The sequence below is a fragment of the Phasianus colchicus genome, chromosome Z (assembly GCF_987193195.1).
Source record: "Phasianus colchicus chromosome Z, bPhaCol1.hap1.1, whole genome shotgun sequence".
NCBI classification, from domain to species: Eukaryota; Metazoa; Chordata; class Aves; order Galliformes; family Phasianidae; genus Phasianus; species Phasianus colchicus.
In genome coordinates this window covers 91,382,441-91,670,798 of record NC_143476.1, presented here as the reverse complement: position 1 = coordinate 91,670,798, position 288,358 = coordinate 91,382,441, and the positions used below count along the sequence as shown (strand labels likewise).

At 42.3% G+C, this 288,358-nt stretch overlaps 3 protein-coding genes and 1 long non-coding RNA gene across 12 annotated transcripts in view; 3 read left to right on the top strand and 1 right to left on the bottom strand.

The window, feature by feature from the left end:
- The window catches only part of WDR7 (WD repeat domain 7), a 114,796-nt gene extending 721 nt beyond the window's left edge, over positions 1-114,075 (bottom strand). Inside the window, exons 1-27 of one of the 2 annotated variants that reach the window (XM_090132346.1) lie at positions 113,890-114,075; positions 104,442-104,613; positions 103,174-103,280; positions 101,156-101,234; positions 100,683-100,857; positions 99,301-99,377; positions 97,355-97,474; positions 97,017-97,162; positions 96,389-96,491; positions 95,449-95,587; positions 94,693-94,941; positions 92,477-92,697; positions 90,777-90,972; positions 89,138-89,352; positions 83,802-84,571; positions 83,161-83,249; positions 78,283-78,401; positions 76,256-76,379; positions 67,898-68,011; positions 50,097-50,318; positions 38,181-38,367; positions 28,750-28,867; positions 27,888-28,037; positions 27,366-27,448; positions 22,459-22,558; positions 4,738-4,842; positions 1-2,060 (exon numbers count right to left, since the gene is read on the bottom strand). The exon at positions 1-2,060 is cut by the window's left edge and continues 719 nt beyond it. In XM_090132346.1, the coding sequence (XP_089988472.1) occupies positions 1,857-2,060; positions 4,738-4,842; positions 22,459-22,558; positions 27,366-27,448; positions 27,888-28,037; positions 28,750-28,867; positions 38,181-38,367; positions 50,097-50,318; positions 67,898-68,011; positions 76,256-76,379; positions 78,283-78,401; positions 83,161-83,249; positions 83,802-84,571; positions 89,138-89,352; positions 90,777-90,972; positions 92,477-92,697; positions 94,693-94,941; positions 95,449-95,587; positions 96,389-96,491; positions 97,017-97,162; positions 97,355-97,474; positions 99,301-99,377; positions 100,683-100,857; positions 101,156-101,234; positions 103,174-103,280; positions 104,442-104,600 (4,371 nt within the window). In that variant the 5' untranslated portion in view covers positions 104,601-104,613; positions 113,890-114,075 and the 3' untranslated portion in view covers positions 1-1,856. Of the gene's footprint in view, positions 2,061-4,737; positions 4,843-22,458; positions 22,559-27,365; positions 27,449-27,887; positions 28,038-28,749; positions 28,868-38,180; positions 38,368-50,096; positions 50,319-67,897; positions 68,012-76,255; positions 76,380-78,282; positions 78,402-83,160; positions 83,250-83,801; positions 84,572-89,137; positions 89,353-90,776; positions 90,973-92,476; positions 92,698-94,692; positions 94,942-95,448; positions 95,588-96,388; positions 96,492-97,016; positions 97,163-97,354; positions 97,475-99,300; positions 99,378-100,682; positions 100,858-101,155; positions 101,235-103,173; positions 103,281-104,441; positions 104,614-107,876; positions 108,156-113,889 lie in introns of those variants that run through there. The other variant, XM_090132347.1, reaches the window with a different exon arrangement.
- Positions 114,076-114,146: 71 nt separating this feature from the next.
- Positions 114,147-128,686, top strand: TXNL1 (thioredoxin like 1). Its single transcript, XM_031609268.2, has 8 exons — positions 114,147-114,401; positions 115,802-115,898; positions 116,874-117,047; positions 118,850-118,972; positions 119,316-119,385; positions 120,237-120,409; positions 121,706-121,810; positions 128,443-128,686. The coding sequence occupies exons 1-8, from the start codon at positions 114,304-114,306 to the stop codon at positions 128,470-128,472; spliced, it is 870 nt and encodes a 289-aa protein (XP_031465128.1). The 5' UTR covers positions 114,147-114,303; the 3' UTR covers positions 128,473-128,686.
- Positions 128,687-134,454: 5,768 nt separating this feature from the next.
- NEDD4L (NEDD4 like E3 ubiquitin protein ligase) lies at positions 134,455-267,706 on the top strand. 7 transcript variants are annotated; one of them, XM_090130542.1, is made up of 31 exons: positions 134,455-134,733; positions 163,798-163,871; positions 194,702-194,783; positions 199,913-199,951; positions 201,682-201,735; positions 226,135-226,185; positions 229,114-229,175; positions 229,278-229,380; positions 231,587-231,753; positions 234,053-234,185; positions 234,945-235,121; positions 237,085-237,159; positions 238,455-238,514; positions 242,999-243,130; positions 243,603-243,722; positions 244,755-244,952; positions 246,206-246,283; positions 248,506-248,560; positions 253,133-253,191; positions 254,865-254,930; positions 256,252-256,481; positions 257,711-257,832; positions 258,615-258,685; positions 259,445-259,540; positions 261,232-261,305; positions 262,836-262,896; positions 263,217-263,276; positions 263,813-263,920; positions 264,472-264,568; positions 265,658-265,730; positions 266,273-267,703. In XM_090130542.1, exons 1-31 carry the CDS (start codon positions 134,686-134,688, stop codon positions 266,373-266,375), a joined length of 2,928 nt encoding a protein of 975 aa, XP_089986668.1. In that variant the 5' UTR covers positions 134,455-134,685; the 3' UTR covers positions 266,376-267,703. The 7 variants fall into 7 exon arrangements, with proteins under 7 accessions (XP_089986668.1, XP_089986670.1, XP_089986669.1 ...); XM_090130543.1 differs by lacking the exon at positions 134,455-134,733 and adding an exon at positions 144,146-144,241; XM_090130544.1 differs by lacking the exon at positions 238,455-238,514 and having other exon boundaries at positions 134,456-134,733; positions 266,273-267,702.
- A 13,145-nt stretch (positions 267,707-280,851) lies between these two features.
- LOC149913186 (uncharacterized) lies at positions 280,852-285,740 on the top strand. 2 transcript variants are annotated; one of them, XR_016461509.1, is made up of 3 exons: positions 280,852-280,927; positions 281,593-281,785; positions 285,460-285,740. It is a non-coding gene; the product is annotated as an uncharacterized LOC149913186 (long non-coding RNA). The 2 variants fall into 2 exon arrangements; XR_016461510.1 differs by lacking the exon at positions 285,460-285,740 and adding an exon at positions 285,243-285,299.
- The last annotated feature ends 2,618 nt before the right edge of the window (positions 285,741-288,358 follow it).

Genomic DNA, 288,358 nt, shown 5'->3' with positions numbered 1-288,358 from the left:
TGATGGGATCCCAGGACGCCTACGGGGGAATGCTTACAGTGCATCCTGACTCTCCTTGTGCATCCAAACCTAATGCTGCAGTGTTTCAGATTACAGATGGAAGGTCTCTGTTCGTTCTTCTTCCTATCTTTAACCTTCAGAGTTACATACACTTCTTTACGAACACAATGTACATGCATGTTGTGTTAGTTCACTTTGAAAAAAGACCCTGATATTCTATAACAGTGTTCTCTACTATACACTACATTCCTGCCAGATAAAAGGATTAAATTTTACGGCAGTTTGTGTTAAACATTCCTAATGGTCTTAATTTCTTGCTCTTTTTTATTGGTATTTCTTAATTTTCAAACAGCAAACAGATATGAATCTTCCTGGGCTGTAAATCTCACCTTCATCTACAATGTACTACACAGACCAACTTCAACAAAAAAAATTAAAAAGAAATCAATGCTGTTTAAATTTAGAAGCCGTTTTATAAATTAATTTATTCCTTTTTGGGGAAGGGAGGATTTTATAAGTACCTTTTTTACTTTACCACGTAAAGACAGCCTCCTTATTTCTGCGAGCTTTTCAGACAAAAATGGCAAAGAGAAAGCTATACAAACATATACATCAATATTTTTAAATAAAATAGTATTTCATAGATTTGTTTTTGCTTTATTGTGAGCATAAACCAGCATACTTTCACATGATTAAATATTTCACAGAATTAGATATGTAAGAAGGAAACACAGTCACAGCTAACATTACACAGGAATATTCCTACTGAAGAAATGGTCTCAGTATATCTGTTCAAATAACTTATTATCTTTCATAGTTTTTCTTGCCAGAATTGTTAATCACTGACACCATTTGTGCTGCCTCCCAGGGCTTGCTGTGACCCCACGTTCCTCTGGTGAAGGACAGTGGCCCTGCAGCCACCAGACCACAGCCCAGCTTCCACGTGGGATCCAGCACAAATGGGAGCAGCTTTGGGAAGAAAAAGCTTTTTATTTTCTTCAAAATAAATACCTTCATTGGTAGCAAAAAAACACCTTTATATATAAATACTCCTCTGTTCAAGTCTGCTAATCAATCTTAGAGATATTTTCTTTATTTACATGTGAATTGTTATCCTTTATTCCAGACTACAGCAAGCAATGGCTGAGCAGAGCAGCACTTCAATTCCTCAAGAACTGTCTTTTTCTGAGGAAATGTGCCCCTTACATTCAGAACAGAGGCCATTCAACTCCTGCACACTCAGCTACTAATTATCCCCAATTAATTAGGCCCTTATTAAGAACCCTCTAAGACACACCGCCTAGTGATCATTCAGTGGTCACTAGAAGGAATACATGTAAACAGGGCCTTTGGTAAACCACAGAGGCTCTGTGAGCACGTGGAACCAGGCCACCAGCATGGGGCCAGCAGCCAGCGGCCAGGCCACGGCACACAGTCAGGGTGGGACTGGGCCTCCCAAAAACCACAGCATCCCCCACCCTGCTGCAAAGAGAACCCAGCTGGTGCCATGGTCTGGCAAAGCGGGCAGAGCCGCAGCCCGGCAAAATGGGCAGAGCTGTGACCTGGCAAGCCAGATAGAGCCATGATCTGGCAAACCAGGCAGAGCTGTGACCTGGCAAGGCAGGCAGAGCCACGGCCTGGCCAACCAGGCACAACCACGGCCTGGCCAACCAGGCAGAGCCATGATCTGGCAAATCAGGCAAAACTACAGCCTGGAAAACCGGGCAGGGTTGTGACCTGGCAAAGCAAGCAGAGCTATGACCTGGCTGGTCCTGCCTTGTGACCAGAGGACAGCAACAAAGAAGGGAGAGTTACACGGAGTTCTGACAAACGCATTTCAGCTCAGGCAGCTTCCCCTAGACCACGAAGCGGTGCTCCTTGCCATCATGGGCCATGAGGATGACGTTGCGGTTGGAGGTCCAGATGAGGCGGGCCAGGCGCAGGGCGTTGTGCGAGCCAGGGGACGCGGGCTGGACGGGGGGCACCTGGTAGGTCTTGATGCAACGCAGCTGGGGTGCTGAGTTGAGCATGCCGATGCTGCCCAGCAGTGACGTGTTCATCTGCAGAGACAGCTGCTGGTGAGGGGCCTCCCAGCCCACCCAGATCAGGCCCAAGTGACATTTTGCCAGACCCACCCGGATGGGGCGATGCAGTGCTGTCAGTGCCCAGGTTCTGAGCATCGTGGTGTTAACGCACAGCACGCAGCTTTGCAAAAGGAAAGGCTGAATAAAGCCAGCAGGTGCATGGCGCTGCTCTCTGTGGGGAGCTCACGGTGCTACCAGCAGGCACTGTGAGCAACACTGCCAAAGCTGTGCACCTGCTTATCCTTCCAACACGAGAGAAAGGAAACTGGTTTGCATGACTAAATGGAATGTAAATGACAGTCAAAAACTTGAAGTTTCCCTCCTACGCACAGAACTCAGTTACATTCAGCAATCAAGAACCACTTCAAAGAATCACAGAATGGCCTGGGTTGAAAAGGACCACAACGATCACCTGGTTTCAACCCCCCCTGCTATGTGCAGGATTGCCAACCACCAGAGCAGCCTGCTCAGAGCTCACTGCTTGCCCCATATCTTTTTTTTAATTATTGTTCTCCTTGCCTGTGCCTTTCTCAAGTTGAACTGTGAGATTTAAATCAATAAATTAGCTGGGAAAATTGTACAGTTTATTTACTACTTCGAAAAATCTCACACTTCATTTGTAGGTCTTTATAATCAAAGGTTTCTATTCAAATTTTAAAGAGAAACATGAAAAGTTATTAAGATTATATCTATGCTAGAATATTTTTGTCAAAATAATTAGAACACCAAATGTGAAGTCATGCAAGATTAGGAAGAATCATCGTAATAGTTGCAATAGTTCTGCAATAGTTGCAGAAAAAAAGCAAATTTTTATTATTTTCTGCTAGATAAATAAAGCACTCAGGAGAAATCTGCTGAATTCCACTCTCCAGAAAGCAGACCTGTTACTGCTGATATGTGCTGCCTAGCTCCATGGTTTAAAAACGAGCTGCTTAACCCTATGCCTTACGAGCACTCCTTTACTTGGAAAACCCTCAGGCACGGCGCTCCTTTGGAGCCCATGAGCAGGCAGACGGCCACTGTGCCGTATTCCTGAGCGTGCCATGTGGAGCCCTGGCAAATCCTGGGACACGGCAGTCGTGCTGCTGCTGATCCCACGCTCTGAATTCTGATCAGGACAAAGTACAAGCCATTACTTTTTCCTGGCTCTTCTCAGCAGCAGAATGGTGTCAGAGAGTGTAAATCATGGCATCTCTAGCAGGGAGCATGCACGCACCACTGACATTTTCACAATTTAAATCATCTTGAGTAATAACCCTTTTAAGATGACTAATGTTACTGATTTTCCTGCATTAATAATAGTGCCAAATGGAATACAGAAGGGAAAAAAAATCACTAGTGCACGAGGTCACATTTTAAAACTAAATGTGTAGGTATATTTAACTCTTTATGTAAAAGCCACTTCAACGTGAACATTTATACACCTGGAAGGATGTGGCAGCTCACAATTTAAAACACGTGCCTGAATTTTTTTTCCTGCCAGTTTTACATGACCTGCTCTGATTGCTTTCTAGACTTTCCCTGAGTACTTAAATCGAGTAAGTGTAACTGATGGATGAAGATTCTTGCTGTTCCCATTTACTGTTACAGAAAATACACAATACAGTGATGGATAATAATTTAATAATTATTATGGCACCTGTAAAAATAATGAAAGGCATCAGACAACTAGGGGAATATGTTAAAAACTAACTAATAATTACAGGTGTACTGAGTTCTATTATATAGTCTGATTACTGCAAAGCTAAATTATTTGGATAGTCTGCACAAATTGCTTGATCGGGTCAGTTTTTAAGTCTAAAGTCCTTTAAAGGAAGAAAAAATTCCTGGTGAGGGAATGTAAGCACCAGTGAAGCCTCTTGTGTGCTCATCTGTCCCACCAAGCTACTATACACCTATCCACTGTTGACAAAATAGTATTTCTACAGATAAGATCACAAAGACTGCTCCTACACTAAAAAAATAAACCCCCAGGTACTGCATAGAATGTTGACCTGATCCTCAGTTTCTCTCATTTCAGACCTTTGTATTGTTTTTCTCTCAGCCTTTCTGTTCCCTGCATCGTTATGGAAATTCCAGGCTCCACAGTGTGAGGGGCAGCCAAGGGAGATGTGCTCAAGGTAGAGCAGCTGTGTCCACTGAGCAGGACTTGGCACAGCAGTAACGGGACCAGTGTTCATCTTGAGTAGTTCTGCATTGTGCTGAATCCAAGAAATGGAAAAATGTCACTCCAAATGAAGACCTCCTTCATTTCCAGAAGTCAGAGAAGAAAAATTCCTACTAGGAGATGGGACAGTGTGAGAGCAGGAGCAGCAGTTCTGGCAGAACTGGCTGGAGGTCTCCTGCAAGGCCCTAAACCTAAACCTAAATCAGGTAGATGTTTTAGGTGTGTAAAACTTAAGTGTTACAACAGGATCAGATTCAAACAGCAAACAGGGCAGTGTGTTGTCTGACTGCTCTGAACTTACAAACTGATTTGTATGCACATAAGCCCTCATCCCTCACAGGGAGATAACTGCAAGGCATGTCTAAGTATAAATAGTAAAAGACCCGTACTTTATAAGAATAGAAAAAATATGATGCAGAACAAAACCAAAGGTGGGCAGATTGCATTGACCCTCCAGGGGACACAGGCTTGCAGCAAGGCACTTACCTGCCAGAAGGAGAGGTGGCTGTCTGAGTTGGAGTAGGTGGCGAGGTACCGGCCGTCAGGAGCAAAGGCCACTGCTGTGATCGGCCCCTTGTGCCCATGGATTGTCTGCCAAGAGAGAACATTTAGGGACACAGTTTAGGGGGCATGGTGGTGATGGGTGGGCAGCTGGACCTGATGACTAGGCTGGACGAGGCCCTGAGCAACCTGATCTAGCCATAGATGCCCCTGTTTGTTGCAGGGGAGTTGAACCAGATGGCATTTAAGGGTGACTTCCAATTCTAATGAGTCTATGATCTTTACGGCCTTTTCCAACCTTAATGATTCTGAGTTCTAAGAGCAGTAACAGAGCATTCCTTACTCGGCCCCACAGCAGCGCTGAAACAGATTTGTAAGCAAACACCAATGTGACAGAATTGCCAGGGTTGGAAGGAACCTCAAGGATCATGAATCTCCAACCCCCCTGCCACACGCAGGGCCACCAACCATCCCACCTAATGCTAGACCAGACTGCCCAGGGCCCCATCCAATCTGGCCTTGAACACCTCCAGGGATGGGGGCAACATCTGGACTTCTGGAAAAAGTTTCTGGAAGAGTTCATCAAACTCCTACAGTCAGAAAACAGCAAGTGCTATGTGCAGAAGTCTCTTCCTCCTATTTCAGCATTGTATCTTAAGTCTCAAATCAAAAGTATGACACAAATTGGGAAAGCACACAAAATCTATCTAAGGTTTATTGGCAAACACCTCTGCAGAGCTAGAGGAACTTCAGAGTTTGGTTCCTGCAGGAGATAGGAGGGCAATTTCCTTAAAATACCATCTTTTATTGGATTACCATAACGAAGACATTAGTAACAAGCTCACAGAGTATTTCTTTGAAGAATACACAGTAGCTGCTCTCTCTGCATTAAGAGGCTCCGTGCCAATTTTAAATTGGCAGGACTTGCAGTGTGTGAAAAAAGACTTTGTAACATTCATCGACCAAAACTAGGCTGTGAAAATAAAAGCACATGAAAACAAAAGTGCTCCTGCAGCCAGCTCCAGGACACTAAAAGATGCGAAGCCACTGAGACGGCACACTGCACCCAAAGTAAGGCTTATATTAACAATCCATTAATATATTTATCGTGCATCATGTAAGTTGAGTAAAGTCTAACAGAACCCCAAACCTACCTCTTCAAGGTAATCACTACAGCTTAGGATGAAGATCTGAAAGGGGAATTAATTAGATGATCCAATGTTTAGACCCATCAAACTGCAGCACTTAACAAGCAAGTAATACTTGTCAATAAAAAATGTTTTGGTAATACAAAGGTGGAAAATCAATAGTACTTGCACACTTGTTGCTCTTCTTAACTACTGAAAATGTGTTCCAATAAGTACAATCCTTAAGGGAATTAATGTGCTTTGTTATTTAAAGCAAGTGCTCCTCTAATTGATGCTAATCCTTTCAAGCCAAGATTTATTTTTTAGTGCACTACCTAAATGTGTACTTTGCAATGCACATCTTGTGCTTCCTAGGCAAAGTGAATAACAAAACGAAATTATTGCTACTCATTCAAAATATTTTGCTTGCACCCATGCATTTGGAGCTCAGACTGCCCCTGGCTGGCACCGTGCTGAATGCTGCATTAATGGCTGTGATGGCTGCGCTTCAGCAGGAACACATGGCAACACATTGCCTCTTTGCATTATTTTTTTTTAGTGCTCTGAAGTGTAATAGTGCATAATAAAAATTATTTTCTATTTAAATAAAATCTGTGCAGTATTGGTTTGGCAATAGTCTGAATCTTGCACGGCAGACAGGGTGGGACAAAGTGCAGCTGCTTGGAGCTTCCCTCTGCCCAAGCAATTGTTTTTTAATGGGAGCACGCTCCTGGGAGACTATTTGACTTCTGCACCTGTCACCGCTGCTGTCCTGTACACATGATATACTGAGGCTATGACAACCTAATTCTGAGTCCAATATTTGGCAAACCCTCCACTGAACTGCATTATTCTGTTAGAGGTGACATAAAAAATAAGCACTGTATCACTGCGGCAATTTTATTTTAATAAATACTGGAATGCATACTTTAAATTGATAAAGTAACATATATACTGCTATAGAGACATAGCAATATTTTACTACATTTATTATTAGATATTTATCTCCCCAGTCCCTAGGGGTACCTTAACTAAAATGAAACAAAAACAATCACTCACTGAGGATGCAGCATGCCTGATGCACCCCCAGAAGTACCACACTTCTAGCAGGTACCATGTGAAAAGCAGAAAGCACTGGGTTTGTCCCAGCTTAGAGCTGTCATTAAAAGCTCTGACTGCTTTCACCTGGAACAGCATGAAAGTATCAGCTCCAATTTTTGCACGGGATACAGTCCCTGCACAAGGAATGGTGGTTATTTGGAAATTAAGGAGATGACTCTGAGGTGCTCTGCCACAGTCAGCTCCTGAAGGTGCTCCAGAAAGATGGCCTAAATACAACACAATAAAAAGAGCACAAATAAATTGCAACTACAAAATTCACTGTGCTAAACGCAAAGACTGAGGGAAGACAGTCAACAACCAAAAGAAGGTAGAAAAAGAAAGGTGTTGAAGGTGCTATTAAAAAAACAAATGAAATGAAAAGGGTTAACTCTCCCTCTACTTTCTTCCCACCCTTACCACCCCTGGAGGGGTTCAAGAACTGTGCAGGTTTGGCGTTTTGGGACACAAGTGGGGATGGATTGGGGCTGGTCTTAGGGATCCTAGAATTCTTTTCCTTAATGATTCCATAATTCTGTGATGCGTTCTGAATAACCACAGAGCCTCTAAGTTCCATATTAATCTCGAACAGTGTCTCAGAACTCAATTAACCTCTGCATTTGAACAAGAGAACCTCCCAGTGCAGCCCACACCAGCCCACAGCCTTTCCCCATCAGAGCCACAGTCTGCCTTGCCCCACTTAACGACCTTTTTTTGCCACATTACAATGATCCCCCCTCTCTCTTCTTTATTTTACAACATGTAATCACAATACAGATACAGAAGGGACATGTTGCACACAGTCCACACTAAACACATGATTTCCTGAACACTCAGCTTTGGTCTAATCTCAGTTTGAGCAATGTGTCTGATAAAAGCTTTCTATCCATTTGTTGCATTGTCCTTTGAAGGCCAGCCACATGAGACCTCCCAGGACTATGGGCTGTGTGAGCACATTCAGGACATTTTATAAAACCTCAGTATGCAAAACTACACAGCTTCACCCAGTAAGATGTTACAGCATTTACTTAAAATAGCTTCAATACTTTTAATCATTAAATTTCAATGCTCCTTCAAAAAGTACTAACAATTGCAGTAAAACTTTCAAGACTACACCAAGAAAAAGTATATTTACATCTTTAAATTAATTTTCTTTCTGTCCTTCAAATGGATTCTCAATAATATCAAGATAAAGTCAAAGCACATATATTAAAATTTTTAACTTAATAAAATATATAACTTAATTTTTAATCTCACAGTAATATAATTTTGCATCAACCATTACTATTACTCAGTATTAAAATGTGACTTGCATGATGTGACAGGCAGTGCACAATGAGAGCAGAAAGTGACCTTGAGCAGCAGTGTATAAAAATACATTTATCACTGGAATGGCATGCTGGCTTTCAGTCAATATGTGCTCTCATTTGTTAGGAGGTTCTCCTGCTGTGATTCCCTCATTACAATTTGCTTTTACTTCCTGGGCAAATGACAACCAGAAAATGAGGCAGCTTCTTTCTTGACCGAACTTAATCCAGAAGAAATTAGATGACAGCTGCACCCATCCAAGTGTTAAGGGGTGTTTTAAAAATCTTTCCAAAATGCACAGCCACGGACCTCAGCAGTTCCGTGGGGTCCTGCAGACAGCCCAGAACTGCCCCATGCCCCTGGGGTGATGGCTGCAAGGAAACCATGCGCGTGGCTCTCCTTCCCCAGCGATGTCTGCAAACATTGGATGGGTGCTCTGGTTTTAGGAATGTTCTCATCAGTTTCAGGGCTTCATGTGGCACCATCAAAACCTAGATGGCCACTCATTTCCCCACACCCATAAACCAGATAGTCCATAACAGAAGCAGCTTGTTTTTCATCGGTGAGACAAATGCCAGCATAGTTCAAAAAGAGGTTCATGATGACGCAGTATCATCTCAGAACATACCCATGTGTCAGACTATTCCGTTTTGCTACTGAAATTCCTATCTCCATGATAATTACTCTTTTAAAAGACATTCCAACAGTTCGTAGGTTGGGCTATATGCTGCAACTGCTAGGAAAACAATCTGAAATAAGAATTCTGAGTACCGTCAGGATACTAATGAAAATGGGAGAAGGAACTATTTTCTCCAGGTTATTTCTATTATGTGAGATGAAAAAATAAATGTAATTATTTTAAATCCCTACTTTAGGGGTTTATCTTCACAATTACAAACTGCTTGTGTAAAAAATTACAAAATACAGATAGGCATCAGGAAAAGAGCTTGTGCTGGACAAATGCCAGGCTCATGGTTTGCAGATGTGTTGCTGCAAAGTGCGGTGAAGTTTCAGATCTTGAACCACAAATCCCTCAAGAGTGATGCTGAATGGATGCGAGGAAGTTTGGGCTGATATTCCAGCGCCAGAGAGCACTTTACAGGGAGAAAAGACACTGAATGCTTTCCAAAAGATCACAGCATGGATTTACCATTTATTACATGGACTTCATCTAACCAACTCTCAAAATGCAAATCATATCCTTAATGGGAATAGCTGTCTAAACTGTTAGAAAGATGCAATTAAAACACAATAAATAATAGCAGTGCGTGCAATGTGGTCTAAGAGTGATAAGCAGATCGCATTTCAGGAGGGCACAGACAGGATGGAGGTGAGGGTTTCAGTGTGCCCACCAGATGGATCACCAGCAAACCCAGATCATTTGGGGATTACCTGGGGCCCTTAGGAAGCCCTCCCAGGCTGCTAGTGCAGGAGAAACTTGTCCACTAGGCAGAAAGACGAGCTCTGAGCAGGCAGTTATAACACAGTTTTTAGTTTTCTAAAAAGCAAGAATTGAAACATCTAACGTAAAAGAGTTATTAAAACAGATTTCAGGAGAAGACGCTATTTTTCTAGCAAACACATGAGGTTGATATAACCTTATCAGTGCACTGCAATAAAACTATCGTGTTCCCAGATGAGACTCTTTTGTAAACATAAGAAACCCTGGTAAAGACATCAAAAGTGTATGTGGCTCACAGCACTGCAGACAGCAGTGAGAGACTGCATTCTCAGATCTTCAAAACCCATCATTTTCAATAAAAAGTTGGTCCCCATTGAAAGTAAGAGCTATTAAAAATTTGAATTTGACCATGAATGGAACAATGCCCTTGAAATGAGTTTACAAGAGACTGGAACGCTGTATGTAAGCGCATAGAGTGACCTTTCTCCCTGTGCCAGCTTACTGCTGACCTCTGCAATGTTTTATCATTGGAGCACGCAGTGCAGGGACGCAGAGCATTTCTAGTAGCTTGGATATGATGGAATTAGTAATTCAGTGTCACTACATCTGGAAAAACACACAAGATTTTTTTATAGATATATATTTTTTCCATGCCATTTTGCCTGCTCGGGCCAGAAAGTTAGAGCAGAGTTACAGCCCTCATTAACAGTGCATTCTATGGGAAGACTGGCAGTTTGCATTGGTTATTTGTAGCTTAATGAATATAATTACATGTAAAAAGTAGATTTATCTACAGTGAGCAGTGGCAGACTTGAAGCAGATCAACAATATCCAAATGGGGTTAATGCAGAGGAGTTGGTGTGCTGTAAATTCACACCTTGGTAAACCTCCCCATGCAGAAGAGTATCGGCACGGTCCATTCCCATTAAATACACTGCTAAATTGCCACCAGTTTGACTGCCTGGGTATAATTAAACACTGCTTTGGAAAGACATCTGAGAAACTTGAAAACGATGGTTATTTTGTTACCACATCCCTCCCACAGCTGGGATTTGCTGCTGATAGGCTAAGACCTCTTCCTGTTACAATGAAAATGCACAGAATCCCTCAAATGCATTACTGGGCAGCTTTAGAAAGATCAGCTCAGGGTAAAGCAATGGCAGCCCATGGGGAACACGTGTCAGCAGCACATCGCCTTCCTTCTGCAAGGAAAATGGAAGAACTACAGCAAGGCTTGCATTTGAAACACAGGCTGCACCAAGGACAATTTGAGTGTGTTTAGTCCTTGCATAGCTGAACCACATCCCCTAAAATTTTTGCCCCGCTTGCCAGCAACGCTCTTATTACTACCTCGTATTACATTACTATGGATTTTGCCTTGTGAACTTTGCTACTGTTTATGTAAGTCAGATGATAAACCAAGCCAAAGAAAAAGCACTCCCTGCCTCCTTGCACATTTATACGGCTGTCTGTACCGAAGGCAGGGCATACCATAGATTTCTGGAGCAGCAGCATGCTGCCCTCACTGTGTTTGCACACGTGCTATGTTGTCTGGTGGACAGCACAGTGCAACCTTCCCCTTCCTGCCACAACGAGAAAAGGGCTCCTGCCCCTCCTAAATTAAAAGGCTATATTGAGTAATTATCTTTCATCTGCAATTTGAGAAGACGTGCCCCTGCTAACAAGTTTTCCTGGCTCCTCTGAACTTGTCAGCATAGCAGTGTCAATAAATGCACAGACACATTCAGATTACAGGATGGCTATCTTTCCTTTAATACCTATAAAATTCTGTACTGGAGTGCATTGTCTTTTATTTCCCAGTCTAACTTAACTAGAGCAAGCCATTACATATCAGCAACTACTCACAGAATCACAGAATTGCCAGGGTTGGAAGGGACCTCAAGGATCACGAATCTCCAACCCCCCTGCCACACGCAGGGCCACCAACCATCCCACCTAATGCTAGACCAGGCTGCCCAGGGCCCCATCCAATCTGGCCTTGAACACCTCCAGGGATGGGGCAATCCTTCCAAATATAATATTAAACAATTTTCTACTCTGGGTAAGAAATTTGAAAATGCTTCTAGGTGCAGAAATATAATATTAGACACAATCCAATTTCTGCTTTGACTGTCAAAGCCCTGATTTTAATATTGGAGAGAGCCAAACAGAGCACTCAGACCAATAACACTGATTCTACTCAGTGCTTAGAAAAGTCTCAGCTATCAGCAAGCAATGGCACTGCCTTCAGCAGGCTTCCTTACAGGAGGCCAAGTTTTGAGAAACCACATGTTGAAATATACAGCCCCCATTACAGCAACAAGCAGGCTGGAGCTGAGGTCCCTCTCTGCTTCCACGCTTCCCAACAGCACGAAGAAGGGCTCACAGTGAAAAGCCTCTTCCACTTTGGAGACAACATGGATGAGGAATCAGAAGTACAAACGTAAGCAAAAAAAACTACCATCATCTCAATCCTTCTGACAGCACTAGCAGCCATACACCCAAAACAGCCTGCATTTCCCACAGACCTAAACAATTCTCCAGGCAAACTTAGTAAATAAATAATGTCGTAATGACCTCATGAAAAGCATGAATGATTATTATTGGCTTGAGGTTGGATCCTAAATTCTGTAAGTATTCTGCCTGGTCCAGTGTAAGAGAAAGCTGTGCAGGGTGCAGAATCAGGCCACTCAACAGGCAATCGGATGGATGGATAGCAAAAATTTGCCCAATAGCTTTGCATGCAGCACTACATGTAAGATACAATCCCTTCATAACAAAGAGTGAATATCTGCAACATGGGCACTAGATTTTGGTGGTCATGTCTTCAGAATCCCTGTATTATCTATTACCTAGTGCAGGTGAAGAATTTCTGTCCTCAGAGGAAATTCCTCGTGCTTCCAACACAGAAGTCAGCCAGCCAACAGTAACACATGCAGAGTCACTCAAAATACCCAGGCAGAACTGAACAGCCAAACATGAGCTGAACCCCCAAAGCATGAAACAGCATTGGAGGTATGCTGATATTTTCCCATACAATTCATCAGACTAGGACAGACAAAACAGTACTTAAATGCTTAACTGTTCATGTGTCACCAACACACAAATTCTCAAGACTGAATGATAGGGGGGATGTTCAAATGCACAGCATGAATCCAATTTTAAGCTAGAGGAACAAAGGTATTGATATTGTGAAAGCATTTTCTACATTCCTCACTACTATCATTCACTTTCTTATGTTATTGAGCTTTTTTGCCATATTTCCTATCATTTGTGTCACAGCCCTACTCCTTCTTCCCTTTGCCTTCCATTCACCTAATGCCTAGTTCTGCCAGTAGAAAGACTTGCCTAAGAAATCCAAGAACATGCTACTCATTGCTCATGAGGACTCATCTGGCTTGAATCCCATGGGATGAGAAAAAAGTGTATTTTCTGAAAGAGAACTTTTACACTATTAAGGTGCCTAGAAGATGTAACAACAGGTAGCAGACTTAATTCTCACCTTTTTCAGTAAAGTTTTGATTAGTAATTGGGTTAGGACCAGACCCTTGCTTCATACCTAAACATTCAGGTTTTCAAAAGAAGAATAACAAAATAGCTTGTATGAATGAAATAACTGGGGATTTGGGGCCAGTATCTGCTGCCCAGTAAGAATTCATCAACAACTTCAAATAGGGCTAACTGTATCGGCCCCAAGATTCTGGGTTCCACATACAGGCAACTGGAGAAACTTACTGAGAAATCTCATGAATGATATCGGGAGCCATTTAGGGGCAAACAGCTCACAAAATGAGATGCAGTGCTTGCTGCTTACCTGTATGATGCAAAAAAAAGATCCTCTAAGTCAGAAACTCAGGTGAGTTCTTATGAATTATTGCAAGTATAATCAGTGAATAACTCCTCTCAGTCTGCTTTGGCTATAGAATAATGCTGGAGAATCTGACAAGCAAAATATTATCAAACATCTTTCAGACATTAATATTTTGCCATCACACCAAAGTCAATAATAATCATGTATCCTAAAATCTAGTTATTTGAAATATATCTCTACAGTCTGGTAACACTGATTCAGTATTCAATTAAAAAAAAAAAAAAAAAAAAAGTTGCACAGTATCATTATTTTTCTGTATTAATGCACCTCGAAAGAAAGGAGAGGGCAAATTTCAAGTGCTTGGTGATGAAAACTTTGCTTTTAATTGCATCCAAACAGTACTGTGTTCTTAGTCCAGCAAAAATTACTATGCGTTTTTTTTTCATATTCTTAACAAACGTTTATCCAAAAAAAGAAAAAGAAAATGGTATGACTCCAGGGTCATGACTTTGCACAATATGTAAGTCACTTAAGGAAGCCTCAAAATTGTAAGTTTGTAAAATCAATGGGAAAAAAATGATGTTTGGAAGGGGAAGTGTAACTCAGTCAGGACGACAGTGGCATGAGCACACTGCGGCAGCATCAATGAGCTGCAATGTGCTACGTTTATCATTAGATAATCACTCCCCCAGAGGATTATGAACACACAGATGAACCTCGTGCCACACAACACACTTGGGGTGTCATTATCTCATGATAACCCCACTCCCTGCCATCTTCTATTGCTTAATTAGAGGTTATAAAGGTTGTAACAGGGCTAAGAGAACATGGTGACCGGAACTTGCAAGGAGTGATACCCTAATCAATTCAAATCCAGAGGCTGAGAATGTGCAGTCAACAAAGGCGTCCATGGGAGACCCAAACTGTGCACTGTTTTAAGCTAGTGAGCTAAAACTTCAGGAAATTGTGAAATCTATACATATATTATGCCTTATTTTCATTTGACAATTACAGCTTCCTCACACTGCATATTGCTTAATTCAAGAGTGACAAATAACTAATAAAAAAAGAAAGGCTATAGAATATTAGCTCACCTGAAACAAATTATCAACTACATCCAGGCAGCAGAAATGAGATTTTCAAGGTGTCTCACCAGCTCTATGCTACATATACATTGCAGAAACTCCATCATTACCGCATAATAACAAACAGTGCTTCTTCGTTAAAATGTCTTATTTTTGGTTAGAAATTGCCAACCATCCTAAAATGGTGTGCTTTGTGCACCAGCAGTGTCGGCGAGTGGTTTAACTGCTGTCTTCTACTGTGTTTTGTAAACAATGGCCACATTTGCAGATGGAGGAGCCACAGAACTGGTGTACTAAGAACTGTTTTCCAATTCACTGTGAAACATCAATTATCTTTATCAAATAACAGTATCTCATCTCAGTCCATTATCAAGATGGAGTCTTATTTTAGCTGGACTGAAGCCCTATCTGTATATCAAGGCTGGCCGCAGTGCCAGAGTGAGTGAAAGGCTGTGAAATAATCAATAATCATCATCAAATTGTGGTCGACAGGTTGTGCGGATGGAAGTTTTTGATGAAACCTCAACCTTTTTTTGTGCAGCTGATAAAGCTTAACCTTTGCAATACCTGATAACTATGACTCAGTTAAGGGGAGCTCTGCATACACTCAAAAGCTTTGACTGTTCAAAAAACCCTGCTGAAATAGCTTGCTTTAACTGGAGAGCGACTTCACACCATCAAGCATCTTTTTGTTACTAAGCAAGTCAGCAGACAAAGAACTACAGCGAATGTGTTTCATGGATTGTTATAAACACACCCTTGTGCTCCAGCAACCAAGAACCACACTGGGTCTTAAAGCTGTACAAATAAAAGGTCTGCCTACAAAGGACCATCTCTGCATAACAATGAATAAAACAGAAGCAGACAGAAACAACAGAGTCACTTTCAGCAAATATCTGCCTATTTCAGTGTAGGCAGCTTCCTATTATCCAGAATAAAAGTTGGATGAGAACACACAGAAAAAAAGGGGAAAAAACTTTTTTAAAAACCCACACATGCATTACCCTAATCACTTAGCAACTTTTTTTTTTGGTTGTTATTCAGGCCTTTTCTTAAGATAATTTCTGTTCAAAATAGAATTAAAGGCATGGAATAAGGTTATATGCAGTATGTTTTTGGGGTTTTCAGTTTTGAGCACAGCACGATTGATCTGCAACCTAAGTAGGTAAAATGTAGAGTTGATTTCAGCCAAACATTTTTCTTTTTAGCTATCAATCAGTTTCTTTAGAAACAGAAATTAGAGGAAATTTGTCAGAATTTATACAAACAAGCACAATATGAGTTTTAAGAAGAATGTAGATTTCACATTTTCTGGGGCAGAACTTATTTGGATAGAGCACTTCAACAAATTCTGTGAGATTGGGTGCTACCATTCAGTGCTGTTTTTGAAAGATGGGTCCCAGGTCCCCAGCCACCATGACATGTCCCATGGCATAAGCCCATCCCCATGACCTTCTGCTCAGGGAGATCCTTGAGTTGTTCATCAGTGGAAAGGCCTTGGTCACACATCAGGAATTTGTCCCTTTTGCATCACAGCTCATCCTTGGAAACAGCCACCTGGCATCAGTAGAACAACCACTCTTTTATCTCTGAGGCATTAATTTCTCACACTTATCAGGCCATGAAAACTAATACAACACCAAATACCTGCACTGCAATTCAGCATACCTGTGGGCCACTTCCTACACCCATTTCCTCCTGCCTCATTTTGTTCATTTGAAGATCTCTGTCTCATCTCTGAACAGACAAATGAAGACACTGAAAGACTAAAATGGTAATTAATGTACTCTTTCTGGAAAAAATAGAATACATAGGCAAGGTTATATCCACCACGTTACTTACGCACACTTCCAGAACCTCACTTAAAACTGAGTTTTCTCTTCAGACAAAAGAAGAGACTGCAACAGAAACAACCCCCTTTTCCAAACAAAAAACCTCATGAATAAAATGTGCACTGGGACTTTCAGCAGAAGTGAAGAGCCCTCAGTGATGTAGCCAAGGAGCTCACATCCGGTTACCCTTAGTGGTTAGCTATTGAAACAAATCATGATGACTTCGGTAGGTTTTCCACCACTGAAGATTTAAGACCGAGACTGATGATCTTCTGAAAGCAGTTGCTGCCTTGCAGTGCTGGATTTGAGTGTTCTGCCCCACACAGGAGGCTGCAGGGACTCTCCCAGGCCTCCACTCCCACCACCCCCATCCACCCGTCAGTCAGCTCCCACCATCTCCAGCTCGGCTTTCCTGAGAGAGATGTCTCCAGTGATGAATACATGGCAAACCACTAAATGCAGCTCTAGAGACTGCTGATGCCATACTGATGGATGTGGTACTAGGCACTATTAAAAAGAGATAAAATATCTGCTCTTACAAAGGAGCCGGGTCCTCCCCCAGCGCTGCAGGTGCATTCCCCAGAAGGCTGCTCATTGACTGAGAACAATTCCAGTCCTCCTCCAGATCCCTTACATCCCACCATTTGCCTCAGGAAAATGTGGCTGTGAAGGGCTTGAAATATTCTCGTCACAAAATCACCACTTCTCCAATGATGGAGAATGCTGAACAGATTCATTGGTAAAAACTGCTTAATGTAAGTCAAAGCTTAGCTAGTATTTTAAATAACTCTACAGAACAGAATTCCTAGTGCAGTTAAATACTGTAAATTTCCTCTACTGGTAAATATTTTTATGTAAAAACAAAGAAAGCCTTCCCACTGCCCCAGTGGTAGTAATAATCTAAATTAAAATAGTGTTATTGTAACAGATGTCACTATTACAGAGTGTTTACCTCCATAATGTCAAACAAGTTATTTTACTATAAAGAACAATTCAATGAATTTGAAAAAAGCTGCTGACTTACTAGCTATAGCAAAAAAGCTCTATCATTTGATATTTGCCACAATCAGTGTGGAATTTAATATCTGAGAATTTTAGAAGTGATCCTGACATTTTAATACTGTCTTACTTTTTCTAGCAGTATTTTATTTTTTTAAGCCTACATGGAATGTTTTGATTGTTGCAATGCAGTTTTGATGCAGACCCACACAAAGTGTCTCTCCAATCTGCAAGAAAAGGATGCAAGATCAAACGAGACGCTTTTTCTGCAAACAAGAAAATATTGTGCAGGATGGAGCTCAGCTACCAAATGCAAGTCCCCACCAAAACAGCACAGAACCTGAAAATTGCAGCAAATCTTTGCCTCGCATAAAATAAAATGATCTCCAGAAAGGCAGCTGTTGTTCTACGGGTAGAGCAGTTGGCTTCCAGAGCAGGGTAGCAATAAGATAGTATGCTTTATTATGAGTGTCATGGAGACGGTGTGAAAAATCAAGAGCCATAGGCAGTAAGCGGCAATGGGTCAATAATGTTCACCGAGACATTGTGTAGATAATCAACAACAAGGCCCTGGGTTCTCTATGCACTGCAAACAGCTGAAGGGCAAATCAATACAGCCATGGGAAGGACACTGCCCGGCGCCGCTCCCTGCAGCACGCGGCGGAGGGCACCCTAAAAACAAGTGGATGCAAACTTGTACTGCTGTAAAGCCATGCGCTCAGAACACAGCAAGGCTTGGAAAATATCGAGTAAGTAGAAGAGGAGGGGACAGAGCCCAACCTCGATATTAAATTACAGAAGAAATTAGATACCAAAAAATACGAATTTGGAAAGCTCCAAATGACAGAATACAACCTGACAGTAATTTTCACTCCAATTACATCCTTAAAAATAAACTCAAATCCAAACCCCCTGAAATGAATAAGACATATACCTGAAAGAGTTTAACACAGAGCAGCTTAAAATTTGGAGTACGATAATTAATGATCTGTCTTTTAAATTAGAAATTGCGCATTAATAGATGCATCTGTGAAATAGCAGTGATGCAAACCAAACACAAAATACTGAATACGACTGGCTCTGAGGCAGCGTTTTCCTGGCAGTATTAATAATTGACACCTTGTTAAATAAGTGATATTAATATTGTAAATTTCTCCAGAAAAAAACTATCATTTGTGAATGTTGATTTATTATTTGCTAAAAAAGGTGATTCTTGACATCCATCATTCTATTAATCATTAGATGTAATTTCTCAGTCATTGTGTACAACCACCTTTCTTGAAAACAAAGTGAAAATATGCTGGAAGGAAAAAAGCTCATGAAATGCTTCTGTTTTCAATTATTCCATCCGAAAAAGCCTCCCTTCCTCCTTCCAGGGCATGATAAAATTCCTGTCCTATTTCAGCTATCGTGTAAAAATAACATAACCACATTTAACTGGGTGCTCACTTAGGGTAGGTTTGTTCTGCTGTTGGCAACTGCCACAAAATTTTCTATAAAGTATAAATGGTGAAGTGACAATCTCAGCAATACCAAACAGCCACACTACACCGATCTTGCTATCGAGATTGAAATATTTGGATTTTTTTTTTTTTTTAGCATGATGGATACAAAACCAAAACCTTTTAAGCTTTATTTTCCTCACGTTAACTATTTCTGTATGCACAGCCGTAAGTTATTGGATTATATTTTCATGAATTATTCAGGGCAGCCCCCAGCAGCGGGGGAGCAGCGCATGCTGCAGCCCTGCTCTCATGCAGAGGGCTCCAGCACCGTGGGGCGAGCAGACCTGCGCCAGCCCTGCAGCACTGCTCCGGGCAGGGAGGAAGGGTTCTGCTCTTGTGCTGAGCGAGCAGAGTTTGTGTGGTTTGATATGCACAAGCTGGATGGGATTGATTGCTGCCAAGTGCTCCCTTGCTCCCTCCTCGTAGCACTCGTTTCCCTTGGACCCGCAGGAGTGGTGGTGGTGTTTTCGGCTGGCTTTCATGGTGAAGAGCAAATGTAGTTTTGTTTTGGAAAATATTCCAGTAAAAAGCCATTCAAAGTTCTGCACTTCTGTGCAGGTAAGAAAGGAAATAGGGGAGTATGATTGGAATAAATAAAAAAAATATGTCTGAAGATGTTGAAATAAAACAGAGAGCACCTTCTGGTAAGGGAGTTTCAAAGTCCTCTGTTGTTTTCACCATACAAAACAAAGGCTGTAAAAGCACAGGGCAACAACCACAGAAAGGAAATGGTTATTTAAGCTAAAGGTCAGTGTTGGAATAAACACTTAAATAACCATAATTACATAGGTGTGGGAATACGTGAAAGACTTCCAGCCCTTGATTTTTAACCCATCGGTATTCTGGAATCCCTTTTCAAGCACAGCAGAGGGTGTCCAGAAGTCCCACATTCCTCAGGCATTGCACCTTGCTGTCCCACAGAGGTGCCCCTGCAATGCCCACAGCTCACTGCACTTCCCTTGTGCCCATCTCAGCTCCCACTCCAGTTAATGATGAACACAATTATGATGGGGATAAACAAAAAAAATTCTCATATCTACTTCAAACTTTTGCTAACCAGCTAAGTGCTCTAATTGATGCTTGAGCAAACCAGTTAAAATATTTTGAGCTTCAAGAAAAAAAAAAAAAAAACGCTGAGCTTTCTGAAACATCTTTTTCTTCATAATCCTGTATTTATTTCATGAGTCCTAAGCAGCTTGAAATCTTTAACTATGAGAAATAACTCGAAAGATTGGATTTGGAATAAGAAATTTGTATCCAATAGATGGCGTTGCCTCCTAATAGTCATCTATCTGTCTCTCAGCAGATTTCTCTGATCTTCTGAATAATAATAAAATCTGCAAAGGACCCCTTTATTACCAATCTTTGCTCTCCATAGAAGCTTACTAAGAAAGCAAGAAAACAAGTATTGTGCACGTTCACCAACACATCAAATTACGGCAGTGCATTATTCAGGCAATTTACTGGCAGAAATCTGGGGCTAGTTCCAGGAACCCAACACAGCAGGACGTCAGCTAACATGGAAGAGACAGCACTTTGGATAAAAGGGTTGCAAATGTCAGCTATGCACAATCACCTTCAGAATAGATAGATGGTGGTGACCACACCACTGTAAAAGAATTGAAGAAAAAAGTGAAGAGAAAGGAAGGTGTTTTAACATGCCCACCAAACCAGCACAAATCAAGTCAGAGGGATGGTTTCATGGAAGGTCTCGCCGTGGACATGCATGCAGCTATGAGCACACTTCTGTCCTGCCTGTCAGCACCTCTGGTCTTTTGCAAAACTGCTGTAGCAATCAGACTGTGCATATTGTTTTACAGAATCACCTGGAATTCACACTGTGACAAAAAAAAAATTCAGAATTACTCCATATACTGATAAACCACCTGGAACCAGTTCTGTAAATGAAGTATGAATTAGACAAAGGTTTAAATGCAAGGATGGTAACACTGGTTACATACTTCCACTAAAAGGAATGATGGGCTTTGTCACCTATCTCCTTGCGCTCTGAAGACAGAGAGAATGGAAGAAGTGTATAGTTGTGCCCCCCCCCCCTTTTTTTTTTCTTTCTTTTTTCTCTCTGCAGAATGACAAAGAATTAGCCATTAGCTTGAGATGACAAGACTTCACAGGCTTATCTGGACTTCATGCTCTGAATTTTCAGTGTAATGACACACAAAGCAAGGAAACATAGTCACTGCCTCTTAATGGAGGGATGTCCAGCAACCAGATGCTTTGTCATGCTGGCTGCTGAATAGCTGGGAAAAAAGTAATGAAGCTTGTGTATTTGAAAAAGGGAATTCACAGACCTCTGTGTAGCAAGGCATAACGATGGCTAGGTGCTGATACCGGACTGCAAGGCAGCAAAAATGCTCAGTACATCTCATAGATCAATAAATAGCAGTTCTTGTGGACTAATTTTATAGTTAAATTAATAAATCATGATTCAAATGACAATGTAAAACAAAATAGAACAGCCTACCGATACTCTTTGCCTCCATTACATAGCTTTTTATAAAATAAATTTGGCCAGCTCGGCTTCCACAAGACAGCTGTCTTAAGAGAAAATACCAAAACATAGTATTCTGTCAGCTACTAGATTTGCAAAATAAAAGACAGAATCTCCAAAGACAAAATGAATCAGACGTGTACCTAAGAACACAGTTCTGCCAGCGAAGTATTAAGTGACACTGTAGATTTACCAGGAAGAAATCCATTCTACCTTGTTTATAATACTTTCAAAGGACTAAGGATTTGTGCTTTTAGTCCAAGTTAAGAAACAAAAACCATTTTTACACAAAAGCATTATATTTAGATCACAGAAATCCTCAAGCCAAAACAAACAAACAAAAAAATCCACTAACAAACAAAACCAACTAATAAGGCAGATTCAAAAAGCAGGTGCTTTATGCCAGCTTTACTGTTGACGTTCGGTGTGGAATAACAGCTACTCACATAGCATGAGGAATAGTAAAGAACACTCATCATTTCAAAAATGGTAAATGCTTTGTTATTTAAACATTTTTAGTTCCAAGCAAATTCAAATCAAGCCCTCATTTCAATGTTATCCTCAAGCATATCCTCTTCTGGGTCACGGGTAAGAAATTATGTATCTTATTTAATATCAGAAAAGAGTAAATACTCAAACAGAAGCATTATGCCATTTAATAGAGAGGAGTTCTAGGGGGAAACAATCAGTAGATTTCCTTTGTGATTTCTATAGAAGATAAGTATACAACTATGAAGTATAACTTTTTAAAATATAACTTTTTAAAATCAGATTTTTCAATTATTTCAGAGCACGGCCATCACCTAACTTTAGGCTTTCATTATTAACCCATCTGTGGCACCCATTCAGTTCCAGTGAATGAAGACAGTAGGGCCCTATACACCTTGAGTCCTTCATTAAACTATTGATCCCCTCAGCATTATCCATAATGTTCCAGCAGCCCAGCATGTCAACAGATGTAGAGCTCACTGCTCTTTCCTTTCAATAACTTCCACACTTTATGGGGAGGAAGTCACAATGATTTATTTACCTGACATTTCCCAGTCCGGATATCGTAGAGGGCCACTGAACCATGGCGAGCTCCAACTGCTATTCTGTGACTTCTCTCGTAATAGCTGACCATGTAGAACCTGAATTGAACATTATAACAAGTAACAGGTGAGAACTGACCTGCCTGCATGACGTTAAAATTAATTTGCAATGCCACTGGGTAACTAATGTTAACATGGGAACAGAGATTTTACTGAGAAATTCATCAGCTGCCAGTTTTCGTTGTTGGCATTTAGCAAACAGAGCTAACTGATGCTTGATACATCACTGCAGAGATATAACACATTTATTCATTTTTGGTTTTGTTACAATGTGGTTAAACAACTCTGTTGAGTTTGGGAAAAATCTATGTAATAATCACCAGTTCCCTGAACATCCATGTGCTTGTGTTGTTCACAGTTCAGCACCACCATAACCTGGATGCCAGTGGTCGAAGAAGACAATTCTAACATACTGAGTGACTTAAAAGCAAAAAAAGGACAATTTATCAAACTAGCTGTAACCCTGTAACACTGTTCAGGTGAGAAGGAGTTGAGGAGCATGTGGTAGTTCTTAAATTCAGAAGGAGTGTATGCCATTGATTTGAACACAAACAACTGCAAAATTCAAAGAACTCCCCGAACTACTTGGGAATATACTTGCACTTTTCTTCTAAATGGAAAAGCAGACCTGTGAAAACTGTCAACTGCATGTCCTTTTAAACTTCTATTTTACAGTTAAATTTTATTATAGCAAACTCTACCAGAGCCCGCTAGAATTGTTCTATCATAATATACTGCTGACCACATTTATGGCTTGAACAGGAAATCTTGCAATGAACCATCTCCTTGTTCTTAAGGATTCCCAAAGTGCCACAGCAACAACTTTCTTACACAGCTGATACACTCTTTTCTATGGCACATTTTAGCAGTTGGGAAGAAAAACAGCATGAAACATGGTGTTAAACCAACAAAAGTAAGGAAATGAAAAGCATTTGTTTTCATGCAGAACAAAAAGCAAGACTAACTAAGCCCAGGTGCTCCAGGATGTGCCCAGTGCCCAATGCTGTGGATATGCAGCTATCCACAGCGTCGACAGCAGTGGATACCTACCTACCTACCCACAGCATTAGGTACTGGGCATGTTATCCACCACATGTGGATAATACGTGGGGCTGCAATAACAACTTTCACAATTTTCCCTATTTTATATCAAGCTGCAATCACCAACACAAAATGGTGCCTCAGTTGACCAGGGAAAGGCTGGTTATCTGTAAGGCTCTTTTATATAACCAGCAAACTCGGGATTTATATTTAAACTTGCAATGTATCATTACAGGTGAAACAAAACACAACAAAAGGTTTCTACATAAGAAGTTTTAAATCCCTATTACTACTATTAGAACACTGGGCACAGTCCACTTGCCTTCTCCAACAGATTCAGAAAGAGAATATTGCATACTGTTATATGTAAGCATACAGCATTTCTCCTCTTACTGCATTTAAATGCCCATTTAGACAGAGAGCTGAGTCAGTATTTCTCTTTGAGAAGAATCCATCAGTCTACATAACAACAGACTGTTTGCAGGAAAACGCTTCGAGGAAACAGACATTTTTGAGCTTAATTTTATAAAAAACATTACTCCTTCAGCTGACATTTAGTTGTCAGCCCTTTCGCTTTACCCTTTATCTTTTGGCTTAGTATTGTTGCAGCATCCACAGATTTAAATATTTTAATCCTCTGCCTCCCCTTTTTAAACCTCTAAATGGCAGGGCTGAATAGAGAATGATATGCCAGCATATATTTCGGCTATGCTACAGATTCATTTTTGCAAGCCTAGCTGATGCATCTATATCCACCATTGGCATCTTAATGGAAACCTCGCTCTGAGTGCTGCTCCATTACTGCTCAGCAAGGAAACTTCAGTCAGCCAAGAGACAGCTTAATTTAACTGCTGGAAGACCCAAAGAAACAGTGCTGCTACTGTTGGTACCAGCTCAGCCCCCAAACTAAAGGGTGAGCTGCAACTCACATGCGTCTTTCTCCCTGCGCTTCCCAAATGAAAACTTTCTTTGGGAATAGGACAGATGGTCAAGGAGAGAAAAGCCAAGCTTTTCTACTGTCAGACCTCAAACGCTCAAAATCTTTGTCCAAAGTACTTACTCATTAGTTAGCAAACAAAAAGTGATGAAAGATCAATTGAGAAACCACCAAGCAGAAGGGAAGGTACCTCTCACCAATGGCCTTGAATTCCTTCAGTTCTGCTCTCTTAAGTTTCCACAAACAATCAACGCATAGAATGTTGTTGTACAACCTCACTTTGTCTAATCCTTGATGTTCTCTCTGCAAGTCTGCTCCTTAGTAAAAAGCAATCTAAAATAGTTGCTGTAAATTTAATCTATACTCCCATGTGAGATGATGCCGTTACACAGAAGGTTTGAAGTCAGCAAACTGTACTAAATGCATGACCTGACCCAACACAGTCCATCAGGGACCACTCAGCTTTGTGCAGTTGCTGAATCAGGATAATGCTGAATTTGAACAGAATTTTGCTGCCTTCAATATTAGCCCTTGAAATTTTAAAGAAATTCAGAAATATCTCATGCATATTGCACTGCACTTCAAAACTTCCTTTTTTATACGAAATGGGTTGGTACTGAGGATGCCAAAAGGTAATACAATCCTCCATTAAAAAAATACCACTAATGGAAAAAGAAAACACACATAATAGTCATGTGCAAGGAAATACTCTGCACGGTGATGGATTTACCTCATCACCACGTATCAGGACTGAGTCATGCTCACGGCAACTAGCAGTAGACTGCTACTTTTGTACAACAGTAAGAAAAAAAAAGAAAAAAGGAAAGAATCTGGTACTTCAACACAGCACACTGCCGTTCACAGCTGTGGTTTTTTACTGTCCTATTAAAATATGACCACCCCTTCAAAGGGACAAACAAGCAAAATATTTGTCATTATAGAACACTGCGGAAATGCCTTATGAGAGGCTATGAATAAGAATGCACACCTAATTAAAGTATTTGGGCACCTACACAATTTAGTCACAACAGGTGTGCATATAATGCAGGTCAGCAGAAAGGGCAGCAGATATTAACAGAATTAATAATAGGATTACGTCAAAGTGCTTCCACTTGGACTCTCTCCAGATGCTCAACAACTTGCTAAAATCTTATGAAAATTTCCACTGGGCTGAATGACCACGTCAGTGGGGTGCTGTATCATTTTTACAATGGCTATAACTATGTATAATAGGAAATATTACTTGTAATTTAACAATCTGTTAAGATAATGTATAACTATAAAAGTACAACAGGAAAGGGAAGATTTTTTGCACTAATTCCCACTTGCCCTTGCATTTATGTGTTACGTTAAGCCTTTTAAAGTATCAAGAAGAACGAAAACTACCTCTATCAGTGTCTTATCTGTCAACAGAATAATAGTTCCTTTCTTGAAACTACTCAATATTTTAATAGCTTATTAAATTAAAATGTAATGGTGGAGAGACAAAAGTTACAATTTATTGGTTGTACTGGTTTAATGGTATAACTGGGACATTCATCATAGTCTTAAGAAGCTGTGAGTGTCCACATGTTGTAAATTGCCATTTTACTGTTAAAGAGGCTCAGAGCCAAGCAGAAACATCCCAGGACCAAAGCACATAATGGTGCTCAGCTCCCTCCCCAGATCAGTGGGGCTGGGAATCTGCACACTCTAAAGAAACCAACAGTGCTCTTCTGATTTTGCAAGGTTTAATTTCAATTGCATCTCCTGCATCAGTGTGAGAGCTTCAAAATTTTTTTTAAAAACCACTTCAACAGCAGCCTTTGTGTCCTGCTTTCTGCCACAGGGCTCACCTGTCCCCCAGCAGGGGTACCTGAATTCAGCTTTTGTTCCCTGCTTCCCAAATCTGCTCAGAGCTCAAGGATGTGTTGGGAGAGGAGCAAATTCCAGCAGGTCTGAGAGGCTCACCCAAAACTGCAGGGCTGTGCCAACAACAGACTGACAGATCACACAGATTACAACAGCAGTCAGCTACTTCCATTAAGGGACGCAACTTTTATTTTCAGAATTCTCCACTGGAGGACATTTCAGAGAGCAGAGCAGAGACAGGCTTAAACTTCCTGTGAGTTAGATAATTTTTTGCTATTTGGCCAGGCTTTCCTGAAGGACTAAGCTGCTGACAACAGATCTAGAAATGAAAGCAAGAGAGCTTGTAGGCCCACCTACACCAGGAGAGCTGACATGTAGCTTAAGCTGGCTGCTCACAGCTTCATCACAGCTTAGGAAGAGACAGCAATTCAGCTCCAAGGTGTTTGAGGAAGTCAGCACAGGCTACCTGTACCTGGAAACAATCCACCACTAAGCTCCCCTAACCCTCCAAACCAAATCCTTATTTTCTGCTGTCACCATCTTAGTCCATTTTTCTTCTGCAGCCTGTACATGATTATGTCAATTAATTCACTCAAGCAGGTCATACATATTGGAATCTAGCTTGTTACTCAAGAATGTTATTATCATTTCTGCAACAACAGCAACAAAGATATTCATAAACCCTTTGAAAGAAAGCTGCCCAATTAATTTGGTCTGCTTATGCAGCTGTTGCAGTTAGCATGCATGACAGGGCAGCAGGACAGTTTTTCCAAGAGGCTGCACAGTGTTTTCCTCGTTCTGGACTTCTACAATACTTGGTTAATGCTTCTCTTTTCTGGTTTCTATCTGTCAGATGTGGTATAAAACTAAAAATCTCTAAAGAATTAGAAAAAAGCTAAAAACCATTCTTCTGATTTGCTGTTGTAAGAAGCAAGTATGTTTCACTCCAAATATGAAATGCATCTTGGCAGAGACCCCCATTATTTTGTTCACATTATTCACGAAGGAAGAACTTACCTGCAGATGGCTGGAAAGCATTCTTGAAGACCTTTTTTCTTAACTAAAGATCCTTCGAGGCAATACATGATGATGTCCATAACCTTGGAAACAAAAGTTAAAAATATCTGACATTGTATTGTATACTTCATACTAAAGGTTCTGACAGGCAAAAATAAAACATTTCTGTGCCTTACTGCATTTTCAAAACCTAAATTTAAAATATGTACCAAAACTGCAGAACAATTGCATTGCCTGTACCATTCTTTATCAGTACTAGTTAGCACCAATGAAGACGAAGGCTAAACATATCCAAATGACCCCCAGCATGTCCAGATACTAGTCCCACAAGCACACATGTAACCACCAGCATACTATCTTGCTTGCTTGATCCCCCCACAATAACGCCACAAAACTGCTTAACATTTTAAGTTAAAAAGGTTTATGGTGCACAAGAGAATCAAATGCCACAATGCCGTTCCGGCCAAGTAATTATTTATTACTGCATCAAAACCACAAAGCCATATGGCACGACAGCATTACCTCCACAAGAAGGTCCACAACGTCGGTAGGCATCTTCTCAATAAGTATTTCAATGACTCTCAAGATCTCTCCTTTAGCCCGAGCAAGAGTTGTGGTGTGAATATTCTGCTGAGACTGTGTATTTGCTGCAAGGGCGGTGTGTCTGTGCACCTACAAGGAGCAAGGTTACACATGCAAACTTGGATTTACTAAATATTCTTACTGAATACGTTACATGGGGTGAGAATGCTTTGCTTTACTTCACTTTGATTATGAGTCACCAGTTGTCATCCCTGATGTAGTTTTTAAACAAAGGTCTACCTTTATTTTGAGTATTACTTAATCTCACGAAGCTACAGGTCAAAATGAGCAAATGCTTAGGGTTCTGATTACATAATTGTGGCATTTTTCTTCGTATTTCCTCAGGAAGCAGGTGCCTGCTTTATACCAGGCTTTTTGTGGCCTGCTGCTGAACATCTAGCTAAGCAAAAGCTCCAGGCATCTGGGTTCACTCAGATGAGTCTCAGAAAGACAGCACCGAACCACACCAACCTCTGAGCACCGCCCCCTCCTTGCCCCCAGCCTGCATGGCTAAGTCCCCATCCTGCTTCAATTCATACTTAATTGGATGGGTCTGCATTGCCGAAGGAAAGTAGGATTTTTACACGTTTATATTTGAAGTCTGGACAACCTGTAGATCAGGACAAGACAAAGATGTAACTCAACCGACAAAGTATAAACCCAGTCGTAACTCGCGTGTCATTTGGAAAGAACCGATTTGCAACAATACAAACACGACCCTTGCTTTTTCCCCTTCTGGGGAGGAAGGGCAGGACGTGTGAGGGCTCACTGCTGTCCCACGGGGGCTCACCACCCTGCTCACCTCCTTGGCGATGGTGGTAATGAAGGCGGGCGGCCGGGCTGTGGCGATGAGCGAGAGCGCGTGGCGTGCGGAGCGTGCAGAGTCAGCCGCCGGGCTCAGGGGCAGCCCCATTGTGATGCTAAACGGCGCCAGACAAAGCAGGGAGAAAGAAAAGGAGCATTAGAAATATAGAGTGAAGAGATTAGAAACAGCTTATAATGTCAGTTCAAGGTCAACGGGAGCACTCAAACAGTTAGAATATAATGGAGTCACAACAATGAGCAGTGATTAGGAGTCAGGGTGTTCTATCATCAAATACAAAATCGAATAATTAACCATGAAGATTGAAAACAGTATGTGCATCTGTCCCAAGTGTTAAAAAGGCCTTGTTAACAAATTACCTGTATGTGTTGAATACATATCACGGCACCCAGGACAAGGCAAATGAGGAATGTCTTGTAAAGAAATTACGTTTTACACTTTTACAAAATCTTAAAATTCAGGCTGAAAAACATCCTTTTCATAGTAAATCTACTTAATTCAGCTACGCACTAGTTACAGGAGATTAAGCAAGAGGCTTCTTGAATTGAACTCGCTGAATCTGTTCAGTTTGATTTGCTTTAGTGCAGCACTTACAGAAGCATGCAGAGATGACGGACCCAAGCCTTATGTCACTTACTAAAATTATTCAAATGCTCTTTAAAAATTTCTAACCACGAGGTTTGTACTGCAGTGTTTCAAATAACTCTCAGAGATTAACTAGCATCTGAGTTTTCCATATGTAGCATTTTAATTTGCTGTGACAGCATAAATTTAAGAAAAAATAAAGTAGGTAACCAGTAACTACATTAATCAAAAATAATATCTCTTTTGTCATAACTGAGAGAATAGGTTAGCTGACAAAGAAGATGCATATCTAATTTTTGACTGAAAGCTTCCGTTCTTAAAAGGCTACTACTTCAACTATCACTGCTTTAACTACCAGTATCTATGTCATAGCAGACTGCATTCTTGCTGGGCAAACTGTACACTATCCAGAAATTCTACAAATCCTTCCTGTACCCTCACCCACAATCCACAGCCCAAAATGAAAGTACTTCTCCAGGCTAAGAGCTCTGTGCCTTCAGAAAAGCAAGCTAATGCATGAAGTTATATTTGATCTGCCTAAGAATCAGAATACAAAAATCAGCAACACTTGGAGGCACTCAGTTAATACTATGGGGGGAGGGCATTATGGCAAAGCAGTGTTTACCTCCTGGCTACCATTTCCAGAAGGGAACATTTTCCCAATAGAAAACAGCAGCAGTGTGGGAGGTAGAAATGGGAGGAAAAGGGATGTGTGGCAACCAAGAAAGATCATCCTCTGAGAAGGAATTGGGCTTATACAAACCAGGAAGAAGCAGCTGGGACACAGCGTTCGGTGGGATTAGCCTGGCACAAACAGCCTCTGCAGCCCATCCAGCAGAGACAGCTTTCTCCAACGTGCATACTGCAGCAAGAAAAGTGACACCACAAACAGCTCTTTGCCAGCCCTGAAACAATCCTGCTGCTATAGCCATGTTACCCAAAGTAGCCTCCTCACTTACCACTCCCCCCCCCAGCCCTTTGCAGCTTAGCAACAACAAAATATTAACCTGTAAACAACATGGACAGGTTAATCGTTTTCCTGTAAAAATGAGGTCCTTTCCTGCATGCTGCCACCTCCACCAGCAGTGATCTCTGTCTGAAGACCAGAGATGAAGCCTGGATTCTCCCTCTGCACGGGGGATAAGTTTTGAGAATGTGCAGGAGAACAACGCTGTCTAATAAACTGCCATCAAATTTTAATGGAGTTTATATATCTCAGCTGTTTGTATTACAAATAGATGTGAATGCTAATAAAAATGAAGATTTGCTTCAGCGTAAGTATGTCATTTAAGTGCATGTTAACAATAAAACGTTTTATTACATGAAAGAAGATAAAATCTCTACTATTCCTGTGATTTCAGATGTTTAAAGAATGTAAATGAGATAAAAATACATTCAATAAAATGACTCCGGTGCAGTGAAATCATCTTCTCTAGAATCTGAAGTTTCAGAAAAAAATATTATGCATTTCTAAACGCAGAGGACAGCCCAATTAGGTAAGCTGTAACTCATTAAAACACGTAACACAATGCCTGCAAAGCAGCACAAAGCTGTCAGCAGAGCTGCACAGCCATCATAACCAGACGTCTCCTTCTGCAGCCCTTACACACCCAAGTAGTCATGCTGCTTTCTGAGAGATTACTCATTGAAGTAAGGGCTGCCGTTTCCAGTTCTATGATCGCATTCATTTTACACATTTAATGCTATTAAAATGGATGAATGGGAATGCTCTGCTCCAAATCCTCATCCAGCATGCTGCCTCAGATGCTGCTGGTCAGAGTGGTGGTGATGCTGCTCAGCACAGCTGTGAGGCCAGCACCCATTTTTGCCCATCCCTTCCACCTCAGGGTTGGCTGGCTCAGCCCTCCTTTACACCTTGCAAGCTCCTCAAAATCAAAAAGCTGCAAGCAACCTCTCTGGCAGGAAAGCCATGGAAATTAAAAGCATCGTCATGGAAAGAAAAGTAAACACTCTGCACTTGCATCCCTCTCTGTGTGGTTCCATATGGGTAAAAACTGGTTTATCAGAGTCAGCGAGGTTCTGCTATAAAAGCAAGACTCAGCTTGCCCTGAAAATAAATGAGAGAGAGGAGAAATTGAAACAATGCCATGCACCAATCACAATGTATGTTTCCTGTACTCCTGACACTCCACACCTTTACAAACAATGGGCTTTTCCCATTTGATATTCCACCAGCACAAGCAGTTCAAATATACTAAACTCAAAATGGCAAGAAAAAGCATCAGCTCATTTTTCTGAAGTCCAGAAACATTTGGGTTAGTCTGTTTACTCACCCTGAAACATAAACATTTGAGATCTCCTGATTTTCAGCAGCTAAAATTGACAAACCACACATTCCAACATTTCTTATCCTAGACCTCACGTTCACGTTGAAGAGTAACAAGAGTTTATGAAGTCAAATTGGTGACAGCCAAGTCCACTCCTGCTTTTGGACAGGACTGAGGTGGCATTCTGTAACCAAACTCAGTTATTTATGCATGCCTCAAATTGTGCCGGTATAGTTCTGTTGGCTTTTGTTCATTTATGTCTGAAAAAACAGAAACAAGTGTCTGCAGAACGCTGCACGCTCTCTTGGTTGTTTTGTGTTTGTTTGTTCTTTAAAGGGTGTCCCTAAAAATAACTTTAAGAATATTTTTTTACTGTAAGCTTACAAATTAGGTACTTTGCAGCAAAAAACTTCAGTGCGGTTAAAGCGTTTTCTACCAAATGAACTACTTTTCTGAAGCAACAAGATTTTACAGATCTGAACTCATAAAAATAGCACACAACGTTTGTTATTTCCTTTCCCATTCCCCACCATTATCATTTGCATTAATGTTTTGAAAACCAACAAAGTCTCTGCAACAGTATTATGAAGATGTCTTTTTTTGTCTGGAAAAGCAAATTTGAATATAACTTAAAAAAACCATGTAGGGACTTTACAGACAGAAGTGATGAAACAGGAAGATGGCATCAGAGTGAGGTGTTCAGACCAACCTCATTATCTTTCAAAAGCAATGGAAACCTCAAAGCCTCATACTTTTCCTACGAGAAGGCCTCGTATTTCTGCCAGCAGCACTCTTCCTTACAGGGTGCCTGGTAAAGCGTGCATTTTCCTGAAAAGCAACAGGCTTTTTGTTAATTCATTAGCATCGCTCAGCAGTGGCAGTATGCAGGCAGGGATTAACCCCCTGGCCAGGCCAGCTGGCCTACACATCCTCCTTCAGAAGGCAGGCACACTGCCCAAACCTCCAACAAAACAAAGGCAGATGCAGAACTAACGCACAGAGGGAAACGCTAGTTTTGTACCCAAACTTCTGCTCTTGTATTGATGGGCTTTAGGACTTCAGTACCTCCCACACAAGGAGGCAACATGTGTTGTGCCTCTTGTCCTCCTCCTGCCCCTGTCTTCCCACTGCACCGTTAGCAGACATTTCAAGAACGATTTTTGAGAGTGCAGCAGACAAAATGGTCACAGCCTGTCCTCTAGCACACATTGCTAATATCAGAGATGATATTCTAACTGTACCAAAGAGTAGGAAAGCTGGCTTTCCTGCACCTATTTGTGCTTTTGACTCGTGCCATCCAGCTGATTTCCAGGAGCTGATTTTCACTGGCCAGACTCCTGCACTCTCGGGGAAATATGGCCACACAGCTAGCAGCCTCGGTCTCTCAAAACTGGAAAACAACGGTATCTAATAGACAGGATTATTTTCTTTTGTAGTGAGTCCCTGTGTGGGTCCTACAGACCAGGTGCCCTATGGGCAGCTCTGCCCAAGCCTCAGGCAGCCACGGCCCTGCACATCAGTGGTACAGAGTGTCTGACATCCCTTCACAGCACAGTACACCAAAAACATTATCTCCTCCTTGCTGCCTTTTCAATTAAGAAAGAACATTGTTTTTGCTTTGATTTTCACTAAGATGTCATTCGAGGGAACACACGTCCCCTTTAGGCAGTGTCCCATTATTTGCCTGTGCAATCAGGGCTGTGCTTCAGGCAGGCTCTTCAGAGGAGCACATTTCTGCCTGACCCCATCCTCAAGTCATCACAGTAATTAGGTAGCACCGATGAGAGTGCAACAACAGTTCCATGGGCTCAGGATCTTAACCTGTGGGTTGTAACCTTCAGCAATGCTACTGGTGGCGCTGTCTGTGCAATGGCAAGCACTGTGCACTGATTTAAATCACAAGTTAATCACAGAAGAAAACGGGGTTCATATACTCCACATAACTGGGTTTTTCATTTCTCCTTTTTATCTGCTTTCTTAAGGAAAAGCTGATTCTCATCAGGAGGTATGTTTTGAAATGCTGTTACCCAAATTGTTTACATAATTGAATTATTCTACTCGTAACTGCTCAATTGAAAAAGTTAATAAATCAGAATTTGCATGTAGATAGAGACTGACACTTTTAAAATGTACAAAAAATTTTAGATTCTTAAGTAGTTGAGAGGAATAATTTGGAACATACCTGTAAGATATATTTTAAATCTAAAACATATTTTATAGTCTGAGTTATTAAAAATGAATATGATGCCTGCTTGAATTTGGTCATCATACTCTTCGAGAGTCAGACTTCACCTCTTATTAAAAAAAAAAAAAACAAAAAAAACAACAGATATCCAAATGCATCAAACCCTAATGACATCCCAGAAAAGATCACCAGTTCTGACACCACAACTGAAAATTTACCAAACAGATGTTTTCTACCAGTCACACACAAGGAGAAGCTACAGAAAGAAGCCGGAAAAGAGATCGCAAAGTGCATGATTTCACAGAGGGTCTTTGGCAGAGGTGGGGCCTATTTTGCCTTTGAGAGAAAGCAGCTATTTGCAAAACAGACACTCCTATGCTTTTTCTCCTCTAAAGCAAGAGGGAGGGAAAGCAGTGAGGACTGGCATATCCCATCTCATTCAACAGGAACCAAAAGCAATATGCCTCAGAAACCCCCTTCTGTTTACATGTGCAGCACTGAAGCAATGGCTGAACAAAGGGGAAGGAACCAACCATCCTCCCTGTCGTGAAGCTGGGAAGCTTGGAATTCATCTGCCTCCTCCTCGTCCTCTCAGTAAGGACTCATCTGTCTCTCATTTGTCCTTTAAAAATTTCAGCAACTGTTTAGGCAATAGTCCAAAGCTGTTCCACTGCACTTGAAAACTAGGGATGTTCGTATTACATAACATACATTCACAGGCAGAATGTATACAGACATAAAACAAAAAGGTTTCCACTAATCGCAGTCAAAACTGAAGAAATTTAGTCTAATTATTTGCTACACACACGTGTGTTAACATATGTGTAGACAGAAACGTAAGTTGTTCATTTTGGTATATGGTATCACAATCTGTATCAAACTGTAGCTTGTAATTCAAAGAGCAAAAATTACAGACAGCAATAATCCCTACAGTCACCTGTGCCAAGAAATCAAAGCCTAATAAGTGCTAGAAAAATACACTGAATCCTCATGCCTGAGCAGCTTCACTGGCTAGCCTGCTGCAGCCTTTGGGGACTGGGATGAACAGGGAGAGCAGAGGAGATATAAACACCCAAGTTTTGGATTTCCACTCAGATATTTAATTCAGAAGGGAAAAAAGAAAACACCTCTTTTTTTTTTTTTTCCAATAAATGTGAAGTGATTTTTTTTAAAGCACAAGCTTGACATAAAAGCTCTTTCATAAAACGTTCTTAACATCAGGGATAGAAGCCAGGCAGCTGTGCACTGTTATTGTGTACACGGTAAATCAGGCACAAAAAGGGGCAGCTCAGCAGGGCACCGGGAGGGTAAGATGCACACTTAACCCCCTGCACACATTGTTGCTCCATTTCTTTCCATCTTAGTCTGTCTGCAGTCAGTACTGTATCTGTCATGAATGTAACAGGCCATTTTCAATCTAAATCTTGTTATGGATTAATAAGCAAACACTTTCTCGCTTATTATGCAATTTATCATCATGAAAATTGCATTGGGCTCCTCAAGGCTACATGCTGATACATTCATTTATTCAGTGCTCTGTGTATAGAGAGCCATACTAATCTTTATGACAGCTAAGAATGTAATAGCAAGATGAAAATTACTTTCTGAAGAACTGTATTCACTGATTTGTGCAAGCCCACATTTAAATACAATAGAACACACAAGATTCTTTGGGAAGGCAAAATGTCTTGGCTTCTGTCAAGCTAAAAGAAATAATCGAGGTTCAGGCAGATAATAATATTCACCCAGTTTGTACAGATTTATCCACTAACTGCCCTCAACACACCGCAATCACTCATCCTTCACAGTCTGAGGAAATCAAAACTGCTATATAAACTCAGTAATCTCCCTCAACGCAATGTAAAAGGTACAAATCTTAGTGCTTCCACAGGTGGATGCATTAAGATAAACACAGTCAGCTCCTTTCTCCATCCATCCCTTAAAATGTTCGTGTGTGTTTATCAGTAAACAGTTTTAAGCATATTTATAAAACAAAACTTGCAACATAGCAGTTTTCAGAACTAGGTTTTGATACTGAATGCTGAGGTTAATGATGTGGACTTCTACTGCAAGTGCTTGTGGTTTTCAAACTTACTGCTGCAAACAAGAGAACTTCTCGACAAAACCAGAAAATTATTGAAAACTGTAAAAACAGTTTAAATACCCGTCAATAATGCTTATCATTAGAGGTGCTCCTGATTATATAGTTTCATCCAGCACAGTGTACAAAAAAAACTCCAAAACACAACAATTACTGATGTATCAAACAATAGGCTCAGAATAAAATGGAAAAACAATTAGGAATATTATTTTTAATATCTAAACTAATGTTACTACAGTGGTGTTGTAAACAAAAATATCTGGAAGCTAACCAGAGACCCTCCTTATGCTAACCACAAAGTTCTAATGTATATCAATATTCCCTGCAGAAATGCCTAACTGCAGTTTAATACAAACATTTTCTTCTCCTTTAACATACAGTTCTTTTTCCCTACATGCTTCAGAATACATCCAAAAGCCTGGAAGGCACAAAGCCACAAGCAAAATATCATGTACTGTAAAGTGAGCCCCCACATTTTCAGAAATGCAATAATATTAATACCTAAATAAGCAGTTATGTTGAGCTCTGCAATTTCAGAATCAAGAGCTTATTTTTTCATGAGCAAAAACCTTTCACAGATGAGTCACGAAGTCTCCTTCTAGAATGAAATTGCTCCTACATTAATGTATGGTTTATGAAGTAATTTAATAATTAACACTTAAAGAGTGTCACTAATGAAAATACTACGGAGAAAACACTACATAGAAAAAATTAAACATTAAATACATTTTTAAAAAACCCCCTAGTGAATATTCATACAAAACTTTGTGTGCCAGACACAGAAAGCACTAGAATTTCAATCAGTGCAAATTCAGAAAGCTGAAACGAAAAGCGTTACCACGATTCACACACGTGGAGAGTTTGTATTCTGCTGGGAAACACATCCCATCTGCACATACCCCAAATTCAGAACTCGAACTGGTCAGCATGCTGAAGTTGTTTGCTTTTTTGGTAGAAACCAAATAAATTAAAATACATTTAGTTTGCAATTTAGAATAAATTTCAGACCAGATGGCCAGTTTCACAACAAACAATAATAAAAATGAAGACTATACTGCAAATCCTTCACTGTACAAATAGTCCTGTTGTCATTAATCGGATCTACAGAGTAAGGACTGTGAGAATCAGCTCCCCAGTAGAAATATACTACCTCTGGGACTCAGCTCATACGTTTAGGCATACTCAATAACAACGCTACTCATCTGCTGCAAAGCCACACTAATAAACCCCAAACAATAAAATCAAAAAATTCTGTGATCTTAAAACAAAATTTGCAGGACACTACCTTTATTATTCAAGTCCTCCTAATGAGTTCACTTTGTGTTTAGCTATAACTACTTGATGGTGTGATTAATGGCACTTTGAAGAAGAGAATCTGGTCTGTACAAATGAGGCAAGCCCAAGACCTGAACTGAAATCAACACACTTCTTCCTCTTTAGACCCAGCTGCAAATACTTAACTGAAAGATTTTATTTCTACACTGTGCATGACAGAGCCATTCTGTTATTCTATGATTTTCTTTCCAGGAGATCAGAACATGTACAAGACAGCTAAATCTAACCTAAACCATCTGTATCTTTATTCAGGACACCTTAATAAGCTGTCTACAAACTTGAAAGATAGACTGTGGTCCACTGAATGTATGATTTCTTAGCAATCCTTAAATATACAAGTTTCCTTAATGCTACCAATAGTAATGTTACCAACAAAAAAAAAAACCCTGCTGTATCCAAAATGGAGGATTCCTTTCCTTTTTCCATCTCCTTGCCAACTACTACAGCTACTTCACTATCTAAAGCAGGGCCAACATAATGAAGAGGACAGACTCTTTAGCAGAGTCTGTTGTGATAGGACAAAGGGAAATGGTTTCAAATTGAAAGAGGGAAGATTTACACTAGATATAAGAAACAAGTTCTTTATGCTAAGGGTAGAGAAGCACTGACACAGGTTGCCCATAAGGGTGGTGGGTGCCCTGTCCTTTTTGATATTCAAGGTCAGGCTGGATGGGGCTCTGAGCACTTCACTGGGCTGTACGTATCCCTGTTTTCTGTAGGGGAGCGAGACCAGATGGCCTTTAGGGGTCCCCTCCATCTCAAATAATTCCATTTTATTTGTATCTGAGATGACTGACTACTCTAAACCCAGGATCTGGACTAGATGATCTTAGAAGTCTTTCCCTTAACAATTCTACGATTTTGCATACAGGTCGCAGAGGACGCAGGGTTCATAAGTTTATAAGGAGACACCTACTTGGCAAGCTGCTTCTCAGCATCAGCGCAGAGCTCCAGCAGGCCCATCAGCACTGCAGAGACGTCCATGTAGGGCTCCCAGACAGTGAAGCCACGGCCGATGAGGTCAATGGCAGTTCTGCGGATGGTGCTGTGCGCGGGCAGCTTGGGGCTGGGAGGCTGCAGCAGCAGAAATGTCAATGCCTTGCCTGTCAAGGAGAATGGGAGAGAACCAGAGCAATGAAAGGTGTTACACATTACAAACATTGTTCTATATTTTACTCTAAGGGCAGTTTAAATTCATTAAAAATACCACTTTCAGATTCTTTCCAGGAACTCCTATAGTCAATGGAAAATTCGATGGAAAGATAGAAGAAGCCTGAGATATTTTTAGTTAAATTTCAAAAACGTTGTGTCTTAGAAGTTGTATTATCCCCAGATTATACAAGCTTTGTGGAAAGCACCTACAGCTCCTACAGATGACTCTGCAAGGAATCAGGTTTTGAGAGCTATAGTAACAAATGATAATTTTCAGTTACACATAAGCCCAGGATGTGTTAAAGTTTTGCGTCCCATCAGCAATGCTGAACCCCAGCCAGCCTCTGCCTGCCAGATCCTGAACAAGTTCTCTATGGTAGCATCAGCCCCTATGTTAAAGCACCCAAGACAGCACAGTACAGTCATCTGCTTTAAACAGCCCCATGCCAATACTTAATCACAATGTTTTTACTATGCTAGAAATAATCTTGATGCAAAAAAATAGTCAATCTACACACCAGATAATGGTGAAGAAAAAAAAAATCAGGGTGAATCACGATGAAAGAAATTATAAGAAGAAATTCCCCTTCAATAGAGAGTTGCAAAAAAATTTTAAAAATCACTCAAACAGAATCTGTGATAATATTAACGGGGTAATAAAAACCTCTCAGAAAAGAAGGTAAATAATTTTGCAGCAATGTCTCAGGAGAACAAATGGGGAAGAAAGCAGTTAAATTAGGCCCTGTTTAGATTATACATTGTTGAATCCTGCTGGAGCTAAAATAAGTTTGCGCCAGATATGCTTAACTGAGTGAAAAACAGTGAGAAAATAAAGTCACAAAACCCACCACAAAGCTCCTCAGTGTTAAACATGTGGGGATTGGCACTGCTTTATTCAGGGAGTGGAATGAAATGATTGCAAAGCCTTCATGTTATTCTGACTCTGGTCACTACTGCCAGCAAAGCTATGGGCATCGCAGCTTGAGGGGTGAAAGCAGAATAGAAGTGCCACTAGAAGGAGACATTAACTAATAACACAGTTTCACTGACAGCTCTTGAGATGACAGAGCCATGCTATGCAACCTGCACACAGAAAGTCCCGTTGTCCCCCCCCCTGCCGTGGGCTGGCTGCCCCCCACCAGCTCAGGCTGCCCAGGGCATGCCATCCACTGCATGTGGATGCATGTGCACCCAGGCAGCTCTGGGCAGCAGTACTGAGCCTGACTGCTATTTGGGTAAAGAATTTCCCCCTCACATCTGACCTAAATCTGCCCTCTTTCCGTTTAAAGCTATTTCCCCTTGTCCTGTCCTTATTTGCCCACGTACAAAGTTCTCTCCCTCCCGCTATTTCATTCAATAGATTAGTTTTTCATTAAAGTAGTTGCATACATATATATAAATGTGAGGGAACACTAAAACAATGCTCCCAGATAAAGGTAATTTATCATTATCACTACATAATTATTTGTTACCTCTTAATAACATTCATTTAGTTTGCCTCTGCGGTAATGATAACCTATTGATTTGAACACAGTTTTCCCTGGTTTTCAGAACTGTCTCCTACGAGTTGTGTGATTCATTAAATAAAGCTCCTGACATTTCAGCATCCAGAAAAGCTACTGATAGTCTTGCTATGCACGTGAACTCGCACCAAACTTGGATGCCTGTAACACAAGCTGAAAGTTTCTTCTTAAAAAGTACAGCTGGATATTAGGAAAAAATTATTCTCCAGAAGAGCAGTGATGCAGTGGTACAGGCTGCCCAGGGAGGTGGTGAAGTCCCCATCCCTGGAGGTATTCATGAACCATGGGGATGTGACACTTGGGAACATGGTTTAGTGGGCACGGTGGAGATGGTTTGGGGTTGGACTTGATAATTTTAAAAGCCTTTTCCAACAGCAATGATTCTAGGAAGCTTAAATGCACATGAATTTTGTCTCAAATGAAAGAACCTTAAGAAGCATCACAAACACTTTTTTGCAGAGAAGCACTCCAGCATTTCTCATATGGATACTCCCAGTACTGCTCTTGTTGACACCTGCCCTGTGAACATTGAGCTGAAGAAAAGATGAACTGAACAAAAGTCATCCTGCTGCCCGTTTCTCAGCCTGGACATCTTTGTTTAAGCTTTGACTTGGCTTAAATGAACGAATTAATATTGACAAAAACATCAACTAAGCTAATGAGTTGTTAGTTAAGGCAATAAACATGTCACATTAGAGTCAGCGCAGTAAAGAGGTAATTAGTCGCGGAGAAGCCCTGCTAGTGGGGCTGCTCTCAGAGCCCCTCTCCCACCGACCCTGCTCAGAGGGCAGGAGGCTGCACTGTGACACCCACCCCAAGCCCAGGAAGGGCAGGTAAACTGAAGAACAAGCTGAAATGGCTGTAAGCAGCAGATTCGGCTTTTCTCCTGTAAATCTGAATAAAATTCAGCCATAGGAAAGTTGTGATGGTTTGCATCCATCTTCTGCTGTTAAATGTTATTAAGGATGAAACAATGAAAGTGTCTCTTGTTAAAGATTAGGTGTGACTAACCAGACAGACTGAGTTCAGGCAGTAAATGAGGAAAAAGAGAGGTCGAGAAATGTATTCCTATATATAAATCTGCATCAGAATTTGTCCCCATCTTTTGAGGTGATCTCATTGCAGCATCTCAATACCTAAAGGGAGCCTACAAACAGGACAGGAATAATCTCTCTGAAAGGGTTGATAACTGCAGGATGAGGGGAAATGGTTTTAAGTTGAGGGAGGGGAGATTTAGGTTGGACGTCAGGGGAAAATTGTTTACAGAGAGAGTGGTGAGGTGCTGAACAGCTGCCCAGAGAGGTTGTGGATGCCCCGTCTCTGGAAGTGTTCAAGGCCAGACTGGATGGGGCCCTGGGCAGCCTGGTCTAGCATTAAATGAGAAGGTTGGTGTCCCTGCATGTGGCAGGGGGTTGGAGATTCATGATCCTTGAGGTCCCTTCCAACCCTGGTGATTCTGTGATTCTTTCACTCTGCGTTGTGACACATGTGCCACATGTACATGGCAACAAAGTTAGGCACAGAGGCTGCAAGCAAAGCAAATCAAGGGTAGGGATTGGAAACACATCCTTGCATGCCCTCACTGAAGGCAGCTGTATGGCAGCAAAACCTCCACCCACAAAGCACAGCAGGGTCAGTACTGAGTTGCCCACTTTTCCCAGCATTTTCCAGAAGACAAAAACATGGAGTCTTTGATGCCAACACCATTTCTGCTGATGGGAATGTGATCTGAATACTGAAGATTTCAGTTATTTTGAATGCATCTACCCCTTTGAATTTCTTGGATGTCTTTCCTTGCTGAATCCCAAGAGCTTTAAACATATTACACCCATCAGCATTGTTATCCTCATTTTGGGGATGGGTTTAAAAAAATTAAATAATTTGTTCAGGAAAATCAATAGTATAGGCACGAACAAGATACTGGTAACTCTGGTTCCCATTCTCATAATCTGCCACAACATACAGTTTGGGCTAAATAAAAATGATGGACTCCAAGAATGTGATTCAGCTTGCTTTCAATCTTTTTCTGATTTTATATACAAAAGAACAGAAGTGAGGGACAAGAGCTTTAGGGATTTTTTCAGTCTTCTCTCTTTCTCTAAGTCATGGACACAGTGTTTTTTTAATAAGAAATTTTAAAAAATCAGCACCTTTTTTGTATAATTTTTTTTTTTTCGGTCCTGATTTGACATACACCTGGATGAAATACCAGCAGAAAGAGAGAAACTTAACTTTGGATATCCTGGTTATAAATGCATATCCCTTGAACTCCTCATTTTGGAGCAGCAAATTTCTAGCAGAGTTTGTGCTCTCTTTCAGACAGAGGATATTTTCTGCCCTAAATTAAAATTTGAATAACTTTTATGCAAATTTTTGCATTATTTGAATAACTTTTCTAACGTTATAATTATGAACACTTAAAAAATTGAACAATGTACATTGAGCACATTGTTTCAAGTCTCCTGCTTTTTACACAGCATACTTCCAGCATTTTTTTGCCTCCTATCTAACTGTGACACATTTCATTTCTTCGACTGAACTTATGCTAGGAGAGGATTCAATTTTCCTGATGCTCTCTCAAGTCACTTATGTTCCATCTGCACAACAGGTGAAGCTCCTACAGCAATTTCAGCACTGGCATGGGCTCAGAGAGTTTTAATCTCTTTCCAAAAACCTGGTCTTACAATGTATTAAGAAGTAGTTACTTTGCATGATTGCATTTTATTTAGTCAGAATAAGAAATGACCTGCAAAGACATTTGTGTCATTCCTACACGAACAGCCCTCTCATCACTTCTACTCAGGGACTGCTGCAGTGTTGAGAAATAACCACAGAGGAGTCACAGAATCTAGAAAAGACCTCTGAGACCATTGAGCCCAACACCTACCCATCCCACCATGCCTACTAACCGTGACCCCAGGAGCCACATCGCTGTGTGTCTTCAACACCTCCAGGGACAGTGATCCACCACCTCCCTGGGCAGCCTGTGCCAACCTGAAAGCAACATTTGCCTGGAAATGTACAACGAACTCTCAGAACTTTGAAAATTAAAGGTCTCCTTACTGAGTGCTGCTTCTGCAGTATGTATGTAACTGGATGCTTTTCGGAACAGTAAAGATTTCTTCTTTTTTTCCCTACAATAAAATATATATTTTTTGCCTTATTTATCTGATCAGAAAGGAAGTGTCCTCATTCACTCTGAAGACTTACAAACTTCAGAAATATTTAATCATAAAGAGAATATTTCCTCCATAATAGGTACCAACATAAATTTTGAAAGTGTAACAGGTTTAGAAGGTCAAAACAGTTGACTCTAGATGTAGTAAATTCATAGCATTAGTACAGAACAGCTTAATTGTGCTTTTCAACATTAAGTGAGCAAACAGCAGGGAGTGCTGGCAAGTGGGCAAAACCAAGACTGGCCCTATTTTGTACCAAAATTCCATACAATTTTACATAAATCCTTGCAAAGGGAGACAAAGGAAAATGAAGAAAGCTGTTGGCAATAGCAGATTCCCAGTCCTCGCTGCCTACCCATGGCCTAGTTAAAGTGACCTAACAATGCCATTTTTCTTCCTCTCAAAAACTGCAGTGGGGGAATCAAATGTGAAAGCAAGATCAATTCTGTTCCAAGACAGTAAATGAGTTTTAGATCAGACTTGTTTCAATTTATGGAGAGAACCCAACTCTGCTAGCTTAAATGCTTTCTTCCTCTAACTATGAAATTATATTACAGTGATATAGAAACAGTAAACTACCATTATTTTAATCCAAAATTTGTTTATAATCCAGCAGGAAGGAGAAAGCGAATATAACCCGATTGATAACTGTACAGTACACCTGTTATTTTCATTCCTGTTAATTGCATAATATCATTAAGCCATACTATTTATTTTCATCTAAACTGCATGCTTTCTCAATGATGCCATTTCCACAAGGCCCACCATCAGCTGTTTCTTTCCAGCACACTGCAGCCTGCCCAAACCTTGAGCCAATCTCAGACATTTTCCCATCACACACAACGGTAGCTGATTTTTTTAAGCAGATGTGATCACTTGGAACACTCATCTGTGAACATCATCACCCTACGTTGTGCTCAGGTCCGAATTGACCACATGGTCCTTTGCTATGATCTTTTATAAAGCTAAGATGAATGTAAACACTTTTAAAATATAACACATATAGATTTTTAACAGGACTCACTTGGTTGGTAAGGACCAGGTACAACCACTTGTGACACAATACAACTCCGCTGCCTGTGGAAACAGCCAGGATATGCTCTGAAGCTGGGAAGTGACACTGATCTTCGTACATAAAACAAAACACCTCCCAGTGTATGGTCATAGCCATGCACTCACATCGTGGAGGTAACATGCTCTGTGGATGCAATGGAATCTGCTCACCCATCTCTACACAGTGAACTGAAAACTGTGATGGCTGTTTCCAAACCAAAATTATATCACTTCTTTTTGTGTATCTTTCTCCCGTGCTGCTGCTCTATAAAAACAGAAGAGCCAAAACATCTCGCACCTCCCAGGCACTTTCCTGGCTTTGGGATCATTCTTGCACACACAGCTCTAACTTACACATATGGCTATAAAATGAGGAAACTCTGAATTCCATCCTGTTCTTTTAAGGGAAGAATGATTAACTTGGAAGCTACAAACCTAATGAAGGAATAATATTAATTTGTATGATGAATAAAATTAGTTTCTGAGCTTCCCTTCATCTCACTCATTACAAACACAAGCACAGGCAGATTTATTGACCTGTCACAGCTTATTAAGCAGCACTTCATAAAGAAGTTATTTTGAAGTGCTCTTTTTAAGCATGCAAAGTATTGATCGACAATGTTTGGGCACTATTTCTTAATACAGACACCAAAGAGCAAAAAGCGTATGCAATTTTGGTTTTCCCATTAGACATACAAAAAAATATAGATTTTACATCGGTAGCATTGCATGTAGATTAGGGAACCGAATCTTCAAGTCCACTGTTGTTGCCAGGTGGGAATAGTAGTTCCAACAGAGAGGGCTGTTCACCACCCACCCTGTGAGGAAGGAAGGAATCGCAGATAACATATTTGATGCGAATTCAAGTTTTAAGATTGGATTTTGTTGCTCAAAAAGAAAGCAAGAAAATTCCAACAGATTTAAATTTGGGCTTAATATCTGCCACAACGATTGACTGTTTTCCGCCATACAGACTGACTACTTTTTCTATGTATTATCTCTAAGGCTAACATAAAGATTTCTATAAACTACTCTTTTCCTTTCTTCTATTATTTTTCCCCTTCAGGGCCAAATTCTGTTTAAGAACAATCTAATCGCTACTCAGAAAAAACTACCAAGAGCACATCTTGGTCTTGCACTGAATTTCCAAGCGTGCAGACTGATAAGTGCAGAACCAGCCCCATCTCACCAAACACAGGGCAGCATCCTCCTGCATGACTGATACAGAGGAACAGCCAGTGAAATGGCCTTCACTAAAAACAGTCTCTCACTAGGAGTAGTACCATCAGTTATTTGCATTAATCCCAATGTGCTGTGCATCGAGTTTTGGTTGGCTGGTTTTTGAGCCAGTTTGCCTAATTTGCTCTGCTGCTCAGGTGATTTCTTGCTCCTTTAGGTGAGGATCCTTAGCTCCTCTTTGCTAATTGCTGCTGCCAGCACCTGCTGGGTTCCCTCATCAGTGCTGTGTCTTCCTTACCAGTCTGATGTAGGAACCCAAGTGCCAGTGGTTCCCACACTAAGCAGGTCAGCCAAACTGGAGTGACTGCCCTAAGTTACCAAATGAAAACTAAAAATTCACTTAGGAAGAAAGGAAGTGTGAACACAGCCTGCAAAACCCATCTGCATAACTCAGTGCCACTGCATGCTGCCACATATGACTCTGTTTGAGTTAAAGGGCAGAAATGCTTACCATTAACAACTCCATTGATGGCAGATGCTTTGCAAAACATCCTGCATTAACAACAGAATCAAGTATGTTCATCTTGAGGACCAACTAGCCACTCAGGTTTATTAGTCCATTCTCCTAATAAACACAGCATTAGCTGCAGTTTGAGTGTAATGTGGTGCATTTATAATAAGAAAACATTGGGGTGGCATTTTGTAATTAAATATCTCATGAACTCTGTGTAATGTCAACAGAGATTAATGCGGGATGGCACGCAAGGTCACTGGGTGGATTTCAGAATTCTGTTCGCTTAAGAAGACGTTATCAGTTATTTTCTTAAATACAGGACGTCACAATGTGTACAACTTAGATAAATGTGCACACATTAACAGTGCAAATGAAGAATTAATTCATTTGGATAACTTGTTTTTAAATAGAAAATACCATGGCGTTAGGCTACATGCAATTTCTCTCATAACTTTGACGACCTCAGCTTCCCCAAATCCTTCAGACATTCAAACAGACACAAATCTGAAGAAATGAACATTGCAGCTTTGACTAAGTTTTCCAATTCAACTTACTCTCCTTGTGCAATAAGAGTGCAAGTTTTATGTAAAATATGATGAAGAACAAGTTGTGCCAAGGGAGGTTCAGGTTGGATATTAGCAAAAAAAATTTTCTGACAGAGTGGTGATGCATTGGCACAGGCTGCCCAGGAAACTGGTGAAGTCTCCACTGCTGGAGGTGTTCAAGAACCATGGAGATGTGGCACTTGGGGATGTGGTCAGTGGGCATGGTGGGCATGGGCTGGGCTTGGGGACTTTAAAGGCTTTTTCCAACCCTAACAATTCTATGATTCTATGATGATTCAAGCTTACTGCTAATACCAGAAGCAAACGTCTCTTCTTTTTTTGTAAACCCCAACTACTCTTCACTTTCTCAGAGTTGTAACAATGCTCTCATTTGACGAATTCTCATGTGAAGACGTTGATACCTCCAGCTTAGATTACCTGGTTTGGATGTGATGGGGATCTAACTAACACTTGATAAGGCATTTGCCTTTCACAATCTATACTACTATAGGCAAAAGCGTCCTGATCTTCCTTTGGCTTTTCAAGCACTTTACAAATTACTTTATGGCCCAGATGTAAAATTTCAGTGTAAATTTACTGTGTCGAGTTTAATCTACACTAAAGCCTGAATTTCACCCTATCAGTCAGCCCGACAACTGTGTGGTGTTCCTGAGATTATGATTAATAGTTCAGAGATGGAGTTCACAGTTCTGCTAAGCCTAATGTAACAAAAGCAGCAAGCAGATAGCTGAATAAAAACATAGAAGGAGAGAGGCTGTGAAGATCACAGATGGTCCAGCTGTCAGCCAAGCTTCTGGCCAGGTGACACCGCTGAGAATCAGCTAACTCCAGGACTGAAAGCAGCTGGGAGTGGTACAGTTCCTTATATGAGCAAGAAACTGTAAAAGGGGAAGAGAAAATAAAGAACTAAAAGGAAGAGAAACCATCCAGAAGGACTGGGACAGGCTAGAGAAGTGGGCTCTTGTGAACCTAATGAGGTTTAACACAGCTAAGCGCTGGGTGCTGCACTTGGGCTGGGGCAATCCCAAGTATTTATACAAACTGGGGGAAGATCTCCTTGAGAGCAGCCCTGTGGAGAAGGACTTGGGGGTACTGGTGGATGAGAAGCTGGACATGAGCCAGCAGGGTGTGTCTGCAGCCCAGAAGGTCAACTGTGTTCTGGGCTGCATTAAAAAAGGGGTGGCCAGCAGGGAGAGGGAGGTGGTTGTCCCCCTCTACTCGGCTCTTGTGAGGCCCCGTCTGCAGTCTTGTGAGGCCCCATCCAGGCCTGGGACCCCCGGCACAGAAAGGACGTGGAGCTCTTGGAGCGGGTCCAGAGGAGGGCACTGAGATGGTCAGAGGGCTGGAGCAGCTCTCCTGTGAGGAAAGGTTGAGGGAACTGGGATTGTTTAGCTTGGAGAAGAGAAGGCTGAGGGGAGACCTCATTGTGGCCTTCCAGTACTTGAAGGGAGCGTATAAACAGGAGGGGGAATGGCTGTTTGTGAGGGTGGATGGTGATAAGATAAGGGGGAATGGTCTGAAACTGAGACGGGAGGTTTAGGTTAGATACTAGGAGAAAGTTCTTCACACAGGGGGTGGTGAGGCACTGGAACAGCTTGCCCAAGGAGGCTGTGGATGCCCCAGCCCTGGAGGCATTCAAGGCCAGGCTGGATGTGGCTCTGGGCAGCCTGGTCTGGTGGCTGGTGACCCTGAACACAGCAGGGGGTTGGAACCAGATGAACACTGTGGTCCTTTTCAACCTATTCTATGAGCCTATGAATTACAAGACTTTAGTTTCAATTCTACTTGCACATCACATGCATGTGCTCTAAGAACTAACCATCCCTTTGCTTTCCAAACCCTGGTGCAGTTTGCCCACCAGGTGAATGGTGGAGGCTACATTGGTGACTCAAGCAATGCTGCAGGATGTTCCTGAGCTCCCGAGTACAATGTGGTACGATTTAGTTCAGTGTCTGGTAGCTCAGCACTCCTGTGCTCTGCAGGCAAGGGAACTGGACACCAACCCCACCATGGCAGCAGCTCTCAGGGTACTTAATCTAACAGCAGAGCAATGAAGCTTTATTTATGATTGTTATGGTACTGTACTACTGTGTAAGTAAAAATGTACTTTTTTTCCTAAATTTCATTTAAAATTGTTTAAGTTACTATTCTGAAACTATTTTTCTGCATATTTTATTGAAAAATAAGTTAGAGTAAAACATTACTAGAAAAAAACAAAATGAATTTTGTATCTTTTTTGAAGAGGAGTCCCTGTAGCTTGTACAGACACCAGGAAGAACACTATCCTCTAACAGAAACAAGCAGATACACAGGGAATGAAAAATGTCCTCAGTCATGCCATAGTACTTGAGGCCTTCAAGACTTTGCTGAATAGCACTGCTCTGTGATAATCTAGCCCTCACACACATCAGTTTTAAGCTTGGAGCACTGACTATTTAGCACATAGGGCTCACAGGGTCCTAGACCCAGCAGAAGTGCAGGTCCTTGCTTTGTCTTCTTTGCCACTTCAGGCTTAGCAAAAGCATTCCCCCCCTTATAAGAACCAGTCTCCTGGTAATAGCTCTGAGCTCACACAGCACACTGCTTTTCAGTTATTTGCAATTCTGTCCTTTTTTCTTCCAACATCTTGGGCATCACGTGAAGACTAAACCAGTGCAGGAGGAGAAATCTTTTCCTGTGAAGTTATTTTATAACTAACCAGGTAGTTGGTGGTTTTTCCAGCAATACCAGCAATGAGTCCACAGCACTTCAGAGAGATAGTAGGGAGATGACACGGGGACTTTTTTCAGATTCCCTTAAAACACACACCAGCATGCTTAGGAACCTGGCCACAGGCTTAGAGCACTACAGCTGCATCTGCTTCCATTGAATTTTGCAATATTAACAGTAAATTGACAATGCACAGGTATCTTACATTCTTATATAAGATCACTGTTACTGTTTGTAGGAAGGGTAATTACAGCAGCACTACAGGACTACATTTCATACGTGCCCCAGAATGTAACATTTTATGTAGCATTTTCCATTGAACTCATCTGTGTCTGGTTTTTTTGCATAAGACACTTTTTTCTTTTAAGTCATTGCCAAGTATGTCTTCCCATAGGTTATTGATCCTATAGAGTCTATTTCTCAGAATTATGTGCAGTGAAGTAAGCAAACTGTGACAGTGTTCAGGTAGAAACAGAACTGCTCTGCTGTGAGTAAGAGTTACAAAGTGCTGCAATGAAGATCTATCAATTTAAGAGGCAGGACAGGTGTTCACTATATCCTCCCTCTTGTTCTCTATAGCCCAAGATATATTTTCAAGGGAAAAAAAAGTATGACTTACATAAATGCAGTCTTAGAGTTTAGTGTAAGCATGAAGAGAACAAGGAGTGCCAACAGCAGTGGTGGATAGTGTCAGTGGGCTGCTGCTGGCTATTGGTGCATCACTGCCTGCAGCTGTGCTGCCATCCTGGATGCTTCTCTGCCCTCTGTGTGAGCACCAACTTCTTACCCACCTCTTATTATGACACAGCTTATTTGCACATTCCACATTTCAACTTTATTGCATCCCCTGAAAGGAAATTTTTTACTGACTTGGTGTGTACTGAAACATTAGTATATGGTGATATTGTGAAACCCCACCCTACCCTAAATTCCAGAACAAGGGACAGGGATACTCACAGGTATGCCTCGCCAGAGAATAGTTGGACCCACCGCTTGTCAGCCCAAAGCCCTCGGGGATCTGGCTGGAGCTGCGTGGCCGAGTCAGCAGCTTGGGGGGCTCAATCTCAGCCCCAAATTCTGCCCCAATCACACCCAGCAGAACAATGGCTGTCGCCTGCTTCCTGCGTTCCTCATAGGACGTGGAGATCTTCTTCAGCTGCGGGAGACCAGACAGGCAGCCTGGAACAAGAAGTAAGAGCTATAAGGAAAACAAAAGCCGGGCTGCTCATAACACTCCAAATATTCTGTTTTCCAGAGAAAATAAAGAGATTCCATTTAACTTAGAGCATGTCTTCAGGACAGTTACTTCCCTTAGCAGAATTTTCAGCTGCTGTAGATGATGACTTTTACTTCCTAAATGCACAACAGAAGTCTAAATAGCTACTTTTGCAACTGCTATCTCACTCCTTCAAAAACTGTCAAGACCTTGCTGAAGGAAAAAAAAAAAAAAAAAGGAAGGGGGAGGCAGAAAATCATCAATTTTATAGGTCTTTTCTGGAGGAAAAAAACATAACCAACAATTAGGTTTATCTGCTTTTGTGAAAGATAATATTTAGCCTGATTTTTGTTCACCCTAAATTTCTGTAACAAATACAAATCCTCCCTGGTTTCTTTACCTTACAAGGTGTATTTTGTATTTTGGAATACTGGACTTCCATTACAAAAAGACCTCAACCTTCTGTGTTATGATCCATCATAATATTCTAGTTCTTACTAAATTTTAGCATAAGGATATATGCCATTACACTGACCTAGCATTTCAGTATACCAAATGTTTCTTTAACAAACATCCTCCGGAATCATGGAAAAACCTCACTGAAGAGTGAATTTTAAAATTTAAAATAAAACTCTAAGTTTTGTATTATTGGTGAAACTAAGAACTCTTGGGCTATATTAGATTTGGCTGATGAAGGGTGGATCGATTTTGGTTTTTCAGGTGTTTTTTCCTTGTAGTTATTTTCTTTTTCTTTCTTTCTTTCTTTTTTTTTTTTCCTAGGAGTAAAGAAGCCAGATCTTAGAAGTTTATGAGACTGAAATACAGTATTCATTCAGCCAGATAAGTACAGCTCACATTCAGCTAATTCCCAGTGCAATGGGAAAAAAAAAAAAAAAAAAAAAGACATACAAATCCAATGTATAACAACAAAGCCTTAACACCCCTCTTAGGTTCCTCTACCAAACCTTTTCAGGGAAGCCAGACAGCACTGGATGAAAATCATCAGAGCATAGGTTAAGAAAGGGCTAATTAGCATGCCCAATGCAGGTCTACCTGTGCTCCACAGGAAATGAGATGCTACCTCCAGAAAAGCTGACTACATCTAAGCAAATGCAGCCATCCTGGTTCAGAAACAGCACTGCGGTAGCAACAGAAACGTGCCAGCTGAAGGGGAGGAAAAATCCAATGGAAAGCTGAACAATGGCAGGAGAGGGGGAAAAAAATCAATAGGGGCTGCCTGGAAAGGGAGAAAGCTGGAAAGGGGCTGCACAGACAAAGCAGGGAGTACAGCAGCTCCTATCGCCCTGCACTCTGCTCTTTCACGGCCACACAGCTGGCCTGGCTCGGGGACCCTGAAAGACAGACATCGGAGCATCCTGAAATGCTGGTCCTGATTCCTCAGGACTCTCAGTTCTCATCAGGCAGCAGACAACAACCCAGCCGGCACCCAGAGCCGAGCACCAGGCCCTGCCCCGACCGGCCCAGCACCCTGGACAGCAGCACCCAGGTGCCCGCGATGGCTCTTGGTCACACGGCAAGTTGCAGTAACGCTCCTTTGCTAAAACTTCCAAGTGAAATTTAGAAAAATACATAAAAGATTTTTGCCTTCACTTTTTTTTTTTTTTTTTTTTTTTTAGTTACTCACAAAAGCATAAAATGAATGGCAATGATTTCCTACGAATAAACTGACAGCTGTTTGGGAGAATCTAAAATGAAATAATGTCTCTGGAAGTAGTCCTTCCTCCACTTCCATTTGTCTCGAGAAAATTTGGTATTTTCTCACCGCGCCGTGGCTCCATTTAATCATGCGATGGGTGACACGGAGATCCATTTTCCTGACAGGACAGTTGATCACCCTATCACGGAGGGGAAATTAATAACCCCAGAGAGCTCTGCGTGGAAGCAGGAGCCCTGCTGGAGGAAGGACACTAATGTTGCACATTTTCCTCAGAAAATAGTGCACGTGTGTCTTGGAAAACAGTGCACATGTTCCCTGGAAAACAGTGCCTGTGTATCTTGGAAAACAGCACGCCTCCATCACTGCACACTGGGACATAATGCATTCAAGTATTTCTTTATACCTGGGTTTACTTCAGACCAAATGACTGTGTTAAATATTCCAAAGCGCATCACCTTCTGAAAACTAAACCTAAACAACGTTTAGAGGAGGCAGCTTTATGGGTAACACAAAGCAAAGAGGGTATTTACAAAGCATTCTACATACAGGTAGAGCATTTCAGAAGTTTTAATTGTTAAGGCTGCAGGTTATTGATTGCTTCATTTAAAAAGCAGTCAGAGAGTGCAGCCACGAGGTCAGGGTGAATTTAACAGTTTGGAGCACTTTACTAAATAACTCTAAAGATCATGTTAATTGGCTTTGCACAGTTCTTGGGTAAAATTAATTTTATCCTGGCTTACAATAAAAGGATTAAAAGACAAATTAAGTTCTTCAGGTTTAACTGGAATAGAAATCAATGGATCTGAATTAAGGCTGAAGGGGGTTTTGTAAGGGACAGACTGCTACCAGGTACCTCGTATCTGCTCCGTGTATGTGTATACATATGCAAGTGTATATATACATGCACACATACACACAGAAGAGTGGACTGAAAAAGCCCACAACTTTCACCTAAGTGAATAACGTAATTTGCTCAAGACCACAACAGAGCTTGCATCAGTTTGGCTGGGAATTCTGATGCCATTCAAAGGATGCAAAGAAAACCAACAACTAAAGCCCTCATGATTTTGTCACAGTCCATATTTCACAGCACAAAGTGAACATCGTCAGCAGTCACTGTCTATAAATGAAACCTTGCAAAATGACAAATGACAAAACTTCCTGGCAAGCCAGCACTGAAACTGCTTACTTTTAAAACTGTAACAGTTTCTCTGCATTATGGAGAATATTATAGGAGAACATTCAAGAGCTATGATGGGGGGAAGGCACTTTTGCTTACACGCATCTTGGCTCACAAGAATCCATGCAACTGCCTGGTATTTCCATAACATTGTATTTGAATATTTTTTCATGTCAGGTGCACTATTTTCTTATAGTAAATAAATGTAAACAAATTTACATGGTGCTCTACAAGGAAATGGCAAAAAACACCGATTTCAAACTACAAAAACAAAACAAAGCAAACAAAAAATGCAAAAGAATGAAAGGAAGGAAAAATAAGGAGGGAAGGAAGGAAAAATAAGGAGGGAAGGAAGGAAAAATAAGGAGGGAAGGAAGGAAAAATAAGGAGGGAAGGAAGGAAAAATAAGGAGGGAAGGAAGGAAAAATAAGGAGGGAAGGAAGGAAAAATAAGGAAAGGACAGCCAAACAGAAATTGCTGAATTAGATGTGCCAATGAAAGGCACATTACTTCAGTTCTTCAGGACTCTTAACCAGTCAAGCCACACTTTGGGTCTGCCTTCATTTTCAATTTTTAAGATTATACTCTGAAGAATAATTACAGTAATTTCAGCACCTCTGGAAGCTTACAAAGCCACAGTGTTCAAAATAATCCAGAACTGAAAAAAGTACAGAAATACTTGCAACATGAAATGACCATGAGGAAAAGGCAGAAAATAATCTATTTCATTTAAGCTCACGAAAGCCACTGTGTCTCCTTGCTAACCTGACAGGATTTAAGAAGGGTGCTTTCTGCCACTTCTGTTATTCCTACACACATGGCTCCCTCCTCTGGCCAGCAGAACAGAGCACTGGGTGAAGGGTGTTGGGTGCAGGGCATGCATTCCCCTACTGCTTACAAGAAAAAGGCAAACATACAAGGTTTTCTGCTCTCTGGAGTCATTTATTTCTATTTTCAGTCTTACGCTCATTGATGGTGGAAAAAATATAGAAAATTCCCAGATTCTTTAAGTTGCAAGCCGTCCCTGTTTTTACCTGGAGCAATTCCATAATCTCCAAAGTATTTATAAAATGTACATACTTGCAGACAGAAAACTCATTTTGTGAATCTATTTTTTAATTTAGCTGACAGCATGGAAGTCAATAAAGCACAATGCAGAAATCTGGCAGTACGTGGCAAGTTAAAGAGGCTGACTGGGACTGCTAACTCTGGAACCCAGTTTTTATTTTCTATGGTTATCTCAAGCGTGTTTACAGTTTCCCTTTTGCTGCCTTCACAGTACTTCAGCTACGCTGTTTCAGGAAATATGTAAAGGATGGAGAATCAAACAGACTTCAATAGCAGCTTGTTCATTAAGGCATAACGTATTCTGCAATTCCTTCATAACTATTCTCATCACTTAGAGCAGAATATAAAAGATTAGTAGCAGAATGTACCCGTGGCATTACCTATACACAGCTGAAATGCAGAGTTAGAATGAAATTTCCCCAAGAAAAGAAGTAGAGGCATTTTAGTGCGATGCCAACTGGTATTTTCTTTTAAATGAATCATTTGCTGTGTTTTATTAGATATCTGCCACCAAACTATTAGACAGGGAAGGAAGCCACATAAGAAGAAACCAATACATCTCACAAAAAATTTCCTGCACCTTTTCCATTGTTCTCACAATTATAAAGGAGATATGTAGGCTTAGCTAATGAAAGAACACTTGATAACATCAACTGAAAATAAATTTAGATTAAGAATTTGCAGAAGAATTGTTCCTAAACACAGGAGGTTGTTTTTTTGTTGTTGTTGTTTTTAAATAATTGCTGGGTTTTTTTGTTTGTTTTTGTCCATTTTTAATTTCCCTCCCTCCTTCCTATTGGCTGACTGTCTCATTTATTTGATAATGCCTGTCCTGCTGTTTTCATATCTGCAGGAAAGCATGCGAAATAATAGAACGTTGTTACTACTGTAGAAACTGGAAGTGTTTAAACTTCATTTACCTAATATTTCATACAGCATCTTACAACAGAGAAGTTTAATAATTAAATATCAATAAGTCACATAGCTTTGTATTATTAAAGCCAGGGCATTTTTCTGGTTTGCTTTTTGATAACATATTCCCTTTGTGGTGCCAGTAACCTGATTTTATGCAGCCAGCCAGCTGCAGCACTTTAGAAAGAGAATTATAAAACCCCTCATGGGGAATAATAACATTTATTAGATGAGTATAGATGACGATGACGGTTATTATTATTATTTAGAAAAGACTGTTGCAGCCACCAAGATTTTCAAATTTTGAAATACAAAAAATTCACGTGGTTCAATATTTCAGCAAAGACCCAATGTCAGATCCAAGGGCTCTGACTCCACCGTCCACCTCTGGCCAGGAACACAGAGGTCAGAACCCACACGCAAATCCCCATGCCTTATCCACACTGAATGCTACGAAACAGACATTATTGAAAAACTGCAGTGCATAATTAAAAATGATAGCATTCGGGGTACAAAAGGCCATCAGTAATCTGTTAGCCTATAGCCAAACACTACAGAGCTGCTACTGGCAACCCGAAGGGTTAAGGCCCTGATTTTCTTCTGCATAGGTGGTGCTATTTTAAGCCAATAGTGTGTTTAAATCCACACCAATGAAATCAATACAGCACTGCTCTACTCAAGGTGAGACCAAATAAACCTGTCGGAAGCTTTGAGAAATAGGCTTTGCAGTACTCTTTGAGTGCTAAGTGCCTTTCAGCCCAGAGATCTGTCATTAAATAATCATTAGCCATCACTCATTCTTCCTAAAAAGCTCAACGCCTGAATCTGCTCAGTATCCACGCAGCGTGCATGCGGCGTGCCACGCTTATTAGCACTTGGGGATGTGCACACACACTATGCAGCACTCTTCCTTGCACTCACACACCTGGAGCAGCAGCCTCGTTGCAATGCCAGTCCTGTCCAAATTCAGCCTGCTCCACACCCAAGCCATGCCTTATGAGTTGCTCACGCGAGCCTTTAATTTATTTTGCACCAAAAAGGAAAGGAAAACACGAGCACGGTTACTTTGGGATTTACCAAAAATGCTTTGTGTCTTGCAAAAGCTGTGCAGTGTTGCCTAAATCACAGCCTACTTCAGATTAAAGTTAGAGATAGATGATACTTATTCATTACATCCATGCATCTACAGATTTCTATTTGGCATGACTGCAACTCTTCTGCTCCTGGAAGCAGAATGTGCCAATTACTACTTTATAATGAGGTCACGTGGAACTCATAAACAAATGAATTCCATCTACCTGCAAATACTGAAGTTGTTGTTGTCAGTCATTTTCTATCTGTAACACACCAACGAAAAACGAAAAAACATTTAAGAAACTAATCAAATATCTGACAGTGTGTAAAGCAGCAGCAAATTTCTTTTCTGGAATACAGGGTTAACCTATTATCTCTCTGCATTAACCCTCTCCTTTCTCACCATTGCTCTGTGAGCTGTGTGCTGAAATGTCCCATTTCCTTCCAAACAGCACAGAAACCAATTAGCTACACTCTTCAGCATGCATCTTCACCAACAAGCTCAACTGAGCAATCAACATCTTACACTAATTTAATTCCACTGAAAGCCATATAGCCTCAAGTTTTAATAACCTGGGAATAAATTTTACCATAGCAACATTTGATTGTTTCGTATCACATCTGAAAACCACAAACACACGTTTATGCAGTATTAATTGTTCCCTAACCTCGTCACTTTAATTTTTAAATGGAGCTTTGTGCTGCAGTTTCCAGAAATCTGTATCCCTCTGTGCTACTGCCTACGTAAATGAGTCATAAACAAAAGCACTTTAAATGTTCACGATACCTTTCCAGAATTTTGATCAAGATCACTATAACCAGTGATGAGAAAAGTTTTGATGCTTAAATACTGTGCTTTAAATCAAAGCAAATCACACTGAATAAGAGGTATTCTATATTCCCCCATCTGAACAGCAGAGGATCCATTTTGTCTTTATTTTCCACTGCTCTTAGCAGCACGAGGAGAAGCTCCTCGCCCATTTTGTGTTCCTAGAGCTGCAGAATACAGTGAAGTATTCAGTAATAAAAGGAATGATACAGGTAAGAAACTGTAATCGATCAGAACAATGGCAAGAAAACTGTGAACTGTATGCAAAGAAGCACGTTTCCTAAGTGTGCCTATCAGCTTTAGGAAAATTACAGTGACATTTATCTTCCAGCTTTATAAACGCAAGGCAACTCCGGGCATCTACATAACTCTGCACTACATTATAAACAGAGCATAATTCCATCAGGCAAACCCAATATTGCAAAACAGATAAAGATTATATTAGTAATGTTTGTATTAGAAGTAACTAGCTTGTATATAAATAAAGTGAGATAGATGTAAACAGAAGAATTTTTTTTTTTTTCCCCAAAGAAGATTTCAGTAAGTTGTTGATTAAGAGTCAATTAAAGAAATTTATTCTCAAGTTTCAGATCAGTCTGGACATAGGTAAAACTTCAATAAAACCAGTACAAATCCCGACTTTACATTCTGAAGCATGATTACAATTTTATTGAAAGAAACATAAAACTATGTTACATTATATTCATTTTGAAACCAAACGGTAACTTTTCCTGATGCTTTATAAAAAGATGTTGCTCCTATTGGAAATCAATAGGGAGGCAGAAAAAATTAGATAGCTACGATTTGCCAAGAAATCAATAAGAAATATAGCAATACCAAAATCCACGTTCTTAATCTTTTACACACTAAAATCTGACTTTCACATGAACAGAACGGTAAGAATTTACAGGAGAAAACACGTAAGCTGTTGTTACATGCTTCTGATGCACCTATTATACCCTATGCCTACAATTTAAGCTGCCTTGCTTTTAACACCATTCCAATTGTGACTACTGATCTAAATTCCCACTGCTTAAAGATTATTTTGCAATGATTTAATACATCTTCTAGATGTATTACACACACCCTTACCGACCATTCTGTAACACACAAAGCCCACCTCCCCATTTGTCTCCAGCTGGCCCCTGCTGGGTGCTTTGCATCAGCCCCTGCTGGGAGGGGCGGGAGATCTGCACGTAGGAAGCCGTGGCTGATGAACAGCACCAAGCTAAGCATCACAGCTTCAAGACAAAACACCTTTTTTTTTTTTTCTTCCCCTCTATGAAAAAAATTCAGGGAAATTGAAAGCTCCCAGCAGCATAAGAAAAAGCGTTTAGGCTGAGATCAGGGCTACGTTTCACAGCGAATTTTGCCAGCAGCACAACGCACAGGTTAGCAATGATGTGCTTTGCAGCACAGTTTAGGACTGCCACGTAAAACCCCCTGAACACCGATGCTGCTGCTCCCGGGCACCTCCAATCTCACCCTGCTGCACCCAGCTCAGTGCAAGGCAGCACCCAGCTCGCTGCGAGGCAGGACACAGCTCAGTGCAGGCAGCACCAGGCCCACAGAGCAGAGGGACCCGGCGCTGCCGTGCGGCTCCAGCAATAGCTCTGGTGCTGAATGCAGAACACACTCTATTTGGCTTTCAGTCAATTAAGCTTTAAGCTGTCAGCAAACAAGACCTTTAAGTTAATTTTGAATCACCACAAATCAAGTTGAAGGTTGTGAAAGGGCACTCTCACATGCCGGCATGAAAAAAGGCAGTTTAATTGCCTCTGAATAGCTATTATATGCTGCAATTGGCCTATTGAATCTTAGATGATCTATTTATTTATCAAAGTGCAGAGACTGGTAAAAGAATGCAACGTACAAACTTTACTTTCTTTCTCTCTTGCTTAAGTAGATAAAATTAAAGTGTTTGCATACACAAGCTACTACTGAAGCAATAATTTTTCTAACAAAGTTCAGTACAGGTTACATTATATTTTATTTCTGAATAATTACCGCTGCTAAAATACAGCTATCTGAAATGTGAAAACAAGTAATTTCCAATATAAGAAGTTACTGCTAGTTGGATTTTATTTACATATTCTAAATCTTCTAACAGATTTTTCCATATGCCAGGCAGACAAATATTGTTTTAAATTACTAATCTGAAAAAGTATCTGTGCAGAATAAAGTTACAGAGGGTATAGAAAAAGGCTATACAAGAGTATAAAACCAGCTGCTATTGAAACGTTAAAAGAAAAACCTTTCACACATCTCAGATCTCTATCTTCATGTAAAATAGTTTAGAGCAGAGTGAGGCCAAACAACAAGAGGAACAGGTCTTCAAACTTAAAAATTCTTTGCATCAATCCACTTGCAAAAACTGCAACACAAATTGCAGGAAATGTCATTTAAAAAAATGTGTCAATAGGACTAATTTTAAGACCAACATTCTCTGATTTTGCTGTGGCTAATTGGATGCTCAAAATATAGTTAGCCATAGAGAGGGTCAAACTGTTTTCTTAACGCAATGTGTGCTTATATATCAAACAATAAAGCCTAGAATTATTAAACGTGTGGACACACATATATATATATATACTTTTTAATAAACTAGAAGATTGGGCCAACCAGCTTCTATTTTCATTGTGTTAGATGAAGATTTTCTTTCCTTTCCAACCCTACCCACGGAGCAAGGCAGCCTGAGGAATGCTGCATGCAGTCAGGGAGAGACTCAAGTCTAACTTCCTAGGGTTAGTAGAAAGAGGCAGAGAAGGAAACTCCAGCACACTAAAGTCAGGAGCTTAAAGGTGCACACTGGTACCCACTGCTGGTTGTTCCAATTGTCAACCTAGTACCTCTTGGAGCTTTTGTTTCTCACTGCTCCTAACACTCTCTGGCAAGATGCACAGCTTGAAACTGTGATAAAGCTTACAGCTCTCTTTTCATTGAGTACGGAGCCCAGCCAAAATTCTCCATGTTTTATGTTTTTCTTATCATCAGCTCCTGCAAAACATGCATGGAGAGGGGTGGGTTACATGTCAAAATTGAAGGGCTATGCCTAACTACAAAAGATTTTCAAAAACATTTGCGATAAGTGGAGAAAAAGATCCACCAGTGATGGAAAAAACATCCAAAACCATTGCTGGAAGAGATGCACACACAGAAATGATGTGACTAAGATGACACTTCTCATTTCATACCAGTCAAGATGTCACACCACTATATTTCCTCTGTGGCAACAGAAAGACCAGAGAAGTTCCAGGAAAGGACACATCAGCTAGCCAAAGCTGTCCTGCACTGGGTGCTTCTGCTGGGATATGACCAGAAGAAGATGCTGTGAAATGAAACAACCACTCACCACATCCAAATGACCAGATGAGACTTGCCTTGGGGAAGGCAAAGGATAGGGGCTTCTCCGCTGGTTTATGTTTATGGTTGCAGGCTCTTGCAGCACTGGATGCCTCTAGCTACTTCTGTGATTTCAACACATCGTTTTGAAGTCCAGCATAAGAGTTACTTATGGCTGAGACAAAACTTGTTATTTTTAAGGAGGGAAATAGGTCAAAGAAGGTGTTACAGCATGAAAGTCACAACAGCAGTAAACAGAGAAAGGGCTATAAATTGATAAAGTGGGGACTTCTGAAAGGACTACCCCAAGAACAGCAGTCTGCATGTTGCTCGGTTACAGGAAGTGTTCAGGCAATATATGACAAGATTAGGCACAAAGCTATCATGAGAAACGTAAAAGTAAGATGCAAAAGGAACAGAACAAAGATTTCCAGGATTTTTAATTCCATCTCCTCAGCACAAGGACTATTTAAGCAAATGCAACCCAAATTAAATTTAAAGAAGCTGCTGCTCATCACTCCCTAACTTCTGAAGATAACAGATACTAGAAGCTGCTCTAATACTGTCACATACCAGGATGTAAGCACCTCCTGCAGGAGTGCTGTCACCTGCTCCAGCTCTAAAATAAGTTGGCTAAGAAATGTTCCAGAACTGGTTGCCTTCCAACTTCCCACAGCACTGCCCACAGCAGCCAACCCAATGGAGAGCATAAACAAACTGCTGATATGCTCAGTTGCCTCAATAATCAAAGAAAACCTTGCATGGATTTAAGCATATTCCCGCCATACACTTCAAACACCATTACACTATTATTAGACCAAAAAAGAAAAAGCATGAGAACTACAAAGATTTTGATTGCAATTCTACCTAACATGTTAACTGAATAAAAACAGAAAGAAATCGGGACTCAAGAATACTAGAAAAATAGCATTTTTACACGTGGCTTTTACAGCCTGTGCTATATCTGAGAACATTACTCTGGGGAAAAAAAAAATTGTAATAACCTTTCATAAATCTTTAATTGTATTAAAGAAAACATCAAGTTGAAGCATTTCTGCCTAATGTTATTGAGAAAAGATAAGTAGATGAAAGAATACAATTCAGATGCAGATGATAGACTAAGACAATGAGAACTAGTTTTTCCTACATTAATGAAACTTTCCAAAGGAACTACACCACAAAGGGCAGAGATAGAAGAAGACATCAGCCACCAGCACAGACAAAAGGACTTCAGAAGAGTCCAGATCCACACTCATATAGTACTGATGTGTTACACACACAGACAAGCTGACTTTTCACTTCCACCTACAAATAAGAGTGCATAAGGATTGATACAATGAGTTATATTGCATGAAGGATAGAGCACAAAAAGATTTTGCCTGGACTTTCAGAACCAGCTTACTAAGACGACATATTCCAGCTGCTGAGCAAACAGCTGTACAGCAAAGCCAGGCTGCCATGCACGCTCAAATGTCTGGAGTTTTCTTTTTTCCATCTCTGTAGCTCAGAAGATGAATTGAAACGGATGCTGCTTTCAATAGAGGACAAAGATACTTCACAGCACTGTAATCAAAGTACATACAGCCCTTCATTCAACTTATCTCTTTCAAACATTTCTATACTGGTTTGCTAGCTTTTTGCCAAGGCTCTTATTTTTATATTAACTGTCATTTTAGAAACATCAGTTATTTCTACACCCACAGAACTAAACACAAAGTGACAGGCTGGTGTGCATCACAGCCACTGCTTGAGCCTGGCAGAACTCTGTAACTGCTCTGCTGTGTGCTTCTGCTATTAATTAGAAGCATGTCTGACACCTCAAACAGATCAGTTCTCTGCTGCACTTCCTTAATGAAGGCATACAGCACTGCCCAGCACTGACAGATGCCATTCAGACAGATGTCCTGCCCATCACCCTCTCACAAAGAACAGATTTCTTAATGGTACTTACTGGATGACATCTGCTTGAATGGCAGATGCCCACATCTCTTCAACTGCACACAGCTTTGGTGAGAAATCCTTGTTCTACATGAATTACATTTCTTTGCATTTCTTAAACATAAACAAAAGCTTTTTTTTTTTTTTTTTTTTTTAAATAAAGTATTTCACCTACAACTTTATGCTTTCTTGTAGACAATCAAAGACAAATTGCAGGAAATTATAGGAAATTATATTCTTTGTTAGTTTTTTATATTTCTGTGTGCACATATCTGATTAGACAGACTTCTCAAGGTGCTTCAAAATTCCGATTAGAACACAGAATACTCCATTAAAAATTAACATCTGTATGTTGAATAACTGGTGTTTGTGGCATCCACATTTCATTTTTTACTGTAATGGAAAAGATAAAGAGTGGTGCATATTTTGACTTTTTTCATTACCATCCGAACGGGATGAAGTTTGCTTTAGATGGTAAAACCTCATTTTTTTCTCGTGTTTTACATAATAGCCAGTGCACAATGTGGTAGATGGTTTTCTAATAGGTTATTAAATACAAATTAAGTGCATCTTTTATCTCTCTATGCTGGACCTTAGAGATACACAAATGTATGTGACGCGGTGAAGGTGTTCAAGTTTGGTCTGTGCTGCTTGAAAGAAACCCAGCAGGAATTTCGTCCAGAGATTGACTCTTTTGGCACCCACATTGTGCTGAACAGTGGGCTGCTGGCTTGGCTGCTGGGGATGGCAGATGGTGTCGTTTGTTGTGCACCTCCACCTCACAGCAAACCTTAGAGAGAAGGCTGCAAGAGGAGGGGAGGGCAGCACTGGGCAACGGCACCTGTCGCTTCTGCTTCCACGTCTGGCTCCAACAGCACAAGAGAATGCACAGAAACCACCAAAGCAGTCCAGAGACTCAATATATTAACAAGAGTAAGAAGGGAGCAAAAAAGCAAAATAGAAGCACAGCATATGGTTTAGTAAGTTACCGCGCACTACTTCTGGTAAGCAAATGAAATATTTTTCTTCTGTTACAATAGAAGCCTTTGAGCTAAAAAGTGTAATAGCAAAAAATAATATATCAACTAGGAACTAAATTAAAACTGCTTAAAATAGTTTGATTGTACCAACATCAGAACATCTAGGGGTAAAATAATTACTACTCAAAATATGGTGGAAATTCAACATTTCTGCAAATGTTGTGCTAAGACAATACAAAAACCATGACTGCAAATTGCTGAACCTTCAAAATAACATAGACAAATACTGTTGGTGCCTTCAGAGTCATTCTTAGTTTTAAAATATGAAATAAACTAACAATAATCCGTGCTTCTGATGTCACCAGTTAATGGATAATTATTGCCTAAAAAATACTACTCATTACACAACAAAATAGGTTTCCTAATATTACAGGAAATTATTCAAAAGATTAAGCTTTCAAGTTAACAAACATTATCAGTAACACTCCTAGCTTTTTTTTTCCATATAACCTTCTGTGTGTGAACTGCTGTCACTGCTGCAGTTCTGCTGGTATACCAGACATTACAACCTGCACAAGATGCACCAAGCATTCTTGGCTGGGGCTCCTTTGGCCACGTGGCTAAACAAGGAGTACGCTCAGAGCTCTTCTGTACTGCCTTAGGACTTACTATCACATCACAACAGCAGGTAGGAAGAAACAGTGCATCACACACAGCGCTTCTGCAAAAAGGAGCCCCAAAAAAGCAGTGCTCGCTGCTCTGCCCTTGGAAGGACAACTGCTAGATCCTCTGCAGAGCCCAGAGCTAAGGATGCATAGGTCTAACACAGAAGCTTGCTTCAGACTTGAAGGCACCAAGACAACCTTTACTGGACCAGGGTACGCATATTTTCATAAATTTAGATTTTTTTTTCTAAAACTTTCTTAGACAAATAATAATTCTTATTTCTGAACTTAAAGCAGTCTCCATCCTCTACCTTCCAGCTTTTTGAATATCAAATCCTTTGGAATAACAGAATGGCCCGGGTTGGAACAGACCTCAAGGATCATGCATCTCCAAACCCCCTGCCCCATGCAGAGCCACCAACAATCCCATTTATTGCTAGACCAGGCTGCCCAGGACCCCATCCAATCTGGCCTTGGAATACCAACCCAGAATAATGGGTCTGACGAGAGTTTACCCAGCTTTGTCAATCATCAGGCCTCCTGTTGGAATCTCACCCTTTCACAACAAGGCAGCTGAGGGCAACTATCAGTGTTGTTGTCATTGTCACCCTGTAGCAGCTATAAGAGTTGTCTCAGAAGCCTTTACCCTGAGCTTCCCTAACATCTATAGCTTGTTTTGAATAGTTCCTAGAAATAAAGCATAAAATATCCACCAGTTTGTGTAATCGACTCAATTAGAGGGCACAAAATCTTTTTCCTACTGTAGGAAACCTGCTTTAGCAGATTATCCCCCCCAGCCCCTGCAATTGTGTGACAGTCTCTAGCCACCTAAGCCCCTTCCCCCAGAAGCAGTGTACCTTGTATTCAGCTCAATGGAATCTCCCAGCATTACATTCAAATTGCTACCAGAAGCCTCAAAGTTCACTAAGCACTGCTTAGCTTGCTGCTGTGTGAAGCCCAGCCCAGTCACAAATGTAATGCACCACTGTATTTCTGCAAGCCTTTAGCTACAAAACCAAGGCAGTCAGTACTTCTGTAATCTTTGCAGCTGTGGTGACGGTACATGATATCTAGACTTTATGAAAGAGGGGAAAAATGTTTAACAAATTAATATTTAATTAGTACCAGGAAAGGGTTTGTGCTTTGCAAGCATCACTGTCAATGCTAATGCGAGCAAAGTCATTGCTACAAAAAGAAACTGCTGTGGAAAAATTCCCCATTTTGCAACGCCAAAGCTCCCACTCATTCCAGAAGTCATAGCCTGGCTGAGATGGGAAGGGTCCTCAAGTTCCCCCCTGCCCCAGCAAGGCCCCTAGAGCTGTGCCCAGCCCCATATCCAGGGGCCTGGGGAAGTACTGCTGATTAAGTGTAAGAGCAACCCATACAAGATTTAGAATATGTGTCTTACCGTGGCCCAATACATTATTTATGTCCAGTACTAAGGCAACACTGCACAGCTCAAAGGCACACACTTCTGCAACCTAAAAGTTACTTCCTTGAAGGCCTTCATTTGAACATGAGAAACTCATTGAATTCCTAAAGAGTCTATCTGCACTGTTACACCATTTTCTATGCTAGTAAATAAATCTGTCAGCAGAGGTACTGAGGCGCTACAACACTGCCTTTTTCACAGCACTGGTGACATCTGACCCTTTATCTTTGTTACGTGCTCAGCAGTGCGTTTGTTTTATTATCCCTGTAGATGCTGCTCTGTATGTTCCAAGCACACCTTAAATGCAGACAGTCACATTTCCAAACACGTAACAACACTATGTTTATTCTTCCTTATTTCCTTCACTTACCGATTTAAAAACAGACTTATACTTCTAAAAAAAAAAAAGCTGGATGATATCTTAGAGCCTAAAATTAAGTTAGCAAGTAAGATTAAAATTACAAAGCAATAAAAGATATTAAATACAAAATATATTTTGAAGAAGTTCAGTCAATGAAATCAGAAGATTCTCTGCCCAAGTAGCAAAAAACAAAAACAAAACAAAAAAACCCTACTGTTCTAAAGTGAATCATTTAAGCAAGATATTTGCTCTAGGTTTAGTTATCCAGAAAAGCCTTGTAGGCATTAAAGATAACAGTAGCTACTATTACAGCTTTGGAAGCCTGCTCTTGCGTGTCTTTTCAGTACATCTGAAGATAGACCCAGTTTCCCATATAACTCCTGCCCATGTGTTGTAAAATGCCTGACAGGCACTGTGGTGCTGTTTCCCAGAAATAGGCTTCAGCGCTTTTCAGCAAGCTAAGCTAAACTGCTTTAATCTCTAAAAGGACCAATGTGGAAGTGATCCTTTTAAAAAATTATTTGAAGGAATGAGAGCATTTGGTGAATACCAATTTGAATTGGAAAAAAATCCTGTTGACCACTGCACACTGGTATTACTTTGTGCAGTCAATCAATAAGTATTAGCTCTAAAAGGACCACTATAGAAAGAAGCTGCATCATGTTTAAAGATGACAAGGTAAGCTTCAAAATGTTTGAATTAATTTTTTACAAACACTAAACTGATTGCATTCAATTGTAGATTGAAATTTTGTGTTTACTCAGAACACAGCTTTTAAAGCTCAATTGCTTTGATCAGGAATAGCAGGGAGCAAGAAAATGCACATCATTCAGAACTGCCTCCAATAAAGTGGCCCATTTTCCACCTTTCCCCTGAAAAATACATAGGGCAAAGGGGAATGAGGGAATGATACAACTCATGCCTGTTGGTAATGCTGCTGTTACCAAGGCTTCCAGAAGAGGAACCAGTTGGCCTCCAAAAGATGTGGGACCAAGTAGATTCTACGTTTCTCTGAGAAACACAATGTAATGGATATGCTGTGAAAAGCATTTCAGAGTACTCTAAGCCCTTTCACTAATTTCCGTTCTCTATTTCCATTTTTTCAGCTTCTATCCATTGCTGTTTTTGACAGTTCCCACATATTCCCCCAGATCTTACAGGCATCTCTAGCACTCTTCCTCCCCTGTAAATCTTTCAAGTCTTTTCCAAACAGCCTGTATTAATACTCTGTGCTCCAAACAGTCTACTCTTCAACCAGCAGGAATCTTGTCTCAGTCACCTTCAACCAGAGACTTGACCCAAAACTCCATCTGGCATACTAACAGTCTTCTGGTCAATAGGAATAAATAGTTTTCTTTCCGACTTTCACAAAAATCTATAAAAAGCTCAGACAACATAGTCTGAGCTGACAAAACAGCATAGCTTTTGTGATCTGTAATCTGTGGTATGCTATGCTAAAATACATACTGTAGTCATTCAAATTCTGAGGGTACTGATACTGAGCATACAAGTATTTTCCCCACGATGATGTACAGACAAGCATGAACAAAAGAATCAAAAGATAACAGTTGTAATTAAATGTTTGTTTTTGTATGGTCTGTCATTTCAGAACATGCCTTGAGGGGCCAGAATTCTCAACCATCCATCCACCAGTCTACGGAAACATACAGCAACGGTAAAAAGCTATATTAGTCTTTTAGAACCAAAACATACTTGAACTCCATGTATGACAAACTAACAGCATTTACTCACTGAAAAAAATACAGTTCAGTGAAGTGTATTATGATGGCAGCACCCCTGCCATCAGGCTTTTCACCATGGTAAATCGTTTAAGAAGTAACTGTAAAGAATCAAACCGAAGAGCTAAATATGTCAGCTGCAGGCAGACTAGAAAACTCAAAACACACTGAAAAATATTTGTTTCAGAAGCAACGCAGTAAAATGACAGTAGTTAGAGTTAAGCATATGTTTCATTTTCACACAAGAAGTATGAAAAGTCAGAAAGTGTTCCTTCTCTTTTGCATTGTACTCAGTAAGTTAAAAAAAAAGAAAAAAAGAAAGAAATCCATTTCATTAAGCTCACCAGCTGTGATGTCGTCATCCACTAGATCATGCTCTTCCTCCTGAACTTTTGCCTCTGTTCCCAATGAATCTGGGCTTGCAGTAGCAGTTTGAATGGCTTCCGTGGTTACTCCAGCTGAAAAAATAACAGCCAAACACCCATAGAAGTCAGTGGTTTTCTTAGATAACAACCCTACATTAGGAAAAAATAAAATCATCTTCTGTTGCAATGTAGCACTACAAAATGCAGATAAAGCAAAGATAAACTATTTTCTGACTTCCTGTAATACAAACCTTTCATTTATAAACGTTCTCCACAGTGTAGATTTCTCATATACTTCCTTTTTACCTAGCATGATTAAAACAATCAGAAACAGAGACACATCCTATTTAGCCATAAAACTGAGTTCAGCAGAACTTCTCTCACATCTCCTATTAATCCTGCAATCTCTCCCACCAAAAAAGAACTCTTTCCATGCCACTTTCAGAGTACATTCCTTCATCTGAACCATTCTACATAATTTGGTTGTGATGTATGAGTTAATTGCTCTTGCAAATTGTATTATGGACGCTAAATCATACCATGTAACACCACAGGAGGTTATCATTCACTGGTGTATACTGTGCCCAGCTTTAACCTTTATGAGACCCTGCCCAGACCTTACTGCAATTCCATCAAGGCACTATCAAAAGAAGCGTTTTGCTAAGAGTGAAAAAGCACAGCCTCACAAATAGTGTTCCCAAAGAGCTTTAGGAAAGCTGAAGGAGCAGACTGAAGAGAGCCCAGATAAGATTTCTTTCCTCCTGATGTATCCTTTATGTCAGCTATCAAAAATCTTATTATATGAAGAGATTGCTGCTTTCCTGATTGTGGCATTAGATTTGCCATCTATAGAGGCATTAAGATCCCATTAAAAAAGGACTACAGCCCTTTGTCAGCACCAACCAAGCTTCAAAAAGAAATAAATCTGGAATGCCTTTCCCTTTGCTACTCCAGGCTGTCAACTAGCACAGGGTGAGCAAGTCCTGCCTATTCCCTTGCTGCTCCTCTGCCATTTGTACAGCTTCCTTATGAAAAATAAAATAACAAACACACACATTTTTTCAGTTTGGAGTAGTTTTGATGTGATAAATGACTCATCTTCTCCAAACGTAAAAATATGGTTTATAAGTGAAAAGACAATGGTTCTTAATAAACCACATGGAGAGAAGCTCTCTCAGGAGTTTGATCATAGCTGTCTCCCAGTGTGGCCTGTTTCAGCTGTCATAAGGACCCAGTGGTTCCAGCACTGCATTGCCAAAATGTTTTTTGGATGGCCCAAAGCACAACACCTTGGATTTGTTTAGAATCATCAACTCATTAAAAAGTTGGAAAAGACCTCAAAGATCATCAACTGTCAGCCCATCCCCACCATGCCCACTAAACCACGTCCCTTAGTTCCCACGTTACCTCTTCCACTGCATTTTATCCTCAGGTTGATGTAAAGCAGCTGAGCTTTCATATTAGATGTGCTACACCTAAAGAGTGTAGCAAAACCAGTGACAATAGAATGAAAAGATAGAAATATTTTTGCACGAGTTGGTTCTAAGAACAGGATATGAAATATTAAAAGTCCCTTACAATTTCACAGGATTAAAATTAAAATCTAAGCACATATCATTTAATCTGAATGATTCTCAAAGAAAAAAAAAAAAAAAAGTGGGGGGAGGAAGGTAACAATCACACAAATAAGTCAGGCAATAGTTATACATTATCACTTCACCTAAATGAAAATACAGCAAGAACGAACATGTGTCCCTATACACAGTTACCTTCTACATAATTCACCAAAATGTCTCAGAAACATGATTTGGAAATGAAAAGGTCAGAAAGGAAGTGCTTGTATGAAACATAAGCCAGCTGACACATTAGAAAACACTGGAAAGTTAACAGAGGGATGGAGCAAATCCTCAGCAGTTTGTGGATGACACCAAGCTACGTGGTGCATTTGGCAGGCCCAAGGGACAGGATGCCATCCAGAAAGACCTGGGACAGGCTGAGCAGCGCGCCCATGAGAACTGCATGAGGTTCTACAAAGCCAAATGCAAGGAGTGCACCATCAGTACAAGCTGGGGGATGTAAGGATGGAGCACAGCCCTGCCAAAAAGGACGTGAGGCACTGCTGGATGGCAGCTGGACATGAGCCAGCAGTGTCCCATCGCAGTCTAGAAAGCCAACCGTATCCTGGGCTGCATCCAAAGCAGTGTGGCCAGCAGGGCAAGGGGGAGATCTGCCCCTCTGCTCTGAGCTGGAGTGCTGCATCCAGATGCATCAGTGCAGGAGAGACGTGGACCTGACAGAGCACATCCAGAGGAGGGCCACAAAAATGGTCCCAGGGATGGAAAACACCTCTCATATGAGGACAGGCTGAGGGCTGGGGCTGTGCAGCATGGAGAAGAGAAGGCTCCAGCGAGAATTGAGAGCAGCCATTCAAAATCAAAAGGGGGGCTTTTTTAAGAAATAAGGAGACATTCTTTAACAGGGTCTGCTGTGACAAGACAAGTGGGAATAGTTTCAAACTAAAAGCAGGGAAGGCAGTGAGCCCCTGGCACAGGCTGCACAGAGAGGTGGTGGTGCCCCATCCCTACAGACAGCCAAGATCAGGCTGGATGGACTCTGAGCACTGCTGGAGCTGTGGGTGTCCCTGTGCACTGCAGTGAGCGGGACCTGATGACTTCTAAGGGATCCTTCCAACTCAAATGATTCTATTACTCTATGATTACAATTCGTCATTTACTGTAGTATCATAAATTGATTTTTCTATTACTACACCAAAATAGTGCTGTGCAAATCTGTTTCATTTACTCCTTTGTGCTCAGCAAAGTAAGAATTTGCAGGAGCAGAGTGACCAACCACGTGGATATACAGCAGTCTTTGAGGTCTAATCGCAGTGTCCTTACTAAGTGAAAATTCCCATTTAAATCAACTGAAGTTTAATTATGTTTTACGCAATTAATCTTTTTTTAAGTAAAACTTCCTTACAGAGATATATATTTACCAGAAATACATTAATAAAAATAACAACATCACATTTGTTATAGACTTATCATGCTTATTTTTGTCATCAGAATGGGTTATGATCAAAGTAAAGAAATTTAGAAACATATTCTTAAATTGTTCTCTCTTGAATTTCATGTTGCCACATTATTTAACATTTCCACTTTACAAGAAATAATAATTTGATGAAGACATTAGGTTTTAGCAATATGGGAAGCACCAGCAGCATCCAGACCTAATTTTCAGGCAGCATTCACTGGCAGCAGATTCCTGCCTGGAATTAATTCAGTACACAGCACCCGATCGATCTGGCAGCTCCCAGTGCACAGTGCCTGCCTGCCTGCAGCATGCACACAAAGGGCACGGCCAGATAACCTTTTGCTTTCCATTAAAGACATAGGAACCTTTTTTGTATCTGCAGTAACACCATGTATTTTAAAACACATCGGGCTCTGCACTGCTGGGTGGGCAGACTTCATGCTGGAACATTTGGGGGTTCCACTGCACGGGGCCCTACGAAACACCCGCCTCAACGTTTTCAGAAGACATTACACTGAACAACAGAAAAATAAATAAGTAGGAACACAACATTCAGCAACGAAATTTGTTAGAAATGGAAAAAAAAAAATTCCTTTGCAGAATCTATCTTGCATTGGAGAAATCTTTGCTCTTCAAAATAAGCAGGTAACAGAGGTGACATTTCTCTCTTTTTGAGCTGAAAACTGTTCCTCATGGAGAATGCACTACAGACTGTGCAGAAACAATCACATGTTGTGAAAACAAGGAGCAGGTAAAGCCTACGTGACAACCTTAGCAGACGCAACATGGAGCTTCCAAAGCTTACCATCATGTGCAAGCCTGAAAAATATCAATGGCTAAACCAGCAGCAACATTTTCATATCATGATGTCACATTCATTTCATCCATTTCATATTCATAATCCACAGCTTAACAGCTGAATATAAAAGACTACAAATATAACATGTATAATATTGTATATCTATAATATAATTATATGTAAGACTATAGACACGACTAGCTCAATAAACATGCTCTGGATTGAGAATAAATAATGCAGGGTTTCCCCTTTGATTTTGTACATCAAAAAGTTTGGCTTGAAATGAGAAATTGATATGAAACAGGAATTAAGTTTTAAGAAGGAATCCACCTGACCCTGCTGCCTATCCTTTAAAGCCATAATTCTCTCAGCTGGCTACTCAGAAACAAGGAGGGGATAATACACGTGATACAAATTGGCTGATCTCTCTGGTAAGGGCTATCTACAATTGCACTCCTGTACAATCACTACACAAAGTGATCAGGAAATGAGCACACCTCCAAGCGCTGATTACATTTCTGCTCCTAATTTGCCCTATTCAGCGTGCTCTGGGGCACCATCTAACTCCACTGAGTTCCTCAAAATTCAAAACAAGGTATGGGAATAAAACCTGCATAAGCATACAGTTTTTCCATTAAATGGCAACATGATTCAAACACAAGCTCTAAGAATTCGTATCTCCATGGTTCACAGTGCTCTCTCCTGCAGATAAAAAATTATTAAAGGACAATCCAGTGCAAATTTGCATTGCTCTTTCCATGCACATCAAAGAGTTGAGAGGCACGCACATTCACTAGATCTCAACAAGCACAGTCCTGCCCCCAGTTGCTCTTGGATCTGTGTAGATATACAAATAGAAGATTTCACCTCTCTTTGCTAATACCACACTCCTGAGACATTCAAGAGCCAATTACATGCATATGACTAAAGGTATCAGCAACAAGCTTCTATTAGTGGTTACATTTGTTTCACTTATAAAGGAACCTGCCATGTCAAAGAAAAGCACTTTTTCCATATCACATATACAAGACCTCTTACAATGCAGTAAGATGGGCTGGAGGGAAACATGCTGATAATATTGTACGCCTCCCTATTAAGTGAGGACATGCAAAGACATGGAGGATGAAGGAAACAGAGCAGTAATCCTTGAACTATACCATATTCCTTCTGCTTGCCTTTCCAGCACTAAGCTGTATGTTTCAGAAACTCACCACGTCCATTTGGGCCGTTCTAAGTAATTTTTATCCCCTCAGTCCTTGTTTTGAAAGATCTGGGGAGGGAATCAACTTTTATCAGGTGCTGTACTGTAACTAAGGGAACGTCTGTATACTTTACCTACAAAAGCAAGCTTTGCAGCTCCTCATTAATTTCATTATTCCAGTCTGATATCACAATCACCGTTCTTCCTCAGGGTGCCAGCACCTCTGTGGATGCTCACATGGCCAGTACCACTGCTAAACAGCCTTCCAACTCTGCCACTCAGAACCACAAACTCAGGCATAATACCAATGTGCTAGTAATTATCTGCTTTATACATTTTCTGTATCACTGCTTTCACCCATACTCCTCATTTGATTTCTCCCTACTTTTTCCTGTTGTAAATCTTGTTTGCTCTGATAGATAAGTGCATCCTTAAAAACAAATGCTATGTTTTGATCTGCTAATAACTAACAAAAATGCCAAAGTGTTGCTGTATGCATTCACACTCTGTGTACTGAATTAAACATGTACAGAAAATTGGCATTTTTTTTTTTTTTTTCACCAGCCCATCTTTAGCAATTCCTGTACGAACACATGCCATGCCTACAGCCTGAGCACAGGCACAAGAGCAGAACTAAACATTCCACTTCCAGCTATGCACATGTGGAACACAACTGCATACTCTTTTCAGTCGTCCAGTTTATGTAATGAGAAGTACCACAAATAGAGAATGCTGGGATTAGTGTGAGTTTGATTAAGTGGTAATTCCTGATTTGGAAGCAGAGGCCCTACAAAGTGCCTTACATACAACTTCACCAGCAAGACTGTGCCCATAACCTTGCACCTAACACAGTCATTCTGTTTCACTGCAGAGAAATCAGTGCTCATCAACAGCTGCTATAGCAGCTACAGTGAGACTGAAGGGCAGCTAAAGCTATAAAACTGAGCAAACCAGTCTTACCAGAAGAGCAATTGAAAAATAAATCCAAATATTCAGAACAGCACCAATCTCCATCAGTTTGAATGGAGGCTCTTTGGCATGTACGTACAAGCACACTCCCACTCCTCACTCATGGTCTGGCTGCACAGCTGGCTGAGCAGCAACACCCTTATAAGGCAAAGGCTGCATGCCTAAAGGCTGCAATTAACAGCAGCTCTGCCTCACCAACAAATCCTCAGCACCACCTGAACATACCTCATCCTGTGAAATTTATGCATTCAATTTAGATTTAATAAGATTATTACACATTTCTCTAAAATCAATTGTGTTTGATAGAGATCCTTCCCTGAATAGAAGCTACATTCTTCAGTGGAAGAATCACAGTTAAGGAAAATGAATGTCTGCTGCTTTACTTTTAAAGAAACATTCTCATTCACAAAAACACATTTATATTTTTACTGCTTTCTTACATATGGCAGATGTGTTTGTACATCATTCTAGAAAGGAAAGCCCATGGAGATAAGTGAATGGTGTATTGCATGATGTGATTGACCTTGCAATAATATATTCTTAGAGTTTGCACAATATCTGCTTTAATAAGAATGAATAATACGAACATAGCCGGAGACATATTTTTGGAGAAAAATGTAACAGATCAAACAGTGGTCTGTGATGATTTAATTTATGTGAAGAAAAAAAACCATCATATAACATATCACTGTATTACTCCAGATTTTTGTACACAATCATGGTCAGAAGCCTGATGGTTTGGTAAATATGTATGTTTGATGATTCAAAGTACGCAGAAGACTTGTGCCCTTGATAACATTAAATCTTGTTAAAATCCTTCTCTGCCCACGAGCCAAGTGTTCCAAATAAGGTCAATCATTCAGAACTATACGCGATTTTCATAGGCTGCAGGAAATGTACTTAAAAGAAGTGCCCTTTATCATTTCACCTACAAGCAGAACATTTTAACTGGCAGTATTTTGTCAAAAGGGATCAGGTGATATTTAAAATTAATTCAGTCAGATCCATCATGAAATCAAAATACTATTTGTTTCAGTTTTAAGGGTTTTTGTTTGTTCGTTTTTTAATTTGTACTTTAGTAATTCATTTGATTTCCTCAAATGCCTTTACCCAACAAAAAAGAAATGAGGTCATGAAGATGCTAAAAAACATTACTGTTAGAAAAACCAGTGCTTTCTCTCACAAGCATACTAAACAAACAAAATAGTTGGAGAATTGCATTTGCAGCAGTATTTTAAATTACCTTCTAGTAAGTATGCAAAGAAAGGAGACCTAGCAAATAATAAAGTGATTGTGTTAACACATATGACATCAGAAAAGGGGAAGGAAACATATAGAGAAAAATAGAAAAGGGAAGAGTACATGATTCAAAGGAGCTGGTAACAGCACATCTAATCTGGCATTTCAGTAAGCAAAGCCAAGTCAGGAGGATGGTGTGAACGATGGTGTGAAATTACCAAAAAGGGACTGCAGAAGGCTGGAGGAAATGACTTACTGCTACATGCATTTTATAAATTGCAAGAGAGATTAGAAAGGAACAGCTCTCATTCTTTATGTACTTCTAGTACAGTTTAAGAAATCTTGGCAGAACATTGCAAGATGCATCTTTCACACCCACTCTGCAAAATGAGCTTAACCTTCTAATGCCCTAAAGTCCATTAACTTACAGTTTTAGACTTTTATGAATGTGATAAGGTAAAAAAATGTTCTGCATTTCAAAGGGAAATACTGTAATCTCATGTTCACCCAATTAACCATCACCATAAATTACTGTCTAATGAATCCTTGATAACTGTAGAGCCATCTTCATCCAGTATCTCCCTGCAGCCCTGGGTAACCATTGGTTCTGAACACCCAATGAGGCAAGAGTTGCACCAAATGTCCAATATACAGTGAAGGTCATCTCCTACACACAACTGCATTAACTCCTCTCAGAATTCTTCTATGCTATGGGGATGCCAAAGAATCCCTTCATAACCATTTCTAGAATCTTATCATAGACTCTTTGGTAATTATACCGGCCTTTTCCAAAGTAGGTTTCTTCTCTGAAATCTCCAAACTGCAGCTCTGCCCCTCAATACCAGGGAAAGCCTTTGCAAAAGACACTGCATTCCCAGTGAAATGCACTGAAACGCTCTATTTACCTCATCAACATTAGGGATCCCAAGCAATTTCATGACTATGAAATTAGAAAATTTCCAGGAATTTTCATGCATAACTCAAATGACTCTTTCCCTAAGTTGGCAGAACTGCTAATAAATTGGTTTATGGGATTCCTTTTTTCCCCTTTATCTATCAACAGAGTTATTTTCCCATTAGTCACACAGTTACTTACGTGATATGACACTGTCAATGTACTGTGGCAAATATGGAGCCCAAGCATCAATGGTCTCCTTCCGGCCTGCCTGTTCAATCCTCCTCAGTTCTGCTAGCAGCAGGGCCTGGGCAGCTTCTCTTACCTATAAATCAACCAAAACATCACAAACTCAAACATGAAATATTTATCAATATGCTATCAGTATAATTTAGCTAGTACAACAAAAAGCATCACTTAAAAGAAAAAAAAAAATCTTGTATAAAAAAAATGAATGTAGTTTTTAGAAAACCCTCATTTTTCCCTGCTCCTTTCCAACTTAACTACAGAAACAACATGGCCACAAATAGGACAACCCCAAACTATGGTGACTCCCAACACAGGACATAACAGAGCCATAGGCACTGAGAAAACCTTCCTCAGCAAAGAGGCTACTTCAAATCCCCCGAAGTGAACAGAAACTGAGGTTTACCACTGAAAGAAATAAGGTGGCTCACATTCCATCAAGTGAAATGGTAATTGCCATAGAAAAGTAGCACTGATGCACTAAAATATCACCAAAATTTGAATTTTCAGGAAATAATTTGTGATCAGCCTTCTTTCTAACAAAAGTTTTCCAGAATTCCAAGATATGCAGCAAATAAATAATTTTTCTAAAATCAAAGGTGGATGTAGGAATACCATAGCAAAACAAAAATCCCCAAGGAACAGTTTTCAAATGAAATAATCTCATTTGTGTGCAGTGTGGAAGACCGAGCAATGTATACACACAAAGAACTTATGCAACTCGATCAAGGTAAGACAGAAAACTGCGGGCAAGCAGGGATCAGCAAAACGCTAGCTTGACACATCAGGATATCCAGAAACTGGACTCCTACTGCTTACCTGCTTACAAATCCTAATTAGTTTCAAAGCAATTATCCTCTCAGAAAACCATCTCACAGTATATCCTATCTAGCAGAAGAACAGGTACCCAGATAGCAAAAAGCCTATTCCCCATTAAGTTACAAGACCGCTGAAGTCCTACAGCCTATAATCCAGCTCTGTTCCTTCTTTCCTACTCTGAAAGCTGCACAGTCAACGAAATTTTTGCCACAGTAGCATAGGTGTAGTGTTAAGGCCTAGCAGTCATTTATCACACTGTTGGTGACAAACCACTTACTGACTGCTGTACACAAGCTCCAACAAATTAAGCAACTCAGCAGTCTCTTGAGAAAAAAAAAAAAACATAGGTTAGTTTTTGATCCTATAGATTCATAATGGAATATGAGAAATTTTAATCCTGGAATTTCATTAGAAAGATATATATACAGTGTATGTCACAGAAAAGGTAAGAACAAACAAATAAACAAACAAATACAGAGAGACACAATCATTTTTTCAACATTTTGAAAGAGGTTAACTGGAAAACTGATCTGCTGAATCTAGAATCAGCAGCTACAAGCACTTGTGTCAGAAAGTACTTTTTATATTAAGGAAAAATTAGCATAGTAAAAGCCATCAACATCAGACAGGTACATAAAGCTGCACTCTGCTTAAATAAAAACCAAAGTAACAAAGCATTCAAATACTGCAACGCATGAATCACTTCTGCCTCTGCTCCCACACCTGTACAGAGCCTCTCCTCCCTGTGCCCCCATGTTATGCTGCTGGGAATTGGGCTTCCCTGAGAACTCCCTCAGTGATTTGCTTCTGTTGCAGAGGAGCAAGGCTGCCATCCAGTGGCAAATCACAGAAGGCATTTCTCATCTAAAACAATGTGTCACTTAAATAAACAAAGACTTTAAAAGACTGATATTTGAAAGCATGTTATTTGGAGTTTTTAGAATTGAGCATTAGGGGGGGGAAAAAAACAAAAACCATCAACAGAAAATTACTGCAGGCTACTCAGAAAAGTGTGAGTGCCTCACCCCTGGAGAGCTCAAGGACATGGATGGGGCCCCGTGCAGCCTGAGCTGCAGAGGGCAATCATGGTGGAGTGGTGCTGGGGGATTCTGGGGATTCTTCCAACCCAGCCAGTCTGCAATTCTGCAATCCTATGAACTCACCTCCAGGCAGCGGTCCTGCCACCTGCGAGCCAGCATCTCCAGAAGAGGAGGCCTGAACTTGTCCAGACCAAGCAGGTCGGGGAGCATCACACAGTGCATGGCAGCAAGCTGGCTCCACCCTGTTCAAACACAAAAGAACACATCAAAAACTCTTTCTTTTCATCCTCTCTCAAAATGGAAGTATAATTGCACTGAATCACAGGCTTGAATTTCAAACTTGCAACACTCACAGTATGTTCAACACACTAAATACTGAAAAGCTCCTAAGCACAAGCCATACTCTTGAGTTCAAGACCATCTTCAATGATCTGTTGAAACAATAGTTTCCATTATTTTCACACAATATCCTACATGCAAGTTTGATGGCATTCATTTAAAGAAAGCTAATCATATAAATTACCAGTAGGAAGATCATAGACATTTTAAGGAGGTATGCCAGCATATCATAGCACACATTTGTCCACTACCCTCACTCTTCCCATCTAAATCCTGCTTCACACTGGAAGCCTGCAATATTATCTAGTTAAAAGCTGTAAAGAGGAATCTATCAAACCCAAACAACACAGTCTAAAAAGTCCTGTAATGTACACCAAAAACATGCTCTTAGTATTATGATCTACTTCAACTTGAGAAGCATGAGAAATACTTCCTGTGAGCATACAGCTTTCCTTTTTTAATTTGTCAGCAATGGTGAACACAAAAATCTCAGTATTTTAACTACCAAAGTTTTTCATGATGGTACAAGTAAAATAATAAACAGAACATTTAATACTTGAAAAACAAAAATTTATGGCTTTGCAATAAGACATCAAAAGCAAAGGTTTAAAACAAACTTCCTGCAGTGATTCAGGAGTAGTGGCTTAGTTTGGTCTGTGTTAGGTTATTTGTGTGTGTGCCAATCTTTAAGGCAGAAAGTCATTCTTCACAATGGAGATAAACACCTATTAGAAATAAAAAATATAAACACAAACCTCAAGTAGTCTAATTGAACAGTTTCTGTCTTCATAAGCACTACAAATCAGATTTAAGTGATGTGAAGCTGATTTTGGTTCATCTCTGAATATAAAGCACCACAAAAGGTTTAGCCTCCTGGTTTGTGCCTTTGTGTCACAGGCAGTCCCAGAAGGTCCCCAAGCTCCAGATGGAGCTGAGCCATTGCACCGAGAAGCAGCAGCTGTACCCACGTGGAAGTACAGCAGTGGGACATGAACTGTGCATAGTGTGGCTTCAGTCACTCACATTCTTCCTTTAAAAAGGTTCATTATTTTGCCAAAAAACGACAGCAAAACAAGACAGTCTGAAATCCAACCTTTCACATGGCCACTGAGAACTGAACTTTGACAGAAAGTCCTGGACAGACAAACCACATCTGTTCACCCCCTAACAGCAAACTGTGCAAAAATAAACTCATTGCCTCTATTTCTTGAAAAGAAAAATACCTCCAAAGAACAAATTAAAGTCACATCATAACAATGATAAGGAACATTAGTTGAAAGTAAAAGACAATAGATAGAAAAAATGAGGAAAGATACCTTCATTTACTAAGAAACAGGTATGTAAAGGAGGAGCAGTGTCAGAGCCAGAGTGACCAGCTTCAGTGCTAGAAGAAACAGCAGGAGCAACTTGCAGAGGAAAGAAGAAGAAATAAAGAGAAAAAAATAGGAAAGTGAGGATAGCAGCTTCTGAAAAACAGATTAGTATCACTGAAGAATGAAAAACAAAACCGTGATAATATTAAACTTAAAAAAACAAACAAACAAACAAACTTCTAGGCTTTACAAGAAGCAGAGCGTGTCAGTGAGGAGAAGACATGCAACTACAGAAAAACAGCTTCACTAACGTAACACTGCATGTTTTGAGAAGAAGGTATTTGCAAATAAAAAGATCACAACTACGAGCTTCGAAAGTTGGGGCTCGGGGCTCACGTCAGCAACACTGCTGCCTGCATTTCAAAGCAGGAGTTTTGCTTCTGTTTTGGGTTTTTTTCCTAAGATAGATTTAGAATTTGTACTGCTCATTACAACCAAACAGTAACAACCCAGAAACAATCCCTTTCAAACCTGGGCTGCCCCACCTGTTCATCTAAAATGCCACAGAACATACTGCTGATGATTAGTTTTAATATAGTTCCACTTTAAATTTTTCTTCATTCAAACAAGCTTCATCCTAAACCAGAGGAAAGGGCTGAGAACATCAAGCAGACGGATGTAAGGCATCCAGGGTAACACTACAGGCAAGCTGACAGGAAAGCACGTGCTCCAAGCAGCAGCTGTGATGTATTTGCTTTGTAAACTGTGTAATTTCTTGTGCAAATGCAATTTAAAATCAGTTCTAAACATTATACTTCCATAATGCTCATTGTTGAACTTTATCACATGAAAAGACATGCAGACCTTATGGCATACACACGCTACAACCAGAGGTCAATGTGGAGCTTTAGAGGTCCCTATCTGACACTTCCTTCCTGCTGAGAAATTACCATATGTCATTCCCTCTTTTATTCCGTTGCAGAACAACAATGGGTTCAAGCTCCTGAACAGATTAAGCATTGTCTTCTGTTTGCTTTTCATGCAGTGAAGTTCTATTGTCACTGGAGGACATCTGCATCAGGGACACTTTGCCATGCCTTCCACATGAATGCAGCACGATGGCACGTGTACAGTGACAGCATGAGCAGCAGAAGTCATTTCACAACAAAGACTGCTTTCAGCAGATGTATAAAAGAAGCTGTTCAATTTATGGAAAATAAGCTCCAATTTATGTAGTTTTATTTGTTTGTTTGTTAAAACAAAACTGAAGACTTTGAAATTTCTCTCTGCTGTTGTTGTTCTCAGTCTGCGAGTGTTAAAAATTATAACAATCACTGTGATGGAAGCAGCTGGCCCAATAGCAGAGCAGCACAGAGATGTGCTGAGCTCAGGACAAATACAGGTCAAATAGATGGACATCCAGCATGTCATACTATGCATTAATCGTATCTGTACTAATTGATTTTTAAGAAGAACTGGTAATTTATGAGCAGCAAGATGCTGTAAGTAGCACACAATGGGATGTAAACGTATGACCTAAAGCTACCGTTCAAACTCTTCCTCCAGGAGCATTCTAGCCATGCTGCCAAACACAGGCAAAACATCCCAAAACATCACAGTTAAGGAACAAAGGTATTTTTCTATACTTTTGACAATGCATATAATTTATATTTCTATCAATTATTTCTGATGAAGTTAAAAATATTTTCACCCTACATTATATACATCTACCATCATAATGAGCAAAGCTGTTTTAAAGGAAAATTGACATTCTTTTCATTCAGGAAAGAATAACTGCAATATAACTGTACAGTTAAAAACAAAAGCATATGCTATCTCTGACAAATATGCTTCTTCTGGCATTGAATTTGTTTCCCAGAGATGGTATCTTCTGGGCACTGACCTCTCTAGTACATATTTTCCAAAGAAAAGTAAACAGCTTACAAAAAACAGATCTAGAGACAAGAGCCCTACTGCACTGTTGTGTTGGGGTTTTTTTTGTTGTTTTTGTTTTTTGTTTTTTTTTTAACTTCCACTTTTTTGTTATTGACTGCTACTTCTCTACTTCTGTAGCATCCCTACATGAGAAGAAAAGCCTGATGCATATCATTCCTGAAACTGGCTTCCTCTTTCAAAATATAGATGAAAACAAATTTGTATTTAGCACAAGAATACAAACACAAGCACCTCTGACAAGCAATTTTCTTCTTTGGATATACTTAACCTCACTTTTGAATGCAAATGATGAAAATCACAATTGATGTGTCAATTACCTATTGTGCATACCAGCTTCCTAATACAAGAGCAGTTTCATAGTTTAAAGATATATGTAAGGACATATACAAAAGGATATTCAAACAAAAGATAAATATCCATAAAATACCACAATAGCAAAGCATTTATTTTCTGCAAAATGCAACCATTTCACAAATTGCAAATTGCTCTGTACCTCAAAGAGGCAAAGTTCTAACAGCTTTTTTTTTTTTTTTTTTAACTGTAATTTTGGAAGAAATTACATGAGCAGACACTGCCTGTGTACCCAGCAGCTGCAGCAAACATCTCACTGCTCCTTAGTTCTGCACCCAAGTTAAAAAGGCTATGCCATGTTGTCACAGATTTACCTGTTTTTTTCATTAAGAGGAATAATTCGTTTGCCCCAGTGAGCAGCAGCTCTTGAATTCAGCAGAGGAGGAGGCACCTCCATTATCCCTCCATTCTCTGCAGGACTGCTTCTCTGCTGCTCCCACCACTTGAGGAACTGAAGTCTAAACCTTATGTACATCCTTCTTTTATATCACATATTGTTCTGTGTTTTATACCTAGCCACTGTACTCATGAAATAGAAGAGAATGCAGACTCCTAAAGAATCCAGTATCATCCACTGCCATTTTTCATAACTACAGATAAGGGAAACAGCAGCAGAGGTAGAAGCAGTGTTAAAAAAAATTCTTCCTCCTTTTAAAAAGGAAGAGGAAATATTTATGCGTTTACATATGTTTTACCTTTATACTTCAGCTTATATGTATGATATACATTTTTCTGTTATTCTGTATAACACTGCTTTATAGACTGTGAATGTCTTACAGACACCTCAATGTCTGAATTTTAGGGAGCAGTGAAAATATGCAAAAATTCCATGTCAGGGAATGACTCCAATGACTCGGGATCAGAACTTTAAATTGATTCTTAAGATGTTCTCAATCATTGCAACTTTTATCTAGAATATAACACTACCTTTATAAATCATGTAGAAGCTAGTAATATTTTTATCACATGATAATAACATGATGACTTGAGCATATGGAGCTCAGAAGACATACAAAATTGTTCTGAAGAAAGTGATTTCTACCTTGCTTAATTTGTCCTTGGGCTGCATGACTTGCTGTCGACGGAGGTGCCTTCATTTTTGACATTTCGGGAGTGGCTGGCCTGGGTGGCCTGAAGTAGAGGAGGAGGGAGCGTAAAGAAAGAAAAGGCAAAAAGGAGAGAAAAATAAGGAAAGATTATTTGCTAAGATCCCGCATCCAAACAAACTTTGAAAGGCGATCGGCAAAGAGCAGTCATCAAAGAAGTATCTCATTTACAATTCCTAGCTTACTTGGTTATGTGCGTTTGTATGTTTTTATTTGCCTAGAATCTGACCTACTCTTTAATGTATTTAAATCCTATAAATATTAAAAAGAAGAGCAGAAATTGGCTTTCAGCCCTGCACTATATTAACACTGACATCAACATATCATATTAACATCAGTATCCATTATATTAACATTGTAACTTCCGCAACCTGATTAAAAGCAATAACATTGTCTTGGCATTAAAAAAATATTATTGCCATGAAAGAAGAAACACATCGGTTGCCTGGGTACTTAAAGATTTCATAGCTACTTGATACACCAAACTCCATAGTAAAATTAAACAAAATTAAACATTATATTCGAAAAGAGACTCTAATCAGAAGTCATCACATGTTAAAAGGGGCATTGGTTCTACCTGGTTGGGCCTTTCTTCATGTGGTCTCCAATAAAGGTTGCATTGGTCATGCTCATCAGCGTGTTTGCCAGTGATATGACAGAGAGGAGATGCTGGGTGGTGACAGCACGTGACACGCCATATGTCCCCTTTCCCAATCCTTCTGTAATGGACATCTTCCTGCCCAACTCCATGTCATCATAGGATGGTTTGCCTACAGGCTGATTGTAGCCAGGAAGCATCAGAGACATGTGGCCTCCTCTAGACAGAAGGCCAAAGGATACTGAGCAGTGTGGCTTAAGCATCCCAAGACGATCAAGGCAAAGCTCATCTAGAACAGAATTCAAACCCCAGGCATGAAGACAGGACATAAAAAGTTTTGCTGTATCCATGGTTAGGTTGTATTCTAGTAGAGTTAACGGTTTGGATTTGCTAGAACGATATTCCGGATCAGTGTCTTCTCTTCTCTGCCTCATTGATTCTTCATCCTCATCTTCATCGTCGAGAAGATGTTCCTTTATGTTTTCTTTGATGGTTTCCTTGACCTGCTGGAAGAGGACAGCTGCTCGCTTACCAGTCAGGAAGGAGCCTCCCTTGTCAGACCCACCAGAGGCCTTCTGTAAATTCTCTGGAGAGATGAGGGCACTGTTGGGTCTTGCAGCCTCTTCGGTCAGCAGCTGAATTATCAGTGCTTCCACATCAAAGAAGAGCACATGTATATCTGGATCTGTCAAATTAGTCTTTATAGCTTGAACCATCAGAGAGTTATGTGAATATTTAGGTAAATTCCCCTACAAAAGAAAAAAGAAAAAAAGAAAGTATTTTGAAATTGTTACTGGATAATTGTCCTTAGACTTTTTTTTGTATTTAATCCATGAAAGGTGATGAAAGTTAGAAAAATCACATGGGCATAAAACATGAAAAATACTCTTATATTCTTTGCTGCCATTCTCATAGCATCAAAAATTCCAGACTTGTGATCAAATATTACAATCCTAAAATACAATCCTAAAATACAGTAATTTCATTTACTTACGTTTATCAGATAAACAGAACTCTAGATAAGGAGAAATGTTAAGTGCAGATTTCACAGCAGTTATTTTGAAACTAACAAGGTTTGCAGCTATTACATATACACTGTGTTTACAAATATACATATGCATATCTACAGAGGCATAAACCAGACTATACAAATAACTGATAACTCATACAAACATTTGCACATTCTGTACATACACTAATTTCAGACATACTTCTATTCTGTCCTTTAAGCATCCTGATATTCCACAGACATGAACCAAAGAGAACATCTTAAGAAGTCTTATATTCTCTAAACCACAAGAATATTCCTTACTGAAAGCCTGCTGACCAATAAAAATACATAAAACACCCATTATCTGCTCTATTTCAACCGCTGAGCTCTATAGTTGGAACACTTACAGATGCATTTATCATGACAAATCACAAAGGCAAACATATTTACCTTTACCTACATATTAACATTCACTAATTGAAAAATTGGACGTATACGTCAACCCAGCATTTACTTTATCTCTCAGGTACTTTTTCCAAGACAGCAAATACTTTCAGTCCTACAACTACTTGGCTACTGTCAGTTTCATACAGGATTTCATTAATAGGTGTCTGAAATCAGAAATGATGTACATATATTATTTGTCCATTATACCTGTAAAGATCATCAAAATGCTGTTAGCACAAAGGAATATAATATTCATCATCTCACTTTCACTGATTGCTTTAGGGTACGAAGTTAGTTTAGAAATAAATATGCTATTTTAATTTCCAAGGTTTTCATTCACAGATTTTTGTATCTCAAAGCACTCTGCATTTACTCTTGCTACTACACTTTACACTCTTCAGAGATACAGAATATTTGTTTTTAAATGAGATTGCTTTTTACAGAAAAATCTTCAGAAGAAGAACTGACCTCCTCAAAGAAACCCATGAGCTTTAGGTTTGGAAATCCACCTGTCTGAAACACTCAGCTGCTTTCATGAACAGAACAAGAACAACCTCTCTATGCTTCATAGCAAGATGTGCAGGGGGGGGAAAAAGTGTATATATATAAAATAAGTATATATATATATATTTAAAGTGCTCTCTCATTGCTTTTTCAATTCTGTTCAAACACAACTTGCCCAAAGTTCATTTACCTAAAACTAGTCTAGTCAAATTGCTGTATTTGATATTATAATCTTCATTTTTCTACACAATACTTTTTTTTTTTTTTACTTTTCTTTTCTTTTTAAATTTTCAGACTCTCAATTTAAGGCTACTAATATTCTGATGAATGTCCACATTCTAATGCACACATTAGAATGTGTCCATTCCATTCACACTCCATGGAGCAGAAGTGGAGGAGAGCAAATACAACCCCTGGTAGGCTGCTGCACCCACTTTACTCTCAGAGGGCAGTTCTCAGTAACGAGTTGTACTTGTCATTTCCACAGCCTCAGCTAAGTTTCAGGCACTGCATGCACCAAAGACCAGCCTTCTCTTAAAATTTATACTCTTCTTTTTTGCCTCCACCAAAAGACAACTTGTTGCCTTGAAGAAGGTTTTAATCAGTGCTAGGACAAGAGTTCCTGCTTTTCTCGGGTAAATCCCGAGAACACACATACCATGCTTATTAAATAATCTTTCCATAAGAAGCAAGTAACAGGTAATTGGAACCCGAAGAGAAATAATTAAATGTCAATACATAATTATAAATCCTGTTCTAAAATTCATTGATTTATTAACATGTTCCTTATTCATCACAAAAACCTAGTTAATTTATTTGAATGTAATGTAGGAAACTTTTTACACAAGGTCTCTGGTAATGATGTAAACTATAAAATTAGAAGTAAAATAATCAAACTCCTTTGATTATTAATCCTCATTGCCCTGTGGGACAGAGCACATTTTGCAGTGCTATGCACCATTTCTCTGCAGGTAGCAGTACCTTCATGTTAGTGTATCCTGCACACAAAACACAAACATATGCATGCAAAAGCACAACATTAATAATTAAATGAGGCTGACAGTCATACTGAATTCAAAAGGAATACTGTGCACAAATCTGAGCACACATTGTTCTAAAGAATGCCCTCTATAAGTGACAGCTCTTTTCCAAGTAGAATAGAAGATATGAGAAAAAAGTAAAACAAAACAAAACATCTGAAACTGGAAGCAGGTCTCTGCTGCTCCCTGGTGGTCAAAACTCAGCCTACTAGAACATTACCAGCACTTCTAGTGAAGAGAAAAACAAAAAGAAAAATGGAACCTTTTTTCTCTAGGACTCCAGTAACATTTTTGAGTGGCACTGCATTAACAGGCTAATCAAATTCAACATCTTTAAAGTCTACTATAAAGGGAAAGATGATGAACTGCAGCACACTGGAATCAGAATATCTTTATTTATTGATTTTACAGATATAAGGGACAGTCACAGCAATGCTGAAGTTAAAGATCCTCTAATCCCAATCTCTGCTCAAAGCAGAGCAAACTGTTCAGATCAGGGACAGCTTCTTACATACTTCTCTAGTATAAAACTCCGAGGCTATTTTTCCAGTTTTCTGGATATTCCTTCTAATATAATGAAATTTGCTCTCACACAAAACCAAACCAAAAATAAAGAAAACAATATTTGGATTGTGATGATCTCAATTTAACAAATTCATCATTATGATCCCTAAATGTCTGTATCAGTGAAATAAAACATCTCAAGAATCATAGCTTTCCTAGCAAGAGGAAAGGAGTAATATCTCAAGAATCATAGCTTTCCTAGCTATAATGACCGTTCTGCTTATTATAAACCAATGCCTGTCCATGCTTTATCTTCCTATTCCAATAAACAAACCCAATAAACAAAGCCCTTCTCTTTCATCTAGCTACATCCTGGCAGCTGTAGTCAGAAAGGTGATTCCTGGTAGATTTCCCTCAGAAAGGTCCTTAACTTCTGTACAGAAGAGTAGTGAGAGAAATCCTTAACGAGCAAAGATCAGCAAGAGAAACCCCAGCTGTTCTTTCAGCACACATTACCCCTCCATCAACCTTTAGCTTCTTACATTTGCTTCTGCGGACATAAATGTTTTCCCCTACAGTCTGGAAAAAAACTGTTCCTGCTAAAGGATTTAATATGGTCACAAGTGAAATCTAACACTACTCTCTTGTCTGGAGATTTTAATCCCAGGCATGAAGAAGACTGAAGTAATAAAAACATAGATATCACAGGGTTCTGAATTCTCATCAGAATATTCTCTTGCTTGTCTTGATTTAAAAAAAAAAAAAAATCAGCAGGGACAGAGAGGTGATTGTTCCCCTCTACTCTGCTCTTGTGAGGCCCCACCTGCAGTGCTGTGTCCAGGTCTGGAGCCCCCAGTACAAGAAAGACAGGGAGCTGTTAGAGAGGGTCCAGAGGAGAGCCACAAAGATGATCAGGGGACTGGAGCACCTCCCCCATGAGCACAGGCTGAAAGAGCTGGGCTTGTTCAGCCTGGAGAAAAGAAGGCTGCGGGGTGACCTCATTGCAGCCTTTCAGTACCTAAAGGGAGCCTACAAACAGGAGGGGAATCAACTCTTTGAAAAGGTGAGTGACAGCAGGACAAGGGGAAATGGTTTTAAGCTGAGGGAAGGGAGATTTAGGTTGGATGTCAGGGGGAAATTCTTTACAGAGAGAGTGGTGAGGTACTGGAACAGGCTGCCCAGGGAGGCTGTGGATGCCCCGTCCCTGGAGGTGTTCAAGGTCAGACTGGATGGGGCCCTGGGCAGCCTGGTCTAGCATTAGGTGTGATGGTTGGTGGCCCTGCGTGTGGCAGGGGGATTGGAGATTCGTGATCCTTGAGGTCCCTTCCAACCCTGGCAATTCTGTGATTCTATGATTCTGTGAAAAATACCTAAAATATCCTCTCATATGCAATACCAAAGAAAATATTTACAGAAGCATGTGAACTCATAATCTTTTTTCTTCTTAACAGACACTGAGATATTAACAAATTAAACACACACTGACATGACAATTACGTAGACCCACACTTCACAAGAAGAATGGTATTTTCCATTTCAAAAGGCCAATATCAGGTTATGTAAAAATATTTTAATTTCTTTCATGAGCCATGATTAGAAAAGAAATTATAAAAAGTTTTCAAGTTATAAAGATAGGCCAGATAAATTAACTTAAGTCTTTTCAAACCTTAATGATCCTATCAATGCAGAACCCAACCAAGGCCAGGCAGATCAACTTTAGGTCTTTCTATTAAAATATCAGAGTGGCTTGGATAACATTCTTTCAATTAAAACAATGAAGACTGGTTCAGATGCTGCACTGGAAGTAGACCAAGTGGAACACAGCTTACTTTGTCAGATGCCTCAGAAGCCAGCAGGTTAGTGGCCAAGGTCTGCAGCTTCTGGTGTGCCACATTCTTCAGGGCAGCCAGGCTGCGTCGCGTCATGGCCTGCTTCAGGTTGACAGCAGGGTGGCTCAGGGAGTCCACAGCTGCAGGCAGTGCCTCATCACAGGCATTCAGGATTTCAACTGCTGTTATTCCCATCACACATCTGTCCAGAGCACCTTCAAGCACCGTGAAAAACACCAGGTTAAGCAAGAACAATGCAGAATGCCCCAAAAATCACAATACAATGGGATGCAATGTGTAGAATTTTCAGAGGTGTTAACAGCTGAAAGAATGGGATTTCCCCAAATTTCTAAGAGGTTAAAGTGTGCAAAAAAAATACTAACAAAGATCAAAACAAGTTTTAAAAAAAAACAGTGTGATCCTGTACTACACACACTGGACACTGCATGGGCCCAACATAGAGCAGAATCTTGCTGTCAGGTCTTTGTTTTCCCACTCCCATCCTCCTACTATCATGGCTTAAACATCCCATGATGGATCTCAGATTCCTTTTTGTTTCCTAAAGTTTCAGAAACAAACAAACAAAAAATCATGATGTGGCTTTGGTTGGAAAAGATCTTAAAGATTACCCAGTTTCAACTCTCTGATGCAAGGAGGACTGAAATTCTCATCTCGATTTCATAGAAGCACAGAATGGCCTGGGTTGCAAAAGACCACAATGCTCACCCAGTTCCAACCCCCTGCTGTGTGCAGGGTCGCCAGCCACCAGACCAGGCTGCCCAGAGCCACATCCAGCCTGGCCTTGAAAGCCTGCAGGGATGGGGCATCCACAACCTCCTTGGGCAACCTTTCCAGTGCCTTACCACCTTCTGGGTGAAAAACTTCCTCCTAATATCTAACTTAAACCTCCCCTGTCTCAGTTTAAAACCATTCCCCCTTGTCCTATCACTATCCACCCTCATAAACAGCCATTCCCCCTCCGGTTTATATGCTCCCTTCAAGTAGTGGAAGGATTATTTCACTTTAAGCTGAAGATAATATTCAGGTATCATCGTAGGTTTGGGATTTGTTTCTTTAAGTGAATTTAAGCATTAGAAGGTAGTTTCATACAGCACATACGTTTTTTTTCCTCACTTCCTCCCTTTCAACAAAGACATTTCTTACACTCAAGCTTACAATTCCATACCTTGCTACCCATTCTGTTAATCTGTCTTAATCACTGTCTTCTAAAGGGAAGATTAGCCCCTTTAATAAGAAAGGAAGACAAACTCCAGACAAACAAACAGAATTTAGCACCATCCTTCACTTTACAGGGGAAGATACTAATGATATTTAAGGTGCTGTACTTCTACACCAAACTTTCAGGCAAACTGAGGAAGCACACATGCTGACAAACTGACAAGTGGGAAAGCAAGCATGAAGAAGAAGGCCAAAGCAAGTTCGCTTCTCCAAAACTAAGCAAGTCATTTTAAATACTGAAATACATATTTAACAAAGGTTTATTTAATCTACAAACTTTGAGAACATAGGGAGGGAGAGACAGTGTGAAAAAAACTAACACTTCTCTCAGATGCAACTTACACAGATTACCAAACATTATTAAGAAAATTGATTAAACAACATCTGACTGTAACCATACCAGTATCCATTTGCCAGACATACACGGAACCATCAGAGCATCCCACTACCAGGTAGTCATCAGAAGGCCTCCACTTGATCACTTGAATAGGAAAGAGGTGGCGGGATGCCAGCATGATGCATTTTTTCTCACGCAGACTAAGAAGACCTACAGAGTGATCACTGGCCACAGAGCAAATACAGTGCTGTACTCTTGCCTTTAAAAGAAACAAAAAAAGACAGATTAATCCTAATGGAGACAGTTTGCTTTTAATACTCTCATCTCCACTGGATCAAGCATAATGATTAATAACACATTTTATAAGAAAAATACAAGGACATAAATATACAGCAGAACTTGCTGTCATCACTAGGAACAGAATCCCACTGGACCAAACTCTCCAGAAGCAAACACACTTGTAAAGTCAAAAAGCTATTAGATTAGCCTGCCATCTCTGCAGGGCTGAGGAGTATCACTACCTTGAAAAAACATTATGCACTGAACCAAAAACTGTTTAGTGCAGCCACTCAGTTATATATTTGTTTGCTCTTGCTCTTGCTTACCATCAGAAACTTTTCAATTTTCCACAAAAGGCTAATTATTTTCTATCAGTGTTTTACAAACATTTAAAATCTGAATAGGAAGCAGCTGTGAATTTGTTTATTTATCTGAAAAAAAAAAAGACCTAGTCATCTGACAAAATAAAATACTGAATACTTACTCTCAACCTCATCACATTTATATAATTGGTTTTTTTTTACTCTACAGGCTGAAATATTTTACCTAACACTGATGTATGATCCTTACTAAAACAAGGAAAAAAAAAAAGAAAGGCCAGGCACTGTGATCCATGAGACAGAACATTCGGGTCCCTGGCACACGTTTATGAATACTCCAACAGGTGAAGTCACTCCGAAAGAACTATTCTGTAAAGAATTTTAATACCTTTATATTTTCTTCCAACTCTTCCTAGACTTGGAGTATGTGTTAATATTTCAGTTTAAATTCAAAACTTTACATCTACATTTAGTTTAGATTAACGTGTTGAGTCACAAATGTTTTCAAAGGTACATCCAAGGAATATCAGCATCGTAGCAGAGAGAGGCAGTGCACAGGTACAAGAAATGTGTTAGAGAAACACAGGAATGAAAGTGAGGACAACAAAGCAGAAGAATGTTCAAAAAGAGAAAGAAAACAAGAAGGGAAGAAAAAAATAAGGAAACAAAAAGCAAAGAAATTGTCTTTAACAAAAAAAGAGAAACTCTGATTTTGAAGTAAATCAATGTCATTACATGCATTAAATTCTTTCTGCCCATCCAAGTTATGAAAAATAAAATTTCATTCAAAATCTACACGCTAACTTAGTGTGGCTTGCCTTAGCCTCAAACATCATCAGAGAAATAAGTTCACTTCATGTGGTAGAAATGCTCTCTCACTGTTAATGCTGTATACATCATATAAAGCCAATCATTTCTTTAGCTAGCCATGTTTTCTATTTTTTCTATTTTTAGTCATTTCTATAGCTAAATCATGATGTGAACACAACCAAAATGAACAGAACGATCACGTTATTTTTAAATGCCTGTAAGGGTCATAGTTGAGCTCAGATCTAGAGCTTTGGTATTTCATACTGCATTCACGTTTTTAAGACGGATTTAAGAGGCTGTAGCATTTATGGAAAGTGTATGACAGGTTATCAGAACATATTATTTAAAACTTACACTACAGTTTTCTGGTGGAACTAGAAGCTGTGTAATTTCTCCACCATGTACACAGAAGATGTGTTTCATCTCTCCAGAAAATATATCCCATATGATGACTGAGAAATCCACACCACCTGAGATCAAATACCTTTGATCATAACGAGAAGAAACCTGATGAGGATACAGTAAGCAAGTAATTTTGTTTCGATGACCTCTGAGAGTCCGGTGAGGTGGCCAACCTGAGAAATGGGATAAAGTCAGGGTCAGGGGATGAGAAAAGTGGAAAAGAAGGAAAAAAAAAAAAAGTTTTTAATTTTGATAGAACAATAAACAAAACAGAGAATTGCCTGTGATTAAAAAAGAAATACATATCTTACATTTTTGCCAGATGTTTTTAAAGAATTTGCTTTGCCTTGCTTTAAAAGATTCATAGTATTGCTTTTTGTTTTAACTTCACATGGACTTGATGACTCCACTGGCTGTATGATCTCACAATTTTCAGCTGTCTTAAGACAGCCTACCTCCTAAAATAATCCCATCAGAAACAAAAATACAAAACAAACGAAACCACCACACTCCACAAAGATCTGGAAAAAGAAAAAAAAATACCAAGCTTTTCCCACTCAAACATTGATTTATCTAGAGATATAATCAAATGAGAGCAGTATAAAAAAAACCTGCAAAATCTTATTTAGCACTAGCCACAGCAGAGCCTGAGCAGAACAGGCACAAGTGACAAATTTAAATTTAGAAGAAAAACAACTTTTGTGAACATACTGCAGGAACAATGAGTCTGTCTACTGAGATCAAAGAGATCACTTTAAAACCACCATCACTGTAACCTTTCAACCAATGAAAAATAGGTTTTGAAAACTACCTTTTTAGTTGGCAATTTAACAAAAGGAAGTCAGTAAGTAAATACCAGAGTCAAGTATTCCATGCAATGTATGTATGACATAGTTGAACTTTCTTACTATAATTATGCTTTCTAGCAACAACTGCAAATCTTACATAGAAAACATAGAAGCACTTCTGTACTTTATATGAGTGTAAGTATCACCAACAGTCATTTGCAGAATAACACATCAACTTAAAACAACTCAGAATCACAGAATCACAGAATCACAGAATCGTAGGGGTTGGAAGGGACCTCCAGAGATCATCGAGTCCAACCCCCCTGCCAAAGCAGGATCCCTACACCAGGTCGCACAGGTAGGCGTCCAGGCGGGTCTTGAATATCTCCAGAGAAGGAGACTCCACAACCTCCCTGGGCAGCCTGTTCCAGTGCTCCGTCACCCTCACTGTAAAGAAGTTCTTGCGCACATTGGTGCGGAACTTCCTATGCTCCAGCTTCTGGCCATTTCCCCTTGTCCTGTCTCCGCACACTGCTGAAAAGAGTCTGGCCTCGCCACTTTGCCCCCCACACCTTAGATATTTATAGACCTGGATCAGGTCCCCTCTCAGTCTTCTCTTCTCAAGGCTAAACAGACCCAGCTCACTTAGCCTTTCCTCATAGGGGAGATGCTCCAGGCCCTTCACCATCTTTGTGGCTCTCCGCTGGACTCTTTCCAAGAGATCCCTGTCTTTTTTGTACTGGGGAGCCCAGAACTGGACACAGTAACTCACAGTAACTCACATTTAAAAATAATCATCTGTATAAATGATATGATATAACTGACAACCTCATATATATATATAAACACACACACTTGTACACTTGAAAAACATTCACACATCATTTCCAGTTGCCAGCATTTGCAAAAAATCCTGGACTCAAATACTTTTTCTGAAGTTTTATGAGAGTACAAAAGCAACATTATCTGGCATTAAAAAGTACAACAGCAGGACAGTGCATCACATCCACTAACTACACTATATACTAGGAGAAATTCTCATTTAAATGTGTTATTTTTCTGAAGAGATCTTCACAGACACCTCAGTACTCAGCTGAATGTACTGCCTATCTGTGCTATGGCACCTCAGAAACCCAGGAGAAACATGTGAACTCCTCCAGTGAAGGAACCCTCCTTCAAAAATACATTTACACTGTCCACAATTAATTCATTACCTAGCTTCCTCATCATAACGTAACATCAGAGTTATGAAGAATATAGCTATATGATTCCTCTCTTTACTGCTCTCTTTGCAAGAGTATTTTCATATTTCAATGTATGTAATAAGAGATAAGCACACACTGTAACGCAGTTGTGCTTTTCAAAAGCTGATTAGCATACCTCTCCTAAGCATATGCTCTCCTTGCAAAAGCTGAACTATAGCAGTTTGGGTTGCTGGCACAATAACAATGCTTCCATCTTCCCGACCACAAACCAGCCGCCCATGGGCTGGAATGTACACACTGGCTGTAACCTTCAGTGGTTCCTTGATGTTTGGTATTAAGCTTAGTTGGTCTATAATTCCAGCTGGGCGAGGAGTAAGTTTATCAAAAGCTTCCTGGAGGGATATTGAAGTTGTTGCTTGCAGTCCTGTTAAAACAGAAAGAAAAAAAAATAGTTGAAGAACCAAAACAGGAATGCCTTTATTAAGAGATTTCAAAGTTACAACTTTTACTGTGTTACAACATCTTGTTAAAAGTAAAAGATACACTTTGGAGATCAATTCACTGGCTACCCGAGGGAAGCTACACAAGGAAGCAATACATGAGAAAACGGGAAAGCATATGATTTAAGCTACAAGAAGTTATTACATAGGCAGACAGCACATGGCACTTCCAGACATCACAGCTGGAATTTGGGGGGGAAAAGCAATTAAAAAGTAATAACTGAAAGATGTCCAGCATAAGATTTTGATGATATATTAAAAACTTCAAGTTACTACAGCTCTAACAAGAGGCTAGCAATTAAAGGAAGGAGTACAACAGAAAAGCTTCATGCATTTGTAGGAAAAGCAGCAGTGCTTTATCCAGCAACAAAACACACACAAAAAAGAGATACTCATAAACAGACCTAGCAAAAAAACTTAGTTACACCTACCTTTTGTACAGTCTTGCTCCAGCGTATCAGGTACACTCCAAATGCACAGCCTCCCTGAAGAGTCTCCTTGAATCAGCAGATTAGAGAAAAACTCCCTATGTCCATAGAAGAATCGGGTGACTGGGGGACATATTAGTAACTGGTGAAAAGAAAATAAATTTGAAAAACTTCAGACACACGCAATCTATGCACAAATCTGAATATTTACTTTTCCCTCAGAGTCCACTGTGTATTTTAGAAAGCAGAACAAAAACCAACTGCTATATGCTTTATCATTTTTCTAGTAGGAAGGACAAATATAGCAATATGAATCAGATGGAAACTGTGGTTAGTTATAAAACAAACCAGTTCTAAGGGAAAGAAAAAGATCTAAAATACATATATATCATAAATATATATTTTTGTCTAAAATATATGCTCAAATTTGGCAACCGCTTAAATAGTTAAGATTAAAAAAGGATTCCTACAGTAGTTCAGTAATGACAGTATTTGTAAATCAGACAATTATTTATATTTACAGCAGAATACATGATTAGGCATATCACATAACAATCTAGAAATATATTAGATTATAGCAGATGCAGTTCACAATGCAATGCGAAAACAAAGCACAGTTCAACAAGACTTTTAGCCAGAACTGGCATTTCTTCATGCTGGAAAAATCTAAGCTTTTCAATTCAGAATCACAACACCACACACAGATGAATGACAAACTCTTAGCATATAAGAACTGAAGATTCATTTGACCACAGATTCATTTCTGCATTTATTTGAGAACTAATAAGAACCAAAACAAATACAAAACAAAACAGCAGGGAAATGGCATCCATCCTGAAGGTCTACATTGTAAAGAGAAAAAAAAATGTCATGACATATGCATATTTCAACACTCTAACGGAGTGTTATCCACAAAGGAAAATACAAAAGAAACATATTTTACCTGTTTATCTGCTCTGTCTAGTACACTGTACAATAAAGGAGGAATTAAGTTTTCTACTGCTTTCCCCACATCTCTACGAAATAAGTCACTGGCTGGAAGACAGCTGAGTTTAAGAACAAAAAGAAAAGATTAAAATTCCTTGTTACAAGATTGACTGTTGAATCATTAGCTAACCACATGAAATGCTAGGTTCTTAAGCAAAAACAACACCCAAGCCCTAAAACGTTATATTTTTCAATTGTCAAAACAATACATTGCAGACCAGTGCTATAATCACTGCTTAAAGAAATATTTAAATGATATTTTGACTTGTTTAAATATGCAAAACACACTCCTTGCCATTACACATTCTCCAACAGCTACCATAAAGAAGTGAAAGAGTTATTAAAATACTAAAAAACAGTAGGGCAACCTTGGCTGAAACAACCTCATTCACAGATCCTTGCTTTGATGTGACATATTTAGGGGACATGTACTTTCAGGTATGTTCATGAAATAATAGCTCTCATAACTTCCACATGATCTTGTAACATAATACAAGCCAAAGATACACAGTGTTTATTCAAAATTTCCCATGTGTTCATCTAAGAAAAAAAAAAAAAAAAAGCAGTGCTTCATTGTTGAGTACCTGGCTGGTAATTTATATATGAAACTTTGACCATCTTCTGTCCACACGATCACTTTATCAGCTGACACAAAGTCACCACCAGTCCAGGTCTGTTCATTCTCACTTGGGACTGAGCATAAAAGGGAATAATCTCCAGCATCAAAAACCTGAGAAGAAACAGAAAAGTCTATCATCAGCTAATCACAGATTAAAATGTCTATGCAGCAATGAATTTAGGTTTCAACAGAGATATACTAAAAGGGTTGAGAACAACTTGCTCTGATTGTCTTACTGGCAATTTAATTACATCAGCTACTGCACTGAGAATAAGATAGCTTTTGTTCAGCTGCCTTCCTTACCCTCCAATATTTAGAGCACACTACCAACAACGACCGCTGGGTAAATGCACAGAAAGAAATGCTTTGACAGTTTTGACAATAAATAGGTTTTGACTCCTCTTCAAATACTGGTGTTGTATCCTAAAAAAAACAAAAACAAAAAAGAGTAACATTAACTTCACACATACAGTTTTAAATAAAATGCAACTAAACCAAGTTTTATTACGTACTAACAACTTCAAAAAAGGCATTTACTGATGGTTTCAATCTGGCTAAAATTATGAGCTGGTCAGCATTTCTGTGAATCCTAACTGAAACAAGTACTTAGGCTTCATTTTGATACTTCTATTGCTAAAATCTATTTCAAATCTCAGCTCTGTGATTAAGAAGTCAAGCCTGCAGATGTGAGCAGCATATACAAAGAGGAGCAGAAGGAAGTGATGAGAAACAGGACATCTTGCAGGAAGGTGGGACACTGCTGCAACTCCCCACCTGCCAACTCTGGCCATGGCCTCCTGTTTTCTTGGGTCTGTGCAGCTCCAGCCACAGAATCATGCCATCTGGTGTATGTTTGAGCACTCTTACCAGGCTGGTTATAAACGCCTGATTGAATCAACTAGAACAGTGCAGGCTTCCATTAATAAAACAACAAAAAAACAACCTTAACAAGACCAGAGGCAGAGACTATTAGGACAGCCATGCAGTTAAAACAGAAACAAGTGCTCACAAGTCCCAGATTACAATTCCTTACTCTGTTACAGATCTCTTCAGCATAACACTATCTTCCTGAATTTACATTTCCCCATCTTACAAAAATGAGGAAAAAACATGCTGTCCTACAGGACAAACCACTGAAATGCTCTGACAGTGCGACAGTAATCAGCCCCTGAAACTGGCAGTCTCTTCACAGGGAAAACATGCATATGGCAATCAGATAACAAGATGACACCCAGCTGATTTTTTTCCTAGTTAAAAATGAACTTAGAACATGACAGAAAACATGATGTAAAAGGGACTAGGCAATTTCATTAGATGCCAGATGGCAGATTTCTAAGGAGAAACCAAGCCTTCTATTACTCCTCTTCAGATCTGCAAGAGCATGCAGCATTCTCCATTGTGACTTAAACCTAGTGAACTCCTCATCCTCAGCTGGACAGATTAGCTGTGCTATTTAGTGTGATCATCCTCGATGAATTACCTGGCTTCTCGTCAGCCAGCTGAAACTAAGCAGATTTAGCTTAGCTCTTTCTTTCAAGGTTCTCACTATTGCAAACAGCCTATGTTGTGATAAACGCCTGTTAGTTATGTCTTTGTTTCTTACTTATATACTCTTCACTGCTCACTGTTTTACTTTCTTAATATAACTGTTAAATGCGATATTAGCTAAACTGTGATTAGTTACATGACAAGTGTTTTCAGAAATGCCTTGATAGGAAATGGTTTCATTAATCTCAAAATTTTAAAACAAAAAACACTACTAATGTCTGACAGGACTATAAGCAAGTAATTCCATTACACTGGTCTTCCAAGCTAATTCAGACTTGGTTGCTTTCCTGATATAAACGCTCCTAAAATATAAAAATGGAACTAGTTTATTTATGTGTCATAATGTTATTTTTTCCATAGTTGCTAAACAAGTATAATAATGTAGGTCTTTAATTAAAGATGTTTCTCTAAATAGATCATTCACAAGAAATGTTTGTTAAATCTCCTTTAAGAGTTTTACTGATCAGTACATAGGAAGCAGAAATTACCAATAAGACTGAGCTGTAGATAATTAATAATGAATACTGGGAAGTATTATGCTCTCTGGTCAGTAAGTCTTTCAGATACCTTCATATCTCACTTCTTATTTATATCTTCATCAGAACAGAGTCCCAGAAAAAAATTCTGGTTATCAAAAGCTGACAATACTACACCCTTTAAGACTTTTGGGACATACCAGTAATACAAAAGCCTTTGCTCACCTGCATGCGATTAACTTCAGATGTTATTATCCATACTTTGAGGATGCCAGTCACTGAAACTGCTACAACAGTATCCTCTGGAGAAAAAAAACAAAAAATAAGCTGGTAAGTACAAGAAGGTCTTTGTTTTGTTACACATTGTGTGCATCTGAGTACAAACACATCTGACAATACTTCAACACTGAAGTTTAGCAAAACCATTTTGCAACATTTGCTTCAGAATCAAAAGATTATTTTGCAAAACAGCATGCCAGAAGCACATGCACACAAATGTGAAAGCACTGAATCAGTGCAAGTCTTATGATGGAGAAGCAAGCACTCCTAATGATTATGTAGAGCTTGAAATACATAGAGGGTGATGAGGAGAAGAGCAGAAAACCACACACTCCAAATCCACATCCAGTGCCAAATCTAGAAATTCCTGTTTCTACCAGGAAAGTCAAGTGTAGAGCAAAATTCCATCAAGCCAAGGGGCAAATTCTTGATTACAAAATATAAAAATGATTACAAAACAAGAAGTAAAATCAGTCCCGACAACACTTAAAATCAGAATTCACTTCCAGTTATTCCAGTAACTTTGATGTTGTGGGGACAGTGATTTAGCATTCCCACACCAGGATTTTAAATGTATTTTCTGTAATAATAGCTTTGAAAATGTTATGCCAGTGCTTTTTATAAAGCTACTAATCAAAAGAAATACTTATGGCATGTACATATCTTGTGATTTTGACAATTTCTCACGTGCCAAATGATCCCAATGTATACCACACATCACATTAGTTATGTAGATGACAGCCTTAGCATTTAGAGTGCTTGCATCTCTTCCTCCAGTCTCGTGCCAGTTTTCAGGCTCTTACTATCACAGTGCTCTCCTAACTCTCACAACTCTCACTGAAAGCAGGTTACCACTCTTCACTCTAGTAGAATGTGCTTTTACTTAAAAAAAAAAAAAAAAAAATTAAAAAAAAATTTAAAAAAAATAAGATTTTTCCTGTCTTCCATAGGAACTCCTTAAGAACGTGAATCAACTTATCAATTTACCAGGCGAGCAACTTGTTGAGTTGATTTAGCTATATTTTATGCTCAGCTCATGAAAAGCATTTAAATTTGGCCAGAACTAAGACTCTCATCTGATGTAACAGCAACAGAAAGAATACTCACAATGTTATCAAGTCTTCTCCTGCTGTATTTTCAGAGATAGAAATAACTACATATCTGTTACTTTTACAGAAAGTTAGTGCTTGGTACTGCCCAAGATCACCTTCATCCCCCATGTGGCAGAAAGAAGCAAGAAGCAATATTCTGGACACTTGGAAAAGCTGAAGCAAATGTATTCCCTTGCAGGAAGGCAAAGCCACAATAAAAGCAACAAAAAACTTTACCTTGTGTTCTGTTGGATTTAATGATAGTCATGGAGCTGATCCAATCAGGTGATATCTTTGATAATAGAGAATAAAGAACTTCAAGGCTGGTAGCATCCACAACAAGAATTTCTGGATAATGTCCATGGCATAACAGTCTCCCTTCACGCTGAGTCCCAACCATAAACTGGTAGAACTAAGTGGACATTAACACAATACAGAAGTTACACTCCATGCAAGACACTAACCATTTCATTTTTAACCAAGATCACTATTACATAAATACATTCTAGTGGCTACATACTCAAAAATTGCTGCTGGATTGTGATGAAGGACCTTTTGCAGAGGCTCCCACCTGCTGTTATTTCCTATTTCCAAATGCAGGGCACTTACTGATAAAGTGAACGTTCTCATTCCCGTTTCAAGAACTTGGCTATAGTTATCCATGCTGTACAATGCAGAATAGGATCACCAAATCATACACAAATACCAACCTGAATGCCAGTGTGTGTGCAGGCTAGCTTAGTAAACTCTATGCATCTGCCATCATTCACATCCCACAGACACATCTCCCTAAAATACAAAAGACAGATTACTATATCCAAAGTATTTCAGTCTTCCAAGGATTTAAGAATTATTTAAATAGGGATAAATTAAATGCTTATTATTGACTGTATGAATTGCATTTAGACAAAGAAACCACAAAATCTACTTGAGTATCCAGTGCTATCTGAACCTGTGCAGACTGTTCTTCTCTATGAAGACAAAAGGAAATGAATAAAATACAGTACATCATAAACAATCAATATGAAGTAAATGCAACTATGCAACTGAGAATTTCTAATTTCTCTCACAAATATTTCAAGTCATTTGTGTACATCGACTGCAACCCATCAGATATCTGAAGATTAGCTGGCCTTTTCCACATTTGTGAGGAAGAAAAAATGTATTACAGAAAACCAGAACTTTATCACACAGCAGTGAACTCTGAAGGTTTTTCAGAGGTTCCAACCAGATGACAGGTGGAAGCATCACCTGGAACTCTCCAGCAGATCTAAGACCCAACTTGAAATCGAAGAACCAACAAAAAGGAGCATCAGAAAGTATTTTTCTGACTTGTCCAATAAGAAAATATTACAGTTACCCCTAGGAATTAATTCAGATTTCAGAGAGCTAAAAAAAAAAAACATTTACCCCTATGTACAGAATTTTTCACCTATACTTTGACTTTCAAAATTTTATGCCTAAATTCATTCAGAACAAAATCTGTCAGCAACTTTTCCCCTTTGTATCAGATATATCATTTCACAAAGAAAACTTTTTTGTTCTTGCTCTAGCCTCCCCCCCCCCCCCCCCCAAAAGACTACTTAGTACTAAAATCACTACAAGGTGGAAATTCTAAGTTTTGATAAACTACGTTCACAGTGTTCAGGTGTATGGGAACTGCTGAATCATGGCCTGAACCTCTGATTGATCACCTGAGGCGAGCACTGAGTCAGCTATGGGAGCACAGGTGAAGGCAATTCAACTGTGCTGCTAGAAGGGGTGGAGCCTGGCTCCACTTCTAGACCCATTTAAGAGCTGACTACCAGTAGGGAAGGATATCTTCTGGAGATCCACTGCTCTGGAGTTTCATAGCCAGCCCAGAATACAGGTAAGCATTCTATCTGTTCTGTTTTGGTATAATAACTGCATAGCCAAACTCTCTGGTATATTTCATAACTATAACATCTGCACATTCATTGATTATACATCAGGTTAAAAGATTGTTTAAACATATTCCCTGGATAAAAAGAAATTATTTTATTTGTTTAGATATATAACTAAGCTATACTTCTTCAACTGCACTTATGCAGGCAGGAAGTAAGAAATAGAGGTGAAAGATAACCCCATCTTAGCTAATGCAAGTCAACAAACCAAGGCTATTCATTTTGACTGCAACACTCATCTCTCTTCTTAGAAAGCTGTTCTAGATTCCTGCTGACAAGAGCAGTTTCGTCAACTACTTGAAACCTCTGGCCTTCCAGAGTCGCTCTGTCAGAATAACAAACTATGGCCTTCTTGCTGATATCCAGAACGTACTGTCCCACAGTTGGCCAGGATAGGAAAGTGAATACAAGGGCACAGTGACTGCACCCTCTCCACATGGGGTTTAGCTGCTCATGGCCAACCCTGATAAGTAGCTATCTGGCCTTGAGCAGCTCTGAGGGAAAGCAGGGAGCTGTCTCAGCAGGGCTCCCCTTATCTCCAAAGCTATCATTATGCTCAGGCTCTCTTCTTCACCCCTTAGCACTCAGTCATGCCATGAACCTCAAATTATGACCACATTCAGTACCTGCACCTCAGTGGAGAAGTCCCATCGTTTGGAATATCTATAGGCAGCGAACTAAGTAAAAAGCACTGTGAATGAGGATGCTGGAATGAGAAGATGTAGGTGCAAGCAACCTGATCTCTATTCGAAACTTCCATTATTTAACAGATCTGCATATTAATAAATGCTCAGAGAACTCACCCACTCTCTGATGCGCTCACTATGTACTGCTTCTCACTGGAAGCAGAGGCCTTTGATAAACAAGTGATTGAGGCTGTGTGACCAAACAGCAGAGCTCTGGGGTTAATCTAGAATAGGGAAAACAAAATGTGAGAGAAAAATAAGAGTGCTACTTAATTAGTATAAGCATATTGCAGATTTCTGTTTTACATATTATATAAATATATGGCTACCCTATACATATGCATTTTATTAGCACAGTTGTGGACATACAACCTAGAAAGCATTTGCACAGGACGTGCTATGTTACATGGAAAAAAAACCAAAAAAACAAACACTTCTACCCAATAACGTAATACAAATTTGTGTAAAAACTTACTTTGTATAATAACAGTGATTTTGAATGATAGATTGAATTTGACCCAACTCAAAAAATTTGTTATACTGCAGCAAGTTTCCCCCAGTAGAGTACACGTCACAGCCCTATACATCTATTTTTTAAATTTATATACATTGTATTCATTGATTTAAAAATAAAGAAAGAAAAAAGAAAAAGAAAAAGTTACTTTTATTTGTCCTTTCTAGAAGATAATAGTTATTTTCTACTGACCCCTCCTTCTTTATTTTTTAAACATACAAAGCAAACAACTTATGGGGATAACTCAGATATTGAGAATTTTAGGTATTCAGTACAACTCCTTCCTGAACCAAACTGCCTTTTACAAAAAACAATTGTTTCTCCACTCTATTCCAAGACATTAAGTCTCCTTGAACCAAGGCAAATTACAAGATAAAATTCAAATAGACACTTGCAGATTTCAACTCCAGGGCAGACACTAATCTGTAATATAAAGATTAATTATTGTAAATATAGCTTTTATCTTTGCTACTAGACTTCTTTTGTCTTTCAGTTTTCATGGAAATCAGCAGATTAATCAAGTAATGACCTTAAAAAATGCTCCGATCTGTTTTTTACAGAGCAGCTGCACTTGAAAACAGCTTAGAAGAGCTTCAGAAAAAGAGGAAATAATTATTTAAGATAAATTACTGAAGGAGCAGTAACAGAATTCAAGAGCAAACACTTCTCTTTCTATTGTGAAATATCTGCTACCGGAAGTAAATGGCGTGACATCCAAGACCCATCATGTGAAGTGATGAAGAAAGGACAGATGAACGAGTACAAAATGACCAGAGGGGATGCTGCAATACTGAACAGTAAAATCACTTTGATAACAAGAATAAAAACCTCAGACACAATCTGAACTCAAGTTACACATACAGCATCTTACCTCTAAATCTGGAGCAATGTCCCAGAGACATATTTGGCCATCGTGGCAGCCAGTGACAATCATCGACGCTTCATCCATGAGCAGTAGGGTTGATATGCAGTGGGTGGGAGCCCTCTGGCCCCACAGGACAATGGGCAACACAAGGCTGTTCCCAGCCATCCTGCTTTCACACCTGTCAATTTCAACAATACATATTAGGTCTCAATGGATGTGCCTGCTCCTCAGCTGACACCCTCCTATCTCACAATACAGTAAAAGATGAGTCTGAAGTGACTTTATGAACATTTTACCCTAAAGAAACAGTCACTACAACATGCCACTCCTTAATTAAAATGCAATATACAATCATCTCTTCTTCCATTGAGGAAGATTTTCATCCTCACAAATGGACGAAATAACATATTTACACAGCTCTGAACCTTTCAGTCTCTGATGTCTAAGCCCTCATCTGCAGCACTGGTCACTAAAGGTGTACTTCTATAGCCTTCCTTGGAGGGAAACCTGTGAGAAAAGCTTCTTAAGAGGGGCAGGCAATGAGGGAAAAGGAACTGGAACGTGCAACAAGTGACACAGTGGGACAAGAGTCACTCCTAGAATTATCAACATTTAGAACTAACATAAGCTAGAAAAAGGAAATACAGCAAGGGCGAAGCACTTCTCAATCCTCCACCACTGCCAGCCCTCGGGAGCTGGATCCTAAACAAGAACTGATTGAAAGTCTGAGACTGAAAGAGAAGGAACTGATTTATTTCTGTTGTCTCTTGCTGCAGCTGTTACAAAATAAAAATCGCATTTTTAATTCTTTTCTGCACAGATGCTGATGATTTCCTGGACCCATCCCATTCATTGCCAGTCATGTCAGCTGTCCCCACAGATGCCCAGAGCTGCAGTCCAGCCATGGCTAGGGAGCAGGAAGGGGAAATGCAAGCTTGGGAAAGCTGCAGCACAGAACCCGGAGACCTGAACAACAGCAAGGCCAATAAAAACCAGTTCTGAGATCAGCAGGAAATTTGAACACCAAACCAAGCCTGTTTTTGTTAGCAATATCCTGAGTTTACCAAACACTTCAATGATTAGACATAAGAACTCTTCCACTTTGCAGTACTTGTTAAGAATAAACTGAAAAACAGAGCACATGGCCAGCAAGCTGAACACTTACATCAGATACAACCAACATTTTCTTCATCTCTTACTCAGGATTCATATAGTGCTGCAGCAGTTGCTCAACTACCCTGCAGAAGAACTTCAAGCTACAGAAGGCTACTGAGAAATGAATGGGGAAATCAGTGTGCTAAATGAATGAAGGAAACCTCCTGGTGTTTCCTAGCAGAGGTTTCTGTTCAGAACTTTGCATAGTTCAAACTACAGTAGAATTTCCCATTTAGAGGAGTGTAAACACGGCAGAAGAATCCACTGAAGGAATACCTTAACACGCTCTCCTGTCTTTATATTGATACATATGCATCCATCCCACTGGCACGATCTTGTAGTACAGTGTTTGCTCGCAGACAAACAAATCTTTCTACAGTAGTTTAGAACATGGAGAAAGCAATTCTGAATGATTACAAAGGAAAAATAAGCAGAAGAAATACCCTCAAATGTGCTCATTCCCAAGGGCAACCCCTATGCTTCTTTTTGATGCAGATAGCACTTTTTTACCTTCTATTTCAAAAGCTTTTTTCTGCCATGCTACAGAGAGCTCAAAACAAATTAATGCTATCTCTCATCTGTATAAACATTACACTGAAATCTCTTCAAGCACATAGTTTTAGAGTAATTTGGACAAACACTGCCTTCATTTCTAGTGCAAACAGTCCCTGTGGCAGCAGGAATGGAACACAGTAATATATACAGAAAAAGGGGGGAAGGGAAGCAGCAAACAGCTGAATAACACAGCTTGGTGTTACAGACTGACAACTAAAAACAGGCCTGAGTCTTGGAACAGAGGACACAGGCAAGCCGGATGCACCAAGCCTCACATTTTTGAGAAGTTTGGGATGCAGAATGGTTTTTCAGTAAATTTAAGTGATGAAAACAGTGATAGTAGTCACTACAAAGTGTCATTTTATGCCCAATCTTTTTTTGCACCCAATGGGACCACAGTTATTAAAAATTGAGCAGTATTACTTAGCAAATGAATACAAATACAGACCAGCAATCAAGCACACACGCTGTTCTGACACACTACCCTGAGACAAGTGTTTGTAACACATGGCTGTAAATGCAGTGCTGTTACGCAATGCTGGATCAATTGTTCCCTGTCTGGATGATCAGAACACAGAACTGTAAAATATTTTTCAGAAGGTATAAAGGATGCAGTGACCTTAATAAAGGCAGCATACCTGTCAGCTGAGGAATTACAAAACCTCTGGCCTAAAGGTACTCGATTTACAGAGAAATGATAAAAAGAATTGAATGAGATCCTAAAATGAAGATTGTCCAGATGCAGTACAAAGATGCATCACAGAAATAAAATCAACTTCTACCATATTTTGTAAAGTAATAAAACAGATGACACACTGGGAAAGGTGAGCTGAGACATAAATTTTTGTTAAGATGAAGTATTTAAATCACAAAGAAGGTACAATATTTTGCACCAATTTTACTTCAGCCAACTACTGGGGCTCAGTAGCTGTGGGCTAGAAATACAGAATTGCCAAAGTCAGTCCCATACCATCCTGTCTGTACAGCCACCCTTCATGGCCAGGAGCCACACTGCACTGCAGTATCCCTAAAGCAGCTTGCTGGCACACACTATACCTATGTGCTTTTTTGCTTTGGTTGGTGTTTGGGTTGGTGTTTGGTGTTTTCTTTTTATATATATATATATAAAAATAAGTAATATTTGACCTTCAGTTTAACCTACAAAATAACTTTCAGTTGATAATTCAAATCATCAATAATTTTAGAGCTGGAAAATTCTGGGAATAAAAATGCTGATTTTGTTTGAAGGCAACAAAGTCTCTTCCCATGCTTTTCATTTCCTATTGCTCATAGTTCAGGGAACGTATCAGAATACTTCCATAAGTCATCTCTGTGATCGTCTCAGCTACACGAACAACTGCATGTTGGGATAATGAAGGAGCTCCCCTACCAGGGTATACAGTTGTTTCATCAAATTCTGCAGTAAGCCTGATGCTTTACCTAAGTATTTCTATGTTTGAAAAAAAAAGCAACAGCATTATATATAAGTACTTAAAACACTGAATTTTCACAAGGATATTACAGCAGTCACAAATGATACCACATATAAGTAATCTCCTATATGTGGTACTTTCCATGCAGACTGAAGTGAGAAAGCACTGCAGACATTAACAGCAAAATCATATGTAAAGGCTTACAAATATTCACATTCCAAAACTTTTACTAAAGGACAGAAACATTAGAATTTCTAATACCAACCCCAGGGGGAGAGAGAGCAAAAAGAAAAGCTACCTCTTTCCTTCCAGTTTTTTATTATGGCATCGCAAAGCCTTCATTAAAAACTTCATTTTCAGGAAGTACCACAAACTCATCTCAACTGGCGCGGAATTCAGACTGCAAAGAACAACAGTTCTCTACTGCCACTGAGCATCAAATACATTCCCAGTAAAAACCAAAAGTCACTTAATGTCTGGAAACAATCAATACAGATTTTTTTTTACATCAATGATGACCAACTCCAGTAACAAATAAACACAGTACCTATTGACAAATGGTCAAAAAGCATGCGGTGAACCACTGCAAAGGAAACCCTGTGTTCTACTTATCTGTACCTCTCTAGAATTTTTGCAGAAACAGGAACTGGAAATTTTAACTGGAAAATGAACTGGTGACATCAAACGGAGCTCTTCCTCCTTAAAAGTCCTGTCATCACAGAGGTGCCTGAGGCTTTCCATACCATTTCCACAGGCGCCTTGGTGCCATCCTCCACAAGTACACAGAAAGAAAGAATGACTTTGTGTTACTATGTGTGCATTTGTAGAGTACTACTTCGCTTCACTTCCAAACTACTCCTCTCAAAGCCACAGAGAATACAGACGGAAAATGGTTGGAAAAGACAGACAGACCTGACCAAAGGGAGGCTCTCAATTTTCTATAATATTCCCTAGATCTGAAATTTTTCATTTGCTTTTTCCTGCAGTGGGACTTGTAATGTGGATCCAAGAACACTCTCTCATACACGGACTTTGGAAGTTATTTCATCTCATGCTTCTGGAGTCACAAACATCTCTTCTTCAGTGTCTTCAATTGTGTTCTTTGTAAAGTGAAAATGACACTTTAGATTTCCAGATAAGACCCCTGTCCCTGCCCCCTCCCCCCTCCCCCCCCAAAAAAACACAAAAGATAAATAACTAATCTGTATTTATTTCATTAAAGGACTTGAAAGAATATCTCTATTAACGTACCCTTGCATGAGTAATGAAAAAAATAAAAAGTAACGTACTAAGTTGGTGGAATAGTCAGTGACTCTCAGCAGCACTGATAAGGCTGGTATTCAGGCAAATTCCATAATCTGGGAAAAAATCCCTATTTGAGCAAAGCTATTAAACTGATTTCTGAAGTACAACATATTGCTTAAATAATGAATCAAAGATTCACTTAACACCTTCACCAAAACACAGTCCTATCAACATCATCTTCTTTCACACGTACAACACTGGTAAACGGTTCACAGCTAACCTAGGGAATGAAATTGCAAACAGAAAACAAAATGCTGCCTTCATATGAAAGCCTGTTTAAGAAGAGGCAAAGCAGATGCAGAAAAGATTTTAACAGTTAACAGTAGCGCACTGCTCAAGAAAATCCGTGTAGGGAAGTGACCTATGAGGACCATGGGAGTGAAGATGAAGGTCAGATTTATAATAATAGTTTTATAATAGCTTTATAATAATAGCTGCTGCAACAAATCAAAGATGGAGCCACAAACCTTCCTCTGCTTGTACGCAAAATGTTTCTGCAAGATCACTTTACTTGCAGCTGCCTTAAGCTTTCCCACACCTTTCAGCCATGAGATGCAGCCTGGAGATAACATTGAACCTCCTCAAAATCAAGACCCTGAGATCTTTACCCTGAGACAGGTCTGTGATAACAGTTTGTAGGACCAAAAATATGCACCCAAACCAAACTGCTTTTGGTAGGAAGCCCAGCAGCTGGTGAGGGGTTTTCACCTCTGTCTTGTGTTGGGACAATAAAATCAGTTCCCTAGCCATCCAGCTGGTACCAGTTCTGTCCCCGGAGCATCTTAGGATACATGTGGGCGCTAAAAGAATCTGTCAAAAAAACATCTATGAAATGACTATTTCTTTATCATGTATGCTCTCAGTCTATAACAGCTCCAAAAAATGAACCACTGAAGTCTGCCAAATGAACATCTGCTTCTAAATCAATGTAACTTATGCTCAAACAAAGCAGTTCAGAAATGTTAAGAATAAACCATTCCTTTCCCTGTCAGTGTTTACCACATATTAATGCATTTTTTCTGCATTTTCAGTAGAATTTAAATTATGTTATTCCTCAGATTTGTCACCAGTAAGCACAGAGAGGCTGCCATCCATGACATCGGCAGAAGCCTTCTAAAAGGATTTCATATTTTCACATGAACAGTAATTTTTATGCCTAATATTTTTCACACATACAGAATCTTTCACTCCAAAAGTCATTAGTTAAGCATTGCAATACCTCTTCTAAAGCCACTCAAATGCAGGTTATCACATATCCATAGCAGAGGTTCCTTTCTGCTACATCATGGCTTCTATTTGAAATACCCAACGTATTATAACAAATCTGATTATTATAATTTTATCACTAATGGCCTCTTCCATTTAATACTTGGAGCTGGGGAAAAAAAGGATTGACACAGCAGGGAGAAGAAAACAAAATACTGTATCCAGAGTTGCACAAATGTTCAACTGTCAGAACACACACATTTAGATATTCACACCTTTCTTTGTGTAGATGGTGAATAAGCAAATCTGTTACTAAACACAAATGGTCAGCAATGTTCGCTCTGTTAATAACATTCTGCTCATTTGTTAGAGGCTTCTGAAATGCATTTCAACTCATCATAAAGTGATCAAACACCAAGTATTTCTGCCTTCTAAGCCTGTTGTAAATCCAACAAAACCATAGAGTAGGTGGGGTGGAAGGCACTGCAGGAGATCACAATGAACCTGAACAAGATCTGGGCCAGATACAGCTGCCCAGGATCACGTCAACTCCTGCATATACACAACCTACCCAAGCGCTCAACTGCTGTCAGGAAGAAAAATTCTGGCAATTCCCTCTGCTGAATTCACAAGGCTCCTCTTGGCTCATCTCTCCAGGCTGAGGCAGCACAGCTCTGTGAACCTCCCTCCTCATTCTGTACCACCTACAGACTTTCTCTATCCATCACCTGTGCCACTTCTGATGATATTAAACACCAGAGGATTCAGTACCAGCCCCCAGGGTGGAACACCATGACTGTCCTGCAGCAGAATGTCATGCTGCCCATCACAACCCTCTTAGCCTGTATGCTCCACCAGTTTTCAATGCACTTATCCTGAGAATGCATCAGCAGCTTGTCCATGAGGATGCTATGGGAGCTGCGCCAAATTCTGCTCCTCTTCAGCCATCAGTCTTGGCGTGGGAGGCAATCTCCTCTCTGTAAATCCATGCTGTCTGAAAAGTCAGAGAACACTTCTAAAAAGCTAATACTTCTTCAGCAAATAAATCCATGCTTGTCTGCTTGGGGTTTTTTTCTACTAGAAGACGTTTTGGGCCACATTTGCATGATACAAAACACTGGAAAAGGATCTATGTGTTCCGTTCTTTAACTCGAACACATCTAACGTTATCATTTAAGCTCATATCAGATAAGAGCTGAACACAAAACTTAGGGAGCAATAACTAACCTTTAAACTTTATCCAAGCTCAACTTTCTGCTTTGCAAATGAAAAAAAATACTATTGCAACACTGTGCTAAAAGCCTTCATTAAGAAAGTAAAATTGTCATTTTTCACTAAGAGAGAGTTATTAATAAACAGGTAAAGAATGCAATCAATGCCGCATGAAACAAATTCATCATGGTGACAGCAATGTCAGGCAACCAGCCTAGCAAAAAGCCAGGCAAACCTGCCATCACCATGCACATGGACATGCACAAACATGCATGCAAAACAGGACAGAAGATGGTGACTTGAACTGCCAAGTACATTTGTCTTGGTAATTAACCATACCAACTTCAAGACAAAAACAAAAGTAAGTAGCTATCAAGGAGAACCAATGCATCCCAACACAGCCAAGAGGTGCGAGGACTGCTCAAAGTAAACACAGCACACTTCATTTTACTGCCCTGAATATTCACACTGACCTCAATAAACCCACTCATTACAACAGAATTAAGCACATCTGCAGGAGGGAGCTAACCTCTGCTTGCTCCAAGCTATTACGTTGATCAAGGATTAAAAAGGTACAGGCACCTGGACTTCCTTCATCCCCCCTGTAATCTGCTGAGCTCTCCCACAGCCGTGCGCAGGCAGAACCTCTATCCCTCACGCATTCTTTATTTCTTCTCACTCATTCACCTGCAGTGGGCATCACACAGCACTGCTGTGTTTCAAGCCCTATAACAAAGCTCTCCACAGATATTTGTTTATACAGCACTTGATTTGGCCATGATGTGTTACCATAACACAAACAAAAGTATTGTGAACATGGCCCCAAACCTTTCCAACACAATCAAAATCAAAAACAAAAACAAACTTGCCTTCCAAAACAGATATTAAAAATCCAATTAGTTCAGACACAAACTCCTTCCCAATCTTTATGAGCTGCCAATAACTGTGGCATTCCAACAACAGGTTACTGCTTTCTGCAGCCAAGCACAGGATTGCAGAACACTGACCCAAAAGCACTTAACAGCAGGAAGGTAATGTGGGCTATTCCACAGAAATCCACCTTGTGGGTATACAGATGAATGCAAAACCAGACAAAGGAAGTGATAATGCCACACAAGTGTACATGGTCAGCAGGGGTGGGCTGCTGGGTGCTGCTGGTGAAGAGGAGGCTCAGGGGAGACCTTATTGCTCTCTATAACTGCCTGAAGGGAAATTGTAGTGAGCTGGGGGTCAGCCTCTTATCTCGTAACTGGTGATAGGACTGGAGGGAATGGCTTTAAGCTGTGCCAGGGGAGATTCAAGCTGGACGTTAGGAAATACTACTTGTCTGAGAGAGTGGTCAGGCACTGAAATGGGCTGCCCAGGGAGGTGGTGGAGTCACCAGCCCTGGAGGTCTTCAAGGAACGTTTGGATGTTGTGTTGAAGGACATGGTTCAGTGCGAACTATTGGTGATAGGTGGATGGCTGGACTGGATGATCTTGTAGTCTTTTCCAACCTCAGTGATTCTGTGATGGTGTCAGAAAGCTGTTTCAGCCTTAATGGCTCTATGGCTCCATCCAGATCCTGCAGCAGAGCTGGCAGACGCCTCAAAAGCAGGCTGCCCTGGCACCTCACTCGGCGACACGGGAAACCCAACGAGGTTTTTCCATGTTCAAGCTGTCACGACCGCGTTCAGCACTGTTACCCGCAGGAGGTGCAAACCGAACTCCAACCCACACCTCTATTTACCACTGCCATCGGGGCCGGCACAAGAACAGGGACACAGCCCCGGGATGCCACGAAGCGCCGCGAATGCGGCACCGGGGCTGCAGCCGCTCCTCCCCCCCCCCCCCCCCCCCACATACACCGCCCCCTACCCCCTCCTCCACACACACACCACCACTCCGCTCCGGGGCGCCCCGCCCGCACCGCCTGAGCGATCCTCGGGGGCCGGGGGGGTTCGCCGCCACCCCCGTACAACATGGCGGCCCGCGGGGCTGAGGGACGGGAGGAGGCCGCCGACCCGCGAGCGCTCACCTGTCCCCGCCGCGGCTCTGCAGAGGAGCCCCCGGGCGCCGCGCTCCCTCGAGCAGCTGACGAGGCCGGCCGCCGCGGCGCCCAGTGTCGTAAAGCCGCCCCCCGGCCGCCGCGACTGACGGCACGCAGAGGCAGCGGCGTCGCCATGGAAACGGGCGGCGGAGCGTGACAGCGCGGCGCGGGCGGAGGGCTGCGGTGGGCGCTGCGTTCGGCCCGAAGCCCGTGCGAAAGCTTGAAGTCTACCTCACGGCTTTCACCGATCGCCCTTTATTTCCTGCCCCGTCTCATTCGGAGCGTTGCACCACAACGCAAACGTTTTTTTTGCCGCCGTCTTCGGAGAGATCGGTTCCAACTCGCGGTGGCGGAGTTCGGAAGGCACTCGGCTGTTTTAAGGCTGTGACAGCGCCGCTGCGCTTCGCCGCTTCGACCATCAGCGAGGCGGCTCTGCCGCATCAGCGTGCGCGTCAATGGGACGGACCTCTCCTGACAGGAGAGCAGAACTGCGGGCACCTCTGCGGTACCCAGCGGCGGGATGAGAGGCGACGGAGAAAGACCGAGACAGCAAACGTACCTGAATCGCGTTATATCATATCAGCCCCGCCGGCGTCCTGCAGGCGCTAAGCTCCACGGCAAAGGCCGCAGCCGCCTCGTCCTCCTCGGGGCCGCAGCGGGCCGGGCTTCACCTCAGGCGTGCCCCTTACAAAGATGGCCGCCTCCTCTCACACGTGCCCCTCACAAAGATGGCCGCCTCGCTTCCGGCGTGCCACTTTTCAAGATGGCCGCTCTCGCTTCCCGCCTACTCTCGAGTTAAGAGGCGCGGCGCCGCGCAGCCGGAAGCGCTGCAGGGAAACGTGTGGTAGGGTGCGCATGCGTCGAGCGCGACTCGCCGCGCGGTGCATGCCGGCCGCGCCTTCCCGCCGTGACGCTGCAGATAGAGGCCGGCGCCGCCGCTGTGGCACCTTCTGCCTCCCCCCGTCCGGCGAGGATGGTGGGCGTGAAGCTGATCGCTAACGACACCGAGTTCCAGCCCGAGCTGAGCGCGGCCGGCTCTCGCCTAGCCGTGGTGAAGTTCACCATGCGGGGGTGAGTGAGTGAGCGAGTGGCGCCGTGAGGCGCGGGCCCGGCCGGCGGAGCGCCGTGTCGGTGTGGGGCCGTGCTGGGCGGGGGGCGGCAGGGCTGTCCTTCCTCGGGGTGAGGGTGGGAAGGGGAGGCCGAGTGTCTGCCAGCCGGCTGGAGCCCTTCGCTAGAGATCGAGAGATGTCTGCGTACTGCTGCAGGAATCTCCTGCAGTTCTTTATGGGTTGCTGCTGCCGCGCTCCCGTTTGCACGAGTTGTCAGAATGTTCCGTTGTGGAGATGGCTGCGGCGAAACGCGGTGTTCTGGCTCGGTATTGTTAGTGAGTCGTAGCGCTTCTGTGATCCCTGCTAAGGGGTTAGTACGCTGTGGCTATGTCACGTTCTGTGCAGGGATTTCAACGTAGTTGTTCTCCACAGGTGGCAGTGGATTTCTTGCATTCAGTTTCAGAGAGTTTACTCAGCATTCTGTTATACCTGTCGGCTGAGCTCTGCACGGCCCTTCGCTCACTCACTCCTTTAGTCTGGGTGATTCTTACTGTCATATTGTTGATGAGGCAAAAAAGCAGTGTTCTCTGGATCTTAAGAATTGGTATCATTCAATATTATAGTGTATATTAATGACAGCACATCAAATTCCCATAGGTACTGCTTACCTCTCTTCATGGTGGCCCATTTGCCTGGGTAACTTACCGACTCATCCTTGCAGGGATATCTTCCCATCGTGACATCACTGCAAGGCCCCTTTTCCAACTGCTTTGCCAATGCGCTCTTCCCTAGAAAGGGATCACAGCTACTTGGCTTCGCTGCCCACTAAGTTCAGGCCCCTGACCTCACTGTCTCAGCACTGGAGCAGCCACGTAACGATGTGCTCACGTGAACAGTGGTTGCAATCTTTTTATATGTTTAGAAGCTCACCCAGAATCAGGGTTTAGACAGTTTCTGTCTCTTTTGAATTCTTTCTCTCCCTCCTCTCATTCTTTGAGCTGTTGGACTAGTGGTATCTCAGTTTCATTTTCTTCCATCTGATTTAGGATTTCCTTACTCAATGTCCTCACTTTAGTAAGCATTTTTTTACTTTTGCTTACAGGGGCAATTGATAATGATGCTGGTTGATTCTCTGTTTCAGCTGCAGGGCCTGTCATTGGGGTTTGGTTGGATCCACAGACAGTTGTGGTTGTTGTATATGTATTACAGTAAGACTCAGCCATATTAGCTTATTGTATTACATATAACAACCACATTATTGATGACGTAGTATTATGTAGCAGTTAGCATTGTGCAATTCAGATTATTAGCTGTTTTCACCCAGCATGTACCAAAGGTACAGTAAGAAAATGAACATGCTGACTCAGTTTGGGGCAAGAGTTTTTTAAAAAAAATAGGTTGAATTTCATTTTGTTTTCACAGATGTGGTCCTTGTTTAAGGATAGCACCAGCTTTCAATGCTCTGAGTAACAAGTACCCTCAGGCAACATTTTTGGAAGTGGATGTGCATCAGTGCCAGGTTAGTATTCCAAAACATATTTCAGCTTTTGTAAGAGGAAGATTAGACAATGTAGTGACTGATAAACTGGAAGGAAAGCTGGTCAGTTAGTATAATAAGTGTCCGTTTATGTGTTTCCTGCTTAACAAGAAATTTATTGATCCAAAATTATTATATCCACAGAGATGTGACCAAACATTTAGGAAAATATTCTTGCAATTAGCACTTTGATATCCTTCATTGAAACAATGTGCAGGCAGTTTTGCAGTTCCTGCTGCGTATTTTACTGATGTAACACAGTTACAAAGTTAGTGCCAGTAATTCCTCTCAAGTACTATGTGTCTGTTTTTAACAGACAAGTGTTGCAGATGAGCTGTTGATTGACTTAAGGGTTGTTAACAAAAATCAACAGTGGTGTGTTGAAAGCAAGCTTCTTGAACTTGCAAATGTTCAAGAAAAGCAAATGATAATGAAGAGAGATGAGTATAGAAATAGCAATGTTGTTTAAAACAACACTGAATTATGGCAAGTTTTGAGAAAAAACCACGAGGGTGCTACAGATACAGGTAGAAATGAAATGGAAGCCACCTTCTACAGTGGAAGGTTGCAGCCTTCGTGGTGTGTATGAATCCCTTTGGAAAGGGAAGTAACACAGGTGTAAAGAATGTTTGTAACATGGTAAATGAAGTGATCTTTTACCTTCAAGAGCATGTGAGTAATAGGATTTTTGTGATGTACTGACCAACCTACCAGTAACACAAAATCCATTGAAGGAATGCCTAAATATAGGAAAGATTAGGAGGATCTGAAGCATTTAAATTCGAGTTGTCGTCTGACTTGAAGGTGCTTATAAGATAAGAAAAACTGTTTGTGATGTTGGGGCTGCTATAGCTTGATTAATGTTAATGTATGTTCTCATCCATGAGAAACAATGTTTTTGCCTGATATTGGTAATAATGTGGTAGGTAACACTGGTAACCAATTCATGCATTCTAGGGAACAGCTGCTACCAATAATATATCAGCAACGCCGACATTTCTGTTCTTTCGGAACAAAGTACGGATTGACCAATATCAAGGAGCAGATGCTGTAGGGTTAGAAGAAAAAATTAAGCAGCACCTGGAGAATGATCCTGGAAATAATGAAGATACAGATATTCCCAAAGGATATGTAAGCATATTTTATCTTAAATCTTTTTTTAACATTTACACGAGTTGAACTTATTAAAACTTTCTGTTCCTTTCCAAACATGTTCTGGTCAAACAATCCTTCTTTAGGGAAACCTACAAGCTCCCGTGGCTTTAAGGGACAGCATTTGAAAGTTAACCATATTTGCTAAATATGTACATGACAGAATTGTAAAATATATTAAGAAAAATGTCTGCACATAGCCATAAGTGATTAAAATAATGGATTTCATATTTTATGGTGAGGGTTCATCTACAGCTTTGTGTTATGTTTCTTTCCTCTTCTTGAGCTTCACAGTATATCTTCCCAAAACATTTTTGAAGTGCAAGATCTTCCATAGTAAAGGACATAGTTAAACATAGCTGTTGAAAAGTTGCTCTGGTTGTTCTTTAGGAAGTGTTCTTTGTTATTCTTGTGGTGGTAAGCTGATCTGTAATTTGGGAGTTTGTTTTTCTTTCTTGCTTGCCACTTCTTTAATGTTCTTTTTCATTTATTAAAGAAAAAATCCTTTGAAGGAAATAACCTTCATAATAGTTCAGCTCTATAGCAGTTTACCATGAAAATGGAGGGCCATATGTTCTTGGACAAAGTAGTTTTTAAAGTTTACATCTAAATCACTTAATTAAAATTTAATTTTTAACTACTCTCTAATAACTTGAAATATTTTTTCTTGAAGAGATTTCTTATCACATGATCTAGACCTGTATTCTAAATAAATCAAAACTTGATAGGGATAATTGAATTTTTGGCTGAAATCTCAATGGAGCAAAGCAATCCACTTAAATATTTGCTCTTTCAGGGAATTATTTCCCATGTCCTGCTTTGTTTTCTTCTTGGCTCAAGGCAATTGTGTGCTTCAAATTACAAGCCTACCCGATAGCTGTACTTATAAACATGTAAGTGAGAGCTCTGATGTGACAAAACACTTTCCTAGAGCTGTTATCTGAGATGGTGTTCTTCAAGCAATCCTTGGTATAGTATTACTCCTTAAATGAGATTGCCTGTTGTTCTGCCAGCAGTATAAACCCAGTTAGGCGAAATATAATTTACCAAATAACTAAGTCATGTCACAGTTTAGTGTGCATCACTTCAAGTTAGAAAATCAAACATCTTCAGCTTGATTTTGAGTATCTGTAGAAGCCCAAATGACAAGCAGTCCAACACCAGGTTGTTTTTTTTTTTTTTTTGGAGGTTAACTATTTTAAATTCACTGCTGACAATATCCATTAGACAAATGTGAGCAGATCCAGATGGATGTTTCTCTTTTAGGCAGATTTCAAAAGCATAGGTCACTTGAATTTCTTGCAGTTCTACTATATGTTAAATATTCCACTGTATGTGTTGCACTTCACCTTATATGGTATGGGTGGGGATAGGCAGAATGCAGTAAGTAGTTTAACATGGAATAACATAGTTCTTAGTGTTACGGGAAGTAGGATACAGGAAGTGAGCTGTATTCTCTAAGCAGCCTGTTTTTGAGTTGTAGCTTCACAATATAAGCTAAACCTGAATTGTAATATGTAGTAATTTTAAAGCTAATATATGGAACTTCTATATGAGTAGCATATTATTCTTTGGGAACAAATATATACCTGTGAGAAGCATGGTTTAAGTTGCCATCCAACAAGTTCCTGTAGCTTTTTTTTATGTAAATCCCTGAGGTTTTCCGTGTGCTCTTTTTTTTTTTTATAATGAGCTCAGAAGAATTTCGTTTATTCCTTTTAGGGTTGGGTGAGTTTGTGGCAGATGTGTGCAGTCAACAATTCTCTTGTTTTTCCTTTCAGATGGATTTAATGCCATTTATCAACAAAGCTGGCTGTGAATGTCTTAATGAAAGTGATGAGCATGGATTTGATAATTGTTTACGTAAAGATTCTACATACTTGGAATCAGATTGTGATGAGCAGGTACAATGGATATTAAGATATTTTCAGTGACTGTTTTGCAGGTATTTTTTTTTAATGAGTTGGCTTTATACTGCTGTGGTACTGTAAAAAAGAGTGGGAGACAGTAGGTGGATGAAATAAAATAGGTATTCGAAGTTCACTAGCATTTTTTGAAGAAAAATTCTAAGCAGAGTAGCATTTACTGATACTTTAAAGTGACAGACCAGTGCATGTATGGAATATAGAGAATGTAAAACTACATTTTATTTCTAAGTTTAGGCTTCTACTTATTTATTGTGCTATGTTTGTTTGGAGAATGAAGAAAACAGTATTTAATGACAGATTTATCCTCTCTCCCCCACAGCTGCTTATTACTGTTGCATTTAGTCAGCCAGTCAAGCTTTATTCTATGAAACTTCAGGGTCCAGATAATGGTAAGTGAGGTATCTCTGTCCTTGAAACCTGAGCTTTCTCCACGTTCAGTTTAAATTTTGAAAGATGATTCTGTTGTTCCTAGTTCCTTTTACTGAAATTATGTTGGGATTTGCAGAAGATAAATTTGGTGTAAATCAATAACAAGTTATCTCACATTCCTTAAGAGGAAGTTTTTCACCCAGATGATGGTGACACACCGGAACAGCTTGCCTAAGGAGGTTGTGAATGCCACATCCCTGGTAGCATTCAAGACCAGGCTGGATGTGGCTCTGGTCAGCCTGGTCTGGTGGTTGGCGACCCTACACATAGCAGGGGGTTGGAACTGGATGATCACTGTGGTCCTTTTCAACCCAGGCCATTCTATGAGTCGGTTATGATTCTATGATTACCGTTATTTTGTCCTTGCGCACTTGTATCTGGTGCGAATAGATGATACAAATAGAGGATACAAATAGAATGTTACTATGTTACTAGAGGTTACTATGTTACCTCTATTCAAGAATTCACTGTGGGAAAACAGCTTAATTTTGATATTTACTTTGTTTATATTACAAAATCGAATACAGTGTACACAAATGTCACATGTGACACAGAAAAACATTTTTTTAAAAACATTTGTTGGATTTGTTACATGGAATTCTGTCACTGAAGCTTAAGCAAGTAATTCAACTTCAGGTATCTTTCAATGTCTGGATTGGTGGTGTGAGGATGGCAGATCTGTACCTGTAGTATCTCAAGTCTGTGCCTTTTTTGAATAGTACTTAGATGATGAGATAAACAAGGGCTTCTTGAGCAGCTTTAAAAAAAAAACACGTAAGCATATGAATCCTACTTCTGTATTTTGACACAGGACAAGGTCCAAAGTACATAAAAATCTTTATCAACCTTCCTCGATCTATGGATTTTGAAGAAGCAGAAAGAAGTGAACCGACTCAAGCCCTGGAACTAACACCAGATGATATTAAAGAAGATGGCATTATCCAACTTCGCTATGTTAAATTTCAGAATGTTAACAGTGTAACTGTAAGTAAATCCTGTATGATCTGTTCAGGCTGAAAACTTCATAGGCTTCTAGGGTACTATGATGTTGATTTCTCTGCAGATGTTTTTAGTTGCTCACAACTGATGGCATACTGTTTGTTCATGCTCAAAGGATTTCTGAAATTTTGGGTGAAGCAGGGCAATGTGCATGCCCTATCTCTCATCCATTATGTGAGAGATGGTTCATTTCACCTCTTCAAGACTTAGCATAGTAAAAATGCAATAGTATTAAGTACTATCATATCTTCTTGAAAGGCATCTTGTCTTCCTATGGAGAGTTCAGGAGGCAAAAAGTGGTGTGCAAGATAGGGCTCTCCTCTCCTAGGTCTCACCCAACAAAAACTTCTAATAAATATCTGAGTGGCTGTTTGTAGAGTACGTTTTAGAATTGTTGCTTATTTTCATTTTTTTTTGCAAATGTTTTACTGGTGATTATCTTAAATATAATGTGGTAATTTACTTCTGTCTTCCAAGTCTTCATTTCTGTAGACTTGTTTTTGCAACCAAATTTATCCTCTCCCAGATGAAATGATGATAGATTACCTAGGCTTATATCCCACAAAACTATGCTGTTAAATACAAGCTATGTATTTATTATTTAATCAAATCCCCTGTTAGCTTTTGGCAGGACACTGTGCAAACACTAGGCAAGTGATAGGGTGATCAAATAAAAGTTCAGCTTGTTTGCACTCTGCTTGTGTACCCCATGGTAATATTTCCAAAGTTTCCCAGCTGAACCTTGATCTTGTGTTTAAGAATTCAAAAAAAAAAAGGTCATTTTGTCCACCTCATGACTTTTCAGTACAGATAATGAAGTAAAAGAAATTTTTGCAAAGCCATGTAAGTAGAGCAATCACTAAAATAAATTTATAGTTCTAGTGCTTATGCTGTAGAACATGTAATTATACACACTGTCGTAATAAGGTACACCTAGCAATGAAGGCCTTAAGACCTCATATTGAATTTTGTTTTGAGTAAGATTTAATGAAGAGTGAGCTGTGACTTTATATCCTGTTTGATTGCTGAATATGTGCTCAGATTGGAAATGGAAGTTGAGAAATTCCAAGCTGTGTATGTTTTTAAGTAAACCACTGGGAAAATAATAGCATTCTATATAATCATTTAAAATAAGAGGACAATTGCTTCTCCAAAGGGTAATGAGGCCTTTATGATTGGAAAGAGTATTTATGTGGTCAGTTCAAAGATCTTGAGAGCCTAGCATTTTATGCATTAATTCAGGAATTCAGCACTTAGCGCTTGTGTTTTGGGATTTTTTAGTTGTTTGTCCAGTCTAATCACGGGGATGAAGAGACAACAAGAATTACGTACTTCACGTTTATTGGAACTCCAGTCCAAGCAACAAATATGAATGACTTCAAGCGAGTAAGTCTTTGTTTCTTAAAAGCACTTACAAATCTTTTAAATCTACCCAAAAAAGAGTTGACTAAAATACACTCAGTTGTTGTAATTTTGCAACTTAAGGTAGATTTGGCATCCAAAACAAAACATGCAGCTATATCTTAACAGCTCATTGGTCTTGCCTTTGTTTTTGTTCATCAACTGCTTCTTTGTCTTTTTTAAAAAGGTAAGAATGTGTACATCAACTACTGAAAACACGAGAAACTGTCAAGTTATGTGTACTATAGAGATTGTTGTTTCTTAACAGCTGTGAGATCTGTATCTTGATTTCAAAACTTGTATGCTGCTGGTGCTCAGGAAGCAGGGAAGCAAGTCTCCGTATGAAATAGACACACTCCTTGTGATTGGCTTGGTAGCTGTTTTGGTGAAGGATTTTATGGATTTTATTCAATAGGCAGCACTACATAAACTCGATCTAAAAATTATTGATCACAAGGTAAATATTACATTAAACACACTTTTTTAACACTAAACAGAGAATGAAACAACTTGCTATGGTATGACTTTAGGCCAACAAATGCTGAAGGATAAAGCATTCTCACTTCCTTTTTTTTTTTTGAGAATGTGAAATGGGTTTGAAAGTATTGAAACTTTTATAGCTACTTACAGCTTTCCTTCAGAATGTAATCTCTATTAAAAATAAACCGCTTTAAGACTTAACCTCTTTACAAAGACAAACAGAGCTGTAACACCACTGCTTCCAAACTGGGTGGCCTGTGCAACTATTGACGTTGAAAGACCACAGAATTTATTACACAAGCCACCTATAGCTTCAGAAGGCTAAAAATGCTAACAGTTGCCACGTTACGTACTCAGAATTTTTACGTTAAAACTTGATCTAACACCTACTTCTAAAATTTAATAAAATGAGTAATAATGAATAGAAGTTTGACAAAGTTTTGCCTACTTACTGAAATATGAAGGCATTGAAAAAGATGCTCTAATATGCTAAGTTTAATGGATACCAATTTTAGAAGTTTAGAAACAGGAAAGGCAAAAGGAAGGCATCTGTTCCACTCAAAACTACAAATAGGTTAATTCATTTTGAATCTGCTTACATGTTTTTTGTTGTGTACAGCTTTTTTTTTTTTGCAATTACTTAGGATAGTAGAACTGTACCCTCAGTGATTTCTGCCATTACTATTTAATGTCACATGATTAATTGCAGTACTCCTCTGTTATTTTGAGGAAGAAAGTGGCACTCTTACGCCGATAGTTTCAGTATTTGATCTGTCTCAGTTCCATTTGTCTGTACACTCTGTAAATACTTTCTGAAAGTTTATTTTCTAAAAGGCACACTCTTTTAAATCTGTTATTTTTTTCCTCTGATAATTTTGATCAAAGGTGCCTTTGGCTAAGCAATGTATAGCTTTTGTGGGATATCAGGAGCGCTTGTGACTAGTGGTGAGCCACCTGATGCTTCCTACAGTGTTTTAAATTGTGAGAACAAAATAGTACATTGGATGCAGTGCTCACGTGCTTCCTTAGTCCGAAGCTGTAACAGCCTTATTCCTGTCAGTGTCAGTTAAGGTAGACTTTTCAAAATGTCTGTGTGTAGTTCAGGTTTAAGTACTTAAGGGTAGTCATTAAACAAAGAGACCCTTGTGCACTAGGAGCCACGTGGAGAAGACAGGCAGCAACAGATGCAGCTCTTCTCAGAGTTTACATCTCAAGATGAGATAAATGGTTTGACAGTGAGAACGATTGATCACTGGAACAGGCTCTGCAGGCAGGTGGAATCCATGGGACAGGGCATCTCAGATGGTCTCATCCTGGCACACTTTTTCCATGAAGGGCTGGAACTGATGATCTCTCAAGGCCCCTTCCAGCCTAGGCTATCATTCTGACTACATACAAATCCCATGAAGGTATTAAAAAATAGAACGAGTCTCATCTGTTTGTTGTTAAAAAGGGGATTTTTTAGTCTCTGTTGGTTTTAAATGCAGTGCAGTTGCTTGAAAGCTGCTATATAGCCTGTTAAATACTACACTAGTTACTGTTTTGGTTCCACGTGTGAACGTCTTTGCGCTATTGAGGAATGCGATTTGTGACATCCATTGGAATGGATAGGGAGGGAAGCACCAGCTTACAGGACCTGTATCTTTTTTTAAATGTTAATGTTGGTTAGCGCTACGCTGATAGTATCAGAATGTCAAGAACTGCTCAGAACTACCTCACAGAAGAGCATATGCTGCTAGCTTTTGAGGCTGCTAATCCTTTCTTGGTTGAAGTGCTCCTCAACTTTGTACAAAATAGGAATATCAACTTCTGGAATGTGTAGTTTAATATCAGGATGTTAAAATTTGTTATCATAGCAAATGGAACATGCATTCTGGCAGAGCCAGACCAGTGCTCTTAGGAATCTGAACTTCTGTCTCCTCACTTCCACTGGTCTGTCAGCTATGGAACCTTAATATAGTGTGGGTGTTAATTGTATTTAGGCTGGTAGGTCAATGGGGAACCTCATGTTTCTTCTTATCTTCTGTAGCAGATGAAAAGACCCACCCCACTCATTACTGCTTTCAGGTGCCTCACTGCCTTAGCTCAGTCCACTTATGGAATGCATATTTCTCTTCTAGTTATTGTAGAAGCAGTATTGAAACATAATTAACAAGAGGGGATGAGTGCTTATTTCGAAATGGAAGGATTACGATGTATAAGTAGACATGAGCATGAGTCCAGCCATGCTTTTGTCATTCAACTCATTGCTGCTCAGGTGATTCTATACATGTTCTTTTTCAGTTTAGAAAAAGAAACCCACCACTGAGCAAAACATTGGTTTCAGTGACTTCTGCTGAGGATCAGGGCTATGTATTTTGATACCTAGATGTAGTGGGGTGTGAATGCAGGGTTGGTTGTAGCAGCTCACTGTTCAGCAATTGGTTATTAAGATGTGTGACAGCAACCACTGTGTCCTTCAGTCTAGGAAAATTTGAATTTGCTCATGTTGCTCTGAAACACCACCAGGGCTGTAAGCATGACCTCTTCCTGACCAGTAAAACTGCTGAATATAAATGAGGCATAGTTTGCAGTACTTACACTAGCTAACCCATGCAAACCTGAAACTCATCCACTCTAAAAAGCAGTTCTAAGTCAAAGAGATGCAGCTAGGTAGGCCCTTCATTAGGGATCTTGGCCTTAAGTTAGTTTTTACGTGTGTGGTTGGTATTGGTGGATATGAAAGCTGCGTTCAAATTTGTTACAGTACATTGTGTGCATCCCATTCCTTGCACAACTTGATTTTTATTTTCTGGGAAGAAGGAAGTCTTTGGAGTTGCAGGAAAGGAGGTCACAAAGGAGAGAAGTTGTATAAACTGACTGCAGAGCTGTGAGGTACAAGCTGGAAGTGATAAGGGGAACAGCTCCCCATCTTTGCCCTACTTAAATAAAGGGCCCCCAGAAGCAAAAGATTGCAATTAACATTTTCTTCCTGTGCGTATTTCACATTCTGAAGTAATTTTTGAAAAGTCTACTGTAAATGTACAGCTTTTTAATTTAAGCTGAATTATTTCTGCTTCTTGTCTTCATGAGATCAGATTTAAGGCAGAATTAAAGATCCCAGTCTATACCAGACCACACTCAGACATAGGAACATACATTTGAGGTTTGTTTCCAGTGCCCATAGATATTTCTCAGTCAAACTACTGAGAGGCAAGCAACTTATGCTGAGTGACATTTGTGAAGTTCTGTGGGTTTTTGACTCTTGACTGGTGGCTTAGTTAAGTCCTATGAACCTATATGCTGGTAAATTTCCTTAATTGTGGAAGACCACACAACTTGATGCCAATAGTGTTCTTGTTTATGTCTGGTTTAACTTTGCTGCTCTGTTTAGAGGCTGGGGATATGGGCAGGTGGGGACTTTTTAGTCTCCTCCTAAATCAAGGCTTTTCAGAACAACTTACTGCTCTCCACTTTGCTGCTGTTTTTCTTGTAACACTTTCTTTGTTTGTTTTTCAGCGTAACTTCCCATTTCTAAAGAACTAAAAATGCAGAAAACATTAAAAAGTAATAATAAGATTGGTGTGGTGTGGCACTATTCCCTTTCCTTGCTTCCTCTGCTCATCTAGCATCTCTTTCACCCTTTCCACAATCTCAGCACTGATACAAGGCCCATGTCTGCACTTTCTGGAATCAGGAACGGCCTTCTCTACCTTCTGATGCGTCAACTCATCTGTTTTCTTTTTTTTTCCCCATCCAAATCTTATCTTAAACACTTCTCTTTCTTACAGTTTCACAAACTCTGTACTCTTTATCCCAAAGTTGACATTTTTAAAAGCACACCATCTAGCACTTTTACACCTTTTTTTTGTCTGTAATTCATTTTTCAGCTTGAATTGAATTCTGTAATGGAGTTTGTGAAATGCTCTATATAAAACTTGATTTTTTTTCTTTATCTCAGTCAAGATTGATGTCCAACTTTGCTGTGACTCTGCAGTAAGAAGTTAGGCTGCTAATTTCTCTTTATTGTTCCCTACTTTGCTCAAAAGTAACTACTCAGAGAAGGCAGAGTAAGGAGCTAGGTGGTGTTTGTACAGGGGTGGCCTGACCACACTGCAGCAGTATGAGTCCAGTTGCTGGAACAGCATTCAAAACATTCCCCTATTATAGGGGAAATTAGAGCTGTGACCAGTATCTTGGAGCATGCTAGGTGACAGTTATTTCTGTAAACAGCTGGAAAATCGATCCATTCCTGAGAAAAAGATTAGTGATGTTGTCTGATGTAAGTTTGTATATACATTTTCTTCTTGGGAAAGTACAGTGGGATGGTCAGAAAATGTTTCTTTTACTGTGACAAAATACCTATATGGACGTGATTAATTTTCACAGATAATTCACATGGGCGTGTTGTCAATTCCCACCTCAGACTGGTATTGCAATACTTTTCATTGAAGTTACACACTTGCTAACAGCTAATCTTTAATCTTTCATCTGTTTTTTCTTTTTTTCTTGGTCTTTTTTGTGGGTTTTTTTTTTTTTTTTTTTGCTTTACTGTGTCTGAACACAGTTTGCTTTGGAAACATGAAGAATAAATACTACTTCTTGTCAGATTTAACTATTTTATTTTTTTTAACTTGATTAATTGGGTCTTGACGTGAATGGTTGGATTTCCGATTTTTTTTTTCTTTCCTCATAATGACAAGTTGAGTTTTCCTGATGCTAAGCATTAAGTTCAGGTCACAGCATGGTGAAGGGCTTCTGGTCAAGGATTCCTCAGAGATGAATTGGTCTTTTGAAAGTGCTTTTCATCAGTAGATATTAATTACTTTGTGATGGTGATAACTCAGTTCACCAAAAGCAGTTGGATACTCTAAAGATAAAGTGAAGTGCTCCCTCCAAGAAATGGAAGAAAGGGGGGAAGAATTGGGAAAAATATTTACAGAGATGGGACTTCTCTAGTTCAGGGCTGTGGGGGTTTCATTCTTTCTATGATATGACACCCCTTCAGTTCTGTATGTCACTACTGCCTGTGGGAATCTTGTGTAGTATATTGTCATTTAGTTGCAGAGGTAACTAACACTCAACATACTGGCTATGGGGGTCCATCAGACCACAAGAGAGATTTTACTCCTTAGTTTTCAACTTTATTTTGAATAGTAATTGGAAATCCTATATTCCATTAATATAGGCTCTGTAACCTCTATTTATGCTAATTCAGACAAAACCTTGTCGTAGCTCCAAGTGCTACTTTGGTTAGATGGAAATGAGTTGGGAATTGGTGTCTTGACAAAGGTCTCCTGCAGTTTCAAGTCCAAAGTTTTAAAACTTCCTTTTTATTCTGTTTTGAGTTAAAAATGGGTATTTAATTTTAGAGTCTGGGAGAGCACTGGAATTATCTTTTCAGAAAAATGACTAAAATTGCATCACTTCCTGCTGTGTGAGGCTTGTGTCCAGTTTCTGTAATGAACGGGATCCAATGCCCTTCCTTAATGAGCCATGCTAACTGTAAGCTTGTATGGCAGAATATGGAGTGTTGGTGTTTCCCTTGCTGTTGGCTGGCAAATCTCACCAAAGTCTGGTAGTAGTGGTAATCTTCTCTGAAATGAGAAGTGCTGAGATAGCTGGTGGGGTTTGCAGAACTGGAGATCAGGAGTAGTCTTCATAAGGAATAATGTTTTCACTAAGAATAACTGAAAATCCAGATCTCTCTTCATGTTTGAGCTGCACGGTAAGGTAGATGTTGTCAGGCACTTAGGGTCACCAAGGGAAAGGAACAAATGTTATTATTGGAGCACCCAGTGGTTCTCTTCCTGCTGTGTTATTTCACAGAGCATTCTGAGGTCGAATGCTTGGTGTATAACATTTCTAAATGTGATGCGTTGTGTTGCAGTTCCTGTCTTCTAACTCTTCTCAAGTGAGATTGAGACTTTGCTGCTTTTATTAATACTGACGATAAGAGTTTCTTGTGTCTTGCAGCCCTCTTAGCACCTCAGAGGGATTCACAGCTTCTTCACATGCAACAGTGCATGCTCAGCTGCACTAATGTAGTTGAAAAATCTTGTGGTTGTTGATTTTTTTTTTATGTTAATTAAAAAAAAGTTCAGTGCCACTTGCTAGGCTCACCACTCATTGCCACTGTCTGTCTTTTCCTCTATCAGGTAGTTGGCAAAAAAGGAGAGAGCCACTGAGGATGTTCAAGACACTGGAAGGCCTTACTGCAGCCAGCTGAGATCTTCACTTCTCTCTACAGCTCCTGGATAATTGCTTGACCATAGCCAGAGACTCCATTTAATGCCATTACCAATAAATCATTGTTTTTGAGATGGAGTTTCGGTAGTGTTTCTGTTGTAATCCTCATTACCTGTATTTGTAAATAAAATTCATTACTTTTGCCAAGTTTAACTTTGTTATTCTGGTAACTGTGACTCATCCCTGTTCCTCTTGAACTGCCCAGCTGGGCTGGAGTGGCAGAAGCAGCAAATGCTGTGGGGCTTCCTTTGTGTAGGGAGCGCAGGACGTCAGACAGCAGTCAGCCAGAGATGGCTCTTCACTGCCATTGGAAGTCCAACCCAGAGCAGATCTGCCATGAGATGAAGGAGCTCAGTGTCATTGTTTGCACAGAATGCAGGTATTTCTCAGCTGGGAACAGCTCTGCCTGTTTTGGGAATTTCCACTTCCCACCTCCAAAAGCACAGGATAGGACCTGTGGGTCTGTTCCATACAAATGCTGGTGTGGGCTAAATATTTTAATTGGCAGAATTAATTTCTTTATAAGATTAAATTGGTTACATTTCTAATTGCCATAAATCCCATGAGGCTTACATCCCATCCTCATTGGCATTCCTTGCTTGAGCACAGAGGAGTGGATCTTTTCTGGCACAGCAGAGCTATTCAGTGTTGTACCATCAGCATTCTGTTAGCACAGTCCTAATCTCCAAACAGAGCTGGGGCCTGGCTTGAACAGTGCTGTGTGAGGCACCGTTTGGTATCTTCTCACTCTACTCTCACACTGAGTGCTCCTCTACCCATCTTCTGTTTAACTGTGGATGATGGTGTGGTTTCTTTCCTATTTCCCTAATGTTTTCTTCTGGGGGGCTATAAGGTATTAACACTGCATAGAGCACATAGTCGTTCTTAAACAGAACTGAGGGCAGTATGAGTAACTGTACCTGGTGATGGCTTTGTACATGAATCACCTTTTGGGTTCTGGTTTAAGTGCCTCACTGCAAGCACTGCTCACCTCATGCTCAATACCCCAGAGCTGTGACGCCCTTGTGGTTTTCAGCTTTGTGTCAGATCTGTCGGTTCCGTGTTGTTAATGCGACTCTTCTGTGACTCCATCAGTTGCATGGTGCATACCTACCAAACAGTACTGTAATAGATCTGAATCAATGATTAGAGGGAACTGGTTAATGTTGGAGTTGATGGAAGATTTGGTGTGGAATTGTGCAAAAGGAGCTGTAAGTCATGAACCTGGAGCTCAGGTTCGATGCTGCCTCTGAAGTTAGTCCTATCCCTGAGCAGAGCTCCCAGCTGTGCACACACCTCACGTCCTTCGTGCTTTCTTTCAGCTTGGTGTGATGTGGATTTATTTTATTATCTGTGGAAATGAGATAATGAGTTTCTATTTTAAACTGAGAGCTGACGAGACAGTGGGATAAAATCTATAACTTTCCGTTACTGCTTTCACGAGCCGTTAGGCACAGTGGGACCAGCAGTGCCTTGTGAATAGCGTGTTTAAGAAGTCCCCTTTGGACTCATTAAAAGGCAGTAATAACCACTCAGCAGACAGATAGGACAAACCCCACGTGCGGCTCATGCCCCACCGTGTTTGCTGTGCTCCTTCCTTTCCATGGTGCAGAGCATGGCTCTCTGTACACAGCAGCCCTAGTGCTCTGGCAGCACCATGAGTCGGGGGCATGGCCACAGCTCAGAGACCCCCAGGGGCAGCAAAGGTACTGCTGCCATCGAGAGAACATCATTGGAGAAGGCTGCTGGCAGCAGTTTATCCTCATAATGCTGTTTGGTAAGCCAGAGGAGTGCCTATTTGATCTCCGAAAGAGCATTTTCTGCTTAGGCTGTGGCTCCATTAATCCTTTCAAGCCAATTCTGCAAAACTCAAACCATCTGTATCTGTGAAGATCACACTTTATTTGAGTTTTCTTTGTGTCTGCTGCTGGTGCATGGTGAAAAGTATGGGGATTTGCAGTGCCAGTCCACATATTAGCGTTACAGTGACCTTCTAAGGAGCATTTCCTAATATTTGAGCAACAGCAGTACAGCTAAGTCCAGCAGCAAAGTAAATAATAGTTCCATAGAATGGCAATAGCTGTGCTTTGGAAGTGCAGCATGGGTACAGACAGCAGAAATAGTGAAGCCATTGCAGCCTCAGCCTGCTCGTTGTTACTCAAATTTCTTGTTAGTTGCACAGTAAAGCTTAGCTCACGTTTTTGCATCAGATGAGATGTATGGTTTTTCTGGAAAATGATGAGCCCAAGGGTCCATGCCAGCCTGCAGTGGGGACCCCAAGCAGGACTTCATCTGACCCACACTGCACAGCTCCGTGGAGATGTGGTGCTCTGTGAAATGCTCAGCAGTCAGTGTAAAAACAGAGGTGTTGTCCATATCTGCATCGGTGCGGCAGAAACACAGCAAATGCTTTGACTTAAGAGATGCTTAAACCCATCTCTCTTCAGCCAGGCACTCAGTGTTTGGTTGAACCGTGAGGTCCTGGCAATGGTTTGGAGGGGAAAGTGCTGTTCTGTGGGGTCCACTCCCCAGGTGCCACTGGTCTGAAGGATGGTCCCACGCACCTGGCAGTCGTGTGGGCTCTGCCTGCACCCTGCACAGCGGGGCTCTGTGCAACCTAGTGCTGCTGTGCAGGTTGTGGGGAGCCGAGTTAAACATTCAGTGCTGCATCCTCAAATTTCTGTAAGTGGAATGGAAATTAGGAAAATGAGGTCAGGAAAATCTCAGCTGCTTGCAAATGGTGGTCCACTGCTCACCTGCATCAGAAGCCTATGCTGTGAGGCCTCTGTTGGAGCACATTGCCTTGCAGGCAGTAGAGAGAAAAGGCACTTTTCTGGTGAAATTCTTTTGCCTTTTCTCAGATGTCAGCCTCAGGTGAGATGAAGTGCTTTTCAAAAGCACACGCTCCTCTCCTTGGGGACAAAAGGATCCTGGAATGACCAGTCAGAAGCGTTCCATCCCCGTGTCTATAGGAAATGGAATGCTAGAGACCAGCAGGAAAAATGCTTATTGCAGTTGTCACAATTGGGATATTTAACTGTAATTGGAAATGATTCACTTTGAGCACAACAGGGCTCTGAGCCTCCCCGCACTGGAGGAGCTGTCAGCTCATGGACTGTGATAAATGCCAGCACAGGTACCAGCAATTCACTGTGAGTGCAGCACAGAAGCACACAGCGGGGGAGAAGGCCAATAGTGGCACAGTTTAACTGCAGTATAACGTTTCAATGTGAGCTAAAAATGAAAGAAGAAACATATTTCTGATTTGAATGAATGCTGATGATGCAATGCAGTAACAGAATGTACCCAGAGCATGAGCAGCGGGATGGGGTGTGGGTGCCTTCTGTGCTCAGAGAGCACTTCACATCTGACCCACTCCTCTGCAATCTTCTGTGCATGCTCCGAGGAAGAGATTTTAAATAATTTGGTACCTTCAGTGGGGACTGTGGGATGCACTGAGCATAAAGCAGAAGCTTTGCTGGCTCTAATTTTGCTATGCCACACGTCAGCACCTGAGCAAAAGGTTGGAGACCTGGGTGCTGCTTTCCCTTTGTGAACCTGGGCTTATCACACGGCTGCTGAGCTGTAAGGCTTCCTGCTGCACGTAGCTGCATTACCTCTATTTGCAGTGGCCCCTTTCTTCCAAGCAAACAAAAGGAAAACAAAAAGCTCGAATCAGTGTACAGCAATTAAGACATCATCTTCCTCTGTGCCTACCTGGTGGCTTTACAGGTGTGTGTTGGGAGCAGTCGGGATCTCTTTACATGCCCTAAAAGAGCTACCTGCTCCCCGTCCCTGCAGCTCGACATGCTGGACAACACATGTGCTCAGAACTGATTTTGGTCACTGCTTTGCACAGGATGGAGCCCATCCTGTTGGGATGATGGCTGTGCATGGATGAATCAGCTAACAGTGAGGCTTGGGTGGTGGGGTGGAGCATCATCTGCAGCCCTTGGCCCAGCAGCAGCATGCTTTGAGCTCTTTTTTTCTTCTTTTTCTATTTTTCCTTCCCTCCCCCCCCCTTTTTTTCCCCACCTCCCCTTTTTTCCCCTTTTTTTTTCTTTTCTCCCTTTTTTAATTTTTTCTTTTCCCTTCTTTCTTCGTTTCCTTTCTCCTTTTTCCTTTTTTTTTTCTCTCAGTTTTCTTTTTTTTTCCCCCTCTCTTCTCTATTTTCTTTTTACCTTCTTTTTCCTCTTTCCTTTCTTTCCTTTTTCTTTTTCCATTTTCCCTTTTTCACCCCGACACGATTTTCACGACACGTGGGGAAGCCAATCCTTAGTAGAAGAGTTCTATCATATTTTCTTGCTCCATCACCCCCACAGCAGAGTGGCTCAGCCAGCCTTGCAGCTTCCATTGCCCACGGACTGTGGGTGCAGGCAGGGAAGCAGAGGAAGCGTCCTCCTTTTTTCCTACAGACACGTGTGCAGGAGTCGTCTGGGGATTTGTTACAAACGGGCACAGGGCTGCTCGCATCCCAGACACACCAAGCAGCATCTTCAGATGGGAACTGCCACCTGTAATGTACACCTAACCTATTTTTACTCTGAGAATTTTAAATAATGAACAGCCTTCCTTGCATAACGAGGCCGCTATAAATCATCTGAGCTGCACCTGGAGACTTTGGACACATGAGTTACATCCCCACGGGGCCGCCTGCTGTTCCAACTGAGGAGAGACGACGCTCAACACCTCCACGAGCGCACGCCGGGTGATCTCCATCCAGGTGTGACATCACAGCCCTGCAGTGCAGTCGGGTCGGCGTGGGGCTGAGCGCTCAGAATCCGCTGTGCCATCCGAGATGGTGATTGCTGGGCGTGTGTGCGAGCGACGGAACGCTGCGAGCTCCGTTTTCAGGTGTGTGACACAGGGATGGCCACGTCCAGGTGTGTGACACACGGACGGCCATCTTTGGGGTGCGGCAGCACAGGGCCATCACCCATCATTGGCTGCGGCGTGATGTCCGTGTCAGCGCGGCGGGAACCGCTGCCCTACCAAAGAATAAATGGTATAAATGGCACGGCAGCAGCTTTCACCGAACTGCGGCTCGTTAGCACCGCACCTTGCCAGGAGATAGCAGACGGATGATAAAGGGAGCAGCAGCGGGCGGGGCCGGGCTGGATGGGGCCGGGGGACAATCGAGGAAGGAGCAGAAATCCAATAAGGAAGTAATTTGGCGCTGAAGCGCGCCTTGCTTCTGCTCGGATATAAGGCGGCTCCAAGTGCCCGGAACGTTCCGATTCCTCCAAGAACACTCTTCGAAGCAGAGAAATAAAGGCGAGCGAAAGTCACGGACTGGGAGAGGCGCGAGCAGCGCTCTCGCATCCCGTGGCGGGTCACAAAAACGACACAAAGCAAACGTGGAGCTCGGACGGGCACACGGCCCATCCACCGCCACAGCAGCGACGGACCCGGCAGAAGGGAAGCGCTGACTTCCCGGCGGCACTTCTCTCCGTCCGCTCATCCCCCAGCATCGACCGCCTCTCGGCGCCGCTCCCCACGGGCCCGACCCGCCGCCGGGGGCGCCGCAGAGCCGCGCAGCGCCTCGAGGGGCCGCGGCCGAGAGCTCCGGGCGCGGCGCTGGGACCCCCGCGGGGCGGACACCGCCCCCCGCCCGCCGCCCGCCGCCCCCCGCGCCGCTCCCCGCCGCCGCCACAGGGGGGCGCCGCGTCCGTCCGCCGGTGTCCGCGGCGGCGCGTGGGAGGGGCGGGGGCGGCGGCGCGCGCTTTGTGCGGCGCTCGCGCCTCCTCCGCCGCCGGGGGCAGGGCGGCCCGGGCCGGGCCGACGCGGGGCTTTTCCGCCCCCGACGATCGCCTTCGCCATTGGGGCTGCGCGGCCCTATCCCCGCCCCCGTGGGCCGCGGCCGGGGCTCCCCGGCGCGGGGCGGGCGGCGTCGGCGCGGCTGCGGTGAGCCCCAGCCCGGCCCCGGCCTCGCGGCGGCGCGGGCGGTCCCGGCGCCGCCCCCGGCCCCTTTTCCCGGCGCTCGGCCGCACCGCCGCCTTCCGCAGCAGCAGCAGCCGGAGGAGGAGGACGAGGAGGAGAAGGAGGAGGACGACGAGGAGGACAACGACGACGGCGCACCTGGGCCGGGGCGGCGATCCCCCGCCGAACCCCCGCACGGAGCGGGTCCCGCGGGACGCCCGCCCGGCGGCTCCATGGCGACCGCAGCGGTGGAGCCGGTGTACGGGCTGGCGGAGGAGGAGGTGGGTCGGGTCGGGTCTGGTCCATCGCCCCCATCCGTGGGGGAGGGTGCGGGGATCTCACCCCCACCCGGCGCGAGCTGCGGGCGAAGGTCGAGGGTCGATGCGGAGGACGCCGGGAGCGGCTGTAGCGCTCCGCTGTGCGGAGTGGTGCGCGGTGCCGGGGCCGCTGCTCGCCCCGCAGGGTCGTACCCGTACCCGTACCCGTACCCGTACCCGATGCCATGCGGCACCTGGTGGGGCCGCGCCGCTGCGCGCTCCCGCGGTGTCCAATCCGCACCCCAAGAAGCGCTGCCCGTGGGCGCTGCGCTGCGAAGCGGAGGGGTTCCGCGGCCGCTCGGGGGTCGGAGGCAGCTCCACGGCCCGACTTCGCCGCTGCCGGGCTGAAGGCGCACGAACAAAGCGTGCCGTGTGTCCGGCGTGAGCGCTAAACATCGCGGTCAATGCGCGGTTTCGCGTCGGTGTCCCCGGGCCGGCAGGGAACGGGCGATCCGCGGCGAAACCGAGCGGCGACGAGAGCGGCACGGCGGCCCGGCTGGGCTGAGAGCGGGGCTGCCGGGCGCTGCCGCGGGGCTGGGGCTCCGCAAAAACCTGTCGGCTGCGGGCGCTGCCCGGCTGCGCGCTGTCCTGTTGGAGCTGCGCCCGGCGCGGATGGCCGTGGGGATGGTGGCACGCTGGGTGCCGGTGGAAGTGAAGCTCCCCGGCTGGGGTGGGCGGGTGGGCGTTTGGAGAGGGCTTGGGCTCCGTGCAGCCATGGGAGCCGCGTGATTTGAGATACTGTGTGTGAGGTGAAGGCGGAGAGAGGAGAACGCGGGGTCTCCGACGCGGGATCCTGGAATGCATCGCTGGGGATGGGTGCGGGATGCTGTCGGCGAGTTGGGAACTTGGAAACCTGGGAGCACAACCGCCAAATGGGTGTCTGAGAATGTGCTGCTCGGGTCCGGCTGCAGCTGTGCCTCTGTCACTAACACCTCTGCTCCCCGCCTCCCTCCTCGGCTCTGCTGTGATGTCCCACTGCAGCGATGGCTGTGGGTCGCCCCATCTCTCTCTGCCCGTGCACCAAGAGTTGGCTCTCTGTGCTGCTGTAGGTGGGCAGAGTTGGGCAGTGCTACTCTAAAAACATGAGAAGAAGCCGCAGAGGATAATAGGTGAAAGAGGAAAAAGTGTGAGGGGAGGCAGGGGGAGCAGAGGCGGTGCTGTGCAGCCCAGCAGAGCCATCGCTGGGACGCAGATCCCCGGGGTAGGAGAACCTCCTAGGGTTGGCTGCAAGCTCCTGCAGGTGCATGCAGAGCAGCCGAGCCACATGTGTGTTCTGGGCTGCAGAGGCTAAGGGCTGCCCATTAGCTTGGCCACATCTGTTCTGAAAAGCAAGATCTCTTTGCTTGTCTTGGGGGGTCAAGCCATGTGCAGAGTCATTCATTTTTCTTTATCCATACCTCAGTCTGAAATATAATTTGTTGTTCCCTTCTATACTTTGTGCTTTATGTAGTTTGTTTACAAATGCTAAGACTACTTTTTTTTATAAATACCAGGCTACCTGTCCAAGTATTCTCTTTTTGGAAAAGCGGATGCTTAAATGTGGGGTAGACTGGCTTGATATGCTTCCCATAAAATGCCAACATCTCTTACAAATAATTAAGCAAAGGCTTAATTTCCACATAAATAGACATACGTGTCAGCAGGACTTGGCATGTTTGAAGGCAAGCACGTACTGAAGCATTGGCTGAGTTGGTGTGCAGAGGCACCAGAAATTGTCCCAGCTTCTAGCACTGTGTAGGGAGGTCCTGAGACACTGAATGCATCAGGACCATTCAGCTCATGGGATTGTTAAGGCTGGAGAAGACCTTCAAGCCCTGCTCATGTCACTGCCCACTGACCACGTCCCCAGCTGAACACCTCCACGGATGGGGACTCCACCCCTCCCTAGGCAGCTGTGCCACTGCATCACCGCTCTTTGGAGAAGAAATTTAGTTGAAAATGCAGTTGAATAAATAATGCATCCTCAGAAAAGAACCTTGAGGAAAGTATTTTTTCATTGTAACTTTTGCACGCGTGAAAGAAAATAACATCTTGTCTCCTCCCTGTGTCCTTTCTATCATGGTAGGAGCGAAGACATTCCTACTGACTGCTCTCCGCAGTTCCAGTGCTCTTCTGCTTGTGAGTTCCATTCAGCTTCTGTGACTTGAACAGACCTGCCGTGGTAATGCTGTGGCTGTGGGGTGTGTGTGTGTGTGTGTGTGTCATACACTCACGTGTTCTCAGTGGCTTTGCTGCCATGGGATGGTGTCCCCGGGGGTGTTTGCCACCCTTGTTGTTGACACCCAGCCGTGGGATGGGCCACGAAGGCTTTGGAAGGAGCATGTTATGGCACGGGTTACCCATTAACTGGATTGATCAGTGACGAAAAAGCAGCTGTGTTTTCTCTGCTTGATTTCCTGACAAAGCAGAGTTGGTGGAGCTCAGCACTGCATTCCTGCAGGTTTGCCTGATGGTCGAGCCATACATTTCTTAACCATACGTTACTTGAAATGAGCGTGGCAAGGAGTTGTGTGTGGGGAGAAGTTGTGTGGGGAGGAATCTGTCCACTGTGGCTGAATGGGATCACAGGCAGTGTGTGCTGGCATTGCTCTGCAGTGCCATCAGTGCTGTGCCCCATGGTCCCCATCCAGAGGAGCTGCTCTGTTGTTGAATAGCAGCGTTGTGCTGCTGCTGCTCTGAGCTCATCAGTTTTTTTTCATCAGAGTGAGGAGGGTCCTCTTTGGGCGCAGCAGTGGCGTTGATTGGTGGTAATCAGCAATCCTCAATATTTTTGCCTTTCTCACTGTTTTGCGTTTACTTTTTAGAACGAAAAGCAAAACCCTCCTGAATTGGTCTTTTAGACTCCAAGTGCATTGGATTGCCGGCACGTAGAGCTTGAAATGACGATTAAGAAGTACAGATAAGGAAGCATTCCGCGAGTGCACGGCCCTGCCTGCGCACCAGCAGCGGCACAATAGCGAGACGCATCGGCTGCGGTTCTCCCAGCCCCAGCCCCTGCCCGAGGGGATGCGGGCTCTCCGTGGCCCCGAGGCTGGTGCTGCGGGCCGGCCGTTGGAGGGCACTGTGCGGTGCTGAATGTCAGCCCGGCCCAGCGCTGCGAGGCAGCTCGCTGTGCCGCGATGCTGGGCAGCAGGCGATCCCGCTGCACCGGCATCACGGGCACGACCTGAGCCGAGCTGCGATCGTTTTTTTGTTTTGGATGCAGAGCCAGTGATGGTGGCTGTACCACATGAGCTGACGAGGGAAGTAATATCCTAGGGTGGCACGGGATGAAAGAGCACGGCATTGTGGCTTCTGGGTTGGAATTGTCTTCCAGTGATGAGAGGTCCGATGGGGTGCCGTATTTATCCCCTGAAAGCCAGGTGCAGCTTCGTGTGCCAGGCAGGCACACCCAGGCTGGACGTGGCTCTGGGCAGCCTGGTCTGATGGCTGGTGACCCTGCACATAGCAGGGGGGGTTGAACGTAGGTGATTGTTACGGTCCTTTTCAACCTAGACCGTTCTGTGGGTCTGTGTTTCTATGGCAGGCAATCTCCGCAAGTGCTGTGTGATCTCAGAGGCCATGCTGGGGCTTGGTGCCACTGTTCTCATCCATTTGTAGGTGCGGGTGAAGCTGAAATGAGCATCTGGGGCTGAGTGGGGCAGCTGTTGGCTGGTGCTGTGATGAGTGGATGCACCCCTTGGTAGCTTACTAGCAGGGTGAATTCTGGTTGCAGCTGCATCAGCCTGAACTGGGCCCTTTTCATTATCCTGGAGGATTATATGGGGCCAAGACCTCTCAGTTAATTAAACTCTGTGCCACACAAACCGGAGCTTTTCTGCGTGCTGCAGTCTCCATCCTTTGGGTAGCACTGCTGACTGCTCAGCTCAATGAAAGTCAGATGCAGTATCAGTGCAGCAGTGGCTTGATCTGTTTGGTTCTGCAGGCTCACCCGGTGCCAGTGAGCACAGCAAATGTCAGCCCTGTTCGTAAAGGCCTTCACTTTTTACTTTTGTGGCTACGTCCTCTTAAAATGCTCATTTTAATTACACTGAACGAGGTGGTTATTCCGTAGCACTGGAAGAAATGCTCCTCAGCCGTGCTGTCCCTCTTTGAAAGAACTGAAGTGCAACCCTGTAAACACTCAGTTATTTTCAGATAAGCTTGGTAAGAATGCGGCCGGCAGGTCGAATGCTTTCAGGAATGTGGTTTTACTGCTGGTGTATGTGAGCTGCTGCCATTTCGTCGTGAAAATCAGCCAGTGGTTCACCTTCTGCTGGGTTCAGAACTGCAGAGCTCCCAGTGCTTTTCCTGCTGTCATGATGGCTCTTTCCAGCACGAGGTTCATATGAATAACAGCAGTGCTCCCATCTCCTGCTGCCCTGTCTTCTCCTCTCCCCTCCCAACAAGAAGGAAGAAAACCTCGTGAAAGGATGTTTTGCACAAAACAGCAGCAATCTCCTGCTAATGCACTGTAGAATAAGAGCTGTGGTTAAATTTTACCGGCCTGCTATGCAATTGCGCTTAAAATAGTTTACAAAACAAAAATCTATTGTAAAATCTGACTTACTGAGTGATGTTTAGATTGGGAAACAAGCGTGGTGCCTTTTTCCTCCCTCTGTGCTTCCGACCCCAATTCCCATGCACTGGCAGGATGTAAGTATTTGTCAGAATCCTGATTTCCAGGAATTAGGGACCTTGCTTAATGAAAAGAAATCTCTGCAGTTCTGAGAACGCAGGCAGGAATAACTCCATGAATGAGCTGCGCTCAGCAGTTACGCTGTGGTGCCTTCTTTTCCTGTCTGACTTCATGGACTGGTGTTGTTTTCCTGGTGCTGTGCCAATTGGGATAGATTTTCTATTTCTAATATAGTTTGTCTGCTGCAGAGTAACAGAACCCTACAGAGTGATGCAGAAGCGCGCTGTCATCTCCTGTTGATGGTTTTCTGTTTTGAATGATCCTGGCTTGAGGCTGGAAGCACGCTAACGTAATTTGTGCCTTTGTGTTTGTTTTTAATTGAAAACTGTTCCCAGTCTTACTCTTTTTTTGAACGCCTTTGTGTAGGTTATCATACTGCAAGGGGAGGGTGGGAGTGATGGGGCAGCTCCAGCAGGAGGAGGCCCGTGGTGGTTCCTGATTGCTCTGCTGCTGTCCCCTTCCTCATGGGACCAATGTGCCCTGGGATGTGGTGCCCACGTGCACTGTGCAGCCATCACAGACTGCGCTCCATTCTGCTGCTGTGGTGAAGTTTTTCAGAGGAAGAGACAGCATTCTGTTTCCCAGTAATGAAATGATGCGGGAGATAAACAGGCAGCAAGGAATTAGTGCTGTGGGTTGTGTGTGGGGAAGAGAGCCAAAGGCTTTGTTCCTGTGCTCTGTTTGCAGGTCTCTCCCATCTATTTACTCAGCCCTGCTGGGGAAAGGTGAGAGAGCATCAGCCCTGCGTCCCGCCTGATGCTGTGGATGGAAATCACTCACTTCAACTCATCAGCTTTTGAAATAAAGATATTTCACTTCTTCCTCATTAGGAAGCAAGAGTAGGAACATTTCTTCACGTTCTTCACAGCACCACATTTATTCCCTACTTTCGCTGTGTCTGTGTGAAAAATCCATTATTCTGCTAAATCTGAGGCACTTCACTCAACACTATTTTTTTCTGTCTATTTGAATGAACTTAAAAGATTAATATTTCTTCTTGGGGGAAAAAAAATAGTATTGGCTGAACTGAAGAGTTGTCTTCACACCTCCTCGTGCCCAGCTTATGAGATGGTTTGGCTGTCACACGGTGGCAGTTGAAGTCTTGCAGTCATCAGACCTCAGTTCTGTGGTTGCAAATCAAACCGCAGCAGTCAAACCAGCACAGCTGAGTGAAGCCCAATTCCCCACTGCAAGCAGATTGCCTCACTGTCTTGGTTTTGAGTCCAGAGGCACAGAATTCCTGTCCCTGACAGGTTTCTTGAGCTCTCAGTGCATGGAAGCTAGGAGGTAGCAGCATTTTAGTGTTGCCTCTATCTTATTCTTAGTGTTGCCTTTTAGCATAGGAAGCCCCTCGCTGGCCCAGGTCTACCTTTGGCTCGTATATACTTCTAATGAACGAAGGGGTATCTTCTTCATTATTCCAGTTCTTACACTTGTATATGTAATTTGTTGTATTTTACAGATGTTTAGAGTTGAAATCAGCTGTATAGTAGCCAACTCCTGGCTGTAAAGCTGCAGTGGTTGTGTGCTGTTCTGGACGAGCTCTTGGACTCGGGCAGCATTGCAGTGAGACTTTGGAAGGAGACAATCAGGTGCCTGTGAAGCACACCGAGTTGTGTCCAGCAGTGCCATGTGGGGATCTGCTGTTGTTGCCCAGCTCTTGTACTTCTAACAATGTATTGTACTTCTGGCAAAGGTTTGGATGTGGGGCTTGATGGGGTCAAGAAGATTGTCATCTCAGATTTAGTCTGACATTGTGTCTGGTACATCACCAAATGTCACTGCTCAGTTCAGCATTCTTCTCAGTGCTTCCCAGGCCTTATACGACTGAAAAATAGTGCAGTCTAAAGATGTTGGAAATGATAGTTTCCTGCTGGGGAAAAGCCTTGGTGGAGGTGAGGTGGTGGAGACAGGAAATGGGTGAAAATGAAGCTGAACTGGCTGCTCCTATAAGAGGTTGTGTTCTGCATCTTTCTCCCCTTGATCAGCAAATTGGCCTGGAGAAAGAGGGAGAGTTCCTTCTGTTGTTAGAGGAGCAGGAGGTGTGCCTGAAGGGAGGGAACAGGATGGCTGTGACAGGAGGAAAAAGGTTGGAAAAGTGGTGGCTGTGTGAGGAGCTGATTTTGTGCTGTGCTCGTCCAGGGCACCGGCTTGAACTGCTGCCTGCTGGGGACTTGGAATCTGTTGCTGCATGGGATTCAAACGAGACCTGGAAATTGATTGCTCTCCTTGCATCAGGATCAGTTCAGTAGCCTCCAGATGCGTGCAGTTTATCAAAAATATACCAGCCTGGTGGATTTCCACTGCTGGAAGGGAGTTCCTCTTTCTTCTTTTCATCTCAGACCCTTTGTGAATCAGTATGCATTACTGTTTGCAGGCAGATGCCCACCTCCTGGCTGGCTTGGAGAGTTGTAGCTGTTGGAGATGTGGAGTCAGAGGAGTGGTGGAGGAGTGGTGGTAAATGGACAAGCTCCCATTGTGGCGTTCGTGTTGATGGCAGTGGTTGGTGGGAGGTGGACAAACCTGCATCTCTGCTTCCTGCTGATGGTGGCTTTCAAACAAAGCAGCCGAATTGCTGCTTTTGAAGCAGCAAGCAGCAGCTTACTGCCTTGCTTACAATACATTTCTGAGTAGGGAACTGTACCGTTTTTAGTGACTGCAAATATATTTTTAAACCCAAGCATCAGCAGTAGGGATTGTGGAGGTAGAAGGCGTTGCTTCTCACTGTTGCCATCTATTGGTTTTGTTCCTATTCCTCCTGGTCAGGGCCCACCATCTGATGTTTAATTCCTCATTTTCCAGTGTCCTTAGAGCAAAGTTATGTTCTCGAAGTGTGGGAAAACAGCAGACACCACGCTGCAGGTTCCTGTGGAAGCAGTGGGTGAGTAAGGCTGGCTGGCAGGGCTCTGGCCTGAGGAGGCACATTGTTTGTGGTACAGGTGTCGAGGAGCTGTGCCGTTCCATTTCCCCCTGCAGGGCGGGTTGGTCTGAACAGCACGGTGACACATCTGTGTCCTGCTGATATCCGTGGTGGTGATTCACCTGCCATCACTGAGAGCAGGCTTGTTAGGTAGTCTGATGTGTCTCATTTCCTCGGTTCTCCACCAGTGACACCTCCCTGCCTCTGATGAACCTTACGGTCTCCTCCATCAACACGTTGTCAGTTCCCTGGCTAGGACTGGTTGCGGCCTTTTGCTGGCAGTTCTGAAGCTAATCCTCTTCTAACAGTCGTGGTTGGTAAGAGGCTTGGTATGAGCCAAGCCCAGTCGTTATCAGGGCATTAGCAGGTTGAGAATGAATGCCTCGGTGCTTCTCTCCTTTCGGTGCTGACTGGGGACCTGTGGTTTGATTAAAAGTCTTCCTGTGCTGCGTCACTGTAGCTTCACTGAAGTCTTGATGAGTAACAATTGCACATGGCACTTTGTGCAGCTTTTTTTTTTTTTTTTTCCCCAACTTGTCAAAGAAGCTCTCAGTGTTCTACCTGCCGAATTCATCTTTGTGCATCCATTCCTCAGTGTGCAGCACAGCTCAGTGCTGGAGTTTGGCTGGAGCATCCCTCGGCCCGGGTGGACAAAGAGCAGCAGCTCTGAGGTCAGCACTGATCATACCTTGAGAAGCAGAGACCTCCAGTCCTTATTACATGCAGTCACTGAAGTCTCCAGAGCTGCTGAGGCAGTGCAGCAGCTTCTCAGAGCATTGCTTTTCTCCTTCCTAGAATTTGTGTTCTAGAAGGCTCCCGTGAGCCTTTATCCCACAGGTTAGGAGATAGCTTTGTGTTGGCTAACCAATTGATTATGGATTTGTGTGTTTCTTCTCCATTAGTAATAGCTGAAAATACAAATGTAATGTGGCATCTCCTTGATCCGGTGACCATCTGCTCAATAGACCTGCAGGGGCTTTGGCTGGACCTGTTTGGTTCCTTATCCATATGGCTCATATGGGCCTGTGGTGCTGCTGGGGCACACACAGTGCCTCGGGAGCTGGGCAGGAGGAAGGGACCCAGCTGGGGACCAGTAAGGCTGGGATAAAAGCCTGATCTGCAATCAGCATAGGGGTGAGTAGAGCCAGGACCTAGCCTGGGGCTGGGGAGCCTTGTGTCCAGGGGCAGCTTGGGAGGTGCAGGTGGGTGTGAAGTGCTGCTATGAAGGACTGGGGCTTAAAAGACAAAGAGCTGTGAATAAGCCTTAACTAAGCAGGTGTTAATTAGCAGGGAGGCTATTTGTCACCCATTGGGTGCCTTCTCTTAAGGCAAGATTCTGGGAGAGCTCTCATGGAAGCTGTCAGAGCCATGGGTTCTTCAGAACTGACTTCTAACAGATGTCCACATAATCTGTAGAATTAAGAAAGTTAAAGTGGCTTAATATTTTTTTTTTTAAGTTTTGTGGAACACTTCAGTTATCTTTTGACCACATATGGCAGAAATGTACCTCTTCCCCTTAGAATGTGTCCAGACCTCAGGTTGGAACTGGTGCATCTTTTTAAGAACCTCAGTCGTGATTTCACATCATTGCATTTTGATTGATTTAAATGACAGTAATTAAAAAGAAAATGCTTCTACACCTGCATGAGTGGATCTAGCAGAAATCTGCCTTGTTCTCTTGTCCTACTGACAGCGTAAACCCACTGCTGTTCTGCTGTGTTCCTGCCATGTGCTGTGACGTCATTTTGGGCCCGGCCAGCTCTGTTCTGAGTGCTGTCGCCACACTGTTGTGCTGCATTTCCTGCACTTGGAGATGGTTGGATGTAACTCAGCACGTGTAACTGGTGTGAGTGCATTTCCACCTCCCAGCTATGGTAAGCAGCTCACGAACCAGGTGCTGCTTGCTCTGGCTTGTCCGTGCCCTATGAGTGACACAGGCTTTGTTTGGGATTGCCAAGGCTTGCACAAGAGGCCAAGCGGTGCAGAAGAATACCCATGAAGGGGAGTTTGAGGGTTGTAATCTTTAATGGGTGTCACTAAACATCGCAGTCACCTCTGATTTTTGGTAGCTTAGGATGTGTAGCTTAGGATGTGTGCTTCAAACTGCAGCGTTTGGGAAATGAAACGAAGGTTCTCAGCCCTGTGCAGCAATGTGAGCTGAAACGCATCTGCTGATAGGATGTGATAGCACAGGAATGTGTGACAAAGGCCCCGTGTGTCATTGTCGGCGTTGCTGTGGAAACTTGCATTTTAGCACCGGCTGGTTTCGGAGTGCAGCACTCAGCATCGTGATGGAATCCCAGTGCTGCCCAATGGTATCGGAGCCAAGGCACTGCAATGGGCTTGGGGCTGTTACCCTGCTGTCTGTGTTGTGCCAGGGTCTGACCTGAGGCTGCTCCCACCTGGGTCAGGCAACCCCTGTGCGTGTCCGTGGGTTTTGCTTTGCAGATGCCCTCTGCCTGCTGAGCTCCTCGTGCTGCTGGAGATTGGTGGGAGGACTGGGATGGCCGTGGGGATCTGTGCCGAGTGCTGGGCCCTGGGTGGAGTGTGCCTGAGAGCCACGTTGGGGGAACTTCAGTGCTCCCCAGCACTTGGACACAGCAGCGTGTCACTGGTGAGGGCAGCGTGCAGACACTGAGAGCTGCTCTTGTGTTTTCTTCCGTGATGTCTCTGGGCCCTTATGTGAGAAAAGCCATCTACAGATCCCATCTGCACTTCCTGAATTTTCCTCCTTTGACATTCACATAAGTCATGTGCTTGCCTAGCAACAGCCCCCCTTCTCTCCTCCCCTCCCCCTTTTTTTTTTTTCCAAGTAGAAGTGCTGTCTTTATTTTTTCCTGCTGGATGTCCTGATCTTGTCCCTGCCTTCTGACAGCTGCTCCTCCTTTCCTCTGGGCATGCAACCTGCAGAAATGGCTGACCCTGTGCTGCGGGGAGCAGGAGGTGCTGCGGAGTGACGTGGAACAGTGGAAGCAAACAACAGCAGTGCTTTACACCTGGTAACTAATGAGCGCTCAGCTTAACGAGGCCCTTGTGCTCCTTCTCACCAAGCTTGTGGCTGGCACCTGTGTCTGAAGCTCTGTGCCCCCTCTCAGCCTTGCTGTCCAGGCAATCAGTGCCATGGATGTCAGGGTGGCTGCAGGAGGGAGCACGTGGCATGGGGAGAGGTTGCCCCATAGGCAGGAGGAAAAAGCAGGGGGATCTCCTGCCCCACAGCAGCCATCCACGTGGGCAGTGCTGTGGTCCCCTCTGGGGGAAGAAACAAGAAACATGGCCAGGAAGGTTCCACCTGAAGAGGAATTTCCACATCCCTGGGTGGGTGAGGGCTGGAGGGGCTGCAGAGCGCTCTCACAGTCTGTAGAGCTGGGCTGGAGGCTCGGACTGAGCTGCTTTGTGATTCCTGTGACCCTGCAGGAGGCAAGTGTTTGTCAGACTTCTGATGGATCGTGGGTATCAAGGACTTTATTGCTTGATACTGTTGCTTTGAGAAACAAAGACGGTAAGAATTTGCCAAGATTCTTAACAAAGAAACAATAATTTAAAGGAAAGATTCTGATTCTTCTAATTGAGGGAAACAAAAGTTTCTGTAAAACAAAAGAATTAACGACAATTACATATTTAAGATAAGAAGGAACTTGTAGTTATTAAATGCCAGGTTATGAGGAAATGCTTGATGCTTATCTGGCCTTTACTGTTAAGGTTTGATGCCTGAAAAGGAGTTATTAACCTTTGGGTTTGGTGCCCGATCTCTGGTTGCATTCTGTTCCCTTTAGATTTTAGACAAAGGCAGCAGTCATTGTTCTTTTTGGGAGAGGTGTAAGCCCCACACCAGTGCTGGACTGGCCATTAATGTTACCTCAGCCTGTGGTCCTATGAAGCCTAATGGCTGCTTTATCGACTGTAAAGATTACTCTGTTAGAAAAATTGAGACTTACAGTTAAATGGATGGACATGTGTATCGTTAAGTGGATACGGGGGATGAGCTACAGTAGGTGGTCACTTCAGAAAAGTATTTTTCCTTGAGAGATTTTTTTGGGGGGCCTTATATTACATAAATGCTTTAAATAGCTGAAAGCTGCATCGAAACAGAGCAAGGTGTGTATTTTATTTTCTTGTTTTTTCAATTTTCTGACTCCGCTTTTGGGCAATGGTACTTTACAGCTGATGGATGCTGAAATACTTAGAAAATAGCAGCAAATACAGTAGTAGTAGGTTTTGCATGCCAGTAGAACAGTTGAGTTGACCGGCACTTTGAAGAATATGCGTGGAATGGCGTGGAGCTGCAGCAGGGGTGGTCAGGTAGAGGTTAGGAAATGGCACTGCCCCAGAGGGTGGTGGGCATGGAGCGACATCCCCAGCAGTCACAGTGGACATAGCCCCGAGCTGCTGGAGCTCCAGGAGAAGCTGGGACACTGCTGTTGGACATTGGGTTTGGTGGTGCTGTGTGGGCACAGGAGCTGGACGTGGCCATCACATTCAGCCTTGCATGTTTGATGGTTGCACTCTGTGATTCTTGGTGGTCTGCTGTGTGGAGAAGGTGTGGGTGAAGGACCTCCCAGCAGCAGCAAGGAAGGGAAAAGTTTGTCCGCTTCCCTTTACTTTACTGTGTCAGAAAACAAAAGGCCAATGCATGTTGCACCTCAACTTGGAGGTGGTGGCACTTCAGCATCTCTCCAGAGCTCTGCAGTTCCTTGGGAAGTTAACAGCCATGAAAGGACTTGAGGGGCAGAAATAAATGCTGCTGAAAAGAGTAACAACGTGCAAAAGTCATTTAAGCAGTGTTTTCAGGAAAAAACTGCTCGTGAGAGTCTTTGCTTTATTTCATCAGATTGGCAATTTTAGTGTTGATTGTTTTGGCCATGCTGCTTGAGTGGAGTGTGAGCTAGCTGGAAAATTACTGGGCTACGAAGCTGCCATGCTTCTTTCTTAGAGATAATTAAAATGGAACAAGACAAGGTAGTTGCAAAAGGTTACGAGCTTAGTGATTAATGCTAATATCTCACTCTTATTTACTACCTTGCATCTTTGGCAGCCTGCCTGTTGGGCCTATTTTCTGTGTTAGTCACTTTCTCATCCCGTGTTGGTTTCTTGCTTCCTGGGAGGGACTCGTGCCTTTCCTCTCCAGTGCTGTTTTCCCCAGCCTGTAGCTATGCCTTTCCCTGCTTAAGTTCATCAGCTTGACCAGCTGTCACGTCTTTTCAGGTTGCAGCTGATCAGTCTGACCTGACCCCTTCCCATCCATAGGTGTAGTGACCACGAGCAGCAAACCCAATCAGCTCCGTGGATTGAGCTGGCATACAGTTAATCTCTTCTCTTGGGCACATTTTCTGTCAGACGTGCCTGCTGATCAGCCTTTGTGGCTGCAGGAGAGGGAGATCAGATGCTGGGAGGCGTTGGGAATGCATGGTGGTGAAGGCAGGAACCCTTTGATGGTAAGTGCAGTTTGCTTAACCCAACATACTTCAGCCTAGTCACTCAGAATCCACCGCATCTGAGTCAGTGTTTTTGTTTTTTATTAACATGAAAACTTTCTTTTTGCTTGTAATTTGTTGATATCTGTGTAGGTTACCTTATGGGATTGAAAGTCGATGTGATCTCCTGGGGAAAATATACTGTGCTGAAGTTCCTTACACTTTAGAAGGTGTTTTCATTTATCCTTCTATATTGTGTTAACAAATTTATCTGACGGAGTCATTCGTGAGTGGCCCACGCAAGGTAAAGTGCTCCATCTTCTCTTGTTCTCACTCTTAAAAGTCCTTTGAAATGCTGATGCTGGCAGGTCAAGAGAATGGATCCTTCCCTTCTGCTCAGCCCTGGTGACAACACCTGGAGTGCTGTGCCCAGATCTGGACCCCTCGGTACCAGGGAGACCATAAAAAGTAGGGTAGAAGCTGTTCTCTTGCTTTGTAACTTGGAGAAGAAATCTTGAATTGCCATGCCCTCTGCTCCTGTCTTTTTCTGACTCTTTCAAGAACATGCATCTGTGCTTCTCTGGAACAAGGTCCTGCTCTGATATGATGAATGACTGACCTTATTACGCATCTCCTGCAATACATGGATTCTGAATGTGCCCTTTGTTCCATGCATTGAGCTACGTTCTGTATCCAGAATGCCTGGCAGAACACAAAGTCCATCCTTTGTTTTGGATAATGAGTGTTGAATATCTTAATGAGTGTTTCTCAGTCTAGTCAGCATCAAGTACTGTTTTAGGAACAAGTGGCTGAGCTAATCTCTGAGCTCTGTCCTGTAACAATCCTGTTATTTATGTCAGTAAGCTGAGTGTATCCCATTAAAGGCTATTAACAGCCTTTCTGTGGTGCAGATATGGCCACCAGTGGTGCTGGGTCCCGTGGGAGCGAGGACACGGCTCACCAGTCTGCACGCAGGAGGTGAGACACGGATCTGGATGCAGCTCATCGACTCTACGCAGCGTATAGACTAATGAATGCTGACGCAGCTCTGCAGTTGGATAGATGAATATGAAAAACAAACAAGCAAACGCTGTTCCCCAAACAAGCCAGTTAACTGTTTCACAAGTATGCTGCTGCCAGGCAGAAATAATGCCCGTGTTATAAAGGCCAATTCCTTTGCTATCCATTACCATCATTTTTGAGCAGTGATCTTACATCTTTACGTAAGAAAGGTGATAACTACTTTTCTTTGTCCTGAAATGTGGCTTGAATTCACACGGGAAATAACCTCTCTGCTAAATTACTTGAACTTATTCTGTTGCACTGAATCACACACAGAATCACAGAATGGCCAGGGTTGGAAGAGACCTCAAGGATCATGAATCTCCAACCCCCTGCCACACGCAGGGCCACCAGCCTCCACATTTCATAGCAGCCCAGGCTGCCCAGGGCCCCATCCAACCTGGCCTTGAACACCTCCAGGGATGGATGGGGCATCCACAGCCTCTCTGGGCAGCTGTTCCAGCACCTCACCACTCTCTGCAAAGAACTTCCTCCTGACATCCAACCTCAATCTTCCTTTCATCAACTTCAAACCATTTCCCCTTGTCCTGCAGTTATCCACCCTTTCAAAGAATTGATTCCCCTCCTGTCTGTAGGTACTGAAGGCTGCAATGAGCTCACCCCGCAGCCTTCTTTTCTCCAGGCTGAACAAGCCCAGCTCCCTCAGCCTGTCTTTGTAGTGGAGGTGCTGCAGCCCCCTGATCATCTTTGTGGCCCTCCTCTGGACCCTCTCCAACAGCTCCCTGTCTTTCTTGTACTGGGGGCTCCAGACCTGGACACAGCACTGCAGATGGGGCCTCACAAGAGCAGATTAGAGGGGGACCATCACCTCCCTGTCCCTGCTGGCCCCGTGCACTGGTAATGTTTGTGTTAGTGCAGTTTTACTAAAGCAGGTTCTGTTCATTATTTGAATTTCATCCACATCTCCAGCTGTTCCTGGGCTTGTTCCTGGCACAGGTTGCCCAGAGAGATGGTGGTGCTCCATCCCTTCCAATACCCAAGGTAGGGCTGAAGGGGCTCTGGGCACCTGGTGGAGCTGTGGGTTTCCCTGTGCACTGCAGGGATTGACACCAGGTGGTCTTTAAAGGGCCTCAATGTCTTTCTTGGAGTGAGGGCCCAACACAACACACAGCACTGGGGTGCAGCCCCAGTCCAAGCTGAGTGCAGGGGGTGGTCACCTCCTGCTGGCTGCATTGCTGCTGACACAACCAGGATGCCAATGGCCTTCTCAGCCACCTGGGCACACTCCTGGCTCCCTTCTCTTCTGTGTAGCTTTCCAGCTGTTCTGCCCCAAGCCTGTAGCAATGCGTGAGGCTGTTGTGCCCAAAGGGCAGCACCCACCCAACACTTCATCTTTTTAAAACTCATACATTGTGGTTATTGTACATCTTCAGAATACGTCTTCTGGGGAGAATGAGTAATTCTGAGTAGAGTGGCACGCCATCTGACTGCAAACTGCATGTCTTCGCATTCTCACAGGTTGTGGATCCGTGTTCTGGTGTTCAGAGGGGTGATTTTTTCAGTCGTGACCAAGCATGCAGCTCCACCTGTTTGCAGGATACAGGTCTAGCAGCAGGGGAGCTGAAGCAGCACGCAGTTCAGAGCTGGCATCAGACCCTTCCTGTGGTCCCAGCCTGCTGCGGTGAGTGCTCTTTGGAGACACCCTGTATTTCTATCCCTATAGGCTCTGGTGCCAAGAAGTGCATTTTTATAATGGCCTGAGGAAAACGCTGGTGGTTGAAACCTTGTGAGGAGCACAGGGCTGCAGGGAAGATGATGAAGCAGAGCTGTGAGGGGCCAGCTTTGCTCCTTGCCCCCGCAGCTGATTGCTGTGAGAGGGCTGCATCTCACAGGCAGTGACTTTGGCCTGTGCACCTTGGAAGCAGCAAAGCCAGATACCAGAGCATTGTGCACTTACGACGGGAGTGCATCCCTCCGAGCTGATGGAGGTGCACATCAGCTCGGCTTAAGGGCTGGTTTCTCTTCTTCTAATCGGCACAGAGACGGCCACTGCAGTAGTTCATCCCCACACCTCAAAACCCTCAGGGGGCAGCACATGCAGCCACATGTGCCTTAAGAACACGCGGCAGTTCTGCTGCAGGATACAGCCTGGTGCCTGAAACAGGGCTCACAACAGCGGCTCAGCAGTGGAGAGGCCAAGGGCCGGGCTGCTGGGCTGGCTGGCAGCAGCAACGTGGATGTGTTGGAAGGAGTTCCTTCGCCGGGGAAGACTGGAAACTCTCAGAGTGACGTTAATTATTAACTTCAGCTGAGAGCTGAAGGATCTAATTTCATTTCTTGTTGGGTAATAGGGTGATTCATGCAGGGAAACAAACTGTGCTGGAAAATGGAATCTTGCTCTGAAAATCAGCCTTCCTGCTTTCTGCCTAAAGTGAAGCCTGCTTCGCTTGAGCTGTGACAGCTCTCTGAAAAGCAGCAGCTGATGGTGAGGTGACAGGAGCAGCTAGGTCCAGCCTGGGTGTCCCCAGGTCGAGCTCTCCCCCCATCAGCACATACAGCTCTGTCCCACTGTCAGGCTGCTCCAAAAGTGATGCCTCAGATGTTGTTCTGTGGATGCAGATCTGTGTGAGCACAGCATGCGTGCTCTTGTTCATCACTGGTGCAAATGTGCAGTTAGTGGTGGTGACTGTGCAGAAGAATACTGTGCTGTAGCTGAGACTTTGCTTTGTCAAATAGTGTTGCTGTGCTCTTGCGTAGCTATTGTAGTTTCTGTGAAAACAAATAGGAGGCATTACTTTCGGCGCAACCTAAGGATGCTTTAAATAGGCTGCTCCTGCTTTGCAAATGAGATGCAAATGAAGGAGGTTGCATCAGACAGTGCTTCCCTGCGTGTTGTTTAGCTTTTGAAGAGAAGTTTTGGTGTGTTTGTTTAAAAAGACAAAAACAAACAGCAAAGAGGTGTGAACCATTGGGGTGCACCCCACTGCAATACTTTGCAGTGTGGGTTTTTCAGTGTTTCCTTCCCCCTTCCCTCCCCACCCCAAATTCTTGCCTTTTTAAGATCTTTTAGATGGAATGCTTTCTTAAGGAACGGTATTTGGAACCACTCCAGTGGATGCAGCCCACAATGAACAAAAGAAAACATTTGTGTGCGTTATGCTGGGATTGGATGAGCAGCACCTTAAAGCCTGGTGTCATTACATAAAATCCACTGCATCTGGGGCAAGCCACGTTCAACACGAAGTACCGAACTTCTTTTTTTTTTTTTTCCCATCAATATGCTTTTTAAAACCCCAACAAACTCTTGCTTGTTGTTTCTAGTGTTCAAGTATTGATGCAGAGGCTGAATGAGAGTTGGATAACGTAGCTCTCAAGTGAAGGGCAAGAGAACTGTTTAACGTTTAAACAGCGTGGATTCAGGCTGTGCTTGTTGAGAGGCACGCAGGATTGCTTATTTGCTGACCTTCATATTCAGGAAAAGTTGTCTTCTCTCTTCTTTGAAGGTCTCAAACGCACATGATCATTTTTGCACAAGGCTGACTTATTCAAGGAATAGAAGGTGTATGCAGCTTCCAGAGGAGCACGACTTTCAGACCTTCAGAGCTTTTGGAAAATCTTAAAATGAGATGCATTGTGGGATCATCTCACAGTGCTGTTGTTTCAATAGAAAGGAAGGTGGGAATGAGTAAAATGGAAGATTTTTTTTGATGTGCTCGGGGGCTGCAGTCATAGGGCACCAAAGGAATGGGTGAAGCTTCATGAGAAGCATGAACCCAGCTCCCAGAGAAGTTCTAGAGCCTCAGCCCTTATTTCATCCCTTTTACTGTCGCAGTTGATCAGGCTTGCTGTGAACAAAGCTTCAAACAAAGTCTTTTTGTAGTAAATGAATGCACTGAGCGCTGAAATTGTAGAATGAAGTTTAGTGCCAGCAAAGTTCACTCATCTTTCCGAAATGGCTTTTGGGTAGCTCTGAGGATTTGGGAGTACTGTGCGTTGCTTTATAACATCCCTGCTTGTCCTTGCACAAACTGTGATGAATCAGATTACATCGCGTTACCTACAAGTGAATTTACCACATTGTTAGTTGAGCACTAATTGCCTATGGCATTGTTCTCTCCGTGCACCGCATCGCCGCGGTGGGATGCATGTGCATGAACTGCAGTAAATGTCACAATCCAGCGTTAGTACTTTATAATTGGAGGGCAGAACTGTTAACATTGCAGTCACATTTGATTTTTGGTTTGAGCAGAAGAGAAAAAAGTCAAATGTGGTTTTTTTTTTTTAAGCTTGGAGCTCTCTGTCTTTACATCTTCTTTTTTTCTGTTTGCTTGCAAGAGCTTTTCCCCTCCTTGGTTTTAATGTCTGCATTGCTGGAGCCGAGATAAGATGTCTAGGCTGATAAAGCAGCATTGGGTCCTCAGAGCCACGGATCCCTGCAGTGACTAATGCCTTCTCACAGCTCTCTTGGAAATGTGCTTGATAAAGTATTTTCAGAGATGGAAGCGCTGCAGTAAAAAGCTCTCCTTTCAGGGGCAGCTGAGGTTTTGACAGCCTCACGGGTATTTTATTGCCGCTTGGAGTGGCCTTTATTGTCTTTCTTTCTCAGCACAGCCTGTGCAGGCACTGCCTGGTGCTGCACTCCACGTGACGCAGCCATCGTGCTGCAGCTTCACTTTGTGGGCACGTACAGTTAAACACATCACCAACGTTATCTGCGTTAGAAATCAGCCTCCAATTACAGTTTATCAGTGGAATTACGTTTTTATTGAATGCTTGTCCTCTCATTAAACAATGCAGCAGTGATAAAGCTGCCCATTTACGGTCCATATACCTATGGTCCAGATACTCAAATTTTCATAAAACTTGCTTTAAATAAATGACTTTCAGAATATTTGCATAGTACAGAAGCAGTTGCTGTTGCCACCAAAAATTTAAATTTAAGCTTTCAGGATGTGAAACGAGCATGCTGCAAGCTGGGTACAGATGAGGCTTCTGCCTGGTGCTTTGTGTGGGCCCATCTCCTATAAGGAATTTCTCTTTTCTGAGAGATCTTGCATGCGGTCTGAGGAATAAATGTTAAAGCAGACATATGCAACTCACTGTTAGCTATGTGTTTCACTCCTTTCTCCTTGATCGCTGCTGTTCTGCCAAGTCCAAGTCTGCTGGGCCTTCACTTGCCTGGCTCACCATAAAGACTCTGAGGTTGGAACTGTCATCAGGTGAATCCTGCCGTTTCCATTTTGCATTACAGTTGCACGTGGGGAAAAGCTGCCCTCACCTTCTGAGTGCAGAGGTGAGCAAGACAAAGCAATGCAGTGTAGCATTCTAGTAACTGCAGCAAGTGAGAATGTTCTGCCAGAGCTGCTGTGCTGCTGGAGGTGTTCCTATAACATCCTTAAGAATGCAGCAGGGGATGCTTCCTGCAGGTGCTGATGGGCTTCTTGAAGGTCCTTAATTCCACGTTGCATGAGACTGTGCTGCTCTCCAGAGCCTGCCCTCGTGTTTGCCTGTTTCAGACATTGGGTCTGAACAGCCTGTGTGAGACAGAATTGGAAAAATCATAGAATCACAGAATGTCCTGGGTTGCAAAGGCCCACAGTGCTCACCCAGTTCCAACCCCCTGCTGTGTGCAGGTCAACAACCAGCAGCCCAGGCTGCCCAGAGCCACATCCAGCCTGGCCTTGAATGCCTGCAGGGATGGGGCATCCACAGCCTCCTTGGGCAACCTGTTCCCGTGCCTCACCACCCTCTGTGTGAAAAACTTCCTCCTAATATCCAACCTAAACCTGCCATGTCTCAGTTTAAAACCATTCCCCCTTGTCCTATCACTATCCACCCTTGTAAACAGCCATTCTCCCTACTGATTATATGTTCCTTTCAAATACTGGAAGGCCACAATGAGGTCTCCACAGAACCTTCTCTTCTCCAAGAGAAGAGAAAAAGAGTGCAGAGAAGCAGCTCTGAAGCCATCTCAGTGCTGCTGCATGTTGATGACCTGTCAGTGACTGTGAGGCCTGCTGTGTAGCAATCCTACTGATATCATCATACGGTGAATGTTTGAGCTTCACAGCAGAACCCGGAGGAATTCCAGCTGGGAGGTGCTGCAGAGCACGGTGCTGTTGGAACAGCCTGATGGCAGGAGCTGGCCCTCCTCAGCAGCCTTCTGCTGTGTGCACATGCAGGTTGCTCTTTGTCCCTCGTGCTAGCATAGATCTCCTTGAAGTCATACGCATGTTATTGCCTACAAATAAAATCTGATTTAATGTTTTCCTGCTTAGCACGCTTGCTTCAGACCTGCTCTGCCCTCTGCCTTGATTCCTAATCACAGTTGTTTTAAGTGCCTTTCAGAATTCTTCACTTGAAAATAGGTTCAATTTTGAGCTAATCCAGGGCTTCACCATACCAAATAGCACAACCTAAAGAAGCTGAAAAAAAAATCCAATCTGAGATTGAGTTAGTGAGAAGTAAAACCCTACTCCTGCTAGAGAAGACGCTGTGAAAGCTCTCATGCATCAACATATGACATCTTGCTGCAGGTGCTTAGTTGGGAATTGGAGCCATTCTTTATTACTGGGTGAAATTATTGGACATTTACCGACGATTTGAGCTTTTGTATTTCTCTCTGAATGATAAGTTGTGGAGTACTGCTCTCTTCTGTGCACTCGAAGGTAATAGATCAGTCCAGACATCAACCAGAGGATAATGAATATCTGAAGGTAACATCGCTGGCCTCCTTTCACTCTGTGATTGGCAAAGCTTTTATGAGTGTCAGGCAACATAATGTGATCATCCCACTTGCAATAGTACTGCTGTTTTGTTTTATGGTAGTTTGTGCTTGAAGAGCTGTTTTTGCATGCCAGAAAGTTAGATATTTGTTAAATAAAAGCTTCAAGTTTTTAAAATCAGCTGAATTTCTGTATCTTCCAAGAGAAAATACCACAAGAAAATGGTGCTCTCTGTGCCAGGCTTTGCTATTACGAGTTTTTGGGAGGTCCCTCTTGGTGTAGTTGGGATGATCAGAATCAGTGCTTGGTGTGAAGGAGTGGGTGGTGGAACTGCAGGTCTGTGCCCAGCTGGGGACAGGGGATCTGATTGCCTCTGTGACCAATTAAAAAGCACAGTGTGACAGCAAATGGAGATTTTTTTTACCTTGCTGGCACTGCTGGGTCTAAGAGACATCAATACAGCATGCATGGCTCTGCTGGAGCCTGGTGAGTTACTGTGTGCAGAAGGCAGTGCTGCTGCTGGGTGAGTGGCAAAAATAGGTCTGAGTGTAGGGTGAGAGAGCAGGGCAGGTGCTGCAGCACAGCTCAGCCATTGCAGCACAGCTCGGCCGTTCCTGACACCAGTTCTGCATCCATTTGGGCGCTGCTGCAGACCCCGGGTGACCTGGTTCAGCACGCTGGCTGAAACTGCTCAAGCATACTGGCTGTGAAGAGTAAAAATATCTACTGCTTTTTGTAAAAATAGAACACAGTTCACCTGGAGCTCGCCTTCCTTTTTTTTTTTTTTTTTTGTTTTCTTTTTGATGTGCTAAAAATACTCTGTAAACAGGTTTTGGTGAGCGCAGTACTCTGTCCCGAGCCCTTATCTGCAGGGTTGGGCTGGGAGGTGGGGGTCTGAGCCCCCCTCTGTGGCACTGGGCTGGGAGGTCTGGCCAGGAAAAATGTGAACACCTTGCCTCCAAGTGCTGAGGCCTCAGAGTAGGCAGTATTATTGCAAAACATCAGATAGGTTGTGTTGTGTAAGCTGCGGGTTCCCACGCTCCGTTGTTCCTGCAGTGCTTGCTGCTGTTTGCTTCATCCCTGCTGCTTCTGGGACACATCCGTGCTGTGTTGAGCAAAACCTGGCCTGCTGTCACTGTAGTGGCATGGGGCAACCGGAGCCCTTTCAGTGTAGCTCCATAGGGCTGTGGTTCCCCTGCGATGCTGTGCAGCCGTTCCCTGACCCTAAATGCCCCTTGGCTCCCAGCTGTTCTTCTTTCCTCCCCGTGCTTCCGGTGCTCGTCTCTGCAGTTCTGAGATCAGTGTAAGACAAAATGTGTCAATCTGCTTTGAAATAAGTTGCTCCGTGCCATGCATGCGAAGAATTCTGCAGGGAAAGTAGGCAGCGTTTGGCTTTATCCTGAGCTTGGAGCAGGAGGAGCTGCTCTGTGCTGAGCTACTGAACAAGGCTTTGGCTTGTGCTGGAGCCAGCAAACAGCAATCCAGACCTGCTGCCCTGTGCCCACATTGGCTCTGCTGCCCTGAGCTGAGCAGAGCAGAGATGCACCCGTGCTCACTGCAGCAGTGGCATCTGAGCAGGGGCTGCTGGCCGAGCTGCCCACAAAGACCCATGCATCAGTGAGACTGCACAGGAATCACAGTGAGGTTCATGATGTGCTGTTGGTACCCTCCCCAGCAAATCGCTTCATGGTGTCCCTGCAGGACCTGGACTGTGGTAAGAGCCACAGAATTGGAAATCCTTCCAAAGTCATGTGGTCCAGCTCCGTAGCTTCGGATCCTTATTATTCTGCATGCCTCCATCGTAGACACGACTTCATCCCATGCTCTTCTTGCCCAGCTCTGGTGTGGGCTGCTGCCATCCACCCACAAAGGAGAGCAGAAATCAGTGTGGCTCTTCTGTGGGCTGGTCTGCCTGCCACGCATCCTTGTGCTGACAGACTTAGGGATGCTCTACCGTCTTGCTCTTTATGGAAAATACTTGTGTTGTTTAAGCAGGTGAGCGATGTCCTGTTTTGCTTTGAAGCTGCAGACTGCCACTGACTTTGTGCTGTAGCACAGGATTAAGGAGCGCTCTGCTCAGGTGCTGCTGCAGTTCTGCTGTGCCCAGCACACCGTGCTCCAGGTGAGTTTTCTCACTCGGGGTGACAGCAGGCTGGGAGTTCAGCCCTGCAGTGACACTTGGTGCTGGCTCCATTCCTTCTGCTCAGTGGAAATTTACCTCACTGCCTCCTATCTCTGCTCGAAATCAAAATTGCCTCTTCTATGGAGGGGAAGAAAACAACCAGCATTTCACGTTACACGTTCCCCAGGTGAAACACTAGATTGCTGTCCTTTCACCTCGTTGCCTCGGTGATGGAAATTTATGGCCTCCACCGGTGCAGCTTCCGTGTCCTGATCGGTGCTGCGGGGCCGTGGTGCAGCACTGAGCTGCAGGCTGAGCACCACCAGCACCTCCGGTAAGTGCGAGTGGGTGTGCAGGGCTGGATGGGCACCTGCCCCACTCCAGGGCCTCAGGTGTGGGTGGTAGGGTTGCCTGGGGCTGGGTCTGCAGAGCGAGCAGCAGTGACATCCCAGAGAGCTGGATGCGTTGCTGCTGAGGGCTCTGGATGGGGCTTTGGTCAGTGTTTCTCTGGTGGTTTGGAAGAGTGTACCAAGTGCTCCATCCAGTTTGCCATTTCTCCTGTCCAACCCGCGGGGCATTGCTCCAGTCCTTGGTTTGCATTGATCCAGACTTGTGGTGCATTCTACGCTTGTCCGTCGGTTTTTGTACCTGTACCAATGATGTCAGCACCGCTCTTTTAATGCACGTTGTAAACGTGTCATGGGATTTTCTGTCCCATGGGAAGCTGACTTCTAGTTTTTCGTCTTCTGTCAGGCTGGATTACTGTCTGTTTGTGTTCAAGAATCTGTCTTTTGGGCGGCCCTGGGTGACATAGCCATCGTGCCACGCTGTGTGTGCACCAGGTCATCCCTCCTTGCTGCATGGGGCAGAGCTGCACCTGGAGGCCAGGTTGGATGGGGCCCTGGGCAGCCTGGTCTAGCATTAAATGAGGAGGTTGGTGGCCCTGCATGTGGCAGGGGGGTTGGAGATTCATGATCCTTGAGGTCCCTTCCAACCCTGGCCATTCTGTGATTCTGGAGGGGGAGGAACATGTGGGGCACCACGCCAGGTGCCAGCATCCTGAGGATTGGAGGGCTGCTTGGTTATTTATGTGAATGCTTTCATAGGTCTTACAAATGGCTTTGCTTTTCAGAGTTCTTGGAGGGAAGAAATGCGGTGTTCATTTAAATGCAGATTTTAAAATGTGAATCATATGTATAAGTCTACGTACATAAGCATATGTACAGAGTCTCACAGGTCCGTAACACACCTGTATGCTATATTGCCTCACCCTGTTCCTCAGGTGCTCGGGTTCTGCCTCCTGTTGGTGCTGCTTTGCTGCACACTTGGCTCTGGGCTCCCTTGCACGGAACTCAATATTGGTTCTCCCCCCCCCAGCTGCCACCTCCAGAACAGCAGCCTGAGCTGCAGGTGGCAGAATGTTGCCCCTTTAGACCTTTCCCACAGCACAGGAGGAAAGTATGTAACCTCTGACATCTTCAGGGAGGCAGGAACAAGTGAACTGTGTGTTAATCATTGGACAAAGCAGAAGTGAGTGTGAATGGGTCTAGCAGGGGAACTCAGCATAATGCCTGACCAAGTGCCTTATGGCATCCATCGCCACTGCAGCAGCTGCGAGGTTGAGGTGAGGGCTGTGAGCAGGGAGCGTGGATATGGCTCTGACAGGGAGGCATGGAGAGCAGGAGCACGTCCTGCAGTACTGCCAGCAGTGGTCCCACAGCATGGTGGGGAAGGATGTGCTGTGGGGTGAGCCCAGTGCTTCCCTCCCCAGGCTGCAGATCGCTTGGGGTGTGCTCCACCAAAGCAGGGAGGACCCTTTGTACAGCACCCAGTAGGAGTGCTGGATGTGGTGTAAAGATGGGCATGGCAGGTTGGTCAGTGCTGGTAATCACTGCCAGCATCATAGCAGTGAAATATCCAAGGGCACTCCATATGTTACTGAGTGCAAAACTAGAGGTTAAAGCTCCCACTCATGGCACAGGGAGCCAGGCAGTGCAGGGTTCAGGTGTTCCTGTGTGTGACTGTGTAAGCGTGGCCATGGCTGCTCCCAGAGCTGTGCTGTCAGAGCCGAGTGAAGGGCCCCCAGAGCACCAGATCCAGACTTCTCTGGGTAACTGGGGTAGCTCTGGGTGGTGTGAACCAGCTGCTGCTCCCATAGTGCTGTTGTGAAACATTGCCTGGTTCCACATCCCCTCCCTGCTGGTCCAGGGATATTGGAGCCACCAAAAATGGGAGCTAGGGGACACTGCTATGGGAGTGTACAAGGTGATGAATGGCTCGCACAGTTTTTTCAGTTAACGTATTTTGCTGCTAATAAATAGTACTCTACTACTACACTGATATCAGTGATGTTCAGACAGGAGAAGGTCTTTCTGCTCCATGGCATAGCGCTGCATGTGGGACCCAAAGCTGCTTATCTGCAGAGGATTCCTGTGATTACAGTATTCTCTTGGGGCATAGCATCTCTTTCACTTTTAAGATAAGCACTGGCCGATTAAACAAGCTTTTATAGGTTCAGCAGAAAAAAACTGTCTTCCTTTGGCCAAGCTTCCAGAATTTTGAGTGTTCAGGGGCGAGTTTTGATGATTTTATGTAGAAAATCATGTCGTTTTCCTTAGTTTTTCGAACTCAACGCTTTCTGGTGTAGATGCTTTCAGAGTAGTATGTAATGTGTAACAAACTGCTGACCTTCCCCACATCATCCCTGAGTTCCTGCGCTTTTCATGCCTTCTCCATCTGTCTGCTTACGCTGAAGGCTGCCGATGCTCTTCGTACAGAAGTTCTTCTGAAGGCTGATTGTTCTCAGCAGGCTGAGGTTTATGAGCAGGATCAATATGTTTTATCACACCATTTCATTGGGATATATTTTGTTACACTGATTGCAGTTGTAATTGGAAAAAGTAGACAAGCCTTTGGACATAGATCCCTCTTTTCAGGTCAGCTCTGTTTACCCACTCTGAATGGTCTTGTTCATTTACTCAGTTTGAAACCAGGACCTGAACTGTGTGTTCCACCACATATCCACCACCCTCACTGCACCCACGCTCTCATGTGTATGATCCAATAAGAGCCATAGCTCCCAAAAGGTATTTCTTCTCCTTATCCCTCCAAATGTGTTCCCTTGTCCCTTGCTGCGCTGGGTTCTTCAGGATGGAAGGTGATGACCTCAAGTTGCATCAGGGAAAGTTCAGGTTGGATATTAGGAACAACTTCTCCCAAAGAGCAGTGATGCAGTGATGCAGGGAGGTGAAGGAGTCCCTGACCCTGGAGGTGTTCAGAGCTGTGGAAATGTGGCACCTGTGGACATGGTCAGTGGGCATGGTGGGGTTTTCTAGGGTTGGACTTTGGGATCGTAGAGGTATCCTCAAACCTTAATGATTCTATAGTTCTGTGTAGGGATATAGTCAGTGGGCATGGTGGGATGGGTTGGAGTTGGGCTTGGGGATCTTGGGGTCTTTTCCAGCCTTAATTGATGATCTGTGATTCTCCCTGCACACCAGACACAGACCAGCCCTTGCAGGGCACATCAGTTTGGTACCTGTGTGCCTATCCACGAGCACTTTGAACTGTTTAAGTATTATTTAATCTGCGGACCGAATTCAGCTGATATATAACTCAGCTGAGACATTTTCTGCGCTCCTACGTGACAACTTCCCTGGAAATCTGGATGTTTGGATTAAAACTAAAAGGCGGGTCAGCATTGTCTGAGTTTGCTGAATATTGTCAGGTGATGTAGGTGATCAGAGGCACTGCCCGTGGGCTGCGCTGGTTCCACGCACTGACCTCACTGCAGAAATGCCTGGGTGGGAATGGAGTGAACTGCAGGCAGAGCTGTGTGTCTTGACACCTCCCGCTGAAATCACTGTGTAAACAGTGCTCACCCAGCAGCAGTGAGCCCAGGTGCTCCTTAGCTGAAGATTAGCCCCGACTCTGTGCTGAGAAGGGAGCAGTGTCTTTGGGGTTTGCATCCTGCACCTTCTGTCTCAGAGATTTATGGTGTTCAGTGATGATGTCCTGCAGTCCCCTGGGTGTTCAGGAAAGCAAACCAAAAAAGAAAATCTATTTTTCTTGTACAGCCTTCCAAAGGAGGGTGAACAGAAACTTGTGTCAGGTGTAATCTGTTCCAGGTCTCCCACTGTGCCTAATCAAGCAATCCTATATCTAATTGTTACGGGCACACACTATTGCTGTGAATGTTTAACTCCTTCCTCTATCAAGGCACAGCACACTGGGGATAAAAGAAGAAAAAGGGGCACGAGAAGAAAATGTTCTCTGCCTTTCACGTGCCTCGCTCATTGCACACAGTGGGGTTGATGAAGGTACCTTGCTGAGTGAGGGAGGGACTTTGAGTGTAGGTAGATGAGGCTTTGTTACTAATGGAGATGTTTTTAATATAATTAAAGCGCTGCGTTTATTTCATGCTTATGGAAATTTGAACACTTACTTGCCAAAACATTTTTCCTGCTTAGTAAAATGCAGGGTTACAGACTGAGAGCATGTATGCAGAGAGAGATTTCTTTTAAAGGATGAAGTGTGACTTAAAGTACAGTTTTGAGAATGTGTTTGGATTGCCTGGAGGAGCTTTTGTGTCTCGTGGACCTGCAGCAGAGATCCTGCAGCATTTGGCCTTCCTCGTGATGCAGTGGTTCTGTTTCCATACTGGTGATGCACTGAGGTGGTGTCAGTGCAGAAACAAGGTGTGCTGCAGTAAAGCTGATGTCATGGAGGAAGTGTGAGGAGCATTTGTGGTGTAGCTGCTGTTAGAAACCCTTCTGTTGGTCCCTCTTCATTTACTACCACAGCTTTTTATCCTTTGTTTCTCCATGAGGTCATAACTATGTGGTTCTGATGGCTTTTCTAACTTTCTTCCTCTTACTAAAGGAATGCTCCCGATCCCAGTTTGCAAGTCCATTGCCTTTTGTCTATTAAAAGCGAAGGTCGCATGTGTCCTGTAGTCCAAATATAATTACTGACATTACCAGACCAAAGGAAAAAGTAGTTAAAACATTGAAAACTACAATCAATTCAATGTGCACTAATGTAACTCCACTGACACACTGCCTTGTTTTCCTGCCTGGTGGAATGCTGGGTGCTTTGGCGTGCTCCGACCCTCTGCTGATCTCTGATATCTCATCAGGGCCTGCAGGCCCACAGCTGCTGTTGGCTCTCCAAGGCAAACAGGGCAGGTGTAGTGTGGCCATGCCAGGAGGAACCTGTGGGGGAGCATTATTGTTTCCCAAATGGCCTTCAAGGAATGGAGTCTCAAATTACTGTAATTGAATCCCACGTCTCTCAGTTCTGGAGCGCTTATCAGGAGAAAAAAGCACAACTGATAGGGGTGACTGCAGAACCTGTTTCTATACAACCCCTCCCAGGTTGAATTTCGGTGGCCTCCAGGTAACAAAAATAAACAGGTCGAACAGGGAGAAGGAAAATACTCTTGATGCCGATGCTCCTCCGGAGCTGAGCATCACAAGGGCACAAACCAAAGCCATGCCCACTGGAACATCCTCTGTCCTAGAAATACATCCTGCTGGCAATGCAGTGGGCAACGTGCGTCTGAATCGTGCTGAATCCGCTACCTGCTGCTGAAACCAGCTTTTGGACACTGTTACTGAGCAGGTGGGACAGGTTTAAACCATTGCATTCTGAGGACTTACTCTTGTATGTTTTTTTAAGCCCTAGACGTCTCTTCCTGCGAGGATTATTCGCATTGTTGGGCAAAAAGCTTACAGATATTTTCCCTTGTGTCTGAAGAGACTGACCGAGAGTCTGAGCAGAATGAAAGAACGTGGAGAATTGATCACTTCAGATTTGGAATAGGCATCACTTAGGATTTGAAGTAGAAGATGCTTTGATAAGCACTGCTTTTGTTGGGTTCTAATATTGTTATACTGTTATTACTATTAAGTTATTACTGGTATCTGCTATTATTTTCTTAACTCCTGGTGCAACTGGAAGCTCTTGGTGTTTGCTGTTCTTGGGCAGATACAGTGTTTGTCTCTCTCTGGGAGGGTTTTCTCCACCCAACAAAGACTTCTGCTATCTGAAGGCTGTGAGTTCATTCACAGGGTAACCTGCTGCGAATGGGTGATCTTCACAGTCGTTAACAGGATAAGTATTAAACCTTCTTTCTCTTTTATTACCAGGAGGAGTCTCGTATCCTCAGGGTGAAAGTGGTGTCTGGCATTGATCTGGCGAAAAAAGACATCTTCGGAGCCAGGTGAGTGTTCTGCATGGAGTATTTCATGATTTTGAACAGAATAAACTTAGCAGAGCAAGGAAACGTATTATCTGACTGTTAATAAATACGATGAGAGCTCCTGTTACTTGCTCACAACTGGTGCAAGTTGTGCAGCATGTGCTGGCAGGACAGCTGTTAGTCACGGTGGGTTGCAGTTAGCAGTGGGTGACCACTCACAGCCCCTTCTGTCCCTGAATGCTGCCAGCTCAGTTCCTTGTTTGTGTGTGAGCATTCACACTTCGGTAGTGTTTGCAGTATTTATCTTACTCCCAGCTGCCTGCTCCCATAATGCAGAAAAGGCTGAAGACCAGCAGCTCCCTCTGTCTGAATGGGAGAAAGCTCTGCTTTCCCTACTGGTTTGCAGGACTCTGGTGCCAGGTGCCAGGACTGCACAGACACTTTGAGTTTTCTTGGACCCTTGGACATGTCCAGGTGCTGCTGCTTCAGTGCCTAAGGATGGTACATCTGAAAGGAGTGAGGCAATGAGAGCATTTCCTCCTATGCTATGCTGCCCTGTGCGCTGCTGTGGGAGAGAATGCACAGAGATCTCTGCAGACCTGGGGCTTTTCTGTTAGGTAGTGGTGAGTCTGGGCTTTATTTACAGTTGTCTTAAATCGTCCTGATCTCTGGACTTGGCACTTAAGGGCCAGGATTAAGTTTTTGCTGTGCATAAGGCAGTCTTCCTATGATAGATTGTTTGTCTGTATGCTAAAATATGGAGCAGACAGACTGAAGTGGAAACTTTAGGCCAAAATAACAGTAGTCAAACAAGAAAACTGGGTTTTCAGTCTACCCTTTAAAGATGCAGATATTTGTGTTTTCAAGTCTTCTGTTTTGAAATTATTAGTCATAGGTTTTAGGAATAGGTTTTCTCCCAGTCTGGGCTTGTTGTGTAAATAAAGATTTCAAAAGTTGAATCACAGAGAGACTGAGAGAGGCTGTTTCTGAAGCCAGAAGTGGCCAGAAAACATTGTATTTTTTTTCTGGAGGTTAATTGAGGTTTTTGGCATTCTTGCTGTCTCACGCTCAACTGTGAGGGAGCTCATTACTGCAGATACTACAATCTATTGACAGACATTTTTAATCACTTTGAAACCAGTGGTATCCAATTTCTGAATGTATACACAAGCAAATAAAAGTTAAATCACCTTGAATTTTTTTGGTGAAATTTACAACAGTTACTTTGGTAGTTGTGTGCAGAACACGCTAAGACAAAACTTTGTATTCTTTTTATTTTAATTTTTTTCTCCTGAATGTGCTGTTTTATGTTCTGAGCACAAGCAAAGTGCTGGCACACGTGTAGCTGTCCTTAGAATATGTGTTTGCAGGGCAGACCCAAAGCCCTTCTGTTAGCAGTGTGCTGGGTCACGCTGCAGGAGGAATGCTGTTAGCGGTGTGCTGGGTTGACCTAGACATACTAATACTGATTTTTTATTAACTGGATATATTTAATTGGCTGGAACTTTTCTGAATTGTTTACAGAGCTCTAAATTTCATTGCTTCTTTGGAAGAAAGCAAAGCCAGTGGCCGGAATAACCAATCAACTCTTTAAAGGGAACTTCACACAAGCATTGAAGTGTGGTGGCAAATCCACAGAAGTAATGTGAGAAGTGGGAATCTTTTCAGTGGTCATAGGATTCACTGAAGGACACACTGGAAACTTCCCAGCCGAATCTCAGGCATCGTGTCATCTCCTCCAAGAACTCTTGTGAACTTTTGTGAAACAGGAGGGGAGTCAACTCTTTGAAAGGGTAGATTATAGCAGAAAATGGTTTGAAGTTGGAGGAGGGAAGGTTGAGGCTGGATGTCAGGGGGAAGTTGTTTGCTGTGAGAGTGGTGAGGTGCTGGAACAGCTGCCCAGAGAGGCTGTGGATGCCCCGTCCATCCCTGGAGGTGTTCAAGGCCAGGTTGGATGGGGCCCTGGGCAGCCTGGGCTGGTATGAAATGGGGAGGTTGGTGGCCCTGCATGGGGAAGGGGGTTGGAGCTTCGTGATCCTTGAGGTCCCTTCCAACCCTGGCCATTCTGTGATTCTGTGATATTTAGGGTGTTGCATTCAAGAGAACTAAAATTTTTACCGGTATTGATAAACAGGGAAAAAAACAAATCTTTCAAAATGCAAAACCTTAAAAATGTGTGAAATTTTGCGCAGAGTTCTGTTGGTGGGGGCCTTGGTTTCAAGCCAGCAGGACTTCCACAAAACCGAGAGTTAAAAACAGAAGCTGGGAATGTTTCTCACGTTAAGCAGTAGAAGTGAAACTACCAGCATCGTGGCTATAAACACAGTGAGATGTTTGTATTGCTGCGCTGGCGGGCTTTCAGAACGCTTTCTTATTTGGCTGAAGTTTCCGTTTGATTTTTCTGTTTGCTTTAATAGCCTTGCTTACCTGGCAAGAGATATCAAAGTTTCACGCTGATTGCATCTTCAGTGTGAGCTTCAACGTCGTTCCAACGCCGCTGCCAGGAGCATGCAGTGCAGGACCAACCCTGTGCAGGACAGGGAGGAAGTGAGGATAGTGTGGGCAACTTTTGAGGGGGGAGCTGCAGATACGCAGTGTCTGAACGGAGTAAAAGGGTGCAGGAAGCTCATAGGCACACTGCACCAAATGGTTCTTCCCTCCCTAGGAGCGTGTTCAAGGTCCCTAAGAAATAACCACAGCCATAACTCTGTCTCCACGTGCTTCCTTCATGCAGATGTTAACGCCTATGTGCTGTTGTTTCCCATAAATAATTCTTAGGAGCAACAAACGTCAGCTTGAAGGAGCTTGGTGGTGGTGTGGCTTTCAGCAAGCAGCCACGGGTCTCGGAGATGGAAGGGAGTATAACCTGATGTGGTGAGCATGATGTGCTAGCTGCTGAATCGCTGGGACTGCTGTTAGTGGGCTCAGACAGGATGAAATAACTGAGGGATGTGGTGAGGGTGAATGGCCCTTGCGCTGGGAAAGGCAAAACCCGAGAGGATGAAGGAGAATGCCCAGCAGTGCATCCAGCTGCAGACTGAGACAAGGCTAATTTATGGGCTGTGCAGTCACTGTTGTCTCAGAGGGAAGTTGTCAGTGCTGAAAGACACAGCGGTGCAGCAGGCTGAGGCCTTCAACTTGTGTGTGTGTGCTGTGGTTGTGGTGTATCCCAGTAATAACATGAGGACTTCTGCATGTTGTCCTGTCTGTGGGCACAGCCTGGGTTATGGGTAAGCGTGGCTTTGGGTTTTTTGGTCGCTTTTCACATATGATAGCAAGCTTTAAGAACAGACTCCTGTTCTTTGCAGTGTTCTTTTTGGGACAGAGGGCCAAATGACTGCATCAAGTGATAAACTAACCCAAATATCACTTGACGATCTTTTGGGACAGCACAGTACAGCCCAGCAGCCAGTGAGCCCTCAACGGCTGTGTTGCACAGCTCTGAGCTCTGGGGCAGGATGGCAGGGTATCACCCAGCTACGAAGACGAGTTCCAGGCCATGCACTGTGTGTTGTGTTCTGATGAGCCCCCCCCTACCTTCCCAACTTCCCTTCCATGTGATATTGCATGGTATGGAATATCTCTTTGGCCAGTCTAGATAAGCTGTTTTGCTTCTGTCCCCCTGTGCCTCCCAGGCTCCTCGCTGGCAGGACAATAGGAGAAACTGACAAGACTGAAGCAGCCTTGGCTCCACACAGCACTGCTCAGCCACAACTAGAACGTTGGTGTGTTATCAGCAGTGTTTTTCTTCTAAAACGCAGCATCAAACCAGACACTATGAAGAAAAACTGCTCTGTCCCAGCTGAAACTAAAGCAGGCTGCCTTTCCTTACAGTTGTTAATCAGCTGTACCATTAGAGAACAGCAGCTGCAGCCTCACGGGGTGCAAAGGCCATTTCTTGTCTAATTAAATCCAAGGGAAGATTTACAGTGTAGAGCACTGATGAAAACAATTGCCTTCTTCTGAAGGCAGCAACAATAAAAGACCAGGTACTTCTGGTTTTTCTTCTTTGAGGCTCTTCTTGGCTTATGAAATAATTTTCATAGTAAATAATGGTTTACGAGTGTTCAGAAATTGATAGAACGAACTCACAGATCATTCAGGATGTACTGCTGGACACAGGTGTGAGTTCCCCAAAGTTTGGGGTGGTGAGCTCCCTCTGCAGCTGGGGTTGCTCCGAGAGCAGTGGTGGTTGGTGTGGATGGAGGTGGTTCGGTGTACAACCTGCCTTGTGTTCTGCCCTGCAGCACTGCCAGACGTGGCCATCACAGTGTGTCAAGGACTGTAGCAATTGTACACTGGCTTTCTGAGGATTCAGCATGTCTTACATGCTTAACTCAGAGCAATACTGCACTGCATTGTTCTGTGGTGCACTGGCACGAATATTTACCACCTGGCATATTCTGTGTTACAATATAAATATTATTTTACATTTATTTCCTCTTAATTCCCTCTCTAAACTTCTCAAACATCTTAAATCTTAATTCAGCTAGTATTTGTATTCTTGTGTGCAGTCAAGCAATACAAATTATAACGTAATTAATCTTAATTGCAAAACAGACCAAACAAATTATTGTTTTCTTTTTACTTGCACTCTACAAGGATGCCACGAGTGCCATCATGACCGAGGCAGCTCCCTGTGAGTTGCTGCACATAAATGCAGATAGAGCATGGACAGTTTGTCCAGAATTAAAGGGCATTTCCTCTCCTGAATCTTGTATGTGCTTCCATACTGCTGAACTCTGGGTGGAAGCTCTTGTCTCATGGCTCGGATTCATTTGCTGAGCAGGCTGCTGCAGTGGATGAGTACATTTTGTTTCCTGAAGGTACTTCCAGTGTGGGCTGAGGTTTTGATTCGTTTTGTCCCAAAATTGTGGGAAAGGAATGCCATTAATTATGGGCAGCGAGGTGGTCCTTTTCTGCTTATAACATAGGTTTATGGATTCTGAGAACACCCAGAGGGCAGCTCCTGGTGCCGCTGTGTAGAGTGAATAGTTTTGTATTGACTGGTGGAACAGATCTGCCACAACCTGCAATCAGCAGTGCTCTCCCTTTTACTCGTAATTTACCCTTTTGCAGTATCTTTAAAACCACACTGAAAAAAAGAGATAAATTACTGTATCACTATGTACTGTGTATCTTCAGTAACTTTTTAAGACTGGAATTCACCCACTCCAAAATAAATTAAAAAATGCAGCGCTGGACTGGCTGCTGGGTTATTCAGCACAGTCCTGGCACGCTTTGTAAAAGCAGTTTCTGCATACACACACACATGCTTTCACAAGTAATAAAGTGAGTGCATGTAAATAAATGAGAAGAAAATGTCTTCTGATGATTATTGGTTGTGTGCAATAGTGGCAGATCACACAACAGCTTTGGGAAGCAACAGCATTGTGTAAAGGGGTCTATTTGAATTAATGAGTTGCTGGTGCCTTTTAAGTCATGAGGTAAGTGAGAAATGCGGCTGTCGGGAAGTGGAGAAAGGTGAAGTGCTGCTCTGATAAAATGCAGAGTGCTGTTGACTAGCAGGAAGCCGTGCTTCCAGCAGCACTGCAGCAGCTCGATGTGGATCCCTCTGTGCTTTGTACCTGCACAGCCCTACATGCACACCGCACTTCTCTTTCTCTAGTTGGGGGGGAAAAAAAAAAGTACAGATAAACGCCTTTCTGCTGGTTTAATGCACTGAGAAATGCATTTTTCAAAGCAATACAAATCTTCCCCTGGAGTTTAGTGCAGTGCCTGCCCTCCTTTCCTATCTGCTGTGTCTGAAGGCTGTGATGTCACTCAGCTGGGTCAGTGCTGGGGGGGTCAGGCTCCAGGCTTCTGGTGGCTCTTTAAACCACACTGTGTGCTCCTGCTGGGAGGAAGGCTGCTTGAAACCAGGCTGAATTCTTTGTTTCGTGCGTCTTCTGTTACTGCAGATTGCCAGTGGAAGCAGAGCCCACACCTGTGACTGTGCCTTGAACATGACAAAGAGAGCAGATTTTACCTTCCAGCTATTCTGTCATGCCCGTTGTCACTAATTCTAGTTCAGTTGGATGCACGCTGTATGCTGCGTTTGCTCATGGAAAAGCTACACCCTTGGAAGACCCAACACATATGCTCCGTTGGGTTGAATGTCAGATGGAGTCTGTTTTGTCTGTTGTTTCTCCTCTACCAGAGGAGACCGACAAATCAGCTGCAATGAGTTGCTCTCAGGAATTAACACAAGTTTTCGTTAACTAACCTGGCTGGTGCCAGCCCGCTCCTTAGCGCCCTGCCCTGCAGCGCTGTCCGGCGCTCCGTGGTGCGCCCCCTGGTGGATGCTGCGGCAAGCGGCCGAATAGGAACCTGCCGATATCTTGTGTTTTCTCTAAAATGATGTGCTGTATGTAAGAATAGACAGAACCCAGGCTGTTACATTCTGTAGAAGGCTTAACAAAAATGCTTTTCGATATCAACAGTTAGTCCGGGGAGACCTCATGATGGCCTTCCAGCACTTGAAGGGAGCATATAAACAGAAGGGGGAATGGCTGTTTACGAGGGTGCATAGTGATAGGACCATAGAACCATAGAACCATAGAATTGCTGAGGTTGGAAAAGACCTTGAAGATCATCGAGTCCAACCACAACCTAACCATACCACCCTAACAACCGCTAAATCGTGTCTCTGAGCACCACAAGGGGGAATGGTCTGAAACTGAGACAGGGCAGGTTTAGGCTGGATATTAGGAGGAAGTTTTTCACCCAGAGGGTGGTGAGGCACTGGAACAGGTTGCCCAAGGAGGCTGTGGATGCCCCATCCCTGCAGGCATTCAAGGCCAGGCTGGATGTGGCTCTGGGCAGCCTGGGCTGCTGGTTGTTGACCTGCACATAGCAGGGGGTTGGAACTGGATGAGCACTGTGGTCCTTTTCAACCCAGGCCATTCTAGGATTCAAAAATCTTACAATGAGAAGTCCAGAGTTGTAGAGGCAGTTATGGAGGAATGTTTCAGAAGTGCTAAAGGGCATATGTTCCTGAGTGAAAGCAGCACAGTGCTGCTCAAGGAGTTCCAGGAGGTGGAACAAAGCTGGAAAGCTCTGCATGGCGAATCTTTCAAAGGACTGAATTCAGCCATTTGGCCAGGTGGTGGAAAAAGATCTCCAAGATCATCTAAGTCCAACCATCAACTTATCACTATCATGTCAATTTATAGCATCATGGAGGTTGGAGAAGACCACTAAGATCACCAAGTCCAACCATCAACCCAACCCCACCGTGCCCACGGGCCATGTGCCTCAGTGCCACATCTCCATGGTTCTGGAATGCATTCAGGGATGGCATTCAGCTGGCATTCAGCCTGATGGAGGATGGATCCTGCCCAACAGCAGTTATCATATAGGGTTTGGGAAGGGCATCAGAGGACAGCAGCACCCACTACGCACAGCCCTACATCCACACCACATTTCTCTTTCCTTTCTCTAGTTGTGGGAGAAAAAAAGTAGATAACCACTTTTCTGCTGGTTTAATGCACTGAGAAATGGGTTTTTCAAGGCAGTACAAATCTTCCCCTGGAGTTTAGTGCAGTGCCACTGATAAGTGGAAGTCTTTCACCTTGCTCAGCGAGCAGTACACTCATTCTGTACCACTGCTCTGTGTGCAGTGCAGCTATTTATTTTTCTCACTTTCCAAGTTTCAGTGGGTCACCAGGCAATTCAGACTGGGTTTCACATCTTCATGTGCTATGGTAATTCAACAAAAATAAGCATCAAATAAGACTATCCGAGTGTTGCGAACTCACGTGAGTGCTCTGTCAGGCACAGGGGTGAAACTGTGCTGAGTTCCCGTCACCACCGTCTTTACTTCCCTTAATGATGAGTGATTCAGCACTGCTGAATGTTGAATCACTCTGTTAAAGAGAGCCCCGTATGGGGCAGGGAGCAGGGAAGAGTTTGTGGGCAATGCCTTCTAAATGACAGCTCAATACCAATGACAAACTGCAAGTGTTTGTAGTGCAGTGGAAACGAAGGTGATATTTACAGAGTGGAGGGAATGGAACGAAACCAGCGGAGGGCCACACCAAATCTGGACCAACTTGCTCCTTTGCATTCCAAAGGACAAAAAACTCAGGAGTTGGTTGGGGAGGCTGATGGTGAAGCACTGCGTGGTGAGGCTGCACGATCACTAGTTAACTGAAATCAGATCTGGTCACTTTTTTTTTTTTTTCCCCTAAACAAAACTGTTCAGAATTCTTATTCATTGAGGGTGTGTAGGTGGACATTCTTCAGAGATGACGTCTGTGGAGCTGATAGTCTGAGGCTGCTGTCTGCCATCTCTTGAAAGTAGGAAGAGCGCTCCAGATGCTAAGCAAAGCTCTAATAAACTGCTAGGAAGGAGGAAAATTATTAAATTCATTGAAATATTGAAAAAAAAACCAAAAACCAAAAAACAAAAACAGGCTAAAATGTAAAAGAATTGGGCTGAGTTATCTTTATATTCTGCCCTAGGAGGTGGATTAACCCAGCAGAAGGTTTTGAGTTCAGTGCTTGTTTGCTATGTGCGTAGCGATTTAAATTTCATGATTTGATTTTGCCACAACAAAAAGCTTGAATAGAACTTGACAAAGGATTTTGTTTCTCTTACGAAGTAAGGAGTTTGTGCCTACAGTTAGAAGTCTTAAAAACTTTATTTAAATATTTAAAATTTGGGGGGAAAGGTGCCCTCTGGCTTATGCTTGAAGTATCGTGTTTATTGCAAAACTTTTCATAGGTGCCACTGTGGAGCTCAAGTTAGAATTTGAAAAACGTGATGTTTCTGAAAGTTGGTGTCAAAACATGCAGCTTTACGCAGTTCTTTCACAGTTTTTAGATTTCTTTTTAACAGAACTCGAGAGCTTAAAAAATATCAGCCTGTGTGAAGTAAGAGCTCATTTTGAAGCGTCTGGTCCATCAGTACTGATTGTGTGAGGGGCTTTGTCGGTAAGTCTCAGCCAATCCCAAGTACGCCTGGCTGCGTGGGTGCAGAATGGTTCTTCCCATGTTTTGCAGTTCCAAATGTCGATCCATTCCCCATCAGACAACCAGCTGTCCCTGCTGGACGATCAGCATGCTGACATTTGTGTTGAAACGGTGAACAAGGCAGGAAGTGTACGCCAGCATTACTCATCAACAGCTGTACCTGTTAGTGAGACAAAACCAAGAGGGACCCGACGTGTGGAGGGGAGCAGCAGTGCGTGCAGGCTCACCCTGTGGAAATGCATTTGGACAGCAAAGCAGGTTCATGCTGCGTCAGCGCTCTGCCCATCTCTGTGCGTCAGATTGAGCACAGAGTTAAATAACAACTGCAGGGCAAAGCTGGCAGAACTGCAGCCCGGATGGCTGCGTGGGACCCTGGGGCTCCCTGTGTGCCCCCCTGCCCCAGCAGAGCCTCCCAGCACTGTGCTCAGCCCCGTGTCCAGCAGCTTTGGGGATGCTCCAAGAGAGACCCCAGCCCTGCTCTTGCCAAAAAGAAATAAGGTGGAGAATAGGTATTTCCTTGCGTAAAATCTTGACTTTTAGGAACTGTAGTTCAGCCTCATCTGAGATGTGGGAGCGTGTGGATACTGAGTGCAAGCCCTGTGGGCTGTAGGGGTGTGATTCTGTGGTTGGGGCAGTGGGGTTGTGTCACACAGTGAGGCTCCTGCAGGGCTCTGCAGTGGTTGGGTCCTCATGCAGGGACAGAGTGAGGCATGGAAGAGCACCCTGATGTGTTTTTGGTGTGTTTTTGGTGTCGTTTTGGTACGTGGCAGCAGAGGGCACCAGAGAATGCTCTCAGCTTTTACCTCTCACCTGCACTGGGAGGAAGGTGGGCTTTCAGTCTGCAGTGTTTTCAGTCAGAAGTGTTCTGTCCACTTCTATTTATCGTGTCTGTCAGGATGCAGCGGGTGCATTCTTCAGTAGCTGTTGTATTGTACTCTGATATTGCTTGAGGGTATGGGATAATGTGGTGCAAATAATTTCCGTTGTATAATTGCTCGGCAAGTTAGTTTGTGGTTGGAGAAATTGCAAACGCATATTCGCATTTAAAATACTCCTCATTTATTGACACAGTGAGTGCCTGTATTCAGCCAGTCTGTTGGGTTTGGTTTTATTCCAGCTGCCTGGTATCTGTTACAGCCTCACCTGAAACTGATCTTAAAAGAGAAAAGAGCATATAGACAAAATCTTCTAAGGAAAGACCTTCTTGTTCTAAAGTATTTGAGGCAGAGCTTCCGCTTTTTCTTCCTCTAGTACTCATTACATGAAATCATTAAGTGGAATAGATCTGAGTGACCGATGGCTGACCAATGTGACTGTGTCAAAAATGAGGAAGCTGCCAGAAGCGTTTTTCCTAAAGCTTCAGTGCTGCCAGTGAACTGGAGCAACCAGGTCAGTGTGTGTGTTCAGTGCCAGCAATAACAACTTCGAAACCACAGCAGCCAATGAGCAACGCTCTTGGTGCACTTAAAAGGTGATATTTTGGTCATTTTCAAGAAGATTGGCACTTGGTTTTGCCAGCAGAAGTAATGGTGTTCAGTCACACAGTTTTTTGTGATACCCAGCTTTGTATCCTGGGGATGTGCTGGGGTGCTAAAGGAGCAATGCTTGAGGGAAGCAAAGCACTTGAGGGAAGCAAAGAAGTTTTATTCTGCAGTATATTTTGAGGCAGAGCTTCCGCTTTTTCTTCCTCTAGTCCTCATTACATGAAATGTTGTTTGTGTAAAGTGGAAAAGCAACAGTTCTGGTGTGAACCACGTTAGAACACTCTTCACTTGCAGGGTGACAAATTAAGTTGCTTTGCAAACAAATATGGCTATTTTAGCACTATCTACAGCAGAAATGTGTGCTGGAGGGAAGTGAACTATAGATGCAGGAACTCATTAAGAACATTGGAGCTGTTTAATAAAAACATTACTAATTCCAAATTTTTTGAAGCCTTGTAAAAATGAACATAAATAAACATCTTTAAGAACCTTTTAAAGTGGTTATTTTCCACTTAGTTCTGCGTGTGCCTCTAAGATGGTTGCATCTTGGAGCAGGTACAGATGCATTTGCTGCGGTGTGTGCTTCACAGAAAATACTGAGGGACATATATGAGAGGAAATGCAATGTCAACTCCTTACAAAGGTAGGTAATGGCAGGAGAAGGGGAAATGGGGCCCTGGGCAGCCTGGGCTGGTATAAATGTGGTTGGTGGCCCTGCGTGTGGCAGGGGGGTTGGAGATTCATGATCCTTGAGGTCCCTTCTTCCAACGTGGGCCATTCTGTGTATGGTGATCCTTCCCATAGATGTGTTGTCAATAGGTGGTTGCTCCTTAGCAGTGAGCTTTGAGAGGTTATGTGTGTAAGCTGGTAACTTTCCTCCCTAGATTCATTGCACACCTTTCGTGAGGTGTTTTCACCTCACTTTTATTAAGCTTACTGCGGGCTCTTGGTGCACGGAAAGAGTTCTAAGAGAAGAGATAAAATGCTGTAACTTCACATCTTTGCTCCTTGTCCAATGGTTACCATTTGCCAACATGGCTGAGCTCCCTTACAAGGATTTCTGTGCTATTTACTAGTAATTAGTGAGGATAGAGCACTTATTTTCCACTATCGGTTCTGTACCTTAGGCTGTTTCCACACAGAGGTGGGTGGAAGGTGTTTCCCCACAGAGCCTTCTGATGGTAACACTGATTAGTACTTCTGATTAGCAGAAGTAGCATTGAATTTCAAGTGCAGGAGTTGCTACTCAGTCTGCTAGGGCTATTGGCTACCGATGTGCACGCAAATTAAAGTTAAATTATTGCACATCCCTGTTTATAAACCACTTTTTTAAGACAGCAGTCACTGCTGAGTGCCATCGAGTGCACAGGAAGCTGGCAGCATTGTGACCTGCAGGGAGGTTCAGGGAGGTGATTGGTTTGAAAATGAATGTGAATAAAGCTGCTCACTAGCTCAAAGGTACAGGGCATCACCTGGCTGCAGCAGGGTGGACAGGCGGACCATGTCTGTGGGTACAAGGGTGCTCTCCTGCTGGTTAATGGGAGCCAGTTTCTTGGTGTTTTCCACAGTTGGTTGTTGTGCAGCCTGCGGGGTTGTGCTGACCCAGTTGAGTTAAAATACAGCAGATTCTCCGTGTCTTTGTCACTGACAGTCAGTTAAAGAACCAAGTTGTTTTCCCTGTGTGTTTCCATTATGGGAAACCCTACCGAGGGTGTAATATTTGCAGAAGACATGTTTCAGCCAGGATGACTTTGTAGAGGAAGTTTCCTTTATCCCTGTTAATCTTTGTGAGGATAAACAACAGGATACAACTGCATCTTGGCTTGTGCAAGCTTGTGAGCTCCGCCTTTGAAAGAGTTTTTAAATAATATCTTAATGATTCTGAACTTAATGGCACACAAATCATTATCTCATGCCGGCCGGCGCTACCTTAGACAGGAGAAGCCTCCACCAGGCTTCCTCCCTCCACGTGTTGGACACAATGAATTGTGGATTAGCCCTATTAATTGATTTTTGGTGGAAGTTTAACTAGGGAACTGTACCCACTCTCTGCTCTGTTCCTGCCCCCAGGCTGCTGGTTGTGGCTGGGTGCCAGGGTGCAGGCAGTCCCTTGCATGCTCCCTGTGCACGACTCCCAAAGTATGGGGCTTGCTGCTTGGGATGGCTTATGGGTACAGACTGCCATTAGACCAGGCACCTGTAATGCCACTGAGTGTGAGTGGTGCTTGTTTGTGTGGCTGCCCAGCTGACATTTCTCTTGCTTTAAAGCTTATTCTTTTTTTTTTTTCTTTTTTTCCCCCCTGTGTTATTACATATTCTATAGATAGTATTCCTGTACCAGGGCAGGGGGAAGTGATGTGCTTCAGCCAGGAGCTTTATTTTGGACATGCTGCCAAGAAGCAGTCCATCTGTCTTTCTTAGGGCTTCACTGTGAAATCGTCATCGGGTATGTTAAGGACAGGGCAGCAGACGGAGCTTTCAGTTCCCTTTTTTAGTAGACTTATTAGAACCACAAAGAGTTTGTGAGTGTGTGCAAGTGCATTGCCCTCGTGGTAACCTAAGGAGAGAGGGAGGCAGAAGCACAGGAAAAGTGCATGCTGTGTCCTTGCTTTTTCCTGCTGTACCTGTGACAAAACTGGCTTAGATATTTGTTATGGCTTTAAGAAGTGGGTGCTCTTTCAGATTACTGCTTTCTGGGACGCACAAAAGCAAGGTGCTGTTCTTGTTCTGAGAAGTAATTTTATCATTGAACTGTCTTACCATAAGTAGATAAATTAGAATTGAATTCAGTAATTTCTATCAGGAATCTTAGCACTACGTTTTAAGCTGTGTAGCAAGAGCAGAGGACCCTTGGGGGGAGAGTGAAGTTAGGCTTTCCTGGTCTGTTTCTTTTCCTAATGGTGAGAATAGGACTGTGGTTCTGGGCTCTGGGACACAGTACCTTGAAGCTGATATGTGAAAAGTGCTGCTCTGAAGCTGTGTCTTCGTGAATATGTATATATGAATTTCTATCTCAGTCAAGGCTGAATGAATGAACTGATGCAGAAACAGATCAATGAATAGTAAATGCAATTACATTTATTTCTTCAAGCCACTGATAGTAATGAAGTGTTTCTGCCTCTTCTAGTAGCATTTGGCATCTCTCTGAACTTAAATACGTTACCAAAGAAGTGAGCACAGGCTGGTGTGTTGCTCATAGCATATGGAAGGGTTTTAAGAACGTTCTTTTGTTTGACAAGGTTTTGATTTCGGTCAAAACTGGATTTCCCCAAACTTCTGTTTTGGAATTGAAACCCGAGGCCAGGGTTGGTTTTCAAGAGCTGATTCTAGTTGGATAATGGAAAATAATCGTATTGTTTTTCTACCAGCTGTGTGTGTTTCTCTGGTGCGTCCAGTTTCTTTGGTCTGGACGGAGCCTGCTACTGTTGTTTAAATATTCCTGATTGTCGACCTCTCCAAGGAAGTCTGTGGGTAATGATTTTTGTTTGAATTGAGTAACCCCTTCCTTAGAGTTTATTTCAAAACATATAAAATCATCCTTTTCCTTAAGTTTGATAAAAATACATAGAGGGGTGTGAAAACCTAAACCTCTCCCTACCCCAAAGCTCACTGATTTTTGGTATTACTACGTAGCTTGGTTATCTTAAATTAGGCTTAAAAAATCAAATACACACTATCTATAGATTGATCTCAAACATCCTTCCTTAGACCTGTCTCAAATTGTGTGGGATAATTATTCATGGTGTCTGTTCTCAATCTAAAACTAGGGTGGTTTACATATTTTGCTTGTAAGTGGTGATCCAGCATTATATTTGGGATCAATTAGTCTCTAGACCAGTTAGTTTGGGATTACATAAAGAGTCCTGTGTTTGAGAAATGATGTTGAATTCTGTGACCAGAATTGGAAAATGAATCATTTTAGGAGATCACGCTTCTTAATTGTATCAACTAGTTGTATGCCCGAGGAGATGTCTGTTTACTGAGCAGAGAGCTGTAGGCTGTGAAGTAGTTGTGTGGGGGAAATTACTTATCTTAGCACTACACTTCCCTAGTCTTCCCTAGGCCCTTCTTGAGTTGGAAAGTGTGATGGTGACCCTAATCAGAACCTCATGCAGCTATGAGTAATAGCATGCAGGGACAAAGCCGAGCTCACCCTCTTGGTGAATTTTGATTGATGTTCATGAATCGTTCTTTCTGATAATTCGCTTCTGCAGTCTCTTTCCCTAATTTGAAAGCAGCTGCCTTCTCTTTTACAGATGTAGCTGCAGAGCTTTGACAGGCAACCATGAAGCCCTGTACACATAAGCTCTTCTCAAATCTATCTTAATATACGCAGTCTTATGACAAATAACCATCTTTGTAGCTAAGAACTTAATCTTCTGTGATGATTCACGGCAAATTTCTTAACTCTAAAATAAGGAATAGTTTTCTTGGTTCAATTTAGTTTTTTCTCCATCTCTTGCATGCAAAATGCTGCCATTTAGTGTATTTCTGAAGGACGTGTTTCTGTTATTAGAAGCGCATTGTGCATTTCACGGTTTGCTTATTCATCCTATAGCTGCCTTCTTAATGCAGCTATGGAGAATGGGAATTTCGAATGTCACTGATGCGATCCCAGCTGAAGAGGTTTCTGTTGACTATTTGTCCCCTGAGCTGTTCTACCCTGTGCATGGCTTGCTGAAAGTGGCTCGCTCTGACCAGAGCCTCTGGGTCCACTTGTGGCAGGAGGAGACTTGGAAGCAGCCACAGGAGTGACTGCACCAACAGACTCTGCTGGGATGTGGTGACAGCTACCTGGGATGAGCTGTGGGTGGAAAGGTGCTCTGTGGAGAAGGACCTGGGTGTCCTGGTGGCCAGAAGGTTGGCATGAGCCAGCAGTGCACCCAGGTGGCCTAGAAGGCCAGTGGGTCCCCTGGGGTGCGTTAGGAGGAGCATTGCCAGCAGATCAAGGGAGTGGTCCTCCCACTGGGGAGGCCACATCTGGAGTCCTGTGCCCAGTTCTGGGCCCTCCAGTGCAAGAGGGACAAGGAGAGAGTCCTGCAAAGGGCTGCTGGAATGCTGAGAGCCTTGAGCATCTCATGTGAGGAAGGACTGGGACAGCTCGGTCTGAACTGCCCAGAGAAGAGAAGGCTCTGGGGGATCTTATCACTGCGTGTGATTATCTGGAGGGGGGTGTCAGGAAGATGATGGGGCCTGACCGTTCTCAGTGATGCCCAGAGATTAGATGAGACGAGAGCACGAACTGAAACAAGGGAATTTCTGTCTGAACATGGGAAAAACCTTCTGTACATAGTGCTGGCTGTGCAGATGCTGCAGGTCCAGGTGTGCTCGTGGCTGGAGACTGCACTACAATCTTCCTGGGCGTGTGCTGAGCCAGTTCTCTAACCAGCAGAGAGCTGTGGGTGGCGGACAGAGCCGAAAACAGCTCTGTGTTGAGTGTTGTGCATGGAGTTGGTTCACAGTGCTGTCTGCCAAGTGCCAGAGAGGACGCAAACTGCAGTTCGTGTCTGCGCAGCTCGGAGTGCAGAAAGTGCTTACATCAATCTGCAGATCAGCATTAATGCAATCACACAATGCTGTGGGATGCTGTGTGGTGTTCAAAAGCTGGATTTTGAGCTTGCCTTGGTGCACAGAGGCCGCAGGGGCTGTGGTGTGGTGCCACCAGCTTCAAGGGCTGAGGCAGCTTCCAGGTCTGGGAGGTGCGATGGAGAAGGGGAAGAGCAGTAAAAAGTGTGAGGAAAAGGCCTGTGAGCATCGAGGCTGGAGAGAGAAGCACAGAAATTTACTAGTGTTTTGGGTTTTTTTCCCCTTCCTTCTACTCAGTGTCTGGCTTAGTTAATTGTCGGTGTGGAAAAATACCAGCACTCGGTTTCCATGGGCGTTGGGGAGGGTGGGATTAGTGCCTGTGAAATACTGCAATACCATGGAAATTGGAGCCTGCGAGCAGGCTGTGAGGAAATTAATCATTCCATCTGCAGATCGAGGCTGAACACGGGTAAAACACATGGCTGGGGTGGGGTAACCTTGTCCACACGCAGCCAGCAAAGGTGTGGCCATTACAGCTGTATCCCTGTGGGCATCCTCGTGGTGGGGTGGGGGAGAAGGGCCAGACTGCTTTGTATAGATGTTGCTTCTTGTTTGAAATAGATGGTGCTCTAGTTCGGAGAAACTGATGGTGGTTACAGCAGCAGCGTTTGGGGCACTGCTTCTGATGTGGCCAGACGCTGGCTGGGGGAAGGTGCGGCCATCACTGAGTGCTGCTGCCTGGGCCGTACTTCACTGCCCTGGCATAGCAGTCAGTGTTGTACTCTGTTGTTTACTAGTAATTCCTTTTTAATTAAGTAATTTCCCCTGGCACCCACAAATACTGGTTTCTGGGAACTTTTGGCATCTTATGGTTGGTGTCCGCTGTGTCTGTGGAAAGCAATTTAATAGAACTGCAGTCTGAAAGGAAAATTAATTAAACTGCAGTCTCAGAATCTATCTTGTAGATAGCAAACGGGTACTGCCTTTAATTGGTGGCTGTGTTTGTGCCGGGAGAAAAAGCTGCCTTTCCTCAGGTGAGGACTGAGTTCTGTTCAAGAATTGTGCAGTAGTGTGGCCACTGCCATTGTACAGCACAACCCAAGAACTGTGAAGGTTGAGTTCAGAATTTAACTATAGTAGGAATGCCATTTATTTTAGGAATTCTTAGTTTATATCTCCGCACACATCCTCTGTGTCTGTGTGTGTAAAGACAAGATTTAAAGTGTGTTGTGTTGCTCAGTGAACTCTTTTTTGATTCTTTGCTGCATTATGCTGTCATTCGTTCTGGTATTCAGTGTAATGAATTTGGCATCTCTGATTTGTTTGTAATTCATCTCCATTGATTATCTGTTACGTTTTGTATGTTTTTGCATTCTGTCAATATGGTTTATACCGTGACCCAGTAGAGTAACACCGTGTTGTGTTTTATGCTGCAGAACACTGAGTCCAGTCTGATGAGCAGCTTCAGTGCTGTTCTTCTCATGGACACTATCCTAGATAGAAAACAGTGCTGTGGAAGGAAAGAAGTACCTTCTGCCACCTCTTCTTTTCATTTGTTAACCAAAAAGAAGTGTGTCTGATGTCAGCTGGGGGTGGGTTGAAAGGAAGAGCACTGGATCTGACTGAGGACTGGGGGTTCTGTGAGCACATTTCGTATTGCCGTGTGAATTCCACATGCAGCAACGCGTGCTGCTCACTGCTGGGGGTGCAGGAGGGTGATGTGGGTGACAAGGAGCAGGCACAGTTAGCTGTACTGGTGTGTCTGAGACAGTGCAGAGAGCCACAGGTGTGGGTGAAGCTGCTGGAGGATCTCTTGGTACCTTTAACTTGCCCGCACCTTGCGCTTGACTTGATTCTATAAAAACCGGTTATGTGACTGGTTATGACTCAAGTTGATATTGCTAAAACATCCATTTCTGGTTAGAGACTCGCACTGCGTTCTGTGACCATGTGTGCTTTTCTGAAATAGCCGAAGGCTGGATCTGCAGCTATGGGATCTCTGGTGTCATCGCTTCACAGGTGTTGTGTTTCATCTGCTGCCTTCTCTGTGGTTTGTTTTGTTTGCATGGAGGATAACAACGTGCAGTAGTTCCTCTCTTGCTGTGTTCCCTGTTGCGTGATGTTCGTGGTTTCAGGGACACATTCTAAGACCTCAGTGTTGGAAGGTGTCCCAGTAGTCATAAGCATCGTTTGGAATCCTCATTTAAATTTCTAATGATCAGTTATAGTAGGTGGGAGAATAAGCTGGTCCTTTATTTAGCTGCTTCATGTGACATTGTAATCCATAAGAACCACAGATTTGTAAATGTATGTGTTAATAAAAGAGAGCAGCAGGCCTCACCAGCTTCTGACACTTCAGAGGTCAGTGCTTCACTGTTTCCATCTGCAGGAAATAAACTCAGCAAGGCCCACCAGGCAGCAGCTGTGTGCTGCAGCAGTTCAGGCTGTGCTATGGCAACTTCACAACTGCTTTCCAGTGGTGTGTTCTTCTTTCCTGTTTCTTAGTGCTCTGCAACCCATGATGCAGTTTCCCAAGCATTGTGGTGGATTTGAATGGAGCTGGAAAAAAAAAAAAAAAAGTATTAACCAGTGAGACCTGCTTGTTCAGGTAAAGACTTCTTTTGGGAAAGAAATGGATTGCTGGAAAGAGCCCATCCTCAGTACCTACCTTCCTCTCTGCTGTGAGGCTGTTATTTACTTTCCCAGTGACTTCTTGCAGAAGAAGGCTTACTGAATATTTAAAGATAAGTCATAACCAGCTCCTGATTTCTCAGTGGAAAGCCCATACTAACAGACTATCCTGAGTTTCCTTTAGTTATGTAAAATCTGTGAGTTTTGGACTTTTCATCTGAGGCTGTTGATGGATTGGTCTTCGCAGTGATCTCCACCAGTGAACTCAAGCGAGAAAATGATGTGTTTCTCAGGTCAGCAGCCTTGCTGCAGGGCCAGGCTTTCCCTTCTGAGATGACAGTTTGCATTTCGGTTTACGTGAGATGACAGTTCACACCTGCAGTTCCTTCTCTGGCCAAGCATCACTGTCACATGTGTCACATGGTTTCAGGGACATTTTAAGGCTTTTGTTGTCCTAAGGGGTCCCAGTCGTGCTAACACCAATCTTTGCTCTTCTCAGCAGAAGAATTGACCAAAACAGCAATCTTCTGCAGCTTGGTCCACTTGTGCAAAGCTGGTTAAGCCTGTTCCACAGTGCAGACAGCGTGCAGCATCCATTGCTGCAGGTGCTGCTTGGAATTCCTGGGAACTCCTTTTTCCAGAATTCAGGTGCTACTCAGAGGGGTTTCTTGTGGTTTTGGTTTCTTTTCTAATGGGTTTTTAAACTTAGTGAGTTGTTTTGGTGTGTAACAATACAGGAGGAATCCAGATTTAGACTGATGCATGCAGGTTCTACATTAGAGAATTTGTTTACCTTTGGCTTATGGACGGAAAAAAAGAACTCAAGGAAAATGGGGGAAAAACTTTATGTTTGCACTTCCATCTTTGATATAACGTCAAAAGGTATATATATATATATATATATTTTTTTTTTTCTTACGACCTTTAGAAAACTGAACTTACGTACTCTGGGAAAAAAGAAAAATCTTGTTACTCATTACTAGAACACTGCATTTTAAAGTAAGATCCAAGGAAGGTGGAGGCACAGTATGTGGAGGTGGAGTTTGCTATATGATTTTTAACTCCCTTTTTCACCCACGGGCACTTCTTTGCAGCTGTCTATGATGTGAGTCACCATTATCTCTGGCAGCTCTTTGAGTGCAGCCTTGCTAAACGGCTTGTAGTGCCAGCTGAGGTGTGAGCCTTCCTTTGGAAAAGAAAATAAATTATAAAAAAACTGGGAGGAGAATGGGAGGCCCGTAAAATGGGTCTCAGTACAGAGAGGTGAAATTTTTGCTTACGTGCAGTGGATTGCAAGTTTTGCTTTTTGGTGAAGTGTAAGGTAAGGATTTCTCTTCTTCCTGAGAACAGACCTATCTTTATTGTAGCGCAGGTATCAGTTCTGGCTTTGCTTTAGTCACAGTCACAGAGCCTTCTGCATGACTGTGAGAACAAAATCAGCCTTATTTCTCTTCTAGAAAACCTCTTAAAACATATTGTGTAGTATGTGCAGGAAGATGAACCCCCCCTGAAATCTCATCCCCAAAAAAAAGAACAGTTAATATGTATGGAAGCATCTTCTGTAGTTATTTGCTATATGTTCTCATTGTACTTCTCTCTACTTACAGTGGCAGGAATAGAAAAATTCATTGGGGAAAATGGTTACTGAGATGAGAGCGATAGAAACTCTAAAAGATACTATTTTATATATCATTCAGTTTTCACTACTCTTCACGTAACTTTGCTAAAAGTATTTAATTCCTCTCCTAACCTTGTTTAATAACGTGGATTTTGAACTTTGTTCTATCGTCCATCTAAATCTGAAAATCACCATGCAAAAGGTAGAGATCTATTAAGACTATTTCTTGCTGTCCTACTTGTGTGCACAGTGTTGTCTCTAATGTTTCTGCAAAGCATTTTTCCAGGAACTTCCGCTTGCCAGATGCAATCAGCAGTTGGTGTTGGGGCTGAAAGTTGCTCACCTGGCTTCCGGAGTTTTGTGGTGACTCAGTGAGGAGAATAGCTTTGAAGACTGCATTTTACTGATCTGAATTTGTAAATTGTTTTTGAAGGCTTATTGCCTGTGAAAGTGTATTTGTAATAGAATGTGGGGACTGCAGCCTACAAAAAGTTGATTTGGGTGTCCTCTCGGAGCCAGTGACCTCATGCAAAATGCTGAGCTGTTGTGGTTTGAGCTCATCCTGGTACCTTTGTGGATCCTGTTCTGCACCTGTAGCATGTGTATCTCAAGGTGTTTGTCGCAGATGATGTTCATGGATGTTAGCACTAAAGTTTTGTATGGCACAGCTTTTGAAATATTGAGCCTGTCCCCAGGGAAGCTCTCTCAGGTAATACCCTTCAGTCCTACCTAGTTAAGAGAGCAGTTCTGGAGAAATACATGGCAGCCTTTAGCCACATCCCAAGCAGGTGTGTCTGCCCAGCAAGCACATCTTATGGCTTGGGATGTGCTGCTTTCAAGGCACAGATCTCAGTATAACATGGAGTCCTAAGTTTGCTTTCTCTTGAGTAATTGGAATGATGTTTTTGTGCCAGTGCTTGCATTTTCTACTGTTCACAAATTCCTACTGAGAATAAATATCAGCCGCTTTTGGAACTGGGGAAACAGATGTGCATGCAAAAAGAAAAACAGCAGAACCTGACAGGTGAGTTCTTGCAGGTCTAATTGTGCTGGTGTCCCTCCCATCATACCTGTGTGTTTTGTTTGCCCTGTCTTCTATCCATCGTGCCTGGAAGGTGGCAGACTGGTTTGGTTCCCTTGTTCCCTGTAGGGAGGGGATGAGTATAGTGAATATTGTGCAGTGCTCTCCAGCGGTGCTGCAACTGGCTCGGACATCAGCTGCTCCAAATGCATTCTGCTTATGCTCCTCTCTTCAGATGTGGCTGAGGTTTAGTTCTGTTGTAAGGCTTCTGTCCCGCATTATTGTATGGCCAAGTGTAACTCGTGGGAGCCAGATGTGGCAGTGGCTGCCCTGCCAATGGCAGAGGTGATTTAGAGCTTCAGCCTGCTGCAGGAGGGTGGGTAGTGTGTGCTTCATTCTTCCTGCAAAAGGATGTGAAGAATTCTGCTGGCAAGTCTCAAAGTGTCTCAGGAAGGATTTTGTTATGTCTTCCCATCACTGGGCAGTACAGGAGAGAGAACAAGTAGGTTTGGTGGGGCTCAGTGACTGGGAGAAGAAGTGAGATGAGCTTTGACCTTCGGCCAGATAGATGGCCCATTATGACCTTAGAAAGGTTGGAATTTGGACCTGTTCCCAAGAAAAAAAGCCTTTTCTGCTTTTATGCTTGAAGATGTTAGTATTTTTCTAGACATGATTACAGGGGATGATAATTAGTTCCTTATAAGTATGTGCAACAGAGGTGGGAAAAGGGTAGTGCAAGTGGAAGGTTTACAGAAGCTAAATCATCAGCTTGTTCAGGACTTGATTCCTTTGGAAGAAGGCAGCGGTTTTGGAAGGTGGAGTTTGCCTCCATGTGAGAAGCTTGGCATGCACTTGCATAACAAGTGATACTAAATGTTATACTTGGGGAGGCGTTTTCATGTTTTTCAGCAAAAATAGAGCAGCGCAGGGCTCTGTAGTTTCATTGTTCTTTCATGTATGCCTGTGCTCTCCACCCCCTTCTGGGCCTTAAAATGAAGAAATAATAAATTGGATCGCTAGCAAAGGGTTCTTTGAGACCTGTTTTCAAAGCTGTTTCAAGAACAAATAGTAGATGTGATTGCAGACTAAGGAAAGGAGTAACAAACTGGTCATAGGCACCAGTATTACAGTACTCTGAAATAATGCTGTTTATAGGGGGTGCTGGTCAGTGCTTTCAGTTGTCCTCTTTTTGGTTGTGCCTTTTCAAGCTGAAATTGTAATGAGAGATGTTAATTATAAATCTACACTTGTCTGAGATTTAAGAGAATGCCAGACAATGAGAGCTGGTGAAAAGATGACAAATGGGTAATTCCAAATGTGTGTGTGACTTTGGAAGGTCAGGAAAAGCATTTAAGACGTTTCAGATGTCTCTTGTTCTGCCAAACCCACTTTGCTCTGCCTTGTGATTGTGATTAACATAACACTGTATACACAACTAATTATCTTAGGATTCTGGTTTATTCTCTAAGAATTGTGACCAGCTGCAAAATGCTGCTAATCTAGGCAGGTATTGACATTTTCCTTAGGCTTAGGCAAATCACATTAAGATAGATTGTTTTTAACCATTTTAGGACTTCTGTAAAGGGGATTATGTATAGATGAGTGACTAAGGAATCAACTCCCATTCATCTCTTGTCACTATTAACATTGTGACTGGGCTCATTTCTTTTTTTGTACAAAATCTTTCTTAGATCCTTGAATGCCTGATAGCACACACTGAATATATCCACTGGTATTGGTGGTATTAGTGGGAAATGGCATAGTAGAAGAAATTCAAAGCATTGATACTGCCTGCAAGGATGTCTGTGCCAGTCACCTTCCCTGCAGCTGCCAGTTCCTCTGCCTTTTGCTGCTGTTGTATTTTATTAAGAATGAATCTGATGTTGGCACTTGATATAATTTCTTTAGCACCATTTGGGAAGGAGTCCTATAGCAGGTAAAATAAACTTGCATGTACTTCCTCCCCTCCCCCTTAATCTCCTTTATAAAAACAGCTTCCCTTTTGTTAAGATGCATCTTTATAAACAGTGTATTGCAGCATCACTCTTTGTTCCACTAAATGCAGGTTCATTATGCCCAACGGTTATAATGGGCTGTCTCATTAATGGGGAGCCTCCTGGTTGTGGTGACCTTGCTTGCATTGTGTGGCTTTCAGTGTTGATTCGTCATCTTTCTTTGTTGTTGTTCCTGGTGCTGTAACCCTTCCATTTGAAAGCTGGCCATGTCAAGTCAGGAGAGGCTGTCTATAGGAGCTGCCATCTGCACTGTCCCCAGGCTTCTGTTCCATTTCCTGTATCCACTTCCAGTCTTTACAGTAATGCTACCAGAGCACCATTGTGAATTTTCATTTAGATGCTAACTACGTTAATAGCTTTCAACAGCTTTCCCAAAGTCCGTGATTTTGTTCAATTTATCATGTAGCTGACTTCATTAAGATTGCCTTTTAGCGCTGATACTGCTTTAAATCAAAATCCATGCAGACTAATTTTTATGCTGTTACGTTGCTGCATTTATTCACTGGGTCTCCTACCTCCTCTCCAGCACGAACTCTGTACTTTGTCTGAAAACAACTTCTACAGGAAGTTTTTGAAGCAAATTATGGAACTATTATTCACTCAAACATACCTGTCAGATGTGTGATGTCATCGGCACAACCTAGAGGGCTTATTTGTACTCATCCAGTGTCATGCTCTTAAATTTATGTAGCACTTTTAAAACCTGATGCAAATTAGCAGTGATTCAAGCCAGAGACATGCCGACACCGGACTGTGGAATGACATACTTTATTGGCAACTTATTTTTAGAGCACAATGGAAACTCTCATACATCACTTTTTTATAATTGTGGTTACCAGGAGTGCCATACAGGGTTTTTTGTAGTGCTGTCTTCAAGAATGAACTTTCTCCCATATGAAAATCAAGGAAATAATACTTCTTTTTTTTTTTTTTTTTCAATCCCCTGCCTCCCTCACCCCTTTCAGGAAGGATTCTTCCTTAGAGTTAGAAGGCACCTTTGAAGGTCCCTTTGTATCCATCACCTATCATCCAGGGTGACAGTGGCTGACCCACACAACTTCTCACAGTTTCTAGTATGCTTGCAGTGCACAGAGGTTCCCTGTACCCCACATGGTTGTTTTTCGTCAGCAGTCTCTGCAGGTGTCTCATTTTTCTGTCTTCTGTGATCCACATAATCAGGACTGTGTCTCCTTAACGCCTCTACAAATACTGCTGTTACACAGAAGTCTGCTATTTCCTCACCTCCACGTGTATTTCATTCCAATTCGCTGATGCTTTTCACAGTACCTGTGAACAGATCAGGTGCTATATTTGTCCTCGTGCAGATTTCCCTTGAACAGTTTTACAGATCTTCATGTTGTTGTCCAGTAAATCTTGTGTGTCAGTAACAGTTATGCTTTGCAAAGGTGACACTCACCTAGAATATCACATACAATATTTGCTTTTAGGTGGGACTGTGCACAGTGTATTTTGCTACTGTAAAGTTGCTTCAGTTTTTGCTTCTGTAGCAACTTTGACATTTTGTCTGTTCTCAGGGATACTATTTATGTTTTGTTTCATTACTGCAGTTATATAAGTGACTGTGGATCTACTTCTTTCCTTGTTTTCTTTGATTCCTTTATCTCTTTGCTTGGTGTTATTACATCGGCTCTCCAAGAAGAGAGAGGAACACACTGAGGTGGTGAAATGGTTTCCTCTTTTTCCATTTTGACTGAATAGAGTGCATGCTTGCTAGTAATGTCTTAGCTGCATGACACATGCAGAATTATCAGAAACTTGACAAAACAAATTGTTGTGAAATACTTTTCTTGGATATGAAGATGCAAAAGCAGTTTGTTAGCCAAACATTTAAAAGATTGTTCGTTTTCCAGTGGAATTTAATTTTAACAAATGGAATTGAGATGAAGAGGCAGATGAGAATATAAATCACTTTTGGTGAATTTTACTTGGATGTTACCCAGGCACAGGTTTCTGGTGGTTCTTCTCTGGTTTTCTGTAACCCACAGAATCACAGAATCACAGAATGGCCAGGGTTGGAAGGGACCTCAAGGATCATGAATCTCCAACCCCCTGCCACATGCAGGGCCACCAATCTCCACGTTCAATACCAGCCCAGGCTGCCCAGGGCCCCATCCAACCTGGCCTTGAACACCTCCAGGGATGGACGGGGCATCCACAGCCTCTCTGGGCAGCTGTTCCAGCACCTCACCACTCTCTCTGTGAAGAACTTCCCCCTGACATCCAACCTCAATCTTCCTTTCATCAACTTCAAACCATTTCCCCTTGTCCTGCAGTTATCCACCCTTTCAAAGAATTGATTCCCCTCCTGTCTGTAGGTACTGAAGGCTGCAGTGAGCTCACCCACAGCCTTCTTTTCTCCAGGCTGAACAAGCCCAGCTCCCTCAGCCTGTCTTTGTAGAGGAGGTGCTGCAGCCCCCTGATCATCTTTGTGGCTCCTCTGGACCCTCTCCAACAGCTCCCTGTCTTTCTTGTACTGGGGGCTCCAGACCTGGGCACAGCACTGCAGGTGGGGCCTCACGAGAGCAGATTAGAGGGAGATGATCACCCCTTGTCCCTGCTGGCCACCCCTCTGCTTTTGATGGAGCCCAGGATCCCATTTGCTTTCCAAGCTGCAGAGCACACTGCTGGCTCATGTTAAGCTTTTCATCCATCAGATCCTTCTCTGCAGGGCTGCTCTCAAGGACTGCTCCTTCCAGTCTGAATGGATGCCTGGGATTCCTCCGGCCCAAGTGCAAAACCTTGCACTGTGCTGTGTTGAACCTCATCAGATTCACCCAGGCCACCTTTCTAGTCTCTCGAGGTCCCTCTGATTGGCATCCCTTCCTTCCATTGTGTTGACCGCACCACTCAGCTGGGTGTCATCAGCAAACTTGCTGAGGGTGCACTCGATTCTGTCATCGATGTCATTGATAAAGATGTTACAGAGCACCGGTCCCAAGACAGACCCCTGGGGGACGCCGCTCGTTACCAGCCTCCACCTGGACATGGAGCCATTGATGACCACCCTCTGTCTGCGGCCTTTCAACCAGTTTCTTATCCATCGAGTGGTCCACCCATCAAATCCACATCCCTCCAGTTTGGAGAGAAGGATGTGGTGGGGGACCGTGTCAAAGGCCTTGCTCAAGTCCAGGTAAATGACATCGGTCGCCTTTCCCTTGTCCACCGATGCCGTCACTCCATCATAAAAGGCCACCAGATTGGTCAAGCATGACATTCCCCTGGTGAAGCCGTGCTGGCTGTGTCAGATCACACGCTCATTCCTCATGTGATCAAGCATGTCATCCAGGATGATCTGTTCTGTGATCTTCCCAGGCACAGAGGTGAGACTCACCGGCCTGTAGTTCCCTGGGTCCTCCTTGCTCCTTTCTTGTAAATGGGAGTGACATGACCCTTCCTCCAGTCATCCAGGACTGGATCCGGGACTTATCCTTTGGGTAAGATTAATATTGAATTGGATAGGGCTTCGTTCATGCCCTTGCTCTGTTAACAGAGCTCTGGTTCTGCTGTCTTTTCAGAGAAATGAGGCCAACCTGCAATCTGAGCCAGATCTGAGTAACAAGTTTTAACTGTTTGATTTATTTATAGACTTCCAAATGCAAGAAGTTTGATATTAGGTATATTCGAGTCAACAAGAGTTGATGTAACTGCAATGTGAAGAATTGCCTAACTGTATTTATGACTGTTGCAAACTCTCTCATGTTCCCTGAGAAGTTTGCAGAAGAATGATCGCAATGTTGTGGGGTTGGCTTGCTGAAGCATGCAGTGCAGAGGAGCTAAATGTAATTACAAGTGCTTGGGAGCTGGGGAGTGGCCCCCAAACTGGGGGAAGAAGGGAAAAAAAGGGCTGTATGTACTGGATTAAGGGACGAGTCGCAGTATGATGACGCAGACTACTCATCAATGTTTTTTGTCCAGTGTATTAATTAAAAGAAAATTTAGGCGGTTCATTGAGCACCCATATACTTTTAAATATCCAATTTTCACATTTTAGCATTTTCTGCATGGAAGGCAATCTAAGCTAATGAGCCACGTATGTGGCGTGATGTGCAAGCTTACAGCTGGGGCAAGAACTTTGTTAATTTCAGCTTCTGCTGCAATACACCAAGTGCAGAGATCTTCAGACGTTGGTTGAGGGGAACAGGAATAGCACATGTGTGTGTGTTTTTTGTTAATAACGGACTCTGGGATCAGCAAGTGGTAACACATGTGTTTGGCTATAACCGTAGGACCATAACGTACACAGGTGTATTTCAGTGTTTTGTTGAGAGTTCTCTTGCCAAAAAGCATTACCAGGCCCCTGTGGAGAAGTATGTATGTTTGGGAAATAACTGCTGTGTTTTGGTTGTGCATTCAGCTGCTCGAGCTGGCTTAATTCAGGTCATGGGAGCTACCCAAAAACACTGTGAGTTTCTTTCTGTCCATGCTGCCCGCTGGTGCATAAAATGCACCTGGTAGAACGTCACAGGAAAAACTGCTCGGCTCAAGCAAGAGACCAGATAGTGCACTGCTTTGTGCAATGGCATGTAACTGACACACAGTGTCTTCAGCCATGATTCATACATGTTCTTGTCTTCTGAAAGTGCACTGTTCAGCATATCTGCAATCCGGACCTGATGGATAATCTCAAATTATGAAGTAAAGTGAGCTTAGTTGGGAAAAAGCTGGGTACACCATGTTAGGTTTGGGGTTGATTCTGTTTTGGTTGAATCTGTTTGATCTATGGCTTGTTTTTCAGTTTATGGTAAACAAGGTCTCAATTGTAAGCATATTCTTTTACACTGCTCTAGTGTATCTACAACACTACCCTTCCACCTGCCCAGAATTACCATCAATATTTTCCAAGCATCAGAACTTGTCTGACAGATTGCATGCAACCCAAGGAGCAAGGCAGAGGGGACTAGAGCTGCCCAGCCATAATGGTGCTTGCAGCTCTATCTCCTGAAATGCACTTTATCCCATCAGCCTGCTGCCAGCCTCACTTAGCAGGTCCTCCGTTGCAGAAATGGTTTTACAGATCTGCCAGGGAGCCACACAGCATTCTATTGTCAGTTGGTCTATGTATCAGTGGTGATCAGAGGACTGTGGTTTTAAACAGTCACCAAAAATACCACTGGTCTACGGAGACAAATAATTTAACAATATGAATTTAAATAAAACTATTGCCTCTTCTTGCTTTAGGTACTGCACGCTGAGAGCCACTAATTCGTAAGGTCAGATGCTTCCATAAAACCTGAAACAGTTTCTAGTAGTCATTCAAATGATATAACAATAAACCATACTGAGAGAACATGAGGTTTATTGGTGCGTGTACCACACTGGCTTATTGTCAAGTGCACTGCTTCATCTTCAGTGCTGTCCCACTGCAAAATGAAATTCCTGGTCAGAGAGCAGATTGGTGATGGATGTACGTGGAGCTGTCCTCAGCATTTTGAAACTGCTATGTGAGGAGCCTGGATACCATTCCTTAGGGATCCGTGCACCTGAGACTATTCCAGTGACAAAGGCACTTATTTACATAGTTGGCTGTCCTCCTTTTGGGCAGATAAAGTCACTTTAGAAATATGCCTGGGCTCCTCAGCCTGATTCCATTCCTGTGGGCAGCTGCCAGCGTGGAGCAGCAGTTCTGCGCTGGGAAGGGGTCTGCAGGTGGGAGAGGGGTTGGCTGCAGCTGCTGTGAATTTGGGAAATGGGAAATGTATCTTCCTGATGACCAGTTTTAGTGAGTTACTTTCTGCAATATTTTGTGTTTTTATTTTTTCTGCTCAGTGAATGTGTTTCAATTTAATGGCAGTAATTTTACAGTAATGAGAAAATGTGCATCTGCATGTGGAAGCAGTAGTTGCACCGAAGGTGTTTTGGTTTTACAGTCTGCATTAAGACATGTAGTTGGGAAACTTTAGGGTTGAACAAGCTACTACTGACTGTGTTTTTTTACATAGTAATTTTAGGTACAATTCCAGTGACTTCACCACAGCAAAAATGTGTATTTTTTGTCAGAAGTGGGGAAATAGATTTGTTGGTGCAGAGACACCAGTACAATATACATGCAGTGTCTATATGACATTGACTGATAACTTGTACAGGATTACTCTGTGTATCATCAGAAAAATAGTTTCCTCTCTCCAGAAGGACATTTGCACTTTAATCACTGAAAAATCTTTCACAGAAGGTGAAGCTTTCCCCTTGCAGGACTGAAATTCCCATGGCTATGACTGCAGAGAGTGCTGCCTCTTTGTTCCTCTAGAGCTGCATTCTTTATGAGCATTGCCTCTTAAATCCATCCAGTAATCTCTTTTCAAGTCCTCTTTTGTTCCTAGGAGCAGTAATGAAGAATTTCATCATTGAAGTTGGTTTTGTTTTGAGCTTTATGATAATAATGAAGATAATATAGGAAGAAGAGTTCTGTTCTTTTTCCCACACACGTTATTTTGGTAGACCTTTGCTTTATTCACAATCTGTAGATGACTTTTTCCCAAAGAACAGATGTCATGGTTTTCACCAGGTGTTCCTCCAGACGGTGTTCACAGTGCTCTTCAGATGGTTTTCTTACTCTTCAGCACTGAAGGATGAGAGTAACCTGGAGCTTATGGGGCAACTGTGTTTACTTCTCCAGTTTTGTTACTGGAGATCAAGATGAGAATGCGTTTATGAACTGTTAATGGCCACGATGCTCTTCTTGCATCACTCCCCATCCACAGCTCAGTGACAGCACAGTCTGGAACACACAAACCCAATAGTTGCTGCTGGGTTTCCAGCAGTAGAAGTTGGGTGTGATGCTGTTAGCCCTGATCTCTCAAAGCTGGAAAGCACGTGATTTGCTATGATGAATGCCTGCTTCGTGCTGCTCCGTACAATATGCAATTTGGCCAGTAAATATAGGCAGCACAGTAGGTTAAGAAATTCAGAGTGGCAATAGCATTTCTTGGTAATCACTGTGATGCTTTGTTTCCTCTCAGACCTTAGTGCTTTATGATTAGTTTAATTGCAGTGTAAGTAGATGCACTTATGTGCATGAACAGACGCAATAATCAATCCATCGTGATACCTCGTCTATTCTTACATTGTTTTCATCCTACCATATCATTTTATTTTGCAAGTAAATTAAGCACCTAGTAGCTAGTAAATTAAGCACCGGTTGCTGATTTTTTTTTATTAATACTGTCCCAAAATTAATGTTACAAACTCTCAGAACTGAAGGCAGAGAGCTCCCAGTGTCTGTCCCAGCAGGAGGGGTTCCTGTTCACATCACTCCTTACTGGTGGCTGCTGTCTCCCTTCTGATAGACATTATGGAGCACGGGCTGGAGGGGCAGAAACCTGCAGTGCAGTGATGGTGATAGGCCCTGGAGGGTGGGTGATGGCAAGCTCCTTCCATGGCACAGCTGTGAAAGGTGTCTGCAGGGTGTGTTGAAACACTTCTTTGGGATGTTTCAGTAGAAACACTTCCACTAAAGATCCTCAATTATTCAGTTAAGTGACAAATTTGTATTGAGATGTTTAGACTGAAAGTATATTTGGCTGCAGAAGTATTTTCCCACTGAATGCCATCTTCTTTTGCAGTGACCCCTACGTGAAACTTTCCTTGTATGTAGCAGATGAGAACAGAGAACTTGCCCTGGTGCAGACAAAAACCATTAAAAAGGTATGTGTATACTTTATTTCTTTGCTTTGGAAATGTTAAGAATATCAGAACAAGCTTCTGTAATAAAATACAACTCTTACTTAAGTTGTTATGTACATGTATCTAAACTTAATGCACTTTTCTTTCACACCAAAATGGGAAAATAAGTGCAGGCATATGTTCAGTGTGTGTAATCTGTCTGTTTGAAAAACAAACAAAAACCAACACTAAATATGTTGCATATTCTCCAAAGCGTGGCTTACCAACTCTCATGTACATCATTCCCATTTCTTTTATCAAAGTCCTAGTTTCATGAAAAGCATTTGAAATAAAAAAACAACATGCCCTGATCATCATTTATTTGACTTCTGGTGAAAAGACTGTTCTTTAAATGTCCTGTTCCGAAATTTCAATTTTACAAGTATTTGCACAGGGGTTTAAAATAACCAAATGAGAAGTGATGGTCAGAAAAGCTTGGAAATGTACTGAAAATGCATTTTTTCTTCACTTGCTTTGAAATGAAGCAGAAACAGAAATGCCCTACTACCTAAAATTTTAGAAAGCATTTTCTGTAAACAAAGTTTACTGGTAATAATGGCAGAGAGGATTGAAGTCACAACCTTTATGAAAAGTAAGAGGAAAACAGTGACTTGCATTTTTATAAAGATGCTTGGGATGGGCAGTGATTCAATTTATATTATTATTGCAAAGCAGAATAGAGAGGAAGATTTTGTTATCCAAATAGCAAAATGATGTAGGTATAAAATCCAGACATTAAGTGCCATTTACAGTCAGTGCTGAGACATCGTGCATCCCACAAAGGGCTGAGATGGAACTTTTCACAGGGCTCAGGACATGCATCATGTCAGAAAGTGAAAGTTTTCAGGCTTCCAGTTTAAGCATTGTTTCATAATAACTTTTAAACATACTCCTTTAAAACACTTCCTTATTGTGCTTTACTCACTACTCATAGCCTATCTAGCTTTATTTTAAGTTTTAGACATACAGAATTGTGGGAAACATAATTTTTTTTTTTCTGAAAAGCAGTTGTACCTATTTAGTTAATACAGTAACAAGGTGAACTGTGCCTTTTTTTTTTCCCAATTAATAGCTGAAAGATTTATTGCCACTTCGGTATACAAAAGTGGGAAGTTTCCTTGGGATATTCTTATCTCATTTTGGCAGCTTGTGCCTGTTGTTGTGCCATTTCCTGGAGCGTGTTTGCACAGAATTGATTGTTTGTGGAGTCATATCGATGGAAAATACTTAGGTCACTTTCAGGCTGTATAATACCTGACTGTTTAACTGTGATATAATAATAATGATCATGTTCTTGCTGGAGTGCAAGATTGACTGTTTACTACAAAACAGCTGTGTTCACCAGAAACTCTGACATCAGTACACCTGTATCTGTGTACCAAAAACCTTATTACGTTGCAAAGGTTAGATGAAAAGGATAAATAGGCGCGGGTGAAGGTTTCTTCTCATCTTCAGACTTTGCCCTCTGCTGTGATTTTGGAGCAGCAGTGATACGGGCTCAGACCTGACCAGCTGCCACTCAACCCTCTGCACTGCAGACAACTGGGTGGAAGTCAGAGGTACTGGAGCGTCTATGCCCTGCAGACAACTCATTAGGCAAGTCCGGTCCTTGCTGCATATTTTTGTTCTCTTAAACTAGTATGGTAGCTATTGGTAACAGGCAGATGCCTGTAGATGGGAGGGAGATTCTCTTCTTTCATCTTTCCCTTCAATGAAATGAATTTCAGTGTGAGGATGGTGGTCTGGGTGACTCTCAGAGGTCCTTTCCAACCTCAGCTATTGTGTGACTGAGAAGCATAGGGCTGTTGGAGTGGCAGTGGAGATGCAGGATGGTGCAGGGATCATTTGGCTTTGGAGAGAGAGCCTTTGTAGCTAGGCTGTGAAGGGTCCTGTTAGAGTGGGAGTTATGGCAGGGATGATACTTAATTTTTTCTTCTTGCTTCTTAGGAAAAGATGGAGATCCCATCCAGAGTTTTAATAAATTCCTGATTCCTTCCAGTAGCAATGTGTTTATTCTCGGGGTGTTATAGCCAAAGCAGATTGCCTTATATCTATTTTTATATCTTTTATTTTCTTACAGAATAACATTGCCTTTATTTGGATGGGTGTTTGGATGGGTTGCTGGTGTAAAAGCATGAGTACTGAAGAGATGGTGTATTTGGCTCCCACGTGTCTGAAAAGCAATGGCTGTAGAGCCTTAGTGCAGAGAGTAATGAGTGATTGGAATGAGAGATTGGAAACAAGATTGTAACCTTATTGCTGAGGTGATAACTACCAGCTTTGGGGATGTGTGATGGGCAGGAGAATAGGAAAGCAGCTGAGAAGACCACCATTAGCACAAGATGTGCTGAGGATTTGAGAGCATTGCAGTGATTGTGCCAAGGGCAGTGGTGAGCAGCTCCTGGGTGTCAGTGCTGCCCTGGGACAGAGAGAAGGGCACTGCTGGGGGGTGAGCTGAGAGTGCTCTTGGGATGGCATCTGCCTTTGTTCACAGTTCTCTGTAACCATCACTTACACCCTGCATTTTTTCAGTCATTTCCCTAATAGAAATGTGAATTCATCTTGTGGAAACTTCAGTTGTTTGTTTTGAGCTGCTGAATTTCATCTCGAGTTGTCTGCTCTCTGAGCAGTTCTCTTCCTCTGCAGCTCACAGCTTCTGCTGTTTATTTCATTAACAGCAAACGTTGTGGCATGCCTTCATTTTGAGTTAAAATTATTGAGCAAAGTCATTCCCAGGAGTGATTCTGAAGGATGCTGCCAGTGACCTCTGAGTCCATAACTGGTCTGTTACCATGGTAGTATCTCACTCTTCACCTCATGCTTAATTTTCTACTCATTTTTGCCTCCCTTGGTGTAAGGAGTGAGTTCTGTGGCACTGTCCTGCCCTGCAGGAGTGCTGGCAGGAAGGCAGAGGGGTGCACTTCCCCTTTCATCCTCCACCTCTGTGATGCTGGACCTGCCCTTGTGCCAACCAGGATTCAACCTACACTGCTTCCTCACTCTGCTAAAGTAATCAGAGAAAAGGTTCAGATTCCTCTGACACGATCTGGCTATGTTGCATTTCTGAGGTGTTCTGAGGTCCCTCCACACGCTCAGTTCCTCCAACTGCAACACCTGAGCAAAGCCTTGCTTCTTTTGGAGCTTTGCTCGGATTGAACGCTGGAAAAACTCTTTGCCTGTTTTTGTAGTAGGACATCTGTTTGCCATTTGTGGCCTCACAGTCCTATAAGGTATGGCCTAACATTTTTGTCCCTGGTCCTGCGACATGTCACTTCTGGAAGGTGACCATGTGGTTTCTTCAATTTGACTGCATTGAGCTTTGAAGGCTTCATTTCAGCTTTGTCGCACCAAATACCTTCGTGTAGGTAGCTCTTCTGCCCTTACCATAATGTGAAGCTTAATTTCCTCCATCTAAAAACATTTGGTCTCCTCTTAAAACTTCATTGCTTTGTAGCATCTCTTTGCTGTATATTTATATGGTTGAAAAACCCTCCTTGTGTTTGTTCTAATATCCCGTGGAAGATTTAACTCAGCTTGACTCCTGGCAGTCCTTTATCTCTGCAATACTTGCCCTTTTTAGGACGTAGCTCTTTGCTGGTGAGTCTTTTTGTTGTTGTTTCCCTGCTAATATCCTTTATGAAGCAGTTATTCACTCATTTATTTCTGGAGGCTTTCTGTACAAATGTTTTTCTCCTCGGCCGTGATTCCAGCTCTTGTACTTTCTGGCTCGACCTATCAATTGTTGGATTGGTGAAGGTGAAAGCAATTTCTAATAGTCACCTGCTTGTTTACTAAAAATTGTGCTGCCTAATACACCATTATTTCCTGAAACTGGTAATTGTGGTTAAGCAGTACTCAGAATTAATGCGTTATTGATTAGCAGTAGTGCTCTTAAATCTAGTTGCCAGATTAGATGAGAAGTTTCCTTTGCCAAGAACAACAGCAGTGAACGAATGCAAATATTTAAAACATCATATTTGTTTTATTTATTGCTTCATTCCTTTAGTGAATGCATTTTTGGTCCTTATGGCAAAAAAGCAGGAAACTTCCCTCTGTCCCTTACCCTGTCCTTCTAAATGCTGGACTTTTTTCATTAAATAATTTATTTCTGTAGATTTTCTAGGAGGTAGTTTTCAAATCTCAGTATTTGAATTCACAGATTCTTCGTTGTTTATGTGCTGGGTTGAGATTCATCCCAAACTCAAAGGGGAAGGGAGGCTGTGGGCTGTCAGCACTGCGACCACAAGTGTGCATGGGACACGCTACAGGGAAGTGGTGCACACTGAGCCCCTGTGTCCTGGCTAAATGTATTGCATCCGTGCTAAGTTCTGGATGAACAGCTCGGATTGTCTTCTCTGCTCCAACAAAGCTCTGGTGGGTAGAGCCAGTTTCACCCCAGCAGTTCTTCTGGTTAAGCTCTGCTGTGTGAGGGACCAAGGGAACAGTTCAGCAGGGAAACAAAACCTGGGGACGGATCGTGCTTGATTTTCAGCTTATCCAAATCTGAAGTGTGACAGTTATCAATGATCCTACTTTGAATTTTTTATCAGTTTATGGTTTTATGCTGGAGCTCCCTTCAGGTTGCAAATGGAACACAATTTATTCCGTATGTTTTCTTTGGATCATTAGAGCAAAATTATAATCCTCTGCAAGCTTGGGGGCAATTAGGAAGAGTATGGTGTCTGTTTGAAGGAAATAACCTTCCCTTTTGTTCATTCTCCTTCTCAAGAGACCCCAGCACTGCCCAGAGCTGTGGGTTCCCCATCCCTGGAGGTGCCCAAGGTCATGGATGGGCCCTGGGCAGCCTGAGCTGGGGGGCAGCCAGCCCACAGCAGGGGTGGGGCTGAGGGGTCCCATTCTGTGAATATGATTCATTTATACTTACCATCTATTTTCAGTTCTTCTGACTCAAATCCCTTCCCACATTTGGTTTATTTAGTAGAGCAGTTCTAAGTCATTTGACAGCAGTGTTGGTGCTATTTTGTAAGGAAATGTTTTTTTTTTCCCTGGTGTTTTCTAAAAAACTGTCACTTGCATGCGTGTTATGATGGCTGTAAAATTGCAAACCTGCAGATATTGTAGCATCCTAATATGTTACTTTTCTTTTATAGACACTAAATCCGAAATGGAATGAAGAATTTTATTTTAGAGTAAGTTTCCCTTTTAATTGCAATCCCTGTAATGTACAATTAATCACGTGGTATTTTGTATGATTTTTTTATTCACTGTTTACATGTTTTTATGGAAAAAAAAATGTTCATCCTGACACTTCCTTAGTGTCTTAAAGGTCTTAAAATGTGAGTGTAGTAGCAGATAATCAGAAGCATTTCCAAGAACTGTATGAAATTTAAGCTATTATGGCAAATAAATAAATAAATAAAATTACGATGTCACTTTTTTTCTTTTATTTAACCTCTGTCTTTTTCAAATTATTCCTGAAAGGAAGGTAGCTTTCACTTAAAACTGAGTGATACCATTTCAGTTCATAGGTGACTTTTCATAAGAAATGATCACTTCTAGTATTTGACAGTGGTAAAAGAGCATTTAACATGGTGATCATCAAAACCAACATAACAGAAATGAGAACAGTGATAACTTAGTTGCTGAAAATATTTTCTGAGGAAGAATGGATTTATTTTACTGCAGCTGCAGCTTTCACAAAAGTAGGTTAGGTAAAATTTCACTGGTTTTAAAATTTAATCTTAAACAGCTGCCTGAGAACAGATGTTGTCATTGTAGATTGTTAAAAATGAGCGACCCATCAAGCACTGTTTATAGCCTTAGTGTTCATCTCTCTTGCTAATAGGAATATTTAAATAGTTCCCATCAGTGTAGTTATTTGTAAGTGCTTTTTTGAGGTTCAGATGGAATTTCTTATCATTTTTTACATGTGTACCAAGTAGCATTTCAAGGTTTGGCAACTGTTTAATACATGCCTAAATCTTTAGAAGAGTCTTTAGATAAATATTTTTTATTATTTGTATAATTTGACCTGTACCTGTTTCTTTGAGCTACGCAGTCTGCAGGCACTAAGTTCACTTCTCTCGTCCCATGCCTTTCCCAGTATTTCTGGGACAAAGCACAGAGGTGGCCATGGCACAGGAAAGGGTGTCAGGAAGTTTTACACTGCTATTGTATGTAAGGACAGCTCACACTCACCCCAGTTGGTGTCCAGGGCTCAGGAATGAGTGACCCTGCCTCCATAAGCCTGTATTGGTAGTGTTTCCTTAGAATCATAGAGTCATAGAGTGATGAAGGCTGGAAAAGACCTCCAAGGTCATCCAGTCCCACCTTCCACCTACAACCAATATTTCCCCACTAAACCATGTCCCTCAGTACCACGGTGACCCAACCCCTCCCTGGGCAGCTTAATTAAGCAAGCAGACATAATAACCTGGCGTATAAAGTTTTTCTGGAAAAGTTGTCTCTTTGCTTAAATTTGCTTCCAAGGAAATTATTTCCTGGAGATACAGAAGTATTAGACATGTATGCCAGACATGAGCAGAGGGGGTTCTCTGCCTTCCATTGGGTTCTCCCCAGGGATATGATCACGGGGTGTCACCCACTGGTGACAAATGGGCCAGAAACAGTGGCGGATGGAGAGGCTGAAATAGAGATGATGCTTAAATTCTAAAAGAAATGAATTAAAGCTTTTGCTCCCTACATTTTAGTTGAGTTTTCCAGGTATGGAACCCAGAAGTCTGAGCTCTGGTGTTCTGTCCAATCTGGGCTTCCGTGTTCATGTTCTCCCAGTCAGTTGAAGCAAAGGATTTATATAAACCTATTAGTTCTGTTCTGTTTGCCTTCATTTAATCACTTTATAAACCTGTTCTAATTGAGTGAATGAAGCTAAAATAATATTATTTGGATTTTCTCCTAGGTAAACCCAACCAACCATCGCCTCCTCTTTGAAGTGTTTGACGAGAACAGATTGGTGAGTACCTGTCTTGGTTGTTTCTCAGAGCTGTGCAACACAGCTGATGGAAACATAACACATCTTCAAGGTGTATGTTTTCTGTTGTTTACATGGTTGAAGCATAGAAAAGGTTTACACAGACTGAAGCATACAAAGTGTCTATTGTGTGGGTTAATGGAACATTAAACACAGAAATACTCTACTGGTTTAGACCAAAATGGTCCTCCTTAAGCTAAATATTCTGTTGGTGGAAACCATGTCATATTCTTCTTCAGGCTTCTCTGGTGTGAGCTGAAAAGCAGACCTAGCCTTGTTATTTGCACATAAAGCAGCTGCTTCATCTCCTGATCACTTGAGCATCTCTTTCCTGTACCTTTTAATACTTAATCCTTTTTGAGATGTGGTAACCAGAACTCCGCTCAGATACACAAGACGTGGGTCTTGAAGATTTTAGTTAATAGCAAAGTTATGCTCTGCATTTTGTGTTCAGTTCTGCCCCTGGTAACATCCAACTAGGGCTTTTAGCCTTGAAGCTCGCTTGTCTGATACAACCACTATTACTGAGATGATAAGTCTTCCCAAAACTTACTGCATGTTGCTCTTGTTGTGATGAAGTGAGTACATTTTTCACATGGACACCTCAAATAGACAACATTCTGCATACACGATTTTAATGAGATGGCTTCCACACTGGGTGGATGACTTTTAATTTTTGTCTGCTGAAAATTGGAGCACCATTTTTCTGCTCATGAGATGAGGCCTTAGATTTCTTGGTTCAGAACAGTACAGTGTCTACTGAACCTGCTTGCCTTGTTAGACTGCTGTTGTGAGGATCTTTTTATTCCAAACAAAAAAAAATACAAAGAATGGAAATACTGATCTCCAAAAATGCAGTCGATGCCCCATCCCTGGAGGCGTTCAGGGCCAGGCTATGGGGCCCTGGGCAGCCTGGTTGGATGGCAGGCAACCAGCCCATGGCCAACGGGGAAGGGGGGGTGATGATCTAGTTGATCTTCAAGATCTCCTCCAACTTAAGCCATTCTATGATGCTGTGCTTCCTGTGTGGCATGCATGCAGCTGCAAGGGTGGTTGGGATGAGTTTGTGCTGACGTGGAGGATGGAGCAGAAGCTCATGGAAGAGATTTCATTCTGCCTGCAGAGGGCAGTGGCATGCATGGGGATGTCCACCTGTGTCAGTAAAGAGGTGACAGCCCAGAAAAAAGACTGCAACTTGACTGTGCACTGACAGCTGAGAACCAAAAGGTTCAGTATACCCTTTTCTGAAATATTTTATAGGATTTCCAGGTTTCCTTTCTGTGGCACTGGCCATAAACTGACCGTTTCAGTGTTGAACCATTTTCTGGTTGTTCTTTGTGTAATCCTGCTTCTGCAGGCTGTAACCTGGGGATGAGGAGCTGCTGTTTCCTTTCAGAAAGTGTTGTGGAACAATTGGCCAAGGAGAACAAGTACACAAGTTCATAGTGGCACATTTCCATCGTGTTGTATTTACAGAATGAGGCACTAAGCAGATAATTTTAGATTTCGTGTGAAATACTTGTTGTCACCACTTACATGTCTTTTACCCCCAAAAAACTTTATTTTCTTCACATTCCTAAATTATCTGAGCACTTCCTGTCTGCAGCATATCCTTTCTCTCCCCCCATCAGAGCAGAGGATGTATGGTGCATCTTCTTCTTCAGATCAGAAACAGACTGTGAATAATGGTTTACCTGAAAAATAAGATAAAATCAACACCTGTGCTTGCACAAGGCAGTTCCACAACACTGTGGCTATGTAGAAGCTATTCGTGTTTTTCTTCTTGTTGGCTCCTGGTCCACTTGAAACAATAGGGGATTGTGCTGCCTGCTGGCAGTTGCAATGTTCGAAGCTTCCATTTCTCTTTGATTGGTCTCTTTCTGTCTTTTGAAAGCAAGCTGCGTGCAAACAGAGGTTTAAACATCTAGACAGAGCACTGACCTGCCACCGATGGTTTGCTGACAGCACTTCTCAGAGTCCTCCTAAGGAACAGATGTCTGTGCATTGAGCTGATCCTACGCTGTCTCTTTTTGTAGATGTGCTTTTAGCTAACCAGTGCTTCCCCAGCATATGTGAACAATTGCGATGGCGGGTGCCCTTCAGCTGCGGGGATCCCCCAGTCACCAATTTCCTGCATTGCAGGGGAACATATTTAGGGTGTTTGTTCTGCAGTTGGATGTATCCTGTCCATCTGTTCTGCTGCTGAGGTCTCTTGGCTCTCAGAGTGTAACTGTATTCCGTGCCTGCGATCACGCCCGTGGTAGTATTGCTAACTTTCCCACTGGAGGCCGGCCAGTAATGGGCAGAGTTTCTGTGTGCTGTTTAAGACAGATCTGTACCAAACGGCAACGCGACACCCGTCCCTGGTCTTCACTCGTCTTTACTGCCCAGTAAAACTGAAAAAGGAACTTTGCCTCCTGTCATTTTGCGCGTTTCTGCTGTTTTTACTGAGCGAGAAATCTCTGCCGTGCATAGGGGTGCTTTGTTTGCTGTAGTTTCTACTGATCAAAAGGGACTGCGCGGGCTCGCTTAGGCTGCATTGCACTCATAGGGACAGCGTGAAAGTTGTGGCTTTTTAAAGGCAAGGAGCTTGTTACTTAACCGTGCTACAAGCACAGTTAAAATTGAAAGCGTAACAGTGCTAAATTTACTCACGTTCTGCCATGATAGCCTCGTGCTGTAACACACACCAAAAAGCTAAGCTTGAAATATTGTTCCTTATTTGCATCTGGCGTTGACTTCCAGCCCTAACACCAAACTGCGGTGTTTGCGTTGCCGTTAACTTTCCTGCTCCTTGTGCGAATGCGCCGTGCGGTACGATGTGATTTAGATTTATAGCGGCGCCGAGTGTGCTCGCTGCCTCGGTCAGCTGCGCTCTGATGGAAAAGGAGCAGCTGGGAAGGTGCTGTTTCAGGCTCTCGCTGGCATTAAAAAAAAACAACAGAACCCCCACTGGCTTAGATTGGAGAGGGGGAACCGGGCCACATGACTGCCACCATCCTACCCCATGTCACAGTGTGTAGGAGCGCTGATTGCTCTTACCCAATCATGCCTGGAATGCTGCTTGCCACTTGGGCTATTTCTGCTATCTGTCGCTATCAGTGCTGCAGTGCTAACAGTTTGGCAGATGGGACACTTTTTCTTGGAGTTTATGTCTTTGGTTTTTAACTTCTGGCAGCGCCTGAATTGTTGCCGTTCTCCCTCTCCTTTTCTTCTCTCTGTAAAACCATGGCCCATCGGCTGCGGTTTCATTTTGGCTCTGGACGAAGCAACACAGCCCCCGAATCCGAGATCCTCGACCGGGAGAGAGAAGATGACTTTTTCATGGCATTCCACACTTTGCCGAGAAGAAGCAGCCCTCACGCTTTCTCCCGACACGGAGCAGATTACGGCGGTGGCAGCGATTTCCAAGAAGTGGGCTCCTTGAAAAGGAGCACCTCCATGTTTATTCCCCAGCTGCTGAACAGCATCAGCGCGCGTCCCACAAGAAGCTCCTCGATGCAGATCTCTCTCCAGCGCAAGGCTGCAGATGAGTGCGCGACCCCAGAGACCCCCGAGGAGACGCCCCTGTGCAAAGCCTCGGATGTTAGGGAGCATTATGCATCCCCCATTGAAAACCATTCATCCTCTCAGAGCAGCCCAGAAGTGACTCCTGAGGATTCTCCACCCAGGCAGACGGAGGAGTTGGGGCAGCAGATGAATGGAACCCTTCGCTGTAACCGTAGGATATTCCGTACTATTCCTCCTAATAACCAGAGCGACGATGCTCTGTCCTCTGCCCATGAGAACGAGGCAAAGGAAACAGCTTCAGGTCTGAACATCAGCGGCGTGAGGATTCAGCATCGTGCTTCAAGCGCTGATGTGCCTCAGGTTACTCTGTTGCCCTTTGGTTCCGAGGCTCAAAATAATGCTCCCACCCCTGAGCCCCGGCGCTGGTCTCTGCAGCATGTGCCAGACATGTCAGCAAACTCGGGGAAAAAGTTCTTTGTTCTCCAGTTACAGCAGCCGCAGGCAAGTGGTACAGGTGGTGAGTATAACTTCGGCTTTACCGGGACAAAAGGGGACAGATTGGTCAGGTACCCACGCATTCAGCTGGAGAGGAGCGCTTCCTACCCCGTCCAACCACGGCCAGAGGAAATCCGCCCCGCAGGTGATGGACGGACTTCAGAATTGCATAGAAACGGCAGGAGCGGGTCAGAAATATCCAGAAGCAATTCAGTAGAGAAGATTTCTCAAGGGAAGGGATGCCTGTTTAAAATCAGACCAGATCAAAACACGAGGCAGCAGCACTTCCGAATCCTTGTCACCCGTAATCCCGAGGAGCAAAGTCCAGTTGTTGGTGCAGAGTGTCGTGGCACCCCTGGTCCTGCGGCAGCCAGCACCGCGGTGAGTACGATGCTGAGTGTGCTCTGCTAACAACAACATACCGAATCGCCTGGCAAAGGTTTTCAAACCTGAGGCAACTGGAGGGCTCCCTTGTTAGTGCTAGAATGTTCACCGTTTCTCTGGAACCGGTCACCAGTGATTTCTGTTTCGGATCTGATTTGGTTTGCTCTCGGCTGTGATTATGCGCGTTGTAATATTTTGAGATCCTAACGTCACATGTTGCACATCAGATTCTTTAGAATCAGAACAATCAAGTGGCAAACTAAGGGATCTGTTAATTTCGTTGGCTGGAACGTTGCTGCGTGAGGAATTCTTTGTGCCCTTTGTAGTCTGAAAACAAATACTTTGATAACATCTAAGGGTAATGCTCATGTGTGTACCTCTGTGGCTTTAAAAATGTACATCGTAGTGCAATAGGAGCTAAGGCTGTAGAAATCTCATGGTAATTCTAATGAAAACAATAGCCTAGCAGGTAAGGTACCAAGAAGTTGGGAAAAAAAAGAGGGGTTAGGGGTTTTTTTTTGCTTGCTTTTGGCCTTCTCCAAGCCAAGAACTTGTCCTGCTTTTTTTGTGTGCCGCAAGTCCTGATCAAACTGCTATACAAGCAGCTTGTCACGACTCGGGAAATTGTGCTGTCAGTTCTGTTTGCTTTGGTTTTACTTTAAGGTGCCAAGATTCATCTTCTGGTCCTTCTTTTTTGTAACAAATGGAGTCTGAAGTTTCATGTTTTTAAGCCATTTTTAAAAGACCAAAGCAGGAATGAAAGCAAAGGGTTTAGATTAGTCATTTGCTTAAATTGCTTTAGTGTGCAATTTAACACTGCCCACTTGAGTTCCTGAGCTCAGTGATGCTGTATATAGAATAGCAAGAGCTCTGTCTCCAGCTGTGAAAACAGATTCACTGGGGAAGATCTGGGTCTTCGCTGCCTGTGTTCTCGTTCTGCTGTGCTTTTGTTCAGTGAAATGCAGCACGGAGAGACAGCTGCTCGCAGCAGCAAGGCCGTATGATGACTCTGCAGCTTTCTTGTCAAGAAGCTGGCATCTCCAAGCTGTTCTGGTGTAACCTTCTTTTGAGCTCTTCAGTTATTACTATGCATAGAAAATCACAAATTGCAGCAAAGTTTTAATAAAGATAAACACTGAAAAAGATCTTTAAACAAAAAAGTACAGTTTCACTTCACTTTCTGTCAGCTAGCAGCTCCATAAGCACAGCTCTCTTTTCTGCTAGCCTAGAACACTTCAGCAGCAAAGTCTGGTGTGCAGAATCCTCTTTGATTTTTCTCCTTCATTTGAATTTCATTGGTGCAGTACATTGTGTTGCATTGTGTTTTATCACACACTAAAAATGTATGTCTGCTTTTCCTACTGATCTCTGGGTACTAGCAGTATGGTGGAGGACCACCATAGCTGGCTGTATCAGTTGGTGCAGTAGGGCAGGCCCAGTGGAAGCTCTGGCAGCTGGGGCAGCTGGTGGAGGTGTGCCCATCGCTTCACCCTGTGCCCCTGCAGCGGTCCTCCTGTTTTGAAAGGTGACAGACCCCAGAGTCACTTCTCTGGTAATGAGTCACATACCAAAGATGTGCTTCACTGTTTCCAGAAGAGAATTAAGCAATCTGTTCCTTCATGCTCTTGGTTTTAGTTACCGCATGAAATCAATTTGGCCATCCCTGAAGCATGGCAGTTGCAGGGGCACTCACTCTGAGAGAAAGTGTGCTCCTCAGTGCAAAAAAATCAGATTTAAAAAAAAAAAAAAAAGAAAAGAATCGCAATGTAAATCTTGTGATGTTTCTCTTATTTCTAACAAGCCCAGGATGGCTGGTTGGCAGGTCCGCTGGAAGTGGAGGCAGTGAGGGTATCCTGCTGAAAGCCTGGTGTGGTTTATCGGCATATAAACCACAGGTGTGTGCCACTGCTGATCTGCACCTCAAGGTGCAGTGTGCTCTGTTACACTGCCATGCTTTAGAGCTATGAGGGTACCACATGGGACCCCTGCACTTAAATGGCTTTGTGTGTACGTGGTGGATCCTGGGCCTGGGCTGCAGGCAGCAACTGCTGCTGCCATATTTATCTGCAGTGAAACACTGAGCGCGCGTCAGCAGTTCTGCTGCTCCTGAGTGGTTATGGCCATTCTGTGTCTGCTGTTTGCAGTGTTTTAGGGCAAGCAGGATGCATTTCATTATGAGTTGTCAGAGAATATTAAGAGACACACTTGTGCCCAGTTGTCTTTCTTATGGAAGCATGCTTGCAGACTCCTTTGACTGCTGTGATATTTTACATGCTGTGTGCATATATCCTGTGGCACAGAGCAAACACATTGTCTGTAGCTTGGGATCTGAGTGCATATCTCTGTCTGTGGGGAACCCTTCAGAAATCCAAAGTATTGGATGGCTGTTTGGGACTGGACAAAGGCATCTTTGTTGTGACTGAAAAAATGGAAAGTGCTTGATGCTGTGGTAGTGCTGAGCTGTGTTCAGCTGGCAGACAGCACAGACAAGTCCTGGCTCTGCCAGCCCACATTTCACAAGTCGGCACGTATCTTCCTTCCTTCCTTAAAAATAATGTTGGGATGAGCTTTGTTGTGAGTGCAGAGTGCTCTCCTGAAAGCAATAGCATTGCTTTCTGCACTGTTCTGCCCTTTGTCGTACACGTCATACACCTTTCACAACTTAGTGATGCCTGGGATGTCCACAGGGAATTGCAGTGTTTTAACAAAGCCATTCTCATGTGAAGCCTCTGCCTTCAGCTGTGGCCATGGTGACATCTGTGCCCATCAGGAGCAGTTCTCATCAACAGAGCAGAGGTTGCTCCTGTGTGCAGAACGCTGCACTGGGACAGAGCTGCAGGAGCCCTTCCATGAAATCAGCAGTTAGCAGCTGACAGTTAGGTGACCCGCAGTGCTGTTGCTGACGAGGAAAATCTCAACTCTTACATAATAATGTGCTTTAATGCCCTGCTATATGATGATGGCGCAAAGTGTCTTTTGGCAGTTGTTTCCTCTGCAGAGGAGTTCTGAGCTTCTCTTCATTCTGCCGTTCCCCTCACCACTCTCCTTACTGGTCGTGATACCAGCTCAGTGTAAGTGCCTGCTACTAACTTCTTACCACAGTGCTTCTGTGAATTGGAAAATAATTCCAAGATGGCAAAATTTTGCAAAGGAAGGTAGCGAGCCACACAGTCAGATGCTGCTGCTGCTCTGACGTGCCAGTACCATCCTCTGTTCTATCCCAGCAGAAGCACTGTGAGTTTGATCTCTCTGACCAGTCACGCTGGGGGTTATTCATCACTGGTGTGACCTAAGGGGATGCATGTCCATGAACCCACCGGTCGAAGCAGGGACTATTTGCTGGTGTTCAGCTGTGTTATTAGGGTAGCTTATAATGCTAAATTGAGTCTGTGGTAAAGACAAACTTCTGCTCTGTGTAGGAATAGAAGTGGATGTCGGAAGAGCACAGTGCTCGCAGTGACTTTTTTGCATTCAAGCCATACAACAATATTTCTGCCACAGTTTGACTTCAAATTAATATCACATCTATTAGAACTTACATAAATGTGTATGGATTTCCCATGAAAGTACAAATAGCTGAGCCATCAGTGGCATGTGTTGACAGGAGTTTGTCAGAAAAGAGATGTGATCGTGATGTCCAATATCATATATTGTCAAGTAAAGGGGGGAATGGGAAGAATGCCAATTAGCTTTCTGTGAGCTTGTATTTATTATTCCCTATTTTTGGTCAGAAGCTGTCGCCACACAGTGCTCCACACGCTTGTAGCCTATGATGTGGAAGTCTTGGGATGTTTTCGCTTGACCCAAAATCGGACAGTTGAAATACAATCTTTATTTAGTTGTACACACTGGAAGAGAAAGTTCAAATATAAAATACAGACTAGTTAATGAAGACAAGCGTTGTGCTTTTTTAGCTTGGGTACTAATTCTGTAGTCAGTCTCCAGAATTATGTATCTTTCAGGACAGTTGTCAGTGACTGCTTTAGTAATTCTGCTCCTCTGTATCATTGCCACGTGGGTTATCACTGATATTTAAGGAAGAAACTTCCAAATCACTGCAAAGCATGAAAGCCAGTGAAATAAATGTATCATTTACAGTCCTTCAGGGTTGATGGATTTGCTTTTGATCCCATCTGTAGGCACTGTTTCCTCCATGGTATTGCTTTCCATTTGTTTCTGATTTCTGGATCCCTTTGGGTTGTGATGGTTCCACCCAAGAGTTGGCAGAGCTCTACCAGGGCTGTCCATGCTGTTTTATGACAATGAGGGGCAAAGCAGGAATAAATACTGTGTATTTTACCATGGAATTTGCAAACCATGGGACATTTGGGTTAGGATGAAAGTTGCTTCTGGGCTGTATTTATTTTTCTTTTATATGTAAACTGATCTATTTGTTTCAATGAAACAGGTCCTTCCATGTTTTGGTGTAAACTGTGGTAATGCCTGGAAAGTCTCTTTCCTGAGATGGTGCTAGGACAGTAAATGGGTTATGTGTTGCTAATCCTCACAAGAAAAACTGGTGGGAATATTTAAAAATAAAATGAAATGAAAAGGAGATTTCTACCTCCTGCTCCCCCTCCCTCATTCAAGGAACCATTCAGGAGGTTCTGTTTCAGGATCTAGTGCTAACCCAGTCCCTGGAGGAGGGAAATCCCAGTTTTCCTTTTAATGTTGTCCTTCACACAGTGTTCAGTGCACAGCATAAGGTTTGTCATCCTTAACTAGCCCCAGGCTGATACTTCTTGGGACCTGAGAATCACCCTGTTCCTAATTACACCAGCTACCTCTGCTCCTCTGCTGCCCTGCTTCCACCCAATGTCAGCATGGCGAGAGACGTGTGGAGCTCCCAGCAGCACTCTGCTCCCTGTGCCCCACCTGAACACCTCCTGGCACACGGCTGCCCTGTGCCTGCTGTGTGTCCCTGGGCTGCCTGCCCCCTCGCAGCAGCTACTGAGTGCCACGTGGTACCATATGGCAGGCAGCAAGAAAAGTCACACTGTTAACTGCTCACCTGCTCAATTACGTTGTACTGGTTGCATAGTGAGGAATTAGAGCTTTTTCTGACACAGAAGGGTGAAAGCTGTCTGAGTTCCCTTATGGACCCTGGACCAGCACAACTCACTGGACACAGGTAGTGGTGGATGGATGGTGTGGGATGTTCTCTGCTCCTCAGAGGATGCTCTGCCTTCTGGTGCTGCACACAGCAATTCCATCCTTTTACTGCACTTGTCCAAGTCTGGAGACCTCCTTCAGGGACTGCTGTCTGAACTCTAATGGGCATTTCTAGAGCAGTAGATGCTACCTACCCTTAGCTAGATGATTATACCAGCTCAATGAACAGTGCTGTGAAGCTCTGCCCTGGGCCTGCTGCACCACTGCAGTACCTCAGTGCTCAGATGGGAATGCTTTTGGCAGCTGCAGGTAGGGGTGAGGCTGCTGTTCCCCTGGGGTCACAGATTCTGTGATATCCCATCTAGCTGTGGGAAATTTACTGTAAGCACCTTGCTCATTATATATGATATATATATCTATATTGTGTATCTACTGTAGTCGCATAGATACACAGTACGGTCAGGAATTAACCACACTGTCTTTACCCATCCCCAGAGGTTCATGGAAAATTGTTCTGGATTTCATTCACTTTGTTGGTTTTCTTGCTGCAGGCTGTATCTTTTGGTATTTCTCTATTAAGTAAATGGGAAACAAAAAAATCTTGAGGAAAAGAGCTGGAAATAACACCACCTTTGGTTTCATAGCAGTAATAAAGTACTTGCTCCTACATGGAAAGTTGTATGCTGAGTTCCAGTACGCAGTGATCTCTGTAAAGCTGAGTTTATAAGGCCCACAATTTACAATGGAAATGCTGACACAGCTGTAATGCTGGAGGTGCCAGCCAGGGCACTAGGCACAGAAAACCACCCGTAATAAAACAGATATGGCGTTAACTGCTTTTTGCACTGTTCAGCTGCTTGAGAAAAGAGATCGAGTTGAAGTCACACATTTTGTGACTGTTGTTATTCACACACTAAACCCAAATTTATCCCATTGCCTTTGTTTCTGGATAAAACTTGTTGCAAAATGTATTGCTGCATGCATCATCTAAAATCTGGTGCTTTAATCTTCTTGCTTTGTTTTGCTTTTTTCATTTAAGAGGATGGCATTAGTTACTGTTCTGTGCAGAAAAAATGATGTTAATAAAGCCAGCAGTGTGACTGTGCAGCTTTCTGTTGCCAAAAAGAATGAATAAACACAAAGGAAAAAAAATCACCTTCCCTCTCTTCAAATCCTCTGCTGCTGCGTGCACACAGCTGGGTGCTGCTGAAGACCTTGGTGTTGTCATGCCCAAAGCAGTGTTGCTGTCCTCAGGCGTGCAGTGCACTGCCTCTCAGCCTGCAGCACAGCAGGACCAATGTGTACAGTGCTCCAGGAAGGAGATCAGCAGTGTCTGCGCTGGTATTCTTAACCCTATTGCTGAGAAAGAGTTTGCAGTCGCAAAGAGCAGTAGCATCCGTGACAAACAGAGGCAAGGCAACAGCAGGTTGTGTTGTGAACATCAGTTTTAGTGTTCAGCAGATCGCTGGAAACAAAACAGTGGGGCATGTATTTCAAATGCTTTTATTATAGAAAGCTGCTTCAGCATTAGAGATATTTGTCAAATGTCTCTATTTGAGATATTTGAATCATGCGCCAGGGTAAGTTTAGGTTGGATATCAGGAAACACTTCTTTACAGAAAGGATTGTTGAGCACTGGAATAGGCTCCCCTATTCATATATCCTCCCTTCCCAAGGTGGTGGTTGAGTCACCATCCCTGAATGTGTTTAAAAACCATTTGGATGTGCTCAGGGACATGATTTAACGGAGGGTTGTTAGAGTTAGGTAGTATGGGTAGATCATGGTTGGACTCAATGATCTTTAAGGTCTTTTCCAACCTGAGTGATTCTATGATTCTGTGATTCTATGATAGAATGGCCTGGGTTGAAAAGGACCACAATGCTCATCTGATTCCAACCTCCTGCTATGTGCAGGGTCGCCAGCCACCAGACCAGGCTGCCCAGAGCCGCATCCAGCCTGGATGCATTTGGCCAACAGTTGTCCTCCACAAAGAGTCAGTTTACAACAGTTCATGATTGCTTTTATCCAAAGAATTTTCTGCTTTGAGCTGTTACTAATTTATTTCTGCTCCATGCCCTGTAAGCAAAGCACTCATATCCACATATGATTTTCACCCAGAGGCACTGGAATAGGCTGCCCAAGGAGGCTGTGGATGCCCCATCCCTGGAGGCATTCAAGGCCAGGCTGGATGTGGCTCTGGGCAGCCTGGTCTGCTGGTTGGTGACCCTGCACATAGCAGGGGGTTGGAACCAGATGAGCATTGTGCTCCTTTGCAACCCAGGCCATTCTAGGATTCTACGATATGTTTATAGCAATGTTATCTGAAGAAGTTATATTAAATCAGTTATTTTAAATATTTTCATGCTTCTAAATAAAATTCAAAGCATCATCAAAGCCAAGAATTACACCCACTACATTCTGCACGTATCCTGGATGTCGACACACACCCCACAGCTCAAGTTTTGTGCATTCTACCAGTAATATCCTTATATTTTAGTACATCTGCAATGAAAAGTCTTTCGGTTACAAATATCCCAACCATTTAGCTCAAATCTGCTTCAAGCGTGGTGTAGTGTTACCAGAAGACATCCATTCGTTTCAGATTCAGTATAAATGGAGCAGAACTCTGTTGCTGGCGCAGAACCCCTCCACGTGGCTCTGACTGAGGATCAGGAAGTGGGGCTGTGGAGCACCCGTGTTACCAACACTTCATTATTTTTAGAAGCCCCATCAGAGACAGCTTGCCAGCACGCTGAATTATTATAAACACAAGTGAGCGATACTTGCTGGGAGTGATTGCAGTGTGTTTGGGGATGCAGCTTGCAGTTATGTAGCAGTGTGTTTATTCTCAAGCAACTTTTCAGAATCCAGTAGGCTGTAGTATGTGTTTGCAGCGCTGGGCAGAACATCTTTCTGAATGTGTGAATTGCAAGATCTGAATTTTTGCAGTTTTCTCTGCATTTTTAAGCTAATAATAAACAAAAAAGCATATGAATATGTTCATGCCCCAAAGCGCTGGTAGGAACTCTTGGTTGCCTCCTTAATGCAGATCACCAGCATTTCTTTTCCAGCTCAGAAGTTTCACAGGGCGCTCTGTGACCTTTTAACAAGTTGGTCTTCTGAAGGAAGAGCTGAAGTTCAACACAGAGATGTCCTCAGATGCAAGTTAGTTGCATTAGTGTTGCATCCATGTAATGCACCTGGTCAAACTTGTTGGTACACTTGAATTTTGCAGCAAAGGAGATTTTAATAGAAGGTGTTCCTTTGTTTTCTCAGGAGCAGCAAATAAGCTGCATGTGGTGAATTTTTGGCCTTCCAGGTCTGTATTAGTGTCTTACAGAAGCTGTTTTTTGTCCAAAGTGAGGCAGTGTTTGTAATTTGCAAAAATTAAGTATGATAGATGAAATGAATGGATTTCTCCAAGTGTACTGCAGTGTGTATAAATGGGAATTTAGAAGCTTTTTGCCAGAATACAATCTATGATTGGCAATGGAAGGATGCAGTGCCACTCTTCCCCAGTGCAGAGCTTGGGTCCCTTCACAGGCACGCTTGATAAACCAAAGAATGTTTGAATCCCCAGCAGCGTGGTGCTGCCATGTTGGTCTTCATTTATTGTAAACCTCAGTTGACAGTAGACAGTTTTTGTATTGTCACAACTTCATCTTCTGCATAATGATGCTATGCAGGGATCTGAAATCCATGTAGGATGTTAGAACCAACGTCCAGCTCTCAGGTACCTCTGCTGCTGTGTTAAAGAAGCCTGTTCAGGTCTTCATATAAGCTGTCTTGTGGGAAAATTGCCCACTGGCAGACAGGGCCTTTTTTGCAGAGATCTGGAAGGCTGCCTCCCTGTAATTGTCAGTTTGTCACCAGTGCAGCTGGTTTTAGGTGTTCTACAGCAGATGAGTACAAGTACACACGTGGGAATTGTATTTTGTTTTCTTGCTAACACAAGTTGCAAGATAAACATACATGTAAATATATACACGTGTTAATGCATACCTGCTAAAGTGGGGATGAAATTCCCAGTTGATTGCAGAGCAGTAATTCCAGGTGCCATGCCAGGAGGAGCAGCAGAGCCCTTCTAGAAAGGATATGGAGGGGCAGAAGGGGAGGTGGGCAGTGTGAGGCTGGCACAGTGCACCCAAAGCACAGAGCAACCTGCTGGGTGTGGAAACAAAGCTGTCTGAGCACACTTCTCTGTGTTACCGAGCCCCTAAGGATTTGTTAAATTCTGCTGATGGAGATGTGATGAAGTTGACTGCTGGATGCACTGATTTATATTCAAAATTTGTTATTTTTTCCTGATCCCACGATGAATGATACTACAGTTCCCTAAGAACCTCAAAGACAGGCATTGTAAGATGAATGTTTAGATTCTGGATTTCAGCAGATGGAAGTTGGCACCAGCTCTGTTACAGCTTTCATCTCTCAGTGTACAGCACTGAAAAAGAGCAAGTAAATATTAGCAATGTTTGGAATTTTAATGAAAGTGGAGTTTAAAACTTTGGTTTTCATTGTGGATGTAATCTGCATGCAGGATATGCTTTTGTGAGTCAAATTCTAGGCATAAAAAAATCAACAATGAAATAAATCACATCAAAGAGCTATTCCTTTGAAGTGGGGCTGTATACTAGCCATTTCTGAAAGCTGTAGGTAGTACATGCATTATAAAATGCAAAATAGCAGCTACTATTTGATGCTTGCAGCCAAAACAAAAGGGGTTTTCAGAAGTCAGTGCATTTGTGGAGTTGCTTTAAGCCTGTTGCCCGTTTTCAGTTCTCTGCATTAGAATGCTGGATCTTAGCTATGTGAGGGAAATACAATTTTTTGTTCTTTGTAGGTATTTGAGTATTGAGAAGCCTTACGGCAGCAGCCACTTGCATGTGGGAAGCTGATGCTGTTTTGTCTGATGCCACTCTTTTTTAATATTCCTCAGCCACATTAACGAGAGCATCTCAAAGTGAAAGCAAATCTTGCTCACTCTATTGAATGGGAGAACTGAAAGGAGGAGCTCCATGTGCACAGTGCCTTGCTGTTGCTGCCCACCAGGAAGACTTGGCTGTGGTTCTGTTTCAGAGAACTAGCAATGCACTAGGCCAGGATTCTCATATTTACTTTCCTGTAAAGAGAAATAAAAACAAATGGGGCGGAGAAGGGTTTATATGCAGAATTTGCTGCTTCTCTCTGCGCAGACTTGTGGAAGCTACGCTTTTGGATCTATTAATTGCCCAGATTCACAGGCTGTATGCCTACAAAAAAAAACTGAGATAATTCAGTTTTCCATTAAATCAGTGAGTGTTGATGGCACAGCAGGAGCAAGTATCTTTTGAATTTAAACATCCCCCTTAATTTATCCAGATATTAAAAAATAGGCATTATTTCAGTGTTCATTCAGTGTGCTCCTTATTTGGTATTATGACAGGGGAAGCTGTATGGTCCTAGCTCAGATGCTTCCTCTAGCAAGCAGGAGGCACATGGAAATGGAGGGGACAGTTTAACTGGGGTATGCATTTCAGTGTAGGAGAACAGGGGCTTCCTCTATAGGTCTGAGAGCAGGGTTTGCACTGCATATTGTCTCTGAGAGCTGCCACGTGACCCGCTCTCTGCAAACAGCTTGAAATGCTTGCTGCTTCACTCACTTACTTATTTACACCTGTTTTGGTCAGCAGACTATCACACGCAGCCCCCGTACCTCTTGCTAAAGAGCCAGTGAACAGTGCTTGGGAACCTGAGAGGTGGTGGACAAAACACCAGCAGCCTCACATCCATGCCCTCCTGCCCTACTGCACTGAGGTTCAGTGGCTGTGCAGATCGGGCAGTGCCATCGGTTGGGTTTGCTGTGCTGGGTGCCAAAGCAGATGCAGAAGGAGGAGGAGAGAGAGGGGATGTGCATTGCCGGTGCCATTTGCCATGGAGCTGATGTGATGTTCTCCCTTTTCTGTCCCGTTTCTGAGAGCCTGGAGCTGCAGAGAGCCCTTCCTGCCTTTTGTAACGTTCCTGAGTTCTATGGGAAGCAGCATTACAGGCCAAACATCTGTAGCAAGTGTTTCTGCAGCCACCGGCCCTCATGCCATTATTTTTTTTTGTTACAACCCAAAGTAGCCATTTATGCATCCACTCGTCATGCAGGGAACAAACCAAAGAGTTCGGTATTTGATTAGAAAAATACCTTCAACATTTTTACACGTGGTCTTTTTTCTTCACCCTGAGTAATTATATCACCACATGCACACTGTTTGGCTGCCATCTAAATGGATAATTTTCTCCCACAAAGACTTTAGAAAAGCTGTTTTGAACTGAGCAACATAAACTTGTAACTCTCTCTCTCTTTTTTTTTTTTTTTTTCTGTAAGGAATTAATTAATTGGGATTGTCAGTATTCGAAGTTGAATTTTCATAATTTCCTGTGTTCCTCCAGAAGGGAGAGAAGAAAATTGTTGAACAAATGAAGTAGTTAAAAATAGTGTGTTTCTGATCTCCTGACATAATACATGAGCCAGGGAAATAACTCAGATTTGGTTTATGTCAGCTCCCCTAAAGGTCACTTCTGAGGAGTCATAAACCATGGTTCCAAACCAGGGCACTGTGCTCTGCACAACAGCCCCAGTGGGGAAGTGGCTCCTGCCCAAGGTCTCACAGGACCCATGTGGGCATGAGCATGTGTTTGAGAACTGAAAACACGAGAAACTAGCAAGCCAAATGGAACATTGGCTCTCATTTCCGATACTAACAAAGGTGTTATTTCCAACCTCTGAATTTTAGCTGGTCTTATTTTCTTGAGGTTCTTTGTTTTGGCAGGAGAAGAGGTGGTTGAACATCGTCTTTGTGAATTGCTCATTTCTTTAAAGAACTGATGAAGCCAACCCACATAAACTGTCCATTAATCAGCATTTCTGTGCCTCAGCACAGGCATTCCTTCAGCTTCTCTCTGGCCAGAGAATGGCAGCTTCTGCTCAGTGCAAATAGCAGATACAAAGTGCTCCTGTGCCAAGTATAGGTGGCATTTAGCATTCTTACAAGGTTATTTGTCCGTTGCATTTTTTTCTAAACATTAGGAAAATCATTAAAGAACAAGTATTACTTCAGATACTGCCAAGTGCATGCCTTCTTGAACACAAGTGCTGCTCAGATCAGGCTGTTAAAGGAACTTCTGAGTGGCTTTGGACAGCTTCGCCTGACTAAATGCCAGCCTGCTTGCAGTTGTTGTGCTGCTGCTATCTCACTGCTCTGCTTCTTGATGCTTCCACGTTTTCTTTTCCTTTGTCTCCTTGGCAATTGTGCTTCATGGTGGAGGAGCTCCAGTTGGTGGTTGAGCATGGCTGGAAGGATGAGTAGGTGAGTGAAGGGGAAATCCAAGCAATGCTGGTAGGAGAAGAAGCCGTGGCAGAAGGTGTGGGTCTTTCACACATGTCATAGTGTCTACAGTATAAGGCAATATTAATGAGCAATGTGTCAGCTCATTTTTCTCTTTTTAATCTGCTCAACGTCGTACCCCACTGCAGAGTTTCCCAAGCACACCTCACCCACTCCCATCATTAGCAGGTGTGCTCTCTTTCAGCAGGTGAGTCTGAAAGGAGAAAGTATGCTTGCTAGGACACAGCCAGTTCGTGCATCCTTTTTCCATCAGTTCCCTATGGCACTGCTTGGAAGCTTCTCTGGCCATGGGACATGTGTTGCTCTGTGCAGGCAGGAGGTACTGTAAAAAGAGTTTGAGCAGATGCAGAACTTTCAGCCTCTGAGAAAGTCCCAGCAATGAAGTGCAGCTCCTTGTGCTTTGGAGAACACCATAATCTTCTTGTCACAGTCCTCCTGCTGTCTGCCTGGCTGGATGTTGCTCTCTGATTTACCAAGGTTAGCTTTCCATCTGAAGTCTTTCTACTTTGAATGTGGTTTTCTAGATTCAATACCTCTTAGTATGCAAGAGTATAGAGTTTGAATAAAGTGTCTCATAGACATGTGGCAATGATTCCCTGGTGAATCCTGTGCAGTCTTATACACGCACAGTGTAAAAAATATTTTTGCCTCCACTTCTTGCTCCATTGCCAATGCTCGGTTAATTTCAAGAGGAACACAGATATATAGCATAAAGGGCAGAAAGCATTGGGTCATTCAGTAAATGTTTGTAGAGTTGCTAGAGTGCTCATGAATAGCACAGCAGTAGGCAGCTGGGACACCTTCCCCATGGTTTGGTTGTTCCTATCTTGGAGGTGTCTGTGTGTCTGTTCCTGACATATTTATGTATGTATGTCTGTTACTTAACAAAAGCCATAAATCCTTTTAATGAGGAGCAGCTGTTTTCCAGCAGATGCTCATAGATGCAGGGGGAGTGACACCATCCAGTAGCCCTGATCTCACCATTTTAAGTCATCCTCCAAATGGAAGATTCCCATGTTCTTTACACTTTGCACTGCTCGGTCCTGTTAAGGTACAATATGATTGCATTGCTAACAAAAGTTCCTGACAGCCACTGCTACAAGTCACAGTTCTGTGTCAATTTCATAAAATATTTTGAAATATCCCAAACTATCAGCTTTCAAAAACAGAAAGTTAAGTGGGATTTAATATAGAAAGCAATCTGTGAGAGCTGAGACAGCCCAGCAGGGCGAGTAGAACCTACTCCTGCAGCACATTTGAGTGTTTTCTGTTGGTTTTTTTTTTTTTTTCAATTGTCCCCTCCCATTTTTTGTGGAACAGAACTGTTCCAGGGCATTCCAGTTCTGGTAGGCTGTCTGCCTGTCCTTCCACCTTCCACACCGACCCTCTTCCTGATCGCAGCCCTCTCACACCTGTGGCATGCTGCAGGCTCCTGGGTGCCATTTGTCACTGAGAACCACACCAGGACGCAGAGCTCCCATGTGCCCACGTTTGGATACAGCCAGGACCCAGCAGAGAAGCTGTGTTGTTGTAATTAAGGGAATAAATCTTTAATTCGCTGCCTTCACCCTGCCATTGTCCACAGCTTTTTGGGGATGTTGCTCACGTTTCAGGAATGCATCAAGTTTTGGCATAAGTGCCCAGTGCTTCTGAGTGGGTTTAAATAAGCAGTAGCAGCAGAATACAAATATTTTAGAATTTAAATCATTTATGCTTATGCACTTAATCCATTTTCGTAAGGATCTGGTTGTCACGGTTGTCTGTGCTTACTGGGAAACTGACTTTTCTCACTCAGATTCATCTGCACTGGTGCTGCCTGCTCTCTGAAACAGCTGCTCAGAGTGTTCCTATGTGCAGCACAGGGAAGGGCCTCTGCCTGGGTGTTAGTGCTCTTATCTTGTCCGAGATAAGATGCAGCCACGAGGAAGCCTGTGCAAATGTACACGATATCCTGGGAACCACTGTGCAGTGACTTGTCATTAACTACCCATAATGGATGGAAACAGTACCCGAGGGCTTTAGTAATGAAGTCTTAATGTGATAGATATGGCTGAATGAGAACAGGCTCATTTGGATGTTCAGCAGTATTCTGTGGGGTGTCATTGGCAAGTGCAGAATATTGCATACAAACCTACTGACGCTCATTAATGTGCCTGCTTTACCTGGTGTTCCAATGCACTGCTGCCCAATAGCTCCTCCTGAAAAACCAAATCCATAGTTTAAAGGCATCGTTCAGATTAATTTGTCACAGCAACAGAGCTGAATTTGCAGTGAGAAAGAAAAGATGGAAACTAAAATGGAAGTAGCTGCAGTGGCTGTTCCTGCATGAAGTTTCTGTGAAGGCCATTAGAGGAATAGTAAATGTTCTCTTATTACTGCACAAATGACCAACAGGGTAAGTGTTTAGAGAATGAACTGAAGGTCTGCTGTTTTGCTATACCTTTGCTTTGATTTACAGTAAGAAACCCATGCTGCCAGGATGTGTTCTGTGTTCTGTGATTGTGTGCCTTGCAGGTGGACACAGATGCTGGATCATCTCCTTGTCACCATTCGGTACTGAGTTCTGGCTCTGGCTCAAACTTTCATGGAGATTCATATTCATTAGAGCCATTCGTGATAAGTAAATAATGCACTCAACAGCAGAGCAATTCTGCAACGTGAAATACTTTTTCTAAAACATTTTGCTTTGTAGGAAGAATTACTGAAACGTCTTTAATTTTTGATCAGTGAGATCTGCAGAAGACATGAATAATGTATGGGCATGCGCAGGGGCTGGAAGCGGGGTGTCTCTGCTCTGCTGCTGGAGCACCTCCCTGTCAGGGCAGCTTTGCTAATGAGAAAAACATCTTACAGTGTGATGCCTTTCCAAATCTGAAAGCAGTCAGTTGGAGCTGCTGCAACTGCTGCTCCCTGTTGGTTACGCCTTTAAGAGCACCACATTTCTGAGCGTCCATCTATTTTGTCAGTATTTGGGGTACAGGTAAAAATGCGACCTTTTAGAATCAGAGAAAAGTTCTAACAGTTTCAGAAATAATTATTTCTAATATTTTTTAATCAGATAAATTCAACATTAGGCAGCGTCTCAAAAGCCACAAATAACACATGAGTTACTTCTGTATGTAAAAAGCATGGACTTAAAGTTGCAAGAATGCAACTTGAAGCTAGTGGGTATTTTCTGCTCTTGAGTTGCCTTTTCCTTTTTGATATGCGTTACCACTCTGTGCCATGTAGATTTAGTGCTATGTGAGAGCACCCTTAAAGCCTGGGAATGGCTTCTCTGGCACTCAGCAGTGATGCTGTATCATATCTCAAGTGAGGTGCCGAAGGAATGCGTACATAAATTTAATTCTTGCTCAGTTTTACACTTTGCTTTATAATGATTTGGCAACTGAATTTGCTCGACTGTGGTAACTGTCTCTTTGCATTTTCAGGGTTTTCTTTGCCAGATCAGGTTATTTTGCTGTTTTCTCTTATCTTAAGCTGCATTGTCAGCTTCTGACTTCCAGAACTTCAGTGTAAAGCTCAGGTGTATCTCCCCAAAGCTGTGTGCTCTCCCACACCTTGAGGAGATGATACACCCTGGCGTGCTGATCATGCTTTGCATCTAGGGCTGCCAGTGTTGAAGTTGTCCTGCAATGATAATTGCACTGTGACCATGTGTGGCTGCATGGCACTGCGCTGTGGGGCCATTTGGATCCCCAGCATCAGCAGCATTCAGCCTGGAGAAAGATGGGAAACTAAGCAACAGAAGATGAGGTCCTGAACAATGGCCTTTCACCAATCCTTGCCCTTCAGCTCCTGTTCCTGCCTCCTTTCTGTACCTCCTCAGATGACTGTAAACAATTCCACTTAGTAAACTCCCGGGGCAGTGGGCACAACCCTGAGCTGCTGGAACTCAGGTAGCGTTTGGACACATCTCTCAGCCATTTGGTGATCATTAAGCGATCATCAGCATGAACAAGGTGAAGCATCCTTCTTCCCATTCTAATTGGCTGGACATGTGAGATTTGTGTCTGCACTTGGGATTTGATGACTGATGTAATCAGAGCAGCTTGTGTGCATTCAAGAAAATGTAGTGTACAGAATGCCCAATATGCCAGCTGTCTTTGATCACACCAAAGAGAAATGAAAGGACTTTTGCATTGGTATTACTTCTCTACAAGATGGTTGCATAACTAAGGGGGACAGTTGAACAGATTCAGGTTTCCTAAATAGATGGTGTCTTTCTGTCTCCAACAAAGAACAGAAATGACTGCTTTTCATTATGAGAGAACTAGCAGGAAAATAGGGCAGAATCTGGAGATTTTACATTCTCTTTGAAACCAAATAAAGTAAATATGGCCTTTAAAAAACAAAACTGATTTACTATCTCCAGTAATCATGACATTTTCTATTACTTTCAGACATCTTTAGTCTTTGGTCCTCCATTAATTCCAAACAAGAAGGATAGCAGTGAATACTTGGTGGCTTGCAATGTGGAGTGCCAAATAAAAATAAAGCTTTCAGGAAGTCTCACCATTTTGTCAGTCTGCCCCTCTGCTTCTTTCTGTTGTAAGGGGATGTAGGGGAATATTGGTGGGAAGGTTCAACCTCTACTGCCCTCCCACCAACATGTGCCTCTGACATGGTGGACCAGCACCATAACACAGGAGGCATTACTTCTGGAGCAGCCCTAATGTACCTCTATTACAAAATAAGTGATGCACAATGCAATTGCTCACTGTCTACTGGCTGATGCCCATCCCATTCCTCAGCAGCAGCCCACCCCCAGCCAACTCCCCTCACTTTTATCATTTTTTCTCATGATATCACCTGGTATGGAATATCCTTTTGGCCAGTTTAGGTCAGCTGTCATGGTTCTGTCCCTTCTCAATACCCCCAGCCCCTTGTCTTACAGGACAGCAGGAGGAGATGAAGCCTTGGCCCTGCCTGCACAGAGCAGCTGCAGCTGCAGGAGCCTTTGCCCCAAAGCAGAGGGACAGTAACCAGCCTGGAAGTTTTCCGTGCATGTGAGATTTGCTTTTCTTGAAAAAAAGCTGCATAAACAGATGCAGAGATAGGTGTTTGTTTCCGATACTGAGGAAATCCCTCTGAAGGGAGGTGGAAGGTAGGTGGTGTTTGCCAGTGCTAAGTGAGAAGCGTGTTGATTCTCTAAAAGCAATGCATGCTGCCAGGTTTTTCCAGCAGTTAGTGAGTGAATTAATAATCACAATTCCGTAATTAAAAGCCTGTTTGGTGTTTTTGTTTAAATTTGGAAAAGACAGGCTCCTTGGTACAGGTGCTCTTTTTGCATTGCTGTATGAGTATATTACACAGCCATGTGTCCATCTCCAGGGATCAGAGGGCTATGCTATCTTTGTAATAGAAACAGCGTTCTTATTATGTTATCATATAAAATATGGATTTTAATATTAAACTTAATGCTCTGCTATGAGGAATATGTAAACTTGGCTTCAGAGCAGCAGCATGCACTTCCTGGAATCCTGTGCATAGTGGGGGTATAAATAAACGCAGGTTCTTTGGAATTCAGTGGGGCTGATATCTGGTGTCATTAACAGGATCTGCCAGAATTTGTCTTCCCTGACAGACAGTTGATTTTTGATTAATGCAAGATGCTTTATTTTGAAAATCAATATCTTAGAAGATTAATGAATACCAAATATAAATCCAGCACAGTGATTGGCAAAGCAAATGCACGTATGCTATTTAATTGCTGTATGGCTTATCCTTTGCCAAAATTTCATTCCTTTGGAAATGTCATATTCAGCAGTCAAATTTAGATTGAGGTGCTGGAAGTCATCGTTTTTAGGTGAGGTATGAAAATGGGGTAAGTATAGGGTAGCACAGTTTACTTCTGGTTTTGAGATAAACTGGCTTCAAAGGGAATTATTTTTTATTTATGCATTAGTACAGAGTGCTGGCGACTGCCAACTGTAAGAGCTGTTCAGTGCTGTGTCAGTTATGAGGTGTCCCTAAGAGAGAAAGGTAATGCCCGATTAGCATTCAGAAAGCACACAGCTTGAATAGAAATGGCAGTGGTCAGGATGCAGATGTTTTCTGCTAGCAGGGTTACACCCAATGTCACTGTATGTATTGATCAAGTCTCACTGTTTGGTGAGAAAACTGTTGGCTGCTTTTTCTTTCAAGGATTTATTGAGTGATGACAGTACGTGTTCTCCCTCTGGAAATTATCCTCTTTGTCCACCTCTGCTAATATGCTCTGTTCCTTTTCTTCTGTCCCTGCAAGCACATTCCTGGGCTCCATCAGCAGAAGGGTGGCCAGCAGGGACAGGGAGGTGATTGTCCCCCTCTACTCTGCTCTTGTGAGGCCCCACCTGCAGTGCTGTGTCCAGGTCTGGAGCCCCCAGTACAAGAAAGACAGGGAGCTGTTGGAGAGGGTCCAGAGGAGCCACAAAGATGATCAGGGGACTGGAGCACCTCCACTACAAAGACAGGCTGAGGGAGCTGGGCTTGTTCAGCCTGGAGAAAAGAAGGCTGCGGGGTGACCTCATGGCAGCCTTTCAGTACCTAAAGGGAGCCTGCAGACAGGAGGGGAATCAACTCTTTGAAAGGGTGGATAACTGCAGGACAAGGGGAAATGGTTTGAAGCTGAGGGAAGGAAGATTGAGGTTGGATGTCAGGGGGAAGTTCTTCACAGAGAGAGTGGTGAGGTGCTGGAACAGCTGCCCAGAGAGGCTGTGGATGCCCCGTCCATCCCTGGAGGTGCTCAAGGCCAGGTTGGATGGGGCCCTGGGCAGCCTGGGCTGGTATTGAATGTGGAGGTTGTTGGCCCTGCATGTGGCAGGGGGTTGGAGATTCGTGATCCTTGAGGTCCCTTCCAACCCGGGCCATTCTGTGATTCTGTGATTACCAGAAGAGCTCTGCTGTGTGAGGTGGGAGGTGTGAATGGGTGGTTTGGCCCTTGGGTACCATCCTGTCCAGACATCATCAGGTGTCACTGGGCGCTGGAGAGATGAGGCTGCCATCAAGTTCTATTGCCTGCTTTCTCTTTGCTAAAGTGATATACTCTTAGTTGAGGGGAAGCTGTTTGCAGCTCATGCAACTGTGCCTTCACTGGTGGGACATTAGTTTTTCCTCCCTTCCCCATTAGTTGTGAATGTGAGGTTCTCCTTAAACGAAAGGTAAAACAGTAACCAAACTTGGACATGAACAGATGCTGAACTGCTGTGTCATTCTGCTTTTTAAGTGTGTATTCAGCCAAGAATTCGTGCACAGAGCGGATTATCATTTTGTGTTTTGAATTATATAATAGGTCGTTAGAGGAGGCACTGGAATTTCATCAGCACTCAGCACACTCGCTGTGGACTAAAAAGCCATTTTGAAGTGTCAAAGCATTCTGTTGGAATAGCTGCATTGTACAGAACTGTATTTATTCCTGCTTCATTGTGACAGGATTGGTGTTCATCATTTTTTACTTCTCTGGTGTAAATAGGACCTCATGGGTAAAATTGCTTATTTTCTGCTTTTTCTTTTCTTTGACAGACTAGAGACGACTTCCTGGGCCAGGTGGATGTACCTCTTAGCCACCTTCCGGTAAGAAATGCTTTTGTCTGTGTGCTTTTTTTTTTTTTTTTTGTCATCCCCAGCAGTTAAAAACTCATGACAGTTTACTGAAATAAATTCAACTTAAGGCACATATTCCCAGTAGAGCCATAGAGGCTGAAAGAAAAATCTTTCAAGAATAGAGCCCTACTATGCAGAGGAGTCTGCAGTTGTTCCCTTTGCAGAGGCTAGGGAGGTGGTGATTCTCTGATGCCTACTGAAGTTTCCAAAATCCAGATTTCTCTTGATGACATCTGACATGGCCAAGCTCCATTTCTTCCAGAACTTCTGTTAAAAGTGTGGAAGAAAATAAAAATGTTTTTTTTTGGTCCCATTTATTTGTCTAAATAATGCGTGGCTAAGGCTATGGGATAAGACTAATACTCTATCATCAGGTTTTTATAGAAGTGCTTTTCATATAACGTGCTCACAGAATGATGCTCAACATTCAGAAACTGCTCAATAGTGTCCGTAAAGTAATCTTAGTCCAATTAAGAGAGCAGCAGAATTATTACAGACTGCAGTGCATGAAAGCTTTCAATGCCAGTACTGAAAAAGTTTGAGGGAGAGCTCTGTGCTTCTGCTGTCAGTAGGTGGGCCCTCAGCACATCTGTTCCTGTTGTTTCATCGGGTTGGCACGTGCTGAAAAGGCCAAAGATGGTGCTGGATTGGAGACAGGGATGCTGTAATGAAAGACAAATAACTAAACGTCAGGATGTTTGTGATTGTGATGGTGGGTATTTATGAGGAAATGTGCTCCGAAGTATAAAATGATGGTGGAAGTTTTACTGTGTGCCTATTTTGCAGAGTCAGGTAGTATTTTACAGGGCCTTTTTTTTTAGTGATCATTAGTTTTAGTTATTACAAATCATCAACAAGAGCTGAGAGAGCTACAGGCATGTCACACACTTTCTGTGAACTGCCTCGAGAAATTAGCAGCTTTCTTCCTTCCACACTGCATAAGAGGTTGACTCTTCCTATACATGAGAAACTTCACTCTCTGTGGACTTAGCTAGCTAGCACTTGAATTGCATCTCTCTAGCTCGTATTTAAAACAGTGGAATGCTACACTTACTCTTTCAAATCATTTTTAGACTTCTACTGTCATTACATGTAAACTGCTAAATTAAAATTTCATAGCTGCTTCACTGTAGAATAAGTTCAATTGTACTATGACAAGAAAAGTTTATACTTAGTACTTCCCAGTTCTTTCCACTGAGGCTCACTAGAAAGTGAATGTGCTTCCTCTACAAAATCCCTTCTCTGCATGTTTGCAGAAACTTCTTTAGCTCCAGAAGGTGCTTTCTTCTCCTGAATTTCCCTTGCAAATACTTGTAATTCGTATCTCAGAACCATTGCACTGAGAGGCACACAGCAGTGTCTGCACTGAGTGCTTTCCTGCCCATACGGATGTACTCAAACTCTGTAACAGTGACTTACATCATGCTTCTTAAGGTCTGCACTAATTTGATGCTCAGGGAAACATCCCCTGTGTCTTTTTATTTTAATCCGTGTTTTCCTCATTCATCCTTCCTGTACACTGACAGGAGAGACTGTGATATATTCAATAGCAAATGTTTTCTTTTAGCTATAGAATTGTTTGGCAAAATCCTGGTTCTTGCTGATATTATCCAACCTTTCTCAGCAAAATTTAGTTGAAGTACACACCTTTTACTTAATGTACAGTGAATACAGATGAGACTACTAAAAAGCTATCCTTCATGCATGCTTCACAGTGCTGTTGGTTTGATTAAAAGCTGCTATCTCGCTGAGAAAATGGGAAGTCTGTCTCAGACAGATTAAGTGGAAACTTAATGCAGGAAATGCCTTGCAGGATGTTCTGTGACAAGCTAATCTGTATGGCATTTGATGTAAAATCTGCGATAGTGAGTTGGAATTTATTCTTAATGTACTGTTTATTGACTTTGAGGTACCACAGACAATAAAGCTTTTCATGAATAATACCTGGGAGATAGACTATCCTGTGTCTACAAACGTTTAGTAAAGGAATTGCATGCAAGTAGTATTCCTAATTGTAAAGATGGGGCTTGTAAGGGCTTTGCAGATATGCTATCATTTTCTGTAATTGGTGGCAGATGGGAGCAATGTTCTTCCAATTGTGCTCATATTAAGAAAACGTTGTGTAAATGTGGTCTTTATTGTAGCATGTGTTTACATCTTCAGTATAACACAGGTCATACTTCCAATTTCGTAGCCCCAGCCGTACAGTAACTACTGCACTCCTTAAAATCAGAAGATTTAATCTGTGTATGGATTTCTGCTTCTCCTATTTGCCTTCTCATTTCTAAATTTCTAGTTCTGTACCAATAATGGCCCTCATTTCACAGACATGGCGGGTGCAACAGATCTGAACTTCTTATATAATAGAAAGCTTTTAAGATTTAAAGCTTTATAAAACTTCCAGTTGAATGTAACTCAGACGGCGCAGCCTGTCAACCTGCAAATATTACTGCTCTGCCCCATAAGGAATTTCAACCTCTTACTGTTTTTCAAAATCTAAACAGCTTTGAAATGAGAAACAAAAGCTAGCTGAGCTGTATTTTTTTAAATAGTTTTCTAATGTGCATAAAAAAACACTCCTTCAAGTGGATGCATCCTCCTCTGGCAGTGCTGCTGGGTGTGAGCAGAAAGTTGGCAGGGGTTTGCTTTCTGGGATCTTCAGATCTGGCTGAACCATGTGCGTTTCCATGCAGCAGTGAGACCGAGTTCAGTCCATTGCTGGTATCTGCAGTGACATCTAGTGGACCTCTTGTGCAGCTATATATTAACCACCCACCCACCCAGGGTAACTCACACAGTAGATTCTTCTCTAGCAATGTCTGCAGGGTGAATGATCTTTATGGACTGCTGTGCTTGTGGGCAAGCCCTTTAAATTGTCTTTTTCTTACATACTTGTAGACTGAAGACCCAACCATGGAAAGGCCTTATACGTTTAAGGATTTCCTTCTCAGACCAAGAAGGTGAGGATTTGTATTTGTATTTTAAAACATTTCTAACTTCAAGGCTTATTACTTGCAACTGTTGAAGAGCTATCGAATTAAATGTAACTCCATGTCTTCTAGTCACAAGTCTCGTGTAAAGGGTTTCTTGAGACTGAAGATGGCTTACATGCCTAAAAACGGTGGCCAGGAGGAAGAAAATAGTGATCAAAGGGATGAGTCTGAGGTAAGACACTTAATCAAGAGATCACTATATGATATCTTCTTTTTGTCATTTTTATACATCTGGAGGTACGTAAGTTATTAGAGATTTAGATATAGCCATAGAAGACGCTGTGGTTTTGAAAGATAAAATGATGGTGTTAGTTTAGCTTCAACATATTATTCCCCTCCCATGTTTTCAAAACCATAAGATGATATTTTTTCTATTGTTTCAAGTGACACAATGAATTCTGAAGTCTCTCTGATTCAGTTGTGGTGGTTTTTTTTTCCATTTTCACGAGCATTTCCAAGGCTGTATAAGTCACGCCAAGAGAGCAGAAGAATTTGAAAAGTCTATCCACATAATTCATATTTGACATAAGCGTGATGGTCTGTTTTCAATATCTAAGTATGTCTTCCTCAGAAGTGTGTCCAAGTTAGCTGTTGGAACATTCTTCTTTATTTTCTTGGCAGCACCAGCTTCACAGAGAATAGTGCTCATGCGGGTACAGCAGGTTTAAAGACTTCCCAGCACTCCTACCACCATCATCCATTTTAAGAATTACTGTAATTAGAGCTGACAGAGTGGATGTTAGCCCAAGTTTGCTTTAATTACTAATAATGGGCAGTCATCTGTAACTTGAGAAGGGCTGTCATCCCAAGCCATACATTTGTGTTCTGCTGCTTCTCAGGAGGTCTGCTGGTACAGAGGCAGCTGAGGTGTCTCAGGGCACGTAGTAATGCAGCACCTCAGTTCATCACTTTTGGCACTTTACAAATTCAAAACCCAGCTTTTTTTCTCTCTCATCGTGTACAAAAAAGTGTATGTGTGTGTGTATAAATAAGCTTGTATTTTGTGTGTGTGTGCGTGCATGTAGTACAATTTGCTTAAAAATCTGAGGAGTTGATATACGTATGTATTTATATATCACACTCAAGCATATATTATTTTATAAAACAAACAGTAATCTGTGAATTTCATAAAAATGACCATATTTTTACTGTAACCTGATTTTTCTGTGATACTTGAAGTAACAAGACTATAAAAGGCTCCAATGTACTTACAGTTATTAAATTCTTTAATGAATGGATTCTTTTATGTAAATAATGTCTCATAATTTGTGCCTAAATAACTGACTTGAACTTATTAGCAGTTTTTTAGCAAAACTAGTCTGATAAGTATGTATTTCAAGAATAGAGTATCTCATGTAGAAAAAAATTTCAGCAGCATGCAAACAGTGATGCTCTCTTTAACCACGACCCCTATTTTTAACATTATTTATTATCTGTTTTGCTGTTGAGAATAAATTTTTGTGACCTTCATCAGTAAGGTCCTCCCAGCTCGAGTACATAAGATAATGCCACAAGGCCCTGGCAGTGTCCTACAGAAACAGCATTTTTATAAATCAGTGATAATGAAAAACTTGTATGTTTCATTTAGGAGCACACTTCTAATTCCTTCCCTTTAGGGAAGGAATTTTCTTATCTATAATTGAATTGCAGTATTTACATAGAAAGGATACCCTATGGCAATCAGATTTTAGTTTGAATTCAGGTAGATTTATGTATTAAACTTTTGAGGTATGCTTCTGACACAGGCATAAAATACAGTGTGGTTGCAGGGGGGGGGGATACTTAAAGTTGTGTTACACATTTGGAAGTAAAATCAGTTTTAGGTTGTTCTGTTTGCTTGGTTTTTAAATTTTTCCCAGAAAAGGCATGTTTGATTGATAAGGACATCTGCCTGTTGTTCTGCTTTTACATAGTTCCTTGGGAGTTTTTTTTTGCTGCTGTCAACAACTGTCAGACCCCTTGGCAAATTGCAGATGAGTCTGACGGAAAGATAGGACAGAGGTGGTGAACGGGAGAAGTTCCTGTGTGCTTTGGGAAAGCAAAAGGAAAAACAATGATTATCCTTTATGAGGAGAAGGACGCAGCTTGAGGTCAAAAGTTAGCAGTTGGTTCTCTTTGGCTTCATGACTGGAGATCTGCACCTGGCTGCACCTGGCACCTGGAATCCCAAACTTATAGTTTCAGTAGACTGGTAGAAGTTTAGAGTTTTTATCACTGAAATGTAGCACACGCTGTAATCATGAAGTTTCTTCCGTTTTTCATTGCCTTAGATTTAAAAAAAAAATAGGAAAAAAAAAATATTTGCCCTTGTGAGCAATACTGATGTACATTCTCTCTTTCACTTGAGCTCTAACATCTCTTTTACTCTCATTCCTAAGCATGGATGGGATGTGGTTGATTCCAGCGACTCTGCATCTCAGCGTCAGGAGGAGTTACCACCTCCTCCACTGCCTCCTGGGTGGGAGGAAAAGGTTGACAACCTGGGACGGACTTATTATGTCAACCACAACAACAGAACTACGCAATGGCACCGACCAAGTTTAATGTGAGTGACGCTGTAGTCCTTTGTCACGTTTGTGGGTATGTGCAAAAGTTAAGAAGAACAGATTATTTTCTTCTGTAGAGACTGTTGACAAAGTATTTTTAAAAAATGCAAGCACAGGCATTTCAGGTCTTTTAAGGTTTAATTAAGTTAGACTGATTGATTTTAAGGAAATCCTCTTTTGCTTATCTGTGCTTGTACTAATGCAGAGTTCCTGTTCAAGCCTTCATTATACACTGCCTGTAATTGGATTTATAATGTTGTAGCAATGTTTAACTGAAAATGTTAAGAGTTGTACTGAAATAATGAGTTAGTCAAACATCTTTTACTATTTTTCTGTATCCTAGATTAATTAGATTATCTTAGATTAATTAATTAGAATTTAATTAGTTTTTGTTCTGCAGATTTTGAACTATTTTTTTTTCAATGCTATCTCTTAAGCAGCTTTTACTTTTTCTCACGTGAATCCCATCCATCTTATAATGTATCAGTAAGTGTCTATAAAACTTCAGTTTTTATGAATTATTTAATTTAGCACCTCCTTGAATTCCGACTGTGGTAAATGAAGTGAAGATTACGTGGCTTCAGAAATCTTTACTGACACATATAAAAAAGTAATAATGATTGGAAAATGGCATCAGGTGGGTGTATAACTTGAGGGCTTCAGGGTTGGTGAGTAGCTAAGATGACCAAAAAGTCAGTGTCACAGGTGATTTGGGAATGCGTAATTACTACTAATACACTTCATGCATTATTCTAGGCGTGGTAAAGAATGAGGTGGACACCACACTCATGCAAATTAAGTAACCTTGGGGTTTTTATTGTCTCTTTTTTTAAGATAGAAACAAAGGAAAATTTAGAGTGATGCTGTCAAGCCTTGTGCCCAGGTGGCCAGTAAGGCCAACAAGGTCTTGTGTTGTATCAGAAGTAGTGTAGCCAGCAAGAGCAGGGAAATGATTGCTCCCCTGTACTCAGTACAGGGTGTGAAACTGTGGTGAAACTGCACCACAGTGCTGTTGAGCTCTCACTACAAGAAAGACGTGGAAGCCCTGGTGCATGTCTAGAGAGGGGAATGGAGCTGAGAGGGGTCTGGAGCACAGTGCTATGGGGACTAGCTGAGGGAATGGGATGGTCAGTGTGGGGAAGAGAAGCTCAGGGGAGACCACATCACTACCTGCCACTCCTGAAAGTTGTGGGAGCCTCTGCTCTCAGGTAACAGTGATGGGACAGGAGGTGATGGCTGCATGTTGTGCTAGGGAAGCGTCTGGTTGGATATTAGGATATTTGTTCTCAGAAGGGCTTCTGAGGCACTGAAAGAGGCTGGCCAGGGAAGTAGTTGAAGCACCATACCTGGAGGTATTCAGAAGATGTGCAGATGTGGCACTTAGGTGGCTAGTTTAGTGGTAGGGTTGGCTGTGATGGTTTAACGGCTGGACTTGATGATCTTAGACATCTCCAAACTAAGTGATTCTGATTTTGTAAATTTATGAAACCGCTAGCAGTGGAAGGTCTCATGGGGTTGATGGTAGAATCGATAGTGTTGGCCTCTCAGTTTGAGACTAGTAACTCAGATGCTAATCTAGTCATTAAGAGAAAATATTGATTATTGTACAGTCTGTGTCAGCTGAGTAATTTGTCTTGCAGGTTGTTAAAATGTGCCGTACTAAAATGTTTTCTCAAATAAATGTTCCTGAACATAATTCTCTTTAAAAGCTACGATCCCTCATCCTGAAGGAGCGGTTTAAAAGGAATACTGCTTTTTAACAACCTCTTGTGCCCCCTGAGTACTGTACTGGAGATGCAGAGATATGCGCAGGGGGAAGTTGCACAAGCCAGGAAGGGACACCATGAAGGGAATTTGTTTTTTTTTCCATTACAACCACTGCTGGTATGAGCTGAACTAGTGGTTGTAGCCAGCAACAGCTTGTTATTGCTTTGGCTGTTGCAAAAAGAAAAGCAATAGTTGGCATAAAGAGAGGGGCAGAAGTAAAATCTCAGTGTCAGGAATGATTCTGGTCATGCTGGGAAAGGATAAAAGGGGTTAACATGTTACAGTGGGGACTTATTTTTCTGGTTTAACAACTCCGTTGTACAAAGAATGTTAATTTCCAGTCTTACATGACATTCGTGAAATGCTTCTGGTTTTATTTCATTTGGATTAAAGAATTAAATTTCCTCCTGTTTATGAAGCCTGACATGTGCAAGAGTAATGAATTTTTTATTATAATCAAAAGCATTAATGAGTTTAACATTCATAGTTTTCTTGTTCTTTTCTCCTTCGCTTCTCTTCCCCACTATCCAGTGATGTGGGATCTGATTCAGATAACAACATCAGACAAATAAACCATGAAGCAGCCCATAGGCGGTTTCGCTCTCGAAGACACATTAGTGAGGATTTGGAACCGGAACCTATGGAGACTGGAGACATTCCTGAGGTATATAAAGGTCTTGTTTTTAAGAATTTAACCAACCTCAGGCCCAAACGTTTCCCATTTTATAAGCTAATTGCTATACACCATGAACAGTAATGGTTTTGCATGGTATTTATGGAAATCGACTGAGTAGAATACCGGAGACACAGTAAGAACCCTAGATAGTTATACTTTCCTGCTTTTGTAGGTGGCCAGCCGAGTATGCACAGTGTTAAGTACCATGTAAATGCTAGGACGCACATTTGTAATAGCAAGCACTGCTCGTTATCTCTAAGTAGATAAAACACTTTCAATATTCTGCTTTGGAGAACAGTGAGACAATTTTTAAGAAACAAAATGTACCAAATGGAACTGCCATTTGTTTGAGTTTTCTTCAGTGTCTTGATTTAGAAGGAAAACAGGCTCTATTTAGAAGGAATACTTGGCTCTATTTAAAACTCTGAGATCTTGTTAATCAGTATTTTTAATCTACCGGTTGAATAACGTAATGAATTTTGGTAGATATTTTTAAGCAAACTTTTTGTGTAAAGCTCTGATCCCATTCAGCCTTAAGGAATGTTTTATGTTGAATGTTTTTATGAATGTTTTTACTGAGAAAGACAAGTGTATTTGTGTGCGCTAGCGATTAGTTTATTTCATTAAATATTAATGCTGATGCTCACACTTGTGTTTGCCACAGCGAGGTGGCTACCTGGAATGCACAGGGAAGGAGAGGCTTGGTTTGACTTTGAATAGTTAACACGGTTTCTTTTCTTTTGTCAGCCTTGGGAAGCCATTTCAGAGGAGGCGAGTGCAACTGGGGATTCTTTAAATTTATCGTTGCCACCACCTCCTGCATCTCCTGTATCCCGTAGCAGTCCTCAGGAGCTATCTGAGGAACTGAGCAGAAGGCTTCAGATCACTCCAGACTCTAATGGGGAACAGCTGAGTTCTTTGATTGTACGTGACACGCTGCTTTCTCTGTATACATCTTTACTACTGTGATCTTTGTTAGCTTTACATAATCCTGAATTGTTTGTGTGGATGAGTAGGTATTGCTGGTCTTAGGAAAAACTGAATAACAGCTGTTAAAAGCATCTTAAAAAAAAAAAAACTCAGCTTAATTTCACCACAGAACAAACTGCCTTGAAGAGCAGACCTCCTTTATTTAGGTTTAATATTTTTTTTATTTTCCTACATGAGTTTAATTTGAGAGTCTACTCCTCTTATACCTTTAGTGAAACAAAATGCATCATATGATACTAGAGAGCATCAAGCTAGGAATATCCAAAAGAAAGTGGAAAGACTGAATAATGCTCCAATCATCATCCACTCCAGTATTTGATAACTTTTCAAAGCTTGGTGTTTACCTATGCATATTTATGCCGAAGAATGTCTTGTATTAGAATTTTATAAATCCCCATCATAGTTTACTGTTTAATTGTTACAAGACTAACAAAGGATTAGAATTGAAAGGAGGTATTTATGGTGAAATGCTCTGTGGATTTATTAATAACTAGTCTGGAGAACCACAGCCAGTTGCTTGAAGTGAGAAAAAAATGTAAGTTCTGTTTGTGTGTGTTACCTGTTAGTTGGACACACTTATGATGCCACAAAAAGTAAGGATACTGTGCTTTCAACTGTTGAAATGGCTTATGTCTCTTTGATTGAGAAAACAATTGTAAATATAAAAGAGAACATTGTGTTGAGATTTAATCATTTCCTTGGTGTGTGCTATTAAGGTACCTTTGCAGTTAAAGTGAGGGGTGATCACACTTACTCTTTCTCTGATCAAATAGAATCTTGATTAGGTGCAAATTTTTCACAAAGAGCCTATGCAATGTATACAATGACTTGAATGTTATACAGAGATCAGTTCAGCAAGTTTTAGCTCTGATTGCCAGCCATCTGCACAAAGTCTGCTTCTGTAGATAACTGCAGGTTTAAAATAATTAAATAATTAAAATAATTCAGTGGTAATGTTTCTGTACAAAGTAGCTCTTTTATGACCCATTAAATAACACTGCAATACAAATTTTAATAAGACCACACTTGCTAAGTAAGAAATTGTCAGAGCATTTAGTGTCTGTGTTACACTACCCATTGAACTGGGTGTTGTGATACTGAAAGGAATAAAATGAAGGAGCTCTGAAATTATCCTGTCTGCACATGGAGATTAAGTGGGTCAGCAGTCCATGGCCCCAGAGGATCTGTCAGGGCAGCTTGTGTGTGTGACTCTGTTCCCACAGCTCTGGTCTCTGTGAGAGCTCACTGGCCTGATCCAGCACTTAACTCTGGGCAGTGCTTCTCCTGGGCTTGCAAATCTGCCCAGTTCTGAGATTTGTAATAATAGCAAAGAGACATCAAGAGCATTGTTTGGATTGAGCAGGGTGGTAGGAAGGGTTTGGCACTGCCAGCTAAACACAAGGTACGTCTGCTTGACATCTCCTCTTGACCCAAATTCCCCAAAGCTGTGAGATCAGCTCAGTGACTGTGCAGGCTGTTGGATCCAGGACTTTTCCTAAACCCAAATCTAGACTGGCTTTGCATGAACCTGACTAAGATCTGCAGGCTGCTGGCTGTACCTAGAGGTGCTTTGATCTCGGCCAGGCTCCCAGTGGAGGTTCTGCAGAGCATACTGCTTTCCCACCACAGGCTCAGGGTGCCATCAACACCACATGGTCATCACATGTGTTCCTGGCATCTCATTGTGCCCACATCAAGGAACAAACACAGTAAGCCATGTGTGGGAATCCAGTATCTCTAATGTATTGATTTTCCAAGGGCTATATTGACAGTATTCAGCCAGGAGTTGCATGTCTTCCTTAAGCTGCTTGTTCTCCCTCTGGATTTTCTAAGGTGTCTTCCAAAGATACTTGAAAATAGTTAAACTTACAGACGTTTTCTTTTTTTTTTTTTTCAGCAAAGAGATCCTTCCTCAAGACTGAGATCTTGCAGTGTGACAGATACAGTTGCTGAACAGTCTCAATTATCTTTGGTAAATGAAAGCTAATCTTTATTTATTTCTTCATCTTTTAACATCATCTGATTCTGAATGGGTCTTTTCCTAGATCAGTTCTAGGCAGATCTAGTGCAGCTATGGACGTGAAACCAAAACAGTGTCAGAATACAAAGTACAATGAGGAATTCCAAAAGAGATAAAAAAAATGTTTTGAGACAGAGTATAGTCATACTGTCTGACTTCAGTTATCTAACACAAAAATGTAGTTTACTAAACACTTGATGTATGAAGTGGAGAGAGAAAACTTTCCCATGAGTGTTTTCTGGTAGGGTATCAATCCACACACACAAAAGATTACACAAATTTACCATGAAAATATTAAGTAGGGAGCTACTGATAAGTTCATTGCTAAAGCTGATGTCTCTCCTTTGTTTCTTTCTGTTGTTATTGGTTAGACACTTAGTGTAACTGTAGTATTTTTTTCTTTGTTCTGTGAGTTCTGTATATTCAGTGTATCTACATTTGTTGCTTGTGGTTGCATGCAGTGGCTGTTGTTCAAAAGAGTGCTTATGAAGTATGATCCACCTCTTCACTTTCTTCCCCGGATAAACAATTGTGTGGTTTTCAGTACGATTATGCCTTAACTGTCTTCTCTCCACACTAGAGGAAACTGGCACTTAACGAAGTCTGATCCAGAGATGGTCTGCTGCTTAATTTAATATAACCTCATGGAGTATGAGTGTCTTTACCTCATGCAGTCACTTGGGGCCTTGTCGTGATCCATCTTTCAGTTTGCTATTGCAGAGCATTCATTTATTTAGCAGAAGAATTGAAATCATTGCTCTATTACAAGGATGTCTCTTGATTTTAATCTTTATTGAACCAATGATAGTTTATCTTCCAGCAACTAAATCCATACCTTCTTTCTAAATTGTGCTGATTTTGACTGTATTAATTCTTAGTGAAAATTTGAAATGCCACCTTCATATTTTTGATCTAACTTTTTCTGGTGATCAAAATGAATCTTTGTTTCTAAAGGAAATTAATCACGTTACACTTAGAGTGAATGATCTTGTCATCCTTAGCAATACTGCTCATACGCTGTTCTCTTGAAATTAATTCCTTTGGTGATTTTTCTGTCAAGTTCTATCTTGTTTATCAGTGATTGATAGCTTAATTTTTTTTTACATCATCTTTAAAATTATTTAAAACTAATTGCTCTTTGAATAAATTTTAGACTGGAGATGATTCCTTATTCCTAAAGACGTAAGAGTAATCTGTGTCCTTCAACACAAGTGTACTTATCTGTAACATTAATTATCATTTAACAGCAGAGTGGTCCATCTAGGAGAGCTCGTTCTTCAACTGTCACAGGTGGTGAGGAACCAACGGTAATATCTTTATCCAACACTATCTCTAAATAAAATGTGGGTGAATTTAGGTCTTGTACAGTAATTAACATTTTTTCACAGAGCAGCAATGTGATAATTGACATGTAGCCACTGAAGCAGTTGTTGCATTTAATTAGTTATTTATTTATTACACTTCAGATTTTCTCAAATAATGCTTAATTCTAACTTCACTCCAATTTAAGGCTATTTTATTACTAGTACATGCTAGTTTTAACAAAGCTTTACTAAAAACATACCATAAACTTCTAAAAAACAAGATACAATGCCTAATTCTTTAAAACGTGAAATAATCAATGTTTAAAGATATCAACTCAGCATACTTGTATCTTTCATTATGCTTCTGTCTTCCCTTACTCACTGTTAGACTGATTCATTTAGATTCATAAGATTGATCTTAATTTGAGAACTGTGCAAAGATACGTCATTATGGATTGTAGTGGTCTTAATTACAGCCAATTTTCATTTTCCAGCAGTTATTCCTCACTGCAAGGCTGAAATTTTGCTTTGCTCATCTGGTAAAGTTCTTGAAATGCTTTTCTGAAAGAATTTTTCTGCATAATTAAAGACAAGCAGATTTCATTTATATTGATCTTTGCCAAAAAAAGTCTCGTTCTGATAGTCTGAAACAAATTATTTCATAGAAAGCATTATCCACTGACAGTAATAATTGGCTTTCATGAGTATTTGCACTCTTAGGTAATTTACTTCAGGGATGTACTTCAGGGATGTAAATCAAAGTTGGTACGTTTCTTATTTGTATGCAGTAGTGTCAGACCTTGGTTTGTGTTCTGATGCAGCATTCTGTGACGCTGTTTGTATTTACTGTTTTTTCAGAATCAGAGGAGCATTAGGAGTATTTCGTTCCTGCAAATTGTAATATTTTTTTTGTGTGTCCTTGAAAATCCTCCTTGACTTTTTTATTAATAGATGATCTTGTGTTGATTATACTTCTTAAAACAGTAATATTTTCTGCTATTTCTGCTAAAGCTGAGTTCATACTTCCCTGTCTCATAATTAATGTCTCTTTTTTTTTTGTTGTTCCAATGTAAGTTTATTGCAGCTTACTTAACGGGAACCTTCCCCTTGCTATCTTCACTCAGCATGCATCTATACTATGAAACCCAAATCCACAGACTGCTCAGGACTTAAATATGAATTCTTTCTTGCACTTAAATCCAGATGCGCATTCTTCAAAGGTTGCCACTTTTTTGTCCTTCAGGGACATCAAATATGTAGACATAGAATTTGTCAATGCTGAAGTTTCTAGGGCAATTCAGTTTTGCTTTCAGACTTCCTCTAATACCCATCACAAATAAGCCTTTTGATAGTTCCCCCATGTTTCTATTCTGCATGGTAGAGTATGTTGCTATCTAAAGTATGGCAGGGAGACTGAAGGGCAAGCTTCCTGTTTTGCAGATTGCATACATGGTTGCATTAAACCAGCCACTAGAAAGGAGAAGGGCTGCTGACAGTTGGAGTTGTTTTGATAGTCTGATAAAGGGAAGATCAGATGATAAAGCTGAGCATCTTTCCGGTGTTGCTGTATACTCCAAGCACCAAGTCAGTTGAAGCTGATTGTTTGCATCATGCCAAGAAGAGAAGGTGTATTTTTACAACCCAGACTATCAGCTAGCTTAATTGTCTAATTTTTAATTAAAATTCGGCTTGTGGACTGTATTCAAGCCACTTACTATGTCCTTATGACCACCAGTTAATAGCTTAGCAATGGTTAGAACAGTCTTGGTGAAGGTGCTCTCCTTATCACAGCCCATCAGCTACATGAAATGAAACAAGTGGGAAAAAGCACTTTCCAGCATTTGACTACTCTGGAAATGAATAAATTGGAGTTTGCTTCAGCGGGTATTAACTCAGCTTCCTTATCAGTTTTCCTTTTTCTGTCTCCTAATGTGCCGCATCAACTTTCTAACCCATTCATTTTCCTTTCTAATTTTTTTTCTTGATTGTCAGACGGTTCTCCAGCTCATTGTGTCAACTATACTGTTCTGCTAAAAAGCAAACATACTGATTTAAGCAAGAGCTCTGGGAAGAGGTCTTGAGAATATGAAGCGAGAACAAGGATTGCTGTAAATCACTTTGCTGGAGCAAAGAATGTACAGCGTAGAAAAATAATTTACTGAGAATCTTTGGGGACTTGAGATGTTACCAAATCCTGCTGTGCAGTGTTATTCACATGTTTTATCTCTAAGTAGTAGTTTTCCACTGCATTAATATTTTTAAATAGAATGATCATACCACACAAACCACTGTTTATAAAGACACTGAAAGAGTAATTTCTTTTTTTGCTTTGTGGTTAGGCATGGTGAATAAAGCTGAGAGCCTAGGGAAACAGAGGTGGTTATCCAAGCTGCCTTAGTTGTGTTGTAATGCTTATGGTCTCGTAAGTCTGCACAGTAAGTCAAAACGTGGAGGTATTTGGTAATCTCCAAGGCTAATTCTTCCTTGATTTTATTTAAAGATCATATAAAAGAATGCGAATAGTCTTCTTTAAACATCTTCTATCTCTTAATATCATTCACTGTCTCATATTCCAGCATCCTCTTTTTCTGCAGGAGATCTCAGTATTTTTAAGACCTCTTCCACTACAGTTATTTCTTCTAACCTGCTCTGTTTTCCTCCACAGCTGCCTTACCTTTTCAGTTGCCTTCCAGAAGCGCTCACAAAATTTGATTCACATTCACACAGTGAGAATTTAAGAGCTCAGAGATGTCTGTGTGTTAATCCTCTGTGGGACTGAGTCTTCATAGAATCAGAGTTTTAGGGGTTGGAAGAGATCTTTAGAGGTCATCTAGTCCAGCTCCTGTGCTAAAGCAGGAGAAAAGATAAATTCAGTAATATATCTTTACCAGAGTAATTTGCCTGTATTGCTGAACTTCTGCCTGCCTGCACTTGCATATGAAATAGCTCTGAAACAGAAGCTGCCTTTCAGGTGTGGGTAAAACACTCAAAATCCCACAACAGTCACCTTTGCTCACTGTAAATTATGGTCTGCCATCACTGAGCTGGGCAAAGACAAATGCCTGAGTCTGGGGTGGTTAAACTTGGGCTCCAAAAGAGGGATTAGTGAGACCAGTGAGGAAGGAAAGCATGCAGAAATTGATAGAACAGTGAAGCTCAAACATCTCTTTATTCCAGCACTTGATGAGGTCTTTTAGATTTCACCATTCTTCTGCCATGAAGGCAGCTATGTTGAAGAAGCAGAGCGATCTCTAGCATTACAGAACCCTGATAGGTAAAATGTGACTATATATTTTCATGTGATTGATCTGTTGATTGAACCAAGTGCATAAATGCATTTTGATGTAAATAGCAAGGTGCAGATGCTGAATAGCACCTTAAACCTGCCTAGTCCTTTATGAGATGTCAGCAGAATCTGCTTCATTAGAGAGCATTCTTTAAAGAGCAAGAATGCTGTCCTGCTGGATGCAGAGGCAATACAAGCAAGTGATGTCTACAGAGAAAAGGAGTCCCAAACTGGAAAGTGATGGAGCTTAAACATGTGAATAACAATCTGGAATTGTAATCTGACTCCCTGGGCATCTTCCCCTCCTGAAATGTGCTTTTAGATGCAGACAGGTTCAGTATTAGAATTTCTTCCTAGGCTTTTTGCCCTCCAAAAGCTTTGCTGCTCATGTACACTGTATTTTTTAATTCTGTATGTCACAGAAACAAATGTCCACTTGTTTAAATCACTGAATATTTTGCTGCCCACAGAGACCTCAGAAGACAATGTCTCTTGTAGCATAACTGTTGTGTTAAATAGTGACATAATTTGTTTAATGATAATTGGTGTCATTGTCCTCATTGTCTGTCTGTTTTCTTTACAGCAACGTCTTTGTTGTGCAACTTTTTAATTAGAAAAGCGGTATCTTTTCATTCTAAAGTTTGGGCTCAAGTTTAGGGTGTATCCTCTACTTTAGGACACCTAATCCTGAGTGCAATTGTTTGTAACTAAGAAGATGTTTGGACTTCACTTTTTAAGCCCACAGCGGTTTGCTGCAATTGAGTCAAGATCCCATGGTAGAGATGAGGTCAGAAGTGGAGAGATCTTCACTGGAAAGCGTGATCACTTCCTTTCTTATTTATCCACATCAATGTAAAGGGAAAAATCAACCTTAAGGGAAAATCATTACAACGCAAGGTTTCTTTTTGTCATTATATGTAACATACCAATTTAAAAGTTTGAGGGCATATATGCTTAGCTAGTTTTGGAACAAGAGACCTGAATCTCTGCATAAGTGAATCAAAAGATCTATTATGAGAAACTACTATTTGACTCAGAGGGGTTTGAGGAAGAGCTTATATTAGATGATTTCCCAGGCCACATTTTCTGTACGTTTGATAGTTGTTAGAATTACGTGCATCAACAAGTTCTTTTGAAAGAACAGGGTTAACTTTTTTCAGCTAATAAAGAAATAACAATATGGCAATTTCTTGTTGAACAGCCTTCAGTGGCCTATGTCCACACCACGCCAGGCTTACCTTCAGGCTGGGAGGAAAGAAAGGATGCAAAGGGCCGTACTTACTATGTCAATCACAACAATCGAACCACAACCTGGACACGGCCCATCATGCAGGTATGGAGATCTGTTGCTCTGTTTAGATTGCATACGTTTAGATAGCATCATATTGAGTATAATTCCAGTGGAAGCAGCTCGTTAGAACTCTGAATTAAAAAAAAAAAAAAATCCAAGCGTGCTCACAACAGCTCAGGATAATCATAAAAAAATACAGGTGGGATTTTTGTTTCTATGCTTCTCTTAACTTCAGTAGTTGCAGATTAAGTTGATGCTACAAGGGAGGGCATTTGTAGAGAGGAACGAAACACAAAGAAAGACAGACATCTCTGTAGGTTTGAATTTGAAAGTTCTTTTACTTAATTAGTAATTCCAGATGTTTTGTGTCTTTGCGATGGAGTTCCAATTAAATAATGTGCTTGACTAATAGCCATAATAACGATACTAAATACTTACATAATTTTCAATTGCTTTGACTTTGGATGAACTGCGATCTTGATGACTGGCTAACTTGGTTTTGCATCTGAAACAGCTTGCAGAAGATGGCATGGTTGGGTCAGCAGCAAACAGCAACAACCATCTGAGTGAGCCCCAGATCAGACGGCCCCGCAGCCTCAGCTCACCCACAGTCACCTTATCTGCTCCACTCGAGGTGAGAAACACTGTTAGCATCACAGACCACCTTGTATCTGACTTCTCTCTTGGTTACCTTTATAACTTTCTCGTTCCCTTTCAGTTATGCAGCACAGCATTGCTATTGTTACAACATTCTTACTGTTTTGTTTGATATAATATATTGCTATTTTCTTCTAACGTTTTTCCATCTGAATCTTTACATCATACAGTAGTGTTGCTTAACTTTGATCATTGGATGATGTGAATGAATAGTCTGGCACATGCAATAAAAGATTGTGTTTTTCTTGTATGATTAAATCTCACAAATCAATTAAACATGGCTGCATTGAGGAGAGAAAGTTATGAAAAACTGCATCTTCAAATGGAAGGTGGAGCACCTTTTTTGTCATTTCTCACTTTTTCCCCTGGACAAACTGTGAAAATCTGTAAATTTCAAGCTGATATAAGAAGTCTAAGCCTACACTTACTTAAGGAACTTGTTTTAAAACCATGTTTAAATGTTCTTTCTGAAATTGTAGTTGGGACATCCATTAAGAAGTGCAGGCTGGATGTGGCTCTGGGCAGCCTGGTCTGATGACTGGCAACCCTGCCTGTGGCAGGGGGTTGAAACGAGATGATCGTTGTGGTCCTTTCCAATCCAGGCCATTCTAGGATTCTATGATAATGTCACTTCACATTTAGTATACTTTCCTATTTAAACTAACACCTATTGCACCACAAAGTACAAAGCAGTGCTTGTATCTTTTCCTTTTTAAAACGAAATGTTGACATGTACAGACCAGCTTCAGTAAAATATGTAATCAAGTGGTCATTATCATCACATAGGGATATGATCAAAATCTGTGCCCTTCAAAGTGAAAATCTTCATGAGTGACAAGGAATAGCTAATTACTGATAACTTTCCTGCATTCTAGGAAATCAATGCTAGCACTTAATTATAGTGTAAATTGTGTCTGGAATGAAAAACTTCTTGCTGTGATATCACATTGTATTCAGTTTCCTTTATTAAGTGGCATTTGGCAAATCCTTATACCTTCCCCTCTGACAGGGCATGAAGGACTCCCCGGTGCGCAGAGCTGTGAAGGACACCCTTTCCAACCCGCAGTCTCCGCAGCCCTCTCCCTACAACTCTCCCAAACCACAGCACAAAGTTGCTCAGAGTTTCCTCCCTCCTGGCTGGGAGATGCGGATAGCACCCAATGGCAGGCCCTTCTTCATCGATCACAATACTAAAACTACTACTTGGGTAAGGGGAAATTTAGATAATGAAATTCAAATGGCTTTGTCTTTACTGCTCTGTTTTCCAGGCTGTAGACCCTCTATTTCGCTTAGGAACTGGTCTTGTGCTTAAGATGCAAGTTCCAGTCAAGGGATTTGTCAGTCTGAAGTTATTCATAAAGCTGAACAAAGGGAGACTGACTCCTCCATGCAGTGGTGTACCGTAGCCACAGTCTGAAAGAGCAAATGTGACGCAGTGGCTGTAGTGGTGCCATTGCTACACTCAGGGAAAGGAAACTTATTTGTACATAACCACTGCAAGTTGTTTTTGGTGGATTTATGTATCATGTATCTACCATACAGTAGCATTTTGTGCTTGACTTTTTTATACTTGGCAAACCAATACAGGTATTACCTTTTAAATTGCTCAAAATTGGGTTTTGCCAGCATACAGTGTGATGGAGATTTGGTGTGCTGTTCAGTTTGAGGCTGCCTCTAATTCTTGAATTTCTTTCCTGTTTATATAACGTATGTTCATCTTCGGTGAGCAGTATCCATCTTATTATTTGTTTTGTGTCATGAGGATCTGTTTTTCAATAATTCCACATTTTCAATCAGCAAGTGGGGAAAACATTAAAGTAGGAAAAAATGTCAAAGCTGACTCAGCATTTCATGTCACCATTTAAATATGAGTGGAACTTTAATTTTATAGATGTTATTCAAATTCCCAGCAGCAACTATTTTAAGGGAAATATTTCAAATGGTGGCTCTTAATCATGTTCCCAGATGCGTGTGGGTAGGTTATGTGTGGAGATCTCGATCACTGTGACTCCAAATTGATCTTCTGTGACCTATTTTACTTGCCTCTTTTTACATCTTTTGTTCATTAATGTGGTATCTGTGGATTAATAAAAACGTAAGAAGCTCATTTACATCATTTTCCAACCTTATTTCTTTTGAGGTTTTGAGAGCCAAAAATGTACAGATGACTCTAAATGGCACTTAGGAATGCATGCTTTGCTAAGAACAGGGCTGTGGAAAGAACACCCTTAACAGTTATTACTTCTTAACGTTTAAAAAAAATCATCACAATTTGTTAATATTAATTAAGTATGTGGCAAGCCCAAACGTTAAATGTTTTATAAATAAATTTGGGTTTTGCATTTTATTCTCAGAATCGTAAAAATTAAACAGTAATTTTAATGTAGGAAGATGGCTGTTCCAGCTGTGTATGACTTTGTATGCAGATGCTGGATTTATGGTTGCATGTATCTGTTACAGGAAGATCCACGGCTGAAATTTCCAGTGCATTTGAGAACAAAAGCTTCTTTGAACCCCAACGATTTGGGCCCTCTTCCTGTAAGTGACAATGTCTTTGGGTGTATACCTGCTATCTTGTAAGAACTGTTCTGTTGTTGCAGTCTTGTATTGAATGCATATGGATATTGTTTGCTCTCATCACTTTGATGGAGATCCTAAAGCAATGTTTTTAACAATTCTTTTCAGGGAATGAGTCAGGGTGTTCAGCCAGCCCGTAGTGTTTCTGCAGTTATTAAACATTTCTTTGCTTATCTGAAGCTTTGAGCTTTGAAGAAACTCACCTTGTTTTTATCTCTGAACATGTGATTTTAGACAATTAATGGTTAACTAGCTGATAATTAACTGCTGTAGAAAAAAAAAAATAGAAGCACATTGCTCAAAGTGAACTTTGTTTCTGCGCCAGTATATTCTGGTGTTCAGAAACCTAAATCAATTCTGATTTTTGAATGAAACTTCCATATTCTGAAGAGAAAATGATTGTATTAGCCTCAAAGGCTTTGTCATATTGGTAACTAGTGCATAATAGTAATTTGCACATCGAATACAGAGCTTTGCTTTGTTTTTCAACAGCTGTATCTTTATGTCAGAGGATAACCTGTGAAAGCTGACACTTTTTCTAAGCTGCAGACCTTAATAGTGTTATGTTAATTGCCTTATATACATTAAACATGCTTTTGAAAAATTGCCACTGGAATTGTTTTTGCAGCACCGGAAGCCACAGTGACAGTAAGCCATTAGTCATCAGCAGCAGTCTCAGCAGGTATTGCAGACATGATGTCTGCAGAGAGTTATGCCTTTAGGATGGGTGGCTGTCCTGTTGTACCAGATGTGGCATATTAAGTTATCTAGGTTTTGAACAGATTGAATAGTGAATTTTTGGTCGTACTGATTTGCAATGAGCTGGGTTGCAGTTAGCTGAGAGCAGCTCTGTCAGCAGTCCAGAGTGAGCACTGCTTATGGGCAACAGGTGACAAAATCAGTGAGGGGCACAGACATCCTCCTCTGGAACATCCAGACATGTCCCTATTCAGGTCTTGTTAGCAAAAAGTTATGCCTTTTTTTTAAGTCGAGCTAGGCAACTTGTCAGGCTCATATCTCAAAATTCAGATCAGATTAAGAACTATATTAACTTGAACCTATTTATTACAATGAATTTTTTGATTAGAATACAGCAGTAATGCAGCATTTAGGAGAACAGCTATGGAAGTAACTGTTTTTTGTAGTTTTTCTCCAAGGACAAGTTTGTTTGATGGGAGGCACTGAACAGGAGTAACTTAGCCTGTTAATTCCAAGAGGTAAAAAGCTGCTGTGAAATGAAGGCAGCCTGACATATGTTATTGGTACTGTTAATTAGTAACAGGTTTAAACAAGCCATCTTTGACTGAGGCTGGAACCATGGAATGGTTGGGTTGGAAGGGACCTCACAGCTGCCCAACCCCTGCCATGGGCTGGTTGCTCCCCAGCTCAAGCTGCCCAGGTTCCATCCTGGGTGCCTCAAGCACCTCCAGGGATGGGGCGCCCACAGCTCTGGGCAGTGCTGGGGCCTCACCACCTCTGAGTAAAGAGTTGTCCCCTCACATCTGACTTAATTCTGTGCTCTTTAATTTAGAGCCATTATCTTTATCCAATTACTGCACTCACTGATGAACAGTCTCTTCCCAGTGTGATGGTTGCAGAGTTGAAGAAAAGTAATTTTGAAAAGATGGAAGTGAAATAATTTCCATTCTGCGTTGAAGCTGGCATACAGGTTAAAGGTGGAGCGAGTACTGGATCAGACAGCATTGCATGAACTGGAAGTGTGCTGTGTATTCTCCTTTTGTTACTAAAACTGAGAAAAGGGAATGGAGAAAAGGGCAAGAATTGAACACTAGGTTAGCCATCCTTGTCTCACTCTTAATATTTACAGTATATAACCCACAGGTGTTTCAGAAGTAAAAGGTGAAGCTCTCAGAACTAAAAAATGGTGGGCAGCCTATTCTTTGTGATTGTTTTCTCACAGTAGGAAATGGATGTGAACCCCAATGCAAGAAACTTCCACTTCAAAGCCTTAAAAAATACTTACTATATTGGATATAGTCATCTGCATAAACAGAGAATGCTTTGAATCATGCCAGATTATTGGCCTTGGCATAGCACACCTGTTTCTACTTGACCAGCACCTTTCAGACAATTTAAGTTGGCATGGATAATGTATTGCTTCATGTGTGTGAGAATGGTGGTATTTCACTTATTTTCTTTGGTTTTTTGTTTCCCATTTCCAGCCTGGTTGGGAGGAAAGGATACATCTGGACGGAAGAACGTTTTATATAGATCATAGTAAGTAAGCACTCAGGTACTGCAGCAAATAGACAAAGGGAGGTAATAAATATCGAAGTGAAAGCTTTGTAATTTTACTCTTCATTTAGGAAGCCAGGTGTTGATATGTGGAGACATTGATACCAGAGACTTAGTGCCCTCCTACGGTACTGTACATTCACCAAAAGCTTGCTTATAATTGGCTCATCAAGCTTTGTCCCTCTCTGACTTGTGAAACATTAACATTTCTTCTTTGTGGTTTCTTTTGTTCTTGTTGATATTTTGGACTCGTCGTTGTTGTTGTTGATGATCCCATGGCTTATTTGCACTTTAATAAATTAAAATATGCATTAGGAATAGGAAGTAAGATGGCCACAACTCCACATGTAGGCAGCAAGTAAATTAACACTGATAATACTCTCTCTCTTCTCGTCTGAGGTCTTGTGGCAGCATTGATTCTGAGCTTATTTCATATTTATAGCATGTTATATTGCACCCAGCCTGATATCTATTTTGACTATATCTGTATCTAACTGATATCTATTCAGATCTTCTGTTAGTGAAATTCCACTGTAGGTGATGTTTCAGTGTAGATTTGTCATACTGCAGCACCTCAAAACAACTTAGTTAGTTTTTGTTGATTAAAAACAAAACAGCACAAAAAAGCTTTTTTTTTTTTTGAAGATTAAGCTGGGCTTTCTAATTTCTACTGACAGGATAATCTTCACAGAGATAGGTAAATCAAAGCAATTGGAAGAGTGTCTGTTTGCTACATAAAAGTTAAGAGAACTAAAACGTTCAACAGTTATGTGTATTTGACAGAATTATATTTCTCCTTCAGTAGCATTAAATCCTAGCATACCTATAGTTTTGTTTACTAAATCATTAAACCATCTTTGCCTCTAAATGGGTTACATAATTTTAAATAAAAAACAGAAGCAGCAAACTCACAAAGAAAAAGATTATCCCTTTCAGACATCAGCATTGAAGCGTTCTGTATCCCTTCCTTAATTTTTAATTGTTGCTACCAATAGATGTCTGGAAATAAATCTGGCAAGTTATGCCACACCGCTGCCAGAGAAAGGTCAAAGAATAAAACTTTAATGTTTGAGATACCTGTATATTTGCTGAACCTCCCTAGCTTTGATTAAATTATTCAGTTTCTAAAAATGGAGCTGATGGTATATGTTCCCTCAAATAGTTTGATGCTTTTATAAAAACAGGTGTATTTGCATCTGAAGCCTCTCTCTGTTCCCAATTCAAACTTCTTTAGCATTTTTGCAGAAATTATAAATGTTGTTTGTTTGGGTGTTAGGCTTGGTTTGATGGGTTTTTTTTTTTTTTTTTGGAGAACTCTATTGGCTTCTATCAGATTGCCCTTGAATCTCATTGTTAGCACCATAACTAGAGGTGATGCCAGGGGCATTACAGCAGACTTTGTGATGAAGTTGTGCTCAGTGCTTTGCAAATGACTGTAAACAGCAGTTTATCAACCACTGTAGCATTTCTTCCCACAGTATCACAGAACCACAGAATGGCCAGGGTTGGAAGGTACTTCAAGGATCATGACTCTCCAACCCCATGCTGCATGTAGGGCACCAAACTCCACATTCAATCCTAGACCAGGCTGCCCAGGGCCCCATCCAACCTGGCCTTGAGCACCTCCAGGGACGGACAGGGCATCCACAGTCAGTAAGGAAGTGCAATGGCATTTGGCCATAATGTTAGCTTTGTGACAGAGCCTTGTGGCTCTTAATTGTTTCATGAGTAACATGAGAACATATGCTGACGTCAGCCATGGCTGCAACCAGCTGGGCTTGCTCTGGATAGGCATGCAAGTCTTGGGAGTACAGCACTATCATAAACTGGCTTAGTTAAGATGCAACAGATGTACTCCATTTCATTACTAGAATACAGCTAAATCAGATAACTTTCAACATTTGTGCTGCTGTTAAAGTCCTGGCTCCCCAGGTATATTTCTGTAATAGGCATGATTATTTGATACTATTGCCCAGTTTTGTTATATGTTTTTCTCGCCCCTGAGGAAAACTGTAATAAAATTCACTGCAGCCAGCACAAAAAGCACCACTGTGGAGCAGCACAAGCTGTTATGAAGCATGCCACAAACTAAGAAAAGTAAAGCACAAAAAAGATCATTTAGGTGCTACTTTAACTTAGTGGTCTGAAAATATGATTCTTTTCAGATTTTAGCTGTAAGCTGTTCTGATTTCTTAGGAGCCACGTAGGAAAATATGTTCTACATCTTAGAAGGTATCATGAAGAACAGCACAAAGGCTTTGTTAACAAATTCAGCGTAGTTATCAGTGGTTCACTGAGGGAGGAATGGATGTGTTAAATGGGTTCCCCATTCTTCAGCATGCTGAGAAGTGAATTAGAGGGAATGTGCTCAATATATTAGTAGAAAACAGCAACACAGGAGAAGCAAGACGAGCTCACTGTAACAGGATTAGAAATGGGAATGATTGTGATGAGGTGTAGGTGCAGTGTGAATGTGTTTTATAATAATTGCAAGATATAACTCATAATAGGAATAGTTAGCAGAATTTCCTTTGAAAAAGACATGAAAAATATCAGCTGAGTGTGAGTTAATTTATCCTGCGGTGTATCAGCAGGAGCATCTTAAATAAGAGCAGAGGTAATCCTCCTAAGCTGATCAGCAATGGTAACATCTGTGACAATGAAGCACAGGGTCCCAAACTTCAAGGAAATAGTGGAACCAAAGGAATAGAGGAAATCCTTCAGAGCCCGAAGGCCTGATTTGTGAGGAAAGAGAGAGAGTATTGCGTTTGTGTGAAGAATCAGGAGAGATGGTAGGTTTTTAAAAATGTGCTGCAAAATCAGTTAATTTGATATCGACATCTACTGTGGACAATAGAGTAATAGAGGGAGACTTGTGCTACAGTTCCAGCTCCAGTGGGTCAAGTTAGGCTCTTCTCACTGTATGGGCATTGAAGTCATAGAAAAGTATTTGTAATATGAAGTCCCTATTGCTGTAGTATTCTGAAAAACAGCTTAGGCAGTGATTGATCAGTGACACCACGTGCTCTTAAACATATCCTAGAGCAGTGAGAGAGAATGAACAAAATCTCTAAAGTAATTTCCAGCTCTGCCTTTGGTGTCATAGAAATTTACCACCATCATTGTGCTTGTCAGTTTCAAGTAGGTATAAAAAATGAATTGGTATAAAAGCAGTAAATGTGGCAGAAGGTGATGCGACTGACCAAGAAGCAACCATGTGAAAAGGGCCAGCCCAGGAGTCAGCCTGCTGGCAGGCAGCAAGCTGTGCAGAATGGGTGGCTCCCAGAGCTGTCGTTCTGACAGCTTTCCTCCACAATGGCCATAAAGCGTAAAGGAAAATAAGACAGTAATTTAATGTGAAATTAACTGCTAGGCCAAATTTGCTGAAGGGTGCTCTGTGATGGTTTTGAATTTTCTTTACTAACTTTTAATGAGAGTCAGTTTACAAAATCAAGTCCACTTTAAAAATAACTTGGGATGCTCAAAACTTAGGGGTCTTCTCTGACTGTAGAAACATGGGAAAGTGCCTGTGCTACTATAAAACAAGTGGACTTGGCTCTTTGCTTTTATCTGTAGTATCCTTAAAAGCAATTTTCTTGAAGCTTAGTATTTTTATTCTCAAAGCAAGAGCTACAGAACCTAAAATCCTGACTATTCTTTTAATATGCAGTTTAATATGCACTTAAATCAAAGTGTGTACCTAAGAGATGTATTATTATTACCCTTCCAGTGCAGGAAATATGACTTAAGCCTTGCCGTTGGAGATGGCATTTAGTTTGGTTTTTGGAGCATTGTCTTGTTGCAACATCATCATTCTGTCGTGATTCTGTTGTGTTCAGAATCTTGTGAGGAACAGCTGTCTGGAGGCAGAGGGAGTTTCACCGTGGTCCTGTATAACCTCACTGTATGACCATGCAATGCTGCTGGTGCTCTTGAAAGCTGTAGCTGAAAAGAACTGAATTCTGTTACCTTACTGCCAAAATAGACTTTGTCAAAACGGAGTGATTCCTTATACCATAACTGTTTACTTAATGATGTTATAAACTTCTCATTAAAATCAATGTCCAGGACTTCTTTTTTCCCAAAGAGATGTTATCCCCTCACCTCCAAATTTAAATTCAGACTGCTTTAAAATTCTTGAACTTTGGCCCTCTTCATGCAGAATTTTGAATAAGTAAATTCATCTACCATTTGACAAAGTGTTTGGGTTCCTTTCCCCTCAGGCATGAAATCTGTATTTTTAATATGAGTTCGATGCAAGATCATGTTCAAGTAGAACATGTTTACTACTACAGGCGTTGAAATAAAAGCAGTGTAATTATACTGAATTATGCTCTACTTTTGCATTTTTGAACGAGTCTTTTCGACCAAACGGTGTGATAGGATTCTGATGGAGTTGGGTGAATGCATTATTTCCTAACCCTGAAATACTAAGTTGTGGAAATGGTAGGGAAAACACGCGTAGGGGAAAAAACAAAACAAAACAAAAAAAACTTGTAATTTCACAGTGTGGTAGCAAAGTAGTAATGATATAATTTGTTTTGTTATTTACAGATAATAAAATTACCCAGTGGGAAGACCCCAGACTGCAGAACCCAGCAATTACTGGTCCTGTAAGTACTGCTGTGGTTCTTTTTGCACGAAATGCTGTGACTCATGTACCTTTTGTGTAGGCAGCAGTTGTAAATAAGCAACATGTCATGCTTGTTTTCCACATGACAGAATCACAGCCTGGTTGGATTGGAAGGGTCTTTAAAGCCCATCCAGTTCCAACCACTGCCATGGGCTGGGTGCCCCCACCATGCCCCCACCAGCTCAGGGTGCCCAGGACCCATCCATGGCCTCCAGGGATGGGGCTCCCCCTCTTCTCTGGGCAGCCAGGTGAGCTCAGGCTGTACTTGGTGAATAGAACAGGAGGCAGGACCAACCTTAGCTTGCTTTGTCCTGAGGGACGTGGGAGACTCAGATGAGCATTTTGTGAGCCTCCAAAGGCAGAGGAACTGCTGTCCTGTGCCCTCCTGGTGAGGTGCCCCAGAACTGGTGACAGTCAGTGACCCTATTTTGTTTTACATACGCTGGGTGCACTGGAGACTTTTCCAGCCTGCTGCCAGTGGTCCAAAGCAGAGTGGGGTTCATGAGGAATCACTGCATTGTTTGTCACTGGTATGCTACACACACCATTTCCAGCTCAGGCAGTAGGTTCAAAGTTGGTGGTTTTTGGAGTCTTTCCTACTAATGGCTACTGAGATATGGCATTTTTCACACAATACAGCATGTTTTCTTCCTAGAAGCCATTAACATATGATTTTGACTGTCTAGGAAACATTCTTGATTGGTTTGTCACAGTAAATCACAGAATACTTCCGTTTCAGCAAAAGAAGGAGAAGAGGGCTCCTTTTTTAGCAGGGTAGAAACTGCTTTATGTGATTGTTTTTAATTTCTATATTGCTGTGCTGTTTCTTTGCAAAGCTCCATCCGCTCTGAAACTGCAGAGCTAAATACTCTGCATGGGTTCATTGGTTGTCATTTTATTCTGTTTTCATCCAGCAACCAGAAACTTATTGTGCTAGGTGCTGCACTGTGTTCAAATTGTGTATTTTGGTACAGAGCTGTGTGTTCTGATTCTTTGATCAGAAGATCTTGGGAGTTTTGTACTGGCCGTGTAATAGTAGTTTTATCACTTCCTCTGTGAGAATGGGGTTAACTCACTGAGGGCCATGGACATCCATTGCTGTGTGGGCATGTGCTTCATCCTGCACCTTGTGGTTCATTTCATAGCTCTACCTGGAGCCCCTCAACTTGTTCTAACGAGCATTCTCAAAATTCTTTGTATTTTGTCTTTGTGCAGCACCTTATAATCCTTACCACTTCCAACTGTGTAAATCCATACCTTTTGATAGCAACACTCATTCCTAGAAGTCATAAAAATACCATATGACGTGCTTATTGTTTCCCAATGAAGGACACAGATGACAATACTGCATTCCAATCTCTTTTCTCTGTGTTAAAAATAGTTTTTGCTCTTTTCTGTTCCTAAAATAAGAAAGAAAAGAGGCTAAGTAGTTGATGAACAGAAAGCATGGGTAAAAATTTTGATACATCTTAACTCAACTTACACACTGAGAAGATTTGGTGTTCTGTACTTCATGCATGTGTTTTTTTTTAATGACACAATGAGTTACATATCTAGATAGCGTCTTCAAATTTATATCTTACTTGTTTAGGTATAAAGTAGCATAACAAACGATACCTGGAATAATTTGTATTTACAATTCTCTGTCTGTAGGCGGTTCCGTATTCTAGGGAGTTCAAACAGAAGTACGACTATTTCAGGAAGAAGTTAAAGAAACCCGTGAGTATAACCATGCTGCTTTGTGTTGAAGTCTGTTTTATCTGGGGAGAAGTGAGTTGTCCTCGGGGTAGATACAGATTAGTGTTTCTTGCTGTAACACATCTGCCAATGATTCTTGGTTGCCATACTCCTTAAAGGAGTAGAAACCAAGACAATGAAGAAAAGTTTGAATTTGGTGGATTTCTGAACAAAAACATTTACATATCTTTAAGATGCGCATTTTCCGGTACGAATAGAAACCCAAAGTGATGAGAGAGGAAGGAAATGTCATTTACTTACTACTGATTGATATTTCTCCTTCATTTTTAATGGTGGATTTGAAGGACAGAGCTGGAGAACGCTGGTAGAGTGGGGAGCCTACAGCGTTACTGAGTCTGGCACAAGCTTCTGGTGTTCCTGTTCTGCAAAAATACCTTGTTTAATTTCAGTGAGCAGTAGGTATTAGCCCACACCTGCTATCAACTGGTGATTCGCTGCAAACAGCCTTTGTAGCACGAGCTCTGACGCCAGTGCCTTTACCTCTTTGTTAGTAGTTCCTTCAGTGTGCATCCTGACCAATGACCAGGTGGACACAATAAGCACATTTGCCAGGAAAAAGCAAACCTTTTGACACACTCGTGTCAGGTCAGTCTCACCAGAGGAACTGTACCTGCCTGAAACTGTCACGAGTTCACCCAGTCTTGTGCCTCTGTTTTCAAATATTTTATCCAGTTCTGCCTTTTTGAATTTCTGGGCTAAATCGTAATGACTGCTAGAGCTCTCATTTTTCAGACAGAAATTCTCAAGTATTTTGGCAGTCCTGTTCTATTTTGTTCAGTTCTGCTTTATGCGCGGTGGAACAGTTCTGGCTTTTACAGGAATCTGAGTGAAAGGGCAACATGAAGCATCGTCTTTGTTATCATGGAATCACAGAATAGTTTGGGTAGGAAGGGACCTCTAAAATCACCTCATTTCAACCCCTGCTATAGGCAGGGACACCTCCCACCAGACCAGGTTGCTCACTATCCAGCCTGGCCTTGAAGCTGTCATGCCCTTTAAATACAACACAGTAAAACTAATATTGTTCTCTCTTTTGTATTTCATGTTGTTTTCCGTGTTTTATCAAATATCATAGAAATCTCTGATCCCTGGGCCTGGAACATACCCGGTTCACTGTCATCTGTCAACCTGTAGAAGTAGAAAGCATTGGAAAACAAGCATAAGGAGAAACTTGGCACAGTCAGATGTCAAATCCATCCTTTAGTTTTTAACCTCTAGTCCATAATTTCCTGAAGATCATTTGTTCAGACTGATAAGTAAAATGTACTCTCCTTTCACACAGGCTGATATACCAAACAGATTTGAGATGAAGCTACACAGAAATAATATTTTTGAGGAGTCCTACAGAAGAATCATGTCTGTGAAGAGACCTGATGTACTGAAGGCCCGGCTCTGGATTGAATTTGAGTCGGAAAAAGGACTTGACTATGGAGGTGTGGCCAGAGAGTGGTTTTTTCTCTTGTCCAAGGAGATGTTCAACCCATATTATGGTCTTTTTGAATATTCAGCAACGTAAGTGTCCGTTAAAATCTTTCCATTTGCAAGCAATATACATTAGATTTTGCATGAGCAGGGAGGTTACATTTGGGAGTAGTTAGGTCATCCTTCATGACACAGTTGTGCACTCTTGTCAATCAAATCTGTGCTCTCATTTATTTTTTCCTTCTCTGGGGACCTTTCAATTCGCTGTTGAAATCACATAAAGCATTCTCACTATTAGGACAGTGTTGCCTTGCTGGCAGCAGCACAAAGTGCCGTTTCTGGGGCGAGCAATAGTGAGTTGAGTGATGCAGACAAAAGACCATTTGTGCCCTCCCAGAGCATCATAAAACACCTGCCTTCCAGAACTGTACTGCTTCTTTGTCATTAGCTCACAAAACAGCTTCTCGTTTGCATTTCAGTAGGTATACAACACCGGTCCTGCATGAGCTCAAGTGCATTTATGTCCAATTTTAAAACCCTCAGTGGTTCATTTATGTAAATGAGAGAGCCACGTCTCCTGCTTAAAGCACATTCCTTTTGTGTCTGCCTCTGTAATTCTACGCCGTGTGCTTAACCACAGGAGGGATGGATTTCTTCATTGCAGCAGTTCCTATGTTTTCACATCAGTGTCATACTCACTCCTTTCTCTTATGAGTGTTGAATGAGTGGTAAAGTCGATGAACAAAGGCTGTACAATGAGAGCTTTCTCACATTTGTGTCTCAGAAGAAACACGTTCTGATTTTGGAGGGAAGCTCAGCTTACAGAAGAACAGGCTAGCTCAGAATGCCTCTGGGTTAATATTTTACTGGGTGGTGTGTTTTGCAATAATACTTCCACTTCTGTGACACAGGTTGCTGCAGTTACTTTAAAAATAACACTGTCCTCATGTGAAGTTCACTTTCATGGAAAGGAGTGTTTTAAATTGTAAACATTCACAGTGGATTGATTCTGTGCTGTAAAGTTCAGTAAAAATGTACTAGGGAAGGCCTGCTTCTAACCAGTGAATCTGGAAGCAGTATTTCCCTGAACTTTCCACCACGCACACAGATGGAAAAGATGAATTTAGAATTAATTATGGTTATCCCACAACCAGGAGGATTATTAGGAACCTTTGTCAGATCATCGTTGTGATCATTAAAGCATTATGCAGCATAGACAAGAAGTGGTCCTGAGCTGACGTTATTTATTAACGTATCTAAATATCTGTGTATTCAAAGATGTGATGATTTAGATTTTTTTCTTGCTTTCTTCAAAAAAGGGACAACTACACGCTTCAGATTAACCCTAATTCGGGTCTTTGTAATGAAGATCACCTTTCATATTTCACATTTATTGGACGAGTGGCTGGCCTGGCAGTGTATCATGGGAAGCTGCTGGATGGTGAGTTACTGCACTGTGTGGCTACGCTACTGCAACTGGACTTTTGTTAAATAAATCACTTTGATAATTAATGTGTTTCAGAGTGTAGTACATCTGGAAATAAAGTTAGAGGGAAAGTATTGAAGTGGAAGCTTTGGAAATTGTATTCCTACTTTGAATGGAGATTTTGTCAAGATTATAGTGTCTTGCTCAACCAAAACATTTCTCATAAAGCTTTGCTTCCTTCTCCACTCTTGTTAATCTCCATTTCTAAATAATCTGCACACTGAAGGATGACCACTACATTTCTATGAGGCCTTTCCATGCAAAACAGCTGCAGCTGAAACAGTTGCATGGGTACCAACTGCAGCATGCATGTTTTGTAAATCTGTTACTCATTGATTTAACTATTAATTAAATTTTTTGCTGGGGTTTAGAATCCCAGAATAGCCAAACAAGCAGTGATTCAGGCTGACTACATTTTAGTTAGAGGTAGTGCAGTACAACACTGCATTGTTCTTGAGAGAAGAGGGACAGGAATACCTTCAACTCAGTGCTTCATCTTTTGTGTCTCTCTACCACAGAACTGATATTAATTACATTGGTGCAATTCTTGTGATTAAAAGAACAACTCTGTGAGTCTGAATTAAAAATGAGCCTGCTGTTAACCTGAGCAGTTACAGCTCAGGTTTCTTGCAGGGTATTTCTTTGCAAATGTGTGGTGTTGTGTCTTAGAGCAGTCTGTCCTTGATTAAGGTGGAAATGCAGAGTAGTAGAAGTAATGTTTTCCCCCTCTGTTTTAGGCTTCTTCATCAGACCTTTTTACAAGATGATGTTGGGGAAGCCAATAACGTTGAAAGACATGGAATCAGTGGTAAGGACATTTAACCCTTATCAGCACTCGAAATTACTTGAGGATTTTTCCTATGGGGAAATCAATTTAATTAATAAATTAACTAATTCTCCTTCACCTTTCTCTCTGTTCTGTACCCATGCCCAGAACAGAGACCTTTGCCCAAGGAGGCTGTGGATGCCCCATCCCTGCAGGCATTCAAGGCCAGGCTGGATGTGGCTCTGGGCAGCCTGGGCTGGTGTCTGCCGACCTGCACATAGCAGGGGGTTGGAACTGATTGAGCATTGTGATCCTTTTCAACCCTGGCCATTCTATGATTCTTTCTCTCCCTTCCTTTCTTTCTTTCATCAGTCCTTACTTGTGAAGCTAATACATAACAAAGATGCAACCCTTTCAGGAAGTGTTAACTTTTAATAATAACAACGTAATCAATTATTTTATAATACATCATTGATGTAATTAAGTGGTGTATCTATTGTGTTGAAAATAACAGCTTCATCACAAAGATATTCTTTAACCAATTACTACGTGTTGCCATATACACATGTACCAAATATATATGTACAATCAATTTATTGCATAATAACACAGTTAAAAAGCAATTAAGGGAATTCAGTACCAGCTGAAAAACACAAAGATCAGTCTCATCCTCCTTTACAGTAGCTGTACCAGTAAACAGATTCCAAGCTCTCTGCAACCCCCTGGAGTTCTAGATTTAGGTGCCTTTTATCTCTTTAATGTTTTTATTTTCAAACCTTGTTTAATTTTAATCTCCTGTAGGACAGTGAATACTACAACTCTTTGAAGTGGATCCTGGAGAATGACCCTACAGAGCTGGATCTCATGTTTTGCATAGATGAGGAAAACTTTGGACAGGTATGTAAACACTAACCCAAAAGTTTGTAATTCTGTCTTACTGGTTATTGCCAAAAAGTAATTAACTTCTGGGCAGTATCTCATGGTTGTGAACTTAATTGGGACTGCTGCATGTTAACGACCAGTACAGGCAGACTTTGACTTTCTTACTGAACTATTTAAGTCTTGAGATGCCAAAGAAGGAAATTACATTCTTGCCAGTGAGCAACACAGTGCCTTTCTGAAAAGCAGTATTTGAAACTAATAAAAGACAGAATGCTCATTAAAAATGGTCTCAGCCTGGGACTGTGTGGGGTTCTACAATTGAAGATGTTCTCAAAGAACATGGGAAGAGGTAGAATTATAAGCAGCAGAGTACCCTTTTACAGTCTCTTTTAATAGTGCAGACAGATGATACAGCAAAAGGAAGCATGCTTGTTTTGCAAAGATTCACAATTGTTTTTGTTACAAACAAAAAATGCTTTAGTCCCATTTGGGAACCAGTAATAATGATGGAATTTTAAGTCCTCTTGGCTCTATCCTGTTTCAGCTTACCTAACTCAGTGAGCTACAGATAAATCCCAATAGCAGCAGGTATAATCTTGTTTCCATCATACTGCCTGTGAGAGGCAGAACTGCAAGACAGATTTTATCACAGAAAAGCCTGAAGCTCAGTATTATCAGGGTAGGATCTGCTGTACTGCAGAGTAAGCTAGATGGGTAGAGACTGGAATGTCTTATCCATCTAAATGCTTGCAGGATGTTTCTCAACAATTCAGAAGCTGTAAAACATGGCAGATAATGACTAATTTGTCTGCTTCTGCATTTTCCATTTACTGGTGTCAAAACTCTGGGGTCTCATGGAAGTCATATAATCATAGAATCACCACGGTTGGAAAAGACCTCCACATACCACCAATACTTCCCAATAAACCATGTCCCTCAGTACAACATTTGAATGTTTCTTGAACACCTCCAGGGACAGAGATCCACTCACTTGCTGCTTGTTTTGCCTCAAGCAGCGCTGCTGAAACGTTTGGAACTTGGTTAGGAGATTGTACTGCTTCCACACAGATGTTCACTATGTAAGAGGGAAAGATTTGCATTGCTGTAAGCTTCTGTCTTTGTTTATACTTCAGTTATCACCAGAATCTTTCTCAAATTAAAGGAAAAACAAGAGAAATCTAATATGTGATAGCTAAGAATAGGATTTTGCTAGCACTCGCAAATGAGTAAGAAGGTATTTTCAAGATATAAAGCATGGAAAGCATCCTTCAAAAGAGTAGAGAAGGATGATGTCTCTCTTTCTCCTAAGTTCACAGATCTTAATCACAGACTCACAGCCTGGAGAGGGTAAGGCCCTCCAGCCCTCCCTGCCCCAGCTGTGCCAATAATTTCTTTCAGCACTTTGAAGAATTAGAAGGCATTTTTCTGTCCTTATGAAGATGGGAGGATGTGTTTTCTTTGCCCAGTTTTACCTGCCGTTTTGCAATAGGTGTTGAAAAATAATTTACTCTTAAGAGTGACCATAGAATCATTTCTTCCTAATTAAATCATGTTTAAACATGAAATATGTTGATGTCTCAATAGCTATTACGGTGTAATAATTTTTTAGTACTGCTTGTAAAGTGCCTCTCAGGGGTGGTGGATTTCATGAGAAACATGTCCTGAAATAATGCCCTGTTGTATTTTGTTTTTTCTTTAAAATCCAGACGTATCAAGTCGACCTGAAGCCAAATGGGTCAGAAATCATGGTAACAAATGAGAACAAAAGAGAATACATTGAGTACGTATATATTTGTAGAGTTTACCCTAGGTGTAACAACACACAGTGTTAATGCTTTGGAATTTACCCCACTGCAGTTATTGTAGCAGAAAGAATTGTCAGAAAACCTTTTAAAAGAAAATCCCTTTGTTAACATGGTTTGTTTACACTACATTCCTAGAAAGTTGGAATATTAACCTTTATTGTTCAATGAATTACTCTAATTAAGGCAGCCCATGTCATGTAGTAGGAAACAGTATTTTCTTGATGTGTTGGCATAAGGAGTATTCAAGGAGGCATGGAATTGCCCCGAATGGCTGCAGACACCAGTCTAAATTACTCATCCTGAGCACCCTCCAAAACAAAGAAATGGCATTTCCTGGATACAGGAATTACTACGTTACAGCAGCATATGAATCTGGCCTGATTTCATGCCTCATTTTCTGCACTGGCTGCCCACCTAGGTAGCCTGGTAGCCTAGGTAGCTAGCCTCTACTTTGTAGGTCTCCTAAGCAGTAAATTTGCACCCTGGGCTGCAGTTTTTCCTGGTGAAGTGCTTTCAGAGAATGCAAATGAAGAATAAGTGCAGATCTCAACAATAAACTAATGAGAGAAAAGAGTGAAAATAGGACATCATGTTGCTGAGGTCACATTTGCTTCCCCTTTAGTTTTTATTCAGGAAGGGTTCAGGAGCTCTGCACATGTTTAAGTACTCCTTTAAGAGGAATACTCTGTACTTCTTTATTCACCTCCTGTGCAGTGTGGTATTACAGTGAAGTGACCGTAATAGCAGAACAGTAAGAAGTTTTTGGTTTTATGATTTGTTTTCTGCTCTTAGTTTGACTGTGCAGCATATATTTACACCATCAGCAGTTCAGTTTTTCAGGCATTCAGGCAGTTTTTGTTGGTTTACGGATGCAAAGTGTAAGATGTCATAAGCACTTTTTATCTCTGTAATCTTCATGTAGTAAAGCAATAAAGAAGAGCTCTTTGAAAAGGTGTGTGCCAAAACAAAGAACTGAATTGCACCTCCACCTCAGTAATCCTAGATAAATGCTAATGGTAGTGTTTTTATAACTTCAGAGTCCATACTTGTGCTTATATACACTCATTTCTTAATGTTTGATGCAGTTTAATTTTTTCCAGTGCTTTTTCCAAGAGTTATGTTATGATTGAGGAGTTCTAGTTGGTGCACAAGGGAAAAAAGAAGAGAAAAAAAGAAAAGGAAGGAAACTGCAGTTGTAGTCACAGAATCACAGAATCACAGATATCACAAATATACTTATGGTTGTGGAATAAAAAAAAAAAGTCATCATTTAGGTAACTTAATTCTAAGAGTAAGTACATTAACCAGGGTCGAGACTACAACCTCACTTAGAAAGAAAGCATAGTAATGAATTTGTAGGCTGCATAATTTAATAAAAAGCAACCCAAATTCTCTAATATAAAAGTATGATTGAGAGATACCTAAAGTTGTAAATGAGAAGCTGACATTGTTAGGGTTGCTAATTAGTCTTCTAATGAATGTGTTCATGTTTTTATCTCCTATAGCCTGGTCATCCAGTGGAGATTTGTAAACAGAGTTCAAAAACAAATGAATGCTTTTTTGGAGGTAAGGTTCTCTTTTTTATCCTTCTTTTTACCCAAATTATGTACGCATACATCAGTATACAGGAGTGGGAAGCTGTGCATGACCACACAGGTTCTGTTAGTCTCATAAGGTCATTCTCATTCAAGTTGACATTATTTGAGCTTCAAATAGCAATTTTTAAATTAGAGACTCATAATACTTCAAGAACTGTTATATTTCATTTTCTAAACCCTTCTTTGTCCTCCATCACTTACTTAGCTCATAGCTTTCTCCAAAGGCAAAAGTTCTGTCAGATAAAACCATAATTATACGTAGTTTGCTAATTTTACTTTTTCTCTTAGGGATTCACAGAACTTCTTCCTATCGATCTGATTAAAATTTTTGATGAAAATGAACTAGAGGTGAGTTGGTTTGATGCCCAGGGACGACAGATTGATACTGCTGATTGCAAAGATGCACTACATTCTCAATTCACTAGGTCATCATGGAGTTTGGAGGCAAAGATTCTTTCCATTAGTAGGCAGTGAGGATTTTTTCTCCCCAAATTAATAAATCTATCAATCAAGTAAAAGCACAGGAAGTATCAGTTACTCACTGAGGTGGTTTAGTACATGCATATGTAAGGAATGCAAGTAGCTTGCTGAACGAATGACATTTACTGGTCGTGTTTTCAGCAAATATGCTGTAAAAGATACTGTCACATGAAGCATACATACTTCATACTGCATAGTGTTTCTCCAGTGAAGTGAGGTGATCTTTGAGAATTCTCCTGAAGAGAAACTCAGTATCACTTTATGTCTGTATTTGCATTGGTACAGTGTTAACTTCAAGAGGTCGGGCAGCAGAGGGAGAGGAGTGGTGATTTTTCTGATGAAGTGTTCAGGGTAGTACCAGTACTATCTTCAATTAACAACACATCAATTATTTCCATATTTAGTTACTGATGTGTGGCCTTGGGGATGTCGACGTTAATGACTGGAGACAGCACACAATCTACAAAAATGGCTACTGCCCAAATCATCCCGTCATCCAGTGGTTCTGGAAGGTAAAGCTCTTAGCATGTTTGGCTTCTCTGACTACACCTGGAAGTCAAAGATCCCTTAGCGTGTTGTGGAGTCAGTTATGAAATTCTTTTTCTTTTCAAAAACTACTGAAAAACACATTGGTATATGCTGGAAATGGCAGTTGTCGTACTTCCTGGAGTCTATATTGGAATGGCCCATGATTGACAGAGTCTCTCTCTGGTTTTATTGAAGTGGTCTGTAATCTTTGTGAACTACAGTACTTCTATGAAAAGTGTATGTTTGCAGGAAAACTAGGTTTTCCCTGTACTACAGAAGTACTGTGAGTCACCTCATACAGATGAACGGCAGTTGTAGCTCCTGGCAGGGAGCTACAATGCCCAATTGCCTGGGCATTGTCACTTTCTTTGTTATAAGCAGAAAAGAATTCTTGTTTAACCAGAGAAAATGTAGCATGCCATCCTTTGAAGTTAGATGTCTATTTCTTACCATGTAATACAAATAAATTCTGTTTTGCTTATTTTAACACTGACATCTTCAGCCACGAAAAGTCACCCTGTCTGCTTCTCAACAGGCTGTTTTACTGATGGATGCAGAAAAACGCATTCGGTTACTGCAGTTTGTTACTGGGACGTCACGAGTGCCTATGAATGGATTTGCTGAACTTTATGGTAAGCTTCCTGCCCTCTGCCTGCAGATCACATGCTGCAGGTGGCTCCCGAATGCCATCAGGAGAGCACAAACACTACTGAGATATGGGCACGGCCAACCTTTACTCCCAGATAAAACTCCTTGCACTGAATGCCAGCAGCACTGGAGAAACTGGGGACACTGGAAGGGAAGCATAGTTTTGTTCACAGAATCACAGAATTGTTTGAGGTGGAAGGAACCTTTAAAGGTCATCTGGTCCAACTGCCCTGCAATAAAGAGGGACACATAAAGCTAGATCAGGTTGTTCAGAGTCTGAGCTCAGAATCTCAGGTCCAACCTGGCCTTCAATATCTCCGAGGATGGGAAATCCACCACATCTCTGGGTAGCCTGTGCCAGTGATTCATTATGGAATCATAGGATGGCCCGGGTTGGAAGGGACCTCAAGGATCATGAATCTCCCCTGCCACATGCAGGGCCACCAACCTCCACATTTCAGAGCAGCCCAGGCTGCCCAGGGCCCCATCCAACCTGGCCTTGAACACCTCCAGGGATGGACGGGGCATCCACAGCCTCTCTGGGCAGCTGTTCCAGCACCTCACCACTCTCTCTGTAAAGAACTTCCCCCTGACATCCAACCTAAATCTCCCCTCCTTCAACTTAAAACCATTTCCCCTTGTCCCTGTGTTCACCATGGGTGTTCTGTAGATGTTCTCCTTGCCCAGGAAGTATCAAATCCCTCAAAGAAAATGTCAGCTGTGGGCAGCAGTAAAGTTCATGGCGCATGAAGAAGAGGAGATTGGAGGTCTATGCAAGTGTGGTTGGTTTTTTTCCAGTTACCAGTCTAGCTTACCTCTTTCACACTGTATGTGCTCTACCCAAAGAGTAGCTTGGTGAATTTAGTAAGTTAACTGCGTTTGGAAATAGTATATTTCCACATCACTGTTTGCTTTAATGTAATTTTGACCTAACAGTGTTTGTACAAAGTATTTTGTACCAGTTGTAAATGGAAGTTACCATTAGGGTAAACATGCAATTTTTAATACAGCAATTGAAGTAGTTTCTGTAGGGTCCACTAACTCAAGTTTCTTTTTTTTTTTTTCCCAACTAGGTTCAAATGGTCCTCAGCTGTTTACAATAGAGCAATGGGGAACTCCTGATAAACTGCCCAGAGCTCACACATGGTAAGTCCAGAGCGTGTGTGTTCAACCATCTGTGCATGAGTCTGTTTGAGTACAGGTGGGTCTGGTGTGTGTGTCACAGTGAGTTTATGTCCTAAAAAGAATAGAACATGTTATTCAATAGATAGAAAATCAATGCATGGACTGGGCAAGCAGATACACACACATGGAAACATGAGAAGGGTGATGTGGTTGGTGCTGGCTGACAGACGTGCACCAACTCCAGAGCTCATTCATCCTCATGCAGGTCCATGCATTTATTTTCCACGTTTTATGTAACAGTTTTTTTCCTCTTCAGGGGTGGTTAAGAGCATAAACCTTCCTATTTTCACAAGACAGTGAATAATTTCTGAAAACTCTCAGGTTGGCCTCAGCTGGTACCCATGGGAAACAGCTGGCAGTGGCTAGCTGTGCACAGCCCATTTCTCCAGTTGAATGCACACTCCTGTCTCACACCCAAGTTATTCAACCTTTTCTATTTCTCTCAAAAAAATGCGTTCAAAATATTGAAGTAATTCCATTTTTCTTTTCCTTCTGAATTTCAGCTTTAATCGCTTAGACTTACCTCTTTATGAATCCTTCGACGACCTGCGAGAGAAGCTCCTTATGGCAGTTGAAAATGCACAAGGATTTGAAGGAGTGGATTAGGGCACTGCTTCCCACTTTTCGGCGCGTTCTGCTGCACTTCCACTTCTCCACGATGGACTGTGACTGTGGCAGAACCGTCGCACAGCGCTGGTTCCTGGAGCAAACTCTTCGACAGTGCGGTGGCCTAAATGCAGAATCTTGAACTCTGGTCTGTGGATGGCTTTTTTGACATTTCCACAGCCAGTTACTATGGGGTTATATGTACTCTGATTACATTTCAGCAGGACTTACTGTATTTATGTTGTGCCTCTGTAGGCTGAGCCCTTAATAAAAATTTTACATAATTTCTAATGACAATGAATGAAATTAATCATTTTACAGGGGTAGTGTTATAATTCATGTTTACTTTTTAATTGATTTAGACATTTTCAGATTATATTTCATTACAATTAAATTTCATGTATCTGGGGAAAGAATGAGCATTTTTCTTAATTTCTTACCAGACTTGATGCCAGTGTCATTTTTTTCAAGCTCATTTTGAGCCTTGTGTTCCCAAACTATTAGGAAAATAGGAGATAGTTATCTTGGAATTCTTCTCTATATTGGCTATATCAAGAGCACATAAATATTTTTCTGTATCCAGAGGAGGTATGGATTCTATGTTGCATTTTTGTATAAATAATAGTTATGAGTCGAGGGACAGTCATAACATAGCATGCCAAATCTCATGTTCAATAAAGAAATTGCCTCATTATTCCTTGGTGATATTTACATGTACTGAAGAACATTTTGGGGTAGGGTTGGCATTAATCATTTAGGAAAATATGCTTAACCCTGTCATTATCTTTGTATAGTGGTTCTTTTATTATCCTTTCCTCTTTACTGTGTGCAGTGGAGGCATTTTGAAGAAAACCTGGCACTGTGTGATTTGGCATTATGGAAAACAGATCTGTTTTGTCTCCTATTTGTATGCATTTGCTAATGATATCTAAACACGGTATCTTTTGTTTCTAACTGCACCAACTCTAAAGGCACTTTATGTAACACATTGAAGTCATATCTGTGTTTTTTTTTATCATAAACATTAATGTGATTATGTTCCTTCTCACTGCACATGTCTTTCTGGTGCAATATCTATCAATTGTGAGTTTGGCTGCTGCTGATGTATAAGAGGAAAAAAAAAACCAACAGCTGTAGAGCTGAGCCTGCAGACATGTTCCTCAGCAATTGTTTTTGTGATTTATTTTTTACTTAATCACAAAGATTTATTTAATATACACTGCTATCTATCTAATCAGTTTTGTTACCTATGACATGTTGCATGCCTAAACTATAATGTCTTGAGTTGCATCTCTTGTGTGATGGATTAAAAGTGAAAGATTTGTATTTGATCCACTGAACTTAAATGGTTGCAGCACTACGGCAGGAGGTGTGAGGGTATGGCTGCACAGCAGGCGGGGTCAGTTTTGCCTTTTGTGCAGGACTTTTCCCCAGGAGCCCACCTGATGCTTTATGGAGCAGGGTGGTACAGTGTGGAAGCAGAAGGTCACCTCTCTGCCCAGCACTTTGCAGCACCCACCGGAGGTACTGCCTGCTGCTGGCATGGAGCAGCCACACCATGGACCTCAGCAAAGCTGTATCTTAGGGCAAAAGGCCACTGAAAAGAAGGCTTAATGCTAATAACGTTCAGCAAATGCTGTGTGCATGTCAGCAAAAGGTTTGAGGAGCTAACAGGTGCATGAAGGTGTTTTAGCATTTGAACACCAGACTTACCAATTCTTTCGATGTCCCTTTCTAACCTTTTGCACTTTATGATCATAAACCCTTGAACAAGAGAAATAAGTGCATTTCAGTAGGTAAACAAGCACCACACTGATGATTTAGTGGGGGGGGGGGGGGGAGGGAGACGGAGAGGATAGGGTAAATCCACAACCTCCTTGGGCAACCAGTGTGTCTGAGGAGGCTGTGGACGCCCCATCCCTGCAGGCATTCAAGGCCAGGCTGGATGTGGCTGTGGGCAGCCTGGTCTGGGGGTTGGTGACCCTGCACACAGCAGGGGGTTGGAACTGGGTGAGCACTGTGGTCCTTTTCAACCCAAGCCATTCTGTGATTCTATGAAATCCGAGCATCTGCACAGACCTATATACATTAATGCCCAGTGCTGTATACCTTAAAGCACTCCTGAGATTTTTTGGCAGAACTGAAATCCAGCCTCACGCAGAGGCTGTGACCCGGCAGCAGTGCAGCTGAGATGGGAGCAGAAATCAGAGCCTTGTTAGCTCTGCCAGCCATCAGTTCTCAGTCCACCTCACTGCCCACCCATCTATGCCACATTTCCTACATTTCATTACAAGAATGCTGGAGGAGACAATCTGCTATCTCCAGTAAGGTGCACCATGAAAGCACAGCAGAAAACAATAGCCACCTTTCTTGCAGCTGCATTTTCCATTACCTAAGTTCAGACTATCAGGGCATGCAGTTATCCAGCTCTGGGAGTTACAAGACCTGAACAGGAAGCAGATGAGAAGGTTTGCATGTCTGAACACTGGGTGTTGTACCTTGCTTTGCTGTACTGTGATCAGACAGCAAGCTGAGGACTTTGCAGAGAACTTCCCAGATGATGCATGATGGCTGATCAGTGCCTACAAGTGAAACACAGCTGTGTTCCCTGCTGACACACAGAGGACACGGCTCCTCTTGATGGCCTCTCTGCACCCCATTGCCCCCCCAGTCAGCCTTCAGAGAAACAATCCACTGCCACTGGCTTTGCAGAAGTCAAGGGAGCCTGTCACTGAGCTAGGTCCCTAAAATGAGGCTCTCTGAGTATCAAATAGGCAATGATATATATTAACAGGGAGTGCAGTCAGGTTAACCATGAAACTTCAAATTTAATCTTTGCCCAGCTTGAGCCTGGTAAAATTGAAATTCTCCTTTGGACTTGAATACAGTAAGTTTGACCTGGATGCACTCTGGGCCACGAAAAATTTATCTGTATCATATACTGGCACAGTAATGCTTGCAAATAGCATAGATAAGAAGGTAATACTTGTACCATGGTGTCCAGCAGTGCAGTATTACCTCACCTTGAAAGATCAAGCTGGAAAAGACAAGTGCACAGGTTATAACCACCATTGCATTTTTGCTGTGTGCAAAACCAGGTGGCAAAAACCTGGAGCATCTGCTTGTTCTGCTAATTAGGACTAATTACGTGCCCCATTTTGTCAGGCTACGTGCTGCAGTGGGTGGACATCTACATGTGCCTGTGGCATAGAGGTTTTCAGAACAGGGTACTGAGCTGCCCTCCAGGGCTCTGTCCCAGATCTCTGTCACTTCTTGATTAGAGAGAGGATGTGACCTCCTCCTGCATTCAGTTTTTAAACTAAAAGCAAAACTTTGAACCTTGGCCTTAAGTTAAAGAATAACAGAGATGGACACTGGATCGATAGCGGACAAATATTAGTCTCATGCAGTGGGCAGATGCTTCTCCGCTGTAGATCTAACTCTTTCAGTGTGCCATTGCAGAATCTTTAGGTTTAAAGGTTTCTTTACATACAGAAAAAAAAAAGAAAAAACACTTTGAAGTAGCTGGAGGTTAATATTCCGTGCTAATCCATCCATCTCCTTCCTCCCAGAGCAGAGAACTGAGCGCTGCAAACAACATTCTCTGTCTTCTGCCATCCCAGTCACTTCCTATATTCCAGAGCATTATTTCTGTGAAAAATTGCTTTCAAGAAAATTGCCAACTTTTGACCAGCTTCCTAGTCAAGCATGCAGATACTCAATAACAATAAGCATGCACTATTTAGTGATAATGTAAACAGAAGTTGTGATAACATTTCCTCATCTCAGACCCAGCTGTGCCCCTGGGTTAAAACAAACATGCAGTCAAAATCATGATTTCATCTCTACGAGGGCAGTTCTGCTGCACCAGAAGAATATGAAATGGAAAATTCCATGCTGAGGTGCAAAGGCATTTTTTGCTAGGAGGATTGCAGCAGTCCACATCAAGCTGTAGTTGCAAGGGAAACAAATTGGTCTTCAGGGTGTCAATGCTCTGACAAGCACAAAGGAGAATGACCTTAGGAAACAGAAAATCAGGATATTTCAGGATGTAACATCTAACAGCATGAGTGATATTTAACAGAAATCTGAGGCTTGATTGCTGCCTATGCTTAAAATTAACCTACAGCAATAACTAATCAGGCTTTCTACTTGGACAGCGACCAACAAGAAAATGCCATTTTCTGGGGCCTCTGAGGGTCAGTGCATATACACACATCCCCATACCACCTTTTATCTGTGCTACAGGCATCTGTTTAAATAGCTCTGTTTGAGCTATCTGTCCGTACAAGGGGCAGGGGTGCAGTGACCACACGGTCAGCCCAGCTGGTCCCCACCTGCTTGTCCTTGGCTACTGCCTGCTGTTGGCAGCCTGAGGTAGGGCCAAAAGCACCGAAAACCTCAAGCCAGGGATATGGCAAAATCCCCAATCATTGTGCAATGATATTGTAAGGGACGCTGGAAGACTTCTGTAGACCTCTGCCTTCAACACTGACAACTGCCTCCATTTTCTTTCCTCTCCTGTAGGAGGAGGACAACCCTGTTTTGGGCTGGCTGCCCTCCACCAGCTCAGGTTGCCCTATCCATGTCCCTGGGTGTTTCCAGAGACGGGGCATGCACAGCTTGTCTGAGCAATCTCAAATTCTCTCTTGTTCTATCACTATTAGACTATGTAAAAACACAGTTCCCCTCCTATTATAACATCTCCCCAAGTAAGGGAGGGCAGCAGTAAGGTCTCCCTTCTTTTCCCCAAGCTGAACAAGCCCAGCTCTCTCAGCCTTTCTTTACAGGGGAGGTGCTCCAGCCCTTTGATCATCTTTGTGGTCTCCTCTGGACCCACTCCAACAGCTGCACATCCTTCTTCTGCTGGGGGCCCCAGGCCTGATGCAGTGCTGCAGATGGGGCCTCACAAGAGCAGAGTAGAGGGGGACAATCACCTCCCTGTCCCTGCTGGCCACCCCTCTGTGCAGCCCAGGATACAGTTGGCCTTCCAGGCAAGAAAGAAAGGGACAGACTCTCTAGCAAGTTCTGTGACAGGACAAGGAGAAGTGTTTTCAAACTATAAGAGGAGAGATATAGATTGGACTTGAGCTTTTTGCAGTAAGAGTGGGGAGGCTCTGGCACAGGCTGCACAGAGAGGCAGTGGTGCCCCATCCCTGGTGATCCCAAGGTCAGGCTGGATGGGCTCTGAGCATGCTGGAGCTGTGGGTGTCCCTGTGCACTGCAGGGAGTGGCACCTGATGGCCTTTAAGGGTCCCTTCCCATTCAAACTGTTCTATGATGTTATGATCCTGGCATCCCTTCCAAGCTGAAGCATCATTAGATCATATGATCTGACAGTGCAGCTCAGCTCACAGAGCGATGCTATTTTCTCACTGTTTGTTCAGAAGGAAATTACACGTGCTTATCAGAGATAACACACTCTGCTTGAATTTTTCAGTGCCATTCTCATCAGAGGTTGTATTCTCCAGATCACACTGACACGATCCCATCCCATCTTTTCCTTACTTCATGTACTGTGTGTGTGTGATATACCTAACATACGCCAACACACAGCTGGGGCAGCTTGTGCACACTCATTTTACTTGAGTCTGGCTGAGTTACTCACCAACCCCAAATTAAAAGGGAACTTCATGTTCCACCAGCATTTAAGAATTGTGAAACGAGCTGAATCTTGCTACATACATCACTTAGTTTCAGAAATCAGCCCAGCTCGTTTGTTCATTTACCTGGAGTTAAAACAAGGCTCTGACTTGCTGCTTACAGAGGGCTGATAAGAACGATTAATATTTAACATTCCCCAGCTTGCTTACGTGAAATGGCTCAAAGGAGATGCCCGTGAATGTTGCAGCTTAATTCAGCGATGCTAGAAATGGATGCGTATTTTCCCCACCAGAAGGCATACTGCACAGCACTGCAATATGTGCTCCCCCTGCACCGTGTTGCATCAGTGCATACCTCAGCTCAGCGCCTTGCTGAGAGCCCAAGCACTGCAGTTATCACCAATTTCACCCCAGAGGCGCAAAGAACAGTGCAGTGCTCATCAAACCCAACAGCCAAAGCAGAACAACAAACCCCCACAGACCGAGCCTGCTCACAGATGTTGAAGGTGCACCGAGTTTTTCTAGAGAACAGACATCATCAAATGCCACTATGGCAAACGAAGCCCTCTCACACGAGTTAACAACAGAGCAGAGCTGACAAGTCCTGCAGATGTAACGCCCGCAGTAATGATCAAATCAAGGAGAAGTCTTGCTCTTGATGCATTTCAGACTGAGTAATCTTTAACAAACTCTGGAGAAAGGGTCCATTCTGACCCCAAAGCAGCACACTGAGTCTGTTCTTCTGGCAGAGCAGCCACACGTGCCACATTTGTACAGTGCCATGCAGCTCAAAGGCAGCTGCAGAGGATACTGCCTGAAAGTAAGCTGAAAAAAAAACATCAGCTAAGGTCAGGAGGAAATAACCTGCTCTGCACTGGGGATAAAACCAGGCTTTGTACATGTGCCATGCTTTTTCATTTCCAGTCGTAATAAACTTCCTCAGAAGAAAAGCAAGTTTTGAAGAGTATTCTAGGAGCAGCAGGTGAGTTGCAAGTTTCATTTCATACAGAATGTATTCTGCAAGTATAAAATCAGAAATGTATTCTTTCTGCTTGCAGATTATGCTTCTCAATCTCTGAATCCCTGAATAAGCCATGAAAGTGAGTGTTGAAATTACTGCAAATTGCAGAGTTCCAGTCTCCATTTCAACATAAGACTAACCACTTGGTCTTTATATAAACTCAAACTTATCGATTGTTTTCAAAAGTTTTATCCATCGTTATTACTGAAACAACTATTGCATGTGTTGAATTGATTTCCAGTACAACAGGGAAATTACAAGAATGGAACATGTAGTTTCATTTTGCACCAGTGGAAAGCTTTAGCTTTTAAAATAAAAGCCAGAAAATTCAAGCTGCTTCTGCTAATGATGAGTCCTTTAAGACTCAGTGTACCTGAAACAGTTTGCAACTTAGGGAAAACTTTAGCTTAGATGCATGCATTTTGTTCTGAGGAACAAAAGCAAGATGGAATCAGTGGCTCAGCCAAGGAGCAGAGTAGTACTGCACTGTGGGGGCCGTGCTGTGGATATGAAATACAGCCTCTGTACAAACAATAATAGAACAGTTATGCTTTAAGAAAAGATTACTGTCACACTTCAGTTGAGTTTCAAAAAATACATTTTTTCTTTTCAATATATACGAATATTTTAAGTGGGTGTTTATTGCAAACCAATTTTCCTCCCCAGTCTCCTACCTCTGTGATTTTACAAACTAGTTTGCTGGTCCCTTTTGGCCACTGATACCAAAGAAATGAGTAATTAAGAAATGAAGCAATGGAGGGGAAAAAAAGGAAGCAGTTACAAATTAATTTGTCTTTTAAGTGCATTCTGATCACACCGTTGTATAACTTGGCAAACCAGTGCAGTCACAGCAATTGATTTAAAGTTCTGGCCATATGAATTGTTACGTGACAGCAAAGGCAGCCAATTTCCACTGTTTGCACTTAATTCCTAATAGCTTTACATCAGTGTGCCCACCACACTCCCACACCAAGGAGAGGTAAGAAACCCTTCCCTTTTCACGTGGAGCTGTCTCTTGCAAAAACAAGCCTACGTTTGCACACAGCAGATCAATGGTGTCTGTGAAAACACAGAGGGAAGATCCACAATCCTGCATGTTTCTGTTTTCATGGCAGATATTTCCAGTGAGGGACAGGGTAGGACGTTGACAAACACCAGCAAAGCACAGCCATTAAAGACTGAAAAAGAATTTTTTAAAAAGGTGCTGTTTTTTGGGCTCTGGTGTAGTAGGGCTCTATAGAGGATTTATATGCATTATATAGGCTGCCATCCACTGCAGAATGAAAGGCCCATGTACTGAACTATGGTTAAATATGGTCCATAGGGCAGGAAAGAGCCACTATTTCCTGAGAACCCACCACAAATGTAATCTTCCCTTATTAAACCCATTTAAACCCAGGACGGATCATAGAATCACAAAACCACCGAGGTTGGAAAGGACCTCCAAGATCATCCAATCCAACCATCCATCCATCACCAACACTGACCACTAAAACACATCCCTCAGTACAACGTCTGAACGTTCCTTGAACACCTCCAAGGATGGTGACCCACCACCTCCCTGGGCAGCCCCTTCCAGGGGGCTGGATCAGTTAGCAGGAAGTATTCGGATGTCTCATTTGTGTACACCTTTGGAAATTATATACAATCAGCTTCACTTTTGAGATTTAACCACGTTACTGAATAAAAAATCCGACATACAGTCAGGTGCTAGGTGTAACATAACTGATCCACACCTTACATCCTGCAACACTTCACTGACATCACCTCCCTCTCACTATTTCAGCGTCCGAAATGCCAACTTTTCTGCTCTCCAGGCGTAGTTCTTCAGAACAACTGGTTTGTAGGCATTTGTGACAGAGCCATCCCTTGCACAACAGAGGACACAGCACACTCCACAGCAGGACACATCTGTTGTTTGTTCTCAATCCGTGTCAGAGAATGACAAACTCAGTCTTCTGGTTCAGAGATATGCACCCTTAAGTACGGTCCTCAAAACTCTGTACAGGCTGTAAGAACCTCCGCAAAGCCCATCTGAATCCAACCTCTTCATCTTCACCACAAGCCAGACTGCTTTCACACAGACAAAGCCTTGATGCCTGCATGGAGGTCTGACACTCTACAGCTGTCCTGTAGCACATTAGTGAGAGGTTTCCAGGCAAGGAGGACTCGCAAACAGCAGAGATGACCACCTCTTCTTTCAACTACTGAGGCTCCAGGTCAGTTTTCCTGCTTCAAGAACAACTAAGTACTTTTACCAGTGCACATGCTGCAAATGATGGCAAAAAAGCCAGATGGGTCCTTAGCAAAGCCTGGACCTCCTAGACCTTCTGCACTGCTGGGATATGAATGCCTACGCCTCGCTGGTCAGCACTGCCTTTGGAATTGCACCTCAGCCAAGTGTTTTGGGAGCTCCACTGCAGGCTGCTCCCTGCAAACACATAGATTGCCAGGAGCTGAACTCAAGAAAATTGCACTATTCTGCCCTGAATAGCCGTGCTAGGAAAGCCTTCCTCCAGTATTAACCAAAAGAACTGTCCAAGGTGCAGCACCCAGCCTATCATCTCACCTGCCCAGGCAATGTAAGACCAACTCTGATTCAATTCACATCACGCTTACTTATTTTTCCACCCTCAGCAATTTTATGCAAATTTCCAGGCATTAAGATGAAGGGAAGCAAGCTTTCTGATGATTTACCTCAAATCCAGCTCATTTTCTACCCATCTTTCTACCCATACATGTCCATTCTATAAACAGCATCAAACCTGATACATGGCACGGGAACAATAACTCCTGCAATTGTAATTGCTGAGTATTGGCACCACTGAGTGTTCACATTACAATTGAAGATTAGAAGCCTAGAACAAATCTTTCCTGCTTCCTCAATTGCAAGCTTCCTCGACCTGAGTCAGTCCAGAAGAGCAGTTTCGGGTAGTCTAATGCTATCACTATCCAGTAAATTTAATACACATTGCACTACATAACCTTCTCTAATTAACACTGACTGTTCTGAAGACCTATCTGCCTTGGATCCAAGGACTGAGGCTTATAGAAAGGTCCCTGAGCCACTCTGACACCAGCTGACACTGAAGACTTACTCATTTTCTCTTTGTCTCAACAACTGTATAACTCATAGACCTATTTTCAACAGCCAATGGATTCATAACAGGTTGCAAACTGAAAACCAGCTTTTGCTCTCTGAAAGAACATCCTTCCCACAGCACTCACCAGTTACAAATACAACTTACTTCTCTTCTTCAAAGAGTTCTTCAACTCTTTTCACAGGACGAGCTTTAGTCCTATTTCCTCAGTAGAAATCTCTTAGCACACGAAGAGAGTTGTGATGCCTGACTCTCATCACCTTCATTCATCTGAGCAATCAGAATCAGCTGCACCCAGAACTCCTGTATTCTCCCCTACAGACATACTCCAAAGGGAATGCAGCTACCCAAAGAGACGAACAAGCAAGAAGAAACATGGATTATTTTCCTGTGGCCTTGAAAACAGGACTTCGTGACAGCTGTTCCAGTTCAGTAGAGCTATGATATCTAGGCTAGAACAGCCACGTGAAACTCAACTTCTTGCTGTACAGGACAGTAAATGAATTTGTAACCTGAAGGATCACTACTGCACAGTAAGACTAAATATGATGTCTATGGAATGTTTGCATTTAGCTAGTGAGTTGTCTGCAATTTTCATCTGAAATGACGATCAAGACTTCTTGATTTTGTCAAAAATCAAAAGACTTTTTGTTTTCAAAGCATTGATATTACTAATCATGACAGATAGAGAAGAACAAGGGTAAATAACAGCAGGACAAGGGGAAATGGTTTGAAGCTGAGGGAGGGGAGATTGAGGTTGGATGTCAAGGGAAAGTTCTTTATAGAGAGAGTGGTGAGGGGCTGGAACAGCTGCCAGAGAGGCTGTGGATGCCCCGTCCATCCCTGGAGGTGTTCAAGGCCAGGTTGGATGGGGCCCTGGGCAGCCTGGGCTGGTATTGAATGTGGAGGTTGGTGGCCCTGCGTGTGGCAGGGGGTTGGAGATTCATCATCCTTGAGGTCCCTTCCAACCTGAGCCATTTTGTGATTCTATGAACAAATAAGAGAGAAAAAAGCAACTCTAAGCTGTATTCAGTATCCTTATCCTGGCTACCCCTCGATCAGTGCACTCCTGGTGTGTAACCCAACACCAAGGAGTTCCTTTTCCCATCATCATCAACATGGCCAAACTGACAGCGGAGGAACTGGTCATCTTTTCAACACAGAAATATCAAATCATTGTCTTCCTGATTTTTTAGCCACTTTCTAAGCCTATGTCAGCCTGAAGTTGTTCTTTATAGAAAGACAAAAAGAAGAAAGATTATGTCAAAGCCTACACCAAATTATTTCAAAATGCATCAGTAGAAAGTTTTCACGTGAAGCACAGCACACTGTAACCATTCACACCCAGAATGAACTTCAGCTGCTGTGTTTTCATCTTTTGCATTCATTAGCTATTTCCTTTTTGTTCCTTTCCCTCCTTTTTATGTAGGTGGCATTGGCCACTGCTGAGCAAAGGTTTGGCTTGTTCTGTCAAGTCCTGAAGATTGAGTACTCCTGGGACTTGGACTCCTAAGTGACTTAGAGCTGTAGTTCTGAAATAGCTATCTCATACTTTGCCCAAGGAGGCTGTGGATGCCCCATCCTGGAGGCATTGAAGGCCAGGCTGGATGTGGCTCTGGGCAGCCTGGTCTGCTGGTTGGCAGGCAACCCTGCACGTAGCAGGGGGTTGGAACTGGGTGAGCATTGTGGTTCATCTCAGGCCATTCTGTGTTTCTATGACGTACAGATCTAAGATTAAATTTTCTGCATCCAACATGTCCAACAGGGGTGGTACAAGGAGCGGAAAACCTCATGGCATGGTGACTAAATTCTATACATTTAATGTCTGCCAGACCAAAAGAAATCATACAGCAGCACAATGAACTGATACCCAAGTTCAGAAAAGATGTAGAGAGGGAAGCCTATGGACATCCTGTGCCCTCCAGGAAGGGAGAGAGGATCTGCACACACAGAGATTATTTTAATTCTATCCACAACCATTTTGCTTAGGAAGCACACAGATTTTAAGGACAGTACATGGTTATTCAGGCTTTACACCTTTAACCTGAAGATAATCCTTAGCCTTATGTATTCATGTCTGACCTGTCAGATGGTGAATTTCATGGGGAAAGCCAGGACGATCCAGAATTGATGTAATGAATTTGATGATTGGGAAATTCAAATCAATTTCGTTTACTGAGCCCGAGAAGTAATCAGGAGAGATCATGGCTTCCAGGTTAAATACCTTTGCTCTACTTTATACTGCTTTAAGTTAATCTTTCTCTTTCTAGTAGTCAGAATGACCAGAATAGGTAATCTTTAAACCCCTACCATTGACTAAGAAAGGTCATGTCATTTTCACTGCTGTGATATAAGTTGCCCTAGCACTACATGCACTTCACTTCTGTCTGTTATACTGCAGCGGTGATGCTGGTAAAGCAAACGTCCTTAAATGTTCATGAAGTTTGTTGCCCCTTGAATACCGTAAGAATTTCTGTTAGAAAGATAAACAAACACCATTTTTGCCCACTTTCAAACCAAGAATTCCTGTAGCAATTATATGGTCATGTCCAAAAGAGATGAAGATCAGCATAGCTATGCTGAAGTGAACAGCTTCTATCAAAGGGAATATTCAGACACATAATTCAATACATGCCAGTTTTCAACATCAAAGCATCTGATCTATGACTTGGACTGTAATTAGTCTGAGTGTTTTAAACCAAGCTATGCCCACAGCTGGAAACTGGTGAGGTTTTCTACAGATGGATTAGCCAACTCTATGTCAGCATAAAACCATGAGTATTGATTCTATGCTCGTTAAAGATAGAACTGGGGTGAAGATCCATACAGATACAGCTCAAATTCTCATGTGTGAATGATCATCACTGCAACAGTTAGGTTCTGAGGCTGGAGTCCAAGGAAAGAGAATTTCTACCTATCTGTTCCACAAGACTGAAGAACGGGAGTCTCCTTGGGCTGATGCCTCTGTAGTACCCTCTTACTTCCCAGAATGGAAAGTCCTGTTTATATAAGGGCTGCTCCAAAAGTAATGCCTCCTGTGTTATTATGTTGGTTCACAACAGTGGCAACAGCAACATGAAAGGCAAGCCACATTCTGGACAACCACATACAGCTGTCACACCATGAAATAAAGAGCATCCATGTGAATTGCCTAATGGTGGTGACTATGGTGAAAAATAGTGTTTTGTAGCTGAGAATTTGCTCTATCAAATAGTGTTACTGTGCTCTACACATCTGTTGTTGTTTCTCTGTAAATAAATAGGAGGCATTACTTTCAGATCAACCCACATCTCTCTGCATTATCATTCCTTCAGTTTTGGGGTTCTTTCACTCTTTCCACGTGGAAATGGTTACATTCCTCGGAGTTCTACTTTGCACTTTACATCCTCTGTGTCTTATATAAGATAGGTGACAGGAAAGAGCCCTTGGATGGGCCAAATTTCAGTGTTTGCACAGTGACACACAAATTAACAGCAGCCGCAGACATAAAACAGAGTCAGTGCATCACAGAACTTTGGGTTGGAAAGGAGGCTGGGAGGTCACAGGGCCCAGTTCTCTGCTCTGAGCAATGCCACCTCCAAGGTCAGATTAAAACTCAATGATAGTTTTGATTTGGGTCATCCCTACGTATTTTCAAGGCAAAAATTTGGCCCTCGGATGAACGCGCAGTGCGTATCGCACTGTTTGTCCTTGTGTCTTTGCTGACATTTGAACAAAGCAGTTTGGTTAGGTTTTCTTGTTGTTGTTGTTTCTTCTTGTTGTTTTGTCTTGTTTCGGGAATTTCCAAATAATTTGGTGTTTAATTACAAAGAATTGGACTAAAACCGGACTGCAGCACTAATGAAGGTTGCAATGCTGCTTCAGACTCCCACCAGCGGCTCTGCATGCAGCGGGCTGTTCTTCACCTACAATGGCAGGTTGCCATCTCAAGAAGAGCTTCTGTTCAGAAGCACAATGCCAGAAACACCGAGTCAGTGGTGTTTCCTCTGTGACTAACAGCAGTACGTGCTGGGTTTTTCTCTGCTGTTGTGGGAGAACATGTGGCATTCTGTTTTGTTTTTCGTGGAGGTGTTCTTGCTCTCTCGTTTCCAATAAGCATATTGACAGACACCTCCTGTAGATGCATCTTGAGAACGACATGTGCTGTTTGCACGTGGGATTCTGGTATAATTACCCCAGTAATTTCTAATAAGTGTTTTCTCCAGATCCTGTTTTACTATTTGAACAGACCATGAACTACCACCACTACCACTGCTGCTGTTACTACTATTAATTCCACCTTCTTTGGATTTATCCCAGATGAGACATTTTTCCCTAAAAACAAGCAGTCTATGATTGTGTTCTTACAAAACTCTTAATTCAGTACCCTTCTCCAACACCCTGACACAGAGGATGAAGCATGTGCTTTCTTCTCTGGCTTCATTCACTCTTCACTTTCCTACTATCTGTCACCTGTCCCATTATTCACTTGTGCTTGCTGTTGATTAAAGCCTTTAACACAGCTGGAAATGGTACAGCAATGTCGTTATACCGCATGCATTAGGTAACAGCATCACTCTTACAACTAAGGTTAGAGAAAAATGTCACCATAATGCCCTAATTATGATACATTCTGCAGTTCTCTGTAAGGGAAAAAAATTATTCCTGAACTATAAATTTCCATGGTAAGTACTCGTGACAAGAGAGCTCTGATTCTTGGAGTTCATATGCACTGAATGGTTTCGTCTTATTCTGGCAGTGGTGAGGTCCTTAAGAAGGACAGAAAATGTATGTGTGCCCTGGTTGAGGTCTGCTAGCACTAAAGCTTGAATGCAAGAAGAATGCAAGGTAAAGAATTTCTTCCACGTCTGATTTTCCAGTGTTTTTCACCTGCCAAATAGACACATCCATCCAGAATAAGTAAGGCCACCTGATTCTTTGCTTATGTGAGGCATTATATTGAAAATTCTAATATTTTCTTTTCAACATCAATTTCCCCTAAGTCTGCTACGAAATATTTATATTTTAGTGGAATAGAAGCAAGTCAGTCAACATTAGCAGTGAAGCACCAGCTGGCTGACTCTCAGGAAGGTTACTGTACTGAAAGGGGGACCCCAACTTACGTTTAGAGAACTCTCAGGTTCAGATCCCATAGTAGCCTAGACCAAAAAAGTGCAATTAAAAACACCTTAAATTTGGAGATTTATGCAGTGGTCTGGCTGCTGATTATCTGGATGAGGTCCTGAAGCCTGAGTATGATTCCTGATTTAGCCATCACTGCTCTTAGCTGAAGTCAGGCTTTTCTCCCAAGTCATAGGGACGCTGGAAAATGAAACCCACGTTAAAAAAAGGAGAGAAAAGGGAGTTTTCGGTGTCTTTTTCCCCCATTCCTTACTCCTTTTGAATAAAGGTGATCCTGGCTCTGTGCAGCGACAGCCATCCCCCACCCCCCAGATCAATATTTTAATATGACTTATCAGAAAGAGAATGAATTGTTTACTTTAAAACCTCAGGATCCCATAAAGGGCGAGGCAAAGGTGTCCCCTGGAAACAGAGGCCTTGAACAGCTGACCACTGCTGTGATCTCATGAAAGAAAACCAGGTTCTCCAGCAATCCGGGCGCAGGGATATTCAGCAAAATGTCACACAACAGCACCTCATTCTGACAGATCCCACTGGCACACCACAGGACCCCTGTCTGCGATGGTAAGTGCCTTCCCATGCTTGATTCACGTGAGGAAAAGGAATGATAAAACGGACTAACGGAAAGAAAATAGCACAAGTGACTTTCGAATAAGAAGCACTTTGGAATAACAAAATATCTGCAAACGGCCTGTTTAATTTAGCAGGATTTAATGTCTTGTACATGGTGATCTCAGCCCACGCTTTCTGTTAAAGGGATTAGGTTGTCTTAGGAAGAAAATACAGCTGGTAGTAAACCCAGCCACGCTTCACAGCTTGCAGGGATGCTTCCAAGCCTGAAGGTATGAAAAGGACAGATGCTGTGATCCACGCTGTGATGCTTCTTGAAAAATTCTCATGTTTGCAATTTGCTTCGTGACGAGAGCATTCTGATAATAGAAGAGAAGCAAAGAGCAGATTTTTTTTTCTGTGACAATGTGTGTTTTTCTCTTTCTCCCTGTACTGCAGCTGCCTTGTTGCTTTGGGTTTTCTTGCTCCATCGCAATCCTAAAAGCTGCAGTGTTTCTTTCTTTCACTACCTTCTGTTCGTGGAAATATTCCCTTTTCCATGTAGCTGTGGAACTATGAAGCTGCCTGCTGCAGTTGCATTCTTGCATTCAACAGCTGCCAACTGTATTTCACAGCAAAGCCCTGAGGTGCCTCTACCAGAGCCTTGCTGCTCGTGGCTCTGTATTTGCCAGCAACTGCCTCACTTTTGGTTGGAGGGCTTAAATGGAGCAGGGTTGTTTTACCTTTTTTCTCTGGCGCAGATTTAATGCTGAGTAAAATGTGTATTGGTAAAGGTGGGGGAAGACCACTGCTACCATGATGAGTTAGAAAGAAATGTACAGTATTTGTATATCCCCTTGGCATCGATTCCAACTATCAGTAGCCAAAGCAGAGACATATTCATTAAAAACATCCTCACAGACCTCAAGTACACAAATACAAGCAGCATCCTGAGTGGATATCAAGTGTCCTTGGTGTAACTGTGCATCTCCCATCATTAATTCAAAGCACTCAGTGCCGTTCTGATGCATGGGATGTCTTCAGGTCCCTTCCTTCCTTTGGACATGGCTCCTCTGTAGCTGTGATTTCCTGGTGGTACAACCTGTGGGTGGGTCTGCAACCACCCCACTATTCTGTGTATGCATTTCCCCCACTGCACATCAAGACTTAAAGTCAGTACAAGGCAAAAAGCTCTTGGAAAAGTCTCAGGCCTGCTCAAGCACCTACAGGCATACTTCCTTGCAAGGGTAGGCATAGCAGAGCAGTTGTAGTAATCATGTTCAAAACCCAAAGCAATCTGACACGGTGAGCAGCTCACAGCCACTCATAGCTTTGCTATTTGCCAGCCACAGGCTGCTCAGAACTCAGCTCGTGCTGCCAAGTCACGCTTACTCAAAGGTTCAATTATATGCATTTGTAAATCAGTGGTTAAACTGGTCCAGAGCTCTGCAGACTGTCAGTCTGCATGGGCAGATCCACACAGGTTGAAATAGATTGTGTTTATGAGAAAGTTTCCAGAAAAAAAAAGAAAAATAAGAAACCACAACAAAAAGTTGCATCCAAAGGTTAGGATTGCAGAAAATCACTGTGAAGGGTGTGCTGGTGGTTCAGAGGTGTTCAACCCACGTGGGCAGCAGGACAGTTTGTGCATCCCCCCAGCCAGCTCCAGTGTTTCAGTAGACTTGGTGGGAGCTGCCCATACACAGTCTCTTCTTTTGAGACACACAGGCTTGCACTTCTCACCAGCTTCAGCATGCCCTGATTCACACTGGGGAATTCCTTTCCTCCTTCTTCCAGAAGCTGATATGTAGATCAGTGACTGCTTGCTCTGAACAAGGACAGAAATGTGCTTTTCCTTCATAGCTGTACTGCCTTCAGACATCATGACTCAGTTCTGCCAAATATTTAGATTTTAAAAAGGAGTCAGTGATAGAGATGTTTTCCTCTCTCTTTTGTTTCTCAGCTGGAAGATGTGATGGGAATGCCAACATGGTTCTGGGAATAAAGCAGAGGTGCTAAGAATGTTACTGTGTGAGAATGACACAGCGCCAGGGGAGTGAGATACCACAGATATTGAAGAACATTCACTTCCTAGCTTGCATGTTCACAAAACTGCTTTCTATCTGCATAGGTCATTGTTTCTTCCAGTTAGTACCCAAAATGTTCCCGCAGAGACATCACAGTAGGTGACACCCTTTATAGACTGAGGAGAAAGTGGATGCAAGAATGAAAGGATGCAAGTGGATGCAAGAAGTATGAGGACAGGCTGAGGGAGCTGGGCTTGTTCAGCCTGGAGAAAAGAAGGCTGCGGGGTGACCTCATTGCAGCCTTTCAGTACCTAAAGGGAGCCTACAGACAGGAGGGGGATCAACTCTTTGAAAAGGTGAGTGACAGCAGGACAAGGGGAAATGGTTTGAAGCTGAGGGAAGGGAGATTTAGGTTGGACGTCAGGGGGAAATTCTTTACGGAGAGAGTGGTGAGGTACTGGAACAGCTGCCCAGAGAGGCTGTGGATGCCCCGTCCCTGGAGGTGTTCAAAGCCAGATTGGATGGGGCCCTGGGCAGCCTGGTCTAGCATTAGGTGGGATGGTTGGTGGCCCTGCGTGTGGCAGGGGGGTTGGAGATTCATGATCCTTGAGGTCCCTTCCAACCCTGCCAATTCTGTGATTCTGTGATGCAGAGAAGAGCAAGGTATAAGGGCTACCCAGGCTCTATTTTCTAATCTGCTTCCTTTCCCGTGCTCTTCTTTCTCTATTTCCTCTTCGGAATGTTTGCATATTCAGAATCTTTGCAATACTCAGATGTGCTGATGACACACAGCTGAACTGGTTTAGCAAATCACTGTGTGTAAGGTGATATTCAGTAAGTGTTCTGTGCTCTCAGACCAGTCCTCATGAATAGGCATGATATACAGAAATGTTACCTGATTTGCAGATTACATATGGAAAAGCACTCTGTCCTGTCAAACAAACAAAGAAACTGTTCTGGAAGAGGAAACAGTAGTTGTGTACCTCAGTTACACTGCTTACTTCACTACTGGATATGAATGAGGAGGAGAAGCAAAGACCACCTTGCTGCCTTCTAAGCGAGCTGGCTTTAAGGTGCTGGCAAAGACATGCATATGGGAAACAAATATTGACTTTATGATCTGACAAAGCTCTATAAAATTAAAGCACTTATTCTGAGTTGACTCCGTCAGTAAGAAAGGCACCAGTCCCTGGGGAGGATGATTCATCCCTCTCTCCAAAATTCCTTAAGACCAGACCGATGACTTCCTCAAGGCGCCTGTCCATTTCCTTTGCCTATAAATGCACACTGAAAGCTACTTACCTTTAAGACACTTATCTTTTAGATTACCGCAGCTACTTGACACAAAAACTCTGAGTCCTGTTTCTCACACCCTTGGTGAGAACACTGAGGTACTACATATTAAGTACACACACACACACACGGTCTTTTTCTGTGTTTTGCAGATCTCCAAAGTCTCCATGCTGTGTTACTGCTACCATGGGCTAATAATCTGCTGCCAGAGCTGTGGAGTGTGACAATGGTGTTTGTGTCCAATCTATCAAACGCCATTATCACACTAAATAGCTACTGGTAGATGAGACTTCAAGTCAGAGAAGTACGTGAATTATAGCAATATGTTCATCCGCTGTACTGAGGAATAAATAAGCTTTTTCATTTCAGGAAGACTCCTTTTGTAAGTGGACCCACAGTTGTATGTGGGAAAAGCATACCCTGCCATGTGCCTTTCCAGATCCCTACTGCAGAACGCACAGGAGTCACCTAAAGGAATCACACCACCAGTGTTAGGAATCTTGATTTCACTGGAGTCAATGCAGCTGTGACTGCCCCTGGAAAACAAGGTCGGCCTGAGATTTTCCTGTTGGATTGACCATAGCTGTAGAGTATTGAAGCCAATTACCCGATGAAGTCAAAGCCTTGTTCTTATTTTTGCACCAAAGTAAAACACATGTGTTTCAAACAATAATTGGCTGAGATGATTGTGATTTTCAAATAAAACACCTTTCAAAATTCTGATAAAAAGCTAAAGAGCTTTTACATCTAAGTGAGAACATAATTTATTCAGGTTTCAAATGCTTTCAGCTCTGTTCCCTTCTATTTCACAGTGCTATATATGATCTTTGCAAAGGAAAGATAAGGGCTGGGCTGCCATGTAGTGTAAGGTTGGGTCCTATCTCTTTTCTGAAAGGAGCAGAATGCAGAGGGCCACACTCAAAATATCCAAACACAGAAGAGCAGGGCATTTGTTAGACCACTGAGCATTAACACCAACAAGGCAGTTGCTCTGTCGCTGCTACAAAACAGCCTCAGTCATCCATCAGCACAACTGGAATACAGCAGCAACAGAAAGACTCCCAGAGCCAGTCCTGTGCTGCCGAAATCTCACTAGGTCACAGTAATTTCACACCCACAGAATTTTACGGCAGAATCATAATGAAATGAGCAGAGCTGGCTTATTTTTAAAAAAGGCCTTTGCAGGCAATTTCCTGCTAGCTGAAGCAATATTTGTACATGTGAGCTTGGGGGGGTGGGGGATCAAGAGAGCAGAAGCTCCTTCTCTTTTCTCTGGCTCTGAAAAAGGAAAATGAAAGTGACCTTGTCTGCACGACCCCCTGGGTAATGTTTTCACAGCACCTTGTCTTCACAACTTTTGATGAAGAAAATCCCTTCCCACCCTCATTATGCCTGCAGAGTCCATGGAGCTTGTGCCAGCCTTGCTTGCCTTTCCCCTGATTGCAATTTTTCTTATTTGAAGAACATCTTATGTTCTTTCTCTCCTCCCACTCAGTGAACCTCATCTGTTACTTGCCTAAGAACAGTCTCTAGAAAGAGCAGTAGATTAAGTCTGTCATTTTGGACTAGCTCTACAATTGGCACTAACACCACAGCTTAATGCAAAATATCAGTCACCACTGCTGGTACATCGCTGGTGGAGTGGCAGTACAGGCTCCAAGGTTCCACTTGTAATATTATTACGAAAATCCATTATAAAGTGTTCAAAAACTGACATGTGCAAACAGTTCCAAACCTTCCCCTCGTACTCTGTAGTAGCATAGATTAACCCTCTCTCCCTGTTGTTGCTACTGTGCTCTTGAAACTCCTAATAAAAACCTATTTATTTATTGAGCTTTTTATTATAGAGCAACATGACTTCTACAACACCCACACAAGTGTTGGGTACATTGAACTTTCTCTAAGAGCAAAAAAAAAAAATTAAGACATAATGTAGATGTATTCCTACAGTTCACTGTTGGATTACGTGAGATCGAGCTGCAGGAGTTATTCTGAAAAGCTCCCCTGCCACAAATTATATGCAATTTTCTATTACTACATAGTTTATGAGGGATGGAGTGGAAGACATACTGTCTTTTCCAATGCTACCTTCCATTCAGTATCTGCATCAAGTGGGTAAGAATTCAAGGTACAACATTTGAAATGAAACAGCTGCCTTCCAAAATTGCTTCCCCTGGAGACCTGCGGCCAAGCAATTTGTGAAGCTGATGTGTGCAGTAAGGCTGAGATTACGTATCAAAGAGCTGCAATAATACAAGTCATCCAAGAAATTACTAGACACAAATCCCGCAGTTGAAACCTGCTGCCTTTCAACACTTGTGACATTGGGAAGGAATTTTCAGAAGTCTCAAGGTTCAATTCCAAAAGGAACTGAGGCAGCCAATTTCCAGTGGTGATAAGGTACGATGTGTATCACCCACCTGTAGCAAAAAGATAACTGCCTAGTATTTTGCAGACATGGGTTTACACTCTGAAATCCATTTGGTGTTATTGAAAATGTTTCTTTTGGAGCCTCTCTATTTTTAATCTGCTTAAAATTGGGAAAGATCAGGTTAAATTATCACTTTATCTATTGCAACACATATCACAGAATCACAGAATGGCCTGGGTTGGAAGGGACCTCAAGGATCATGAATCTCCAACCCCCTGCCACATGCAGGGCCACCAACCTCCACATTTCATACCAGCCCAGGCTGCCCAGGGCCCCATCCAACCTGGCCTTGAACACCTCCAGGGATTTATCTCTAAAACCTCAATGTCTACATGATATTCATGCAATTAATTATTTTTTAAGAAGAGATGTTTAGTAGAAGCTTGTTGACTCTCCACTCTTGCATGTTTCATCAATGTTTGTACAAAAAGATTTAGATCATAAAGCATTAGTGCTTCAGAATAAACTGTAGTACTGTCCTGTGAAAAGCACAGCATTTTAAAATTGCAATCAGGACACAGTTTTATTTGACTTGCTTACCAAACAGTACTTTGGTTTCTTTAAAGAAAAGTAGAATCTGGTTCAGATTAAAAGACTGTGTGTGAAACAGCTAGCTCTTTTTCCCATTCAACTCAGTGAGCAATTAAACCTAAAGCCCAGTGAGAATATTGTTTAACCTACTGATAGCTTCACAGCTTGTAATTTTGCACACATCCAGCTGATGCATATTGATAACACTGGTATGTTAATGTAAAATATTCTACCAGGTCAGTCTTTCTTTTACCATTCAAGTCAATCAACATGAATAAGCCAACCCCAGACTGATTTCATGGTCCA

Bases quoted from the DNA above. Each gene is read 5' to 3' on its own strand.
- NEDD4L (XM_090130546.1), top strand. From the start codon at position 204,982: ATGGCCCATCGGCTGCGGTTTCATTTTGGCTCTGGACGAAGCAACACA. The intron at 244,953-246,205 runs GTAAGGGGAAAT...TATCTGTTACAG, and splicing joins ATACTAAAACTACTACTTGG to GAAGATCCACGGCTGAAATT. The intron at 253,192-254,864 runs GTAAGTACTGCT...CTCTGTCTGTAG, and splicing joins ACCCAGCAATTACTGGTCCT to GCGGTTCCGTATTCTAGGGA.
- TXNL1 (XM_031609268.2), top strand. From the start codon at position 114,304: ATGGTGGGCGTGAAGCTGATCGCTAACGACACCGAGTTCCAGCCCGAG. The intron at 118,973-119,315 runs GTACAATGGATA...TCTCCCCCACAG, and splicing joins AATCAGATTGTGATGAGCAG to CTGCTTATTACTGTTGCATT. The intron at 119,386-120,236 runs GTAAGTGAGGTA...ATTTTGACACAG, and splicing joins ACTTCAGGGTCCAGATAATG to GACAAGGTCCAAAGTACATA.